The 288,358-nt window shown below is 42.9% G+C and overlaps 3 protein-coding genes across 6 annotated transcripts in view; 2 read left to right on the top strand and 1 right to left on the bottom strand.

The window, feature by feature from the left end:
• Nucleotides 1-29,731: 29,731 nt before the first annotated feature.
• On the bottom strand, nt 29,732-224,251 carry GABRB3 (gamma-aminobutyric acid type A receptor subunit beta3). 3 transcript variants are annotated; one of them, XM_083734475.1, is made up of 10 exons: nt 223,914-224,251; nt 133,979-134,026; nt 125,882-125,973; nt 125,645-125,712; nt 54,630-54,850; nt 45,021-45,103; nt 40,262-40,399; nt 38,601-38,753; nt 36,797-37,041; nt 29,732-30,128 (listed from the first exon to the last, which is right to left on the bottom strand). In XM_083734475.1, the coding sequence occupies exons 1-10, from the start codon at nt 224,012-224,014 to the stop codon at nt 29,778-29,780; spliced, it is 1,500 nt and encodes a 499-aa protein (XP_083590601.1). In that variant the 5' UTR covers nt 224,015-224,251; the 3' UTR covers nt 29,732-29,777. The 3 variants fall into 3 exon arrangements, with proteins under 3 accessions (XP_083590601.1, XP_083590602.1, XP_083590603.1); XM_083734476.1 differs by lacking the exons at nt 133,979-134,026; nt 223,914-224,251 and adding an exon at nt 126,327-126,591; XM_083734477.1 differs by lacking the exons at nt 125,645-125,712; nt 125,882-125,973; nt 133,979-134,026; nt 223,914-224,251 and adding an exon at nt 56,987-57,150.
• GABRA5 (gamma-aminobutyric acid type A receptor subunit alpha5) lies at nt 163,556-236,506 on the top strand. Of its 2 annotated transcripts, none has more exons than XM_083734480.1 (10): nt 163,556-164,005; nt 166,006-166,161; nt 182,076-182,197; nt 184,884-184,951; nt 185,070-185,290; nt 201,324-201,406; nt 220,083-220,226; nt 227,439-227,591; nt 230,125-230,336; nt 231,532-236,506. In XM_083734480.1, exons 2-10 carry the CDS (start codon nt 166,076-166,078, stop codon nt 231,826-231,828), a joined length of 1,386 nt encoding a protein of 461 aa, XP_083590606.1. In that variant the 5' UTR covers nt 163,556-164,005; nt 166,006-166,075; the 3' UTR covers nt 231,829-236,506. The 2 variants fall into 2 exon arrangements, with proteins under 2 accessions (XP_083590606.1, XP_083590607.1); XM_083734481.1 differs by lacking the exon at nt 163,556-164,005 and adding an exon at nt 164,140-164,530.
• A 22,422-nt stretch (nt 236,507-258,928) lies between these two features.
• GABRG3 (gamma-aminobutyric acid type A receptor subunit gamma3) overlaps nt 258,929-288,358 on the top strand; it is a 302,573-nt gene continuing 273,143 nt past the window's right edge. Inside the window, exons 1-2 of the mRNA XM_083734488.1 lie at nt 258,929-260,706; nt 270,023-270,171. Of these exons, the coding sequence (XP_083590614.1) occupies nt 260,654-260,706; nt 270,023-270,171 (202 nt within the window). The 5' untranslated portion in view covers nt 258,929-260,653. The remainder of the gene's footprint in view (nt 260,707-270,022; nt 270,172-288,358) is intronic.

Raw genomic sequence — 288,358 nt, forward strand, 5'->3', positions numbered from 1 at the left:
TCAGCCTGAAAACAGGCTTGCAAAAGTGAGGGAGGAGTTGTTGCAGCATCAGTATCCTATTACATCTCCATTTTGTTTCTCCTGTCTACACTCCTTCCAATCAATAGGAAAAGCATCTTTCTTTTCTCAAACACGACAATTGAATTTGCTGGGCCAGCTCATTTTGAATCTCTTTAAGCCTGTTTGTAAACTTCCCCAGTTGTGTAAGGAAAGATGCCCTTTAATAGACTCTTAGGTGTCGGCTCCAAGTGCACATGGTGTGTGTGTGTGTCAGGGGGAAAACACAAGCATTTAAAAAGCTGTCACTCAGTAAATTGAGCTTTGAGAAGATGTATGATTTTCCGGTTCCTCATCATTGCTTTTTAGCATCTGTGGAAGATTTAACTCGACATCTATCATCTTGTTATAGACAGACAATGCTGCACTTGACAACTAGTGGTTTCATTGAAATGTGCATGGCATTGCCTTTATCCAAGATGCCTTCATACGTTAATCCTCAAAGCCTCCTTTTGGAGGGATGGGCCCTCAAACAACATTAGAAGGCGGTAAACTCCGGTCTGTTGAGTGTGTGGGGAGCAGTGCTGAGGAACTCCAGCACTTAATTTAAGCCTAATGGGTTCTTCTATAGGTACATAATTGTAACCTGGCCTTTGACCTTAAGGTGAAAAGTGAATGAGTAAGGAATCTAAATGTCACCACCACCACCACCACTATTTGAATGTCTTCCCTGCTCTTCTTGCTGGATTTGGACTGGGAAGGTGTGGGCAGGGACAACCAGATTGCATTGACCTTTTCTGCAAACTGAAGCATACAGAGGTATACAGAGCAGGGGTCAGCAAACTTTTTCAGAAGGGGGCTGGTCCACTGTCCCTCAGACCTTGTGGCGGGCCGGACTATATATATATATATTTGGGGGGGAGAGAATGAATCCCTATGCCCCACAAATAACCCAGAGATGCATTTTAAATAAAAGCACACATTCTACTCATGTAAAAACACACTGATTCCCGGACCATCTGCAGGCCAGATTTAGAAGGCAATTGGGCCGGATCCAGCCCTCGGGCCTTAGTTTGCCTGCCCATGGTACAGAGGCTCCCTTGCACCCTTGGCAAGACGCTGTATTGCCCACCCCATCCCCAATTCCTTGTGCCCTTGGGAAGGACCTGTGTCAGCGCCTCTGAAGCCAGGAGAGAACATGGACCAGAAACTCAAAATGTTTGCTTTTCATCACCTTTCATGCTCCTGCAATGACTTCCTCCACAGCAATTGGGGGCAGGTCAGCTCAGTGGCGTAGCGTGGGTTGTCAGCACCCGGGGCAAGGCAAGTAATTTGCACCCCCTAACCCGTGGATTTGCACCCCCTAACCCGTGGATTTGCGCCCCCTAACCCTAACCCCCAGATGTTGCACCCAGTGCGGCCGGTCCCCCCTGCACCCCCCACGCTACGCCACTGGGTCAGCTCTGCTCAGCCTCTCTTCCTTCCTCCTCCTCCTTTGTTGGTTCATTTGCCTCCCTCCGTCCCTCCATCCCTGCCACGCTCACCCACTCTCTCCATCTTTCTTTCCCCCAGCCCCACTGGTCACTAAGCTCACACTTCTAATAGCACTTATGGTTGACTGGGGAGGGGCTCCCACAGGGCTGCTGTGATGGCAGACATCAGTCTTACACTCAGGATTGATGGAAAAACCCAGTCAGGGAGAGTGAGAAGATTTGGTTAGCAGGGAAAGTTGAGTCAAACATGCCAGAGTAGTAGTTATGGCTGAACATATCTCCATCAGTTCTCCATCATTTCTAGATCTGGTATATACAATTTTTGTGCACGAACAGCAAGTGTAGCTGGGGAATGTGTTGTACATTATGTGGCATTATGACATTATGATGTGTATTATGATGTCATGAGCCATTGCCTTCTCTTCGCTGACAGGCTTTTTCACATGCCCTTGTCTGCTGCCGTCAACACATGTTCAGGCATTTATGAGCCTTTTAGACTGAACATGAACATAACCAAGAAAATATTTCCAACAATTTCCAAGAAAAGAATAACAGAGTCTGAAGAGAAGACACATTTTAAACACACACCAAACATTAAAGGAAGAGTGATGCAGGTATGTGCTGTGAGCTCAAAGCGAATGGTTTTTACCACTATCCATTGCAGAGGATTCAATTGCAATTGAACAGTCAGTTCCGTGAACAAGCCTTCTCAACTAGAAATGCCTGAGGAATCTGATCTTTCTGAACTCTATAAAAATATATTTATCTGCACCTTCCAAATGTGCAGATTGGAACTTCACTATCTACCGTCTTTCATACTTGAAGATGTACTTGATTCAAAAGAAAATATATCAATATAAGTTCTTTAAGCACACGTTGAATGGAAATACATTAATAGATATGTATTCAAGACCAACAGGAGTGGAATAATACAGAAACTGGCAACCCCAAACTGTGGGTGGACGCATCCAAGAGGTGACATGGAGCAGAAAATACTGATTTGCTCATTTCTGCTCTCAGTGTGTGATGGCACCATAGGATGATGAATGTACTGATTGTTTGGTTACCTGCTTGGTCCTCCATGCCCCTTGGCTTCATGCAGAAGGTCTCAGGTTCAATCCCTGATATGTCCAGGTAGAACTGAGAGTCACCCATGAACTGGCTAAGGCAGAAGCTTACCTTCCTACAAGACTGAACTTGTTTCAAGTCAGCCACTCTTTTTGTGTCATGAAGCTGTGACCAATGGACTCTTTGGATCATATTGCTGTGATTCAAGAGGAACAGATAATCCAATAATTAGGGCTGCATCTACACTGACATGTTTAACGTTATTAGAATGATATTAGATCTATCATTCTAAGACAGCTTTCTCAACCTATGGGTCCCCAGATGCTGTTGAACTACAACTCCCATCACCCCTAGCTAACAAGGCCAGAGCTCAGGGATGATGGGAGTTGTAGTCCAACAACATCTGGGGACCCACAGGTTGAGAACCGCTGTTCTAAAACATCACAGGTCATATTTATAAATTAAACTGTATCTTACCTTTGTCCCCCCCCATCAAAACACTGTTGCTTGTTGCTCTGCAGCACCCCCTGGTGTCATATTTTAATAACACATTGTGAATGTTAATAGCACATTGTGAATGTGTCCAAATACGCTATGAAAACCATTTCTTAACCATTCCTTAATGTTAAAAACCACAAGTGTAGATTTGCCCTAGGAGAAGTAGATTATGGAATTAGAGACAGAATTACAAGGCAGTCTGGTGATGGTGGTAAGGGGGAGGAGGCCAAATTCAAAATCTGGAAATGCATGTCTAACCTTGTGAAAACCTCACAAACAGAATAGTGGCCTCTTGCGTTTAAAACCCTGTGCAAATCTGTTACATCAATGGGAGGCAGAGCTGGGTAAGGAAGACTTCCACCAGAAATCTGATCGTACATGCTGTCTGTCATGCGCAACTTCATGTGGAGGAGTTATGAACAAGCATGGACACTACCCATGCATGCATGCAGTTATGTGGTACTCCCATGGGTTTATAGATCCTGCCCCAATATATTTCCTGTAATCGTGATGGGATTCCTTCCATGCAAATCTGCGAAATCTTATTCAGCTGCTATTCATTTTGGTCCCCATTTTTCTTCCCAAATAGCAATATTATAGAAGTGTTAGTGCTGGTGGTAGATGTTGTGAAAGCACTCAAAATCCTTGCCAGATAGAGCGTCGCAGCGATACCTCATTTGTTTTGTTTTCATTACAGCAGAGTGTGATAAATGCCACTTGCCTTGTGCTCTTTAGTTCAGCAAATGCCATTGGAAACGAGCACAATTATTGAGGCCATATTGAGAATTTCTTCCTTGCCCCCCAAAACAAAACAGCATACATTGCTGTAGATTGAACTGTGCCTCGTGCAGCTAATGCAATGAAATTTGTATCTATAGCGAAGGGGAAACTGCAAAAGTGCTAATTAAATAGATTCTGCCGGGTCTTGACTTTGTAGATTAGTGCAGATCACACAGGAAAAAGTAGACAGAGGCATCTGTCAACTGGTGTAGTTATCTGCAAAGATCACTATTACATTTTGCAGCTCGTTTCATAGCACAACCTACTACCCACCCAAGGGAGGAGTCTTAAAATCATAGAATTGTAGAGTTGGAATTGTAGAGTTCTGTGCTTCTATTGCTCTAGTTGGAGCCTTTGAACTAGCTTCCTTTAGAATGCCGGGTTAGTTTACTTCGCCTCCAGATTTTGAACCTTTTTGAACCAAACAAATTCACATGCTGGATCTGTTGCTTGCCACCAGAATCCAAAGGTATACTGTCTTGCAGTATGGAGGTTTCACTTTACTAATGCTATTTTGGCTGATGGCTTAAAAAAGGCTGATCACCAAAGAATTGATGCTTTTGGATTATGGTGCTGGAGGAAACTCTTGAGAGTCCCATGGACTGCAAGAAGATCAAACCTATCCATTCTTAAGGAGATCAGCCCTGAGTGCTCACTGGAAGGACAGATCCTGAAGCTGAGGCTCCAATACTTTGGCTACCTCATGAGAAGAGAAGACTCCCTGGAAAAGACCCTGATGTTGGGAAAGATTGAGGGCACAAGGAGAAGGGGACAGCAGAGGATGAGATGGTTGGACAGTGTTCTCGAAGCTACCAGCATGAGTTTGCACATAGCACAAACTGCAGGAGGCAGTGGAAGACAGGAGTGCCTGGTGTGCTCTGGTCCATGGGGTCACGAAGAGTCAGACACGACTAAATGACTAAACAACAACAACTTAAAAAAAGGAAAAGACTGGACAAAGCCATGGATTGCTACCACCGCTTTATGTGGCAGCAAATACCCTAGCAGCACAGCCCTATACACAGAATGTCTACCCAGAAGACCCCATGAGTTCAGCAGGACTTACAGCCCAGGATTGCTGTCATTGTGAATTCAATGCTGTAGAAAGGAAAGTTCTCTTTACTCAGTCCAGAGCAGGCATAGGCAAACTCGGCCCTCCAGATATTTTGGGACTACAACTCCCATAATCCCTGACCACTGGTCCTGTTAGCTAGGGATGGTGGGAGTTGTAGTCCCAAAACATCTGGAGGGCCGAGTTTGCTTATGCATGGTCCAGAGCCTATTGCCAGTGCCCTCTAGTTGCCTGGCATGACTCTGATTTTTAATGAGCATTTCGAGACAGAGAGAGAAATTCCATTCGCTTCACATTATTCATAATTTCACAAGCTTCCAAACTGTGTTGCTGTGTCATTTTCTTTCCATCTGTCATTTTTTTTCTAAACTAAAAAGGTCCAAATGTCTTTTCCCCACTTTTGTCAAAACACTCTCCTCGCTGTGGAGATGAGAATTCTTTCCTCAATGGGGAACATATTTATAGAGCAGCCTCAACCTCACCAAGGGAGCGAACAGCAGAACCCTTTTCTCTTTCTGTGTTCTTTTAAAAACTAAATTATTTTTCGGATGACTGTGGATCATGTGGCAAGTCTGTCTAATCTGATCTGATCCTTCTCTCCCTGATCCCATAAAGAAAATACTCTGTTTGCAGCAGATCCATTCCCTCTCCCATATGGAGAATAGACGGGATGCAGACTGTAGCTTATTGCATGACTATTGCTCCAGAGCATCAATGGGGCATAAATTGCTTGATGAAAAGCCGTAAGCAGCTGAGTTACCCTTTCCTGCTCTTTTGCTTTTGGATTTTAAGTACAAAAATGGGGGACTTGCGGCTGTTGGACATTGTTGAACTACAACTTCTGTCATCCCTAATTATTGACCTTGCTTGCTGGGACTGATGGGAGTTGAGTCCAGCAACATCTGGCAGGCCATTGGTTCACCTTCTCTGTTTTAGCAGAACCTGCTGTGGTTTCCCTCCTCAAACATGTGCACTAGAAACATGGATGCTTTAGCTGAGATTCCTGCATTGCAGGGGGTTGGACTAGATCAGTGTTTCCCAACCCTGGGCCTCCAGCTGTTTTTGAACTACAATTCCCATCATCCCTGACCACTGGTCTTGCCAGCTAGGGATGATGGGAGTTGTAGTCCAAAAAACAGCTGGAGGCCCAAGGTTGGGAAACCCTGGACTAGATGACCCTCGAGATCCCTTCCAACTCTATGATTCTATCTTTTTTTTAAAAAAAGTAATATTTATTAAGAGTTTAAAGACTTCTCTCTCTGGCCCTTGAGACACTCCCAGGCTAAACAGGCTTCCACAAGCCATACCCACTTTGAGTGCATCTGCTTAGCTAGAATGTCTCATTGGAAGGATGGAAAGATGTGTTGGTAGAAACCTCTGACTTTTGCCTGGCTGGGATGGAACCAACTATACAAAATTAAGAGTTGCATCCATTGCCATACTCACTTTGGCCCGCTGCTCCTGATCACCACCAGCATGTGGACCTCAAAAGGCTTCCCTCAAAAAGGGAATATGGCTCTTTTCCCACTCCTGGCCTACCAGACAAATATGAGACACACCTGTTGCTCTGCTTTGTTACCTGAGCATCAAAGTCTCACCAATTAGCCATTGATTAGATATGGAGAGATAATGCGAACATCCACTGAGCCAATAACATAGTGACTGTTTTTCCACTTTATGAAGCCATAAATGTGATGCTTTATTTGCTATTAGGTCTCCTGCTGTCTCTGTGACTTGTTAGGAAACCCGGGATCCATTTATTTTCATTAGAGGTCCAACCTTAATTTATTGCTGAGGAAGTCAAGCAAAGAGGAAATTTGCCCTGCCAAGCCATAGTGAGGTTGGTGGTGGTTTTGAATATCTCAGGGATGATGCTATTCCAACTGACACAGATGTGCAATGTTTTCCTGGCCTATGACGGATCACTAAGGTAAAAACAACAACTACACTTTAACAAGTCTTAAAATGGTTTTTTTTAGTGTGTTTTTAATGCATTTTGAAAAGTATACTCTTGCCCCAGTGCTTTGATCAGCTGCATCACTGTTTGTTTCACAGCCTTTGGTGTCTAGCTGCTAAATGATGACTGCACCAGCCATTTCCATGCCATTTCATCCATACATGACAGTTTGCCACTGATGCTTCAATGGTTCCTGATTAGGGTCACCAGCCTTTAGTCTGGGCAAATGATGCATAGCCAGGGATCTGCAAGAATTTTGGACCTGGGAGTCATTCAGAAATCCAAGAAACTGTTGTGGGGCATGGCAGGAGAACACAACGGCAAGAACTCCATCCCCTCCAATGGCTGGCTACCATAGTGCTGAGCAAACTATTTGATGCCCAAAGCTGTCGGTGCAGGCACAACTCACTGCTGTGTGCAAGTACGCTTGGCTTGTGGCCAGGCAATCTGATGAGTCTACATTGTATACTCTGCATCGCCCTACAGCAAGCAATTCACTTACTGGTAAGCCTTTATGAACTGTCTGCATTTCAAAGAAGTCTCTGGTTTGTGTGATTCCAGGAGATTGCTCTATTTCCTGAAAGAGAACTCTCTCTGTACCAGCGCCTCTGTGTTCTAGAAAATCTTCTACTCTTGATCTTGAGCTGTTGTGACATCCTGCAAGGAACCAGGAGCTTGTATGGATCTATAAACATGCTCAGAGGGAGCAATTACTTCTAGAGTGTGAATGATGGAATCGATACATACACATTCTGAAAAGCCCTGGTTTGGCAGGCTGGCTAGGGAGAGGGGGAGAGATTCTCTTGAGAGAGACTGGTTGTCTGTCAAGGTGGATTTTTCCGACTCAACCACAGCTGGGAGAGCTGGCGTGGAGGCAGGGGAAGTGGCAGGGAAGGGGGGGCGCAGGATGGTGAGGTCTTGCCTGGGGATAAAGTTCCTTGCTTCAAAGGGGGGAGGAAGACCGCGCATCGAGCCAGCAAGCCGAGGGATAGGTTAATTAAAATATTTCTTCCTGCCATTCTGATGCTCATGAAAGCAAAACAATGTACTTAAAAGGTCCCCCATAGGGTCAGCGCTTCTGCTTCTCCCAGCTGTCCTGATGCTCAGAACCCTGCTCACGGAAACACCCAAATTATCCCTAATGGCCTGGACCTTGACGTCACTATTATTTCCCTGAAGCGCCTTCTCCTTTAGTGGCTGGGTCATTCTTGGCCAGGCAACCATCGGTAACAGCAGCTGGCAAGAAAGAAATGAAAGGAAGACATTTCACTGTAAGGGACTAGGAAGCACCTCAGGGTTCCTGGGACCTCTGCTCAATCTCAGCAACAAAGCCCAGTTTGTCGTACCTGAAGTTTTCCCCTGCATACGCTTCTGCTGCTTACTAGCTGCTTAAAGGCATGATCAGAATGGATCCTGCAGATTTCCTGTAGGCAACTTATTTCATTGCCCAACTACCCTTAGCATTAGGAGGATTTATTCTAATATTGAACTTTCCCCTCCTGCAATTTAAAAGCTCCTTCTTGCCTCTGGCGGCGCAAGACATTCTTAGCAGCTGATTATATGCAGCTGAGGAGGCCACAGCTGGAGAAATCTGACTTTTTGGTGGCCGCACAGCTGTTTTGTCTATCACTGTTTGGCAAGCAAAACAACGTTTTAAAGAGGTGACGTGTCTTACGGAATCCCCTCGAGCTTTAACACCCCCTGTTTCTTTCCGCTTTTCTTGTGGATTGGATAGGTGTCCCCTTGACTCTATGGTGTGTACTCAATGGACACAAAGTCAAGACATAGGAAGGGAGGAAGTTGCCTTACCCCAAGTCAGACTGTGGTTCCATCTAGCTCAGAGACTGGCTCAGGGTTGGTGGCAGGGATCATTCCCAGCCTTACCTGGAGATGCGAGGGAAGGATCCTGGACTGCTTCCAGGTTGTCACTATTTTTGGCTGGCAAGGATTCCATCTCATGCTGGCAAATCCAATTATAGTGGATTGGGAGGTCTTGTGCAACAACCCCCATGCCCTTTTGCAATAAGGAAAATGATGAGAAGATGCACTGGAAAGTGAGGGATACTGCTTGTTTTGATGCTGCCCAGCGGCTGGGGCAACCCCGTCAGATGGGTGGCATATAACTAGATGATGATGATGCAACATCATCTAATCTCCCTGCAAATAAATCAGAATGAATGATCAATAAACTGGTTGCCTGGACGTTTTGGGTACACAGCATGAACACTACCACTGAAGTATGGCCTCCAGCCAAAGATAATATCATCAGACTCATATTTGGCTTCACTTGACTGCGTGCTCTTTGCATGGGACATTTCTAATCCAACTAAGTTATTGGCACATATTTAGATGCATTTATAGCACAATCCTGAAAGTTTGGGTGGGTAGAGAACTCCATTGCAAAATTCAGAGAAGTGTGCATTTCAAATGATGGTTGTGTTCCAGTTCATGTGTTCTTTCATAAAGTACAAATGAGGTAGGTCTGTCTTAAAATGTGAGCTAAATCAATTATCTGCCTGATTCCTGTCCTCTGGTTTGTCCCTTAGCCAACAGGAACTGTAGGGGCAATGCATAGAAAACAAGTTGACTAAGGAAAAGACAAAAGTATGTGCATTATGACTCAAACCATGATTTGCTTCTTTGGGGTTCAGAACTGCTTCCTCGAGCCAGAACGTAGCCAGCTTTTTGTTAAGCATATGGGTTTGGGTTTTTTTTTTCTGGAGGTGAAACATGGTGGCAGGCTGCACTCTGCAGGGGCTCAGCACTGAAAAAAAAATCAATTAACTCCTGACTTTGTGCTGTTGTTTCTTATAAACCTGCTGCTTGCAAGCTGTGCTGCCTCCATGAAATCTTAGATAACTTTTGGCCTGTCTCCACTTTAGAATAGCAGATCGGATACACTGACCCACCAGAAACGTATCCTTCCCCATGAATGGTAGTAATTGAATGGTGGTCATGTCAACAGGACTTTTGTCGGAGTTTTGCTACTGAGTAGAACTATAGGACAGATCATGAAGCTGAGGCTCCAATGCTTTGGCCACCTCATGAGAAGAGAATACTCCCTGGAAAAGACCCTGATGTTGGGAAAGATTGAGGGCACAAGGAGAAGGGGACGACAGAGGACAAGATGGTTGGACAGTGTTCTCAAAGCTATCAGCATGAGTTTGACCAAACTGCGGGAGGCAGTGGAAGACAGGAGTGCCTGGAGTGCTCTGGTCCATGGGGTAACGAAGAGTCGGACACGACTAAACGACTAAACAACAACAACAACAGAACTATTTTGCAACATGTTTATCCAAATAGGAAACTGTAACATCAAGGCTACAGTCCTATACTATAGTGAACACACCAACCTATCATAGAATAATCATGTTGGAAGGTACACCAAGGGTCATCTAGTCCAACTTCCTCCAGTGCAGGAATCCTAACTAAAGAATCCCTGACAGATTACTATCCAACCTTTTTTTTTAAAAAAACCCCTCCAAGGAAGGAGAGTCCACCATTTTCTAAGGTGGTCCATTCCACTGTCAAACAACTCTTACTGTTCATCCTAGCCTTGAGTTAGAATCTCCTTTCTTGTAACCCGAACCCATTGGATCAGGTCCTATCCTCTGGAGCTTGCTCCATCTTCCACATGACCTTTAGATTTTTGAAGATGGCTATCATACCACGTCTCAGTCTTCTGCTCTCCAGGCTAAATATACCTAATGCTGTCAACCTAATGCTGTCAACCATTCCTCAATAAAGCTTGGTTTCCAGGTCCATTGTTATCTTAATCACTCTCCTCCATACACATTCCTGGGACAAAACAAAAAAAATTCCTTCCAGTAGCACCTTAAAGACCAACTAAGTTAGTTCTTGGTATGAGCTTTCGTGTGCATGCACACTTCTTCAGATACACACTCCTGGGAGTAAGATACACATTCCTGGGAGTAAGTTCCACTCTAAGCAGTGAGGCTTATTTCTGATTATTATTTATTCCATTTATATCCAGCCCTCCCTCCAAAAACAGCCCGGGGCAGCGTCAACATAGGAATATAGACATAAGAACGTCAGAAGCTACTTGATATAGAGTCAGTCCCTTGGTTAATAAAGCTCAGTGGCTGTTCAGGATTTCAGAGTGGAGTGCCACTGTGGAGAGCCAATGTGGTGTAGTGGTTAAGAGCGATAGACTCATAATCTGGTGAACCGGGTTCACGTCTCTGCTCCTCCACATGCAGCTGCTGGGTGACTTCGGGCCAGTCACACTTCTTTGAAGTCTCTCAGCCCCACTCACCTCACAGAGTGTTTGTTGTGGGGGAGGAAGGGAAAGGAGAATGTTAGCCGCTTTGAGACACCTTTGAGTAGTGATAAGGCGGGATATCAAATCCAAACTCTTCTTCTGCCAGCCCTACCTGGAGATGCAGAGGAACGAACGTGGGACCTTCTGCATGCCAATCAAGGGCTGTACCACTGAGCTATGGCCTTTCTGCTCGTATAAGATAGCGGTGTTAGCAGTTCTCCTGTGCCACCAATGGTTCAAATGTTTCATTCTCAAACAAGTTTGTCTTTTAGAAGGGGGGAAAAATCCCACTTTTATCTATGAATGAGAACTCAGCAATATATCATTAATGAAAAGAAACCTCAAAGGGTTGGGTGAAGATGCATTTGACTTTAAAAATAAATACATCACAGCAATCTTTTGCTCCATCCCTGCTCTCAGACAGCTCACTGCACGCTAAAATTTGCTGAGAAACGACTTCAGCATCCTATTGCCCTGACCATAAACTTCTCTGAATGTTTTGCTTAGCCCTGACTGGCCTCTGTCGGAGTACATAAAAGATAGTGTCTCTAAGGAAAACGAAGCACTTAAACTCAGTTACCTATAATTTAGCCCAACCCTCAAGGAATAGTGCTGTGTATGTGATTCTAAAATGTTTCGCTTTTCCCTCCATTAAATAAACAGCAAGACACACACACTCACATTTGCACACAAATAGATACAGTATTATAAAGAGGTTTTTAATGCAATGAGGAATTATTTCAGTTCCAGGATATTTCTGGAGTCTATCTACATGGAAACAATATTGATAACAGTGTCACACAAAGTTAATAAGAATCATCATCGTTTACATAGTTTTTTCCAGGCCTTCCAAAGCACACCACACACATGATTTAAGTAATCTCTACACGAACCCTGTCCTATTATCCTCATCCTTCAGATGGGGGAAAGGGGTTGTGGAGCACTGTGATGTACCTATGACAACCTACCATGGAGCATGTCAGAGACGACATTTCAGTTTGGGAACTTTTTGTTTCATGGCACCGCAGTGGTTAGTCATCCTTGAGACAGATGAACTAAGCAGTGAGATCAAGAATGCCTTGTGCTTTGCTGAGTTGTGACCATTATATGTTGCACACTACAATTAGGTCACCAGTGTTATTGTTTTACATAAAGGGAAGTGAAGATGAGAATTTGTGACTTGTCCTAGATCACAGTAAATAGGGGTACAGCTAGTTTGTTTCCGACTCTGGACTTCATAATCTTACACAAACACACTGCACCTACCTTCTTTTGATGTTAATGTATTGTTGTAGGTTACAGGGGGTGTGAGGATGTGTCTGTCTGGATAATGACCCAAGTCCCTCCCAATTATTGGAGCCCTATACCCAGTGAGGTTGGAATCTGGCAAGAGGAGGTTGCTGAACTAGTCAGACAGGTTTCTATGTAAAACAATAGCTGGCCACTTACTTGTCCTCATCAGCATCCCAAAAGAACGAGTCGGATTGCAAGAGCTACCACCAAGTGATGGCATCATCTGAGGAAATGGGTGGGCCTTCTCCCACCTTCACCTAACTGGTAAGTAGAACATTGGGCAGTGTGAGAGCTGAGCAGAAAGCTGGACACAGAGACATACTTACTCTGTGCTGGATCCATACTGGTGATGAAGAAGCAAAACCTTTTGGAGTGTTGGTGCTGTGAGACCTCCATCCTATACTCAGGTTGTATATATATGTATATATATATATATAAAACTATATATTCTAAAGGAGTCCACAATCCCCAACGACCTTCATTCCAAGGAAACGGAAGCACTTGGAACCTGTGGAGTCTCTCTCCATTTGGAGATTGGGGTGGTGTTTAACAGTACGCTACATTACTTATTTCGAATGGAGGGACCCCTCTTTAAATTGTAATGCACATTATTTTGCTTACTTCAAAATGTGTAAGACAGCTCTGTTGCACTTGGGACCTTATTGCTCCTTCTGCTGAGGCATCAATGGGCCAGTGTGTCTGGCTGTTAACCAGAAGGTTTGTGGTTTGAGCCTACCCAGGTATGGCTGTGGGCAGGCTTCCTGCATTCCAGGGGGTTGGACTAGATGTCCCTCAGGGTCCCTTCCAGCTATGATTCTATATGATTTGATATGATCTGTGCCACTAACAACAAATGTTCAACAGCCTTGAACTTGCAGCAGGATCTCCTGGCTCTTTGCTGGGAGACTTCAAGGAAGCTGGCGAACTCTTCCAGCTTCCATTTTCTAGTTCTCCTCTTTCCTTCTACTTCCTTTTGGGACTCCCTGCTAGAAATGTTGCGTGGAGGCTCATGTATAATGAATCACAGTGCTATCATCGCAACTTAATGAGCAAGTCTTGTCCTCATCATTACAACACTTCAAGCATTTAACATCCCCCTGGAGATTTCTCCAGTTACCACATGTCGCTCATTAAAAATAACACGAGTTGTTCCAAGCAAACATTCTCAGGATAGATTAAGAAGTTCTCCTAACTGATTGTTATTTACACCTCTGGCTTATGCAGAAACGGACTGAGTCATTCCTTCATTAATAAAACAGCACAGCAGGTCCAGAAAAAGCAAACTGGGCAATGGCCACTTTTCTGAGAGCTGCCCTTAGGTTTTCCTGTAAAGGTATAAGCTGGAAGAAAGGGGCAGGTGGGAGAATGCTTGCACCATCAGTGATCTTACAGATTGGACCAATAGGCTGATCACTCACTCTGACATACTGTTAATATTTCTTCTCTTTTGTAATCTGGTGTGTTCCTGATATGATGCCATGAAGAGTGCCGCTCTGCAAAAGTTCCTGCCCGTGGAAAAATCAAATTTCTAAAAATGCCGCATTGAAGAAAATGTGTGCCTATGGTCAGTGGATCTACCTTTAGCATGGGCACAGAAACTAATAACTGGCTTTGATATGCCTCATTTTTATTGTGACACTGCATACACTCTTCCAGCAGAATTGGGCCTCTGCACTACTAGTCATGATGACTGCATACTATTTCCACTGTTGGTCACCATACATTTCTGAATGCCAATTTCTGGGTATCACAATTGAGCTGAAGGCTGTTGCACTCAAATCCTGCTTGTAGGCTAGCCATAAGCATAAGTGGCTGGCCACTGTGAGAACAGAATACTGGACTAGATCTTTCTAGCAAGACTCTTCTCATGTCCTTCTAATTCCTCCTACATGCTGCTACTGCTGTTCCCACCAAAACTACTAGACTTCAGAAGGTGTGAGCCACCTCTTCAGGCACACATGAAAATTAGTTCTTGCTTGGGATGCGAGTGGGATCTGGGGAGATCATGCTGACATTCGCTTGTCTTCAAACCAACAGACCAGAGAACCCTCTGAGCAAGGAAAAGACGGCTTTGTTCTTACCCAAAGCATGCTTGGACAAGCCACGTTCCCTTGCGCCAACTATGTTAAGATGTTTGTTTTGCCAATTTTTCTCAGAGGGCATGTAGTATAACAACAAGGCTTTGTCATAAACGTGGTAGAGCGCATTGCTCCCTTTCTCTTCTCACCTCCCTCTGGTAACAATAAACATAACGTTTTATGAGCAATTTTCTTCTGTTTAGCTGAGCTGGTAAAACACAAAGTGCTAAAGGCAGCCACAAGGCAGATTACCACAAACTCTTGTGCTTGTTGAGCACTCAGGGTAGACAAAAAGGAAAATAAGAGTTTATAATCTGACAGCTTTCAGAAGTCATACAACTTTTATCCACCAACTGTTGCGTTTACTGTATCCTAGCCATTATTTTCTTGGAGGGCCTAAAAGCAACCTGGAAGGAGGTCTCACACCCGTACCTCCTCACCCAGGGCTTCTCCTTCTTCTCCTTCTCCTTTATTAAATTTCTAGAGCGCCCTAGATCACAGGGCCATTTACAACATAAAAACACAAAAAACACACAACATAATAACAAACAAAATCAATACCCCTGCAAAGTTTAAAAGGCCATAAAGGTAAAGGTAAAGGTAAAGGGACCCCTGACCATTAGGTCCAGTCGCGGACGACTCTGGGGTTGTGGCGCTCATCTCGCTTTATTGGCCGAGGGAGCTGGCGTACAGCTTCCGGGTCATGTGGCCAGCATGACTAAGCCGCTTCTGGCGAACCAGAGCAGTGCATGGAAACCCCGTTTACCTTCCCGTTGGAGCGGTACCTATTTATCTACTTGCACTTTGACGTGCTTTTGAACTGCTAGGTTGGCAGGAGCAGGGACCGAGCAATGGGAGCTCACCCTGTCGCGGGGATTCGAACCGCTGACCTTCTGATCGGCAAGTCCTGGGCTCTGTGGTTTAACCCACAGCTCCACCTGCATCCCAAAAGGCCATAGATTGTCTTTATTGTTAAGAGGACTTTAAAAAGATAGAGTAGGTGCTGAAATATCTCCCACCTTCATTGAAGATGATCAGATCCTACAAAGGTATGTTGTCAGAAACAGTGGCAATGCTGTCTCCGGCTGACCCACAGATGCGGAGAAACAAGAGTTTTCAAATGGGGCCGATCTGAATTTGGTGCTATGGCTGCTTCTGCATCCTGCCTTGTGCATGCATAAACATGTGATGGGTGGGGGGGAAACATGGTGGCAGGAGGGTAGCCGTTTATCTTACAGAGACTGCAACATTTTGGGCAGGGTGATCCCATCATTGATTCCTGTCCTATTTGCGAACCCAAAGCCCATTGTCCTCTCACAGCCTTAGTTTGCACTGCTTGCAAATATACTTTAAAGTGCTTCTGGCAATAGATGTTGCCCTAATTGCAGTTACTTCATTACCTGTATGAATGAGTGGCAGCTTCCTCCCGTGTGTGTGCAGTTTGCTCCTGCTTAATCCTCCTGTTGAATACTGTTGAATACTCTGTGACTTCTGTGTGTGTCATCGGGCATGAGGATTCGGTGCAATACATTTCTACTGTACTGGGCAATTCTCTCAGAAAACAATTTGAAAGATGACGGTAATGAAGAATTAAATTCAGTATAATGGGCTGGAAGAATTGGCACGTTAAGCCATCTAATAATTTATCAATTCTGGCCGAAAGAGAAACAGCATAAAGTATCAAGACTTTCCGATTGTTCAATAAAGTTACTCCTTCTTTAAGTTGATTTTTCATTAAGCAATTTCCAAATCTGCATATAAAAGTCAAATATTTGGATGTTTAAGTCACCAAGCTGCCATGGTTCAGACATTGTAACAGCTGGGCCTGCATTCAGATTCTACTTCATCCAAGCCGTTTTCCCCCTCCCCCCACAATGTCATGTACATTAGCCTCTATCAGACTTTGACGGCCAGCTTTGCACGTGTAAAAGCAGATGGTTGGGTGATGATCATCCTGACAGAATAATCTGCTGCTGTATTATACTAACCAACATTAAATATGCGGACATGCATGCAGATGGGACTTACTTATGAGTAGACATGTTTAGGATGGTGCTGCAAATGAACAAAGTTTCCTCTTTGGCCCACAACTATTTATCTATAACTATATCTATTGATATTATTATTAATTCAATTTATATACAACCCTTTAACAGAAGATCCCAGGGTGGTGTACAACACTAAAAACGCAACACAGAACATCACTGGTAAAAACAGAATTAAAGAAACATAATGACAGACAGCCTAATAGCAAAATAATCATAATGGTAACAGTCCACTCCCCCCCCCACTTTCCTTTCACAGGCTGTTGATTATTTAATAGTCATAGGCCTGGGTAAAGAGGAATGTTTTTGCCTGGTGCCTAAAGACTTGTTGTGATGGCACCAAGCGGGCCTCTCTGGGGAGAACATTCCACAATTGGGGAGCCACCACAGAAAAGGCCTGTTGTCTTGTTACCAGTGTCTGAACCTCTCTGGGATGTAGAGAAGGGCGTCAGATGACAAGCGCACATACCCACACATGCATAAGGTGTGGCGATGGCCACTAACCTGGATGCCTTTGAAACAGGATTAGAGAAATTCATGGAAGATAAGACTTTTAATGGCTAGTAGTAATTTGCCTCCACTATCAGAAACAGTGTGTCTCTGAGGGCTCATCCACACTTTTTCTCACCCTACTGCTTTCGCCAGCGGAAAACCGCTCTTTAGTGTTCAATCAGATCAAACAGCAATTCTGGTTTTCTCCGGATCGGCATTTGCTCCTAAAGAGCCTGGTTTTCCTTGGGAATGGGGTGGGGCGAGGAGGAAACCACTTGGACCCAGTGGAAAACCTACATTTTTGAGGTCCTGAAGCTCGAACTGTTATGGGGCCCCCTTCTCGGCCAGCAACGACATCTGGGTAACCACTGTTGTCTACTCAGTGAGGTTGTTCCATGACAGATCACCAAACCTTTACAATGGAAGAGATAGGACTAGCTTCCGTTTCCCACACTTTCCAAGCACGGAATGTAAACATAGACATGTGATGTAATAATCACACATCCAGCAATGGGAAAGAATGAAAATACTGACAGATCTGTGCTACTGACTCTCAAACGTTGGGGTCTGTTGAACTGTAAGGCAAAGGTAAAGGGACCCCTGACCGACTCTGGCCGACTCTGGGGTTGTGGTGCTCATCTCGCTTTATTGGCCGAGGGAGCCGGCGTACAGCTTCCGGGTCATGTGGCCAGCATGACTAAGCCGCTTCTGGCGAACCAGAGCAGTGCATGGAAACCCCGTTTACCTTCCCGTTGGAGCGGTACCTATTTATCTACTTGCACTTTGACGTGCTTTCGAACTGCTAGGTTGGCAGGAGCAGGGACCGAGCAATGGGAGCTCACCCCGTCGCGTGGATTCGAACCACCGACCTTCTGATCGGCAAGTCCTAGACTCTGTGGTTTAACCCACAGCTCCACCCGCTGTGGGTTAAACTGCACCCCTTGACCTGTAGACAACAACAAAAACTATTCAATTGGAGTCGTGCAACTCAAATTCGGTCTTCTAAACCCAAAATTCACTTCCGGGGCCCCTGCAGGATGAGGGCTTAAGGCTTAAGCTGCATTAGTTTCATAGTAGATCCACCCGTGCTTGGACCAATATCTAAAAAGCATGGGAAAACCACTCAGAGTTGTGCTTTCTGGGCTCTGGACAAGTGGGATTGTTGACAAGTCCTGACTGACAGTTTCTGTGAACTGCATGTGGGGAGAATGGTGCTGGGCTCAGCCTCTGCCAGCAGACTTCCAATGGGCACCCGACTGGCCTCTTGGAAAACAGGATGTTGAGCTACATGGGCCTTTGGTCTGATCAAGCTGGGATATTCATAGTGGTCCCCTTGGATTTTAGTCAAGCTACTCTCTTCCTTAAGTGCTGTGCAGGGTTAGAGGGCAGAAAGAAGCAGCATCAAATTGAGAAGAAAAACAAGTAACACACAACCCTCTTTATTTTGCTATGTGAAATAAAGTTACATTAATTTATATATATATATATGAAAGGCCTTGGGGGGGGGGAGAAATCATGTTAAAGCAAACAACATTTTATTTACTGAGTTTTACTTGATGCCCAAAGGCAACAGTCTTTTTGAGTCTACTGTTGTTTTCCTTTAATTCTCTTGATGGCATTGGTTATTCTTCTTCAGGGAATATGGAATTTGTTTTGAATACCTAACAAAAAGAATATTGCATCTGTAGGTTGAAATTCATATCCTCTACTTCTGCTTAACGTTAGGAATGACTTGGAGAAAAAAGCTGTTGATTAAGAGACTGGTGAAAGCAGATTAGTCAATAATTTAAAAACAAGGTTTTACTTGCATGATGCTAATGCCTTTTTTCCTTTTGAAAAAAGAAACAATATATCCAATGCTATGCAAATCCATAATACTCTCTTTCCTTCTTAAAATATATTTTATTGTAATTTTTTCAAAACAATAAGCTCATTCCATACCATCATTTGCTCCTCCTCCTCCTCTCTGCCCCTTTACAAATATTTCTAGAAAAAAAGAAAGAATGAAAATTCACAGTGATGTTTTTCCACCACTTTGTTTCATGCATGTTGTTAAATATTTGTCTTTTCGTTATTTGTGAAGGGTCCCAATTTGTTCATGTGTTGGTTGGGTAATATTCCACTGCACTCCTGAAAATGTCAAATGATAGCTTCATATATATATATATATATATGACAATATATATGACATGACAATTCCAATTACATGAATCACAGTTGCCTATCTACAGGTGCTCCTTTAACTGCTATAGGAAGGAAGAAATTCCGTAAATGTGCCTTCTCCTGATACTGATGTAATAATGGAAGAAATGGCATCAGGACCTTACCACATTTCTCTCTATCATACGGTAGTTACAACTATGGGTAATGGTAGCAATCCCTATGAAGCAGGTTCTGTGTGAAGCGGAGAGGATCAGTAGGGTACTTATTCAGAGCATCCAATCTTTGCAAATCACATGTGTCTTAAACTGAGCACACACTCGTTTCCTGACCTGTCTGCGTACACTGTAAATAGGGGGCCACAGAGAGCTGGTGTAGGACAACTGCTAAGAGGGAAAGCGGTGGGCCAGGGAGTCCAGATTCAAAACTCCAATTGGATCAGGGATGGGGAACCTCCAGCTCTTCATATAATGCTGGACCACAACTCCCATCATGCTTAACAAGTGTCCATGCTGATGGGAGTTGGAGTCCAAGAATGTCTGAAGGACCCCAGGCTCCCCATCCCTGCATTAGGCCATAATCGTTCTTCCTGGCTTGAAGCAAGCTGTTATCTTTCAGCCTCAGCCACCACACGGTTATGAACTCCTAAGTATCACAAGAGGCATAGTGCTGTCCACACAATGGCTGCAGAGTGCCGTCAGCTTCTTTTACAAGGAACATTGTGGGAATGTCAAGACAATAGGTGGTCTGACAGCTGGGTCATGGACATGCTAGTGTGGTGGAGTCCACTGGGTGCACTTTGCCTGTGGGTTGCCCATCATGCATTGCACCAACCTTGGGCAAAAAGCAGGCAGTTAATGGTAGGTGGAGCCAGGGGTGCCCAGAGCCTATCAGCAGAGGAAGAAAATAAGTACAAGGCTGCAAGTCCATGCATGGGAATAAGCCCCACTGAACCGGTCTACACAGGATTGCTCTACAGATTACATTGCTTTCTCTCGTGGCCACAGGCAAAAGATTGCAGAGATCTTGTACCTTAGTAATGTAGAAGAGGACATTTCAGTAGACACAGCTGGTAGGACTCCTGTCCTTATTTTCTCCTTCCCACTCTCATTAACATACCAATTCCTGCTTTGATCCATCACAACTCCCTTCCTAAGACTGCAATCCTATAAATCAGTGTTTTCCAAATTAGGGTCTCCAGCTGTTTTTGAACTACAGCTCCCATCATCCCTAGCTAGCAGGACCAGTGATCAGGCATGATGGGAACTGCTGGAGGCCCAAGTATGGGAAACAGTTCTACAACTGCTTACATGCAGGTATTATTAGTTTCCGAAAAGCAGCATCTTTGTAATTATTCAGTTCTTCAATGTCATAATTTTTTTTAAAAAAGTTTATTAATTATTCATAACAAAAACAGTCCCAGTCCGTATTGTTAGCTCAGCCAGCCTTGCTGTGTTGAGGATTTGTCAAAGACAAGTAACATAATACTGCAAGGCATTTACCTTAATATAGATCTTTTCCTAAGAAGACATGCCAAAGTTCACAAGGGCTAAAGTACTTCCTGGCATCTGCTGTGCTATCACCAAAGCCATTGCAAGGAGAAGTGGGGGACTGGAGTATTGTTGTGACTCACAGTCCTGCCATGCAATTTTCAGTGGGAATTGGTAAAAGATTTCTCTACGAGGAAAGGAACTGAATTGTTATATACTGAAGTTCTCACCCTGGGCCAGCAGGGGGATACTGTAGATAGTTTTCACTCAGGTCCACATATGCAAATAAGGGATTGAAATTGACGTTCAGTGATTGGATAGTTACGGAAAGTGGTTACTGTTGCATTGTAGTGGAGCTCTATATAAGCAGGTTGGCTGAACCCTTTAGTTCAGTTCTGTTCTGGCCTGTGAATAAACAAGAGCTGTTTGAAGAATCGCTGTGTCATCTGATATGTTCACCCACACCTTAACATGAATGAAAAATGTGGGGGTGGGTTTTCCCTCTACAGACAGGGATGATACCAAGCAGGGCTGCCAACTTGAATAAAATATTGTGGGGGGTGGGCAAGTAAGCTCTGCCCCACATAATCAACCACAAGGCAGCGCATGCACACAATCTGAATGGCAATGCTCATCAACGGCTGGCCCCCTCAAATATTTTATTGGGGGGAGGCTGGAGGGATCTCGGTCCCTAGGAGCTGGCTCTGACAGTAGTGAGCAACACACAGTGGTTGCCGATTTAAATGCATGTAAGTTTACACTTGATTGGCCAAGCTAGACAAAGATTGAAGATGAACCCCGGAAAAGGTGAGAGAGTGATCTGATTGTTATGACTAGTGGGGTTTTTTTTTGGGGGGGGGGGAGACTCTGGTTCAGCAGTTTGGGAGGGACAGGGTGCTGCAGCCCCACCTGTCCAAGCTGAAAAAGTGCCTCTGTTTCTATTGGCTTCATCTAACCAATTCCCAAATTGCCCATAAGAGCAACTCCTCCATTACAGTATCTTAGAAAATAAAAACCGTCGATTGAAATCTGTTGCCCGTACTCCAGCCTCCATCTAATCTTCTGCTTAATCTGGGGAGAGTGGGGCGGTTTGGAAAATATTAATAATGTTTCCACTCCTTCTGCAAAGCATGACCTATTTGCTGAGTTTTCACTCCCCTTAGAAAAAAGCAGGGGAAAAAGCAGGGAAGGACCAAAAGGGGTGTCAAGGAGAAATGGGAACAAGGCAGCAAAGTTTTACGTACTTTGCCCACCTTCAGTTCAGTCATGCACAACTGACTAGCTGGAGCAGGATATGAATTAAAATACATGTGCATCCTGATACATTAAAAGTAGTGGAGTACATATAGAGGACATATTTATCTGTATGCACAGTTGAGTAAAAAAATTGCCCACCCACACTGCCTTACTTTGCTTGTACATCCTAAGCTGCCTCCCCACCTACATCCTGGCCCAGACAGCCACACACAACTTGAACTGAAGAGGGATTTACCATGCAGTAGTGGTGATGTACTGTAAAGAAGGCTGATCGCCGAAGAATTGATGCTTTTGAATTATGGTGCTGGAGGAGACTCTTGAGAGTCCCATGGACTGCAAGAAAATCAAACCAATCCCTGGAAAAGACCCTGATATTGGGAAAGATGGAGGGCACAAGGAGAAGGGGATGACAGAGGACGAGATAGTTGGATAGTGTTTTCGAAGCTACCAGCATGAGTTTGACCAAACTGCGGGAGGCAGTGGAAGACAGGAGTGCCTGGTGTGCTCTGGTCCATGGGGTCACGAAGAGTCGGACATGACTAAACGACTAAACAACAACAACAAGTGGCAGGAAGTGAAGTGGGAATATGATGTAGCAAGACTGGAAGTGTGTCCCCATTATCCTGGGCAATGGAGACACATTCCATTCCCTGCCTCTCCTGTTCAGAGCACAGGCAACAGAAGGGCTTCGTTTGATGCCCTCAATGGCATCAATTTAATCTGATTAGTTATATGTCACTGTCATGTTAACAGATTCACTGTGTAATCCCCAATTGGTTGAGATCACGGTGTAAAGGGGAAAGACAAAAATGACACTGAAGCTGCAGAGCTCAGTGGCTGCAAATAGGTATAGAATAATTAAGCAGCTGGAGGAATTCCCCTAGGAGGAAAGGTTACAATATTTTAGTCCTTTTTTAAAAAAAAGGCAAGTAAGTGGGAACATGATAGAGTATATAAAATTATGCGTGGTGTGTAAGAAGTGCATAGAAATAAGATTTTCTTCTCATCTCATAATAGTTAGGCTGTCCAATGAAGCTGTATGCTAGAAGAGTCACTAGAGAGAATTCCCTGCCAGATCTGGTGTGTGCCTGATCTGGATGAACCCCAAACGGAGGTGTGATGCTTTGAATGGATTCGGTCTCAACCAATCTGAGGCAAAGTAGGATCTGTCCAAGACTGGACAGAAGAATTTTGTGGTGCTGCAATGATCCAGACATTAAAGAAATGGTGCAGGCCAGCTTCCACAAAATGCGAAGTTATGCCTCTAAGCTTCCTGAAGAAGGAAAATGCAAGGGGGAAGAGGGAGCAGCTTTGCCAAATCAAAACTTATGACTAGCTGAAAGCAAACACCAGGATCAGGAGAGGGCAGGAAAGCTTTTTACTGATACTTTTAGCTTGTAATAAGAGAAATGGTTTTATCAGTGCTCCCCAATCCCAGTTTTCAGGGCCAGCCCAAGACATTTTGGCACCTGAGGCGAACCATAAAATGGCACCTCACTTCCCGCCAGGAAAGAAGGGGAGAGGAAAAAGCTAGACTAGGAACAAGAGGGGGATAAAGATCTACATCAGGATCTGTTGACCCTGTGGATCTGCTGCCTGAGGTGGTTGCCTCATCTTGCCTCATGGGTGGGCTGGCCCAGCCAGGTTTTTTGGGGGGAAAGGATCAGCTTTGCAAGAGCAACTTATGTCTTGAAGCTTAAGGAATAAATCAGGATAGGAAGGAGAGGGGGCAGAGAGCTCCACTGTGACTGGCAGGTCAAGCTTGTAATCAGAGGGAATTATTTTACATAGAAAGTGAATGCCATTTAGCTCTTTGCACTCCAAAACAACTTCAGTTGTGCTTAGCACAAGAATCCCTTGAACTCTTTCTTAACCTGGGGTGCCACTTTCATTTCTCCAATTTTCAGATCAGTTGACTACAAATCAGCAGGGGAGATTAAGTTATTAAGTAGCAGTTGCCTTTACAATAAGACTACTGCAGTTATCATTCTGAAATGTGTCAGAAATAAAGGCCTTCAGAATGGTATATTCTGCCTGCAAATTTCATCCAATTCTGTCCCCTAATAAAAAAAGTTCCTCTTCCTTTTTTAAACAAAACAAAAAACAAAAATCCAATGTGAAAGGTATATTGGACAGAGGTGAGCTGTTACTCAAAAGTACTGAACCAGGGTCTGACCCAAATCTTCTGGTTGGTGAAGGACCTGTTTAGATAGCTTTAAAGGGGACTTATGGAGGATACTGCTATCAGTGACTAATTTCCAATATCAATTGGGATTCACAAGCAGGAGAGTACCATTGAGCTAGGCTTCCCATAGGCATATGGTTGGTCACTGTGGAAACACCATGCTATACAGTGGTACCTCGGGTTACATACGCTTCAGGTTACAGACGCTTCAGGTTACAGACTCCGCTAACCCAGAAATAGGTTAAGAACTTTGCTTCAGGATGAGAACAGAAATCATGCTCCGGCGGCGTGGCGGCAGCAGGAGGCCCCATTAGCTAAAGTGGTGCTTCAGGTTAAGGACAGTTTCAGGTTAAGAACGGACCTCCAGAACGAATTAAGTACGTAACCAGAGGTACCACTGTACTAGATAGGCTTTTGGGTGATCCAACAAGGCTCTTATACCAAATATGTGATAGATCAGTACTGCATGGATTTTTAATTTTAAAGACTGCTTATATCCCTTGAAAGACCACTTATGACATTGAAAATTAAACTAGGTGATCATTCAGCACAGCACTAAAAATGTAATCTGTAATCTTGGCCTTTATTACAAAGTGACATTAGAAAAATTAGTGGGGTGATGCATAGCTTTAAGCATTTAGAGAAAGTGCTAAATGCTGATGATACTCATCAATTTTCTGATGAAACCGTTCTGTTGTTTTTAAGAGCTTGCACTGTTTTGTTGTTTTAAGGTTTGTTGATTTGATGCTATTGTTCCTAGAGCTAGTGTTCCTGTGTTTGATTCTGGGGTTTTTTTGTTTTTACTATGCACACTGTTTCAATGGCAATGATAAGGACCAACTTGAACGGCTCTGAAAGAGGATTAGAGAAATTCATGGAGAATAAGGCTATCAATGGATACCAGTCATCACGGCTACATTCCCTCTCCACTATTGGAGGAAGTAATGCTTTTGAATACCAGCTGCTGGGAATCACGAATGGGAAGAGCCCTGTTGCATTCAGGTCCTACTTTAGGGCTTTTCAGGGGCATGTGACTGGCCAACATGAGAGCAAAATGATGGACTAGATGGGTGTTTGGCCGGATCCAGCATGATGTTTATTATGTTCTTTCCAGTGCCTTTCATAACAAACATGTTTTGTTAGCCTGCAAATAATTTATAACAATTTTATGTAAAAAACTATAAAAGACATGGCTAAATTTGCTCAAGTAGCAGCCTGAGTTCAGGAACGGGAAAACCTTTCAAGAAATTTCACTAGTCCCATCCAAATTCTCCGCTGGGCTTCCCTAGAAAACCCTCAAATGTTTTGCTACATGAGAAGCTCTGTAGCATTGTATGAGCCTTGGGACTGGACTCTTGCTTCCTCGGCAGGCTCATTCTGGTAGCAGTTCCTCACCCACCAAAGCTGTTGCAGCTGTATTCCAATTTCCTTGATCTCACCAGAGTCGCTAAGGCTGCTAATTCCAGCCATAGCTAGGTAGAGACACCACAACATGTACAGCCCATAATGGCTAGGGTAGAAGAGCAAGAGAGGCATGCAGCTGCACCAGCCTGGAGCTGGCATAACAACCAGGTCCAGTTTGGGCTCATGGGATAGCAGTAGGATTGGCTTAGGATCAAGCAGATCCCAGGCTGGTTCGGCCTCCCCTGTCTCTGGAACGCCCCATTTTGAGGGTTCCTACTTACTGTCTAGCAGGTGGAAGTAGAGCTACAGTGGAGGAAGGTGGTTGTTACTCTGTAGGCAGAGGCCATCAGGGTTGAGCAGTGGGGTAACTCCATCTAATATAAGTGCCCCTGCCCCTGCTTGGTGCAAAAGCAGGGTTGGATTGCTTAGTAAGGCTGTACAGTGGTACCTCGGGTTACAAATGCTTTGGATTACAAGCGCTTCAGGTTACAGACTCCGCTAACCCGGAAGTAGTACCTTGGGTTAAGAACTTTACCTCAGGATGAGAACAGAAATTGCATGCTGGTGGCGTGGTGGCAGCAGGAGGCCCCAGTAGCTAAAGTGGTACCTCAGGTTAAGAACAGTTTCAGGTTAGGAATGGACCTCCGGAACGAATTAAGTTCTTAACCCGAGGTACCACTGTAATCCTAAGCACACACAAAGTACTGTATTTTTCCATGTATAACATGCCCCCGTGTATAAGACGACTCCTACTTTTTGGGACCCCAAATTAAGGAAATAGGGGGAGGTTGCCCAGCCTTGCTGCAGCCACCAATCACCCGCCCAATTGCCACAGCAGCAGCCAATCGCCAGCAGGCCTTGCCACAGCCACCAATCACCCGCCTAATTGACGCACCAGCAGACCTTGCCATAGCCACCAATCACCCACCCAATCACTGCTGACAATCTCCTGCTTGTGGATGCCACCAATCGCCCGTCCCCGCTCAATACTATCCTTGTATAAGAGGATTCCAAATTTTTAACAGTTTTAAATACTACAAAAACATCATCTTATACATGGAAAAATACGGTAGGTTCTATAGATCTGTTTCAGCTTAATATGTTTAGGATTCAGATTAAATGTTACAGATATCTAAGGTAAAGGTAAAGGTACCCCTGCCCATACGGGCCAGTCTTGACAGACTCTAGGGTTGTGCGCCCATCTCACTCAAGAGGCCAGGGGCCAGCGCTGTCCGGAGACACTTCCGGGTCACGTGGCCAGCGTGACATCGCTGCTCTGGCGAGCCAGAGCCGCACACGGAAACACCGTTTACCTTCCCGCTGGTAAGCGGTCCCTATTTTATCTACTTGCACCCAGAGGTGCTTTCGAACTGCTAGGTTGGCAGGCGCTGGGACCGAGCAGCGGGAGCGCACCCCGCCGCAGGGATTCGAACCGCCGACTTTTCGATCGGCAAGTCCTAGGCGCTGAGGCTTTAACCCACAGCGCCACCTGCGTCCCTGCGTACAGATATCTAGTTCATCTTAATTAGTTTATGAATCACATTGTCTAAATTGTTGTTGAAGCTTGAAGTCATTATGGGTTGCTGTCATTCCTCGCTCGTTACTTTTGATCTCAGCGTTATAGACCAATCGAGATACCCTCACACAAAATTATCTTTATTTACATTCATAGCAAAAAACGAAAAAACGAAAAAGACAACCCTTCCCATCTTTCATAAGTTTATGAACTTCAGTATAAGCCTCCACATTCTATTATTATTATTATAATTATTTTAACACTACGGCTGTACTGAAATTTTGATTCCTATTTTGATTTAAAGGCTCATATTATAATTTCAATGGCAGCTTCTGTTAGGCAATAAAATGAACCAGTCCACTAAGAATAATTTTGGCATGATTTTAGTTAATACGTATTCTTCCAAGAAAGCCATGGTCTCTAGCAAGCTGCCCTGGATTCCTGGCATATACCCAGGGCTTTTTTCCAGCCAGAACTCACCGGAAGTCAATTTCGGTACCTCTCAGGTGGGCGCCATTGCCATTCTCAGAGAACAAGGGAGACATTCACGGTGAGTTCCAGCACCTCTTTTTCTAGAAAAATAGCACTGCATATATCTATGTTGTCTCAATAGCAGGTGTGGTATCAGCTGAGACTAAATATAATTCTGCAGGTTTCTGTTTTCATATCAAGGTAAAACTTTTTCCCCCCAAATCACTAGGCCAGTTATGTGAAATACCATTTCTCTCCCCCATATATGGTGTTCTCCAACATGTGAAAATGAAACCAGGTATAACTGGCTTTAGCTCAGTCTCAACATAAAACCCTTTTCTATAGTATATTATTTTTTGTGGGAGTGACATGCAAAAAGCATTCCTGTAACATGGAAAGTGGCCCTTTAATGGTATGGTGAATCAGAGGTTGCTTCCATATAATGAAAGCTACAAAATGTTTCCAGTGCAACCCAACTAGTGGAAGTTGCCATAATGAAATGAATGGGGAATACAACTGGCGAATTGCACCTACAACTTTACCTTCCAAATTCCTGCTCATCCAAGTTTCTCTAAACTCCTTTTGATATTCATTCATCTCATGTATGCTAAGTTAACAGCACTGATATGAATGCATTCTAACTACAGGAAAACAAAAGTGGAACATTTTGCATAAGGAAAATGACTGAATGCATTTAATGCTGAAGCAAGACATTTGTTCTCCATTATTTATGGTTTGTGAATGTAGCATATCAGCTATACTAGCAGTTTTAGTGTGTATATACATATATATGTACAAAATAGATGTGAAAATGTTCTGTTATTGAATTTATACATTAGAAGTGCTATATTGGTTTAATTCTAGAGAAGAGAAAGCTGTAACATCACAGAAACAAAAGTATGATATAGCATGCAGTCACAGTAGCAAGCACTAGAAAGAAAATTGGGTAAATTATTCATATATATGCATATTATGCAAATATATCTTACATTAATCATGTTCTAAGAATGTTTGGTAACGTAAATGCATGGTTTTCCCTTTTCATTTTTAACCTGAGGTGTCTTCTAGTTTATCATTGGAATACTAATTATTAAAGAAACAATGGGCTAAGATTATCATATCCTCCATTGCCTGGCATTCTGGTAATTTGAAAAGCTCTGTGGCACAGAGAAGCTTATATATATATTATATATATTATATAATATATATATATTATTTATTCTTTTGTGGAACTGATTTGTTCTGCCTGGCTGCTCCACTGTAACATGGAAAAGATTTACAAAGGGGAAGCAGGTACAGCAGAACATGGAGCAATATATAACTAAAATTTTCCTCAGAAAGAATCTCCTCAGATTATAGTACCCCTGCAAAGGAGAAGATTTGATAACCCTGTATAGATCAGAATAGATCCTAATTATGTTAGCAGCAGTTGCATTTCAAACAACATTCCAGTAACAATATGCTGTAGGGATTCTCTCCTCAAAATAATCCTATACTGTAATTGGAATATTAAATTAAAACATTATATAATGCACTGTATCACATAAGAAGAGGCTGCTTTGCTTTGAACGCGAAGCAAACTGATCTCTTGATCAAGATTTAACTTGCTACATGAGAATAAACAAGTGATCGCTAAAAGGATGATGCCCATTTTTGATAGGGAAACTGATCTTTGCTAGAATATAAAACACAAACCATTAGCAAAAACAAAAATTAAAAAATATTGATTAGGTTCATTGGTTCAATGATTAGGAAATATAACTTAGAGAAAGCGTACCAGTGTTAATTCTACCAGTTAATGAGCAGTCAAGTTTCCACAAACAATATCACATAATTCTGATAAATATGGAATTGCAGAGGTCTGAAAAATATTTGGGTGGTCTTAAATGACTTTTAGATTTACCAAAACCTACAGTTTTCAGAGCACTTGCTTCTCCATACTTTTTATTTCATTTTTTAAAAATCACTTAATGCGCATTCTGCTAAACTGTCCGTTATCTTCCGAAAGTACAGAGTGTGTGTGTATATATATAGTACATATGTGTATGCACAATGGGTATAATACACATTCTTTCACAATATATGTACACACATAAACAGGATTTTAAATATATTTATATATATTTTATATTTATATATATATATAGTGTAAAAGTTCTTATGTACACATACAAAATAACAGGCAAATTAATATTTAACTTGTTGAAGTCTTTTTTTAAAAAAAAGAAGTAAAGTCAATTTAGTTGACATAGTATAGCCAGTAGATTAAGTTGAAAAGAGAAAATGTGAAAGGAAACACCATTCTTGACCATCTGTCTATGGCGTTCACATCCGTTAGGTCAGGAATTTTTATCTTTAGCTGTGAGGACCTTCTCCGTAAATGACTCTTCTTTGTGTGTGCGCCAGTTCTGTCCAATGTACGCCTTCCAAGGTTTTCTCGATGCGAACTCTGTTTTCTGTACTGGATACCTGAGCTGTCAAAGGATATTGTTGAATTCTGAGGATCGGTGACGCTTGTGGTAACTTCATTGCTTGCAACTTCGTTGTGAATTTCGAGGGATGTTAGCAGAATATTCCCATGCATGTCCACCTAGTTGGAAACAAATTCATAATGATGGAGGTTCATAATTGTTTCCAGTAAATACAAATATTTAATTCTATTTCAGAATAGAATTCTGTTCCAGAACCTTCTGTTCCAAGTTTTAAATGCCTGCTGAAAACTCTTCTATTCCATCAGGCCTATTCAGGAAATTAACAAAACATATTTCCATAATAGTTAACTGACGTCTGATTTTAACTTTTTAATATTTTTTATTGTATGAGTTGTTTTTTTTTTTTGTTCTATTGTTATAAACCGCTTTGGTGGTTTTTTTTAATGAATAGCAGTATACAAATGCTTTTAAAACAAACACACAAATAAATAAAATAATTATGTAAGGTTTAACTAGAAGGGACATGGGTGGCGCTGTGGGTTAAACCACAGAGCCTAGGACTTGCCGATCAGAAGGTCGGCGGTTCGAATCCCCGCGACCGGGTGAGCTCCCGTTGCTCGGTCCCTGCTCCTGCCAACCTAGCAGTTCCAAAGCACGTCAAAGTGCAAGTAGATAAATAGGTACCGCTCTGGCGGGAAGGTAAACGGCGTTTCCATGCGCTGCTCTGGTTCGCCAGAAGTGGCTTAGTCATGCTGGCCACATGACCCAGAAGCTGTACGCCGGCTCCCTCGGCCAATAAAGTGAGATGAGCGCCGCAACCCCAGAGTCGGTCACGACTGGACCTAATGGTCAGGGGTCCCTTTACCTTTACCTTTAAGGTTTAACTATTCTCCATGGAAATTGACAGAGTTACCATATTAAGTGATAAGGATTAGGATTCGTGCCAATAACATAAATATAAAACAAATAGGGCCTGAAACAAAATGTTGCAATGTAGACTCATTCTGTAACTGGAGTGCTGTTTTCCAGGGCTTTAGCCAGGTAGTCACACCTCAGGACCTCAGATGATGCAGATCAGAGGGGGTTCTCTCAAGAGGGTTCTCTCCTGAGGGCGTTTAACACAGATGGGTTTCTGCTGGTGGGATGAGGAATCCCCCTAGACCTTTGCATGCTCCTGTGAGCACAACAGTATATAAAAAGGCTAAAGAGCAAATCCACTTTCACTACTGAATTGGATTGTAAGTTCTGATCAATATTCAAAATTGCATTTGATACAGATGCAGGCTACTCATCTGCTGTAGAACTCACAAAGTCGCTTTACCTACATAATAATCCTTCAGAAAAGCCATTAGCACTATGGGCAAATTCCAGTCCCAAGTGAGTATTGCTGCTCATGCAAGGAATGACTGGTACAACACTCAAAGTATCACTTTCTCCTCTCCCTGGCACACATATGGGTGCAATTGCAGTGAACCACAATACACTGACCCATTGCTAGAAACAGGAGGTTTATTCCACCTTTTATCTCCCAATGCAGCTCTGCCTTGGGTAAAAGTTACTCAAGCACCGGACATGTAAATATGAAACATTTGGCCTACTTAAACAGGATCAAATGTATAGTTCACAATCCTGCGATGGTGGTGAGATTACATAGCAGACGTACCACTACTTCCCAAGGGCTTCCTAAGTCCCCAGGGTAGGGAGGTCTTCTTCTTTGGTGGTTTTTATTCTATTATTATCCCCCCCTCCAATTGTGGTAAATGAAAAGAAATCGGCTATTTCATTTGCAGCATAGCTGAAGGCATGTGAGGGGAACAAGGAGACTTAGGATCCTGCTAGTGCTTGGTTGCCCCCAACATTCCCCTGGAAAACCCCATTTCCCATACCCATTGCCAGAAGAACATGGTTGTACGTGTTTGTGTGAGTGTGTGTAAAAGTCCTAGTAGCAGGCCTCTTTGGTGACAGAGCATACCATGCCTAAGAGCCCCTCAGATCACATTTGCCTTGCTTTAGGATTACTGAGTGTGCAAGTTCAACTAGGGAGAACAATCTACTTGCTCTTTTTTATTCCTAAAACGTAATGATAACCAGAGGTTCCTGAAGATACTATTCACTCTGGTGCAACATATTTACTAGAAATTTATCTTGTTCCACTTTGGAAAGCAAGTATGTCACTGTACTGTCTGGGAAGTGTCATTTCATGGCAAAACTCCCATTTGTTTTATGGGTCTAGATCAATTAAAAAAATGATTTAGCAAACTTGTATCAAAATGAGCAGGCTTCTCATTTCATTCCTAATGCCAATTTCAACATATTTTTTATTGTGCGGAATTTTTGAAAGTGAATTTAATGGCAGGCAATTCATGGTCCCTGAATCATTTCAATCCAATTTAATTGTTTAATATTATATTAATTTTAAGGGTCCCGGAATTGAAGTGTATTTGATACCGTTCACAATTGCACAGTGTTATTTACTTTACATTTTACCATTCTCCCCTTTTTTCCCTCTTGAAGTGGCACAGGAACTTAAAACAAGGGCTCTGTGGTAGTAAAATGAGAATGTGTAGCACCCTTTATCTGATCTGGCTTTATCATCAGAAGATGTTATAATATAGTGATCCACAAAAAGGTCAGATCCCAGAAATTAGCTGTGGGATCCTTCTGCGTGGATTGAGAGCAATATAGAAGAAACTGACTGATTTCCTGGCCAGGGAATAAGACAAACAGGCAAGTCACTAGCAGACATAATATTCCATTTGCAGGTTCTCTTGTCTTTGCATGTTAGCTTTTTCATGCAGATATAACATCCCCACAAGGCTTGGAATAATATGAGTTTTGACACTGTACTTATGCAACAGTCAATATACCTTCTCTAAATGCTTGCTTATGGAAGCAGGCGGTTTTAGAATCAGATCAAAACATTGTATATTAAGACAATGTTAGCCCATGGCAGCTGGGATTTTTCAACCAGACTATTTTAACCTTGTGCTATGTTGTTATGGTCTGGGCTCTGTGTGTTTTGAACTCCATATAGATTGGCCTTAGACATTCAGTTGTATCACCCCTTGAAACAGGATTGTGCTCCAAAAGTCAACCTATGCCAGTTCCAGTGTGTGCTAATATTGTGGACTCACTGTCACTTGGCCACTTTTAATATTGTCTCGAATGGATTCCCCTCCTTTTTTGGTTATATTAGTGAGAACATTTGAAAACTACCTTGCAATCCACATACACTGTCTACGTTTTATTTTCAGTGATAACCAGACCTCCTGAATGCTAAAAAGAGGGAAACTAGAATTTACACGGAAGCCGTTTTTAAATGTCTAGTTACTTAATTTTCTTGATTAGCCATTCTTGCCTTTCAAATAATTGTTTCTTTTATTGTAAATTGCTTTGTGACTTTCGTTGTTGGAAGCAATTCATAAATTCAATAAATAAATTCAATAAACCAGGTAAAAGCACCCCAGACCATTAGGTCCAGTCACGGACAACTCTGGGGTTACAGCACTCATCTTGCTCTATAGGCCAAGGGAGCCGGTGTTTGTCCACAGACAGCTTCCGGGTCATGTGGCCAGCATGACTTAGCCGCTTCTGGCGAAACCAGAGCAGCGCACCAAAACGCCGTTTACCTTCCTGCCAGAGCGGTACCTATTTATCTACTTGCACTTTGACGTGCTTTCAAACTGCTAGGTGGGCAGGAGCAGAGACTGAGTAACGGGAGCTCACCCCATCACGGGGATTCAAACCGCCGACCTTCTGATCAGCAAGCCTTAGGCTCTGTGGTTTAGACCACAGCTCCACCCGTGTCCCAAATCTAACTTAACCTAACTTTAATGGACATCTTTAGCTCTAGCACATATTTTTAAAAACACTAAAGTCCAAATAAACATCCTGGAAACAGTGTAACAAATACTGCTAAAGATCTTAGTGAAGTGTATCAGAAAATTAAAAGGGGAAAGTTTTGTATTTCATTTCCACATACTACAGAAATTGCACTATTAAGTTCGTCCTTGCCACTGTGAATATTAAGAATTCTACTTGTAAAATTTTAGGTGGGCTCATTGCCAATTTAAAAAGGTGCATGCTGAATTATTAAAACTGGTGACATGTTTTCAGTAAATGGCTCTTATTAAGGGGCCAGTACGAAACATGTGCAGGTTTTCCTTTACCACTCAATTTTAGAGCTCACTAACATTGTTTTGTAGTATATATGCTCAGTCCAGAAGAAAGCCTGTAATTATTTAAATATATTTAATATTTTCCCAAGTACAAGAATGGCAGATGGTCATTCAATAGGCCAAATTCAAACTAACTTGAGGACCTAGTATCACACAGCCTGCACCATCATATCTCCCTAACTCCCAAGATCCGAGGCTGGAGAAAGTGAGCAATGCTTTTTAATAATAATTGGTACAATCAATGTTCCTGGTTGGAACACTCTGTTTCCAGGGACAGGATTTTCAGCTAACCATGCAGGATGTACTTAACAGAGAAAGACTGGAAACCACATTTCTCTTTCAATTCTTTAATAACTGGGAGACAGGTATTTTCTAAGCATTGCTCATCCAACACCTCATTCTATAGTGATGCTTGCATGGGAATAACATAAGCAGACCAGCAATGGGGGTATATATTTACACCCTGATAGTTACTGAGTGGAGAGTTATTACATCACCAAAATAGTGGAATGTGCAAACCAGCCTTCATGTTGAGAAAGAACAGGTGTAAAGCTTCAATAAAACACTTCCCTGAATTACTGCTGTAAAGTTTTGCATACGTTTCTAAACACAACTCTAGCAACAATGCATGCACACATTTGGGTGGAAGTGCACAGGAGTGGGGTGGGGTATGGCAGCACACAGTTTCGGAGAAGTTTCTTGGTGAATTATTATAGGTTCCAGCAGAATTTCAGGGGCTTCATATGAAAAAACAATCTATAAATATCCCTGGTTATATCACAATTTAAGTGTTGTGCTTCTCAGCCAAGGAACCTTGTGAGTTGTAAAGGGCGATACAGATATAATGGGGCGGGGGGCGGAGGAGATAATGAACCTCCCAATAGAAGTACAGTCCTATGAGGGCCTTTACACTTGCAAGGTGTGCTGTGTTTCCATTTGTGGTTTTAAATGGGGGGGGGGCTACAGAAAAATCCCCTTTGTCAAAAGGCTCTGCCCTTGTAAGGGTGGAGAGAGAGTCCATAGACCATGTGCTTTTACATTGCCCCTATTATCTAGATGCTCATACAAATATTGTTGCCCCATTGCTTAGAAGAATGCCCAAAAGTCCTAGTTTGGATTGGCCCAGTTCACTTCTAGAAGACGGAAAACCAGAGAATGCAGAATTAGTCACAAAATTATTTGTGTGACAGCCTACAAAATAAGTCAGTTGTTCTTACCTGCTGGGTTTACATAGACCGTTTACCGAAAAATATGGTATCTCTCCTTTTATTTTGCTTGATTTAATCCATACTAGTATTTGTTGTATTAGAGCACATTGGTATTTAACCCCACACACAACTTACAAAAACAAAACAATTCCCAGAAGTCATTGGGACAGTTAAACTAGTTTCAGATTGGGTCAAAAAAAATTACGGAGGGAGAAGAAATTATGTAAGCCTGGATGTGCTCCCCTGATCGCATGATAGATAACACATTTAGCCATTTAAGAAAATTGGGTGACAAGAATACCACTTTCCTCCCTGGACATAGCAACAAAATATGCTGGGACACCATTTATAATATTGGCTTGAGAGGACCTATACAACTGTATAATGTTGCATGTGCCTTGAGGCACATGTCTCCTCTCTCTCTCTCTCACACACACACACTGCCCTTAGATAAACATCAATTAAAAATTCTCAATGTGGTGACTTGTAACAATAGAACTAGTAAAAAAACAAATCAGTACACTGAGGAATACAAACACCACACTTAAAGCCTTTCTTAAATGTCTAAACATTGATCTCATGTTTAGCTTTCTCTCCTGCACAACACAAAAGGAGGCACTGCTCTAGCTATGCGCTTGCAGTTTCACATCGAAATATGTGGTTCTTGATCTCTTACTACGCCAGTTGCCATGATCTGCATCAACCAAATATAACTCCATTAATATCACATTGTAAAGGGCCCTTTGAATTCAGAGGCAAACCTTGTGAAGAAAAGCTGCCTTCTTGCACTCCTTTAACCATTTCCTGTACAAATGCATACAGCAGGAAATGAGCGGAGGTTTCGCTACTGAATAAATGCGCATTTTGTTTTTGATACACTTAAAAACAACTGCCAAACAAACAAAAAAACTCTGCATCTTCCCTAGTCTGAAAAAAAGAATAGCTGACAGCATTTTAAGTCTGGACTCCATGACTTATTTCTCATTCTGTATAAGAAGTAAAAGGAAATAATAAGCAGTGGTGGAAGTAGTAGTTTTTGTATGTAACAAAACACATTCAGTTGGCCATTTCCCTTATCCTGGAGGCACGGCAAGGGTAATTGGGGCAAAATACATTGCATTAAGTGTTAGTGATGGGAAGAGAAGTTCCCAGGCCTGTGAATCCTGAACTAGCAATTTTGCTTATGGTAATAAAGTATGTGAACCTGTAGCCTACCAGAACCATGTTTTGCTCACTCTTTCCCTTTCTGAACTCTCTGTGTACTGGGAGTGTTTTATGTGACTAAGGATCTATTCATACTGAGGGAGGGTGGCTGCGGTTTCTACAGATGCCAATGATACAGCTTAGCATGGAGGGTAAGTACACTTAATCCTACTGCTCCATAGTGGTGTTTTGGAACTGAAAACAACACAGGCTAGTAGATGATGTGAATAATCCTACCCGGTTGCTTTCAAACTTAGAGCGATCGTTGTTTGCTTTGGCAGTCTTTTCTGCAAGTTTCTTCTGCCTTTGAGGGCCTTTTCCAAAGAAGATGTAGTTGACGAAAGCATATTCAAGTAAGGCCAAGAAGACAAATACAAAGCAGCCCATGAGATACATGTCAATGGCTTTGACATAGGGAATCTTAGGCAAAGTCTCTCTGAGATGAGTGTTGATCGTTGTCATAGTAAGCACAGTTGTAATACCTAAAAACAGGAAGAAAGGCAAATATATTAAGATCTTTCATGCATTTCCCCCTAAAAGCCATTTCCAGGAGCTTGTTGATGTTGTGGAAGAGTCAGCAAAATAAAAAGAGGGAACGCTGTTGTTTTATTTGTTTGTTTATTACATTTATATTCTGCCTCTTCAAGGACCTCGTATTTTGTTTCATAGGTCTGTGAATTCCACAAAGAGATCTTATCCAACATTTATTGGATGCTTGACCTATTACAACCAAAGTGGTTTGAAGTAAGACAGTTTCTTTACTGAAGGGTTTGCTTCTGAAATACCTATAAATGATTTGTTATATAACTACTTTCTCCGGACCTAAAAGAAAATTGTGATATGAGAAAGTCCTTAAAAAGGATGAAAGGAGATATAAAGGAGAGCTAGAAATGGGATTTTCACTGAAATCAATTGAGCTTAGAGAACTGATGTAACCCAGTGCTTTTCAAAGGGTGGATCATGGGTTTCTCTGTACCAAGGGGTGGTAATGGCGAAAGTTGGCTGGCCCACCAATTCTATCTGAAATGTGTACCCTAACAAGCGAAACTCCAAAGCTCTAGCAAGTGTCCTGTGTGAATGGCATGTGTGCTTTAGAACCAGATGGACGGTGTATAAATAATAAAATTGTTGTTGTTGTTGTTGTTGTTGTTGTTGTTGTTGTTCTTAAGAACCCACTTAAAAGCACAGATGTTCTGTGGCAGGTGATATGGAAACAGTTCCTTGAACAGATAATAGCTGGAAAACTATTGATGTTCCAACAGCAGGTGTTTTACACTTGAGAGTGGACAATGGGACAGCATGCAATTCAGTGCTGATCTTATTCTGGGTTACCCCATGTCTGTAAACATATGTAACAAGGGAGAATCCATGAGGAACTGGGAGGAAGAAGAGGAAGCAAAGTGGCCTATATATTCCTTTGCCCTCCTCATCCTCCCCCACAAAGCCAGCTCGATAATCAGAGAAGGGCTTGGACTTCAGAAACCTCTCTCGGCTCGGTCCCCCTTGCATCACCCAACTGCTTCAACAGCAAAGGGAACGGAGCCACTGCTTACCAGGACGAGTGAAGCAGTGGCAAGATTGAGGCTGCGTACATACAGTGGTGTGAGCAATGGATTGGCTCTGTTGGTTATGCATCCCCAACTTTGTCACTGTCTTTCACCTCCTGCTACCAGTAATCAGCATTGCTTTGCTCCTGGGGGGCTACTGCTGTGGGTCCAACCCCACTGGGCAAACCACTTCTGATCTGAGGCAAGCTGTAACACAGGATTGCAAAAAAAGCCCAGTCTGTGAAAAGTCTTTATTCTCCTGCTGAGGACTGTAGCTGTAGCAACTTACTGCATTTCTTCGCTGTTTGTGGAAATGGGGACTTCCCTCATCTGACAGCCTGTTTATTTTCTGGGAAATGCTCCATCCCTCCTGTGCCAGTCCACTCACCCATCTGCATGCAATCCTTTGTCACCTGTGCTTAAATATGTGGCTGTTGTAACAACCTCCTACAAGGATATGACAGGGTAATGCCCCATTAATCCTCATTCCATACCGAGAGCAACTCGTGCTGCAGATGCATCATAATTGATCCAGAAGGACACCCACGATAAAATGGTAATCAGTATCGAGGGCATGTAGGTCTGAAGAATAAAGTATCCAATATTCCTCTTCAACTTAAAGCTCAGCGACAGTCTTGGATAGGCACCTATTAGAAAACAAGGGAAATAACAGTTATATATATAACTATTGATGACGTTAGTAAAGGGAGAATATGCTCCTCCTCTACAGAAGCAAAAACACATTTGATGGGCTGTTTTGTTACCTATAAAACCTCGAATAAAAATCACTTTGTGAGTTCACATTGAAGCTAATGCATATTAGAGAAAATATGTTGTGATTCTTGAACACCTATCTGGTTACCTTTTGAAATTTTGTGAAGTACAGAGATATAGTTAATTTACATTTACAAAATAATTTGCACATATTACTGTAAGTGTGTGTCCGTGTGATGTCATCTCCACAAGATGGTGGAATAGCCTTCTTCCCCTTGATCCCAGCTCATGGATGTTTAAATTAGATAACCCTAAATCTTAAAAATAATTATCAAAATAGTGAATTCTGTCAGGACTTGTTACAGTGCTCATAATTAGAACAAAAGCCTGATATAAAAACCTAATAATTAAAAAAAGAAAGAAATATTTTTTATGGGGGGTGGGATCTTATTTCTCCATTACTATGTTTATCTATTAGCTTGGTTAGCACTATACAGGCAATACTCCCAAAATAATTTAATCAGGAAAATTCAGACTGGTGGCTTGGTTCATAAAGCTGTTTCTGAGTGAATTATTTTTGCTGTACTATTTCAGTCAGTTTCTGATCTTTAAGTGTTGCCCCTGTTCTTGTTTACAGCCCCTTATTATTCTCATTTTTAATACTACTATGCCCAACTGTCTGTTCTGTATGGTTCATAATTTGCAGCATTAATGGTAGGTAAAAGGTAAAGGTAAAGGGACCCCTGACCATTAGGTCCAGTCGTGACCGACTCTGGGGTTGCGGCGCTCATCTCGCTTTATTGGCTGAGGGAGCCGGCGTACAGCTTTCGGGTCATGTGGCCAGCATGACTAAGCCACTTCTGGCGAACCAGAGCAGCGCACGGAAACGCCGTTTACCTTCCCACCAGAGCGGTACCTATTTATCTACTTGCACTTTCACGTGTTTTCAAACTGCTAGGTTGGCAGGAGCAGAGACCAAGGACGGGAGCTCACCCCGTCGTGGGGATTCGAACCGCCAACCTTCTGATCGGCAAATCCTAGGCTCTGTGGTTTAACCCACAGCGCCACCCGCGTCCCCAGTGGTAGGTAGGATATTGCAAAATGTTTTCATATCAAATCCCTGAAATCATCAAATAAAAGGACTTTGCCTCTAAAGTGCTTGGTTGGCAGTCTTGCTTTGCCAAAGCATCCCACCCTACCCCCACAAGCCCTACAGTAGTTTGGGAAGTTCATACTTATATCCTTTATTCTAGACCATCACAAAAACATGGAATGTCTCGGTTGTCTTTTATTCCAGTCATTATAACACCAGTGTCCTTTATTTTCGAAGCTATGATCTGGCCACCCATTTTTTGTCACCTCTATGGCCATATAGAGACAAAAATAGGCATGTGCAAGAGAGCTAACGATGCTGAGCATTCAAAGCACGATAAATACTTGCCTGTGGCAAAGACAACATTCCTGGACACAAGTTTGTGTTCCACAATAGAGAACTGAGGAAGTTCAATTCTTTCCACTCCAGAGACTGCATTATTCCCACCTCGCCAGTAAAATTCTATGTCATCTGTTGTGTATCCATCTGTCAACAAAGCACAAATGCTTTAGAATCATGGGTGCTTAAATGTAAAACTGACCATTGTTAGAGGACAAGCAATACAGAACTACAAGATAACAACCATAAACAACAATTTCAGAAAATAAAACAGCATTCCTCCAAGGCACAATTTTGTCTGAGTCTTCATTGCCCCAGAAGAGCAACGAATTCACTCCCTCTCAAGAAGTAGAGCAGGGGCAGCCACGTGTGTATTTCTTACCAAGTTTTGTTGACTAATAAATGTGATGCAACTATCTGGCTACTACAGACGTCAATCCCTCAGAAACCAATAAGCTTGCCATGGGCCTATTAGACACTACTTCTGTCTCTTTTTGTTAGGTCCAATTGAAACATCTGTCAGCTGCCAGGATGAGAACAACTGCCCATCAGATGTGTCATCTATCCTTATTTTCTTGTTTATATTTAAAGGGACAAAAATAAATAAATCCCATTCTTGGCTTCATGCTAAGAATTGATGCTATAGTAATGCATGTTTATTATATGGTAGCTCCTGCACAACCTGAAGAACTTACCTCCAAAAATATTATGTCTTATGTAATAAGTTTAAAGTTACAGATAGTAAAAAAAAAAACGAAGAAGACTTAAAACTGGAGGTTCTTTTTAGGAATACTTCAGAGTAAGAACAGAAACCATTGTCCTAACTCTGAATTAGTCATGTGATGTTGTCATATATATGGTCAATCTTATTGGTTAAATAGGGACATTACGTCATCATGCAATCCTTGACTGGCTGGGATCATGTGGTCTGTGACCACACATACACCATACATTTAAAGCACATTTAAATCACCCCCCACCAATAATCACGGGAACTGTTCCTTACCTGTCACTGAACTACAATTTGCAGAAAATTACCATTCCCAGTATTCTTTTTTGGGGGGCAAGCAAATGTGATTTAAATAAATGGCATGTATGCTGCCTATGTGAAGAAGACACTATAAAAATGGGACCCACAGGACTAAAGACTGAACAATGAAGAAGCCATGAACAAGAGTGGATGACAACAATGTTTATGATTTGAGGGACTACTTTTGCAGCCCCCCCCCCCGTAAGTATTGAGCACAACCCTAGATATAGAGGTGTTTTTTCTATCGACACCAATCTCCTTCGAACGGTGAGCCCAGAGGGTCTGCGCTTCAGATTTTTATACTTGTGGTTCTGGGTTGAAGCACAATCAGGAGCACTGGAAATGGGCCATTAAAAAGCAGGGTTTCCCCCCTTCATTAGCACAATCTGCACTGAAAGGAAGATGAAAATAACCCAGTCTTCATGCCAGCCTTACAGTGTCAGCAATGTAACCACTGCCAGGGCCAGGGAAGGTAGAAGCACCCTGGCATGCATGTACTGAAGTGATTGGACGCACTAAAAAAGAACATTCAATCCTTTAAATAACAATGACATAGATGTATCCTGAAACACTATTTGAAGAACTAATTTTTTGTGGGGTTTTTTTAAATGCTAGAGTTCTACTGTACTAATTTTTTTTTTGAGAAAGAGACTTTAGAAGTGCTGTGAGACAAATTTGAGGCAGATGGCCTAATTCTTCCTTTGAAATCCATGGCAAAACTCCTGTAACTTCAACAGGAAAGTGGTAGCAAGCCAAGCGTAATTTACACAAAAGTGTTCATTAGTGTGTATTGATATTTTAGGCGTGTAGAAATTCTCTATACCCTTTGCATTGTAGAAGAAAGCGCTGGCTCTTGAAATACAAATTTAAATGATATGAGCACTCCAATTACGGAAAACAACTGGATGGGGGAGAGAGAGGTTTTACTTCTTACATGAAGCTGAACTTCTAATCATAAGTAGGTCTATCTGACAGCCCAAGAGGGGGGAGGGGGGCATAGCAAGATCACTCATCCATAATAAAGCACACTGAAAGCAAATTGAATCTCAGTGCTTGCTTTCCTCAAACTGAATCTGATTAAAACATGAACACTAGTTCTCTTGTGTTGTAGATAAGCATCCAGTCATTGCTCGTGCCTAATCAGAACGGCATTATATTTTCCATGCCTTTGGGGTTGGGGTTTTTTTTATGCCCACAAATAATAGCAACTTAGCTACTATATTTATGTACTTATATATTTTTCTACATACGAAAATGAAAAAGATCCCTGCAAAAATAAAAAAGCAAAAATCAAGGGAATACAGTGGCCATGATCCAAACAAAAACCAAACACTTTTAAGTTGCAGCGATTTCAATGGGGCGAACTTAAACACTTGCTTAACCTTCTGATTTGCATAAATAGAAGCTGAAAGTACATAGTTTTGCCTGCATCATATGCAACAGATTTAACATTAAGAAACTCATATTTTGTCCTAGGTTGTCCTATCCAGTGTCAGCTTCCGTGTGTGTGTGTGTGTGTGTGTGTGTGTGTGTGTGTTCAGGGGGCCTCCCTTTCACAGGAACTGTTCCTCTTCATCTCTGATGCTGTTGCCCTTTCATTTGCCTTGCCCTTCTGGGCCCAATCCATACCACCAACCAGAGAGAGAGAGGTCAGGTGACTGCCCCGTCACTGTTCACTTGCTTGGAGAGGGCAGCTGATGAGGCAGTGACATAGAAAAGGGCATAGGGATCTGAATTTTGCCAGCGGACCCCTGCTAAGGTGCAGCCTTCAATAAATGCCTAACAATGTCAGCCCTTTATGCCAGCCCTACTACCATCCTGAGACTTCAGAATGTGGCATGAATGTGAATGGGAAACCAAACAAATAACTGAGCAGCAAAATTAAAATTGTAAAGAGAAACCGGTTTAGAAATAACAAAAAAGGTGAAATACCTGGGGGTGAACTTAACATCAAAAAATGTGAACCTATTTAAAGATAACTATGAGAAATGTTGGTTGGAGGTGAAGAAAGATCTCGACATATGGTCTAGGTTAAGACTCTCCTTGTTAGGCCGAATTGCTGTTATTAAGATGAATGTATTGCCGAGAGTGTTGTTTTTATTTCAGACATTACAAATTTTGGACAAAATGGACTGTTTCAAGAAGTGGCAGAAAGATATATCTAATTTTGTCTGGCAGGGCAAAAAGCCCAGAATAAAATTTAAGATTCTAACTGATGCAAAGGATAGAGGGGGCTTTGCCCTGCCGGACTTAAGACTTTATTATGAAGCAGCAGCTTTTTGCTGGCTGAAGCAATGGCTACTTCTTGAGAATACAGACATTTTAGATCTAGAAGGATATGATAACAACTTCGGTTGGCATGCATATTTATGGTATGACAAGGTAAAAGTGCATAGAGGTTTTAAAAACCATATTGTCAGGAAAGCATTGTTTAATGTATGGAATCGTTATAAAGATTTGTTGGAAAATAAAACCCCCAGGTGGTTGTCACCCCTGGAAGCTAAAGCGGTAAAAAAACTTAATATGGATTCAGACTGGCCAAAATACAGTGAAATCTTGGAATATGATGGTGAAAAGCTCAAATTACAGAGCTTGGAGAAATTAAAACCTAAAGTCAGAGACTGGTTACATCACCAGCAGATTAATGAAACATTTAAGCAAGACAGGAAAGTAGGATTTCAGAAGGAGAGGTCAAAGTTAGAAACGGAACTATTGGAGCCCAATACTAAGAATTTGTCTAGAATGTATAATTTGCTGCTGAAATGGAACACCCAAGATGAAACAGTTAAATCAGCAATGATTAAATGGGCACAAGATATTGGTCATGACATTATGTTTGCGGACTGGGAAAGGTTATGGACCACAGGCATTAAATTTACGGCATGCACTGCCTTAAAAGAGAATATAATGAAAATGATCTATAGGTGGTACATGACCCCAGCCAGGCTAGCAAAGATATATCATTTGCCCAATAATAATTGCTGGAAGTGTAATGAATGTGAAGGAACTTTTTACCACCTTTGGTGGACCTGCCCAAAGATTAAGGCCTACTGGGAAATGATCTATAATGAAATGAAGAAAATTCTCAAGCGGACATTTGCTAAAAAACCAGAGGCTTTTCTCTTGGGCATGGTCGACCAAATGGTACCAAAGGAAGACAGAACATTCTTCATGTATGCAACCACAGCAGCAAGAATTCTACTAGCAAAATATTGGAAGAAGCAAGAACTACCCACTCTGGAAGAATGGCAGACCAAGGTGACAGAATTTATGGGATTGGCAGAGATGACCGGCAGAATCCGTGACCAGAGGAGAGAGACGGTGGAAGAGGACTGGAGAAAATTTAAAGTTTATCTTAGGAACTGTTGTAAAATTTCGGAATGCTAAAATGTCAAGGGATATAAGATAGAGAATTATAGCTGTTAAATCTTAAATTTAAATAAAATATAAAGAGAATCAGTTATGAATTGGAATGAAGGATTGCTAGAAATGCTGTTTTAAAAAAAAAATAAGGGTGCAGTGAAGGGAAGGCTTGGGGAAGTCGTGTTATGTATGTTATTGTATGTTATGTCTTAGTATGTTATGTTATGTCATTGTATGTTATGTTATGTTTTTATTTTGTTATATTTGTGAAAATGAATAAAAAATATTTTTTTTTAAAAAAAAATTGTTATAATTTGTGCTAAAATATTCAACACAACTGAATCTAGTAAAGCAAGTACTTTTATGTGTACGTACAGCTTTCTATTTCCAGTGTACAATTCTGCTCATCTAATGGGTATCTTCGCAAGTCCATCATGCAAGCTGCAGTGGTTGTAATTCTGAAACAAAATGCAACAATAGGAACTTTATAAGAGCAATAAATCAACAGTCCCTTAAATAAATATAACATTAAAAAGTAAAGACAAACAGGAACTGATAAGTAATGTGAGAGAGGTACTGAATCGTTTGCTATTCCTTCACTAGGACTAAGCTCATGGGTGGGCAGCCTGTTGCCCACTAGGCTCCCCATTTGTCTCATCAGGCCATTTGGGCAAGGCCATGCTCACCTGTCCTGCACCTTTCATCCTATGTGGGGCGGGTAGATGTGGCTGGGACAAAAAGGAGTTTGTGGGCACCTATCAGCCAGTTCTTGGGACTTCCAAGCACAGAGCAGGGCTCCTTGAAAGCACCAACAGCGAATTGCTTATCTTTGCTTGAAGAGGACCCTGCACAGCTGAAGCCCCGATAATCAGCAAGTTATCAGTTACACAAAAGAGCTCCCCTTCAGAAACTCCTTGGTGCAGTTGAGGGGACCGGAAGCAGCAGCTAGGATTCAAAGCGCTTCCTCCAGGACTTTGAACCCAATTTCCTTCTATTGAAAAGTGTTTTTCGTTTCTTTTCACAGAAAGCCACCCATATTCAAAGAACTGGAGGATGCACTTTGAACACAAGCTACTTTCTCTGCAGAGGAGCACCCCACCCCCTTTAATTTTTAACAAGTGTCAATCTTCTGACATCACTGTGACTTCAGGAGTTAGATAAGGGGTGGTTGCACCCACCCGTCACAGTTGGACCATGAGGGGTGGAGAAGATAAGGATCCGGCTCACTGGTCGGATCCAGTACGGTACCCCAGTTTAATGTCTCTATTTCTGCACAGCCAAATGCAGCACAGACAGATACATGGCAACTCTGTTTTTACTTATTCATTAAATATTTCTTTATTCTGCCATATCCAAAATGTTAACGGTAATTTTCAAATGAAAAGGTACAATGCTAATAAAAGACTATCCTTGTTAGTTTAGGAACCTCGCCCCTCAAAACGACGAGGTAAACTCAAAATGATGCACCCACTGAAATTCTAAAATGTGGGGCAGAAAAAATGGAAACCTTTTTTTCAGGGGAAGAACAGTTTTGAAAAATTGGAACACAAATTTGAACAAAGTACTAGGCCTGGAATTTTCTGCAAACCTTGATGTCAAGCTTATCTTACAACTGTTTTCCTTTTCTAATTCCTTACTCCTTAATCTCAATGAGAAGCAAATTATTTTTTTACCAGTTCCACTAAAAACATATATCACACACATATACGCTCCAGGTTTCCTAAAGTAAATAAACAGATACATAAACAGATACATGCAACAATGTATATAACTCTATACAAATTACTTCTGTGTTGTTATTTATAAAATGATGATGAAGGAATAGAGTACCATATGGGGCACGATGCTTATACCTACTATATATGGTGGGGTTGTGTATAATTTTGCATATAATTGAGCTTTTAAAATAATACGCAGATGGCTGAGATATAGAAGAAGAAGAATTTGGATTTGATATCCCACTCTATCACTACCTGAAGGAGTCTCAAAGCAGCTAACATTCTCCTTTCCCTTCCTCCCCCACAACAAACACTCTGTGAGGTGAGTGGGGTTGAGAGACTTCAAAGAAGTGTGACTAGCCCAAGTGTCACCCAGCAGCTGCATGTGGAGGAGCAGAGACACGAACCCAGTTCCCCAGATTACAAGTCTATTGCTCTTAACCACTACACTAAACTGGCTGACACTTGCTGCAAGAGGTGGTCCAATGTGGGCAAAGCTTGGTTGGAATAGAAAACAAAACTGCTACATTCCATACTATCTCCATCACAACACAGTGCTACTTAGAACCAAAGGCATTATTTGTTAATATAACACATGCAGGTTGAGGATCAAACTGATTTGACACAGAAGACTATAACCAACAATCATGTGGATGTTCAGCTAGCATGCCTACTCAGAGGCAAATCCCACTGAATTCAATGGGGCATCCTCCCAGGTAAGTGGGTGCACAGGTGCAACCTTAATGTGTGTTTTTTAAACAAGTGCTTAAACATAATGCTTTATGCATTGACTTAGAAATTTTGCTACTCTGTGGCTTGATCATGGGAGCTTGCTATGGAGTTTGTCAGCAAACCTGTCCAATGAAGTTCAAAGTAAACCATTTCATTGAATGAGGGAAAACAGTCTGATCAGCCAAATGGAAGATGAATTGGGGTGATAGAGAAAAAGCTGCAAAAGATTTCTCAAGGGTTCACATTACAGTATGCAGGATAAAAAAAATATATTAACAAAACTCTTAAGGACTGGAACAGCTTCTGAAGAGTGCCTTTGCAGCTGGTCTGTGGCTTCAGGGATGAATTCCTTTTTACCAAACATCTGCTAGCACCCAGCTAATTCCCGAGGCAAGGTGCTCAAGACTATTTAGCACAGGGAGACTGTATTTCTCCAGTATGACAGCAGCAGCTGTGACTTAACATGTACAAGTAACACCAAATGACCCCCCTTTTGAAAAGCATGCTACCTTAAGCTAAGGGCCAATCAAGCTTGTTTTAAAATGCACCATTCTGGTAATTATATAATCCTATTTATTTGTTAAAGAAGTGGAATCGTTTTGCAAGCAGTTCCAGTTTAGTGCACCGGACAAATAAAAGACCTGAGCTTTTCTGCTTGCATCAAGTTATTTAAGCAAACAAATATAAAATGTTTTGCTTCAATAAATCAAGGGAGCTCCTAGCCTTTATCGTGCATTTTCATGCATTTTAAAATGAATATATGTGGGCAAACACACTTTAACTACTTATGGTACAATGCTTTTCTCTGTGGTTTTGAGTTATATGCCTGTATTCCTTATACTCCTATATTGTTTGTATAAAATGTTGCAGAGCTTGCACACTTGGAAGGAAAGGAGCAGCATAGTCAAGGATTTAAAAAAATTAAAATAGATAAGTATAACAAAATTTAGCCCCAAGTTACACTTATATGACCACTGTAAACTCTGTAATGCATTCCTGTTTCTGTGTACAGTGATACCTTGGTTTATGAACTTAGTCTGTTTCGGAAGTCGGTTCTTAAACCAAAGCATTCTTAAACCAAGGTGTGCTATCTCATAGCAGCGCAGGACTCAATTTACAAATGAAACACACTCAACAGGAAGCAGAACATGTTCTGCTTCCAAGGCAAAGTTCACAAACCAAAACACCTACTTCTGGGTTTGCAGCGTTCTTAATCCAAGTTGTTAATAAACTAAGCTGTTCTTAAACCAAGGTACTCAGAACTAATTCTAAGAAAATTCAATGGGATTTACTCCCTGCTAAGTGAGTTTAGGGATTTCATCTTTACAAATAAATCTTCACAAAGGAATGTTCTACCACTTGTTGATGGCACATTCAAGGACCTTTAAACGTTCCTTTCCCCTTGTTTACAGAAAGCTCGTGTTGATAAGGGCTATCTCAAGCATCTTTGCAATAAGCCAAACCAAGCAGCTCAAAACCTAGGCCAGTGTTTATGGAAGTTATGTATCAAAGAAAGGAAGGAACAGTTATTCTTCTTTCTTTCAATGCATAACTATGTAGCAATACCTGACTACAATACTGTACAAGACCGATTCTTTATTGCAATATAACTAAAGTAGAAACCTTATCAAACAGGGGCTAATTGTTTTCAAATGTTGTAGACATTGCCTGCCTGAATGCATTTGGAAATATTGGGTTGGTTTTGATACTTATCTCTTCATAAATGTTATAAATAAACAAGTAAATACATTGAGCAGTCAGTTTGTGTTTATCTCACATTTTGTCCATTTCTTAAGCCACTGTGACCTTTCTCTTTGAAAATGTGCAAGCTGACTATACTTCGGGAAATCTAAGTGTTCTGTGGCTTGACATATTATTCACAATGCTCATGACCATGGTAACTACCTTAAAATGGGGTGAAGGGAAAGGTGGGAAAGAATAGGATTGTACAGACAATTATATTTTTCAGAAAGTCATTTTTGTTATCCACAGAAAGTTATTTTTGTTATCTACACCCCACATTTTTAAATATGTGTGTGGCGCCTACAATTATGTCTGAATTTGTCTTTCTGAGTTCTTTCTGTATGAACATAAAATCTGCAGTACAGTGGTACCTCTGTTTACAAACTTAATCTGTTCCGGAAGTCAGTTTTTAAACTAAAATCATACTTAAACCAAGGCACACTTTCCCTAATGAGGACTCCCGCTGCTGGTGGCCTTCCACCATTTGGATTCTGTTCTTAGACCAAGGTAAAGTTTCCGGTTTTGCGAAGTTTGTAAACCAAATCCTTCTTAAGCCGGACTGTTCTTAAACCGAGGTACTACTGTATATCTAAAGAGTCGGCTTCAGAACCTCATCATCTGGAAAGAAAAGCAGACCCACAACTAAAGTACAGGGCTTCAACCAGAATCTGACCCTTCTCTCCTTCACAGGGTGAATAATCTAATGCAAGTAATCATAGCTCAGCGCCTAGTCTCTACCTGTAAATATTGAAAATAATGGGTTCTGGAGAGTGAACAGGATATGGATTATACATTACCATACAATTTTTTAAAAACCTTACCTAAAAGTTTAAAAATCTAAGGCCACAATTCAACCCCCCTCTGCATCTGTGACGCCATGGAGACACTGCTATATCTGCAGTCCTGCTATTCATAGCAATGGCAGAAGCTGCAGGGGAAGATAATCCTTGGGTCAGCTTGAGGCTGGTGCAGTGATCGGGCCTGGCCTGGGCTCAATACCAGCCAAACATGACTGTGGAACCCACTCAGGATCCAGCAGATCCCAAGTCAATTCAGCCTCTCTGCTTTGGGGCTTTCCACTCGACTCCATTGGTGGGGGCCTTGCCAATGGGCTTCACCTGCACATCAGGTCAGTGGAAGGGGGAGACATTTGTGTCTTGGCAGTGGGTGGGCAGCTCATGTAGCAGAACTGAGCGGTGGAACACTTGAGCCAAACCCTCTATAGCCCAGGATAAGGCTAACCATGCTGTCAATATGCAAATCATTTAACCTGGGTGAATTCTGACCAAACCATCCCATCAGTGGGAGTGTTACAGTTGAAATCAGCAGAGCTTGACTTATTTCATCTCTCCCCCCCCCCAATGTAGTTTTTATTCATTTTCATCTTGAAACTGCTTAACACGACTGTATTGATATATATCTTTGTTTACATCAGAGTTTATGGCATGCAACAATTACATAAAAATAAAACAATGACAAAAACTTCTGTAAACATTTATGAGTATATTAACAAAGTTGTGTTGAAGTGTATATACCAAAATAATTACAGTTATTACAGCAACAAAACGATGCATGGTAACATGTATTGTTTAGATTGGAAACCATAAGTAAAAGGTAATTTGTATCAGTAACAATTGGAATTTATAGGAAGAGGGGAAGGGAAAAATTAAAATACATACTTCATGCACACCAGACTGTGCCATAAACTATGGACACTGTTCTGTTATTCTGTAATCAATTAAGGCACACCAGACTGCACAGAAATAGTTGTGTTTCTTTTGACCTCTTGCTGCTTAGAATTTTTGTGTCAGTTTTTTTCCAATAATGCTGTTTGCCAAAAAAGCAGAGACATCAGCTTGCGAACAAAGGGCTGTATAGTTAAAGCTATGGTTTTCCCAGTAGTGATGTATGGAAGTGAGAGCTGGACCATAAAGGAGGTTGATCACCAAAGAATTAATGCTTTTGAATTATGGTGCTGGAGAAGACTCTTGGGAGTCCCATGGACTGCAAGAAGATCAAACCTTTCCATTCTTAAGGAAATCAGCCCTGAGTGCTCTCTGGAAAGACAAATCCTGAAGCTGAGGCTCCAATACTTTGGCCACCTCATGAGAAGAGAAGACTCCCTGGAAAAGACCCTGATGTTGGGAAAGATGGAGGGCACAAGGAGAAGGGGACGACAGAGGACGAGATGGTTGGACAGTGTTCTCGAAGCTACCAGCATGAGTCTGACCAAACTGCGGGAGGCAGTGGAAGACAGGAGTGCCTGGCGTGCTCTGGTCCATGGTGTCACGAAGAGTCGGACACGACTAAACGACTAAACAACAACAAATCTCTTGCCCTGCATGCACCTAGAAGTAGGTAATCTCCATTAATTGCAACTGTTGTGACTGTCTTCAGAAATTGCTAAAGAAGTGCAGGTATCTGAATGCATTCCTATTTCACAATGCAGACTGCGCTGCCGGGCGAGGAGGCAGGCCCCTTTAAATCCCAAAGAAGTGGACCCAAGCAGAAACAACACCAAATTTCCACCTGGCTCTGCCCGCTCCGCCTGCTGATACCTCCTAAAGCCTGCCCACAATTGGGCTGACATCGTGAGCGGGTAAAATTTGATTTCCCCATGGCTGAGGGGAAATCTCCCTTCAGCCATTGGGAGGCTCTGAATCAGTCTGCCACCCGCAGCAAGCTGTGAAGTGCCACAACTGTCTTACACCAGCACAATGAGTGGAATTTCCACACTCAAGTAGCAAGACTTGCCATGTTTGAAGAAAATATGCATACAGGTAGTGTACTGGCTGAATTTGCAGATAGCAGCAACGCTCAAAGCTGCTGTTGGTAAGGTTTTTATTATTATTTTAAACTCTGTACAACATTTCGCAGTTTCATATCATTTAGATTAATATTATTAGTTATATAATTAGACATATACAACAAACTAGTGCTTGAAAATAGTTTGAAGTAAATACCCTTGAGCTGATTTAATTTCCACAGAAGTCTTTGTAATTTACATCTACTCGACATGTTTAATAAAATTCCAAGACTAAATTGCGGATAGAATGGAATTAGCTCTTACAATCTGAAGAGATTATGTAAGCATTTGTTTTCTTTAAGAGATTTGCTGCTTTCAGCAATTTATCTTCAGAGCTTGTGTTTATTTGTTGAACTGAATTAAAGGTTGGCATGACATGAGCAACTTAACATTAAGTCATTATTTACTGCTGCTGTTGGGCTTTGGTCTATATACAAAATGTTGCTATTGTATGGCATTGTTAAACTGGGTGCCAGACCCCTCTTCTCCTTGGATCTAACAAATGTTAGAATTTAATCCAGGCTTCAGATTCTTGGAATAGCCAGGCTACCCTCCTGGTGAGGTGATAAACCTGGGTGATGAGAATTTAGAGTGTTAAGGGAGATTAAGGGGCTTGGTACAAGATGGCAGATTGGTGGGGTCCCTTCTCTCAATGGCATAGCTGTCAACATTTCCCTTTTCTTGCAAGGAATCCTATTCGGAATAAGGGAATTTCCCTTAAAAAAGGGGAAACGTTGACAGCTATGCTCAATGGATAAAGCCACAATTGAAAGTAGAGAGTTTGGGGAGCAGTGATGTGACCTAGAAGTAAAGCAGCAAGCTGGAGAGAGAACCAGAGCAACATTTGAGAGCAACACACAAAAAAAATTCCTTCCAGTAGCACCTTAAAGACCAACTAAGTCAGTTCTTGGTATGAGCTTTCGTGTGCATGCACACTTCTTCAGATACACTGTGATACGTATCTGTATTCTTCAGATACGGTATTCTTCAGATACGGTGTATCTGAAGAAGTGTGCATGCACACGAAAGCTCATACCAAGAACTGACTTAGTTGGTCTTTAAGGTGCTACTGGAAGGAATTTTTTTTGTTTTGACTATGGCAGACCAACACGGCTACCTATCTGTAATTTGAGAGCAACATTTGCTTTCTGTTTGAATTTAAGGCTGTAGCTATGGGAGAAACAAGACCCATTCTGGTGTGTTCATGCTGGGAACCCCTCCAGCATAAGCTCTTAAAGACACCACAGTTTCTGCTGTGCCTCATTGCCAAAAGGAAACACAAATCCTGGGTAAGAACTTGGAACCCCTGGAATCTTGCAATGCTTGGATATTGGGGTGGCATGCAACACCGTGGTATTATAGCACTGGCTACTGAGGCAGTAGTAGAGAGGCTCTGGATCACTCATACTTTTCTGGGGAATGAGCAGGAATGAAAACATAACGAATCCTGCTTTCACTAAAATGGAATGTGTTTTTCATATATCTTGCTCCTTTCACAAACAAGACCATAGCAAGCAACACAGCTTCTTATTTCTGAGACTGGGTAGTTTCTCAGGCTTGATGCTCTTGGACTAATTCAGGGTTTGCATAGTTCTATCTTTTGGGGGAGAAGCTCAGGAATTGTACAGCTTCCTCTTTCAATATTAGGGAAGTGGTAGATTTTATTGCTTCAATGCTGGGGAGCTGTTAGGCTTCATAATCTCAAATAAAGGTGTGCATGCCCCCCCCCCGTATCAGTATCTGTAACTTTAAAAACAAATTCCAATCTGTTTCTGAGTCACTCTGTCCACTTGGATCTGTGTTTTGAATTCTGAGCCACTCTGTACACAATGAAGCTCTGTGTTTCCGTGTGTAATTTCCATCCTCTCTGGCCAAAGTGAGTGAAGTTTACAGAGGAGACCCTCCAGCATGGATTCAATCTGTCAAGCCCAGGGGTTTCTGGGAGAGTGTGGAGTGTAAAAATGTTTTGAAAATGAAGCATTTGATATGAACTGAATCAATGAACATTTAGTACAAACAACTCTGATCTGACTTGGGAGGTGAATAAGGGCAGATTCTGACATGCTGTTTAGTCAATAAATTTGTGCCCTGATTTCACCCAACGCTGGTGCCCAGTTTGAGTTATTTCCACCATACTCATAAGCTACAGGCATGTGCTTTCCTGGGCACTGCTGCTTATCATATGAATCAGTGTGATCAACTGAAAGCTTCCCTGCTGGCACTGACTCTCTATATGACTGAACTGATTCATGAGATAGCAGCCCTAACTAGCAGCCTCCCACATGGTGACTTCAATAGGAGTTTCGCTTTACCTTGTGATTCATTATCAGTGCTTTGGATATTCCACATTACATATATTACACACTTTTCATTGTTGCACTAACACAATGGCATTAAGGTACCAGAAAGGCATGTTTGTCTGAGGGAACTGCCATGTAGAACCCCAGAGATAGGAGGGAATGTATGCTCTGTTGGGGTGGGAAGTAAAAGAGCAGGAAGGATGGGGAGTTAAGTTTCACACATGATTAGACCTTGGAGTGCAACTCTCAACAGACCACATGCTTTTAAATGAATGCTTGATAGATACTTGGATATGAGTTGGTAGATTAAATTTTGAAGCAAAGAAAACCTGGCAAAATTAGGAAATACAGTGGTACCTTGGTTCTCGAACTTAATCTGTTCCGGGAGTCCGTTCAACTCCTGAAACTGTTTCAAAACCAAGGTGAGGCTTCTGATTGGCTGCAGGAGCTTCCTGCACTCAACTGGAAGCCACGTCGGGAGTCAATTTGTTCAGGAGCCAAGCCGTTTGAGTGACAAGGTACCACTGTATTAGCAACGTCATTTATTCTCTGGGGGAATCTTTTAGAGAAACGCTAGAGGACGCACGATAGGTGGTAGAGGGTCTATGATAACTTAACACCAAGGGAACAAAGGTCAACAGCACAAAACCAATACTGGAAAAATCTCGATCACGCTGCTACATACCTGAGGCCATACAACACTGTACCATCTGGATGAAGGCGAATCATTCGATTCTTAACAGTAACACCGTGCACGAATGATTTCTTGTCGTTTAGGAAGTAAGTATCAGGCACCCATAGTTGATCCGCTACTCGGTTATCAAGCGTAAGGTTGAGAGGAATCCCAGCATAGGCTAGTCTTTTATCTCTCCAGTATTGTTGGAAATACATAGTTAGTGTGTAGTCCTGGTGGAGAGAAGAGAAGAAACTTAAGTCATTTATATCACACTTCTGAAATCAATTTTGTACATTTTCTTTGTCTGATACACTTCATTCTAAGCCTAGCTTGTGTTCAACATTTGAGTTCTGTTGCATATCACCGTGCGATTCTGTGTAATTAAAATGTCACTGGGTTGTCGCTTTTTAAAAAAGAAAACGGGTAGGGAAAGATTCAACTTTTTATTTTCTTCCTCAAATGTGCACCGATAAATTACTAATATTTTTTTGTGAGGGCTACTGCCTTGTGTGGTGCAACATTTGCCTCTGTGGGAACACTTTTGGAATTACTTGCATGGAAGGAAGCATGGGAAAGAAGCTACACTAGAATTGGGCATCCATCTGAATTTTTCAGAATCCCAAATCAGACATGAATTTCTCAGGGGATACGATACAATACTGCAAGATGAAAAACTATCTTTGGTGGAGAATGATTGTCACTACTGTTCAGAGAAATAGCAGTTATATTCCGCTCTCAGTGCTCATGAACAATTTCTATTAGTGCATCGTCAGAAGGACAATATACCCCCTGGTGTTTTCTGCAATTTCAGATGTAGAGGATAGGAACAAATGCATTCTCTACCAGTTATAGCTTAATTAAAGCTTGGTTTTAGTAGTAATAAAATTGCAAAGTATTTTTATTGGCCTCTAATAAGTAATTTGGAACCAAAAACTAGATTACTAAAACCCACAGGTATACGTGTAGCACCAAAACCACATTATAGTGCAATATTAGTAATTTGATTAAACTAGAAGCAGTCTAAAAGAACTCTGTGTCGCTGGGAAAAAGAATAAATAGCAGGAAAGGCACACCACAGCTATCTTGTACTCTCCCAAAAGTTCCATCATATTCCCATTTTTGAGAAAGAGGAGAGAAGAGCTTCCTGCTCAGTAACTGAAGATGAAGCTGCTTTCATGCTGACTTCATAAACTAGTAGTAGCCTTCAAAACCATACAACTCTATGAACAAATAGTTAAATACATAAAATGCTGAAACACTTGTGCTTACCTCTCCAAACTTTGCCACACTGTATTTTTCACACACAATGCCACCCATAAAATATTTGTTTTATCATTTATCGCAGTGTAATAAAATTATATAACAAAGCTGGTGGAGAAAACATGGCTCTCCCATTATAGAAAAATAAAAAATTCTACAATCTCAATAATTTTACAATCAGCATTGTAAAAACTGGAAAGGAACTCCTATCAACTTATTAAAGCAATTTCCAATTTGGAATAAAATTACATTTATTTAGATGAGGAAGATGGTCCCAATATTCTGTTTTTTTTATTTTGCAGCTCACTTCACAAAGAAAAGTTCTTACAAGAAGTTGAGGGTGGGGGGAGAGAACAGGGAGTTACAGTGTTAAGTATATTAAATAAAGTTTGGTTCGTGTTTCTATTCTGAAGGTGCCTGTGCATTTATTCATATGTAACAGGATATCTTATACATAAACACGAGTGGAAACAAGGTTTGTTGTCTTTGGAACAAGGATATTTCCTTTCAACTTTCTTGAACTGAATACACCTTTTTAAAGAGGAAATGTTCCCATCAGCTTTTTTATCCCAAGAATTTGAAAGTCTCTGTGTTGCAAGACATGACCATCAAAGTTTCCCAGATTATTGCCTTGCTACCTATGTAGTATGGGACGCGGGTGGCACTGTGGGTTAAACCACAGAGCCTAGGACTTGCCAATCAGAAGGTCGGTGGTTCGAATCCTTGCGACGGGGTGAGCTCCCGTTGCTCAGTCCCTGCTCCTGCCAACCTAGCAGTTCAAAAGCACGTCAAAGTGCAAGTAGATAAATAGGTACCGCTCCAGCGGGAAGGTAAACGACATTTCCGTGCGCTGCTCTGGTTCAGCAGAAGTGGCTTAGTCATGCTGGCTACATGACCCGGAAGTTGTACGCCGGCTCCCTTGGCCAATAAAGTGAGATGGGCGCCACATCCCCAGAGTCGGTCAGGGGTCCCTTTCCCTTTACCCTTATGGTCAGGTAAAGTGCTTTATGGTCAGGTAACAGGTCAGTGCCAAATCAATTACTTATCTCTGTTGTGCTTCTTTAAGTAAAGGAGCAGGACAGTTAATTTTGACTTGTTTTACCTACCTCAGAGCATATTTTTAGCTAGTGTTGGAAAATGTGTTGGTTCCAAATGAAGGCCAAGTGGCACACCAACATTTTTGCAGGTCTCTAGCACAATGAAAGCTGCCTCCCAAAGTGCATGCCTTTTGGTGTGAATAAGTATGCCAACAACCTCTTTGGTGGCTATAAGTGTAATGAGAAAGGTTGCCATATCAACCAGTGTTAAGAGATACTGCACGCAATAGAAGGTTGGTTGGCATAGCAACAAAAGGCACAATATCTTCATTTTGGCATGGGAAGAAAAACTAACCACAAAGTACTAGGCTTTCAGGCATGGAAATAGAAGGGACAGAGCAATAACATGAGATTGTTTTTGTTGTGCCACAGTCTCCTGTTGCCCAAATGATATAAAAGCTTGTCCATTGAAGGAGTTATTCCTGCAGTTATAAGTTGCATTCTGGAATATTGCTTTAGTGAGAATTTTTTTTAAAAAATGCCTACTATTTCTAATCAATAATTTGGCTTATTGGGGCTTCCAGCGCAGTTCTAATGACTGAATAATCTAAAAATAATCCTTTCAATTTCAGCAGCCATTCTAAATAAGTTGTTCTTTATGTTTATTGATTGCTGTGTAAAATGTTTTGTGAAAAGGTACTGGAAACAAATACATAAAAACAATCCATGTTCAAAGGAATGTTCTTAAGGTAGGCTTATAAGTAAGGAATTTTAGAAATTTATTTACTTATAATACGGTTTTATTATTTTAAAAGTAGTTTCTTTATATAATTTACAAAATTGTAATTTGATGTGAAAATTCCTGAGCAATGGATTTATTTATGGAATAAATACGCAGATTGCCCTTCCTTAGTTGATGCCAGGCAACGTCAGTGGCCTTCAACTTAGGAAATTAAGGTCATACACCTGGAGCTCAGAAGATATCACACAGAAGACAATACACACAGATCTCATGATCTGAACACATTGTTTACTCAGGAAATCATTTGTTAGGCAGTCACATAACAAGTAAATGATTTCCATTGATTCCTATGGGGAAATTTCTTAGGTCTTATGCAGTTTAGATTCTCTCCCCCCACCAAATCATTGCAGCTTTTATTGTTGTAAGTTGTTTTGGATGCCCTTTGCCTGGGGAAGCAGTATAAATGTTTTAAAATAAACAAGAAATGAAAAAAGAAGTCTCTTCATTCTCACAGCACAATGCTTTACATGTCTATTCAGACTCAGTCCCAATGAGTTCAATGGGGCTTACTCCTTGGTAAATGATGCAAGATTGCAGTCCTAGTCTGAGTCCAGCACCCTAGCCATTCGTATACATGTTTACTCAGATGAAAGATCTACTATGGTTGATGGAGCTTATCTCCAGATAATTGTGCACATGACCGCAAACTCAGTGACTGAAGGAATATGTCCATTTCCTTTTGTCTTTCTTTCTCCTACACACCAAAGTGTGTAGCAAAAGGGGGCATGATACTGTACTGGAAGTGGCAAGCAAAGGATAGCCAAAGAAGAGTAGAATGGTCTACTCTCAACTAATCACAGAGCATTTAAAGATGCATCTCTGTCATTTACCCTTTACATGTTTGCTGCAGAAAGCTTTGTGCAAGCAAGATTCCCACAGAAAACAGATACACAAAGATATAGCAAAGGTACTCGAATATTGCATTTAAAGACTCTGTATCGCAATGCAAGGGACGCAGGTGGCGCTGTGGGTTAAAGCCTCAGCGCCTAGGACTTGCCGATTGAAAGGTCAGCGGTTCGAATCCCTGCGGTGGGGTGCCCTCCCGCTGCTTGGTCCCAGCGCCTGCCAACCTAGCAGTTCGAAAGCACCTCCAGGTGCAAGTAGATAAATAGGGACCGCTTACCAGCGGGAAGGTAAACGGCGTTTCCGTGTGCGGCTCTGGCTCGCCAGAGCAGCGATGTCACGCTGGCCACGTGACCCGGAAGTGTCTCCGGACAGCGCTGGCCCCGGGCCTCTTAAGTGAGATGGGCACACAACCCCAGAGTCTGTCAAGACTGGCCCGTACGGGCAGGGGTACCTTTACCTTTACCTTTATCGCAATGCAACCTAAAGGAGTTGAGATGTGTAGGTGGCATTTTTCAGGATCCAGCCATTCCAGGTTGGAAACATCAGGAGAAAGACACAACTAGTAGATTGAGACTGTTGACGACAGCTCTTTTTCAAAAAGGACCAGAAAGCTAAATACCCAAGAAAACTACCATTCAAAAGACAAATAACCTTAGGCTCAGCAAAGCACTGAAATTGCTTTATGCAGCACAAAGTTTATTTCCTTTTTAAGCTAACACTCTCGAGGGGATAGATTATTTAGAATCATCGTAACCACTTTAAAGAAAGGAACAAAATGTTCAAAGACAGTTGTGACTGAACCTGAAGTAGCAGTGGCCAGATGAGGGCCTTGCTTTGCTTTAGCAAGAGGAGGCAGGGGGAAAGGATTCCTTGAAGCTGTCATCTCATCTTTGAAGTAAACTCAAATCATATTTTTTCAAGCTTTCCACTGCCATCCAAATAAACTTCAAAAGAAGACAGACATTTCTCAGCCAATCTTTGAATGCTGCAGTTTCAGGGAAAGAATCCTGTATCAAAATGGTCAAATGGGGCCGCCCTTGCAGTCGACTTAGAAACTTCAAACTGCAGTGGCCAGAACGCTAGCCAGCAGTCCATTTAGATTCATATAACCTCTGTTTTAAAACAGTTGCATTGGTTGCCAGTTCATCTCCAGGGCCTTTCAAGGTGCTCACATTAGTGTTTGAAGTCCTAAATGACTTAGGCCCCAAAGAGACTGTCTCCTTCCCTATAAGACCCTGATGGGTGTTAAGATTAGCAAAGAAGGTCCTCTCGGCTGTTTCACTGCCCTCAGAGATTTGGGCATTGGCAGTTGAAGAGGGTGCCTTGGGACCTCATGGCAAAGAGTGGTTAATAAGTATTATTAATAATAATGCTGCTGCAATCCTATGTGAAGAGTTTCAGGTTGCAGAGTGCCCCCCACAGGAGCCAAGTGATACCATCTCCACCTCTACATACCACCACTGCACTGAATGAACCATTGCAACAAATTTCCCACAAGCAGGGGTGCTTTTCACACCACACATAGGACAACTGACCAGCCTGGTCAACCTCAATTCCCTGCTGTGAAGTCTGGGAGCTGGGCTGTACCTGGGGTCTTGGGAGAGGTAGACTGCTAAATCATCTCTCTGTCTCTCTATGAACTCATGATTGCAGTCTAGGAGCATAAACCACTATAATTTTTAATTATAGAAGGCTCAAGAATGTGGAAATTTCAGCTGAAACTCTTGCTGTTTTCATTTTTATCATAACAGCATATTAAATGTTTTGTAAGTAATTATATACATCTTTAAAAAAAAGAAAGAGTACAACTGTACTAGTGAATAACATGTAATTCATTGAACACTGAAGAATACTTATATGCCTTATTCCGAATTGATGCTGAGTATATAAACAGTGTAATTTGTTTAACATCTGCTTGTGGTAAATGTTAACAGATGTTCCTAATTATTATCTTTCGGTGCCTATGTATGCAGAATATGAACACACATATGATAAATTAGACTTGCATGAAACGAATGCGAAATGAGTTAACACACAAACAGTATACAGCTAATTAAAATGCCCATGCTTACATTTGAAAGCTAGATTAACAAACCATAACAAATGCCGCTATTTTAATCATACAAACAAGGCAGATGCTTTCATTTGCTGGCGAATTAGACCACCCAAAACACAATCTGATATATTTGTTGTATTTTAAAACTTGCCCTCTTCTCCATCCATCGCAATGTAGTGTTGCCAATCCTCTTCGATGGTGGCTTTTGTGACATGGTGGCTTTTCATTCAAAAGAATGTTAGATGGCAAATTACATGTAGTTACTATAGATGTAGTGTGTGCTACACCCACAATACAAGTGTTGATAGGTGGATACACATGAAAAGGGAGTGAGACTGAGCTCAATTTCAGTTCCTTCCATTTGTACCACCACAATTCTCCCCTTCTTCCTCTGTAGCCATGCCTAAATCCCAGCACAACAGACAGTATGCAGAATGGAAGGCTGGGGAATTCCTCTTGTACTGGTATCTTCCCATTTATCTACTCCCTATAGTTTGTCCTTTTAGTTATTATTGCTGTGCCTGGAGTCAAATTGGCTACGCCAGAATTAGGTTTTAATTTACATTTCATGAAGCATTCCCCGCCCCCCTACTCCTGGGCTGCAAGGAATGGGGAAAGAGAAGCTGTTTTGATCCACATAAATACATTTAGGATCAAGGCTTAAATGCTGAAGTTTTGTGTGAGTCAGTCAAGCCTTTACATTATTTGAAGGCTTTACTCTCATAAGCACTTTATTCCTATGCTGTGAGATTTTTAGACTCTAATAGTTCACACTGTGTGCCAAGCAACTTTTAAGGTTTTTCCCCTCCCCCTTTGAAAGAAAAAATGGTGAGACATCTCGTTTAAGATTCTGGTGTGGGGAGGAAGATTTCTATCGCATTTGGAGTTCTGTTTGCTATGCTGTTCACATTTGAAAATCTAGCCCGAGCACCGTATCTTTTTATGACTAAGACTCCAGTTGTCAAGCCACTTCCTTTGGTCTCCTGTCAGTGAAGCACTGAAACTGACAGCAGTGCTCCAGAACCGCTCTGGCCTTAGTTGCTACAGCTTCAACATAAACAATGTCGTGCAATCTGGCTCCACAGCACAAGCTGCTTACTTTGGACTCATCTAAGCAACTGGCATGAATCTGATTTAAGCATCTGCTATGTTCTAAACATCCAGCCCATCCTCTTGGATTTCTTCCTTTTGATTTTTCTATCCATGGATAAAGACACAGAGTAGAAAAATACTGACCAAATAGCTGCATATTTGTCTAAATGACAGCAAGTTTATTTATTATTTTTTGTTGTTTAGTCGTTTAGTCGTGTCCGACTCTTTGTGACCCCATAGACCAGAGCACACCAGGCACTCCTGTCTTCCACTGCCTCCCACAGCTTGATCAAATTCATGTTGGTGGCTTCGAGAACACTGTCCAACCATCTCATCCTCTGTCGTCCCCTTCTCCTTGTGCCCTCAATCTTTCCCAACATCAGGTTCTTTTCCAAGGAGTCTTCTCTTCTCATGAGGTGGCCAAAGTATTGGAGCCTCAGCTTCACAATCTGGCCTTCCAGTGAGCACTGAGGCTGATTTCCTTCAGAATGGATAGGTTTGATCTTCTTGCAGTCCATGGGACTCTCAAGAGTCTCCTTCAGCACCATAATTCAAAAGCATCAATTCTTTGGTGATCAGCCTTCTTTATGGTCCAGCTCTCACTTCCATACATCACTACTGGGAAAACCATAGCTTTAACTATACGGACCTTTGTCGGCAAGGTGATGTCTCTGCTTTTTAAGATGCTGTCTAGGTTTGTCATTGCTTTTCTCCCAAGAAGCAGGCATCTTTTAATTTCGTGACTGCTGTCACCATCTGCAGTGATCATGGAGCCCAAGAAAGTAAAATCTCTCGCTGCCTCCATTTCTTCCCCTTCTATTTGCCAGGAGGTGATGGGACCAGTGGCCATGATTTTAGGTGTGGTTTTTTTTTATGTTGAGCTTCAGACCATATTTTGCGCTCTCCTCTTTCACCCTCATTAAGAGGTTCAGCAAGTTTATAGGCATGCTTATATGCAGGTGTATGGTATACCAGTATGACTAAGTGGCTGCCAAATTTAAATTTCAGAAAATATTGAAACATGAACTATAATATAGCATATTAATCTTATAAACAAATGCTATCTCCCTCATCACTTATTCTTATTCTAAATAAGGGATGGGTACTTGTGGACCTTAGGCTGCATAGCTAACAGTCAGGGATGACGGGTTTTTCCTTGCATGGGCAAGTGAATGAAGTAGTATTAAGACTTTCAAGTTTTATCATTCTTTGTGGCAGATACAATATTGGCAATATAAAGAATGGGAAAATGGGGAGTGTACAGAATTCAAGACTTCATATACAAAGCAATAACAAAAGAAAGGCTAAAGGGAAGGCAAAAAGATCTGCACCCTAATTGGCTTCAACTTTTCCAGTGCTGCTCCTTTGCAAAACATGTAGGAGAAAGAGGGGAAGGATTTTGTTTCCTCGCAATATTTGAATCAAGGTGTGTTGAACTCCATTGTGATATGAAAGACATGGTTTCATTGATTTATAGTATGCTTGTAGAACACTATATGGGGAATGTAAAGGGCCTATGTTCAGTATGGGAGACAGATATAGGCAAAGAAACTGAATGGAATGGCACATGGGGGACACCACCCTTAAGAACTATCTCATCTCACCTTCAAGAAGCTTATCGGAAGGTGTATTGGACTCTGGTGCATCTAGCCCAAATCAATAAAATCCCTACACATAAATCCCTACACATACACACCCTTTGCTGGAAGGGCTATGGGAACCTTGGAACGTATTTTCATGCTTAGTGGGAATGCAAAATTATTTACGGTATATATTTTGGACCAGGGTCTTTTATATTATCTCAAAGATGGTTAAACAACCTCTCTTGCCAAACCCAGCCTTAGCCCTGCTTTAACTAAACCCAGATTCCAACCCTACTACCCAGCATAAAGATTTAATTATTTTCCTACTGGTAGCCGCACATCTAGTGATGATAGTGTATCACCGGAAATCCCAGGTGGAGTTAACTCTTGAGACATGGTTCAATAATATTTGGGATATAGCTGGTTCAGAATGACTAACTGGCCTTAGGAGAGTTTCAAGTGGAAAATACATTTGCTGAAACCTGGTGTCCCTTCTTTTCATATGTAAAGGAAAAAGAAAGTAAAGCTCTTCCAACAACCTCACAAACCTGTCTGACTGCCAATGTTTTAAGACTATGCAAAATGACACCATTATCTTAATGCTATGTTCTTTTCTTTGTTGCAACTGTATTGTATAATATTAAAATCTATTTTTAATATATTTAGAAAGAAAGAAAAATAAGAACCTGGATTTGCATGAGGCTCCCACATGTCATGTTATTTTTTCTAGAAGAGCAATATTCCAAACATTATACAACCAAGAAGAAACATGGAGGTCAGAAAAAGTTTTCTATTTTTGTACAACTGAGAGGCATGCGGCCAATAATTTTAAAAAATCAGTAAAGGAGAACTAGTTGTGGTGTGAATTGAATTGGTTCCTTATTAATCTTAAGAGACTTCTTCAAAAAAAATTTGACTATCCCGACAACATCTCTTCTTTTGAATGTTTCCTTGATTTCATTCATCATCTCACGATCTCCCTGGACATTTTGATCAGGGGGACAATAGGACATCCCTAGGACAAAATAACACTTAGGGGCCAATATCATCACCCACAATGATTCTGTGGGGAAGTCTGCCCTTTTGGGATTTCTAGCTTGTTGGACTCAGTGCTCTTTTTGACCTGCAGAGTGACACTGTTAAAGCTAAAAGTTTAATGTGCATAAAATGTTTCTACATGCTGAGGTTGAAACATCTGTAGAGGTTAGCATTTGGAAAACAGAGGTTTACATTAAGTGAGAGGTTCTACTTTAGGCGAAAGCAAAAAGCTGGCGTTATTCCATTTCACAGGCTTAGGCTACCTGATGACTCATCTCCAGAAACCCAGCTGCACATCTTTCAAAGCAGAAGAGGAAACTTGAAAAGTCAGTGATGGCCAGCAGCAGCAGTGGCAGATGAAGCTAAGCTCTGCAATGATGAACAAGCTTAGGATCTCTCTCTGGGACCAGAGAGAGGAAAGTTTACTGAACTGCATAAGGGACTGAACCATACTGCCTGGGACTTGACAGCAATATGTTAACTTTGTTTCTTTGTAACACTTATCCTTTCTAGTTAGTATATAAGACTATTCAGCAGTAAAGCTTCGAAACTCCTTCTTGGGGATGGAAAGCTTATTTATTTCTACACAAGGTCCAGATCAGGGATTCGCTGAACAACTCTTAACAGACACTTCTGCCCATCCTATAGAGTTTTTATCCAGGGAAAATTGTGTCCCTTTGGGTATCTCCATTCCACCAGGTTTTCTTTGTGCCCACTATAGGACAATGCCATCCTCTAAGACCCAAGTGCTCCAATTCACCCATCAGGCTCAGAGGTTTCTAGCATTAGCATATAAACACTTGCCTACAGTCTCTCTCCTCAAATGGTCCTTGCATTTTTTGGTACTTGTATAACTGTATAGCATTGCAGCAGTAGGATAATTGCTTAGGGTGCTTTTCTAAGTTGAGATATGTGTTTGGGATATGGGGAAGCAGGCAGCCGCCAACTAACTGAACATGAAAAATTAAATTAAAAATTAAAAAGGTTCATGAATTGGCTATATGACCCAGCATGTTGTGATGGTGGAAGCTGGAGTGATGTCACTTATTACTTGCTATGGGAGTAGGCAAGAGTACCTGGGTGGGTGTGGAATAGGCTGCTGCCTGAGTGCTGGAAAAATGTCATTGCCCTGAAGCTGATGTACTAGCAGGCGGAGAGATGGTTAGAACGCCCACAGTAATTGAGTAGGAATGACACAATTACTGCACAATAAAAACAATAACATAGACAGACTCTTATAGCCAAAGCCTTTTCCATGTCAGCTCCAGTTAACTGCGGGGTTTACTATGCATTACGCATGTCTGCACAGTTTTTATTCCATTCATTTTAAAAGGACATTTAATAACACAGAAAATGAACCAGCCAAGTTTCTGAAACTTTTGTTTATTCCATAGGCTTGGGCTTAAGCCTTTTAAATAGAATTTAAGAACTGACCAATTTTAGTCAGATTGTTCCCACATTATTATTTTTATAGTAAGACAAAATCTGCTAAGAAGCAAGTGTGTTCATGCTGGAGAATACAATTAAAATCAAGAGAGCTTGCAAACAGTATGCTTATGCTGCTGTTTTGTTGCACTTGTTACGTTCTCCAGCAGCTGGCATTCACTTATATTAATATCACGTTTTAGACTTTCTGATTCACATATTGTATATCATACACAAAACATTCATTTCTTCTTTGCTGAAGTCTTGTTTGAATTACTGTTACTTAAGCATCAACAGTAATAATCTCTTTTGAATAGGAGGTATTCAGCAAAGTTTTACATGGAGTATGCCAATTAAAATTAATGAATATGACTAAGTTAAGTCCATTAATTTCAATGGATCTATTCTGAGTTAAAGTTAGCTGAACACAATCCGAAATATTCTGATTCTGAACCCACTCCAACTTTAAAAGTCAGAGCAGCTAACACTGAAAAAAATATTAAACTAGCAGGATAAAGTTACATAACTGACAGTATTATGGCAAGGTATTATCTTAACTTTCCTAGTAAGCACCAAATCAATCCCATTTATGGAAAAATTCTAATTAAACTGGAATAAGATATTAAATGAGACTTAGCCAGTAGAAGCTAATTAGAAGTACAAAAAATTATTAGGAGTATGTCTGCTAATTAAGTGAGATCTAATTAACTGGTTGCCTAATGTGATTATTTCTTTTTTAAGACTAAGGACTCTGGGCTTGATTTTTCAAGGTCACTAAAATATTCAGTATGTCCCAGAATGAGAGCCATAAATGGGATGGTACCTAGTGACTGTTAAACACCTCAATTACTGAACTTGGCATTCTTTCCAATCTTGTAGTCCCTACATAAGATTAGAAAATAGGCTCTAAGGAGTCAAGGAAAGTGGTTGGGAGAGATATGGTCATTATGAAGAAGATAGGAGCATGTTCCAAACTTCTGAAGATAGATGTGGGCTGGATTTTTAAAAAGTTGTTCCCAATCTTATCTGCAGAGATGACTAACTTTTTGCAGGAGGTCCACCGTTCAAGGAAAAACATCAGGGTTCCTCTGTTGACTTAATGGGCTAAATCCAGAGGATGAATACATCTACTGCCATCTTGGTTTCCAGTCTCACTGCCTACTGCTGATGGAGTCCCATCCCAGTGTTTTTATTGGAGTGGAGTCTGTCAGCTTACCTCTTGGTTTTGACTCACACGACAAAAGGAGTTAGCAGGTTGCTTTACACTGGCTTAAATCATCACCATCTTAAAGTTATGGGGATAGTTTATGAAGTTAGCAGTGCCACCCAATTAAAATCCAACACATATTTGTGGTATTGTACTCATCCATTCATTTTGCAGCCAATCTAGACCTCCAATACCCAGCAGCTTTGTACCAGCTTACTAGCAGTCCATTGATGACCCAAGCAACACAAGCTTGATACAAGGCGTTTTAAATCAGGCATAGGCAAACTCGGCCCTCCAGATGTTTTGGGACTACAACTCCCATCATCCCTAGCTAACAGGACCAGTGGTCAGGGATGATGGGAGTTGTAGTCCCAAAACATCTGGAGGGCTGAGTTTGCCTAAGCCTGTTTTAAATCTTGGGTCATTTTCAGGTCTTTGTTTCTCTCACTGAAATAGTAAACCATCACCTAATAGAAATAAACATTCCGCTTTCTTCTCCCTTCATATGAGCATGTGAACAAATCTTAGAATGTCCTGAGCTCAGGAGTTACTATCTCAGGATAATGATAGTGCAAATAGGACTTCATGCTGTGAAATATACATGAAACTGATTAGTCTCACAAGGATAATGATGACTTCTTTCTAAACGCTAACATGAAATGCTTCAGCAGTTGTTTGAACAGAAACGAGAACATTCCCCAGCCCTGATAGTATTTGCTGTAGGTTGTAGGTAACAACACCTGTTTCTTAAGGCATCAGGAACAACCATCTCAAGCTGAAGAAAGCAATCAATGTCACATGACACAATTCACTCCTGTCTAGCTGCAATGATACAACTTGGTTAGAGCTGGAAAGGCGTATGTGAAACAACCAAAGGCATTCGTTTTGTAATACTGTTGTTCATGTATTTATTTTGTTTATATTTTAAAATTAGTTTTTAATATATATTGTACATCTTCAAGAACTTGCAGTCCTCTCTTCTGCATTTCTGCATTGCCACTGCTAATTAATACTGATGAATATCCATGCTAGTATAACAGGTTGGGTGTTAGCTACCTCCTTTATGTGCTAAGATGTTATACCTGTTTCTTAAAGCGGGGGATAACTAGATCTTGTGCTTCCATGTTCTGCTATGGCATGGGTAGACAAACTAAGGCCCGGGGGCCGGATCCAGCCCAATCACGTTCTAAATCCAGCCTGCAGATGGTCCAGGAATCAGCATGTTTTTACATGAGTAGAATGTGTCCTTTTATTTAAAATGCACCTCTGGGTTATTTGTGGGGCATAGGAATTCATTCATCCCCCCCCAAAAAAAATATTTTCCCCCAGAAACCTATTTGACACAAGAAAGAGGTCCTAAGACTTCATGCTCCTGTACATTTGTACTCAAAACAGTCTTGCCAGCAACTGCAAGGTCATGACACTATTGTCACAGTAAAATAGCTCATCATGTGGCAAATATTTTATTTTCAGTTGAGTATTTGCCATTTCTGATATCAGCAGGTGTTTGGTGCAGAATTCCTACTGGCTGCTGTTGTTTTGGTAGTGGGATCATTTCCCAAGTCATGGCAGTGTTCTCCTGCCACTGATGCATATCAGATTGCCAGAGAAAGGAAGTCTCTTCCCCTCACACCAAAAAGGCACTTTTTGAGAGCTTACAGAGCCAAAATCTGTACCTCACAGCCTATCTCACTCGCAGGTTCAAGTTGCTGTTTCAGTCTTTTATTTCTTTCCACACCCAAACCTAGATTAAATTATCCTTAGCTAGGAGTGGTGGAGAACAGCATATCCTCTTTGCAGTTATTCATTTCATATCTAAAGAGAAACACAGTTTAGAGTTCTTCTTCTTCTTTTATGGCTATTCTGGTGGTGAAAGCAAATGGAATGGAAACTCTTTATGCAATTGGGGCAATCTACTGTTCCATAATTTTACTGGCCAGAACACAGAGCAGCTGTAAAGTGTACATTAGCCCCTAAGTCCTACACATGTAGGATGATGTGTATGGTATCAAGGAAAATCAGGTTTTATGTTTATAAGATTGAAACACCCATACAATGGGCATAAAACTACAAGCTCTAAAAGAAAACATTACTTAGGTCACTTTAAATAAATGTTATACATTTAAATACAGGCTTTGCCTGGTGCTAATAAAATGATAGCAGCATTAATACAGCACAGACCAACCTTTCACAGCAAAATACGGATCTCCTAAACAGAAACACCTGCCGTATTCTGTTTCTGTGGTATGTGGACAGAGCATACCATTCAATCACTATGAATGGCAAATTCTATCACCCTCCCACGGCACACAAGAGGGAAGTCTCTGTAGACTCCAATTAATCTCAATATATGAAAATGCACAAAAGATAGTGGTGAGGACAAAAAAAAACCAAGGTAAATTTCCCAAAGAAGGGTAAAACATGGTTTTTACTTCACTTGTTAAGGGCACAAAATGTTGGGCGTTTTCAGAAAGAACAGGTTAGGAAAGATTTTGCATGCCTTCCCTTATCTGGATATTAAATGCCATGTTTGGGGGAAAAAGCATTCTCACTACACCGTCCTTAGATGCATCCCTTGGACAATCTATGTACGCAACTTAGTTACTAGGTTTACAGTATCCTTCAGTGGTTGGCATTTCCCATTCCCCATTTCTCCTGGCCTGTATCACCAAAATGGGTGGCGCAAAACTGTTGTGTTGCAAGTTGCATGGGAAGTGGCCCTCCAGATGTTTTATACTAAAGCCAGACTAGCTGGGATTAATGGGAGCTGTAGTCCAAAACACCTGGAGGGCACCAGGTTGGAGGCAGCTGGCTTTGGCAACTGGATGGCTTTCTTTAATTAACCTGTATTGTTCTCAAGTTTTTCCATCATTCTACAAGATCAGAGACACCAAAAGGCCAGTAACACAAGCAAGCAAGCAAGCAAGCAAGGGAAGTAAAATTAGTAATTTATTACGTGAAGATGCCAAATATGTTTCGTCCAAAGAGGCAAACCTTGTGTGTATTTTATTCAGGGAAAAACATTATGTGTATTTTATTCAAGTACAAATGTAAACAATTCACTCCTTAATGTATAGCCTTGTGAGTAAACAAGGTGGGTAAATATCACCCATCTTCATGCCCCTCCCTCCCCCAAGATCAACAAAAGCAGAGATTCAACCGTGCAACCTGTGAAAATTAAACCTTATGTTTTGTCTCAGGGCTTGCCCACACTTCTGCTTTTGTGCTTTCTGGGTATGGGTTCAAGTGGTTTTGCCTTCGCCCTGCCACTTTCCCTTGGAAAACCTGCTCTTTAGTGCTGAATTGGAACAAACGGCAATCCACAGGAAATCCTTTGGAAAGCCTTTGTTCGGATTCAGCACTAAAGATCGGGGAAAGCGGCAGGGCAAACAGAGGTGGGGATAAGTCCTCTGTCCTATTCATGATGAAGCAAATAAACCAACATGTCACCCTCCATTACTATGGTGGCAGATGAACATCCATCACCATGACCGATATCGAACAACTTTTATTAGAATCATTTTCTTAAAGCTTACAAATTTGAAAGCTCACATTTCAAAGCTGTAAGCAAGAAAGCAGTTCACATGTCACTGGTTCTAGTCCACTGATAAATAATGGCAGTACCCTGCACCAAGAGGAAGACGCCCTCGCTTTATATGTATGAAGCAAACACTCTATTATTACTGATGGCTTTGTGATCAATTACTTTTGCAAGAAATGCCAAGAAAAATTTGAATGTGAACAATGCTCAGTTTGGATGAGAGGCTAATAAACAAGGTTGGGAACGCTTTTTTTTTTTTTTGAACATATAAGTATGTAACAGTTCATATCGAGAAAGCAGATATTAGCTAATATATTGATGGAAGCATTAATAGATAATTTACTGTCATCTCTCTCTTCCTTGGCAGCAAATCATTGTATGTGTGTGAGCATGCATGCCACAAATTCAAAATAAAGCACTGGACTGAGGATTACTGTAGACAGAAACCATGATACTTCAAAGAGCCCTCATTCACATGTTGATAGTACAGCAATACAGTGGTACATCGGGTTACATACGCTTCAGGTTACATACGCTTCAGGTTACAGACTCCAATAACCCAGAGATAGTGCTTCAGGTTAAGAACTTTGCTTCAGGATAAGAACAGAAATTGGGCTCCGGCAGCACAGTGGCAGCAGGAGGCCCCATTAGCTAAAGTGGTGCGTCAGGTTAAGAACAGTTTCAGGTTAAGAACGGACCTCTGGAACGAATTAAGTACTTAACCCGAGGTACCTCTGTAATCCTAAAAAGCTGCTTTAGCTGCCCTGGTGCAAACACAAGCTTGATTAAAAACTAATGAGTTGGAGGCCACTTTTTAGCTCACATTGTAGGATAGACTTCCTTCCATTCTACAACAGAGAACCTAAGAACCAGATTGAGCTATTAATAAGGAAGTATTAAAGTGAGCCAAAAAGAAACCGAGTTATTTAACCCTTTGTGTCAATATTTTTGTGCGTATGGAAATGCAGGGCTTCTGCAGTCCATGCTATGTATATTTACAGAAAAAGAGTGGCATCAGTTTTTGACAACTACATTATACAGATACTGCCTGTCTAAATTACCAAAGCCTTAAGGCTGTACAGTATGTCAAACATAGTTGAATTCTAAGGCTTAATGACCCTAAAATGTGTATTCTATTTTTGTTAACATCATGTAAGTACTGTATCCATTTAACGTAAAGTGGATCTAGCACTATAGAGTGCAATATTTTGATTAAATGAGAAGCCCGTTTTTGCACGTGGCCAAATAATACAAGGGGTCCTTGAAGGCTTCAGCCACATGTTTGCTCAAGAAGCAAAGGAACAGAAAAGTGAAACTATATATATGCCAGGAGCACAGGCCTAGAATTCCACTTGCATTTCTCACTTATTCTTCAGCACATACCCATTTGAAACAGGTCATAACCTTTATTTGTATCATCACAGACACTAGCCACGGGGGTTTTTGGGGGTGGGGGTGGAATCTAGATCAGTCCATAAATAAATTAGATTTAGTGTTTTCGAGCAACTATTCTGTGCAAAGGCACAGGCTGTACCAATTTTTTTATACGATTCATGACCATGAATCCTATTCTCAAAATATATCTGTAGTAAACATTTCACATGATCTTTTGACCTGATGAAGCATACACTTGTCCCTGACACTGAAACCAACAATGCTGCATTTTTAAAAATGTCAATTGTCCTATCAGTCTTACCAGCACATCATCATCAACAATATACTTTACAAAACAGGTAGTTTAAAACCACCATGCCCTTCATATAAATCTAAGAGTCCCTTGTCAACACACAGCTTAAAATTTCAATAATGTTCTGGTTATATTCTTTAACTTAGTGTATATGTGGGGGTTTTATGTCGGCGTCACTTGGGTAGGTTCTCTTTCTATTTGTCTATTATATTTCCTTGGTAGTGAGAGAGGTCTCTCCCCTTTTTTCTTCTTCCCCAACCTTATTCTGTATACAACACTAACGTCTCACATCAAATGTAACCGATCTATAGAAAACACTCTACAACCTGAAAAAAGAGACAATGCATGTACTTTTGTAAACCAAGAAAATCTTTAATAAAAATTATTTTAAATAATAATAATGTTGTGAACTGCTCTGTGATCTTCAGATGAAGAGTGGTATACAAATTTAATTTAATAAAAGAATGGTAATAACACCACAAAACAAAATTGGCTGAAGACTCCCTTCAAAGCCTGAAATGCCTAATATCATCAGTGTTTCAGGAGTAATGTCTCTTTCATCATGTTCTGACAGCCTGTGTGGTCAAAAGAAGTGCAAGAAGGCTGCTTGAGCAACTAACAGATTCTCTGAAAGTTGGGGAGGAGAGTATTGGAGCCTCGGCAAAAGTTATATTTGAGCAAAATGAAGAGAAAGAACTCTGCATTCAGCTGCAGCAGCATAATGCGTCTGGTGCAACCCAACCTCATTCTCTTCCTTAGTCAATTCTGATGACTAACAGTTACCCAACGTCCTTCTATGGAAATCAAATTATTTTTCCCTCCCTACCATACAGAATAGAGGAAAGATGAGTTGTTTTCAGGGCTCCTATCGAGTTTGATGTCTTGCACTTCATTAGATATTTCATAATGCTACTAGGATTACAGTGGCACCTGAAGACAGTGCAAATACTTCATGTGTATCAATAAAGGTTGCTCTGTATACCACAAATTGCTGTATACTGTGAAAAACAAACGGGCAGTGAGAAGAACTAGGAAGTGCTCACCTGTTGTTTGGAGAGGATTGCTCATTTATAATGAAGGCTATATCCTAACCCAGGAAACTGGAGGGAAGAAATATTCCCATCTTTCCACTTATATACAGCACATCTGTACAGCTAGTACGCTTGGTAAATGAACAAGAGCAGTTGATAAAACCCCAGTCTTAGTTCACGCAGATACATACATACATGCATACACACATACATACATACAATATAGATAGATGATAGCTAGATAGATGATAGATAGATAGATAAAGAACTGAAGACAAGCCTGATCCACAAGGTCCTTATTATTACAGTAAAATAATAAAATTGCAACTCTTGGCTAAATGCAGACTCAAATGTAGCTCAGATTCATGTTTTCAAGATTCAGTTTGCCCAAAGGATGCCAAAAACCCAGGTTGTTTTCTCTCTCATATATATATATATATATATATATATATATATATATATATATATATATTTGCTTTCGTAGATTTTCACGGGTACAGGAATGCAGGTTTTGGTGTCCTCGGGTGTCTTCCCGTGTAAAAGTTGGGGTGTCTAGGCGACGTTTCGACGAGGTCTCACTCGTCATCTTCAGGCTGGTGCTTTCGGCTTCTTGTTACTGGAACAGAGCGGGATCTCAATGTTTGAGTTCCTATAAATACTGTAGAGGGGGTGTGGTGTCTAGCCTCCAATGTTCTGGGCAGAGAGGAAGTTCCCAGGCTAGTGTGCCTTTTCTTCTTTTGTTCCTTAATTACTTGAGAGATACCTTGAGTGATTTCTTGAGTGATATCCTGAGTACCACTTAGGTGGGTCATTAGGTGTGGATTAGTTGCTAAAGTCTTTGTGTCTTGACCTCTTGAACTTTGTGAAGAGTTTTCCTGAGAAGATGGCTGTATTGCACTTAGTTGTGCTTTGGCTTGGCTTCGTGTATAGGGGCGAGCTGTGGTTTTGTGGCTTGTGTCAGCCAGATCTGTGTAGGGATTGCAGGGGGGTGCAGCATCCGGAGGTGCCACCATGGATTGGCTACTGGATGGTGTCAGTAATTCATCTGTGGAGAGGGTCTGGGTTTGGGTCTGTCGTCACGCTTGTTCATGGGATCTATGAAATACCCTGCAAAGTCTGCCCAGCCACGTACATTGGACAAACAAACAGACGAATAAATGCACGTATCGCAGAACACAAGAATGCCGTCAAAAAAGAAGAAAAAACTTCCTCTCTTTTCCAACACATGAAAGAAACAGGACACGAAATTAATTTTGCAGATTCCAAATTGCTCTTTAACACGGAACATCACCACAAGAGAATAATCATGGAAGCCATCGAGATAGAGAAACACCCTCACAACATGAACAAGCGTGACGACACATCCCGCTTGCCAGACATCTGGAAATTAGCCCTCCCCACAAAAACTGACACCAGATCCAGAGGCACACAGAACGCCAACACCAATCAACCACACCAGACCCAAACCCAGACCCTCTCCACAGATGAATTACTGACACCATCCAGTAGCCAATCCATGGTGGCACCTCCGGATGCTGCACCCCCTCTACAGTATTTATAGGAACTCAAACATTGAGATCCCGCTCTGTTCCAGTAACAAGAAGCCGAAAGCACCAGCCTGAAGATGACGAGTGAGACCTCGTCGAAACGTCGCCTAGACACCCCAACTTTTACACGGGAAGACACCCGAGGACACCAAAACCTGCATATATATATATATATATATATAAACGTTGAACCTAGTTCAGTCTGGGAACCATGCAAAATAAGATTTGGAGGCCAGAATGCTTATCAATATTTATTGGCTACAATTAATGGTAGTGGACTGGGAAAGAGCCAGTAAACTAAAGATGAATCCTGATAAGATGGAGGCAATGTGGGTAGACAGCTTGCTGGTTTGGCGAAATGATATTGACTCAAATTGCTTGTTTCAGCACAAAATGCCTAGAAAAATAAGACCTTTCTTCAGGAGTTCAGCAGTTGTAGGCAGGGAAACACACCTCATTAGCAAATGAGGATGGGATGAGAGGCAACTTCTGCTGTCCTTTGTTCCTATGCTGCCTGGGTTTGATTTACTAAAGAAGCACACATGATGCTTCCAAGGGAATCTGGCTCATCAAAACCTGCTTGCCTTTATCAACAGTACTGATGCTCAGAATTATTCTGTGCCTGTTTATGATATTGCAGGAGGGGCAGTTTGGGAGTTTCATCAGCACTGTAAGTTTGATGTGTTAAAAGGCTGATAAACAATGCACAGACTCTTAAGTACCTCCATCAACGTATAAGAGTAAACTGATACCATATATAAAGCAGAATTTTTGAAGTACAGAGGTATGCCATAGTATATTAACCATAATGGACAACAGCCTATTTGCTAGTAATAAATTCAGCTTTGCCCTTAGCAATCTTCAGTACAGGGACAGGTGGGGAACGTCCTCTACATCAACCCACACTTTACTAAAAGTAACATGGGAGGTTATTGGACTCAGTGTAGAAGTCAAAGGGCGTACCTGATGCCCCAAAGAATGGACAGAATAATGCTGTGAAAACAGCACACAGTTTTGGAATCCATTGCAAAGGTAGACAGTTTGAAAGTCATAGGAAATGAACAAAAGAAGGCTTTTATACAATTATACTTATTTATACATTGAATCCTAAAACACATACATTTCCGTACATTGTTTTAGCTAAGAGGAGACAACCATTGCAACTTTTAGGGCACAGCCCTATACTAAAGAAAAGGAAAAAAAGACAGTTAAAGGAGATGTGGGGGGAACACTGTCATGTTAGTGGACTACCATTAAAAATACATTGGTGGAACACTCCAGATCCCTCCACAGATATTTTTATGCTAGTTCAATGCCTAAAACTGGGTAGAGATCTCAGTGGGACATGAGTGACACAGAGCAACAGCACACTTATGCCGTATCCATGCCAGGGGCAATCCAAGTCATGCCCGCATGCTATGCCAATGCTATAACAGCTCCAGACAGAAGAGGACTTTCCCTCCTACTTGGGGAACTTTGAAGGGTCAAAGCTTCTGCCCCCTGAACCGTCAGGTGGATGTCCATGAGTTCTGTCCTGACTACCCCACAAAGGCAGGTAAGAAGAGAAGCCCTGGGCCCCAGAGAGCTGTCTTTGGGGAGGGGGGCTGAGATTGGTTTTGCACCTCTTCTAGTCCTCCTTCTTGGCTGAAAGCAGAGTCTTTCTTTTGTCTATGGATTCAGTGAGATGGTCCTCTAACTACTCACCAAAGATCTTGGTGCCAGAAAAAGGGGAGGCAGGTGAAGCACATCTGAGAAGTTGTATCCAGCTCCCACTGGGCTTATGAAGGTTGGCCCATATGGCTTTCCAGATGGAGTGAAAATTGTCTGGGGGAAAGGCACAGTGAAAGCAGAAGGGAAAAACTTTTTTGGCCCCCACAGCAAGCGGCTAAGAGGTGTAGAGCTGCACAGAAGGGGTTTTTTTATGTGCTCATGATGTTTTTGTTTATGTGCTCATGATGTTTTTGTTTTTACTTTTGTTCTGAAAGCTGCTTTGGATTTTTGAGAAAGAAAAACGGGATATAAATAACTCAGACAAAATGAATGATAAAACAAACGCTAGAAACTTGATTTGTCCTTTTTTTTTTGTACAAAGATGCAGCAAGGTAAGATGTAGGTATCAGACCAATCAGAATGCCTTCAGTATAATTTGAGCCTATTGCTCCACAGCAACTGTCGGTGGATAGGCAAGCACAGCGTACGGCAGGATAGCATGACTAAACAATGGGAACTGCCTTTAGTACTAAGGATTGCTGGGCTGTGTTTGGGACCAAAATATCATTCCAAGAAAAATAGCAGATAGAATATAATATAAAAACAGGAGAGGAACACGAGGAAGAAACGTGTTGCTCTGATACTTCAGGCATCTTACTGTACAGGGAACTGAACTTAACTGCAGAAATAAGCTAGATCTACTTCTAAATAACTAGCTGCACACAACCTAAGGTTTCACAGATGTTGCATCCACATTAGAAAGCGGATAGTTCTATATTTAGCCACGAACATTTTGCCATTATAAAAGGCAAAGTAAAGCCATTGTAATTAAGTCTAATAGTTATATACAGCAATATTGTCATGCAGCCTCTCAATAGGTGAACAGAAAATGCTGTGGCACAGAAAATCTTGTTGCTTAAAGCTATAGCACCACAGAGCTGTATGCCAGTTTGATATCATTAATCAGATATATTTAGAGGCCAAACCTGCCTTCCATTTGAGATTCTTTTTTCTGTCAGTTAGATAAAAATCATTTCAACATAAACATTCTGGACTTCATACAGTAGCTGGTGACTTTTATAAGGACAGATATTTTTGCAAAGTAGAAAAAACACACTAATGTGTGAAAATTATGATTTGAATTTTTTTTAAAAGGTTATATACAGTTGTAGAATCAGTTCTCATTATACCGGATGCCACCAATTTTAAGAAATTAAAATATTTTCTTAATACCCTGGAATGCATACATATACTCATATACCGTATTTTTCGCCCCATTAGACGCACTGCCCCATAGGACTCACCTAGTTTTTATGGGGGGGGAAATAAAGAAAAAAAAATTATTCCCCCCCCCCAGGTGCGGGGCTGGCATGGGGGAAGCCCGAGCTTCCCCTGACCCCAGCCCCCAGAACAGCCTGCTAGCCGCAAGCCTAGGGAGACGCGCCCCAGGCTTCCGAATGCAGGCAGCTCTGCGCCCGGGAGCGCAGGCAGCTCTGCGCGACCCTTTGGAGACCAGCGCGGCTTCACTCTGGGCTCTGTAGGGTCGCGCAGAGCTGAGCAACCCCCAGGGGCGCAGGCAGCTCTGCGCAACCCTTTGGAGCCCACGCGTCTTTGAGCCGGTCTTCCAAGGGTTGCGCAGAGCTTCCTGAAGCCTGGAGAGCGAGAGGGGTCAGTGCGCACCGACCCCTCTCGCTCTCCAGGCTTCAGCGAAAGTCTGCATTCGCCCCATAGGACGCACACACATTTCCCCTTCATTTTTGGAGGGGAAAAAGAGCGTCCCATAGGGCGAAAAAATACGGTATGTATGCATATATAAAAGAAAACTGTCAGTGTGCCCACAAAAAGAAATCCTTGCCTTCTTACCAAGCCTTTTTCATATTATGCAGGCATTTGAGAGTCCTCTGTTGTAAATGAAAATGTTTTATGTGAACTTGCTCTAAGATTGTACATGCATGAACATGATTCTATAGTAAAATGAATTATAGTGAAATAGGTATATTGTTGTAAATTGTCCTGTCACCATTTTTGGCAAAGAGCAGTACAAAAATATCTTAATAAGTAAATCACATACTATTGTGCAGGCTTCCTAATCTTTCCACAAAGACACAGGCATTTTCCATTAAATGCTTCCTCATTACAGAAGTCAATATAGGCCTCTGCCTATATGCGACTCCTTTCATACATTTAGAACTTCTAGGTCACCGTCACAGACATCGGCTGCATTTGCACAATCAAACCTTGGCTTGATTAGCAAATATATGCATGGGTTTTTCGGGCAACCACATACAGCCTCTGTGCTCCTCCTTGCACGCAAGCAATGGAATAGCCAGGAAACAGAAGTTACATCTGAACCAGGAAACTATGGCTAATGCCTTCTGCTCAAGCCAGGATACTAAGCCATGCTTTAAAATTGGCTTCCAGATCCTGGCTTGTTTGGAAGCCATTAACTATAGTTTCCTGGTTTGGACATGAGAGGATGTATGGTTAACTGCAGTTTTTGCAAAGGGAGAAGCAAAGTGGGGGGTAAAGGAATTGTGTCCAGGTGCCTGAACCTTGTAGATATGCCAGTTTACTAGGCTATCTAATTGTGCAAACATGGACGTTAAATTGACCTGTCTAAACAAGTGAACCAGAGCTGGGGCATCCTTGCCTTCTTTAGCCTGAAAGTAGGGTTCAGAAAGTTACAGAAGTACAATAGGTGAGCCAAAATGTTTCCTTGACATGGTCCTCAATAATCGAGCTGAAAAGGAAAGTTATTTTTAGGGGGAGGTTCTAAAAGGAAAAGTGAATTGTTTCAAAGAAAGCGTCACTTTTCACTATACTCAGGCATTACTGATGGTTGAACAACTTAATACAACATGAACTCCTTACTTACAGGAGGTGCATATGTCTCAATATTTACCTGACTTTTTTTTTAAAAAAAAAGAAATTAAAATTTCTATTCCTTGTAAAATATATGTCCCAGCTCCAGAGCTTGTTATATTTTATTTCTGTATCACTTTACTGTAATTTAAAAGAAATTGTCTTATTACTGAAAACCTTTAGGTTGATATGGAGCGTGAATGCAAATAAGCGATTAAAAGAAGCATCATATTAAACTGATGTTCAAAGTGAAATTACAGCAATTTCTTCTGAGAGCGGAAGAAACTGTGTAGTGTTCTAATAGAATTCAGGAAATGCTGTTCGCATAGCCTGAAGAGGTAGTTTTAATGTTTGAGTTTCCTCCCCGTGCAATTATCACAGCAGAATTCATGTAATTAAAGTCATTTTGGGCTATTTTATTAAGCACGTTAGGCTATTTTATTAAGCACTTAATATCATCCAGACTATACATTTCAGTATTTGACTGAGAGAATGTGAAGTTTTGATTGGATCCAAGCAACGTCTCACGTTAAAAACAAACTGCAGTAGTCAAAGAGTAAATTAAGGTGATGGCAGGGTCACATAATTGGCTTAGCTTGAAAGCCTAGCTGGCTTGGTACTTAGTATACACACCTAGGCAGTTTTCTAGAACAATACTTGAAAGAGATCTAATGGAAATGGGATGGAAAGAATCTGAATCTGGGTCAGAAGAGCCAGGAAATTCCATTTTATGAAGCTGAGGTGCATGATGTTATTTATTTATTTAACAAGCTTTACAGACTGCTCTTTTTTCTTTTAAAAACGCTTTCTAACTGGTTGACATAAAATAATAATATAAAAGATGTGGGAGAAGGCCTTCTCGGTAGCTGCTCCCGGATTCTCGAACTCCCTCCCTAAAGAAGCTAAACTGGCTCCCTCCTTTCCACATTTCCGCCAACAAGTGAAGGCCTTTTTGTTCCAATAGGGAAAAAAATCAATAAAACGTTAAACATTGTTAGAAGTAAAACTATATACATATATAAAAATCTATTAAAACCCATACAAATAATTAGAATAAAAACAGCATGGCACCAGCAACTTTCATTAAAAGCACATGCAATGCTCCTCTGAGCTGGTTACTCTTCCTCTCCAGAAAACATTTCACAACGAAAGTCAAAGGCTGACAGGCTTCTTTTGCATGTGTGAGATTGCTTTATTACTGCAGGGTTTATTTACTCTTACTTTTTACCCTATTGGAACAAAGAGGGAGAACAAGGTTATCCCTGCTTGCTTGTGACTCACACAACGGTAGCTGTCTTTGGCAAGCAAATTCACCCACTCAAAGTTTCTGTTGTGTACTAAGAAGTAGTGTACCTTTTGGCAGTTGTTTGTGTGGACTTCAGCAGGTTTTCCTAGCCTCGTGCTTGCTTGATTTATTATCCGTACATTGTTTTTACCTCGGCTTCCTTGCATCATGAAACGTGTTAGTGAACAAGATGTTAGGTAAGTGCCTGACCGTGGTAACAGTCAGGTTAGGAGCCAATAAACTGAGTCTAAATCCAGACAAGGCAGAGGTGCCGTTTGTGGATGCTGTTTGCTCAGTCTGGATGATTGGTGTTCGTCCCATTCTGAAACGGTTGAACTTCACTGGAAGGGAAAGCTTGGAATTACTCCTAGAGCCATTGTTGTAACTGGAAGCAAAGGTGGCCTCCGTGGTATAAAGCGTGCTTCAGCATCTCACACTGCTGTCTCAGCTGCTGCCCTCGCATTAGTGATCTACGCTCTGTTAACATCCCATCTAGGTTACTGCACACTGGGCTGCCCTTGAAGATGGTGCAAAATCAGCAAGGTTACTAATACGGGGTCAGGCATTCTTAACATATTATGCTGGCCCTTGCTTGCTTTACCAGGTTCTGGTAAAAAGGTAAAGGTAAAGGGACCCCTGACCATTAGGTCCAGTCGTGGCCGACTCTGCGGTTGCGACGCTCATCTCTTTTATTGACCGAGGGAGCCGGCGTACAGCTTCCGGGTCATGTGGCCAGCATGACTAAGCCGTTTCTGGTGAACCAGAGCAGCGCGCAGAAACGCCGTTTACCTTCCTGCCGGAGCAGTACCTATTTATCTACTTGCACTTTGACGTGCATTCAAACTGCTAGGTTGGCAGGAGCAGGGACTAAGCAACGGGAGCTCACCCTGTTGCAGGGATTCGAACCACCAACCTTCTGATCGGCAAGTCCTAGGCTCTGTGGTTTAACCCACAGCGCCACCCGTGTCCCACAGGTTCTGGTATTAACCTATAAAATGGCTTTGGGGCCCCAACACCTGAAGGAATGCCTCTACCATGTGAGCTGACCTGTACCTTAAGATAAATTGTGGATAACGTCTTCAGGGTACCCCTCCATCACAAGTGCAGAAGAGGGCAACAAGAAAGCACACCTAATAATATATCCTCACCCTTGCCCCAAGAAAGCTTGCCTAGCACCTTCTGTGAAACCTTTTTAATGCCAAACACGGTGATTCCGCCCCCCCCACCCCGGCTTGTTAGAAAGTTAATACATTAAATCTTACCAACAAGCATGCATGCACAATAGCCCTAGAGAAAGGGACTTATATCATCTAGAATTCAGACTCTGTGGATTTCTTCAAAGCCACAAATCCCTGCCCACTGACCTCTCCATTGCAATAACACTGATCATGCAAGCAAAACAATGCAAGAGAGTTAAACATCTGAACCAGCTCACAGTTGGAAACATTCACAGCCAGTATTAAGAGTTCCCGGGGTAGTGCTTTCCAAGCTGGAAGCTAAGGCCATGCTATCTTCTCTTACAGCCAAATGATACACTATGTTAATCGCTTCAATTCTGTGGTTTGCTCTTGTCAGGGAGTGGTCTGAATCTGATTGGGGAATGCATTCTCAGGCAGATCAGCTCCTCTTTGAAGAGGAAGAGGAGGGGGAAGATTCCCCCCCCCCCCGTTTCCAGCAGTTTCAGGAGCAGAGAGAGACACAGACACTGAACAGCTTAGACAGGAGTTATCTAGTTACGAGATAATGGAAAGAGAAACAGAAGGGAAGGAACAGCCAGCAGAGACGTCATTAGTTTAGGGGACCCTCCCTCCCCAAGAACTAGGAGGTCCATCTGTATTAGAAAACAAAGAATGCAGAGAGAAGGAGTAACTTCCTGTTGGCACTCAGGACGTTGCTGGAGACAGAAGGGGGAGGATTTAGAGTAGCCAACTGCTCTCCTTGTGGAGAGATGTGAATTTTTGCATGCAACCTGATGACTGAATGACTGACTGCTGGTTAATTCTTGTCTGTGAAGTTACCCAAGGAAGGGAAGGACTCTCCACGCCTGACAGTGACTGATACCCTGGCTTGGAGAGCAAGGGCTTTAACTCGTTGGCCCCTGCTGTCATAAGAACAGCAGCTTTGTATTAAAAGGAACATAATTTTCCTTCAGAGCTACAGAATTTTAGATTAGTAAAAGCAGAGTGTTGGTTTTTTTTTAAAAAAAGAAGTCTCATAAACCCTCATAAAATAATTGCATGAAAATTACAAATGGGTACGTAGGTTTGACTGAGAAAAATACAAAATGTATTTCAGCTGTCGTGCAGATGCACCTAATTCCAACTCCCCCACCCCAAAACGTTTTTTTCTTTTAAAAAAACACCATCATCAGCCTTTCACTTTAGCTGAAAATATCACTATTTCTTCTTAAGCTTTCCTTTGATCTAAAACTTCCTTCCCCAGCCTCCAGGCCATGTTCTTGAATCTGTTACTACACCATGTTGCCAGAGTACCTTCAATGAAGTCAGTAGAGCATAGTCTAGTTCTCCTGAGGCTAGTCTACCACTCTGCTTTTAGACCAGTGGGTAACTCATCTGATAGTCACGTCAGTCTGTTGCAGAATATAACACAGAAACAAAATCAATCGGTGTAGGGAGCTAGATTTGGGCAAAAAAATTCTTGAGCTGGAACTCTCCAGAACTCAGTTTTGGCACCTCTCAGGTGGGTGTCACTGGCATTCTAAGAAAACATGGGAAAGCCTGCAATTAATATTTGGAAGAAGGTACCAGGTTCAATCCCTGCCAGTGTGGTGTAGTGGTTAAGAGCGGTAGATCCGTAATCTGGGGAAACAGGTTCGCTTCCCCGCTCCTCCACATGCAGCTGCTGGGTGACCTTGGGCTAGTCACACTTCTCTGAAGTCTCTCAGCCCCACTCACCCCACAGAGTGTTTGTTGTGGGGGAGGAAGGGAAAGGAGAATGTTAGCCGCTTTGAGACTCCTTCGGGTAGTGATAAAGCGGGATATCAAATCCAAACTCCTCCTCCTCCTCCTCCTCCTCCCCCTCCCCCTCCTCCTCCTCCTTCTTCTTCTATTTCCACAGAGCCTGGAAAAGACTCCTGGGAAAGACTGCTGAGCACAAAGCACTGGGGGTCACCAATCTGGTGTGTGCTGGCCTTCACTGGTACCTACAGACAGCAGCTCCAGACTGAGCTTTTATTTTGTTGGTCTCTAGCCCTCCTAGAAAGAAAGCTGTGAAACGAAATGTATAAACGCCCTTCTAAACAGTTTCTATGAAATGAGCCAGCCTGGCTGCTTCCACCTGTCCGTGCTTTTAGCCAATGAGTGCAGTCAAAGCTGGGATTGATAAATGAGTTGTCTGGACACCAGGCAATAGGAATGCCTGGAGTCTTAAAGAGCTGCTCTCTATTTTGTGTACTTTACCTGCTTCTGTCTTATTTTCTAATAGACCATGGAATCTCCCTTCCCTTCTCCCTAGCAACCAGGATGCAGCTTTCCTGTGCTGGGTTTGCCTGAGATCAGGTAATCATCAGAAATTATTTTCTGTAAAGACTATTACATAGTTAAGTGTGGGTGGATGTTAAAGAATCACCCCTCTCTCCCAAAGACAAATGAGAAAACTTTGCAAAGAGGCTTCCGTATGTCTCATGCTGTCCAGGAGCTGAAGACCAAGTACTCATTAAGAATTCATTGCATAGATAACTTATACAATGGCATATATTTCAACTCAGAAGTAAGTATCTTCCTGTTTTATGGGGCAGTCTAGGCTTTGGTTTTGAGTTGGCACTGTGGAAAAACAAAGTTCTTGTGCCTTCAACAGCTATATGACAGGCAGGAATTCAACAGCACAAGCCTTCTCTAGCATAGAAATACAAGGTGGCATTCAAGTAATTTTTGCTCAGAGTAAACCAGTTTAAATTAATGACTAAGGACTCAGCTATACAGCTGCAAATAAAACATTTTAAATGTGTTGTAAAGTGCAATATACAAATGTGACACTAGATGGCAAAACTGATCTATGTGATATTCAATGTATTTTTCCAAACTTTTTTTAAAAGCATTTTCACAGCATTTTTTAATATGTGTAGATTCCACCTAAGTTAGGTCTATTAATTTCAATAGGTCTACTCTGTGTAAAGCTTCACTGAATACCACCCAATATTATGGGGACAGCTTAACCATAGCTGTATTGTCTAATTTGGTGTCATGTAATGCTTGCACAGCAGCCATTATAGCTTATGCCACATGTACCCGGCTGCCATTTGGTGACTGGCACCCACAAGTACTCTCTTGAAATTCAAATCGGAAAGTCATAGATGTCAGCAAAATGTGCCCATGAGTCCAAAAACATTGGCAAACCCTGGTACAGACAGTACTGAGGTAGATGGACTTGGCACAGGACAGAAACAAAAGCAGTACAGAGCAACCTTAGACTGAAAACCTGCTAATTTAGGAAGAGTGTTAGTTCCATTATGAACAGGGAATCCCACTCACCATCAAGTCACAACAAGGATTGCCAACAATTTGTTACCTCTTTCTTCCCTGTACCCCACACAATCTGCAACTTGTAAATGTTTGCCTTCAAATTCCATTCCTGATTATGATTATTTTAAGATTGAAGTGGAAATGAATTCTGGCTTAAAACATTTGGTGAACAACTGTAAGAATCCTGCAATTCTTTGGTACATTTCTGCACCAGTCAAGTGTAAAAGTTTACAAACAAGAAAAGAAAAAGATTGAAGGGAAGGAAGCCAAATTTCCCAGAAATATAGAATTTTTCAAACTTAGCAATTGACTCTGGGACAACAGGGAGAATTAGCATGGTCAATAGGTTATGGAAATGAGCTAAAATAAATGGCAATAGTGTTACTGTATATTATATCCTCTTCAGGCTGCATATTCTAGGAAAGTTGCTGTGCCAACAGAATGGCTAAAAATATTATTCCACTAACACATTTATAGTATGGGGCTGGGCAAGCTGTTTTACTTTCCATTAATAGCTTTTGCCAGTCAGAGTAAAATGGCAACATGCATAACAATATCATGATATAGAAACAAGGCTCCCAATTAATTCATGCTAAAATTGCTATGAAGCCAGTCAGCAAAGCTATATGAAGGATGACTTTGGGCCAATGCATTTAATTAAACAGTATCTAGTATGTTGTTTATCCTCTAAAACGTCAATTCATATTTTAAATAGAAGCTTTACTCTGAGAAGTGTTGAGGCAGCACAAAATAAGCAAAAATTTCTTGCATAGTAAAACAGCAATTACATGCAATGCTTGTTGAAGCTACATAACCATTTTCTTTAGTTGCGCTGCAGAGATTACCACAGAGAACCCTCAAGGTTTCTGGTATTTTAATCTCTGATTAAGCTGAAGGCACTGTGCTGTGTTTTTGTTTTTAGGAAGAATTATCACATGACCTATCCTATTAGCATTCTGCTGCCCTGTTTACCATGATGCTTCTTCCCTCGCTGTGTTTAATTTCCCACTTCTGACTGAAAGCAAGTTATTCTTAGCAGAGCTGTTCTAGGACTGGCATGAGCATTTAGGCAATGCCTGGGGCCAGAAACAATGATTAAACTGAATCACCTATAGCAATAGTCCTAGCAGGCAAGGCTTGTTAACAGACAATTTTCTCCATACTTCCCTGAGGAGAGGTAGGACTTTGTTATAAATTAACACACTCCCTCTTCCACCTCGTGCATGCCAATCTCGCTATAAAAAATGCACCAGGAAATACTACACCAAACCATATTAGGCCAACGAAAACGTCAGAAAATAGTAATATGCTTTTTGAGTTCTCCAGAGCGCTCCATCAGGCTAGATGGTAAACAGAAAGGGAGGGGAACAAGGAAAAGGGATCTCAGTCTCAGTATGGAATTAGCGGGGTGGGGTATGTAGCAGATATTCAAATGAGGCTTTGTTAGGTGCTGTGCAGGTTTCACAGCTACCACCAGAGGCTGCTGGGCAGAATCAGCAAAGAATAAAAGGGTAAAGGGACCCCTGACCATTAGGTCCAGTCATGACCGATTCTGGGGTTGCGGTGCTCATCTCGCTTTATTGGCTGAGGGAGCTGGCGTACAGCTTCCGGGTCATGTGGCCAGCATGACTAAGCCGCTTCTGGCAACCCAGAGCAGTGCATGGAAACGCCATTTACCTTCCCGCCGGAGCGGTACCTATTTATCTACTTGCACTTTGACGTGCTTTCGAACTGCTAGGTTGGCAGGAGTAGGGACCGAGCAATGGGAGCTCACCCCGTCGCAGGGATTCGAACCACGACCTTCTGATTGGCAAGTCCTAGGCTCCGTGGTTTAACCCACAGCGCCACCCTCAAATTCTTGGGAACATATAAGCCAGCTGTTCCTTCCCCCCTGTTTTGTTTGCTATCTAGCATAATGAAAACTCAAAAATTTGTACTGTATTTTGACTTGCCAAAGAAAGGTATCATCAGGTCTGGAGTCAGATGCACTTCAGCACTAAAAGAACCAGACGTCCATTTTCAGTAAAGTATTCAAGGAAACTGACATAAAATCAGCCCAGTGGTCTCAGCAACACTTCCCGGGAGCTTCTTGCCCCTCTGGAACTGTGCTGGTCCCGGGGGAAAGGTACCGTTACCGTAGTCCGAGTTCACAAGATGAGAGGCGAGGTCCGAAACAGGGAGCCGGGCGGGGAACAGGATGCTGAAAGGTCAGAAGCAGGAGGCCGGGCAGGGAGCAGGAACGCTGGAAGGTCAGGAGCAGGAGGCCGGGCAGGGAACAGGAACGCTGGAAGGTCAGGAGCAGGAGCCCGGGCAAGGAACAGGAACACTGGAAGGTCTGAAGCCAACAACGACGTTGCTCCCACAACCTGGGACCGGGCTGACTGACCTTTATCTTCTTCTAAGGCCAGGGGCGGTCCCGGCCCCCCGGAGCCCTGCCTCCTCTGACCTTAAGGCGAGCACTCCTCCTGGGAGCAACCAGTTCCCTTCGCCTCTCTGCCCTAGGCCTCTGAAGTTCAGGAGAGGCCGAAGGGTTACTGGGCCCCGGAGGAGGCTCACCTGTAGACACTGAGTCCTCAAGCACCTCTGGGGCCAGAATGGTTTCACCTGGTGCCTGCTCCTGAGGATCTGACACAGGTGCAGGCTCCTCAGAATCTAGGCCTTGCCCCAGTTCAGCCGGCCCTGGAGGCGGGGACTCCTGTGCAGGCTGGGATTCCTCTGGTTCAGCCTCTGAATCGGAATCCCAGGCCATCACAGGAACAGTTGTCAGGGCTGGAGGCCTTAAGGCTCCCCCTCTCGCAGATGTTTCCCAAGCAGTCTCAAACTGTGTCAGTGCACCTCTGATCTCTGTTTTGCTGTTTGCATTACCCTGCTCATTCTTGGAGACTGGGGGGAAGGGGAGCTTGTCACAGCAGGAGGGGGAGACTCCCTGGCTTCTTCAGCAGCCTCTTGACCAACCTCCTCTGCTTTAGCCTTGGAGTCTGAACTGCTCCCTGTCACAGGTTCTTCCTGCTCACTAAACCCTTCAGTTTCTGACACCTCTTCCCACCAATCTTTTCCCTATGGCAGCTACTCTGTGCCCCACCACCAATCCCCTGGCTCTGAGCCTTCCTACTCTGGGTTTTCCCTTGAGGGTTCCTCGGCAGCTGCCTCCCACCACTCCTCTTCATCCAGCCAGTCCTTGACAGGGTTTGTCCTAATATGGGTTTTGGAGGTGGATTTACTTTTTGTGGGTTTACTAAATTAAGGTCTCTTCTCTTCCATAATGTTCCTTAAAAAAACAAAACAAAACCCACTAGGAAAAAGCTAAGTCTAGCAATTCACTGTAGGGTGGAATCTACACACACATTTAAAAAAGCTCTGAAAATGTTTTTCTAAAAGCATTTTTAAAAATACATTGTATTTCCCATAAGGCTCACCATTACCATGTAGTGCCACATTGTATATTACGCTTAGAATATTTTATTTGCAGCTGTATAGCTGAGTCCTAGGTAGAATGTGGTGACAGCTCTTCACACGATTCATACAAATAGCGGCCAGAATGATAGGACAGAGCCACAGAACCATTCTCCTGACATTAGCATTGGAGTAGTTTATCTGGATGGGGTTGGGGTTGGGAAGAGCAGCAGTGAGGGTGGTACTATGAGAGCAAACCAGCCGAAGCACCAGATTGGCTTTGGCACCACAGCCATGCAGCCCCAACCTTGCCACTTTCTCATTCTTGACCAAGTATGCTGTGGCGATGTCAGTGTACAGAGGATGGTCCCACCAAATATGAACCTACTGATTTACACTGAGATTGTGCTCTGATAGCCAGCAATAGGTAGGATTTTACTACTACAGATAACCACACAACACTGTTTTGCCCTGTTCCCCATATAGCAGGAAGTTCAGGAAATTTAGATGAAGTGTGTGTTTTCTTATGAGCATAACCTCTGGAGATTTACTTACATTCCATTGGTCCCTAATTGCCTTGGAAAGTCACAGACAACAACTGCTTCCTCCCCATGCACATTCATTATCCCTGAACTTCTGAATAGCTAAAAAAGAGCTAAAGACTTTAAGATTCACCCTGTAACCTAAACAGTCATTTAGGACTGTTTCACACAAGATGAATTTCACACTTCCATGTAGGAAATTGGGTGAATCCTATGTCTAGTTTGTTGTTTCTGATAAGTGATCATGCCTATTTTACCGAGTGCATTTTAATCATGTGATCCACTACATGCACTTTAAAAAAACAACAACTTAGTTTTGTATGAAGAAGCATGAGTTAAATTGTGATTGTTCTCAAGGATGACACACTTCAAAGAGCTGCAAAAGGACCTCTCAATCAGAGTAAAGGTAAAGGGTCCACTGACTGTTAGGTCCAGTCGTGACCAACTCTGGGGTTGCGGTGCTCATCTTGCTTTATTGGCTGAGGGAGCTGGTGTACAGCTTCTGGGTCATGTGGCCAGCATGACTAAGCCACTTCTGGCGAACCAGAGCAGCAGACGGAAACGCTGTTTACCTTCCCGCCAGAGCAGTACATATTTATCTACTTGCACTTTGATGTGCTTTTGAACTGCTAGGTTGGCAGGAGCAGTGACCGAGCAACTGGAGCTCAGCCCGTTGCGGGGATTCGAACAGCCGACCTTCTGATCGGCAAGTCCTAGGCTCTGTGGTTTAACCCACAACGCCACCCACGTCCCCCAAACACAGTAAATGGGCGTTAAAATGACAAAAGCAATTCAGTGTAAACAAGTGATTCATGTAAGGGCACAATACCTTAATTTCCTGATTGCTCATGGGGTCTGAATTGGCAGTGAATGACCAAGAGTAAGACCTTAGTAGGGTCATAGTGAAAGCATCAGCCCAGTTTGCAGCAGATGTGAAAAAGGCGAATTCCTAGCTAAGAGAGGAACTGAAAATAAAGCTGCCAATATAAATAATGCCATTATACATATCTACGTTGTGACCATGTTTGGAGTACCACATACAGTTCTAGTCACCTCACCTCATAGAAGGGATTGTAGAGTTGAAATAGGTTCAGGCAAGGGCAACCAAAATGATCAATGGTCTGGAGAAGACCTACGAAGAAAGGTTACAGCATTTGGAGCATTTTAGTCTAGTGCAAAGAGACAGCCTAACCTCTCTAGGTGGGATTGCTGCAATGCTTTATATGTAAGGCTGCCTCTGAAGACGATTTGGAAGAATTCAGCTGGTGCAGAATTCAGCGGCCAGGTTGCTCATTGGGACAATACAGTTTCAGCAACATATTACTCCGATCCTGGCCCGACTGCACTGGCTGCCAATTAGCTTTCAAGCCTAATTCAAAGTGCTGTTTTTGACCTATAAAGTCTTAAATGGCTCAGGACTGCAATATCTGAAGGACCGCCTCTCCCCATATAAATCATCCCGGACTCTGCATTCATCATCTGAGACCCTTCTTCATGTGCCTCCTCTGCAAGAGGTTCAGAGAGTGGCAACATGAAAATGGGCCTTCTCTGTAGTGGCTCCCCATTTGTGTAATGCTCTCCCCAGAGGGATTTGCCTGACACCTTCATTATATATTTTTAGGCAAAAATCCTCCTCTTCAACCAGGCCTTTGGGTGATTAATATTCCAAAGCCTTTTAAATGTGACTGTGGAGGGAGGGGGTTATTGTATTGCTGCCCCTCCTTAATTTTATACCTGTTTTTATCCTGCATTTTATTCTGCGAACTACCCTGAAATCTTATGATGAAGGGCGGTATATAAATCTAATAAACAAACAAACAAACAAACAAACATTATAATTATAGTGTATTATAAAGTATATTATAATTAAGAATGGCATGGAGAAACAGAACATATAGTGACTGTTAGAAAGGAACAGACAAAACCAAGTTCATACAATGCATGAACTATGGAACTTGGTTTAAAAGACAGTTAGACAAGTAAATGGAGAATAAGACTATCCATTGGCTACTAGCTATCATGGTTATACTATGCCTACAGTATGCTTGGGAATACGTTTCTGGAAATGGCTGGAGGTGAGAGTGCTGTTGTACCCAGGGTAGCGCTGTGGTCTAAACCACTTAGCCTCTTGGGCTTGCTGATCAGAAGGTCAGCGGTTCAAATCTCTGTGACAGGGTGAGCTCAAGTTGCGCTGTTCCAGCTCCTACCAACCTAGCAATTCGAAAGCACACCAGTGCAAGTAGATAAATAGGTACCACTGTGGCGGGAAGGTAAACAGCATTTTCCATGTGCTCTGGTTTCCGTCATGGTGTTCTGTTGTGCCAGAAGCAGTTCAGTCATACTGGCCACATGACCCGGAAAGCTGTCTGTGGATGAATGCCGGCTCGCTTGGCCTGAAAGTGAGATGAGCGCCGCAACCCCATAGTCACCTTCGACTGGACTTAACTGTCCAGGGGTCCTTTACCTTTTTTTTTTACCTTTTTACTCAGGCCTGCCCTGCAGGTTTCCCATAAGCATGTGGTTGGCCTCTGTGAGAACAGGATGGACTAGACTGGCTACTGGCTTGATTCAGCAGGCACTATGTTTTTAAATTAAATGGCTTTTGCCACTAAGTTTTGATGCGTTCGCCTGTAGAGCCCTGATTCCACTGAAGTCTGTCGATAGCCTGATTCAGTGGTCAGATAGTTACCCAGCCATGATATTTAGGTTCTGCTGCTTTCTTCCACCCATTCTCACTAATCACTTCTTCTTTGAAAACTGTAGTTCCTAGAATACTTACCTCAGTGACACTTTTAAACAATATTATTGAATTCATAGTAATATGCAGGCAGAATTACCAGAACTGAAGGCAGCACACATTGTTTAAATAAAAAATACTAGAGACATGGTTTCTGACCCTTTTGCAGTGAACTGTTCAGTTGAGCAGAAGGTACATCAGATAAGGAACTAAGGTATGAGCAATACTTTTAAACAGGAAAATGCAAAACACAGAGTTCAGGAAGATTTCAGCATATCCAAGACAAGGACATGCAGGAAAGGGGTTTGACAGCTTAATTTGGGTACTTAAAACTGTAATATTCTAGGAAACTTTATTTTCCCAACAATGAAACCTACAGAAAAAAACTAAATGTGTATGAGAGGAAGTGGGGTGAGTACAAAAATATACTTGTGCATCACTAAAACATCTCTAGGGATGGTAATGTCAAGGAAAAGTGTTTATGACAATTATTCTTTTTAGCAGTTGTAGCAGCAGCTCCACAAAGGAGCAGATTCACAGGAGCAGATTCCTAGCAACTGAAGTACCTTCGGCTCCCCCAATAAAATATTTGAGGGGGCTGAGACCCCCAAAGTTCATGGGCATTGCCATTGAAATGGTGCACATGCACTGTGTCTTGTGTTCAAGTATGTGGGGGTGGGACTTACCTGCCCCCCAATATTTTATTCAAGTTGGCACCCCTGGGTTCACCAATATTTCATCGTCACAACAACCTATGTGGGGCAGATTAGACTGAAAGACTGTGACTGTTCCACAATGCTATCAGTGAGTTTCACGATCACCCAAGGATTTGAACCAAGGTCTTGCTGGGCCAAGGCCAGCACTAGTCTATCCACTACACCACAATGACAATTCAATACTTGTCCTGAGCGAATTGCAATATTACGTCAAATACCAGTATTTCAAAAATTGAAATTAGGTGGAAACAATGGGGATTAATATTTCACAGTCCCACTACTATATCTGTCATTTTTATGCACAAATAATAATAATTTTTCACTTTCCCAATTTATATGGAAATTTGTATTTATATCTGTTATATCTATTATCTACTTTTCTGGTTGTTAACTACTTATTTAACCTCACCAGTTTGATAGGTCATGGATGATCATATATGCAACATGCTATTTTTTGTGCTCTGATTGCTCTCTTGCAGTGAATAACGTGTGAGTAAATATTCCACTAAAGTGATTAATGTTAAGGGAAAGCAACAGTTTAAGCAGAAAATTAATAGAGTATTCTGAGGACAGTGAATATTTATATTAGGTGAATATGATTTAGAGAGCTACAAACTGCAAGCCACAAATTCCAGAATTGTACTAAGAGAGTCACTTTGGAATCTATGAGGTATCCAAAGTATTATTGCCTTACAAATTACGGTCAGGAATAACTCTATTTGAGTGAACTATCTCGTGTTTTTTTTCATGTAGTGCTCCACATAAAATACCTGGCACTGAGCTGTTGTAATCCAATAATGTTTTTTCTTTCTTATTTTAGTGGGCTTTGCTACTCTAATCCTACGTAGATCTATCATCTGGAAGGCTACTGCAGCATTTGTTAATAAATCTTTGGATACTTTGCTTTAAACATATCTTGACCATCCCAGGGTTGGGCAGGCTTTATGCTTCTGGAATATGGCTTGCTTTCCCACTAGGACCACTGAGGTCCGCCAGCTGCCAGCAGATGCAAAACTGTTAGGGTGCTGGGAATTGTTGCTATGTAAAGGGCAAGCTGCAGTTCCCAGGATTTGGTAGGGGGTGGGAACCATGTGTTTTAAATATATGGTGTAGGCTCTGAGCTCATGAGTATTTTCACACAAAAATCCACTCCTGGCTTCCTCACACATTTCAGCGACCTACTTTGAGATGCGGGGGAAAGCCTTGCTTTTGTTCTTTTTTTAAGACTACTAAGAGTCAGAAACTCTGCAACTAATCTATCTTCCAACCACCCCTGGACTGTACTATATTCCTACTGTGTGCCATCCTTTTGAAATAAATAAAATTATCTAACCAACAACAATATGATTTTATCAACTTCTTGTGTAAGAAATCTTTCCTAATATTTGAATTTGAAATGCAAATACTGACTCCATTAAAACACACACACCCTGATTTCTCCCTTTTCACTTTACAAACATCAGCAAAAAGAGAGGTGGTATTATTTTAAATATTTGCTTCTTTCCATTTTGGCTATATTTCATATGGATTGAGTTACAATGAGCGGGCTTCACCTAATGCAACCTATTAGCAGAAGCCCTGCGGAAGGACTTCCACTTGCACAATGAGAATGTCCCCTTTTTCCACTGCATACCCCATGCATCGGCTTGCAGGGAATCCTGAGAACCCCCCAGAACTGTGTGCAGAAGGAGGAGGAGAGGGAGATTGTTCCATTGGGCAAGCTTCCATGCAGAAATGGAGCCAATTACTACATCAGTCATATAAACATACCAAACATGTACCGAGAGAAGCAGTGGGTCCAGGCTTACATGTTATCCCACCTTATCTGTGATGTCATGTGCAACCAACTATATCTCAAAAAGGGTTTGTTATGGGAACCCTGATCATGTGGCAAAGAAACATTGACTTCTCATGGGTGAGTACATAGGCTCGATGTTACAGCATATACAGACCTCCTGTATTCAAATTTGTGAGCCAAATTTAAGAACCAGTTGGAGGCGTACCTAGGGTCCCTTGCACCCTTGGCAGGGAGCTGTATCAGCAACCCCCTTCCCCTCCCAAAAAAAATCACTTTTCCACAATAGTCACCAGACGAGTGAGTCCTGCACAAGAGTGGCAAGCAGGGAAAGAGGCAGGCAGGCAGGGCTTAGTTGGATCCCCAGGGAAGCAGGGGTTTAACACACACACACACACACACACACACACACACACACACACACACAGGAGTTGGGAGAAATTAACATCCCCTGCTGGCAGTGAGTGCAAAGAAGAGTGTGGTTGTTACTCCAGCTGTCCTTTCAACCCACCCACTCCACAATCTCAGTTGCCATCCAGGCAATCTGTGTCTCACCCTACACAACTAACTCTTTCTCCTTGGTTGGAGCAATCTGGGGTGATTTTTGCACCCATCCTGTGTCTGCGCCCCCAGCGGTGGCCTGTTTCGCTAACCCCCTACATACACCCCTGGAACCAATTCAGATTGTGGCCAATTTAAAACTACTGTACATGTAGGTAAGACAAGGAGACTTGGGCATACCTTCCAGAATGTGTACGATTTAACATCTGATTGCAACCATATGTACAATAAACGTGCTTACTATGTTGTAAGCCTGCAACTTACGTGGAGGTTAAATTCCAAATACAGAGGGGCATAATTTGATTAAAATTTTGAGGCGGTAGCCGTGTTGTGGATTTAATTTAGGGACTTTCTGTTTGCATAGGAGTGAATCAGTGGACAGGGTAAACACTGCTAGTCGTTCAGCACTTGTTCAATTCAGCAATCAGTCGCTGACCAAGGTCTAAACACATTTTATCTGGAGTGGTAGAATTTTAAACATAGGCATCGGCTCTCTTGGCACAAACGCCATCAAGTCTGCAGCCAGACCCACAAATCCAGCCTGAGAGAAGCAGATCGAAATCTTATTTCCGACTTTAGGTATGCACTTAGATATCACTGACTTTGACTTTAATGAGACTAGAGCACAAATATATATTGCATTACCAATGCAGGCCAACAGTATAATTGCTTCTTTGGCATAATTTGGAGTCTTATCCTGTGTGCTTTACTCTGCTCTGAAGGCATCGTGACTACATATTAGGCAGATGTAGTCTCTTAGCATTCTTCTTTAACAGAGAGCCTGCCAGCAGTAAAGAAGTCAAGGCAGGATTCGCTAGAACACTGCTGTATTTTCACTATTCTCAGGCCGATGAGTTTCAATTTGAGGCAGCCAAAACATAATTGCCCTGAAAAGTATGTCATGGGCTGGCAGATTCACAGCACATTGTGGACACAGCATTTGAAAGGATCTTACAGTATGCATTGGCCCAAAAACACAGACCGTGCTTGCATGCAAATATAGCTGCTGCCAGACATATGCTGTGCTATCACACAGACAACACTTATAAGGTCCTGCAGATAACTGTGTAAGGCAGCAATTCTCAGGCAGTGCTCTAGAGTGAGGTGAGTCCTTTCATGAGCAGAAGGCAGTTTTAAAATTTGTGGGGAGGTCTTTAGAGCAAAACCCATTACATTGATGCATTTCAACAACAAAAAAGCCACACACTTGTTTTTCAACTTTGTGTTGCTAATAGGTGCAAAGCACTTACAAAAATCCCTGTGCTTCAGCTAATTCTGTTCCTTTCAAGTATGATCTATTATAATGGTGAAATAATATCAAGCTTGAGACCTGAAGTAAGGGTTGAGGTGAAAGAAGTTTAATTCTTTGCAAAAATATTGTTTGACCAGATTAAAATCTCCAAAGTGTAAACTGCTGGTGGTGGGAGGAAGCAGACAAGTAAACGACAGGCTGCTTCACTTACACTAGAGACTTTTCAATATGAACTTTCACTTCAGCCTATTAAAATTTAATTGTGTGTCAGCACAAACATACAAATTATTTAGCCAAGTATATAAATACCTTAGCTATCATTACTGTGTTCATGTAAAGTTAGAAACTTAATGGCAGCCTTGCTCTTTCAAACTGTTAATTGGATCTCCATGAGAGCAGCTATTGTACTCTGGAGGTGGAAAAAAAAGTCACACATCAAGTAGATGCAATCTTTTTTTAAAAAAAGAATGAGTTGTCATATTAAAAGATTCAGACACAGTAATATTTTCAGCAGATGAGAAATGTATTTACATTTTTCCTAATGTATTCCACAAGCATATTAAAACCCACATTTTCAGGTAATTCTTTTCTACTGGTTAATCTTGTGGTTTATTTCCTCTCCCTCCCTCATGATTTGTTTATTTATATTTAGTGTAGTCTAGTTCCATTCAACTTTGGGGATTTGGCCCACTGCTTCATAGATAATGAAAAAGTGTCTGCTGGGACCTTTGCATTGCTTGCTCAATGGCCTTCTTTATTCTACAGGGGCTAATGTTGTTTTCTGTCCTTAAGTGATGCCATAATATTGTTGTTCATCATATATATCCTGAAGCAGAACTGCACTGTAGCTGCACCAGAGCAACACTTAGCAACAGAAAAACATTACAGCAACAACAAGAGGATATCCCAAACATACATCTGAGAAGTCTTGAAAACCAAAAGCCAAAAATGTCTTCTCTGAAACGCAGATCACGAACCACAGAAATATAATCACCTGGTGATCAAGCATGAGCATTTATTTTATTTTATTTTCAAAATGAAGAAAAAGCAGACAGAGAGCCAACAATAAAAGGATTAGGATACGCTTTCAGGTTAAGCTGGCACAGACTTCTTCCAGCTGGATGAAAAGAAGGGAGCAAACTAGGAAATAGCCACATATGCCATTCTAATGAGATATTATTCTATTTGTAGGCTTCAATGTAAAGTATTACTTGTGCCTAGAACCCTTCTGTATTTCACACAGGATATAACCATGAAAGTAGGATTTCTTGACAATAAGGGGAAAGCACTACATATTTTTCATGAGAGTCATTGGGCTCAGGTGACTCCCGTTCTGAGGCCCAAGTGGCTTTCAATCTGTTTCTCCAGAAGTGCATGGCAATCCTTTCCCATTTTGCAGATTATTTCCACTGTGGTGGATTACGACTGCCATTGCCAAAACAGACTCGGCCCTCTACTTTATCAGAGAGATATTGGAAGGTAGTAAAATCTTAGCTTGGGGGAAAGTTAAGACATTTTTTTAATTTTATTTTTACAGTCATTCAGTTAAATCACATATTTTGCAAGCATACGTGCAAAGATTTGCTAGATTTAGGCTGGGAGGGGTGCAGAGGAATGTTTGGAACTTTAATTACATTTGAAAAAAAATGTCTTGAGCTTAAATTTCAGGCACAGAATGGGAAGTCATTTTTCAGAAGGTGATGGGACAGGAGTTCAAACAGAGGCCCGTGGATTTACCCATTTTGCAGGGGTGTGTAGGAAGGGAATATGCCCCTGTGTTGCTAAAGCACATAGAAAATGTTCTGTTTCTTCCCATGATGCACTACAGTAGTTTAATTGCCCAGATTTGAAGTGTAGTGCGAGAAAAGCTCGGAAATGTGTCCTCGTTTCCAAGCCAACTTATTGATGCTCCTGCCTTGCCACATTCTTCTTTGAGGAAGGCAATGAAAGCACCAGAGCACAGCACACAAAAAAACACAAGGAACATTATCACCGCCTTTGCAATGCAGAGATGTGTTTCTGCCTTCCTGAATAAGAGGGGAAACTGTTTCATTTGCTATCAGGGACTGTGCTAGGTAGCCAGATCTTAGTGGCTATATAGCATTATATATAGCATGGTTCCTGACTGGTGGTGATCATGCAGTAAAAGAAAAAGGGTTTAAGGGGAGCAGCAGGGAGAATGAACACATATTAACTACAAACAACCATAGAAAAATGAATGGGGGGGAGCAGGGCTGTCAGGAGACATTGTATGGCACCAAATCTCCTTTCTTGTCCCCAAAATGCTCATATGCACAGCTGGATTCAAAGCTATCAAGGACTACAAACCAATCATTTCAGTTTGTAGTAATTAGGATGTCCTTCATAACTTCAGGAGATTCAAGTGGTATGGCTTTTTTCCTGACATTTGAATGGCACTCCAGCTGAAGGTTGTATGTCTAAATTCTCTTCCACACAAAAAAAGTTTAAGCAGAAGCACTATTTATGTGTGTCCGTGAGGCAATAAAAAGCAACCACTCAAATCCTCTTAAAACCCCTACTATTTTGTAACCTAATTTTGAAAATGTTCAATAATTGGCTTCCAATCCTGGTTTAAGAATCATGCCCTCTTCAATTCCTCTTTCAACCCCAGGTGCACATATTCCAGATTTATAATGCCATGTATGTTTCATCAATTTATAAAAGAGTGCCAGCGGAAGAAAGAACTGGGGGTGGGGGTGGGGAAGAGAGCCTGACCTATCCATAACCCACGGTATCCTAATGTCTACTATTCCTCTTTTGTTAAAATACAGCACTGCACTGCAGATTAAATGTGGTATTAAATCACCTCTTCTGATAAATCCGTGTTGCTGCATATTTTACAAGCCCATATTTTGTCACAGTTAGTGTTTATTGGAGCATTTTCCAGCTATTCTCCCGCAGGCATAGTAAAAGTTACTTAGTGGGACAAGCAACAAAGTCAACTGTAGGAATTGCATGCTGCGGCTGTTTGCACCTGACTGCATTGTAGTCCTACCGCAAGTTTCAGAGAAGAAGTCTAAAGAAATGTAAATCTGTCTCCCTGCTGGAAAATAAAGTTGCAGAACTGGCCATCAAGAAAATGCATCATAATTTTATGTGGCTTGATTTTCAAAGAGCTTGAGTACAGCATGGCATGGGATCCTTGACAGTTGCTTTAAATGGGATATCACTTTCTTATCTTTTCAAAAGAGCTCTGCACATTTCATCCACGAGAATTGAGAACATTGGACAATGAAGCCTTACCTTAACACCTTCTAACCAATGTTAGAATGTACCTTTTTGATGCTAACACAGGGGGTCCACTGGCAGACACAGATGCACAAGTAGGATATTAGAGAATCCTGATGAAAATGGAAACGGGTGGGAAAACTGCCAATGTTTGGCTCTTCATCCCATGTCCAGAATGGAAATCAGTTTAGTGGACAGGATTGGTATTTGCTGTTCTTGTTGTTTTCCATGCACAAACAATTCATAATTGATTGAATTTCCTCCTATTTGCATAGTGCTTCCTGTGCAGTAAAATGAAGAGAGCTGAATTTTCCAGGGATAAGAAGCAAGCAAGCAGGCTCTAAAACAGATCCTTGTTTTGACAACTAAGGACAGGATTGGCTCTTCCTTATTTTCAGCTCCTTTATTATTAAATATATCTATAATTTCATACATTAATAAGAAAAATGGATCAGAAAACTCAAAGTGAGCCCTCATATTTGTTTTTTTCTATTTATATTTGTCAATTGTAAGTGTCTTAGTCAAATTCTGCAAGCGAGTTCATTTCAGTACATTGTTTCTGTATATACATCATGAAAGGTTCCCAATCTTTCTTAAAGTCACTATTGTCCTTATCTTTGAGTCTCCCAGTTAACTTCGCCATTTTAGCATATTCCATCAACTTTTCTTTTGTTTGTATTTCTTCTTTCTTTTGTTGGTATTTCTTCACTTTTCCATCTTTGAGCTAATAAGATTCTGGCCACTGTTGTCACATACATAAATAAATTCTTCTTGTCTTTTGGTAGATCTTGACTTAAAATACCTAATAAAAAAGCCTCCTGGTCTTTTAACAAAATAAAATAAAAAAATGAACAGGGTGGAATAACATAATCACAACTTAATTGCATAAGTTTGCCACAGCAGACAGCAAGATGAATAACATAGTATTTGATGGAAGACAAACTGTAGTGGAACGGAAACATGCAGTTAAAACAGGGTGGAATGGAAAACTATGCCTTCTTGAACCTCTAAACAGAAGCCAGAAACAGAAAGCCTCTATGTAAAGCACAGTGACCACCTCCCGTTTCTCTTGCATGGCTCATGTTGCTTACATCTCAACATTTCTCAGCTTCACATCTAACGCCACACAATCCAATCCACCCACTGAACACCATACCCCTACCATAAGTCTCCAAGTCTAAACAAAGTCCACTGAGGAGACCAGAGGCAGTTAAGAGCTCTGTTACCGACAATAAGGTATGTCCCACCTCAAGAGACAAGCCTTAGCCAGCTGATGAAGCTCTGTGTTGAGGAAAACATAGGACGTACTTTCCAGTAGACACCATTCTTTTTCCTGTGGCTGGACTCAAGTGACAAGAAGTATGAAGTAACTAACCTTCATTGTGTAAAGTCAATGGAGGTGGACCAAGGATAGTGGGTAAAAGAACAGCTTTGGGGGGGCAGACATTTTTCTAAACCAGTGATGGAGAATCTGTGGCCCTGCAAACATTGTTAGACTTCAACTCCAATCATGAATTATGGAAGTAGCAGTCTAGCAACATGGGTGGGGAGAGAGAGAGTCCACAGGCTCCCCACCCCAGGGTTAGTGTGTGCTCGCTAAAATAAAAAGCAACAGTGAAATGATTCTATCTTTTGAAATTGCTCACAGCCTGGGACCTGCCCCTGGTTTTATTTCTAGAGACCCAGTTAGCAGCTGCGGCCAGATGTTTAGTTCTGCCCTATATGCTGACTGTGCTCCTACCAGGAGACGTAAAACAACCTTGACAAAATAATGCATGCCTTGGTACAGCCAGGTTGAATTTCTGTGTAACATACAACATGTGCACCTGTACTGACAGTAGTTAGAAAACTGTCGCTCATGAAACACATAGCAGCTCACCTGTAGATATAATTATGACTCGTAACACCTATTACAGTGGTACCTTGGGATGCGAACGGGATCCGTTCCAGAGCCCTGTTCGCATCCTGAATGCAACGTAAGTTGTGACGGCGCATCTGTGCACCTGCGGGTTGCGTTTTTCCGCTTCCACGCTTGCGCGTGACGTCATTTTGAGTGTCTGCGCATGCATGAGCGGCAAAACCTGGAAGTAACAGGCTCCATTACTTCCAGGTTGCTGCGGAGCGCAATTCGAACGCACTCAACCTGAAGCACATCCAACCCGAGGTATGACTGTATTGCATTAAAACTGAAAATCTGACAATATAAAATCTCTCCCCATATAAACTGACCCAGACTTTGTGATCCTCATCTGAGGTCCTTCTTCATGTGCCTACGACATGAGAGGTCTGCAGGGTAGCAACATGAGAACAGGCCTTTTCTGTAGCAGCTCCCCATTTGTGGAATGCTCCAAGGAGGGTCGTCTGGTATCTTTATTATACATCTTAAGGTGCCAGGCAAAAACGTTCTTCTTCCACCAAGCCTTTGGCTGATTAGGATTCTACAGCCTTATAAATGGGATAAGTGGAATGGGGAGTTATTTCGTTGCGTTTTTGTTTTAACTGTTTATTTGTGCTTTTGTATTTTTATCTTGTGAATCACCTTGAGCTCTTTGGATGAAGGTTGGTATATAAATTTAACAAATAGAAATTTAAATGGTTTTCAGTGTGCTGCTTTTCAGTGGGGAGCATTTTTAACATGCTAAATACCTCAGGGTCAGCATTCAATTGTAAAATTCAATCCAATGAGCCTCACAGGCTGGTTTGTTTTTTTCAGCTATAGCCTGCAATGATTGGTGGTTCACTTTTCCATAATAATGGAGCTGTGGTGATTTTTATTTATATATTGGATTATTATATTTGTATCACCTTGGCTTTGGGGGATATTTTAAAGTAGTTGATTTAAATACAGTTTTAATTTATATTTGATTCACAGTTCTTTGAGATATATTTTGTAAACCACTTTGGAAAGAATTTTTCTTGAAAAGAGGGTTATACATCTGTTAATGAATAAATAATACTTCAAGAAGCATTTTCCTCCTACAAGAGCTTCCCTGCACATCAAATGATTCTATTGTGGTAATAAAACTGGAACAGGCTTCACTTTCGTGGCTGACAACTTTGCTTTGTGCCTCCTAGTGCCAAGTCAAAAATTTTCATTTTTCTCTAGGCATTTTAAGAATTGTTTAAATTTTAATGACAAGAAAGTTTGGGGAAAGGAACAGAAGAACCTTGGGAGATCTGCTTTCCATAAAGTCAAACTGATCTGCTGGTTTTGAAGTTGCAAACATAAAGCTACAAATCCATCTGTATCAGAAAGTATTTAATCCTCAAGCTTCAGCACATGCAACTATTAAGAGAGAGTGACAGGAAATGACTCTGAGCAGTAACATCTACTTGGTGAAGAATATGTAATCTTACCATTCATTTGAAATCTTTATATAAGCACCAGTGGTCAAAACAAGTGACTAGACACTCCTTTTGGCAGAATAATTTTTTAATTGGGGAGGGGGAATTGAAGCTAATATAGTAATCGGGGGGGGGGGGGGAATGAATGGAAGCCAAAGGCTGAGAAGAAGAAGAAGAATTAGTGGAAGGGGATGGTAGTAGACCTGAGCACTGACTTGCTTTTGGTAGGTCTCAATAACACAGTAGTGATAAAATATAAATGAAGGTAAGGTACAAGGGAGACCCATTATATATAAAATGTTGCCTCAGTGAACAAGGGAAAGTATAATCCAAAGTCATTTGTACAGTGTCTTCTCCTCATGACTGAGAAATGCAGATTATTTTTTTTACCACTCAACATTGCAAAGTTCATAGGCTGTGGAGCAAGTGGCTGGTTCTTGCTGTTGTTTCTACAAACATAGCAAGTTCTGAAAATCCTCATTTACTCAAACCAAATGTTTAACACATTTTTCAAGAATAAGTAGTGTATCAGTGGGAGTTATTTTAGTGTCATTTGCCAAAAGCTAATGCTGAAAAACAACAACCCAGAAATCGGCATTACCTTTGACATAATTTTGCCCACGCAACACCCCTTAAGAGTTTGTAACTTAATTCAATAAATCCTGTTCACAAGTTTATTATTACTCAGTGGACAAATGATCATGGGGAGAGGGATGAGGACAGCACTTGCTAGTTCTACTGCACCAACCTGCTTGAGTACAAGCTGTTACTCAAATATACCCAACACATATCCATCCCAGTATGCATAAGTCAGAGGCAGCCAATGTGTTGCCTTCCAGATGTTGTTGACGCCAACTCCCATCCACCCAAGCCATGATGGGATGATCCTAACATCAGCTCTCTGATTGCATAAAGTGTGTTCAGGCCACAGGTACAAAACTTACACAGGTCTGGATATCCACATGTAAGGTCTTCTGCAAACAGGACCTCAGACATATGGAGGTTAGAGGTGGGGCCACAGCAGGCACAATCCCAATCTCACCCCCTCTGTGTGCACATCTGTACATAGATTAAACATCTGCACAGGGATAAATCACAAGCATTCATATACAACAAGGGGAAAGCATACATAATTGAGCAGCCTTCCCCATCCTGGTGCCCTTCAGCTGTTTGGGGCTATGACTCTCATCATCCCTGGCCACTGACCATCCTGTCCGGGGCTGATAGCTAATGGGATTCTATCAGCATCTGGAGAGTATCAAATTAAGGGAAAGATCTAATAGTGATATAAAAGGAGAGGATGGGAAGCAATGAATCAAAGTTCTATTTAAACCTTACGGGTTCGAAATAAGGCTCGGCTTGGGCAGTAAGGTGTTAATGCGGGTAAGCAGCCCTGTTAGGCTCTAAGCCTCCCTATAGATTTATTTATATTTCATATAGAGTTGGATATATTCAGTTGTTCTGGTATAGGAGGTTCTAGGACTGTTGCCAAAGAGAGGAGCTAGGAAATGCAAGGCGATACATAACATGCACATAAACAAAACCATGGTAGCCACAGAACTGTAATATGATGATTGACACGCATCCCTAAAGCCACAAGAAACGTAGTATTTTCTGTAGGAATTGACCCTTGTTTCCATTAGCAGTAGCATCTTACATCTGAATAATGTACTTCACTGCCTCAGTTTTGTTCACAGCAATTCCTGATGCTTGTACAATCTACACATCTGGCTGCTGTGCGCACACATGTTCACATATGAATTCCAAATATACTGAAGGCTACATTGACTGAATTAAGGAGGTGTGAACTGAAATGGCATGTTGAAGATAAAAACAAAACTAAAAAAATAAGTTCACACTGCAAGCAGCAGTATCATTTTTATTTTATTTTATTTTTAACATAAAGGATTACTAAATAAAGAAGAACATAAAAGATGTAATCCTTGTGAAAACATGGTCAAAAATGTAATTATACATGATAAAAAATGTTTTTATACATTTTTATCATTATTTGCTGGGCCAGCTCTTCTGTACTTTGATTGCCTTCATCAACATCACATCCAATTATTTATCATCCCAACGATTTGTCTTTTGTGAAAGATAAACCATTTTTCAGTTGGCTTGTACCAGTAATATTAATTGATAACATCCATCTTGCAAATTCTCAGTACAGGAACCATAATGTCTCTGAGCATTAACTGTAGTCCTCAGAAGTGGTCTGTCACAAGCTACATACTTCATCATAATATTCTATTTTTGGTTCTGCTATTTATCTTACGCTGGAGGAGATAACTCATTGCTATGTGTGTGCTGAGGGTGCCCACAATTCAGTGGCAACAGTGGACAAAGTACCCTGCAACAAATCTTCAAGTGTGGCTTCTTATGCTATACAGTGGTACCTCGGGTTAAGAACTTAATTCGTTCTGGAGGTCCGTTCTTAAACTGAAACTGTTCTTAACCTGAGGTACCACTTTAGCTAATGAGGCCTCCTGCTGCCGCCGTGCCACCACTGCACACTTTCTGTTCTCATCCTGAAGCAAAGTTCTTAACCCAAGGCACTATTTCTGGGTTAACGGAGTCTGTAACCTGAAGCGTCTGTAACCTGAGGTACCACTGTACTTTGTATTTCATTGCAGATACCCAAGAACAAACTGCATGCATACTGTACTACTATGAAGTGCACACATGTGTGATCTGCCACATTCCTTTGAAATGCACTTCTGTGTACTCTAAAGGGAAATGCAGCAACCAAACACACACACACTTACAACCTTCTCAGGTGACACAGTATGATATCTATATATAAGAAGCTCTCATTGGCAGAAAGTTCCACTTCTCTGGGTTCTGTATAGTGTCCAAGATGATGAATGACTAAATACTGGTTATGCAGCAAAAGTGGAAGGATTTTAAACACACTCTTTTCAGTGCTTGACATTAAAATGCAATTTCTATCAAACATCAGAATAGTTCAAAGTGGATGTATCAGACAGAACTGTGCCTGTGGCAAAAATCAACCATTTTCTACTTTTAAATCTGGCAAGGAGAAATAGGTTTCTATAACCACATTGTTCTGCAGCCAATCGCTAAAATGAATATATTGACAAGCCAAAGGCCTATTTACATTTTTTGCTGAACAATGTATACTGAATGTGTAAATGGGCAGTGAAATCATGTGTCCCCACTGCATATATGCATAACATGTTAATTTGGGCTATGCACACACATTCCTTTACACACTGGTCCAATATGCACGATATGGACACACCTTTTCGTAAGTAGAAGGTGTGTAGCTGATGTATATGCATAAGCCCATTTTACAATTCATGGCATATGTGTAATGGGAGGCCGCACAACACTCAGCATATACCCTCTCACACACCAGACACCAGTAATCTCTTATGAGTGCAGGAGCTCCACTGAGTGACCCAAGCTCTCCCAGCTACAGTGACCTCTCTGTTCACTTCACCGATTTCTCCATCTGGAACTGCCCAGTCTGCTAAATAAAATGAGAAATCCTAGTCAGACAAAAGGTCTGCATGCATCGGAATGCACACAGGGCTCTAAATTGTTTCTCCAGCATCATGCTGTAAAGGAATTTTTTTTTAGGAATGGATTGTCAACAGAAAAAATTAATTGCATTTGTCAAATTCAGTTGAAATAAAATATCCAAGTGCTTCCTTAAGCTCTTAAAAAGTCCATTTCAGCATTGTGAAGAAGGCACTAGTAAGCAGTTATGCATCTGAATTATTACTAGATGTGCTCAGCTAACAAGGGTCAAATTAAGATTAATAGTAGCCATCCCAAACTGCACTTTTTCCTTTGCAGTTAACAAAAAAACAAAACCAGGCATTTATATATAAGCCCATTACCAAAGCGACTTCAAACTTTAAGAGTAAGTAAACTGAGGTGAGATAAGACAAAATATTTTAACTGACAAAAAGGACAATATGATCCGAGTCTATTGCTAGCTTCAAAATCAATTGTGTCCCTTTTCAGAAAATGGGAGTGTATTGTAGTAGCTGGATGATAAATGAACAACTGTTAGTTGCAGCGGGGAATCCTGGTATCTTTCCCTGAGAATATGGTTTTAATGCGACAATATCACATTATCTCAGAAATCAAAATGCATTATTTTGTCAGTGGAAAAATGTGATTTCCTCCCTCCAGCAAGCAATTCCATTTTACTACATATTACTATCTAGCACTATATAACTGACAATGAATAAGCATTACTGGGCAATCGTATTAGATATATTACTAAGCAATGTTTTGTGTATTACTAGTCATCGACCAGAGAAATTTCGCACTTGGCATAATTTGGGGAGAGAGGGAAGAGATGGAAAACTCCAACTCTTGCTGTTTCTCCCATGTGGTATACCCAGCCTCTTCCCACTCATAATCCTCATACTCATTTCTCCTCCTGATCCACTCACCACCACTCTTTTCCAATCTACTTTTGCCCAGCTGTCCCACTTCGTTCCCCTCACATCTCCCAAGGTGGTATTGGGCAGTGCTGATGGTACTGAATATCCTTGAGTAACCCCAGAAAGAAAAGCACTGGTGTTGCGAGATGGGTGGGTTCTAGTCTATAGTTTGCTCCATACCTTTCCTCTGCGCACCTCTTGGGCTCCAGGTCTTCCTCCTTAAGACTCCATCTTGCCTCTACTCCACCCCATTTTGTTCCCTTCTCCCCACTGCTGTCCCAGCCATACTGCTAAAGTTGTCAGCATAATATGGATGCATAGGAAGCCTGTTTCATTTCATCTTCTGGAAGCTCACGACATCTGGAAGGATCTCCATTACGGTATTTACCAGTAATTGCAAGATAAGGACCAGTTATTGTGGGAATTTAGTGTGATGTAGTATAGGAGAGGGCAGGGAGTGGGAAGCACAAGACCTCCCTTGAAGACAATACAGGCTTTAAGCACACTTCCTGGAGGGAAGCAGGCTCCCCAGGCCAGCCAATCAGGTGAGCACTGGTGGTCCAGGTGAAGATGGAGGCCAGGCAGCAGACGGGACCATCTTCCCCCATTAAAGGGGAGTGGCGCCTGGTGTCTGACCTCTTGCCCACGTGGAGCCAATTGTCGCTGGATCACCCACCTTTCTGCCCATTTCTGTATGTGTGGTTCAGCCCAGTTGTGACTCAGCTGAGCAGCTCGAGGACAATGCTATGGAAAACTCAGTTACAGATAGGTAGCCGTGTTGGTCTGCCATAGTCAAAACAAAAAAAATTCCTTCCAGTAGTAGTCTCTTTCTCAAGCTCTGGGAGGAAGACCTTTCATTGCCTACAGACAGCCACCCAGTCTTAAACAACTCCTAACCCACAATAATACTACAACCAGACCTAACACGGACACTGGCACCAGAGCCTGCAATAAACCCAGATGCCAACTTTGCTGCCACATACACCCGGACAACACCATTACTGGCCCCAACAACATCACACATACCATCTCGGGACTATTTAATTGCTCATCGTCTAACATTGTGTATGCCATCAAATGCAAACAGTGTCCTTCAGCTCTCTATATTGGACAAACAGGCCAGACCTTACGCCAAAGAATAAACGGACATAAATCGGACATCAGGAATCACAAGACAGAGAAACCAGTAGGAGAACACTTCAATCTCCCAGGACATTCTATACAAGATCTCAAAGTAGCTGTTTTACTACAAAGGAATTTCAGAAATAGACTGGAAAGAGAAGCTGCTGAATTACAACTTATCACCAAACTTAAAACCATGGAGAAACCTGGCCTGAACAAAGACCTTGGATTCTTATCTCATTATACATGACAAAGCCATTTTTCACCTTTTCACCCCTTGCTTCTTCCTGTAAGACCTATTGCAGTCGTTAAGAGTCGTCAACAGGCTCATCACAGCTATCTGCCAATCACCCATTCCCACCAGCCTTCTGAGTAATACCCCTCCCCACCTTCTCACTATATAGAAGGGTCTGGAAACTTCTGTTTCAGTGTATCTGAAGAAGTGTGCATGCACACGAAAGCTCATACCAAGAACTGACTTAGTTGGTCTTTAAGGTGCTACTGGAAGGAATTTTTTATGGAAAACTCAGTCACTGCTTTCCAGGGGAGGATTCCCCTCCCCCCCCGGATGCTAATTGGCCCGTCTGCAGATTTTCGCCTGCCTCATAGCAAATGTCATGACTTTGGCAGATAGCACATTGGGTGGTAGGTATCCTTTATCATTAAGGTACCCCATTAAAAGGGTTCGGGGAGGGGCACTGATGTTGAGCGATCTACGTGGAGCTGATGGGCCATGACACCCCTTCCAAGAGGTGGCACTGACAGGAACGTCACACTTGATCCATGCCAAGGGGTACCAGTGCTGACCCATCACCGGGCTCAACCAGCAAGTGGGTTGGCTGAGGGCATATACGTACCCAATGCCTTTGCCAAACCACTTTACATCAGTAATCAAAAAAGTTCTGGCCTATTTTACCCCATTAAAATCTTTCCTGTGTTTTATTCATCACTGTGTATCTCCATCGCCTTATGCGCCTAGGAACTTTCACATTCAGGCACTGACCAAACCAAGGCTTACTTAGCTTTAGAAATATAATAGCATCATCTGTCCTCGGACAAGTCCCTGCTAATGAAATGTTGCATTGGTGATGAGCAATACCAACTGCTTCCTCCTAACATAGGGAGTGTGAATCCAGCAGTGCCTAGAGCTCCATTGTACTTAGGCAACGAGGAGTCTGTGATTTCCACCAACTTCCCATCTGCCTGCAGTCCCCGCCCCCAAACCATACCCCACATTATATCCCAAGGTACCTAAACCCTTGGTATATTTGAAAGTGGGGGTGGGTGGTGCAGCAGGAAAGAGAGAGGCAGGTAAATCCCATTCCATGGGCAGCATTTTGCTCATCATCATTTCAGTCCAACCCACATCATTTTTTGAGTTGCTAAAGCAGTAATTGTCCATTAATGCTTTATGCCCTAAACAGTTCCATATCCCACAGCAAAGGCATGGAAGCCCTTGCGTAGGCTCAAGGAGAGAAGAGGGGAGACAGCATTGGAAAGGGTCCACCATTCTTCCACAAGGTACATTATTTTTCTCTCTCCTTTCTAAAGAAAACTAGCTTGTTCCTGCGTGCTTCTCACTTTCCCATGAATTAATGCATTTTATCTCCCTTTTTTTATTCTAAAATGTGGGAGGAAAGGACAGCACCTATCCACCCTACAGAAAAACCCTCTCTCCTCCTGTGATGGATAGGAGGGCAAGATCATCGAGTGTCTGCAAATGGGTCTTCTAGTTTCAAGATGAAGCACTATAGCTTTTCTAAATGCAAAGATAAAGAACACATCTCTTGTTAATGGATAAGAACATTATTTATGCAAGCTCTTGATTTCTATTTTGAAGCATAAGTTCCTTTATGTAATTTTAAAAGCAATTTACAATGCTACATGGGCAGACATGCCAGGGGGAAAAAATGGATTTTGAAGGAGCCACTTTACAATAACATCAAAGGACCTGGTGTCTGTTTTGTAGAAATTCCATTCCAAAACTCAGAGCTTGCCCCCCCCCCCCCAGTAAAGATCAGCTAATCAAACTTCAATGTGCTTTCTAATTACTGAGCATTATTTTGCTTTTTATACAAAAGAAGTTATTTTTGACTTTTGGCCTATGACCTCTGCAAACGATGTTGTTGGAAACTGACTGGGACAATCCTATACACAGCTGGAGTATTCATTGCTATTCATTGCTTTCCATAGTTGAGACACAAGAATATTACATCATTGTCCTTCACTATGCAGGACTCACTTCACCCAAACAAACTATCAGCACTGCTGGAGATTTAAGCATAATGGGTCACCTCACCATCTTAACTTTAAGATGAGTTGCATGAGTGCTAGTGCTGCTGTTTGTTGCCCTCTTCATTTTTTGTTTTTAAATGTTTTTAAACACCTTCAACAGCAGTGATGCTCACTGGCCTCATTGCAGGGAATGCTGTTAACCCGACTCTTGGCTTCTCCATGTAACGTCTCCACATGGTTCTGGGGAAAGGATGCTGTGAGCAAGCCCCATCAGTAGGCAAAGTTTCTGTTGCAGACGGGCAGCTAGGCAGGGAGCAAGAAAGCGAGGATGGAGGAATGCTATCGAAGCCAGCAACTACATGATGCTAAATACTTTTAATTCTTCATCCTGTTCCCCTGCTCCTCCTCGTTCCTCAGTTGCTGATGACCCTCCATCTCAAAGTTCGGTCCCCTAATTTCTATTTCTATTGCAGGCAACACAGACACTTCCCCGATGATGGTTCTCTTCTGGACCATCATCTCTTCAAAGGAAAATTTGTTCAGCATGTGATGAGGCACACGAGATGCAGATTACAATGGACAAGTTATTTCTCCAGTGCGTGGTTATGCATGGTGTGCTGATTCTAATCCACTGCTAAATGAGAAGTATGGACAGAGGGAAAGGAATGAGAAGCAGGAGAGATAGTTACACACCGCCAGTTTTCTTCCCCCCATAAATTCTTACTGTTTATTTTTCTTATCTCTGGAATTTTCAGTCTTTTACACAGGTCTGGGGTCTTTAAATCCTGATTTCACTTTATACTGTTTGGTCTCCATTTTCAGAGCTCCCCCTATTACTTGGTTTCATAGCAGGCTCTTTATTTTTTTACCTTGTCTTTCTCAGTCAGATTTTCCACCCCATGCAGCTTGAATATATAGACCAATTCTGGAGTGGACTCCCTTTTTTAACTCCAAAGTTGGGTTTTTTTCTTTCTGCAATATTCTCGAATTGGTTCGTTCAGATTTTGGCTTTTGGGGGGGGGGAGCCTGCCGCTTAGCCAATGAGGGATTCTGGAGCAACTTGTCATTGGGACGATTGTTCCCTGTGCTGAGGCTCTACCCACCAAGACAACACTGTCTCTTTCAAGACTGTATCACTGGGAGGGGGGCTCTTTTCAGGCACTATAGACCTTCTGGATCTCCAGGTTCACCCTGGAATCTTTGGGGAGCACATTACTCACATGCATGCCCCTTAAGCCCCCAAAATCGGCATCCAGCACGCTCCTCAAAGTGTCACCGGTTCCCTCCATTGCTAGTGGCTTAGTATCCACAGCCAGGTTTGGAAAGGAGGAATAATTTAAAAATCCTGTTGCTGGGCCAATGGGGCCTGGTATTTGGCTTACAGGATGCTGATATGAGGCATGCCCATGTTGCATGATGAGCTTAAGTGACTCCTGGGCAAGAAAGGAGAAGAACTGAGACTGTCAGATATTCAAAGGAGGGAGGGTGCTGTTTGATTCTTCCCCTTGCAGTCAGATACAAGTAACCCAAATATAAAACCTCTCATAGCACCAGACAAGTAAAAGTTCCACATTACTGGGTGCATGAAGCCAGCAACAAAAATCTGTCAATGTTGGAAATTCTGTAAAACTGTTTTCACAGGAAACCGAAGCAGGACTTGGGTTCTTAAATTACAACATTTTTCCGTGTATAAGACATCCCCATGTATAAGACACCCCCAATTTTGGGGGACTCCAAATTAAGAAAACACCCCTCAGCACTATCCGTGTATAAGACAAGGCCCAATTTTAAACCTATTTTTTAGCAAAAAAAGCAGCCTAGTCTTATACATGGAAAAATATGGTAATCACAGTACTCTGTTGCTCACAAAACAAAACTGAAGGGAGTATTTAAAAAACAAAAAATATTTCCAGCTCCTATGACTTGTAGCTACAAACAGAACTCATTTAAAATTAATAAACAACTACACACATACAAAATTGTCCTGCCTGAATAACGGCATTTCAAACAGAAGAAAGAACATGCTGGCTATAGCAGTTAGACCCTGTTCCCCCATGTAACCAACATTTACTGCCCTGTTTAATATTCTGTCTTCGGTTTTAAAAAGTCAAGTACAACATTTACAACAGAGAAATAGTATGGGTGTGTTTTGTCACACACGGGAAAGGACCGTTTGAATCTTTGACCCTAACCAAGTCTTTCCAAGTCGCGGCCATATATTATCTCTCAGTTTGTTCCATCCCACCCACCCCTTAATTAAATACAAAACTGCCTCATTACTGGATAGAAGTGAAGTTGTACAGGTTGGGCTGCACAGTGTCATTCATGCCTTAATCTGCTCCTATTTCCTTTTCACAAGGTCTGGATTCTTGCTGCCTTGTACTACAGCGCTGATTGGTTCATGTTCCAATGGACTCCCTTTGGCCAAGTGTTGGGATCCCTATTTCCTGGAAGATTCAGAATCCAGACTGAGATGGAGTTTCCTGCCGTGAAGTAATTTCTTGCTCTCTTTGGCTGCCACAGTCACAGGCCCCATGGAGATCCCTTGCTTCCCAGGCCTCTTTGGAAGAAATGGACTTCTAAGAATTGGTAACTATGCAAGTACAGGGTGAGTCTTTTAAAAGAGGCCCTGTAGAACATGTGTACTCTGTATCCACAGGGCTTCTTTTAAAGGACTCACCCTGTATATGCCTTGTCTTTTCATACCTTCTTAGGATAAAGAAAGACAGCTCAGACAGTTTTAGAAATACATTATTATCTTTTACGTCTGGATGCCTAGTGATTCTAATATCCTAATGGATAAGTCTATTTTTATCTATTGCATAATGTGGCTAGGGATTTAAAACTCTTTATGCCTACCCATGCTTAAACACTGTGTGGTGCTACCTTTTTACAGATGAACAGACAGTTTGGGTTTATTTGAGGTATTCAAATACCAAGAGTGCTAGCAAAACCTTTCTGAGGTGGTAACTTTTTGAATGATAACAACCATTTTAGGGACCCCCACCCCTCTTGGTTCTGTTCTAAATATTACATTGGAACTGGTGTTGCAAATTCTATGAGTTTCAGAAAATCCTGTTTGATTCTAGTGTCTTCCGCAATCACCGCCACATCTGATACCTAAAGGCAAAAAAGCAACCAGCAACTTGCAATAATCTGTACAGTCTCTTCTTATATGGATACCTAACTCATCTCTCTCTCTCTCTCTCTCTCTCTCTCTCTCTCTCTCCTTTCTGCATAATTCTGGCAAATGACAGGCAGGCTGACAGCCAGACTACATGGCAGTGAAACAGAGATGGCATACTTTGTTAGTGTTCCTTCACCCTTACAAGATCTGATCATTTTCTGTAATAGTTCAGATCACAGAGCGGCAAATTAATAATGTGCCATTCTCTATACACAGCCCTCATTTGCAACAAATATTGGCTGCTGTATTCACTGAATAGTGAATGTGAAATACATCTGGAAGAACTTTCTCGCAGTAAGAGCTGTTCAACAGTGGAATAGACTCCCATGAGAGGCAGTGGACTCTCCTTCCTTGGAGATCCTTGGAGATTTTTAAGCATAGCTTGGATGACCACGAATGATCTAGTTGAGGTTCCTGTACTGCAGAGGGTTGGACCAGATGACCCACAGAGTCCCTTCTAACTCTACAATTCTATGATTCTACATAAAATATACCCTATACAGAAGCTGCAGCAAAAGAAATCTTCTTTACTAAATCAGAATTTGCAGCATTAAGTGGTTCCTAATATCATTACGTTTTCAAAGGATAAAAGATTCCTCAAAAAAAAACTCTACAGTGAAACACCAAAATCAGCAATCAGACATAAACATCAATAAAGAGCCCTTCAAAAATGTAGTGCCCTTCAAATTATCACAAGCTATATCTGTATGTGCAATAGCTATATAGCTTAGGTATTTTTGAAAGAGTAAGAAATATATGCCCAAATTCACTTAATGTACAGGAGTACATTCTACACAGAGGATTGTGTCTGAGATCATATCCAGAGTTATCCAAAGTTATCCAGAGTTCTCTGTTGCTCTCTCATTCAATTGTAGAAAGAAAACTGCTAAGATAATGCTCAAATATCTCAAGAGCAAGAATGCACTTTCAAGAGTCCATTCTTTTGTTGCCACCTGACTGAAACTCCTGTTGTTGTTGTTTAGTCATTTAGTTGTGTCTGACTCTTCATGATCCCATGGACCAGAGAACGCCAAGCACTCCTGTCTTCCACTGCCTCCTGCAGTTTGGTCAAACTCATGCTGGTAGCTTCGAGAACACTGTCCAACCATCTTGTCCTCTGTCATCCCCTTGTCTTTGTGCCCTCAATCTTTCCCAACATCAGGGTCTTTTCCAGCAAGTCTTCTCTTTTCATGAGGTGGTTGGAAACTCCTGTTACAACTCTCAAATCAGCATGGCTAAGTCATGCAGGTGAGAATTAGTACTAAGGAATTTGGTGCTGACGGTCAACAAACAGGGAACCTTATCCATGGAGAATGTTTTAAATTGCTGCTTCTAGTGGCTGTTATCATGTTCCCTGGGCCAACATTTTAAAATGTAGTAACCCTGGGGCACCAGCATTTAAAAGATTTGAAGTGCAATATAAAATCCCCTTGCACTGGACTGGAAAAGAGAGATGGATTTGGCAGAGATGGAAAGGGGCAATGGTTGGCACAGACCACTCCAATCCATTCGCCAAATATTCAAGCAGGCTGAACTACCATTGGTGGGATTTCCAACAACCCCAAGGCCCATAGTGGAGCACTCTTATGAGAGCACTGGAAAAATTGTCCATGTACAGAAATACATAGATGTTCTGTTCGGCTACTGAAGGAGAAATGCCACAAGACTCAAACACTCAGATCAAGCACTCTGTTTTCCTTCTCTCATGTAGGCTACTGTGGTGTTGTGTAATAAGTGATACAAAATACAGTTAAAGCCAAAAAAAACCTCCAAAACAAACCATAACAGAAGGAGAAGTGACATGTAAGCTTGCTCCAGTGTGAAAAACTAACCAGCCTCCTATTAATTCCCATATGTAACTCCCAATTCCCTCCAATATTCAGGGTAATCTATCAGTGTGATGTGATTAACTCTCAACTTTCTTAAAGTTGTATCACCATGCTATATCTAATATACTAATTATTAAGCTATGTTATTAGATCTTCTATATTTGGCTCAACCTTAATGACTTTACTATTTCTGAAAATGCAGGAATGTAGGCGTTTAATTAAATGAATCCATAATTATCAGTAAACATAAACTGTTAGCAGACTATCCTCTGGAATCAGTATCCAGCCCCAACCTTTGCGGGAACAACAAAATTAAAAAGGGAAATGCAAAACATTTTCTCACCATCACACATTTAAGCTGGCACCGAGCTTGAGCAGAGATCTCAGGGAGACAGACTCCTAAAATATTGCTAAGGTTGCTGTCAAGGTTGAGTGTTAACATATCAATTAGATGATGATGTACATACAGTACCAAATCTAGCAGACTGTTGGCACTAAAATATTAAAACAATAATAGCTGGTGATCTATTGATTTATGAATATACTAGCTTAGGGTGACAATAAATGCTGTTGAAGATGCTTTATGGACATGATGTAACTAACATAATCACAAATGGGCTGCACTCATGGCAAACAAGTTTCAGTTCACACACTCCTACATTGGGGCCAGGGTTAGGAACAGCACTGGAAAACGTTGCTAGATTTATACAAACTCCCTTTGCCTTCCCTCAAAGTTCCTCAGATATTTTCCTTGAGAAGGAATCCTCAAATTTGCTTTACATTTACCATACTCTTCCGTCTATAAGACACCCCTGTGGATAAGACGCCCCCTAATTTTGGGGACTCAATATTAAGAAAATGAGGGGAGATTGTCCAGAATGGGAGGAATGTCAAAAAAGCTTCCAGAAATTCCAAATGCTTCCGATTGAACGCAACGCAGAAACCTCCTATCCTATTTCCTATCGACACCAGCAGCCACCAATCACGCACCCAACTGCCGCAGCAGAGCCCAATCACCAGCAGCCATTGCTGCTGCAGCGACCAGTCGCCAGAGGACATTCTCAAAGCAGCGACCAATCTCAAGTGGGCATTGCAGCAGCAATTGCAAGTGGACATTGCCACAGCAGCCTATCACCCGCAATAACACCAGTGACAATCTACTACTCAAGACAGAAATCATTTCCACCATCCCCCGTCTGCAATACCCATGTATAAGATGACCCCAATTTTTAAGCATTGTTTTAAGGTAAAAAAAAACCAACATCGTCTTATACACAGAAAAGTATGGTATGTAATGGGACCATGCTTGCGTTCCCCTTCCCATGCTTCAGAGAAATGATAGATCAGCTGGTTAGAGCGTGGTGCTGATAACGTCAAGACTGCAAGTTCGAACGCCGTATGGGACAGCTGCCTATTCCTGCACTGCAGGGAGTTGGACTAGATGATCCTCAGGGTCCCTTCCAACTCCACAATTCTATTATTCTATTAGTTGTGGATCTGGAAATCTTTTCACCCATCCCTTTTGAAGCCAACCACACACTTCACAAACATGAACTTTTCTCTATTAAGACCCTGTTTAACTTCTTTGGTTAAATCTGTTTCTAACATTCCAAATAAAACTGGGTAGGAAACATACAGATGTATGGAGAAATATACAGTATCAGAACCAAAGTGATCCCATCATGAGTGTTACAGCATTTGGAATTGGAATTACACACCCAGGGCTTGATAAATTTGGAACTTTATTTTTACTGTATACTATCTTGATATTTTTTCTTGAATTTGTGGTTTATAACTACTCTTATATATAAAGTAAATAAATAAACTGCAAGAATCCAATAAATAAAATCCAAGAATTTGGATTTAAAGTATTCAGATTCCAAAAAACCAACCCTATTCCCACCCCCCTATTAATTTAACTACCTTACATGTGCAGCTCTGGAACACAAACACTCTGTTATGAATACACTGGTGCTCTGTCAAATTGTACCATCTTGGACTTAGTGATAATGATGCCTGTGTGTGCCTAGGAACTTTCTGCCAATTTAGTTCACATGTTTTGGAGATGCCTTAAAGCTGAAACATTTGGAAAGGATGTGAGAGCGAGAATTAATCCTACATTTTCTTCTCTTACTTTAATCCTGGGGTATTTTCTTTCTCACCCTCTCTGTTATTAGGAAATGAGCTGCATTTAGGCTGGGGCAATAATTCCTGGGAACCTTGAAGTTTTTTGGGGGAAATGAAGGTCGATAACTTTTTTCATAAGATTCTAGCCAAATGCCAGAGAGGTGAATTCACACCAGGATCCATGTAACCAAATGAAGGCATTCCTTAACTCAGACATGGGCAATCTGTGGCCTGCCAAATGCTTGTTTTCTCCAGAGGCTAGGACCCAAAGCAACGGATTCAAGAAAGGAGATTCCAGCTAAACACTGGGAAGAACTTTCTGACAGTAAGAGATGTTTGACAGTGGAACAGACTCCCATGAGAGGCTATAGACTCTCCTTCCTTGGAGGTTTTTAAGCAGAGGCTGGATGGCCATCTGTATATGTGTAATCTAGTTGAGATTCCTGCATTGCAGGAGGTTGGACTAGACGGCCATCTGGGTCCCTTCCAACTCTAAAATTCTATGATTCTAATAAAGAGGAAGTCAGTCTGGCTGATCCTTTGTAAGGAGAACATTCATATTACATGGCTGAACTTGGAAACAAGTTGAATCAACATGGAGAGAAATAGAAGTTTGCTTGTAATCTAATCTGCCATCCTTCACCAATCTATGCTTTTTAGTTTGTTTGTTTTTAATTTGGAGGCAAAACTGTTCTGGGTCAGAAACTCAATGGAATTTCCCCCTTAAATGATGGAAATGTTCAGGTCATTCTACAAACAGTTGCCTTATGAACTATTTTTCCAGGAACAAATTAGGTTTGTATAGTGGGACCTGCATGTTTCATTTTAAAGACGTGGATTTTATTATGTTGTGGCCTGCTCTGTGACTCCTAGGTGAAGGGCAGTATATAAATTCTTGAAACAAATATATAAATAACATGGGTCACAGCTTATGCTACTTCACTCTTTCTGGTTTTAATACAAGCACAGTATGGGGGAGCTTTAAGCAAGCTGCTCATACAGTATATGTTTCTCACAAACACATAGCTACACCAGTTTTGAAACAGTCTGGTTGATCTAGATTTGCCAGTTTTTGTTTCTGCAGCAAAGCACACTTAACCTCACCATCTTCAATAACTTTACAGCAAAAATGTACTCGGATAGCTGTGAACAGCTCCCCTGAGTCTTCACTGTCAGGCTTTTGTAACAAGATGACCCGACCTGGGAGAAGCTAGCAAATCTTGAAAACCCATAGTGCCTCCCCCACCCACCAAATTAAGACTCTTTTGCTGAAGATAAACTTCCATATAAATTATCTTAAATTTTCACCATTGCCTAGATTAGTAGCACCACCTTATTATTGCATTTTAGTGTGCTGAGAGACGCTTGTATAAAATGTGTGTCCTATATGCTCGCTCTGGTATAGATCAGGAAACACATTCATCTTCTAGACTAAGTGCAGTCTCCAAAGGATTCTAAGCAAGTTGAACAGACATTCTAAGACAAATTAAGCCAGCTACTAAGAATTGATTCTCAACTGCAAATCAACCTTACTTTTGCAAACCCTAATTACTTTCAATTTTACATTGGTTATTGAATGTACGAATCAGACTGCATTTACTCAGATACATTATTAGCATGCTCAACACCATCCTTTAATGCCTCAAATCTGAAAAAAAGGAAGGAGACATCTAAAAAAACACAGTCTAATCTCTGAACATCATTTTGGTTCAGTGGGGAGGTTAAAACAGGGCACAGAACTGCAAATAATAAGGTGCTATTCTGTTCTTTTTTGATGATGGAGCTAGATATGTAACAAAAGCTCTGCCAAGTCTGCTGGACCCCCTAACCATCGGCTGATTGACATATACCATATTTACTCGAATCTAATGCTCACCTTTTTTGGGCCAAATTACATTGTAAAAATTAAGGTGCACATTAGACTTGATGGTGCATTTACATTCACCAGCAAATACTTTTGGGGGTTCCAAGGTTCTGAAAACTGAGGTGCGCATTAGATTCAATGGCACATTAGACTTGAGTAAATACGGTAGTTAGAGCATTACTAAGATGTATAGAAACTTGAGATACGTTGTAGAGGATCTTGGAAGGCTATTTAAAGCTACCTTTTGATCCCTAGCAGATGTTCAACATAACTCTGGACATCTTTTTGGGGAAAAGAAACCTCAAGTGAAGACACTTAGTACAGGCCCACTCAAAACACTCTTCTCTTACTCCATAAATCATATCTAGCAGCAGACAATTCCTTAGAGAAAATGTCCTATTTTTATCCATTTCAACATAAGGAGGCAAAATTCTAAAATGTAAATAAACTCCTGCTGAGCATCTAGAACTCCATAAGCTAGCATTTTACTTAACTGAAGTTTACATTTGCAGCTTTATAATAGGCTGTGATTTTATATATATATATATATATATATATATATATGCGCTAAGAATTGGATTTGATTATATATGCTGAGCTACAATACTTGTAACAAAGCCTATAATATAATTGACAGTCAAATTGTGTGCTGCCTTTAAGGTACTATGGTAAAAACAGTTCTAGTAATTTGATTTATTTGAATACATTAATCCTCTATCTTTAAGGTAGAGTTCAGGTTTTAATAGACCAATTATGCAAAAAGCTGATTCCAATGTCTAGGTTTAAATCAAATAAATTAGTATCATTACCACTACCAGGTTTAAAGAGTGTGCCTGAAATGCTTTAATAATTACTGAGGTTAAAAATTTAAAAACCACAGTATCATCTTGGTATTACATGCATCTGATTAATAATTCTAATGTGGACTACCAATATGATGGTTGATCTACCGCTTATATATTCATTTCAGAATTGTGTTATGTAAAAAAAAAGATGTTGTTTTAAATCAAGCACTAATCTTTACATTCTGGAGTATCCTGAAGCTTAATTATATGAAAATATAGTCTGACAAGCAGAGAGTCCCAACAGGATGATGAAACACAATTTAGTTATGAAAACAGCTTCATCTAGACACATTAAAACCAACGAATTTAAGTTAGTCATGTTTAAGACGAAAGATTTCAAAGGGTCCAACATGAGCACGATTTCATCAAATACAAGCCACAGTAAATATTAGTGGTGCACATTTTAACGAGGTTTCTGGTAAAATCAAATTGCCTGTAATTAATAAATTTTATTTACCAGAGATACCACAGAACGGTGGTTCAAAAAAATTTCCTGCCACAGATCACCTGAAAATTGCTGGTCATCTTGTTGGACCTCTTAATGGTTTTTCTGCCTGTGGTAGAATTTGTAATGTGTTGTGCTAGATGCTGTATGATTTTAATTGCTTATTTTATTTCTTATACAGTGTATTTTATTGCAGGGCAATTTGAATTCCATGGAATTTGAATTGCAATACAATAAAATACAATATAAGTAATGAAAAAAGCAATCTAGTTAGAAAAAAAAATCTCTATGAATATTTAATGCAATGGCTGTGCTGTCTCCCATCTTCAACCACGAATACACAGATATGCTGCAGACCAGAGGAATGAAGCTTGCAGACCATTGGTGGTCCAGAAACCAAAGTTTGGGAACCCCTGCCATAGAAAAGGGCAGCTCCCAGAGTTCCATCACACTTAAGTAAATGCAAGTGGCTTATGCATTATACAAAGAGGCAGAGGGCATGCAGAAAGGAGCAGATCTGTTTCCCAGTAGTTTCCATCAATTTCCATGCCGCAAAGGAAATGGGCTACCATCTGTACTGTTTCTTTTCTCCCATATAAGCAAATGGGGAAGTAGTTCTGCTAGCACACAGAGTTTCAGCTGTGCAGTGGAACTTCCCCTCCCTGTGCTTCCCCTGAATCTATTCTGGAAGTTTCCCCAACCCATTGGAACATATTTATAGGGGGCACAGGGGGAACACAGGGAGAGGAGAGTGTGAGGAAGTTCCATTGCACAGCTGAAACTTATTTCACTGTTGGATTTCACCCTTAGTTACCATTTACTCCAGTGTAGAGAAGTACTACACTTGCGAAGGGAGCACAATTGTGGTTGGAACGAAAACGGTAACAGGAATCACACAAGGATGTGCAGTACTGTACATCTCATTGCTGGGGTCCTTGTGTTATGCCCCCCCCCCTTTTCACATTCATCCCATCTATCACAAAAGTCAGTTTCTGGCTCCCTTCTTTGCACCCTCTAGCTGTAAGTTAAGATTTCCACATGGTTTAATTCTCTCTATGAAGCCATGGCCCCAAACACCTTTAACAGGAGATAGACTGGGGAACTCTCACTGTACCCCCTTTCCATAACCTAATATGGTGGTTTTCACAGCAGAATGGGTTTGAAGACCCCAACACCCTGTATCGCATTGCTCAGATTCACTTCTCACCCAGCAACAGCAGCTTAGACTACACAATAAACCACCTCCCAACCATGACTGGCATTTTCCCATTTTCTAAACAAATTACTAACCTCACTTGTATGTAGAACAGAGTGCACAACTGCAGAAATTAAATGTCACCAATTGCTTCTTTGGGGACATAAGCCCTGCTCTGAAGTGAGTCCCTGAGCTCAAATATGTGTCTCAAGAATCAGGACATCTAACATGAAGTAGATAGCCATTTGCGCGAGACGTTTCAACCTACATCTGTAGCTGTCAAGGGATTCTTAGGATAATCAATTAACTGGGTACCAGACTAGATGGAATATATGTTCTGTCCCTGTCATGCTTGTATTCATTACTTAAGCTGTTTATTTTAAACATCCCATTCATCATGTGACTTGGCCTAATAAATCAGAACCCTGCAATGTTTCAGGACCCACTGATGAATAAATGTGATTAAGTACTGGGCATACGGAGGTACAGATTTAAAACTAAATATATTCTTCCAATTATAAGCACTTTGTGGCAGACTATATAAAACAGCAATAGATTCCAGAGTTGTTTACCAATTACTATGGGGAAGGGCCATAATTGAGCAATGAGGTCTTTTCTTCCATGCACTCTCTGCAAATACCGGAGGCAGGGAATGCAGTATAGACATTTTATTATAACTAGTTGCAGCAGCAAAGTTCAGGCAACTTAAAGCCAATTCAACTTATGGCTATACCAATTTGCCAACCTGAAAAAAATCTCCAGTCCCGACTATTTTTATTGGAGATCTAATCGAGCTGAGGATATACATCCTGCTTACAAATTTAGCAGGAACAGCTAGTGTCTTCTCTGAAAATCCCACCCTGGCCCTAACAGCTTTCCACTATTTCCCCAGTTGTGAGGAAAGGACAATGGACAAGGCACCTGCAGCTATGGATTGGTGTACTTAGGAGGGTGTTGCTCCAAGTGGCTTCTTGTTCCAGAAACAACAAAGAGACTTGCAGCACCAAAAAACCTTAAGAATTAAGGAAATGAACTGCAGAACTTCCCTGAATTTAATTTCCTTCTGACCTCACTGTTTACTGTCCTCTTCCTTGCCACTATGTATACCTGTATCTGCAACTCTGGATAACATACTGTAACTCTGGATAATGTACTGTAGTCCACAAAAGCTTATGCCATCATCAAATTGTTAGTCTTCAAGGTGCTGTAAGACAAACCTGGCTAACCTTCTGGATGGTCTTCCTCCAGAATCCTCATTACCTCAAAACACAGAGTTGGGACCACATCTCTGCCCTGAGTTGACAGTAACTGAGGGTACAGAACACGTGTGTTAAGTTTGCATTGTATCACAACACAATTACTCTTGTGTGTTCTGTTCCTTCTAATTTCAATTGAGGCTTCCTCAGCTATTTTTGGCCAACACCCTTTGAAGAAAATACTCTGAAAATATCCACCAGCATTTCCTGAAGTTGAAAAACAGTAAACGCCTGCTCAAAAAGAAGTGTAGATAATAGGTTAAGCTGTCAAAGGATTAGGATACAGTCCCACACAGAAGTACTTAGAAACAAGGCCCATTAAAATCAATGGGTGATAGCCAAATAAGTCATACTCGCAGTAGATAGAGATTTCACTAGGTCTTATCTAAGCATGATTAATACTGGAAAGCACCCATTGGAATGGGAAGCTGTTTCTAATTTGATGATATACAGAAAGACAGGAAGTACACTTAATCTGTGTTTCCTGTTCACTGCACTTCTCTACCACAGCCAAAAGTAACCTTATTCCCCAGAAAATTTGGTTAGGATTGGAGTATTAAATATAAAACAGCATAAGAGAAAAAAAGGAGAAACCACAATTGATATTTTCCAGGGCAGATACGGTAAGTAATGTGTTCAATATTGTGTTAAGAACCAGTGTCCCATCTGAGAACAGCAAACCTGCCTCTTGTATTATCTGAGACCATCATAAATCACCAAAGAACTATAGAAACACAAATAACTTCTAAACTTAATAAATCTGACAGTCAAAATCATTTAGTGACTGTAAAGGTATTGGGTTCAATAGTAAATAACTGTGATGTTTTTAACTTATAAGTAACAAGTAATATGTCAACATATTTTAATCAACATATTTTAATCAAGTTGTTTCTTCTGCAGAAGCCACACCTTTTAAGATTTTCCAAACAACCAAACACAAAAAAGTAATTTATTCTGCTCATAATTGTATTAAGAATACAGTAATCTATTGGGTCAAATAAATTCAATCTAAACAACACATTCTAAGCATACAAAGAAGCACAACAAAAGGGATTTTTAAAAACTACTTTATCCAGTTTAGTAGAGGATTAGAACGCATCTTAAAATAGTTTCTCTCTAATATTTCCTCTATTCTGTTTATTCTTTAAAACACTGTTGATACATTCTCTTTTATTTATTTTCAAACAACATAGCACCCAACATGTTTATTATTAAAGAACATATAAATAAAAGTAAAAAACCCCAATTAGTATAATATATTTATACTAACTTGAGACTTTTAGATATGTTTGATATTTATGCCATAGTTTTTAAAAGAAGTCTTCTAGATATCTCTTTTTGCAAATGAAGCATTTAAACAAGGTATATTTAGGACTGCAAAATACGATAAAGTGCTCGCACATATATCCCATTTAATATTGGGGGGAAAGTTTCCCTAACCAGCTCATTAGTGAGATCCCAGCTCTATTGTGATATATCTTTTACTTTTAACAGTGCAAACGTACACATAGAAGTAAGCCTCATTAACGTCATTGGGGTTTACTCCCAGGAAAGTGGGAATAGGATGCAGCGTAAGTTCTCATGTGCCAAAAACATTTGCCGCATGGCAAAGCCACACATTTGTTACTTGGTTCGAAGTTATTTGCACTTATTATTTGAAATGTTCCATGCTCTACAGCGGTGACAAGCAGCAAGGGTTTTTTAAGTGGAACCAGGTCATGATTTAGACAGTGCAATGCCTCCTTCACACACAATACAAGCAGTGCAGTTTTAAAACTCTGATTAGGGTGACATCTGCAATCCCAGCAAGCAGCAGGAACAACAGATGCATCTGGGCAACAGAAGTTCCCTTTCAGCACCTGAGACAGCACTCTGAAATCCTGCTTTATCCCCTTCAGCATGCAGTCTACTCTGCTGCCATCAACTGAACACCCCCACATGCAAGTACTAACTGCGTATGACACACCCAAGCCAGCCATTAGATCCGGCTTTTGCTGCATTACAACTTCTCAAATCAACAAGCGGTCCTCGCCAAGCAGCAAAGAGTAGCATCACAAACCTCAATGTATATATAACAGGGGCCAGGGTCACCTCCGACAGAAAATGCCGAAGATTAGCAACTGCTAGTTTCCGGCACTTGTCAAAACTTTCAGCCCAGGTGCTCTCTGGCTGAAAGGGCCTCTTATTCAATACCCTTCCACCTACTGCCCCTCCTAAGCACACTCCAGCTTCCTGGAGGGGGACGCAGACTAGATAAGGTGGTCCTGGGGTCTCATCCAAGTCTACAGTTCCATGATTCCTCTGCCTCTGAGCGTGATCACCAAAACTGAGATTCAGGACCATTGAAAAAGCTTGACATCCAACACAGTAAGTTCCCAGCCATGTCCATGCCGAAGTCACCAGAGACCTACTCACCATGTTGACTTCTGACACCATGTCGATGCTGGCAATGTCTATGTTCATCCCGACGTTCACTGGGGGGCCTAATGGAGAACAGGAGACAGTGTCACTTGGCCCCACACTTGGTAGAAACATGGTTTCCCCCCCTCCTCTCTCTCAAGAATATTCCTCCTCCCCCTCCCCAAGGGGGAAAAAAACCCCGCACAGAATCCGAGACAGAGAAGAACAAGAGACACCAAACCAGAGACTCACCTCCAAAATCCGGTCTGAGGCGAATGTCGTAGCCTTTCAGCAATTTATCCACCGTTTCTTTCACGAAGGACATGTTCCCATGATCGCTCACACTGTGGGGGAAAGGAGGAGTTTGAGGAGAAATTTGAAAGGGGGGGGGAGAGATTGAAAAGGGTGAGAGGGGTAAGAAAAGTCCGAAAAGATGCGAAGGGTTTTTTTTAAAAAAATAAATAAAAATAAATTAAAAGGGGGGGTGAGGAAAAGTGAAGTGATAAAGGGGAGGAGATGGAAATCCGCGACAAGGAGGGGTGAGGGAAAGAAAGGCGAAGGAGCGAGAAGGAGAGAGAGGTCGGCAAGGGGGGCAGAAAAAGAAGCTCTGGTCAGTTCGGGTGGCTGGTCGAGCCGCAGCCCTCCCCCCCCCCCGCGGCGTCCCCTCCCTCCCCTCCCCGCCAGGCGCCGCTCCTACCTCTGGGCGCAGCAGACCACGGCCACCAGGACCGGAGCGGAGAAGACGCCGAAGATCCTGCCTCGTCCCAAGCCCCACATCCCTCCGCTCCGGGCTCCCTTCCCGCCGCAGCAGCAGCAGCTGCCGCCGCGGCCGCGTGCGGTTCCGGCTGCCCGAGAGCCGCCGAGGAAGAGGCGGAGGCGACAGTCCCCTCGCCTGCCTCTCTCTCTCGCTCCTCCGGCGCTCCCCCCGCCCACCCCTCCCGCCCAGCGCAGGAGGCTGAGGCGAAGCTCTTGAGGAGAGCCAGAGAGAGGCAGCTGAGGAGAACTGCCCCCCCAACACCCCCACCCCGCGCCGCCCGGTCCTCCCCCCCCCGCACTCCCCACACGCCTCGCCCAGGGAGGGAGCGCCGCGGCTCGGACTTGGCGCTCAGGGCACCGGCGAGCTGAGGGCGCCGAGCTCGGACGGGCGCCGCCGCCGCCTTCTCCCGCCAGGAGACTCTGCTCGGCTCCTCTGGGCGCCGTCCATGCCACGCGGGCACCCTCAGAGAGCCCTTGTGGCTGGGCGCCTGGGGCCAAGCTGAGGCCACCTCGATAGGAACCAGCAGCAGCCGCCGCCTTCGCGCCCTCCTCCGCTTAGTGCTGCCTCCACTCAGGCGGCGGCGGCGGCGGCTGGCGACAGCGCCAATGCTGGGCGCGCATTCAGGCGCGAGCCGGGTGGAGCCTCGCGCGCCAAAGCAGGCGTGGGACAGGCGGCGGCAGCCACAGGTGCAGCTTCTCCTCAGAGGCGCGAGGCGCAGCGCGGGGCCACCTAGAGGGGCGTGTGCGGACGGAGCGAGGGCATGGCGGGGAGCCGAGGGGCTAGGCCCTCCGAGGAGAGCCGCCCTCAGCGCTGAGGACTCGCCCCCTCTTGGCCTTGCTGGCTGCCAGCGGCTAGTGGGCCTCGAAGCGCCTAGGAAAGCAGCCCAAGTTTGGGCCGCTTTCTCAGGGTCTGGGCTACGAAGTTTCCCCTCAGAAACTGCTCCTCCTATGCATCTGCTGGGAGGTTGGGGGACTTTCCTTGCTTGGAGGTTGGATGGCCATCTGTCTGTCATGGATGCTATATATATATATTTAATATAATTTTTTATTAGTTTTTTTTTAACATATCATTTTCAACAGTAATTAAACATACTTTAACATCTTATTCAAATTTTTGACTTCCATCAATCCTGTATTTCTTTCCCCTGACCGGGAATCAAACTTGGGTCGCAACGGTGAGAGCGCCGAATCCTAACCACTAGACCACCAGGGGATGCTATAGTAAAGGGTCCTGCATTGCAGGGGGTTTGACTAGATGACCAACTTTGCCATTCTGTAATTATGTGCTGAGATTTCTTTCTGCTCTATTCTTTTATACCCTGCTTTCCCCACAGGCTCACAATAAATAAACCCGCAAGGTGGAAGAGCAAGGACTTCATGCGCCATCCATCAGTCCTGGTGCCCTTCATTTCCTTCCTTCCTGAGGCCAGGAAGACTGCAGAGGTGTCCTTTCTTGGTGCAGGTTTCCCCACAGACCGCTAGGTGATGGCAGCCGTGGGAGGGCAGCCCAAAGGTGAGTCCAGCAGCAACCCTTCTTGCAGCAGCCCTCTTCCTGCACGCAGTGCAAGCTTCTTCACTCATAGGTACCAACTCCCTGGATGCCTGAGCTCTTACAAAATTCCCCATGAAGGGCCTGGGCACCCACAGATTTCGGTGCCAGGTCCATGCACCCACGGTCACAGGGCCAAGTTGGCACTTCTGCCTTCACTTTACCTTCAACCCCCTCCCATGACTTTGCCCTGCAGGGCTTTCTGATCTTGTAGCCTGTTACATCCCTTTTTATGGTATTTTTGCTTCTCTAGCTCCACCACCCTGGGCATTCCAAAGGTTGTCTGCTCTGTCCTTTCTGCATTCTTGCCCCATATGCTTGGCACTTCCTTCTATGGATGGTGCCACCTCTCAAAACCCTCTCCGCCGCAAGTAGCCCTTGGCACAACTCCCTAGTTTCCAGCCTTGAGAGCAAAACAATTTGTCACTGTAGCCCTCTTTGGGTGTGTGTGGTTTTTTTTTACTGTAGCCAGTTTAATTTATTTAAAAGCATTTATAAGCTGCTTAATATTTTTTGAAATCTCTATTTGTATACAATACAAAGCAAACAATATCATTAAAACAAAACTGCAACATAAAGCCGATGAAACGATAGCATGAAAACATATAAAAGTATATAAAGGGGATTCAAACATATAAAACAGGGTACAGTCAGGGAAAGGCTGGACCAAAGACCTGTCTTTACAAGACATCTCTAGCAACCAATGGTTCCTGCTTTTATGCTCCTCTCCAGGCCTAGACTTGGCTTTGGTTCTATTTGGAGCTCTCCAAGGTCCTGCTACAAGCCTGAATCTCTGCTCTGCTCTGCTCTGCTCTGACTTACATGGAACCCCTTCACATGTTTAACATGTAAAGACAGCTTTGAAATTGCCTTTCTTTTTTTCTTTCTTTTTGCAGAAGTGTCAATAGCAACTCTTGTGGCCTCAGGCAGGATTAGGATTGTACCACATGGGGAGGTGGGTTTAATTCTTTTCTCCTGCACCATAGTCCCCTTGAAGCCCTTCCTCCAAGTTGCTATTTGGGCAAGGCAGGGAAGCTTCCATTGGCACCACTGAACTTTGGCCACAAAGAGTGGAAGAATACTTAACAGGCTGGATAGTTCTCCTTGTGGTCGCTATAATCTGTGATACTGTCAAGTTTTGTGCCATAGCTCCTCTGGCAACCCATAAGGGACCTGGGGCCTCAGCTCTCTGAGATATAACAATAACATTAAATAATCACACATTTGCCTGACTTCAGGGATCTTATGCCTACTAATGCAGCTGTTCTGCCCTATCTTGCTGACCTAGAATAAGGCTAAACTGAGACGTGACTATCTTGGCTCCACTTACCCAGCCTTCTACATAGTTTCCAACTCATACATATTCAGCTTTCTCTTTGAAATCTATAACGCATTGGAAGATATATTTTTTTCTTGTTTAAAAAAAGAACGAGGTTTCTTATTAAGGGAATATACATCATCATCGGACATTGTGTTTCTGAGTAATGCCCTATATAGGCAAATTGGAAGGAAATGTGAGGTGTGAACAAATCAACACTTGTGTAAGATGTGTAAAATCTGTTATAATTAGAAGGTTATTTCTCCCATTTAGCTTTGCTGTGAAATTTCTGTTTGCTTGCTGATAGTCTGTTAGGGGGGAGAGGTTTATTTTATTATGGATATAGAGCATTTGTTTGCTTCTCTGGGTTCTCTTACTTCCATGTGATCCTTTACAAATTTGAAACCATCATAATGCGCTATTTGATATTATTTAAACATAAGATGGCATGTGTTTTTTTAGATGGCATTTTTAAAAGAGGTGGAATAATACCAGAAGCCACCCAGTGACTTGGGAGTTTTCCTCTGGTAGAAGCTGAATCTTGTTACTCTTATCAATTCAGCTGGCTAATTCTCATTTCCATGTCTTTGCCTATCCTCTTTTGGCAAACTGGCATGCGTGTGTGCTTTTCTCTTCAAAGAAACAATGTAAAACAATTTGAGAAAGAGGAAGTATACATTGTGTGTGCCATTACAGATTTCACTAGTGAAGAGAAAAGAGGTATCAGGTTCTGATTGGTTGGTGGGAGAAGACTGGATTATCAGAAACAACAAAAAGCTTACTAAGCATTAAATTGCAGGGGAGAAGGCAATGTGCTTTATAAACACATACAGCTGTACCTTGGAAGTCAAATGGAATCCATTCCGGAAGTACGTTTGACTTCCAAAATGTTTTGAAACCAAAGCGCGGCTTCTGATTGGCTGCAGGAAGCTTTTGCAGCTGATTGGAAGCCACACCGGATGTTTGGCTTCCAAAAATCATTCAAGAACCAGAACACTCACTTCCAGTTTTCAATTGTTCCAGAGCTGAAATGTACAAGTCCCAAGGCATTTGGCAACCAAGGTACGACTGTAGGTTGCGGTCCTATAAGGATTTGAGAGTACGTCCCGCTGACATCAGTGAAATTTGCTCCTGAATAAATGTGCCTAGGACTGCACGGTTTTCATGCATCATAACAATAGTAACTGAGTGCACGAAAACAGTGAGTTTTCCAGGAAAAAAAGAGATGCTTCTGTGGAATATTCACATTTCATTCAAAATGTACAGGGGTTTGTGCCCTTCCTAAATGGCACTGCTGGTACACATCTGTTGTGGGGAGGGGATGTTCTTGGGCAAAAATGGTGAGCTTGCCATACTGTAAACCAATGTATGCTGGTTCATCAGGATTTGAAAGAGGCATATGTTACTCTCAATAAGAGCATTCATGATAGGTGAATACTCTTGGGCAAGGAATGAACTTTTGGCTTTGCAATCAGACTTACAAAGACATTGGCAAATCGAACACACTGGATCAGTAAGAGTGCAATCGTACCTTGGTTCTATTCAGAAGAAATGGTCAGTATAGTCCTAGCATGGCACTTTGTTGTTGTTTAGTCGTTTAGTCGTGTCCGACTCTTCGTGACCCCATGGACCAGAACAAGCCAGGCACTGCTTTCTTCCACTGCCTCCCGCATGGCACTAGCCATACTAGATAACCATAATTGCATGTCTTCCTCCAGTGTGACCTGAAGCATGCAAAATCTTTCCATCCCCCAGAGCATGATCTCAAGGCCAGGGTTTCGAGGTGAGCAATGTCACGACCAGACTGCTTCTGCTCCACTTAAAATCAGTGGAGACTGGTGACTATTGGTATTGGTGGGATGGAAAGGAGGGAGCTGAACAGTAGGTAGAGCCACAGCCAATAACAGGCACAATCAACTAATTATAGTTTTGTTCCCATTCTGCTCCTAGGTGAGTTTTATAAGGGAAACACTGAATCTAAGGAGGAGCAAGCTGACAGGCTGTGCCCCCCCCCCGAGCTGCTTGTCAGTAAAAAGGCATGCAGGTGGAAACTGAATAACATTGATGGGACCTTGGCCAATTTCCCCAAATGGACTAGCCTCATTGCTTAAAATGTAGTATCTGTGTTCACACTTTCTTTATATAGGGCATAATAAAACAAAAGCAATCATAGTTAAATATGATTTCAATGTGTGGGAGCTAAGCACGTGTTTCAAAGGGTGAGTTAAAGAGCTTAACTTTGGCTGGATTGTTCCTCTGATGTGCTCCAGACTTAATAGCAATACTATCTTGTAAGATACATACAGGTTATTAATAAGGGAATTCTGTTAATCGTTTTAAGACCACCTGTGCTCATCAAAGCTGGACTAATATAGTGAAAAGAGTGGACAACACTTGTTTAATCTGCTCTAGGGCTTCTTCCAGTTATGTGCATAATTGCAAAATCTGGTACTACTTTAGCTGCATTGGGATTAAAAAATAAAATAAAATAAAAATGCTGCATTACAATATTACTGTAGTGAATAAATGCAACTGCTGTGAAGAAAGTATTGAAAAAAGGAATCGTGACTTCTTTGGCATCTGTCCCTTAAGGTATCACAATTCAAGGACATAGTCCAACCAGCTAGAAACATTCATAGATTTGGAAGGGATCCTTAGGATCATCTAGTCCAACCCCTGCAATGCAGGAATATGCAGGTGTCCCATATGGGGATTGAACCTGCAACCTTGGCATTATCAGCACCATGCTCTAATGAACTGAGTTGTGCTAATGCATGGGCCAAGGATAGTGCAGAATGGGGCCAGTGAAGGGTGTGGCCTGGGAAGAGGAAATGGCCTAGTGCAGGAATAGGCAAACTCTGGCCCTCCAAATGTTTGGGACTACAATTATCATCATCCCCAGCTAACAGGGCCAGTGATCAGGTATGATGGGAATTGTAGTCCCAAACATCTGGAGGGCCAGAGTTTGCCTATGTCTGGCCTCGTGAGAGTTCTGAGGGCCAGATGGAAAGACTTGGAGGGCCACATTTTGACAATAGGCCTGCGGCTTTCCACCTCTGCTTTAAAAGATGCTAGCAGAGATATTGCCTCACCAGTTACTCCTACCTCAAACTCGCCCCCCCCCCCAAGAAAACCAGTTGCTGACCAGGGTTTTTTTGTTTGTATTAAGTTTGTTGGGTTTGATTCCCCCCACCCACCAACCCTGCACTCTGTTACATTATGGTAATTTCATGGCTGTTGATGAAGACTGCATTTGCTTTTCAGGCCTGGGAAATTAATCAGTGCAGTTGTACACTGAGATCATAAATGGAATTTTCCACTGCAGTCTTAATATTCTCTAGAGCATATGGTATGACAGGTGTCAGTGTCATAACTTTATTACGTAGAATATTACTGTGCCTGTAGAACTGAACTATGCCTAGGTGTGCACTTTATGGTCAAATAAAGAACGTATTTCATCAGAACACGTGTGGTACTCCTGCAACAATACCCACCCTCTCCTTCTTTTAGACTTAAGACATTGCTATGTCTGATAAGCCAGTATGTTATAAACCCCATTTTGGTAAGTTGCCCAAAACCTATCAGTCACAGATACAAGTTCTCAGGAAAGCAAATGTCAGCTTCTATGAATAGCCATGTGCTCTGATTAAAAAACAAAAACCATACATCATTTTCAAGATTTTTTTCCCTCTCTCTCTGGGGCCAAACTAGACATGATATACAGTAGTGCGTTTCTTTTCCCCAGTTTTGTTTTTAATCAAAAGCTGCCTCGGGAGTCTGAAAGTTTGGGTAGAGGAAAAGCGTCGGGAGAAAGTGGGTGGGTTTTATTGTTATTTGGCACTACAAAACAATAAACCAATTCAAACTTAGAAAGAAGTTTCAGAGTTTGTGAGCTGAAGAAGAGGAAGAGGGAATAACTTGAGTAATTCAAAATACAGTCTGTGTATGAACTGAACAGTGCTTAGATTGTTTTTTTAGCTGCTATTTTGTTAATATTAATATTGTTTGATAGATTATAAATGCTGCATTGATTTTTTAATCAGAGTTGCTATGATTGTGATGTTCAGATTATTTTTAATTGCGGTGTTGTTAATAGTGTTTAATAGATTGTGATTGTTTTATTGATGATTTGTTAGTTATTTCATATGATTTATCTGTATTTGTTCTATTATGTTCATTCTGTTATTGTTATTCAGTGTTTGTAAGCCACTTTGAGATTCATTTGAATGAAAAGTCACTGAGAAATACAGTAAATCAAATAAAATCAAAGCGGACAGGATTTATTTAATCCTATTCTCTGAGTTTTCTGCTCAAAATTTTTTCCTTCATCAACTTTTCCACCCATAATTTCACCTGTGTGTGGGGTGGGGGAAAGTAGCTCAGAATAAAATACTTTAAGTTCCTTGGTAGGGTAAATCAGCTTCCATGCTTTATTTAGTCAGACATGCAGATTTCCAAGGCAATATTTAGTTTTATATCTATATATATTTGATGAAAAGATGCACACAGTTCTTCTAGACCTCAGAATATCTGTTTATTATATTTTGAAAAAAGAGAAGCATTAAATGCCTTCCAAATCGGAGCCCAAAAAGTTGAAAATAATTGGAACCATTGGCATTATTAAATTATTGAATTGATTTTTCTCAAGTGACTAAAGAATCTCAAACTTTAATATCTCAGTTTTGTTTTTTGTACTTTTTTGTTTTTGCACAGTTTTATGACTTACCTTGTGTCATAAATTGCATAGAGTTTTTTGTTTTCTTCCACAGCATTCCTAAAAAATAAGAAAGAAATGATTCATTAGGTCTATGTTTCCATTTTTTTCCTGTTGCCTTTTCTTTGCCCCATTTTCCTACTAACATCCCACACAGATCTCATTTCAAGACCTGGAGTCACTCACTGAGCAAAGGTTTCTGCCTTTCATTCGCCAAAGCCTTTTCTAGAACCACAAAACAGAAACATTCGCGAACAAGTCAGTTTATTCAGTAGTATTTGTCAGGGAAGAGTTAGAAGTTTTTAGTTTATCAGAGGGAGAAAGCATTCCCCAAGGGGGGAGGGAGAGCAGTGAATCTAATAGAAGGGAGCAAGAGGAACAACAAGGAGGGACCGGCTGTTCACAGGAAAGGCAAGGGTTAAGTTCTAGCTCAGATTCGGAGGAGGGGAGATACAGGCCAGCTCTAGCCAGGAGGTTAGAAAAAAAGAGCAGGAAAGCGAAGGGAAAGGCACCTTCGCCATTTTGAGGGTGGCTGGTCACGGAGAAGCAGAGCTCAGAAGGTATCCGAAATAAGTGACTCTGAGGAATAATATTTAAGAACCGTTTATAAGATTGTTTTGTTAATAATCAATAAAAAGTTATAAAAGAACAAGAAGCGTTTGTGTGGTGATCTGAAGAGGACAACGACCAGTCCTGACAGTATTTCACTAGCCATGATTCAAAGTTGGCTTTGTTCAAGAAACCATTTTTTACACTAACCACAGTTTGTCTAGGTTTGGATACAACAACAAACCTTGGTTAGTTGAAACGGAAGCAAATGCCTTTTATCTCACAGCTGTACCAAAAGAGGGAAGAGGGGAGTACACAAGAAAGCGCAGGCATATATAGTTAAAATATGGCCTAGCTTTCCTGTGGGTACATAGGCATGCTGTTGAAGTACACAGTTCCCTGCTTGCCAGGACAGTCAATACATTTAGGTAATGCAGGCTTGTATTGAGACAAGATGAACTAGAAGAAGAAGAGTTTGGATTTGATATCCCGTCTTTCACTCCCCTTCAGGAGTCTCAAAGCGGCTAACATTCTCCTTTCCCTTCCTCCTCCACAACAAACACTCTGTGAGGTGAGTGGGGCTGAGAGACTTCAAACAAGTGTGACTGGCCCAAGGTCACCCAGCAGCTGCATGTGGAGGAGCGGAGACGCGAACCCGGTTCCCCAGATTACGAGACTACCGCTCTTAACCACTACACCACACTGGAGAAGAGTACGCAAAAAGATGGGAAAGTAGTCAGAAGACTGGCCTGTAATAGCAGTAAGACAAGCATAAAGTAACTGATGGTAAAATCTAAGGCATAGATGACATATTCATTTTGACCACAGTGCAACACAGATGAAGTGGATAAATTACAGCTGAAGTTTTTATTGATGTAGCAGCATCAAAAAAATAATAATCCAGAGAAGCAGCTTAGCAAAGTCTATCACTGATCACTGCACAAAAATCAAAGAGTGTGTGCATGCAGTTAGATGCTCTGTTTCATCCCCCCCACCCTCAAGCTTGCTCAGTAATTGACATCACTTGAAGTCAAAACTATTCTGTTTTGACACACTGGGGGAAATTCTTTTAGTTTTCCAACAGTGCAGCACTGGAGGAAGAGATTTATAGAAGCGCAAAACCAGAGGCATCATGATTCCTATTAAAAATTCTTCACATGCTAGTTAATAGCAGATATTCACTTATTATGAGCCAATATTATTAAGCAGAGAATAACTGTGGGCAGCCAGGCAGTTGCTGCTGATGGTAAATCAAATGGAGAACATATGGTTTTGCTGTTGCTGCCATCAGTGTTGCTGAGAAAGCTAATGGGTTATATTTGTGCTTATGACTCAGGATACAGATTCAACTTTAGAGAATAAAATGAAACACTACTAATGTGATACAGGGAACTCTGCTGTGTTTAACCTGTACTAAGCACCCAGGAGGCTGGGACCGGTATCAAAACATGCTTTCAGGTTGCCTTCCAGAAAATACAAGATGTGATTATTATTTTTTTGGCTATATCAGGGCTGATCCTCAGGCAAACCATTAATTACAGTGCAGCTTTTTCAGCTGCAGAAAAGTCAGCTTTAATTCAGAGCTGAATTAAAGGATATCAGTGGCCTCATGTTAGTGTAGTATCTCTCCATTATGAAGACACAAATATCCACAATTCGGTCTTGTTAGAAAGGGCATTGATAATCACTCTGGAGGGGTAGCTTTCCAAGGTACCTCTTTATCTGCCAATCAATTTTCATGGTATCCTTGTAGAGGAGGGGCCCAAACTAAATGGGTTATTTTTTTCCCCTTTTCTACAGTCACTCTTTCCCATTCCCCTTTCAACTCTGCTCTGCAGTCAGCTTTACAAGCACACAGAGCTATGTCATTTTGGGGTGTCGGCCGCCACTGCTCATGTCTGGGACACAGAAGCGCTGTCTCCTACCACACATTCCTGCCCAAACCTCATGGTCATCAGCAGATGTTTTACTGAGTTCTCCTGGCACAAGACGTCAGCTGGCAGGGTGGTAACTTGTATCTGGAATGCCCTACCCAGAGAAGCTCACTTGGCTCCAACCCTGATGTCATATTGGTGCCAACTGAGCAATGCTTTACTTGCCCATACATTCCAGCATGCCAGCCTGCTGTCTTCTGATTTTCTCATTGGGTTATGGCCTGTAAATTAACAGTTTTTAAGTGTCTTCTGCCCTAGCAGCCTTGTGCCGCAGAACAACTTAAACATTTATTTCCCAAATTAATAAATAAAATTGTAGATTAACCCATTTGTCATTTATTTCCTTAGACATTTCTAAGAGGTATTTCATCAGAACACAGGAAAGCTGTCTGCCCTTGTCTTTTCCTTAACCAAGCCCAGATAGCATTCACCCCAATTAATCTGCATTTGTAAGACCTAAAATTGTTAGTTACCTTTACCTTTTACCCAGGTGCTTAGCAAGTTGAGGTCATTATAATCTGTTTCAGTATTTCAACTTCTGTATGTTTTAAAGTACTATTGTACTTTTTTCTTGATTTTTAAATTTCTTTTCTTTTTTATAAACTGCTTTGAGGTTTCTTTTCAATCAAGTGCTGTATACGTTTTATGAAATAAATAGATAAATAAATGTGGCCCTAATATTCCAATCCATGAAATGAACACAGTCAATAAATTAAGCTGAAACCATCTTGGCACTTTCAATGGTTTGATATTGCTGCACAGTATCCTAAAGTCTGTAGAGTATGGCTGAAATCCAGTGGAGGCTTAAATGCATCTCATTTTGGTTTCAAAATGGAAGAGACTGGTAATTCTTTGGCCTGAGAGTCAAGTATGTACTAAATGCTGTTCGTGTCTACAGGTTCAATGCCAGCTATATGATTACAGCATTTCAGGCAAACGTTTCCTTTCTTCTACAAACAGATAGAAGCAGATTAGACTTGAAGCCCAAAGACCCATTACAGAGAATCAGCTCTTGCAATACCCAAAGCAAAATATTCTAGTTACATTTAAGACTTTTGGGATATTAAAAACACTCTGGCACTGATTAAATTATCGCTGGAAGTTGCTGAAATCACATTGAAGAGGTTTTTAATTTAATACAAATTTACAGTTCTCTTTCTCTAAGGCATAAAGGATATATGTGTGTATCAGGTTTCCTGAAATGTTTATGTATGAGGAGCTTATGGTTCTGACTAAACATTTAATAAAAAAAACCAAAAAAAACCCTATTGGGTACACAAAAAGCATTCAGTATGCTTTTAAGTAATTTTGATGCTTAACTTATATGGGATTATAATATAATAATGTTCATGAGTCTTTCTTGCACTTCTAAAGAGGCTCTCCCACCTACATTCTTTAGCCCCATAAATACAGCGGTAAACATAATCTGGCATTCTATCACAAAACCATCAGTATGACATATTTGGAAGAAACATTACAATTTTTATTTTAATTTTTTTAAAAAGGTTACCAGTTCTTATTGAATAAAGGCGCTCAACACCTCTTGCTTCAGGGAAGAAGCTGTGAAGGTTTGTATCAGAACAACTGGACATTTCCAATTGGACAACTGATAATTTATGTCACGAGAAACAGAGATTCCAGTTTGTGTCTATGTGTGTGCTGTTTTGCTGCAAGCTAGTTCTAATGTGATGATAGCTATGGATTGCAGGGGGTTGGACTAGATGTCCCTCAGGGGTCCCTTACAACTCTACAATTATACGATTCAGTTTGACGTTTCTATTCCATCCCGGCTGCCGGATAGGCAAGACCCTCTTCAACCTGCTGATCCCTGTCCTTCGGAAATAAAACACAGAGAAATTCTTTACAAAAAGTCCTTTTAAGATTGGTTGGTTGGTTATTTTAGCCTTCGCAGGGCATGCAACTGCAACCACCACAGAAATATAGACCATAATGTCGCTTTTTTATATATTTGGTCAATGTGCAATGCAGAAACAGCCAAAAATATGCCTATGGAGGCTTCTGATCATTCTATTTTTCAATATAATTCCTTTCTGGGGTGATCTAGCATTGCTCACAGTCACAGCCTTGAAAATAAAGCTAGTTCTTTATTCCCCATCCTGTCTGAAGTCTATTCTCAATTTGTGACACTTCCCACTGCTGCGTTGACATTGAAAATGCCTTGTAAGGATAGTTCTGGCTGACTGGCATAATGTGAATGAGTCGCTCCCTCTGCTGCTTCTACTCTCATCCTCCTCTCTCATGCCAACTGTTCTTTTTTCAGCTGATGCCCTCCTGAGAGACCATTATTTTACTCTCCCTGGAAAACCTCGTCCAGGGACAGCAGGGCATTAGCTGAAGCCCAGCTGCATCTAAAAGCAGCTGGCCCTGTTGGAAGATTCCGACCAGCCATCTGGTTCCTCAGGGTTCAACCAGATACGATAAAAGTTCATCCACCATATTCAACTTAAGCATGTGGATTTATTAGTGCATATTCTCTCAAGCATATACTCCTACATTTGCATGAATTTAGAAAAGCCCTCCAATGTATTTGGAGACGGAATAGGGCTTATTAACTTCCACAGCAGTTACCAACAGCTTGGTATATTATTTAAAGCCTGTTCTGCAGCAAAAAAACACCCCCCCCCCCCACAAACCCAGATAATAGTGTCTTTCTTTACTGCCTCTAAAGGCTGGCCTTTTGCTTTTGGTTTATGCAGCTGTGGAGATATATATATATATATATATATATATATATATATATATATATATATATATTTGCTTTCGTAGATTTTCACGGGTACAGGAATGCAGGTTTTGGTGTCCTCGGGTGTCTTCCCGTGTAAAAGTTGGGGTGTCTAGGCGACGTTTCGACGAGGTCTCACTCGTCATCTTCAGGCTGGTGCTTTCGGCTTCTTGTTACTGGAACAGAGCGGGATCTCAATGTTTGAGTTCCTATAAATACTGTAGAGGGGGTGTGGTGTCTAGCCTCCAATGTTCTGGGCAGAGAGGAAGTTCCCAGGCTAGTGTGCCTTTTCTTCTTTTGTTCCTTAATTACTTGAGAGATACCTTGAGTGATTTCTTGAGTGATATCCTGAGTACCACTTAGGTGGGTCATTAGGTGTGGATTAGTTGCTAAAGTCTTTGTGTCTTGACCTCTTGAACTTTGTGAAGAGTTTTCCTGAGAAGATGGCTGTATTGCACTTAGTTGTGCTTTGGCTTGGCTTCGTGTATAGGGGCGAGCTGTGGTTTTGTGGCTTGTGTCAGCCAGATCTGTGTAGGGATTGCAGGGGGGTGCAGCATCCGGAGGTGCCACCATGGATTGGCTACTGGATGGTGTCAGTAATTCATCTGTGGAGAGGGTCTGGGTTTGGGTCTGGTGTGGTTGATTGGTGTTGGCGTTCTGTGTGCCTCTGGATCTGGTGTCAGTTTTTGTGGGGAGGGCTAATTTCCAGATGTCTGGCAAGCGGGATGTGTCGTCACGCTTGTTCATGTTGTGAGGGTGTTTCTCTATCTCGATTAGCCCTCCCCACAAAAACTGACACCAGATCCAGAGGCACACAGAACGCCAACACCAATCAACCACACCAGACCCAAACCCAGACCCTCTCCACAGATGAATTACTGACACCATCCAGTAGCCAATCCATGGTGGCACCTCCGGATGCTGCACCCCCCTGCAATCCCTACACAGATCTGGCTGACACAAGCCACAAAACCACAGCTCGCCCCTATACACGAAGCCAAGCCAAAGCACAACTAAGTGCAATACAGCCATCTTCTCAGGAAAACTCTTCACAAAGTTCAAGAGGTCAAGACACAAAGACTTTAGCAACTAATCCACACCTAATGACCCACCTAAGTGGTACTCAGGATATCACTCAAGAAATCACTCAAGGTATCTCTCAAGTAATTAAGGAACAAAAGAAGAAAAGGCACACTAGCCTGGGAACTTCCTCTCTGCCCAGAACATTGGAGGCTAGACACCACACCCCCTCTACAGTATTTATAGGAACTCAAACATTGAGATCCCGCTCTGTTCCAGTAACAAGAAGCCGAAAGCACCAGCCTGAAGATGACGAGTGAGACCTCGTCGAAACGTCGCCTAGACACCCCAACTTTTACACGGGAAGACACCCGAGGACACCAAAACCTGCATATATATATATATATATATATATACACACAGACACATACAGATTTATATGCATCCATTCCAACTTGTATGTGATTATAACTAGTAAACACTTCACTTTTAAATTCAGTTCATCTGCTAATTCAACAGCCAGTTGACTCCCAACAAGGGATAAATTAAACAATAGTCAGTTCAGCACATTTCCAGTTTGTAGTTTAGAAAAACCGAAACAGTCCGCATTTCACTGCACATTTCTCCTAATGTACACATTGTTTTGTACCTAGTTTCTCCTAACAAACAGTTCAGCCACAATTCTCCGTAATATTTTTGTATGTTATTTCCACAAATATATATGCATGCTTAATGCACATATTTCTGTCCATGTCTTTGATCAGAAAATTGCATCACAATGTTAGGAGACATTCCATCTTCCTGCGATACTGGGATACTGGGCCAGGGAGAAAGCAAATTAGCCATCTTGCAGGTTTTCACCTACCTCGTAGCAACTGCCATGACTTTGGCAGGCATTGGGCTGGATCCTTAGTCATGGGGGTACCCTGTTGGAGGGGCCAGGAGGGGCAACCTGGGAGTCCCCATGGGGACTGATGGGCCAATACACCTCTCCCAATGGCACCCAATCCATGTCAGGGATGACTCCCCAGTACAGGGTCTACCTCACTTGGTTCCTATTAGCAGGCACAGGCAAACTCCGGCTCTCCAGATGTTTGGGACTACAATTCCTACCATCCCTAGCTAACAGGACCAGTGGTCAGGGGTGATAGGAATTGTAGTCCCAAACATCTGGAGGCCCGGAGTTTGCCTATGCCTGCTATTAGGCAGCTTGATGCAGGATACATGCCCAATGTCTTAGCCAAACCTACTCTATCCTCAAAACAAAAAAAAATCCTTCCAGTAGCACCTTAAAGACCAACTAAGTTAGTTCTTGGTATGAGCTTTCGTGTGCATGCACACTTCTTCAGATAGTGTGCATGCACACGAAAGCTCATACCAAGAACTAACTTAGTTGGTCTTTAAGGTGCTACTGGAAGGAATTTTTTTGGTTTTGACTATGGCAGACCAACACGGCTACCTATCTGTAACTACTCTATCCTGTAATCGATAAAGTTGTGGTCTAATTCAACCCAATACCAGCATCCTGTGTCCATTCTGCCGGTCCTCCCTGCAGCAGCCGTGGACGTCATGCACCTGTGGTGTCAACTGCCTTTAAAGGTCATTACTGGGTTGTACAAGGGATAGCAGACGTGTAGTTAGATGTGCCTTTTCTCAACATGTTTCACCATAGCTCGGGTTTAGTATTCATGTGTCCAATGGAGCAAGGGAACCTGGCATGTGGATTGGTCCCCTCTCACAATTGGTTTGCATCCACATTGGCTCTGCACTGCACTCAAAGAGCATCATTTACATGACCATAGCGACATGCTCTTTTTCATAGTTAAGTGCAGTTCAGCTATTTAGAATTTGTTTCCTCTGGGAACTCTTAAAAGCTTCAGATCTTAGCCGCAGGGGGTGTGCTTCTGTGTCTGTAACACTTATTTAAACATCAGAAAAGTTCAGATCTAAAGATCCTCTAGCTCAGCACTGTGTCAATAACAGCATTATTTATCTCCTCCTCCCATCTACTTAACATCAAGTGTTGGAGTACAGAGAAATTGCAGAGTGAACCTTTGGCAATGTGTGGACAAGTGAGGAAACACTTCGTTGGATAAGTGATGCAGAAGAACTAACACCATTTATATTTTACATATATATAAATACACATGCATATATAATTGAGCGAAGAGCATTTAAATGGGCCTGAATATAATGGAATATATTTAACTCCATGGGCAAAGTGGAGATGTTCCACTTTTATCTTTTTTAAAAAATGCTGAAAAACATGTGTTCAGATAGATGGATGATGCCTTTTTTGGGTCTGAATCATTATAAAGATATACGTAAGGAAACAATGGTCTGCATAAGAGCCAACTCCTAGGGGCCAAGGTGTCTTCACCCCCCCAAAAAAAAATTCGAGGGCTCCCCCAAGTTGACGGGCATTGCCATTCAAATAGTGTGTGTTGTGTCATGTGATTAATTATGTGAGTTGGTGCTTATCTGCCCCTCCATATTTTATTCAAGTTGGCACCCCTGATGGGCTGGATCCAGTGTAAGTTAGTTGTTGGATCACATGTTCTTCTGATTGATTTCAATAGGAACTAATTCCAACTAACAGAGTTGTAATCCAGCCCAATATCACTTCCCTCCTTTCTCAAGTAGAATGGATTTCTATCAGCCTTTGTGGGGTCTGCTTGCTTAGGAGAAGAGAACACCGACTGAGGATTTAGGCTGCATCTACACAGCTATAAAAAATGCTCTGGAAAAAAAACCGTTTTAAAGCTCACAATGGAAAAATTTCATCGAGTTCCAATTTCAGCTCTACAGCACCATCTGGCATCACAGTGTTATAACATATTTATAACATTTTATTTTTACTAATGTATCCGAGTCCTTAGAGTGTCTTTGTGGAAATCTATCACCTGACTATTTACATGTCACGGAAACAGCAACCAACATTGCGCAGTGTTGGTCACAAAATGGACTTTCCTGCTGGTTTCCAGGACCTCCAAGTCTAGCAAGCTGTGAGCAATGCACATCAACTGCTTCCGGGCAATCTCATGCTTGTGGCACCTTAGATCTTATCTACACATTCTCAAGAACTTGCCTTATGTCAAGTGAAAGCATTGTGCTATCTGGCTTAGTATTGCTTACAGCATTTGGATTTTCTACCAGTCCTGCATAGAGGCACCTTCTGCATGCAAAGTATGAGTTCTACCAATGAGCTATGGCCCTTCAGAATAACCACACAGTAGAGCTCTGTTATGACAGAGCCTCTTCTAGTCATGCTAATGTGGGAGATTTTATCATCACCATAATTTATTATTTGTACCACATCCATCTGACTGGGTTTTCCCAACCACTCTGGGCAGCTTCCAGCATATATAAAAACATAATATAACATTAAAAACCTTCCCTATCGTACTTTGAACATGTCATTTCCTCACCTAGAATCATAGAATTGGATAGATGGGAGGGATCCCAAGGGTAATCCAGTCCAACCCTCTGCAATGCGGGAATCTCAGCTAAAGCATCTATGACAGGTGGCCACCCAACCTCTGCTTAAAAACCTCCAAGGAAGGAGAGTCCACAACCTCTCATGGGAGTCTGTTCCACATCTAATTGCTGAACTTAATGTTGCAGTACGTCTTCCAGTGTAAGAATCTCTTTATGTACAAACAGTTTTGTAGAGGAAAAAAATAGAAATCTAACACACCATTTTGGGATAAGAGGCCGTCTTTCATAAATGACTTGCTATCCGTCCAGTATAATTAATCCTGCATGCAAGGAATAAACAAGACTTGACAGTGTGTCTGTTTTGCTGCGAACGATACTCGAGTCTTTCAAGTCCTTCCTTTGAAAGCTTATGTTTTTGACATTTGCTGCACATAACCTTTCATGTTTTAATTTTTAAAGGTTGTTTCTAATCTGATTGTTTTATTGAATTGTCATATATTGCCTTGATCTTTCGGGAAAGCTGTCTAATCAATCTTGTAAATAATAAATACAACTTCCAACTACATGTTCTGCTTCTCTTCCTCAGCTTCCAAGAAGCCCTGTGTGTATAATCCATTTATTAACATGAAACATTTATATAGCACTTCTAACACTTGGGCGGGGGGGGGGGGATCTTGATTTTGAATGACAGATGCACAAAGAGATGCTGGTGGGTCATGAATAGAAATTGATGAGGAAACCCACTTCCATTTAGTCTTAGAGAGATCCTTTGACTGACAGCAGAAATAGTGGTCTGTCATAAAATCACACTGTATATCTGATTTGGCAAACTATAGTTTCTTCCTGTTTTAGCACATAGGTCAGATCCCTGGTTCTGCATAGTTTCCATGCACACTTCTCTTGCCATGAATACAACCAAACCACAATGTTGTTCATTTGGCACTCTATGCAGTGCAGGTGGCGCTGTGGTCCAAACCACTGAGCATCTTGGGTGGTTCGAATCCCCGTGAAGGGGTGAGCTCCCGTTGCTCTGTGCCAGCTCCTGCCAACCTAGCAGTTTGAAAATACACCAGTGCAAGTAGATAAATAGGTACCACTGCAGTGGGAAGGTAAATGGCATTTCCGTGCACTCTGGTTTCCAAAATGGTGTCCCGTTGCACCAGAAGCAGTTTAGTCATGCTGGCCACATGACCCAGAATGCTGTCTGTGGACAAACACTGGCTCCCATGGCCTGAAAGCGAGATGAGCGTCACAACCCCATAGTCACGTTTGACTGGACTTAACCATCCAGGGGTCCTTTACCTTTACCTTACCTACAGTAAGGTTTGTCCTCAGATTTCCTCCTGCTGCACAAGCAGCTATCTCCTAGTCCCGCCTGCAAATGTATAGTAACAGAGCAAGGAAACTGAACAGGCATTTTCTGCTGTCATCCCTGTTCTGTGGAACTCCCCTTTCCTCTCCAAAATGTGAAGTGGCAACCATCAGTTGCTTCAGAAGTTTTATAAAGACTTATCTTTTTGCCGGGACTTTCCCTGACCCATGAAAGGAATTTTTAAAGTATTTATGCTGTCTATAAATAGGATTTTTTTTAAAATGTGGACAGGGCCTTCTCAGTTGCAGCTCCCAGCTTGTGGAACTACCTGCCACAAGAGGCTCAGAGGACTTTCCCTCATCTTGAGGATACCTGGTTGGGGAAGTCTGGCTGAAGAGGTGGTTGTGGAACAGTAACATCATTAACATTTAGATGACTTCGAGCAAGCAAACCATATTGCATTTTTCAACAGAAGGCAGAAATTTTAAAAAGCTGTTACTGTAAGAAGAGCAAGAAAAATCACTGAGATTGCCTTTAAACTTGGAAATTTGCAAAACATGCAATAGTGATTAACAATGACATCCACATTACCTATGGAGCTGGATTTTTTTTTGTTAGTGATAGTGATTTAATATGTTTTAATACGTTAGGATGTTGACAGTCATGAAACAGCTAAAAGTGAAAAGTGTTCTTAAGATAGATTACTTAGTCAGAGCCCTTGAGACTCTGAAAATCTGACAGTGTACTATTTTAATTGGGGGCATGTTAGGCCATTCCCCTTTCCTCCTCCTCCTCCTCCTCCTCCTCCTCCTCCTCCTCTTCTTCTTCTTCTTCTTCTTCTTCTTCTTCTTCTTCTTCTTCACCATACCATTATGTTGCTTTTAGATATAACTTTTTGGCAAAATAAAAAAAGAGGTTCAGTTTGCTTCTCCTAGACCCAAAACAACTTCGTAGTTGCACAGAGATGCATTTAGCACCTTTTCAAATAGTACCCGAGTCCTTTGGAGGAATGAACCAAATGAAAATCTGCTTTACCTTCAAAGATGGAAAACAGGGCAAAAAGATTTTCTACCTGGAGTAGAACTTTTTTGCCCGTATCGAAAAAAGGGAGATGCATTTTTCTACTTCAAAAAATAATATTGCAATGTGTTCCTGTGTAACTCTGGTGGCAGTGATCATGTTCACTATATGGCTTGGGAAACCACAATATACTGGGCATGGATCGGGGATTTGGTGCCCCAGTGTTGTTGGACTCAGCATGGCCAGTGGTCAGGGAAGATGTGAGTTTTAGCCCAGCAACATCTAGAATGCCACAGATTCCCTGTACCAGTTGTGTTATAACAAGTGCAAACTAGGAGTGTACCTTTCAATGTGAAAACTTTTAATTTGGGACTTCTAAATTAATTTGAGACTTCACTAAATTACCGCTGTGTGGAAATCCATTTGGGACCCCAGCCAGTATACTAGAAACTCAGATTCAAGTGAAAAGCAGGTCATATTTCAGTATTAAGTCCAGCACAGTTCTACATCCATCACCACCTCTTGCATTCATAATTCTCCGAGATGAAAACTCAGATTCAGCAACCATAGTACTCCACTAAGTCACAACCAGGCTGCTGCTGTTACTATTCTTCCAACGCTGAGAGAAAACCTGTGGTTTGCTAGACTGGCTAGCAACTTTTTGTCTCTTTCTAGGGAAAAGCGTGACATTCTGATGCTGCAGCCATTCCACCCCACTCCCAGAAACCTGGTGCAATTTCCATATTCTGCTAAGAAGACTGGCATACACAAGGCCTTTTTGTGGTACCGCTGACCTCAGCTATGGCTTAACCTACTTCTTTTATTTCATCCTATCATGTACAAGCCCCCAAAGAGACATTGTCTGTTGGCTAACGTATCATCAGCTCAGCGCTTAGGAAAGTTTGGTTCACTTCCTTCAACCTTCTCATCGAAGCTTCAGACTATGACTCACTTTCTCTAGCTGTGAAATGAGCTTGTGGTGCTTTGTAGCCCATGGCGTGAGGTGAACTCATTCGTAGTTGTGATGTGTTCAGCTCGGCTACTGCCGAGAAGCGGGCTCATAAATAAAATCTTCTTTCCTGGATGCTATTTCCTGTTTCCTGGGCAAACTTCTAGTCACTGCACTGATGCACATATCCTTGCTGCTTCAGAAGGACGGATGAAAGATGCTGAACAATGAACAGAGGGTCTGATGCTTTAGGTAAACAAAAATCAGCCCCAGGAAGTATCCTACCCACACCACAAGGGATTCCCAAGGTGTCTAACGGGCTTGGAGCTGGATGCAAATTGTGCTGACTGTTCTTCCTGATTGAACCAAAGATTTATGTCATCCTCCATTTTGTTTCCTCTAAACAGAGGCTTCTGGGAAATTTTCAAATGGGGTTTAAGGGCAGTCATATTTATTACTAAATATTATTTATTATTATTTTATTCCCTCCCAAAGGAATCAGGAAGAGACATCCTGAATATGTGAGAGTTTTCACAGCTGGTAACATCAGTATATTGATCAGCAAAAGTAGTAGGGGGGAAAACCCAAATTAGGTAGGTTTTGCCTCCCTCTCCTGTGTGCTTTCACCATTCAATGGAGTCGCTCCAACGCTCCGCCATATGAGATGCTTTTTCAGCATTCATTCTGATTTACTTTCACAAACCTTTAGACTATATCCAGTCTTCACTGAGCATTCATTCTGCTTTGTTTACAGGTTATATGACAATGGGCATCCATCAGGCATCCATCCCAATTTGTTTATGGGGTGTTTACAAGTCTTCCCATAAGTCTTTCATGCATTGCACACTTTCCAATACATTTCTCCATCACTTTACAATCTGCAAAAAGTCTGTTTCAAGTGCTTCTCCCCTCCTTTCTTTGTGCGGCGATGGCAGAATGCTTTAATCCACTTTACAGTAAATGGACTGGCACTCCAGATGGACTTTGCAACCACCTCAGAAGAGGGCAGGCTAGATAGAGTGTCACACAGGGACCTATGAGACCAGGGTTCAAATTTCCCCTCAGCCATGAAGTTCACTGGGTGATCTTGGGACACTCTCTTAGCCTAAAGGTAAAAGGTAAAGGTACCCCTGCCTGTACGGGCCAGTCTTGACAGACTCTAGGGTTGTGTACTCATCTCACTCTAAAGGCCGGGAGCCAGCGCTGTCCGCAGACACTTCCGGGTCACGTGGCCAGTGTGACAAAGCTGCTCCGGCGAACCGGCACCAGAGCAGCACACGGAACGCCGTTTACCTTCCCGCTAGGAAGCGGTACCTATTTATCTACTTGCACTTAATTGTGCTTTCGAACTGCTAGGTGGGCAGGAGCTGGGACCGAACGACGGGAGCTCACCCCGCCACGGGGATTTGAACCCGCCGACCATGCGATCGGCAAGTCCTAGGTGCTGAGGTTTTACCCACAGCGCCACCTGTGTCCCTCTCTCTCAGCCTAGCCTACCTCAAAGGCTTACTGTGGAGATAAGATGGGGAAGAGGGGATTAAATGTATGCTGCCTTGAGTTCCTTACAGAAAAGGATTGCATATACAGTGGTACCTCGGGTTACATATGCTTCAGGTTACATACGCTTCAGGTTACAGACTCTGCTAACCCAGAAATAGTACTTCAGGTTAAGAACTTTGCTTCAGGATGAGAACAGAAATCGTGCAGCAGCAGCGCAACGGCAGCAGGAGGCCCCATTAGCTAAAGTGGTGCTTCAGGTTAAGAACAGACCTCCAGAATGAATTAAGTTCTTAACCTGAGGTACCACTGTAAATGCAATCAAACAAACCAACAAACTGCACATGGAATCCCAACTCAAAACCAAAAGAGCCTGATATGAACCTTTAGTGAATCATGCAGCTACTGGCTTTGTCTTGGGGCACATAGAAAACATCTCCTTACGACCTTTAGAGGAAACTCTTTCCCTCCATTGAAATGAATGGGGAAAGCCTTGCATGCCTGAGATGCATGTGCATACCAGAACTCCTGTGTGCACAATGGGCTGCTGGATTCAGTTGACTAAGGTGCATTCAGAAGGGTGACGCTGTCATGCCTTGCTGTACTATTTCAGCACCAAGGACAGTGACTCACACCCATAATGCTATCCCAGCACTCTAAACATGGCTATAAAATGTTTTGTTTTGATTTTTGTTGCCGTTTCATTTGTATGGAATTTATGTTGGCCTGGTTTGATATTATCGTTCGACTTTAGTTTTAATTTTATGTATTTCTCCCCTTGGAATTTTGGGGTTGACGATCAGGTTATGAATATGATAAAAAAAAAACTAAATACAGGTAAAAGGTTTGACTGATGATGTTCTATGAATGCTCCATACCTGTGATGCCCCCCTGCCCATTTTTTACCACCACATTGGGGAGAGATATGCAGCCTCTCCTGCTTGGGCCACTACGAAGCAGGCATCTTCAAGGTGGAATGAGACAAATTCATGGGGGACAAGTCTGTCAATGGCTGGTGATCATAATGGCTCTCTTTCACTTCCATTATTAGAAACAGTCTTCTAATGAATGGCACTATCCAGACCAGTCTGGATAGTTAGCCTTGGTGAAGACTTGACGTTTTCATACCCAAAAACATTTTTGATTTGAGTTTCCATTGAAATGAGTTTGCATTTTAACGTTTTAATGTTGTGTTTTAATCTTGTTTTTAAGTTGTATTTCAATCAATTTGTTCTTATATTGGTTGTTAGCCGCCCTGAACCCGGTCTTGGCTGGGAAGGGCGGGGTATAAATAAAATTTGTTGTTGTTGTTTGCTGGAGGCAACAAGCACAACAACACTATTGCCGAATGCTGGACCAGATATGCCTTTGGTTGGATTCAGCAGGCCTCCTCTTATGTTTTTATATAAATGCCCTTTCTTTCTCTTCAGTGAGCCTGTGACCTTTTTGTACGTTAAGAAACAGGACAGAAGCAGGAAAAGGGTGGACTGGTGTGTGTTAAAGCAAAGGACAAAGTGCTTCACTCATGAAGCTGCCCTCAGCAATATGAGAGTTGATATTTTCGCTTGTATAGAATTTTATAAGGTCACTCATCACAGCAGTACCTGACTCCCTAACACAAACACAGCAACAGCCCTCTTTTACAGCTCTAACTCTCCTGTCCATAAAACCACCGCTGCCATGATCACAACATGATTTCCTGGAATGGAGGAGCACGTGAAAGGAAGGAAGCCAACACAATGGGGATAGTTCAGAAGCTACAGGCCAGTGGAAAGCATTTAAATCCTGTTAAAGTCATGTAAAATTAAACAGAAACAGCAGCAATGATGCAGCCACTGTTTGTTATCACTCTTTTGGTTCTTGGCGTGCTGGTGGCCTTGGAAATATCACTTTCTTATAAAGCATTCTTAGCCATGCTATTTTGAATGAGAAAAAAGGCCGCTGGTTCTGTTTTCCTCCAAAGCACTCATCCACATCAAACTTACAATGTGGTGTAAGAGTAAGAAGAGGTTAACTTTAACTCAGTAACCCAAATGCAGTGAAGCTGATGAGCAAAATTTTGTCTGTTGCTTTTCACCAACAGCCTGTGTGACTTCAGACTAGGGGCTCACCCACATTTTTGCTTGACCCATATCTTGATTGTATTGTGCACCAATTAATTCTCTCAGGTCTGAGAGGTTTTCTCCTTGTTCTGTGTCTAGGCCTTGTGAAAATCTGATCTTACGTTCTGAATTAGACGTTCAGTTAAGCAAAATCTCACTTCTGCTTTTCCACACATCTGACTGATTTCTCTCGGGGAATTGCAGCTCTGTGACAGGAATAGGAGTCTCCTTATGGATCTCAACACCCTTAACAAACTACAACTCCCAGAATTTTTTGAGGGGGAAGCCATTGCTGTTAAAATAATCTATGATGATGACAACAACAACAACAGTCAAATAATAATAATGATAGGTTCTATTCTGTCATTTTGAATTTGCAAGAAAACTTAGGATGAAAATATTGCAAGGGTTTCAGTCTTGGTGGTGTGAGCTTCCTGAAATAAAATTATTCCTAAGGAGGCAAAATAACTCTAGAATGCAACAATATGCCCATCTATTACTGATAATGTCTGATTGGAGCGTCAGGGCAGTGCTGTGGTCTTCTCCACTTTTGTTGTTCTGAGTGCCTCAGGTTGCTTATGTCTCTTTGACAGCTAAACTGATCTATTAATATAGCTTCCAAATGAAGTGCAGCTTTGAAGCAAGCATTAATGTTAAAGCCACTGTGTTCCAAAAAGATGTTATGGAGAACGGGGAGAGGAAGATAAGGATATTTGTGCACCCTGATAAGGCTGCTATGTGGTGATGAGAGCATAGAAGTCAGCTGCCCTGGGTACAAACAGGAGTGTGAAATGAGGACAGGGAATGATGGCGTTGCCAACGCAAACAAAAATAGCAGGGTTTTTTTATTTCTTTTCTCAGTTTGAGACAGATAAAATATGACACATACACATGCTCAGAAGTGCCATTCTGGACAATCTGAGGATTTGTGGCAAGGATGAAATTACAGAGACTTTGTTCTGTAGAAAAGAGCAAGGGCCTGAAGGCCTCCTTATATCACACAAGAATAAGTAGCAGTGCAGAGTCCTTTGACCTTGGCAAGAGTCCATCCCTGTTTATTACCGGTCAGTTTCAAGACAATACATTTTATTAAAAGTTAAGTAAGTTAAAGCAGCCTGCCTGCCTTTCACCTACAAGCTCATCCCATACAAAGCTATTGGCTGGGCCGCTGTGATGTCATGGAATGTTCCATGTCCCATTTGATGGTGGGGAAATGGAACATGGAATTGACACAGGTGCTCTGAGGGAGGCGGGAAGTTAGACTGGAGGCAAGATTTCACATGGGGCTTACAGACAGAAGGACTTGATTGTGAGAAACAAACAGAAGAAGTGAAGGGGCTAAGGGGCCAGGATATCTGGGGAAATTGCATGCAAGATTTATAGATGTTGTTGTGGTCGTAGGGAGAACCAAGATCCACAGAGATGAGAGGCAGTGGGTTGAAAATTAGGAAGGGATGCCTTAAAAATAAGTAGGGAAGTCTTTGACTGCAGACCCCAGGTATATAAATACTTTAGAGGAGTCTTAACAGTGTATAGTCCATCAGTACTACCCCCAGTAATATTTTTGCATCCACATATCAAATGCATTTTGTATTGTTAACAGTAGCATTGTCATGCAGAACAAGCATGCCTGTACTCATATTTCAGCTTATATTTTGAGGAGTGTGCATTTTACACATCTGGCAAGATTGGACAGTCAAAATCTGGCTCACTGTGACATCCTGTTGACCTCCCAGTTGCCAAGCATGAAAAAGTAGAGCCCCTGCTAGAGATGGGATACTCTACTTTAGCTTCCCAATCCTGACTTCAAGAATGAGCTGGTCCTCTGGCGAGTAGAACAACTGACCAGGGTTTGAGGCTTTCACAGGATTTAAAATCCAAAACCACTTTATTAAAAATAAAAGTAGACCACATCTGATGCTGGCTGGGCTAGCAGAGTCTGATTTCCTTCATCTACAGAGGTATCAGAGCAATGTTCTATTATTAATCATTTTGTGTGTGTATGTTTGTGTATGGATTAGCACACACATATTTCCATTCTGTTGATATTTAGTCCACAGCAGTTTCTTCTGCTGAAGAAATAACTAGTCCAAAATGTCTCACTGCCTTAAGCTACAACCTAGCTAGTCAAGTTTTTTCTTTTCTTTTCTGGAGGGCTGGTGAGTGGGAAGATAGCCAGTTTCAATACAAGTAATTATAGATTGATCTGTCGGAAAACTCTTTCCCCCTTAAAACCACATTAATTGTAGCAGTCCGATTTGTGAAGCCTTGGTGGAATTTGGAATTGCAGAGTGCCTTTATTTCATCTTAACACATAACACATGCCAGTAAATGCAGAAGGGAAGCTCTGTCTCAGAGACATTAAAATAAACATCTCTGCAGTTTTCTGAAGGCTTATTTTTCCCAGTTGAAGCCGAAGGCAGCATGGCAGGTCAGCACTAAAGCTTATGCTGGACATCTCATCTGTACAAATAATTTTGGTCACCAATCATTATTAGCTCGCAGGGCTGATCAGAAGCCGAAAATAAGAAACCCTTACATTGTAGCCTGCGTGAAGTTTTAACGAGCGGCACAGAGCAATGCAATAAACAAAAGTATAGCATCAAAAACAACACAACCAAGATTAATGGAGGCCCCTTGGCTGTCGAAACATTGAGGCAACAGAACTTATCAAACTGAAGGCTCCAGGAATCAAAAAGTATGTTTAGTGGACTTTGCTATTACAGATGTGCAGAAATAGAAATGCGATGAAAAGTGGGCTAATATTATCAAGAAGTCTGTTTGCTTCTCTCAGAATCCATGGTTTGGGTGAAGCAGAACTCTCCAAATCCAACACAAATTTTGTGATAGGTAAACTTCAATAGCAACAATTATTTCTTGTGATGAAGCAACCTTTTGCAAAAGGAAATGCCTGAACTCCCACCTGCTGAATACATTTTTGATATAGCAGAACCCCCCCCCCCTTTTTAAGGAAACATCTCTGGTATCCCAATTGCCAATTTTCATTTTTCTTACTTTCAGATTTCTCCAATCTTAAATTCAGTCCACATCAGTTTGCATTAAAACAAGTCATTCTTAAAATTCACCAGCACTTTAGGATGAATTTACCCTAATATGCACATTTTTGCACAGCAATTTCCCCTAATCCAATGCAGTTTTGTGTGCTATTTACACGAATATATGCATTTTTATGCAACTGTTACTTAAGTATATGTATTTTTCAATTGGCTGGAGAACCGCATTGCGAAATTTGCAGAAGTGCAAACTTTGAAGGACAGCTGTGTTTTCTTGTTGGAAAATGCAAATTAAGTGAGCTCGACATTTAAATGTGAACTCAGCTGCATTTCTCCCCCCATCGTGATCATTATTCTCATCTGGTTTTCTGTATAGTGTATAGCTCGCTCTCTTCCTCTGCCCCCCCCCGCCCCATTACCAGCATTGCTCTTGAAGCTATAAAACCAGCTCCCTCAGTTAAGGTAAAGGTAAAGGTACCCCTGCCCGTACGGGCCAGTATTGACAGACTCTGGGGTTGTGCGCCCATCTCACTCAAGAGGCCAGGGGCCAGCGCTGTCCGGAGACACTTCCGGGTCACGTGGCCAGCGTGACATCGCTGCTCTGGCGAGCCAGAGCCGCACACGGAAACGCCGTTTACCTTCCCGCTGGTAAGCGGTCCCTATTTATCTACTTGCTCCCGGAGGTGCTTTCGAACTGCTAGGTTGGCAGGCGCTGGGACCGAGCAGTGGGAGCGCACCCCGCCGCAGGGATTCAAACCGCCGACCTTTCGATCAGCAAGTCCTAGGCGCTGAGGCTTTAACCCACAGCGCCATCTGCGTCCCACGCTCCCTCAGTTAGCTTCTGTCTATTGTATGAAAGGTTCCCCTACTGATTTCTACAGATCAAGCTAGCATTTAAAGATACATGAGTAGGCCAGGTGTGTTTTTTTCTAGTTAAGCTGGCAGCATCGCACCTCCCAAAGCACAAGGAACACATTTTCCCCACGAGCAAGCGGTTGCTGAGGTGGACTAGGATTTGGAGGTGTGAACCTTGCTCCCCGCCATCCTAGCCCCCCCCCCCAATACCTTTGTGAAAACTGACAGCCTGTATTTAGCAGGGAGAAAGGCGAGGCAGAAACGTCCCCTCTAGCTGACAAGTTTAGGCAACAGAATTTCTGGGTGCAACCACTGAGTTCTTCTGCTATTTCCTTTGAAAGCAAAATCTAATCTCCCTTAACGATTTGGCTTGGGGAAGCTGCTTGATCTTCTCCACCGCTGAAATTACGGGGGCTGAGAAGACAGATAAAAGTAGTCATTCGTACCAACCTAGTACGGCGTGCCTGCCTTGCAAGGCAGAAAATGTGTCGCTATTTGTGTCTCAATTAGAAAAGAGCACAAGTTAAGCAATCAGAAGATGTCAGCATCTCCAGGTTGGAGCTTTTGACATGTTAGGTACTGAACCTGGTTGCTTAAAAATTAATTGGCTCCAGCCAGCCAGCGGTTTGTCTCCATTCCCAAGCAGTGGGGTCTATTCAGCTCATTTACTAGCTCTTCTTAGGTAAAGGTGAAGGTAAAGGGACCCCTGACCATTAGGTCCAGTCGTGACCGACTCTGGGGTTGCGGCGCTCATCTCGCTTTACTGGCCGAGGGAGCTGGCGTATAGGTCATGTGGCCAACATGACTAAGCCGCTTCTGGCAAACCAGAGCAGCACATAGAAACGCCGTTTACCTTCCCACTGGAGTGGTACCTATTTATCTACTTGCACTTTGACGTGCTTTCGAACTGCTAGGTTGGCAGGATAAGGGACCGAGCAACGGGAGCTCATCCCATCGCGGGGATTCAAACTGCCGACCTTCTGATCGGCAAGTCCTAGGCTCTGTGGTTTAACCCACAGCGCCACCTGCATCAGCTCTTCTTAGGTAGAGAATATAATAACATGGGAAGGGCCTTCTGGATCAGACCAATGACCCATCTCATCTAGCATTCTGTTCTCACAGTGGCTGATCAGGTGTCTGTGGGAAACCAGCAAGCAGGATTTGAGCATCAGAGCTTTTCTGTGGTTTCCAGCAACGGGCAGAGTTGCACCAGGTTAGGGAAAGATGGTGGTGGACCAGTCTTTGAGTTAACGTGTTATTAGGCTGCATACGCACTATGTGCTTAAAGCACATTCCCACTTTCCAAAAATACTGGGAATTGTAGTTGGTTAAGGGTTTAACTCCTCCACCTGAGCTGCACTCCATTGTCTCTCGAGACAGACAGATGCTAACTACCAATTCCAGGTTATAAAATTCTTGATGAGGATTTAAGGTGCTATTAATCAGCGCTATTTTTCTAGAAAAAGAGGTGCCGGAACTCACAATTGAACACCTCCATTGTTCTCTTAGAATGGCAATGGTGCCTCCTTGAGAGGTGCTGCACCTGAGTTCCAGTGAGTTTCTGTTGAAAAAAAGCCATGGCCAAAGCCATTAAGGTATGGTAAACTCTCATTTCAATGCAGGAGTGTTTCTGATTTAAACCATATATGTATGTGTGTGTTTTGTTGTTTGTTTGGGTGTGTGTGTGTGCATATATACTCCTGAGCAATAGCTAACAAGCCATAAATGCCCAAATAAAAACACACACACACCAGAATATTTATTTTATCTCCAGTGTTGGGAACAATAATTGGATGAAATCCAATGAAATGTATGTCATGTTTTTGTCATTGATAAATTGCTTTTTGTCTTTTGCTGGTTTATTGTCACAATTAGAGAGGGGGGGGGGGAGAGAGATGCATGCAAAGGCTCAAATTGCCAGCCTCTGTGTAGAAAGTTTGCCATCGCTACAGGCAGAGCAAGTGCTCCACCATCAGTTCAAATAGGCTTACTGGTAGCAAGCCTCCGGCCTGCTGATCAGAACTGCTTAGCACAGGATTCTGTGGAACGATGGTACCCTCTAATGGCCCAGTGGCCAACTGCACCTATTTATGCATCATGCTTCCTCTTAAAGAACAGGAGGAAAATGCTGACTGAACAGATGGGGTTTAGCAACGTGTGCCTGTAAGCTGGTATTTCTCGTGGCAAGCACAATCTCCTAAAATTAAATTGATATTTATCAAATGTTCCCTTTTGCAGTGGGATGCACTTTTCCATTTTCTTCTGAGAAGTTTACAAAAAAAGAAAGAAAGAATAAAAATCGACAGCCGCCTTGCCGTTAGACTGCTATCCAATTTCCAGAACCTTTCTCATTAGGACTTCTCTCTTGATTTTGTTGAATGAATATTCATCTCTAAGCCACACCGCTCTGAGGGAAAGATCTGACACATTCAAAGAAGTGAATGTGAGATTAGATCAAAGTTGGAAGTGGAGCAGGGAACTATACAATGGCCCTCCGTTACAGTTGAAAAACAAAAATTCTAGGCCAGCGTCCTTATTTGCAATTTTTATTTAATGATGAGGGTTTTTCTTTCCTCCCCCCCTTTTTTTTGCTATCTCATCTCTATGCTTAGTTAACCTACATTAAAAATCTAGGGTAAAATAAATGCTCTGATTTAAATCTCTAAAAGGAAAGAAATTTCAAAGGCCAGAACTTTATTCTTATCTCAGTTTGTTTGGGGCAGGTGCTGTAGAACATAAAACAAGTGTTTTCCAAAGAGGATTGAATCCATGGTGATCATAGCTGTCAACTTTTCCCTTTTCTTGCGAGGAATCCTATTCAGAATAAGGGAATTACCCTTTAAAAATGGGAAACGTTGACAGCTATGATGGTGATGCCTTCCTTTTCTTCCTGTGCCATGCCTAAAGAGTTGTTCCCAGTAACTCCAGATACCTGCCACCTTATCGACATAGCTTGCCCAATAAAAGTATGGATGCCAAAGCCATAATCCTGTCAAGATTATAGTTCAGTTGGTAGAGCATGAAATTCTCAATTTCAGGGTTGTTGGTTTGAGTCCCATGTTGGGCAAAAGATTCCTTCATTGCAGGGCGTTGGACTAGATGACCCTCCCGGTCACTTCCAACTCTACAATTCTATTATTCTAAAACATGCACACATAGCCTATGCTTGCATAGCCTGAAATCTGATACAGGCATGGTACATTCACATATCAGCTAGAATCCAGCTCAGTTAGATGAGCTTAATCAATGGATGACAAACCTAGACAGCATCCTAAAAAGCAGAGACATCACCTTGCCAACAAAGGTCCGTATAGTAAAAGCTATGGTTTTCCCAGTAGTGATGTATGGAAGTGAGAGCTGGACCGTAAAGAAGGCTGATCACCAAAGAATTGATGCTGTTGAATTATGGTGCTGGAGGAGACTCTTGAGAGTCCCATGGACTGCAAGAAAATCAAACCTATCCATTCTAAAGGATGCTCACTGGAAGGACAGATCATGAAGCTGAGGCTCCAATACACTGGCCACTCATGAGAAGGGAAGACTGCCTGGAAAAGACCCTGATGTTGGGAAAGATGGAGGGCAGAAGGAGAAGGGGATGACAGAGGACGAGTTGGTTGGATAGTGTTGTCGAAGCTACCAGCATGAGTTTGACCAAACTGCAGGAGGCAGTGGAAGACAGGAGTGCCTGGTGTGCTCTGGTCCATGGGGTCACGAAGAGTCGGACACGACTAAACGACTAAACAGCAACAACAATCAATGGATATTAAGGGGTTCAAGCCTGCCCAACTCTAGGCTAGACTATAATGATTAGCTGGATAGCTCAGTCATTACAGCATGGGACTCTTAATCTCAGGGTTTCAGATTTGAGCCCCACGTTGGGTGAAAAATTCCTGCATTGCAGGGTTTAGACTAGATGACCCCCTATGTCCCCTTCCAACTTTACAATTCTATGATTCTGTGAAATTGGAGCTATCACTTGCTTGCATCCACATGCAAGTGAAACTGCCCTATCACCTTGGGCCACATCAAGAGATTGTGTCACAATGGAATGGGGAAGGAAAGATACCTGGAATACTTAAACTGACTGTTACTCATCATTTTAACTGTAGCTGTCATCCTACCTAGGTGAGCTTTACCTGAATGCTATGGAATTGGGCCACAAACTGTGCTTGCTTCGTGGTTTTTCATTCACAGTTATACCTGACCTAGTTCCTGGATCCTATAAAGTTTCTGACGTTACCTTTAACGCATCACTTTCTTTATAAATGCATTATTTCTTCATTGTCCTATTCTCCGGGTAAGGTGTCTTACAGTTGTCTTTACAGTTTGGCATCTGAAATCAACTCAGCACCTTAAAAGAAATGTCAGTATATAAATCTGCCTTTTCCCCTCGTTTTAGTTCCAGTTTGCATAGTTCCAGTTTATATTAAGAATGTGAACTGTGTATATTAGTGAGGTGCTTCTTAATATCCTCCTTGCCAACGTCTTCTGTATGTGTAACACAAACTTGCTGTTTAGAAAGTGGTTCGCTTTCTTATATGGGCTGCTGCATAATATCCTCATCCATACAGAAGACTATGCAGTTTTATTGCATTGTATTTTTTTAGGAGCTCAATAGAGAATTTAGCAGGCTATAGGTAGGCATGCTCTCTCATGGCATTAACCTGGCAAAATTCATTGGTTTTCCTTCTGAATCTGTGAGCAGCAGAAGGCACCAAAGCAAAGCCCATTTACTCCCAAGAGAAAATTGGTATGGCCTGAATCCTGTGGCTAGTGCAGAAAGGATAATATTCATCAGTCAACTCTCCTTGGAGCGAATGGACAGGCTGTCAGGGAGAGATGACCTTGGCTGTCTTATCATTATGAAGAAGTGGCCGTAGTGTGTCTACTGTGGAAAAAGCAACAATTTCCAGAGGACTAGCCATGTTAGTCCTGTGACACTTTAAAGAGCAACAAATTACAGGGTGTTTTTAATACTCCTGCTAGTAGTAATAATTCATATTAATGTTGTTTCTGTTTTCATATACATTGATTATAGAGCCATTATTAGCAAATGGACAGTGGTGGCCTCCTGTACTTTTAAACAATTGTATAGAATTGGGGTTTTCTTTTAGGAGGTGGAATTTGTCGTGTAGGAGCCGACAAATAAATCAGCTGCAGAAATTCCCCTTCCCCACTCCTGCAGTGAAACGCTACATGTTTCTGCAGATGCCCCATTGAGTTCGACAGAACTTGCTTTCAAGTAACTGTGCATAAGGCTGCCAAGTAGGAGATCTGGCTTTTGTGTGTGTGTGTGCTTCCAGGCATCCTTCCACAATACAGTGGTACCTCGGGTTAAGAACTTAATTTGTTCTGGAGGTCTGTTCTTAACCTGAAACTGTTCTTAACCTGAAGCACCACTTTAGCTAATGGGACCTCCAGCTGCTGCTGCCACGCCACGATTTCTGTTCTCATCCTGAAGCAAAGTTCTTAACCCGAAGTACTATTTATGGGTTAGCGGAGTCTGTAACCTGAAGCGTCTTTAAACTGAAGTGTCTGTAACCCGAGGTACCACTGTACAGCGTAATCCTATGCATGTTTACTTAAAGGTAATTCCTCCCCCCCCCCCCCCGTGCTCAGTGGTGCTTGCTCCTTAGTAAGAGTTCTTGGGAGTGAAACATTAACACCTCTATGAGGCTTGCATCATCAGCATCAATTAATTAATTAATTAATTAAATTTGTATACTGCCCTATACCTGCAGGTCTCAGGGTGGTTCACAACATAAAATCACAATCTAAAAACACAAAATGCATAATAAATATCAAAATGAGACTATCAGAAAGCTTTGCATGCCATCCACACTGTCAACCTAAGTTGGGGTTTCCAGGATTTCAGGAAGACACATTTTCTCCTGCTGCTGTGAGGTTGCTAAGAGTTTGAAATGTACACCATCGGACAAGAGGCTACTTTTGACATAGGGCATGATTCCCAGTGCATGGAGACTTTTGTCGAACGAGCAGCTCCCTCCACAAAAACAAGAACAGATTTCTGAAAGGCCTTTACTATCTCAGCCTCAGACTATTTGGCCCACTTCCTATGTTCCATTAACAGCTCTCCACGTGGAAGGTCTTCTCAAGAAGCAACCTTATATCGAGCCAGACCATTGGTTCATCAAGCTGACTATTGTCCACATGGATTGGCAGTGGCTCTTCAGAGTTTCCGACAGGGCAATTTCCTATCGCTAGGAGTCGAGGCCAGTAATTGAAGTGGAGAACTTCTACCAGTAGAGTCAGTGTGGTGTAGTGGTTAGAGCGTTGGATCTGGAAGACTAGGGTTCAAGTCCCCATTCAGCCATGAAGCTCACCAGGTGACTGGGCCAGTCACCATCTCTCTGTCCAACCTACCTCACAGGTTTGTTCTGAGTTAAAATGGGAAGGGAGAACCATATATGCCACCTTGAGCTCTTTAGAAGAAAGGTAGGATAGCTAATCATCATCATCAGTGCTATTTTCCTAGAAAAAGAGGTGTCAAAACTCACCATGGATGCCTCCCTTGTTCTCTTAGAATGGCAATGGCGCCCACCTGAGAGATGCTGGAACTGAGTTCCGGTGAGTTCCAGCTAAACAAAAGCCCTGATTATTATTATTCTTTAAGCATCTACTCAACCACTGAGCTACAGCACTTCCCCAGCATGGATGAGCTTTTCCTGCCTTCTTCTAGCACTAGGAACAATGGCCTCATACTGAATTATACCATTAGGGCAAACAGTCTAAGTCCAACCTGGACATGTCAGGGCTTGAACCTGGGACCTTCTCCATGCAAAGCAGATGCTGTGACATGGCGCTATGGTCCTGGCCACTAGCACAGAGGCCTTCTACACAATGAGATCAGTTCATAGCTTACATATCTGGAGAGAGAGTGCAACATGGAAAGAGCTGAAGAACATATGAAGAAGCCCTAGAGATGCCAACAAGGTAGCCAAATTTGGGGAGCATTCAGCATTCACTGTAGCAGGAGCTCCATTTGAAGGACCTCTGGATACTGTAGGTCAGGTCTGGGGATGCAGTGAAGGAACCAGGTACCAGCAGAGGACCAGAAGGGAGGAAGCAACAAGGGATGGAAGAGTTGATAAGAGCCAAAAGCGGCAGTGATGGGGAGGAGAAGCAGCTAGAAGGTGTTGTGTTAGGACTGCTGAGAGAGGAAACAGAGGCCAGGACTGTGGGGACACTGGGAAATGCAAAACTGGGCTAGCTTGTACTCTAATTCCACATGTGTGATGGTTGAAGGCAGATTGTGGTTGAAGCAAGGGAATATGCTCTGTACATGTACAGAGGAACTCCTTTTGCTGCTCCTGCTGTTGTTGTTGTTTTACAAAGTCCAAAGGCCTCAGCAACAGGGCCAGGCATTTCTCTCCACTGTGCTGAAACCAAGCCATACAGCTGCAAGAATGAAGCCCAGAGGAGGGCAAGGGCAACCACGACAAAGCTACTGCTTTGTGTATCATGCAGCTGAACTGCAAAACGTGATGCTCAATACCGGACACAGACTTTTGCATTCTGAGAATCTCAACTGTATTCTTGTCAAAAGCAACCATCTGGCTCAATTAACTGCAAAACAACAACAACAACAACAACAACAACAACATAATTCTAAACTGGGAAACATAAACCTAATGTAAGGTGGAATCTCAGAAACACAATTTGTGTGTGCGTTTACTCGTGAACAGAGCTCAGTCTTTGTCATATCTCTCTGCTCCTTCTCACAGTTGGCAGGAACAGTGAAAACATTGCAACCTAAGGAAAAAACAAGTGCAAATTTGCTTGGATCTAGATGTGCACTGGCGTGCTCTGGTCCATGGGGTCATGAAGAATCAGACACAACTAAATGACTAAACAACAACAGATGTGCACAAATCCAGACGTTTGTGAGAGATAATTCTGATTTCTTTTTCAGAAAGTGCAGGTGTAATTTATAGCCTAAGCCTACCAATGTTTACCCATGAACATGCTCACTAGGTTGAATGAGACTTGGTTAAGAGTGGTTGGGCTTACATCTTTAGGATTAAGACCCCTTGTAATGAAGCATCTGCCACTGATGTGGTTTCTACTTGTGTTATTGGACATACAAAGTTTGAGTTCCCTTGCTGAAATCCCTTCCTGCATTGTGTGCCATTTTCTTCTTCTCTCAGCCTTCATCATGTCCTTTTCTCATGATGGTGTCCAGATATCTGCTTCTGTAAAATGCTTGCAGGGGAGGAATTGTGTAAAGAAGTTGTAAGAAGAATGGAACTCACCCAAGGCAACTTGATGGTAGCAACAACTTTAATGTATTTTCAATCTTTGTTGGAAGCCGCCCAGAGTGGCTGGGGAAACCCAGTCAGATGGGCGGGGTACAAAATTATTATTATTATTATTATTATTATTATTATTATTATTATTGGGTGGGGTGAGATGGTGAGAATCAGCTGTCTGACCTACAACTCAATCCACTGAAGTGAAGGACATTCTCACCTCTTACAGGGTTTCAGAAAACACCATCCTTTTGCTATTAGTAAATATTAGGTTGGCTCCCAACTTAATCTTGCTTAGAGTAGGCTCATTGAAATAAATGGTTCTTACATTAACCATGACTAACACAAAACCCATTGATTTAAATGGGCCCACTCTAAGCATGACTAAGTATGGATCTAAACCAGTATCTGTTTAAATCACCTTTATCGTCTTGTGTTTGCATCTCAAGGTTGTTCCACCCAATGCATTGCTCGCATGCATACAATATTTATGTTCACATGTAAACATATGTATTATATAGACCCCGTTGCCAAGAAACCTTGATTAACTATGGTGAAGTTGCATGTGCATTTGAAGCCTCATCCTAATCATGTTTACTCAGAAGTAAATTGAGCAGGGTTGCCATCCTAGCAGCGGCAACACATATCTACCGCTACAAAATGCAACAAATATATCATCAGTTTTAAGCAAACACTTTTTAGAACAAAAAAGGGCTGGAAATCATTTTGCATACTGAAAATGCCCTCTCTCCTGTGTGTGCGCGCATGGACAAAATGAAAGATCTCTCCCTCTCTACGCTGCCTTCAAGTTTCCCCAAAGCGAAAAGCCCCAGTTCAGCACGCAAGAAGCCATCCTTTGCCTTCGGAATCCCCTTCCTTCGAAACAGCACAATTTAGGAAGCGCTTGCCTTAGCAGTCTCGAGTTCTCCTGTGTAAGGAAAGGGACTCACTCGGTGATTAATCTGGGCTATTTCTGCCATGCGTGCAGCGGCCTCTGCTGGCGCGCGTCTGCATGGCAGCCGTTCGACTACAAGCCGAGCGAGAAGCCATGTGGATTTTACGAGGGGAAGACTAGGGGTGACGGAGGGGACCAGGGGAGATCGAGGGGGAGCAAAGAGACACCCCCAAGCCGGCCAGGCAATCTTGGAAAGGGGGGTTGTTACTTGGATCTTTACCTTTGACTCCCCTCTAGACTCCCCCCGCCGCTACCACCACCACCACCACGCTTTTTTGGTGGAAGATGCTCTGTTAAGAGAGAAGCCTGGATCACCGCGGCAACCCCAGCTCAAAAGCAGAGCAGCAAGGGAGGCGAAATCCACGCGGTGGACCAGCGCTGGTAAGCTTTTCTTGGCTGCACGGCGAACTCGCGGTTGGGTGAGCGCTTCTCCACGGAGCAGGCGAGATCCGCAGGAGAGCAGGGGTGGTGGGCGAGGAGAACCGAGGGAAGGGAGTAAGGGAGGGTGGATCTCCTCGGGGGAGGCGACCCCCCAGTTCCTCAAGCCCGCCAGCAGGTCGGGAAGGGAGGCAAACTTTGCTGGCTGGCCTGGCTGCTCTGGCGCAGCTGCGCTCCATCCGTCCGCTTGGATCGCTCAGCGGACGCCGGTTGAAGGTGGGGGGCCGGGACGGGGAGGGTTTCCCCCGCCTCTGTCCCGGCTGGCCAGAGCGATGGAGCCGGAGGGAGAGCCGCACTTGTGCTCTTTCGCCGGAGTTTGCGGGAGTTGGAGAGCGCGGCGAGGCGCGAGAGGAGAACCGGGCGCTCCATCGGCTCCATTGCAGCAGCGGCGGCAGTAGCAGCAGCAGCGGGAGCGGGAGCAGCAACAAGGGCTGCAAGGCACCCCGTCCTGCGTGGATCCGGCCACGGGTACACAGCCATTTCCTTGGGTCAGAAGATGGAGGGGGGTGCATGCACACTTGGCAGGGAGATCTAGGCAGAGAGGGATCCAGAGAGTAATAGGATCTGGGGTGGGGATGGTGGTGGCTGTGATGGTGGTGGTGGTGGGAAAGTGGGGTGAGGCTGTTTGCGCGGGTCTGCGTGTGAATCCCCGGGCAAGAGATCAGTGGCAGAGAGGCTTTGCTGAGAGGTAAGGGGGACTGCTGCGGCTCTGCAGTGCCCTCTTTCTCTGGCCAAGCGAGGGAGGTGAAGCGGGAGAGACATTCGCTGGTCCAGATCTGGACCAGTTCGAAGGAGGAGGCAAGGAACCCTCTTTTCCACAGGAGGAGTAAAAAAAAAAAAAAATTTTTTTTTTAAATCATCTGCACTTAGGGCCAGGTCGTATCTCCACTCCTGGTGTCTTTCGCTGGTCACCTGAATTCTGCTTAGGGCTCGGTGGTCGCCACAGCACTTCGAAAAACGGAGGAGAACCTCCCTTCGCTGCTTCCATTGCATGGCTCGGTGGAGTGCAGGGTTATTTTAGTCTCAGGTGCGGGGGGTGGGGTGGGGGGGGGGGAGAAAAGCAGCCCAGAGTTGAAAGGCTGCTTTGTTTTGTCCCCTCTGCATCCCGATCAGACAGATCAGGAAGAGGATGGAGAGATGCTTCCCTCGCATACAGTCATAAGGAGATTTTTTAATATTTGGGGGGACGGGGAGACAGGCAGGTATGCAGGCAGGCAAATAAAGGAATACCAGTCAATCCTGCAAGCAGGTATTTTGTTGCCATGCCAGCCCCCCTCCCCATTTCCCCAACTCCTTAGTGTGTCGTTAAGGGGCTTTCAAAGCAAATGTGGCCTTTGCTTTCTATGTACCATTCTTTGTGTGTACTCTGACTTCCAGGGTGTATCAACTAGCTTCTTGCGGTTAAGAAAATAGCCAGGTGAGACAAAGGGCATCTGAGGGAAGTGTGTCTGTGTGTAGACATGCACACACACACACACACTAGCATATCATAATAATTAAAAAGAGGAAAGGTTAAGTGCCTATTTTGTAGTTTTCACACATTTGTTTTGCCATGGATGTTCCATTGTGAGCAGGGCAAGTACTTCCTTGCCTGATTTGCGACTCACGGATCAGATCTATCGCTATATCAATACATCTATGGAAAGGCACTTAATTATAGGAACTGGTTGCAACCTCAAAAGATCCCGAATACGCTGGGGTCCTCATTATCCAACCAGCTCCGGGTAACCGAATACACTTGGACATCCTTCATGTAGAGAGAGATGCTCGCACAACCTTATGTAAATTCCACTTCTCAACGAATTTGGGGTCTTTGAGGAATGTTTCGAATATCTCCCCAATGGGTTAGACAAACGATGTGTGGTGTATTGCTTGATATCTGACCTAGTTACTGTCTTTAAGTTAACACTTATGTGCATTTCTGCCTCTCTTGTCCTCTGCAGTTTCAGAACAAAGGTGGCGAAAGGTATACCCCTGCAAAATCAGCTGCTTCTATTAATAATTTCACTGGGAATGGACAATGGGATGTTCTCTGGTTTTATCATGATCAAAAACTGCTTTCTGCTCAGCATTTCTATGAGCTTAGCCAGTCATTTTGGGTAAGTTACCATATGTAACATGCTTATTATTATTATTATTATTATTATTATTATTATTATTTAAATGAATGGAAACCATTGGTTCTAAGGGGTTAAGAGAAGCATCCTAATGCATACTTGATACCAAGAAATGGATGTGGTACAATGAGAGAATGCTGGATTTGGAGTGACCAGGATTGTGGTTTTGCCAGCCTCAATTCCCCCATATGTAAAATAGCAACAATATAAGAATATTTCTGATCTCATGTAAAATACCAGACACACAACATGCAGAGTGTTTTACTGTCACCATCATCGTTATTTCTTCTTCAATATATGTAGTTGTAAGGGACAGGGATGTGAGCCGGTCAGTTCACTGTGTGCCTGAAAACACGATAAAGCAAGCAAAATAATTGCATGAGTAACTTGCTCATTAGCTTTCCCTGTTACTGCTTGTACCCTCCAGAAAGGGGAATTAAAGCATTAGTGAAGTGCACATGCTCCATGTGTATTCAAAACTTGTGCATCACACCGAAAGGCAGCAAGGCAGATGCACAAGTCCCTTCTTTGTGCATCGGCTTGAAGGGGGCGTCACTTACACACCTGCTTTCTGTCCCTTCTGGAAATGGGCAAAGCAACCTTCAGTTCCCCAGGCTATTGACCCATTATATCATGCGTAAGCACATTGTTTTAACTCTTCTGAGCATGTTTTGTGGCCTGAGTTTACTGCTACAGTGATTGCATTAGGAACAGGGATGTGGCAAGTAGACAATATGGGAGGCGGAAGCTCAGAAATGTCAGCCTTCCTTCTACTCGAATGGATCACCCCTTCTGGACTTTGGTCTAGTCCTCCTACACACAGGGCGAGAGTCAAATGCCCTGGGCCCTCCTCCTTCCTCTGTTCCCTTCCCTTCCTACAAAAGATGGTGAATCAAAGAGCAAGTCCCCTCGTCACTGGCAAATGACACTTTCAGTGCATCATTTCCCATTGGGTTATGGGGCTTGTCTGCAAGTCCCATAGATCCCTGGTTTCCTGACCTCTGCCTGAAGGCACCTTCTCCACTTCCCCTTGTGGTTGGTGGCTGATGGAAAGAGTAAGATGCTTGGGAAAAGAAGGTTAAACAACCATCAAGGGCAGTCCCAGACACCCCCCCCCCCCGAGCAGCAGCAAATGGCACTTTTCCAAGTCAAGGTCCACAGTACTCCTGGACAGGGCTTTTTTCCAGCCAAACTCAATTCCAGCACCTCTCAGATGGGTGCCATTGCCATTATAAGAGAACAAGGTTCGTGGTGAGCTCCAGCACCTCTTTTCCTAGAAAAATAGCACTGCTCCTGGACATATGCAGAATTAGCTTTAAAGGAATGTTTTATTTCAGATCAGTAAATGCAGCAAATAGCTAGTGCAACTCTGCTGCCTTCCCTTCCCGCAGGTACAGAAGTCTGCCTCCTCTGGGGGCAGGGATAAGTATTTTTTCATAAGTTGCAATATATCCTATGTTTATGAACAATTCCACCCCTCTCCCATAATTTTGTAGTCTTTATCCATAGAGGATTACTAGTGTAACCTTATCCTCTTCATGCTTTTATTATTTTTGGTGGGGGAGAGAGAGAATGAAGATTGTGTAGGTGGGGGGGGGGACTGCTGCTACAGCCCCCCTCCTCCCCCCCCCCCAGCAATTGCTGCCTGCAGTGGACACTTTCCTCTGCCTAATGCTGAGGGCTGGCCCTGTTCAGGGCAAAAAAGAGAGAAACCCAAGCTTCAGGATTGTTTGATTCATATAGCCAAGCAGCCGATCTGATTTATGAGCTGAGCAGCCGGGGTCTTGCCCTCTCCTCCATAAGAAGAGCCAGGCTTGTGTTCCAGCACTTCAGCGCTCTGGGATCACAAAAGTCAGCATCGCTGTAAATCAACAGAAGGGAAGCGTGCCCATAGGTTGCAAGCTCCTGGTTAGCTGAAGGAAGTGGGAATACTGTTAGGACAATGGCTTGCTTTCTACCTATATTTGTTTAACTCTTTCCTGTGTACTTCTGGAAATATGAATTCGCTAGGGTGGCCTTAGGCAAGCCACCCTTCCAGACTCAGGGCCAAACTAGCAGTGGGGGGTTGTTTTCTTAGGCAGTGAAGAGACCTGATCTCCATTCAGTTCTTGGTGGGAGAGTGAAAGCTGTCTTCATCACTGGAATCAGACTCCTCTCCCTCGATGATTAGTTAAGGAAAAGCAAGGCACACAGCTGCCTGCTACATACTGGATGCACGTCTATTTTGACCCCCCACTTCTTTTTTTGAAATATTGAAATATACTGGCCCACCCTATAAAATGGTTGCAAAGATCAGAAATAAAGAAAAACCACTCAAAGGTGCAATAGAAACACTGAACAATTACTACTGAATGAATCTGAAAGTTGCATTTGAGAAATTGAGGGGGGGCGGGAATCAAATCAACACTTTTGGTGAACCCCTTGGGGCAATGTTTTAGTAATGTGCTATACAGGCAAGCATTGAGGTTAAATCCAGAGTTACTACATTCTTACTTGATTGTTGTAGGGAAAGGAGAAAACTCGTGTTCTTGCAATTAACAATGCAACTCTGGTGGATTTCAGTGGAACATCAATTTTAACCAGAAATGTACTGAGATTTTTTTTTGCGGGGTGGGGGAGTTTTTTTTTTTTTTTAAATGCACCCTTGTCCTTTCCTCAGAGCTTTGTAGAAATCTTATTTCACAAAAACAATGTAATATAGGTTAGTCAAGTTTCATGTTTTAGATAACAAACCAAGCCAGATGTTGCAAATACTTGGACCTCAGGACCTTAACTAGAACGAGAACAACAGAAAGTTTTCCTTGAATTTGATTCATCCTCCCCAGATTTTTGTTTGATGAAGTCACAACAAAAGAAATGGAAAAACAAAAGCAGACAAAACAGGCCAATTGCCCAGAACACGGTAGAAACTCATAGTGGGGTAAATCACAGTTAGGAGGGGCTGGGATGAGCTATGCTGGATCACTGGTTCCAGTGGAAAGTGACATATTGTTCTGGTTGCCTGGGCAGTTGGGACACTGATCTCTGCTTACTTGGTAGTTTAAGAAGCAGGGTGGTGAAGAATAAGGGTTGTCGGAGCAGAAATGTGAAAGGAAGATGGGAGCTGACCAAGGAAGCCCTCTGCAATAGCTCCCAAGATCACAGCAGACAAGAGTGAAAGGGAAAAGGAGTGAGGGTGAAGCCAACCTCTAGCACTCTTGCTTGGGGTTGTTTGTACTGATACACCATCAATAAAAAGGACAGAAATTTGTGCATAAAGTTTAAATGCATGTGGTTCCTATAGTTTAAAGCGAAATGCAGATTGCCATTGGGAGGATGACTGACAAGGTGACCTGGGTGCTGTCCAGGTGCTGATTGTGGATGAGCAATTTCAAGGTCCTTCTTCTCCCAGCTTATGGTTCTTGGACCCAGACAGGGCATTAAAAAACTTGATGCCATCAAATAGAGGTTTGTCCTCTGACAGCTCTTTAAAAGGAGACTGTCCTCTGTAAAGTATGGTGCATGAACACCCTAAAGCTAGGCCAAGTAAGCTTATCTGCCCAGGACACTCATGGAGTTGTAGTTCTGTGTGGAAGGTTAGGGATATCTAGCAGGGGCTTCCATCTGAGCACCTCCATTACAGTCTTGCAAGCAGGACCTAAGAGCAACAACCCCTTCTCCACTGGTGATGCCCAGCAATTGGCGGTCAGTCATACTGTCTCCAGCTGGGGAGGTAGAACATAGCAGTGCAATTCTCAGGACTCTTGGTAGGAAGTCAGGCCAGACAAAACAAGCCTAAAACTGATTTGTGTGTGTCACATGAGTTGTAAATCGGCTCTCTGTCTTTGCTTTTATATAAGGTTCCAGAAACGTGAGGACACAGGTTCTGCTGCTTTGCAGTTCATGCGTCTGTCAGTATTTGCGTTGTTTAGCTTCATTATTATATTGAACAGAGTATTGAGCAAATGATTGCTAGGGGCTTATTTAGCCAAGAGTGCTGGGGGGAAAAGGAATGGAGGTTTGCCTGAAGTTTCCAATTCTTAAAAAAGAACAGCAGAAAGTAGAGGGAATAATAGTTGTTTACCTTGGCCATTGACTTTGGACCAGACACATTTAGTGTTAAAGTGCTGGACTGCAAATATAATTAGATATTAAGAAATAAAGTTGGTAGTGCCCCGTCTGTGGACGTGCCCTTACAAGTATGACAGGCACTGACGCTGTTAGCATTTCTGGGCCAAGTTAAGATTTATTTGCCCAGGTATTTGAAGTTTTGTAAATTGATGAGTATTTCATCTGTTGTCTCTCTCTCTCTGTGTGTGTTTTTATAAGATTCTTCCATTGTTGGATGTTGCATTTTAGTATCCGTTAACTGCTATTTTATGATTTAGTAGATGGTTTTAATGGGTGCCCATCAACATAGTATGTTGATGAAGGGAAGGTTCATGATAAAAAATATATTTTAAAAGAGAAGTAAATGAGATCTCACTAAGCCAAATAGCAGCTTTGGGGAGGGTGATGAAGAGGAGGAGGAGGAGGAGGAGGAGGAGGAGGAGGAAGAAGAAGAAGAAGAAGAAGAAGAAGAAGAAGAAGAAGAAGAAGAAGAAGAAGAGGTAGTGGTGGAAAGGATGAATAAGAGGGATGAGAAAAAGTTAACATCTCTGCGTATTTGTTTCTCCATCCCACTTAGAATAGAAGTGGGCATGTCTTGCCCATATAAGAATACACGAGAAAAGGTTGCTGCTGCAAGGCAGGGAAAGTACAGAAAAGGGAAATGTGAAATACTCTCACACACCCTGCTCTGCTTATATCACGGCCATGTGCAAATCAGTGGTCACTGGTGCCCATTCGGGCAGAAGGCAGAGAGACCAACAGTGGTAGAGCCAAGCCAATGACAGGCAAAGCCATGAAGGTGGAGACTAGCTGAGGGAAAACAGAGGCTGGAAGTGCAGTGCCCCATTTGCCCCAATGGACCAAGCTCCGCTGATTCAAATCCCCTTTAAAGACACTTCAGGAATTGAATCGGCTTTCTCGAAACAGGAGCTTGCTCGAGACAGGTGCTTTTGAAGAATGAGCATCATTAGGCACTCAAGTTCTTTAGATCTGGCAAGGAACTGGGATGGAGTGGTGTGCTGCCCTCAGCAGCAAGTTTCCCAAAGAGAAGGAATGCAGCAGATCTGGAGCTTTAGAACACACAGTGGCAAATGCTTGGCTTTCTGGGGTCACCTGAGACCAGGAGCATGCTCAGTAAGGGTGCTAGACTGTCCGCCTTGAATTGCCTGTGGTTCCTGATTCTGGCTAGCAGCAGGAACACCACTACCCAGAATCCTCAGGTGATCCCAGAGAGGTTGTCCCATTTGCAAAGCTCTTGGTGGCTCATCTGCAAAGCTCCCACTTGGAGCCTCCTCCTTCAGAATAGCTCATCCTATTTTAAAGCAGGAGAGTGGACTAAATTATCTATCTGCATTCTTTCAGCTATTATGAGTCTTAAATGCAAGCCAACATTTTCTAGCTGAAATTTGGCCTTGTATCTTCTTTCATTCTCTGATTCTATTAAAAAAAACAAAACCACACACAATCAGATGCAGACGCCAGAACCAGGAAAATTAGCCCTCTTGTATGATTCAGGATAAAGCTTTCCCAATGAATGGTAACAAAATCAGGCGTTTTAGTACAAGACCAACCCGGCAGGGTTAGGCAGCTTTTCTGCATTCTGCCTTTTATCCTTGCAGTAAAGCAGTTCTTAAAATTGGTAAAACTCACCGAACAAATCCCTGTAACCAACTGCAGGGGTAAAGTTCCTAATTCACTGCAATGTTGGCTGTAGACTGTCCTGATGCTCAATTCTCTCAGCAATGCAGGGATGTGTGGAAAACGTGCATAATAAAGCACAGAAATTCTGTCCTCGTTTAGCTGCGGTTTTGTAACTAGCTTGTGAAATGTTTGGGGATTCCTCAGAAAGGCCCTATAGATCTTCATAAGGCTGGGTCCCATAATTTAAAGCAGCATTTTCAGCAAAGCCGTTTGACACCTAGAGTTGTTGTTTGTCACAACCAGGCACTTCTGTAATTACTTTTTGTTTTACGGTGCATTTTGTAAAAGCAGTAAACTAAAATCCAATGTACTATAAGAGATTCAATATATGGCCTTCCTAGTCACTGTAGAATTCAGAGAGGCCTCTTTTATTCATAGGCTACTATGCAGCTAAAGTATTTGCCAGCCACTTGGATAGCATTTTTTGGCCAAGAAGTACAATATGAATCCTGGGGGGAAATAAATGTTTAGGAAGTAGAGCCAAAACAAAGTTCGTTGTAAATTTGCAGCATAGCGATGCTTCAAAAGGCTTTTTTTAAAAATGCAACATCCATCCAAAGCTGTAACAATGGAGAAAGTTCCTCCCAAATTAGTTTCAGCTTTGGTTTTAATACTGTAGCAAAACATACGCAATGTATCTTGTTGTCAGGACAGAAGCCTCAAAATGCTACTAAATATATATCTTGAAAATGCTTAATTTTGAAGAAGAGAAATTTACTAGGTGACGCACTGGCTATGCTTGAAATCCACACCTAACTATCCAAATTTAAGCAGGTGTGGTGGTCACTCCCCCTCCCCTTTTCTGTACACCCAAAGCTGCTCTCCCCTCAAACCCATGAACCTATACTGATAAAGGTAAAGGGACCCCTGACCATTAGGTCCAGTTGTGACCGACTCTGGGGTTGTGGCGCTCATCTCGCTTTACTGGCTGAGGGAGCCGGCGTACAGCTTCCGGGTCATGTGACCAGCATGACTAAGCCGCTTCTGGTGAACCAGAGCAGCAGACGGAAACGCTGTTTACCTTCCTGCCAGACCTGTACCTATTTATCTACTTGCACTTTGACGTGCTTTCGAACTGCTAGGCTGGCAGGAGCAGGGACCAAGCAATGGGAGCTCACCCCGTTGTGGGGATTTGAACTGCCGACCTTCTGATTGGCAAATCCTACACTCTGTGGTTTAACCCACAGTGCCACCCGCATTTCTAACCTATACTGATACATTTCAATAAATGTTTAAGTGGTGAATATCCATACACACATGAAATTGGGGTGGCAACTGCACCTACATTGTTTGAGAATTGGGAAGAGGGGGGAACTCCCCCTCCCATCATTCATCTCTGGTCGAAAAGTTCAAGGAAACCCAATATCTGTTTTCCAAAGTCAGAGAGCTCCAGATATGCTCCAGTAAGATACTTTGCATATTCCCTCACTCACTTCAAATATAGGAGACAGTTTTGCGAATGTATTATAATGTGTCAACTCAGATCACGGCCTTTCCACCCTGACATGAGCTGGACATTGTATAGATGGGGACGCTCTTAAGGGCGTGTTCTGCATTGATACGCAACAAATATTATTCTGGCATTCTGAAGAGATTGATTGTGATGGATAGCTCAAAGTCTTCAACATGGGAGAGGCATCTGCCAGTCTTTAGCAAAGACAATATGCTGCAACAGGACAATACTCTGCCATTTCCCTCCATCAGTGGATGAGGTGAGTAGCCTTCCCTAATCTGGTGCCTTCCAGCTGTTTTGAACTACAACTCCCATAAGCCCCAGGCAGCATGACCAGTGGTCAAGCGTTATGGGAGCTGTAATCCAAACCAACTGGAAGGCACTAGCTGAGTGAGTCATTCAAAGTACTTCACATATATAAGTGTCCCTCCCTCCCTCCCTCCTTACTGTACTCGTACTTTTTTTGTCACTTTTGCAAGCTGAAGACAGAGAACAGTTGCTGATGTTAATAGGGATATATATTGTATGTTATTGTGTTCTTCCTTCAAGGGGTTGGAGGAAATATACACAGTTCTCCCCTGCCATTTTATATTTACAACAACCCTGTGAGGTAGCTTAAGCTGAGAGGCAGTGCCAGGCTTCATGGGTCAGGGAAGAATTGTATTGTGAGTCTCCTTGCACCACTACTCGTCACTGACTTCCCACAGTCATTTTCTTCAGAGTTTTTAGAAAAGTGATGCTGTGCTTGGTGTGTACTGCACATTCCTCTTTGGCCCCTGATTAAGAGTTTGGTATTGTTTAAAAACCTGCAAACACTATTTGACCTGAGGCAACGGGGGCAAATGGAAGAGATGTCTGTACACCATGACAGCTAATGGTTCTCTCTGAAAGCACTTTCAGCTTTCTTTAAAATGGTTCTCTGCCTCATGCCGTACCCTTTCTTTATGAAGATATTGTAAAGTATTCTCTGTGCCTCCTTGTTCATTAGATTTGCTTCTTTTCCTGGGAAATAAATTTACAAAGGGACTGAATCATAAAAACTCAGTCTCCCTGTTGTGAAGAGACACTCTCAGAGATCTCCATTTCCACGGATGAGATCCATGCATCCCAGAGCCATCAATGATAAGCAGAATTTGTATCAGGAGCTACATTTCACTTGATGTCAAAACTAATCCATCGGTTTTAATTACAGAAATGGAAGGAGCTCATTAAGGGCAAACCTCGTTGACGTAAGATTCTTTCCCATAGAACATTCACCAGTGTGTGTTTTTTTTTTAATATTTCAGAAAAGCTCTACACTCTCCCAGTAGCTAATAACTCCCAATATTTTGTTTCTGATCAAGCCACATAAATCATGCCCACCAATAACTTTGGTGATCGCTTTCTATTTCAGTACTTCTGAAGTTGTGGAACAGAGAAGTATTAAAGGAAAGAAGGAACTAGGGCACATACTGGTATGGTGCAGTACCTGGAGTGTTTGATTTGGATGTGGGGAAGCTAGGTTTTAATACCCAATCAGCCCTGGAGGGCTCAACCCAACCTACCTTTTAGGGTCATAGTGCAGCAGAATGCCCCTCTGAGCTTCTTGGAGGATACAGATATAATACATATCCCTTTCTGTAGTTTCACAAATCCTACATACCAATATGCTGCCAGCCTGAGTCAGACAAACACAAATTCTTGCTTGACTGAATACTCTCCCATATTGGTCGGTCAGATGGGGTGCTCAAAAGCAGGTTGCAAGCCCAATAGCCCTCTGCTGCAGTTGTTGCTCACCATGTTCAGACTCATAGTGCCTTTGATCACAGAGGCACTATATAGCCATCAAGACTGGGAGACATGGTAGGTTCACTCTTCTTGTTTGGAACTATTGGCAGTGGGACCAAGGATGGTGAAGTATTGAGGAAGTGCTAAAGCACTGAATCCTGAAGGTTCTTAGAAAGTCCTTAAACAGATCCTTGAGTTCTCAACTCTGGATGAGCCTTCCCTGCTCAGGGAGAGAGCTCTGGCATACAGTGTTGTCATTGTGCTCCCAAATTATGGAGACATCTGATTGCTTTGACAGTTTTGGAATCTGCTTTACCATATGTGCCTAATACTTTTTTTGGGAACAGTTGTAAGCCCATTTTGCTAAAGATCAAACATCCATCACTATTCTATGAGTAATCTACTCTGGATAAAATGATTTGCCTCTTCCTTGCTTGATGTTTTAGTGTGGATATAGACACCCAATTGGGATGGTGACCAATGTGGTGAAGCTACCATAGTGTGACCTTTGAAGATAGTTGCCAGCTTTTGACACACCACAGATCATAACATGCCACTTGCTTGTGACACCAGAGTAACCTCCTGATTAATAACATGCCAAAGCACATCCTGTGATGGCTTCACTACAACAGTCACCATCGCAAGTAGTTTCCCAAATTCATGTTGTTGCTTTTCAATAACATGCATGCATGCAGTTCACTCACTGTGCAAAAGGGGGTGTCATCCTTGGGGAAGCATAGCCAGTTGGGGGAAGGCATCTGTGAAAAAGACACCATTTTATGTAATGCTCTACATGTGAGTTACATCTTGTGTCTTACGCAATATGGCTTTCTGTAAAAGAATTAGATAACAGTTAAAGTGGCCCAGAGTGGATTTTTCAAGTGGCACAATAAGAAAAAATGTACTCTTTCATTTTATTGCCAACCAACATAACAAAGAGATGAGATTTCAGGCTACCAATCAACACATTCCAGGGACTCACTCACAAATGGAGCTATGCTTTCCCCCCAGAGAAAACCCATAATAGTTATGGAACATTGGAATCAGATTCTAGACAGAGCCAAGCTCTTTTCTTCTTCTGAGCTTGGAATTTTAAATAAATAAAAAGAATGCAAACAGCACATATTTCATGCAGGTAAACATATGCTGAATCAAGCAAATTGCATCTCTTGCCAAAACAATTTAATAGTCCAATCAGTTCAGCTTCACTGAGACCATCAAAAATGGCAGGTGAAATGCCCTGCAAAATAAAATCTGATGTCAGGGTGGGAGGGAGGCTCACATCACTCACATGGAAGGCAAAATCATTCACAATTTTTCAGCATCACCATCCCTATTACTATGAGATTACACAAACAGGTGTGAGAGAGACAGGGAGACAGGGAGGGGGAGAGAAGACAATGACAGACTGCGGTTACTTGTTGTCAAGGCTTGCATATGATGTCCAGCTGGGCACTGGAAATCACTAGAAACCATTTTAGGCTTCCAGTTCTTCTCCGTATTCTGTTTCTCTCTCAAAGTTGTTTCCTTATAAGCAGCTTTAGGCAGAATTAAAATTGCACCAAAGCTTTTCAAACCACAAATAGTTTGTGTAATGAAAGAGAATTCACCGGCCCACTTCCCAAGAAGTGTCAGCCATCCAGGTACCAAACAATGCAGACTTCCCTTTCTAAAAAGCTCATTGGATTCCTTCTTTTTAGATAGTTTTTCAATGTAGTGCTATATTATATTACATAACATAGGATGTAATTGCTTCCAGGAAATACCGGGAGCAGGAGAGTGTTGGATTAGACAAGAATCATAGGCTTTTGCTAGTCTTAATGTCTCCTTGAAGACAAACACAATTTCAGTTTTTTAAAAATCCATTGGGGAAATGCTTTATGGCATCCTTTTACTGCCCTTAGAGAAGAGAAATTGCACAAAGGGTTTCAGCTTTCCCCGTGTTTCAGCCTGGCCAGTGGAACAGTAAGTACATTAGCTGCTTTTGTCACTGGTCTGCATTCACTGTTTCTAAATTTCTAAGCAAAGCCCTAGCTTTTACCATGATGGCCAAAAGAAATCTTGCAGACACTTTTGACAACAGTTAGAGTTTAAGATGACCATATGATCCATCGTTCTTGGTATTCAATGAGACTGTGAATGTTAACTTCCAGGCATGTATAAAGTTCCTTAACGGAGCAGAGGAAACCCAATCAAATGAAGAAAAATGCTTATACACAGGTGTAAGATTGCCAGAGCCAGAGAGAACATAAGAAAAGCTCTGCTGGATCAAACCAAATACCCATCTGGTCCAGCATCCAATTCTCACAGTGGCCATGCATATGGCTTTGTGAAACCCGCAAGCAGAATCTGAGTGCAAGCAGGATTTGTGTTGTCTACTTGCAGTGCCAGCGGGTAGCTTTCTCTCTTGCACCTCTACCTAGCTTTGGGAACGAGGGAGGAGGGCTGCAGGATCTCTTAATCCAGAATGCTGCAGCGAGACTGGTGACTGGGGGCGGCGGCAGAGACCATATAACACCAGTCTTGAAAGACCTACATTGGCTCCCAGTACATTTCCGAGCACCATTCAAAGTGCTGGTGTTAACCTTTAAAGCCCTAAACGGCTTTGGCCGAGTATACCTGAAGAAGCGTCTCCACCCCTATTGTCCAGCCCGGACGCTGAGGTCCAGCTCCGAGGGCCTTCTGGTGGTTCCCTCATTGCGAGAAGCAAAGCTACAGGGAACCAGGCAGAGGCCCTTCTTGGTAGTGGCACCCGCCCTGTGGAACGCCCTCCCACCAGATGCCAAAGAGATAAACAACTACCTGACATTTAGAAGACATCTGAAGGCAGCCCTGTTCAGGGAAGTTTTTAATGTGTGACATTTTAAAGTATTTTAAATCTTTGTTGGAAGCTGCCCAGAGTGGCTGGGGAAACCCAGCCAGATGGGTGTACAAATTATTATTATTATTATTATTATTATTATTATTATTATTATTATTATTCCCCTCACAACTCCATCCCAAAGCCTGGGAAGCTTCTGTTCAGCTTAGGGAGGAAGGTGCAATGCTCTGGCAGGGTCCGAGAGACCAGATTCTCAAAACACACATAACCTCTTTCTCCTCCAGGTAGACAAGCAAGAGTAATTATCAGAGTTCAAGGACACATTCCAGCCTGGCAAAAATACTCCAGGAGGGTGTGAAGTGTGAGGAGTGTGGCCTGGGGGAGAGTAGGAAGTGTGGCTGGAGGGGGCATGTGGCCTTGGGAGAGTCCCAAGGGTCAGACAGGCCTGGAGGGTGGTATTTGGCCCTGGGCCTTAGGTTGCTCACCTCTAAGGTTCCTCTAAGAATTGCTGCAGTATTATATTATATGTAGGGACGCGGGTGGCACTGTGGGTTAAACCACAGAGCCTAGGACTTGCCGATCACAAGGTTGGCGGTTTGAATCCCTGCGACAGGGTGAGCTCCCGTTGCTTGGTCCCTGCTCCTGCCAACCTAGCAGTTCGAAAGCACACCAGTGCAAAGTAGATAAATAGGTACCGCTCCGGCGGGAAGGTAAACGGCGTTTCTGTGTGCTGCTCTGGTTCGCCAGAAGTGGCTTAGTCATGCTGGCCACATGACCCAGAAGCTGTACGTCAGCTCCCTCGGCCAATAAAGCGAGATGCGCGCCGCAACCCCAGAGTCAGCAACGACTGGACCTAATGGTCAGGGGTCCCTTTACCTTTACTATATTATGTGTAACAGTAGAGTATGACTGTTATTCCAAATCATTTGTAATTTTGTTGTTGTTGTTTAGTCGTTTAGTCGTGTCCAACTCTTCATGACCCCATGGACCAGAGCACGCCAGGCACTCCTGTCTTCCACTGCCTCCCGCAGTTTGGTCAGACTCATGTTTGTAGCTTTGAGAACACTGTCCAACCATCTCGTCCTCTGTTAAGAACACTAATTATGACAGGGTGGCGGTTCCATGCCTACAGGAGCTATGGGCAGTCCCTGTTCCGTTCTCGATCCGAGTGGCATTTATTCTCCATGTTAAGTGAGAATGGCCATGGGACTGGATCCCCGAACATCTAGCTTCCATTATGGTTTTGCTCGGCATTACACAACATTGTGGCCATCACTGCTCGCAATAACAATTTCATAGGATTAAAATGTTGCTAAAGACTCTGTGTAGCAGATGGCAGAATTTGATCCTCTGGCTGCAACTTAATTAAAGCGGCGCGTTGACGGTGACCATGATCAACTTAGGGAAGAAGGCCTTTGACCCATTGGCTACTTATCTGCAAATATCTGCAAATGTTTTCCATTTACTCATCTCAGATTCTGGAGTCTGTCCAGCAGTAGCAGAAAAGGAAGGCAATGGGTGCAGCAGAATGTCTAGGAATTTGGTGGGAAATGTAATGCTAAAGCAGAAAAAAATGACGGTTTTTAAAGTTGTTCTGAGTAGGGGTGAGAAAGAGACTTGTCATCACCTTACAGAGATTATAGAAAGACTGTTCCTGCCCTCTGGCTTAGAATTTGAGGCCTGGTGCTTACAAATATCATTTGTGGGAGATAAACCTGTCTGTGGACTGTACTATTTCAAACTATGTGCATGGACTCATGCGACTGAATGTATCTCTAATATTCCCTGCACATAGAAAACCCTCTTATCAGGGAGAAGGGTTGGTTTATTCCAGTAGTCCTCAACATTTTCAGGCCCAGGACATACTTCTAATCCTAACCAGCATTTGTGGACCCATTTTTTAATCTTTTACCATACATTTGCATGGTGGTAGTGCTCTTGTTGAGATCCACCTCAGATCAAGCAGTGTCTCACTTGTGGGTTCCAACCCACCAGCTGAAGACCAGTGGTTTATTTTATTTATTTATAAAAAAATATTTACATACCACTATTCATTTAAAAAATCTCAGAGCAGTTTCCAACAGTCACACATAAAACCATACAATAAAAATCATGTAAATATATATACAGTCATACCTCGGGTTACGAACTCTGCGGGTTTCGCGTTTTTGGGTTGCGGACTGTGCTGAACCTGGAAGTACTGGAACGGGTTACTTCCGGGTTTTGGCACTCACGCATGTGCAGAAGCACAAAATGATGTCATGTGCATGCGCAGAAGTGCCGAATTGTGTCATGCGCGTGCGCAGACGCGGTGCTTCATGCTGAGAATGCTGGGGGTTGTGAATGTGCCTCCCACATGATCACATTTACAGCCAAAGGTATGACTGTATATATAATAAAATTAGAAAGCAGCCTTAATGGAAAGATGTATGCTTAGTTGCATGCAGAAGCCTGGAGGAATAGAAACACTTTCAGCTGGCATTTAATGGTCCAAACTTGGCCCTCCAGCTGTTTTGGAACTACAACTCCCATCATCCCTAGCTAACAGGACCAGTGGTCAGTGATGATGGGAATTGTAGTCCCAAAACACCTGGAGGGCCAAGTTTGGCCATGCCTGGTCTAAACAGATGGAACCTGCTGAATTGCTTTGGCATAGCAATCCCACAGGACTGGGCTGATGACCCCAAAGGCTCAATTTTGTCAAATGAGCCTCATCAGGTTGAGGAACAAGTTGTTGACCCAGCCTCTGAAAGCTGAAGGTCCCAGGTTCAATCCCTAGTATCCCCAGAAAGGGCTGGAAAAGACTCCTTCCCTTATATCCTGGAAGTCACTACCAGTCAGTGCAGAGTATTGAGCTAGATAGGTTAATGGTCTGACACAGCTTCCTATGTTCTCTCTCTCTCTATGTGTGAATGGAACATTCAATCCTGTGAGCCCACCAACAGTCAGAAGTGGTACAGTCGACAAGCCAGTTTCCCACATCCATATGCATTTATGCAGTGCTTTTTTCTGGAGGGACACAGGGGTTACACATACCCCTAAACATTTTGTGAATCTTTGTACTTTTGTCCATTTGCTGTATTTATTTCCCCCGATCTGAACTATAAAATGGTGATTTTCCTGAGTCAAAACGAGAGTACCCCTAAACATATTTTAAGAAAAAAAGCACTGCCTTTATGGAACTATTAGAGAAACAAAGAAAGGTGACAAAAAGGGAATGGATAAAGAAGGGTGAACAAATCTCAGGTTCGTGGTGTTTAGTTGTTGTTTTTTTGCTAGAACCCCAAGATCTACTAACCAGGTGGAAAAGAATGGCTGAGTGGTGCAACACACTTTTAGAATTAAGGAGCAGGTTGCTTCTGAGCAAACTGAATTTGTTTACAATACCAAAACTGAATGCACAGCCCTTTCACACAAAACCCCTCTCCAGTTTCCCCCTATACTTCCACCCCTGATATCACCAGCTTAATTTAGAAAAGGAGGGAGGGGAAGGTGCTTTGTTGTCACTGTTGTTAAACAATTGGGAGTCTGCTGCAAATTACGGTACTTCTTGATCTATCCAGCAGAGGCTGGTCCATTTGAACAAAGGTGACACTGCCCCAGCAATCTCAGTGCGTCCTCAGCTGGCCCCCACCTGCCTGCCTTTGAACTTACAACCAATCAGGGCATGGCTCTGTCTGTAATTGGCTCTGGCTCCACCTACTGTTGGCCTCCCTGCCTTCCACCCTATCAGTTCCAATGGACACCAGGCACCACCAGACCTGCCAGTAGATTCTGATTTACTCCTGGAAAAGAGGAAACAAATTGTACCTAGAAGCCCTGACAATAGGGTGAATCACGCTTTTTGCAATGCAGCATGCACATGTGTTATGCATGTTATGGGGCACCTGTGTGCATGACAAGCAAAGTCCAAGAGCAACCAAGCCATTGGATTTTCCTGCAGCCCTTGTTTAAGCTATCCATTCTCAGATGCTTATGAGATCGATGACACAACCTTTAACTCTTTAGCTGTCTCTCCCAGTTTTTATTGATGTGTCTTCTCCACTCCCCCACCCCCTTTCGCAGCTTCTCACAGATGCCAACAGCCTCAGGAAAATATGATACCAATGATAACATCACCATCTTCACTAGGATTCTGGACGGCCTGCTGGATGGATATGATAACAGGCTTCGTCCAGGCCTGGGAGGTACAACAGATGTTCCTACAAGCATGCCATTGTAGGGGAAAATGCTTAAAACAGCATGCAGTCGTGTCCCAGTAAGAGATGACCAAAGGTGTGTTTAGGGAGCAGAGGGAGATAGTTACGAGATCTCCGGAGGGTGTGCTGAAAGCAGCAGAAGAGTGCCTCAAAAATCCCCTGGTACTTTTGTTTTCTCACTGAGCTGACCCAGAGAAGTCAGATCACCTCCTCAGTGTGTACGTCGGCCTTGCAACCAGATAAGGAAGTTGGGGAGGGTAGGAGGAGAACACTGATTTTAAGTTATAGTGGCTATGCTGCAAGACTGTATGAATGCCACTTGCTATACTGTTTATTATTTAAATCCCACATTTTGAGAGATGCTTCAATATAGATTTAAAGCAATGCAACAACAAAAAATGAAAACTGAACAATTAAACAACACCAGCCACAATGTAGTGGAGATCAAGTAATAGAATGACTTGTCAAGGGTTGCAAAATGACCCAGTAAATGAATGCTTTCCGTCACTTTCTAAAGGCCATTAGGCATTATTGGAACAGGAACAGGAAGTGAGTTCAGCTGTCAAGGTGCCACCACTGTCAAGGCCGTGCCCCTCACAACCACCCACAACCCCATCAATAGTTTGAGTACTCAGATACTCTGGACAGCTCCATATATAGGCTCAGGCTGGAGACTCCATAAAAGCTCAGATGCTTCTTTAGCAGCAACCATAATCAGAATAAACCTTAAATAGGAAGCACTGATCTATCCCAATATCTAGCTCTGCCGTCAGTGAGAGATGCCTTTTCATTTGAAGAGGATCCTCATCCACTGAAAAAGTGGAGTTTGACCCCAGGGTCATCACAGGTTCTTCCTTTCAATATCTGGATAGAAGTCATATAGAATATTCCCTATACAGTGGTACCTCGGGTTAAGAACTTAATTCGTTCTGGAGGTCCGTTCTTAACCCGAAACTGTTCTTAACCTGAAGCATCACTTTAGCTAATGGGGCCTCCCGCTGCCATCACGCGATTTCTGTTCTCATCCTGAAGCAAAGTTCTTATTCTGAGGTACTATTTCTGGGTTAGCGGAGTCTGTAACCTGAAGCATCTGTAACCTGAAGCGTCTGTAACCCGAGGTACCACTGTATCTGTTTTTGGTTAATTGCTAATCAGTTGCCTCTCAAATCTCAGAATGCTCTATCTTGTAAATCAATAACCTAAATATCTGATAGTGTTACTATAGCCCCAGGTTGTGATGTATATCACATTACCAAGAAAACATCACCAAGATTTCTAGGATTTTCTGATATCTGAAAAGATTTGTCATGTAAAATCAATATACCATAGCTAAATTACTAAGCTGAATAGTTGGCAAAACTCACGTTTGCCTTAATGACCTAGGCTTTCATTCCATGAAGCAAGCAAGAATAGAATAGAATCCTTAAGGGGAGAGAGGAAAAAAACCCAAATGAGCTTTAAGCAGTGTTGAAAAAGATCAGAGCATCAGTTTTTAGTACAACCATGTGAATACTAACAAATGCAGCCAGTTGTGAAATTTGACATTGTTAAATGTTATCACTTAATTTTACCAGTCCAGCTGTTTTTGAAGCTGGGCAGACATAATTAATGTCCTCTTTGTACCAGAGCTAAACACCATTCATTTCATTCACTCGTCTGATGGTTGTGAGGACTGGGCTGCTAATGCAGGCATGCAGCAACTTGGCGTGTACAGTGACCCATTTTCTTTCAATGGAAGGGCACCTCTGTGTCTGCACTCCTCTTTGCACATCTGTTGAAGCAGCCCACACATTCAGGAGCACCACATCGTGTGCCTAGTTACATGTACTTAAAGGTACAGAGCCCTGACCATTAGGTCCAGTCGTGACCGACTCTGGGGTTGCGGCGCTCATCTCGCTTTACTGGCCTAGGTGTACAGCTTCCGGGTCATGTGGCCAGCATGGCTAAGCCACTCCTGGTGAACCAGAGCAGCGCATGGAAATGCTGTTTACCTTACCACTGGAGTGGTACCTATTTATCTACTTGCACTTTGACGTGCTTTTGAACTGCTAGGTGGGCAGGAGCAGGCACCGAGCAACGGGAGCTCACCCCATCGCAGGGATTCAAACCGCCGACCTTCTGATTGGCAAGTCCTAGGCTGTGTGGTTTAACCCACAGCGCCACCTGCTGAATTGCCAAACTTCCTCTCTTGCAATAATCTAGTAGGCGGAGGTGATCTACTGCTGCTATAGTGGTACCTTGGGTTACATACGCTTTAGGTTACAGACTCCGCTAACCCAGAAATATTACCCAGAAATCAGGTTAAGAACTTTGCTTCAGTATGAGAACAGAAATTGCACGCTGGCGGTACAGCGGCAGCAGGAGGCCCCATTAGCTAAAGTGGTGCTTCAGGTTAAGAACAGACCTCCAGAACAAATTAAGTTCTTAACCCGAGGTACCACTGTACTTACTTCTGCAATGTATCTTTAGCATCAACAAAGTGCTAAGTGCTGTTCTCAACACAGAAACAATATGGTAATTGCCCAGAAGCCGCATAGCATTAAGTGGAAGAGTCAGGATGCCACTGAAGGGCAAAACCCTTCTTTGCATTGCTATCGCTATAAGATTAGGTGCTCCTTGATGCAAATTGCCAGCTGATGGAGCAGTCTTAATTGTTTACATTTCTTTGTTGTAGAGAGAATAACAGAGGTGAAAACAGACATCTTTGTCACCAGTTTTGGCCCTGTGTCAGACACTGAAATGGTAGGTTGCAACGCTGTGATTCTAAATGTCCCCTGCTGCTATTTGCTAGAATAATCTGGAGGATTGGTTCATTCTTATGAGCTACGGCACTTATACAATGGTCTCTGTTTTACGCCAGGAATATACTATTGATGTTTTCTTCCGGCAAAGTTGGAAAGACGAAAGGCTTCAATTTAAAGGTCCCATGCAACGCCTGCCTCTGAACAACCTCCTTGCCAGTAAGATCTGGACTCCGGACACCTTTTTCCACAATGGTAAAAAATCTATCGCCCACAACATGACCACTCCTAACAAGCTTTTGCGCCTTGAGGATGACGGGACCCTCCTCTACACAATGAGGTGAGGATGAATCTTGTGGGTTTCTTTTGACGCTTGTTCTGTGATAGGTCCCCAATTGTGCTGCCCTGTGTTCTTCACAGGAGAGTCAAGGGGGAAAAAGTCTCTTGCGTACATTGATGAGAACATCAAAAGAAAGCAGAAGGCATAATCATGCCTTATAACTAGCAATTAACATACAGCTTCTGAACAATGCCCATCTTTTTAAAAAAATTATCTGAAAAGTAGATGATGCAGACTTTTCTTTCTTTCTTTCTTTCTTTCTCTTTCTTTCTTTCTTTCTTTCTTTCTTTCTTTCTTTCTTTCTTTCCAAAAGACTGGTACTTTCCCATTGTATTTGTAGCTGTGATTTTGATCTAAGCCAGAAAGTTGAATCTGTCACTGGTTTGGTACTTATTGAACAATCAAAGACTAGGTTTTTCTTTTCTTCCTTGACTTTTACTAATCCTAATTAACAGACCATGATGTTAAAGCTTTGGTGAGCGCTTGAGAGAGGCTTCATTTTAGCAGGTGCCGTTTTTCAGATCAAGCGAGTGCTTTTTAAAAGTCTTTGTGAGTTAGATCAATATCCATATCTTTCATAGCTCTGGTCCTTTCTGATCTAGTGATATTGGAAATATATACTTTTGCACTGCAATTTGTAAAGGTGGTGGAATGGATTATAAGCCCCTCTATGGCCTGATTTTTTTGTTTTTATTCTCATTGCTAATAAATAGGATGGAATGTAAGCCCCTCTGTTGCCTGACTGTTGTTGTTATTGTTGTTCTAATTGCAAATAAGTGTCCTGTAATAGTTACTTAGGAGCAACAATTGCATCAGAAGTGTGGTCACACAGACAAAAATCTATAGGAAAATTAATGCATTGCATATCATGTACAGCTGCCTGTAAAATATGATTAATGACAAATGATAGTGGCAAACTCTGGAATTGGCTGGACTTGTAATAGTGAACTTGTTATGAGTTCTTCTCCCATCCCCTGAACTCATTAGGAACTCAAGTAAAGTTTCATCCAAGCTCATCGTGACTTTGCTAGCACCATCACATTTCTATTGATGCAGACATCCTTTTGCAAAACTTATCTGGAAGTGGCTGCAGCAACAACAAAAAACCTTCCTGTGAGGTTTCTGTACCTATCAGAGTTTTGGCTCATAGTAACAGCATGGCTAAGAGACTGAGCTATGATTCAGGAAGTCTCCAGTTCACATCTAGCTCCTACAGTGAACCTCCTAGGTGGCCTTAACCAAGCTGTTCTCTCAGTTCCCTCAACTGACAACTCACAACTCTGGCCCAAGTTACCTGAAAGTCTATCTCTGTCTGTATAGATCTGTAAGAGCACATAGATCACCTGGTGCAATTCTAGCTGTGGCACTACATCCTAGAGAGTATCGTCGTGCAGTGACCTGAGAATGCTTGCCTCAGAGAGCAGAGCCCTAGAACCCTTTGAGTCCATTATAGTTTTAGAGCACCTCCTCAATTCCTATCATGGTTTGCAGCAGGGAAGGAATTTCCCCACCCTTTATGAGCCTGATCGCTGCTTCGCCAGAACCCTGGTTCCTAGTGACGAAGCCAAAAGGTGTTGCTTCCTAGTAGAGCAGCGGTTCTCAACCTGTGGATCCCCTGATGTTGTTGGACTACAACTCCCATCATCCCTGAGCTCTGGCCTTGCTAGCTACGGGTGATGGGAGTTGTCCAACAACATCTGGGTACCCACAGGTTGAGAAAGGCTGTAGTAGAGGGTTGACTCCACTTGGCTCCAGAAGCGGAGGGAATATATTCACAGATAATCAGAAGCATTCCTGCCAGGTTCTTTTCCCTGTGTTTGAATCTGTTCTTAGCCTCTAGGCTAGGGGTGGGACACCTTTTCTTTCAAATTCTTTTTATTAGTTTTCCAGATTCTTACAAATCCAAGCAAATTACTTTAATTTAATATAATTTCTTTTAAAAAATCAGGTTTCCTGCTTCTGTTGTAAACATATGTCCATCTTTTCCTCCTGTAGCCACATCATCTCTTCATTAATATCCATTTTATCCTTCACTTGTTGTTGTCCATTCTTATAGCCGACCATCATTGCCTCCTTACAGACAGCACCTCGGTTATTTCTTAAAAATATAAAATGTGTTTCATGTGTGTAGTCAGGGCTGGATTTAGGTTGGATGAGGCCCTAAGCTACTGAAGGTAATAGGGGCCTTTATATGTCCAGCTGTCCTTTGTCAACAACAAATTGTCGCTGCTTTTTGTGTTGAATATATGCTATATGGTAATTTATGGACCTAATAGGTATCTAAAGCCATTTGCACATAACAAAATATGTATTTTATCAAAGTAATTGTTGAACTGAAATACAATTAAGAAGAAGTATGTTAATAGTGAAATACAATCAAGAAGAAGTATATTAATAGTGAAATAATTATTAAGCTTTAACTTAAAATGATTTTGCTGTTGCTGTATGTAGGTTTTATTTTATTTGTTTTTTATCTTATATTTTGGAAATGTACATCCAGTGTTGTTTTTTTCTTTAATTCTTTTTGGGGGGCCCCCAAGAGTGCAGCCCTAAGCTATAGCTTGTTTAGCTTATACGTAAATCCGGCATAATCGGATAGATACATAATGTGTAGTCCTTCATAATCGTTATTGTCTCAGACCCGGTGTGCTGGGAGAGTTAGTTCTTATCTTCTTTTGTTCAGTCTTCACAGTGTTTACACAGGTGACTTGCCTCTCCTGGCCTGGAGGCGAGCACTCCTCCTGCGGGAACTTAGTTCCCTCCGCCTCTCTGTGCCCTGAGCCTCTGCAGCTCAGGAGAGGCTGGAGGGTTACTGGACCCAGAGGCAACCTCAGCCTCCCCTGACGGGGCTGAGAGTGGAGCACCTGCAGGCAATGGGTCCTGCAGCACCTCAAGAGCCAGAGCAGACTCAGCTGGTGTCTGCACCTGAAGATCCAGCACAAGTGAGGACCCTTCAGGCTCAGGCCCCAGCCCCGGCTCAGCTGGTTCTGGAGGCGGGGAATCCTGTGCAGGCTGGGATTCCTCAGGTTCAGCATCTGAGTCCAAATCCCAGGCCATCACAGAGAGTCTAGCCTATTCATTTCAGTCTTACTTTATCTTATCTGTATCCCCAGACGATGGGGATCCAAAAAGCTCCCCCCAGCTTCTAACTTATTTTCACAACATCCCTGTGAGGTAGGATAGCCTGAGAAAGCAGAAATGTTGGGAGTAGGTATCTTGGGTGCTGAAATGAATGTGGCAGATTTGGGTTTTGAGGACAACCCAATGTGTGTACACACTATGTGCTAGATGAGAATTAAAGAGTTGTATCAGGCTGCCGTTTGTCTTATTGCTTCCATTTTTGGTTGGGAAATCCCTGAGTAATACATAATCATATCAAAATGCCTCTGCAGAGCTGTGCTGCATTTAGAACATCACTCCTTTCATCATGAGTGTTCCTGTGATATTTTTCACTGGCAGAAAAAGTAATGATAACATGCACCGGTTTGTCCTCAGAGAAATAGCTGCTAGCTGTAAAATGTCAGGTTTCAAAGTGTGATGTCTCTCTCTGTGTGTATATTAGCAAGTCGCTTTCCCTCACATTTAGTAACCATGGTGCAAATTGAGAAAGCCCTTGTTATGCTTGAGAATTGTACCATTGTTTTTAAATTCAGGCTGACTTTGTTCAATAATAAAGCTCAGTGTGACCCCCCAAAACCTGTTTTGGGCTTGACCAACCACATGGTTTAGCAGCCCTGGAGGTTATTTCTATGAGATCATTACAATTCAGAATTGAAATTCCAGCTTCTCTGGATGCAAGTACGTGCACATTTCATTTTAAAATGTACATAAAAATTAAAATGCGTATAGAAATATATGAGTGGGGGTATTAAAATCATTCAGTAAATTGTAAAGCCTAGATAATGTTGGACACCAGTCAGTAAGGATACTGAAAATTTAGATTTAATGTAAGTGAAATGAACTGAGTTCATTCAATTAAATTCAGCACTCCTCTTCTAACATCTATTTCAGTAGCATATACAAGTATTGCAGACTTGTAACAAGGTCAGCACTTAAATTTTCCATTCGATAATGTAATTTTCTGCATAACCATTATGGTCACTAAGAGAGAGAGAGAGAGAGCGAAAGAAAGAAAGAAAGAAAGAAAGAAAGAAAGAAAGAAAGAAAGAAAAGAAAAGAAAAGAAAAGAAAAGAAAAGAAAAGAAAAGAAAGGAAAGAAAGAAAGCCACAGCCACAAAGTTGGAGTTTTCATAGACTGTCAGTTTTGTGTAGTACCTTTCTTGATTGAATTTGAGCTGGAAATACCCCTCCACTGGGGATGTGAGCACTAAATTAGATACAACATTATTCACATATTTAACCCTTCTATGTCTGATCTCTTTAAAAAATAATGCAGGGGGGACTAGATCAATACAGTGGTACCTTGGTTGTCGAATGGCTTGGTCCCTGAACAAATTGGCTTCTGAATGCTGCAAACCCAGAAGTGAGTGTTCCGGTTTGCGAACGTTTTTCGGAAGCCGAACGTCCAATGCGGTTCCCACAGCTTCCGCTTGAGTGCAGGAAGCTCCTGCAGCCAATCAGAAGCCACACCTTGGTTTTCAAATGGTTCCAAAAGTCAAATGGATTCCCAGAATGGATTAAGTTCGACAACCAAGGTGCCACTGTATGGGTTTCTGGATTAGGACCATGGTGAAGGTAAAGGCTTAAAGGGTATCGCTACAGAATACATTTTAAGCACATCCAGTGCACATCTAGAGCAATGGTTTTCCCAAAAGAATCCTGGGAACTGTGGTTTGCTAAGTGTACTGGGAATCATAGGAGGGAACTAAACTTCCTAGGATCCTTTGAAGTCATGTGCTTTAAATGTGTGTGGTGGATCTGCCCACAGTCTCCCTCCTGGGCTTTAACCATCACCCCCTACCCAAGCTCAGAGGACGATTCAGGTGAGGTGGAAATGCTGCTCAAGGAGTCACTGTCCACTGCTCTGGGATCTTCCAGGTCAGAATACATTGCCTGCTGTAGTCCTTGGACTCAGAAGACCTACAGTGGTACCTTCATTCTCGAATGGTTTAGTTGACAAACAAATCGGCTCCCAAATGCTGTATACCCGGAAGTAAGTGTTCTGGATTCTGAATGTTTTTCAGGAGCCGAACATTCGACGCGGCTTCTGCTTGAGTGCAGGAAGCTCCTGCAGCCAATCGGAAGCCGTGCCTTGGTTTTCGAACACTTTTAGGAGTCAAATGGACTCTTGGAACAGATTAAGTTTGAGAACCAAGGTACTACATTACTCCCAATATGTTCCTCTTCAACCAGGCCTTGAGCTGATTAATATTATGCTACCTTTTAGATGTATCTTGTGAGAGGGGAGGTTATTGTTTTGTTGCTCCTGGTTTAGCTATTTATTTGGGCTTTCTGTATTTTTATCCTGTGAACTGCCCTGAGATCTTTCAATGAAGGACTGTATATAAATCGAATGAATAATAATAATAACTAATAAAAGAGTGGCTGTAGCTCAGTGATAGAACATCTGCTTTCCATGCAGAAGGTTCCAGGTTCAGTCCTGTCATCTTCAGGTAGCACTGGGAATGTTCCCAGTCTGAAAATGATCCACTACCTGACAGTGAAGACAGCACTAAGGAACATGGACCAATGGTCTGCCTGATTGAATACAAGGCACCTTCATATGTTTTTATACAAACACCACAGCATAGTTGCTTTTTGTTGTTGTTTAGTCGTGTCCGACTCTTCGTGACCCCATAGACCAGAGCACGCCAGGCACTCCTGTCTTCCACTGCCTCCCGCAGTTTGGTCAAACGCATGCTGGTAGCTTCGAGAACACCATCCAACCATCTTGTCCACTGTTGTCCCCTTCTCCTTGTACCCTCCATCTTTCCCAACATCAGGTTCTTTTCCAGGGAGTCTTCTCTTCTCATGAGGTGGCCAAAGTATTGGAGCCTCAGCTTCAGGATCTGTCCTTCCAGTGAGCACTCAGGGCTGATTTCCTTAAGAATGACTAGGTTTGATCTTCTTGCAGTCCATGGGACTCTCAAGAGTCTCCTCCAGCACCATAATTCAAAAGCATCAATTCTTCAGCGATCAGCCTTCTTTATGGTCCAGCTCTCACTTCCATACATCACTACTGGGAAAACCATAGCTTTTACTATACGGACCTTTGTTGGCAAGGTGATGTCTCTACTTTTTAAGATGCTGTCTAGGTTTGTCATTGCTTTCCTCATGGAAGTGAGAGCTAGTGGCTGCATAATAAGGCTCAGACTAGCAGGGCGCTGTCCAAGGTGCTGACAACAGCAGCCTCCCCTGTTGTTACCCCACTTTGCTTTATGTAACATGACTGTACCCAAAGAGTGAGTGCCCCTATACAGCAGGCTTCCATTGAGCTGAGACAGGACAGGACATCTGCCAATCTGGTGCTCCCACTTTTTAAAACAAAAACAAAACAAAACAAAAAAAACAAAAAAAACCCACATGCACACAAGAGCTAAAGGCACACATTTTGGTTGGCCGCTTTGGCTGCTTTGGAATGATCTGCTGTGTTGAGCAGACAAAAGGGCAGGAAAAGACATGTGCCAACTCCGAATCGATATCAAGTTCCCTAATCCTTCCCGTCCCAAGTTCAGCATCAGACTGGGCTGCACTGAACAAAGTTGCCCATGAGAGCTGGCTCCGTGGGAAAGTGTTGGGTGAGAGGTTATGACAGTTCTGCCTATGTGTTATTATTATTAAAAATACTTATTAAAAAGTTACACTTCAGCTTTGCCCACTGCCGTAATACCACAGAATGATCACTTCTATTCTCAATCCCTCATCCTTGTCATGTTGGTTCGCCAAATACTCTTAATAGGAACACAACAACCGATCTGGTTTACTAGACATTTTCAATCAATATATCCCCTCCACAGATACCTCTGTGATTATTATAGTGTTAAAATATCCTGTTCTTCCATAAGAGAGAAAAAAAAGGAGACCAAATTGTGTTAAATGTATTTTTTTACATGCCTTTGATTATTTGCTGATGGTATGTGGGGCGTTCTGATAGAGCAGTGCTCCAGATATTATTAACCCAAGCATCTTTTAGTACATTGGAGGTTTTCTTCCTGCCTGTGTTTGAGCGATGATGCCTGGTTCATCCACCCAAGCAACTGCTTAAGATATGTTCTTAATGGGCTTAAGATGCCCATTATTTGATTACTTCAGCATTTATGAACCAAGAGATAGATTGCATTTTTAAAATTTATTTTACTAAGTATTAGTTTAATTACTGGGAAATAAGTAAATATATTTAGAATTAAGCCACACATCTGATTTAGCTGGACAAATGGACAGTAAAAATACTAAGCTGATTGTAAAACAATGTGACCAGCATGGTCACTTGCGTAGTAATTTGATTTCTAATAAGTGTTTGGAAACTGGCAACATGAATTTAAGATTGCATGTTTCTTTTCAGCCCCTAGAGGGGAGCATTGTCCTTTCTAAATTTGGAACAAGCGGCTTTCACAAAGATTAAAATCTATACAAAATGCTAACAGGAACAGCTCTGGTTTTTGTGGCATCCAAAAGGTTTGCACATAGAGAAAGGAAGAGTACCAGCAATGAGATTTTATTAATATTTCTGCCTGATATTGCTAATTTGCATAGCATATCAGAAATGAAACCGGAAAGTGAGGGGGGCATGGGAATATCGATACAAACACGGCTTTCTATTGATATGTAAGTGGGGAGCAAATAAACAGGATTCTTTTCTTTCAGAGAAAAGCACTATGCTTGTTGAATTGCAGAACAAAGATGCAAACCTATACTCTGATGAGCTTTAAATGTTGTTTTTGCAAAACTACCTGGTAATTTATTTGCCATTGAATTTGGTTGTAGGGAAGCTGAATTTATTAACCATAACCAAGCAGTCGGTACCATTTGCACGTGGGAATATTCGACCTGCCTTAATTGTACATTTCAAAATAAAATAAAATAAAATGGTGTGCCAGCTGAAACTGAGTGCAATATGTATAATGGCCACTTGATGGCACCACAGGCATATCTTTGCTCACAAAGTCCTGGCCCAGTAGCTGTGCTTCTTAATGGAGAAGAACATTTTCAAGGCTTGCGTCATGTGCATCATTCATGTATGTGCGCATGATGTTCAGAATCAGGTGCACTTCGGTTCTAGGCTCCCATAAATACATTTAACAGAAACTTTATAGACACCGTAATGTTTACTGGGTATTAGAATGAATTAGTGTGGAATTAAGGAGCTATTTTTAGTGCTGCTGCAGCACGGCTGATTTTTTTTCTTCCTTTAAAAAAACAAAACTTACCTTAATTTTTAAATCGGTTGGTTCTCTGCAGAGACAAACTAGCATGCCAGATGTTTTCCCAGCTTGGCTGTGTAATCCCTTGTAGGGTATAACAGCGGCTACCCCAGCTGCCCTTCAATAAGTACAGACATTATTCCCATCAATAGCTGCTTCTAGAGAAGCTTTTTCATTTTAATGCATGGGGGTGAGTTAGCCTTTTCTTTTTCTCATCTTTGTTATTAGTGTTTTGGTAGCACCTGATGTAATCGCATAAACACGAACATGAGAAGGCCCGCGAGGCAGTAAAAACCTAGCGTGAGATAAAGAAGTGTCCCGTTAATGTGTTAGGGGACGTAGGTGGCACTGTGGGTTAAACCACAGAGCCTAGGGCTTGCTGATCAGAAGGTCGGCGGTTTGAATCCCCATGACGGGGTGAGCTCCCGTTGCTCAGTCCCAGCTCCTGCCAACCTAGCAGTTTGAAAGCACGTCAAAGTGCAAGTAGATAAATAGGTACCACTCCAGCGAGAAGGTAAATGGCGTTTCCGTGCACTGCTCTGGTTCACCAGAAGCGGCTTATTCATGCTGGTCACATGACCCAGAAGCTGTATGCCAGCTCCCTCGGCCAATAAAGTGAGATGAGCGCCACAACCCCAGAGTCAGTCATGACTGGACCTAATGGTCAGGAGTCCCTTTACCTTTACCTTTATTAACGTGTTAGGTACTGAACTCTCACTCTCTGAGACAATATTTGGGGCTTGCGAGGAAAGGGAGATGGACCTGAGCCCATCAGGAACTAAAAGATGGGCTAGATAGAATCTGCCAATCTCTCCCACCCCAAAATATGACTTTGTTGCTTAATATTTTGTGTGGCAGCAAAGGATTAAGAGATTATGTGAAAATCAGCCAGTATTTTTTATTCTGCTGTCACACACACAAACATAAACAACAACAACAACAAGCCAATGTGACTTGTTTTGTGTATCAGCTTGATTTCTTATAAGGATTTAAAAAGTGGTAGCATGAATTTAAGATCATGAGTGTGTGTGGAGGGGGAGGAGAAAGGAGGGAAGGAAGGAAGGAAGGAAGGAAGGAAGGAAGGAAGGAAGGGTATTTTGCATGCAGGCTAATGATCCAGTGCCAATTGTTTCTGTATGGAATGAGGTCCATTATGTTTCCCACTCAGCCTTTTCCATTAAATTTCCAAGGTCCTAAATTGTTTGATTGAATATATGTCAAATGTATGATTGACTTCTAGGTAGTAAACACAAACAAACCTCAAAATGCACAACATAATAGATACCGTACTTCTAAGGTTTTTACAGTAGCTAAAAGATGTGGTGGGGAAAACAGATTTTAAATTATATTTGATTAGGTGGTAAAGGGAAAAATCATTCCCTTTATCTTGCCCAAGCAACCCAAAGCAACTTGCAACCAAACACAAAAAAGCGAACAACAACAACACCCCACAAAGATACATTAAAACCAAGGGGTGAGGAGGAGGAAATACGCACATTAAAAACATCCCAACCACTTCTAAAAGGCCATAGACAGTTGATGGCCAAAGGGCTGGGTATAGAGGAAAGTTATTGTCCGGCGCATAAAGATATATGAACCATTTAAGGTTTTATAGGTCAAAACCAGCACTTTTAATTGGGCCCGGAAACTAATTGGTAGCCAGTGCAGTCGGACCAGGATCAGTGTCATATTCTCAAGCTGTCTTGCCCCGGTGAGCAACCTGGCCGCTGAATTCTGTAGCTGAAGTTTCCGAACCATCTTCAGAGGTAGCCCCACATATAATGTGTTGCAGTAATCTACCCTAGAGGTTACCAGAGCATAGACGCCAGAAGTTAGGCTATGCCTGTCCAGACCAGGGTTCAGCTGGGCACCAGCCGAAGCTGATGGAAGGCACTCCATGCTACCTGGGCCACCTAAGCCTCAAGCGACAGCAATGGATCCAGGAGTTACCTCCAAGCTGCGTGGGTGCTCCTTCAGAGGGCATGTAACCCCATCAAGAGCAGGCAACCTCCCTCCCATCCATCCAGTCTAGGAAACCACCCACTAACAGTTCCTCAGACTTATCTGGATTGATCTTCAGTTTATCGGCACCAATTCCTAGCCTTGTTATGAGAAATGGAGAAAAGCTTCTCCCTATCCATTTTCTCCAAACTCTGCATAATTTTAAACACCTTGATCATGTTCCTTCTTATTTGCCTTTCCCCCAAACTAAAGAGCTCCATATTTCCTCATGAGGAAGTCACTCAAAGCCCAATAATTTTGGTTATCCTTTTCTGAACCTTTTCCAGATCAACAAAATTGTTTTCAACAGACCAGAAGTATACCATGAATTTGTATATACAGTGGTACCTCGGGTTAAGAACTTAATTCGTTCTGGAGGTCTGTTCTTAACCTGAAACTGTTCTTAACCTGAGGTACCACTTTAGCTAATGGGGCCTCCTGCTGCCGCCATGCAATTTCTGTTCTCATCCTGAAGCAAAGTTCTTAACCCGAGGTACTATTTCTGAGTTAGTGGAGTCTGTAACCTGAAGCATCTGTAACCCGAGGTACCACTGTAACCGCATTTAGATATTGGCCATTTTATTTGTAACCCCTTTCCTAATGATCCCTAAAATGGAATTCACATTTTTCACAGCTGCCGCACATCTACAGGGTCAACATCTACAGTGAGCGATCCATTATGATCTCTACATTTCTTTTCTTTCATTCAGTTGTTGTTGTTGTTGATGATGATGATGATGATGTTTAGATATGGTCTGGAGGGGCCTCTGCTCCCCTTCTACATAGATTAGGTAAAGGCAGAAATAAAGTTTCTCAGTAACGCCAAGGCTTAAATTACCCACTGTGCTGAAGAAGGCACGTGCCAACAATAACGAGGACAAGACCTTGTGTCCTTCCGCAGCCCTTGCCATTTGAAGTTTTGAAAGCACTTCACACACAAAACATACAAATAGTAATTAAGCTTCATCACCGCTCTGCAACAGCAAAATAGTAACGATCGGGTGTTTTTTTCCCCCTAAGCATGGAAATTGGCACAGACAGTGACCGTGAGTAGGAAATGAAGAGGGGCTCCAGATTTTCTGAATCACAAATTCACTGGTGGGCGGCGATTGTGCCTGCCCACCAACAGCAGGGCATAGAAAGGAGCTGCAGAGTATGAGAAACAGAAAGCTAGAAGACAGACAGGGTGGGTGGGTAAATATAGTCCAGTGGGTGGCAGGCATTTCCTTATAGATGGCCTCTGCAGGGTTTGCACAGCTGAAGTCCCCTAAGGTTTAAGAAGGACTTAACACTGAGAGAGATCAAGCCAGGGAGATTTTTAAAAAAACAAGATTAGAGGAAAGTGAATCACTTCAGGTACACCCAAAATAACTGAACAGTGAACAAAAAGAAAAATAAATGACAATCAGTTTAGCTATATACTAATGGTTCAATCTTTCGTTTGCCTTTAAAAAAAAGTGCATGGTTTTCTCTTTATTTTTATTTATTTTTTTAAAGTTAACTGTTGCTGTTGTTGTTTTTAAAATATCCCGGCCTCACTTGTTTCTGAACTTCATTGTCTACAACTTTGTTGGCCAATTGCCAACTTTTGGGTTTTCTTCTCTTTGACATGGTTGTACGGCAGCCAAATCTTTAGTCACATCTTAAGACTTCTTTGTTGTACTAAATCATTTGCTGTCCTTTGCGTGGATAGATAAGGTGTGATGAAAATCCCTGACCTACAGAAAGGCAGTAAAAATTATGCAACAATCCCTTGGGGGCACTATGGGGCACTATGGTTTGCATAACTTTCACAAGCTGTATTAAGCCTTGGGCTCGCTTGCTTCCTCTCTCTAAACTTCTTGCCTGGTTGGGAAGAGGAGTTCAGAAACGTCTGCTTTCTCTTTAGCAACAGACATGTTGCCTGGCACAACAAACTTTAGATAACATCAAACCATGGTTTCTGAATCTGGGTCGAAATCAACTGTTGGTTGTATTAACCATGGTTCACAATTCTAATGACATGGGAAGCCATGGTAGATTAAAAGCAGAAACGAACGCTTCCGAATTTTTTTATGCTGTGCAGGAGGAGGAGATGAGGGGCTTTTTGTAACTTATGCATGTTTCACTAAACCGTGGTTTCTCATAATACAGTCACAGAGCATAGGTTATTCTGTTGCATTTCTTTTCTACGTACAGTTATACCTCGTGTTGCGTTAGGTTCATGTTGCGTCTTTTCAGCTTGCAAACACAGCAAACCCAGAAGTGTATACTTCCATGTTTCGCTGTGCTCGCACGCACAGAAGCGTTCTGCACACTTCGTGCATGCACAGAAGCATTCTACATGCTTCACACATGTGCAGAAGCACTCTATCATGCTCCGTGCTTGCGCAGAAGCGCCACTCTAGTTGCAGACTTTTCGGGGTGCGAACGGCACCCCGGAACAGATCGTGTCTGCAGCTAGAGGTACCACTTTACAGTTTCTCTAGATTGTGCATAAATGAATAGGAAACAAATTAACAAGGCTTCAATGTATAACCTACTACGAACTCTTTAAAAAAGTACCACTAAACTTTGTCATGAAATTTTCCCAAAGGCTAGAAACACCTCATTCACTCACATGCTGTGGGTGTGTAACATCAGCTGAGACTCTGTGAAAAGGATGTGACTGGCACTTCTCCATGGCTGGTTCATATGCATCTCAAGCAATTTAGAAAACATCAAGCAGAAACAAGTATCATCCATCACCATATACACAAATGAAAGCTCCCTTGTATAGTGGTTGCACCTTGATGCTAAGTCATGATAATGACCGAGTGACATGAAGTTAAGGTGGCAAAAGTCCTATTTAGGTGTTCACAGAACAGGTGAGGGAATAAAGTGTGCAGGGAGTACGTTCACTAGTCCATGTCCCCAAAGTCCCTGTTTCTGCTGCCTCTATCCTCTACTTGAGCTTTGTGCAATGAGGTCAAAGATCCAACAATGGATTCTTTGCATGGTCATCTGAACACGCTGAGAATACTCTACAAGATCACCACACAATCGAGGTTTCTTCAGATCTGACAGCTCACCACAGGAAGGTCAGAGGTGAAGACACCAGATACATCTCCTCTAACAGGGGTGCCAACTTGAATAAAATATTGGGGGGCAGGTAAGCCCCACCCCACATAATTGATCACAAGACATGGCACATACAAACCATTTGAATGGCAAGGTCCATCAACCTGGGGCTGGTGGCCCCCTCAAATATTTTATTGGGGGGGGGGCAAAGGACCCTGACCTGTAGGAGTTGGCTCCTATGACCTCTAAACTTCACTCTTCTGTGTATTCTTTAAACTCTTGTTTAGGGTTGATGAGGAAAGAAGAATGCAGGTTTATTAGTTCAGTGGTTTGGGAATCTGATCATAAACTCCTTTTAAACACATTTTTGGTTACTCTCTGGGTTTGGTTTCTTTTTAACAGAGATATTTTACAGCCGTACATCTTTTTAAGAGCATTATACACATTTGGAGAAAAGTGATTGGATTAGGGAATACTGTATAGAATTCTTCATGGATTTATTTTTTGAAAAAACGCACAGTTTTCATGCCTGCCGCATACAATGTTTTGTGTGAAAGCTCAGGGGACGACTGTTCTTTTCTGCAGATTAATGCTGTTTTACAAGGCTATGCTTTTATAACTTTTCAGAAATAGGCGTTTCTGCCAATGGTATATTGGTTAGTTGTGAGATAAAGCTACCAGTTCACCTAGAATAGATATATTGTGTACCAGTATGCAGAGTGAGGGGGACGCATTAGGAAGCTGATTTTGGGCTCCATGAAAGAGCAGCAAATGGCTAGTTATCTAATCTATTACCAGTATATTTTTTACTGCCAGGGAGGAGGAGAGGGGCTTGGGTGTGGCCTTGGGTGCTATGTATGTTGACTTGAGGGTTGGGCTATTTGCTGCTATGCCTCAGGAAGCAACATGTCTTGGGCTGTCTCTGAATGGATGGATGGAGAGAACAGAGATGAGGACAACTGTATAGATGGATGGGCTACTGAATAAGAGGGAGGGGAGAGGGTCCAAGGAAATGGTTGTAGAATGGCACGTGGGCTTCAAAAATGTTATTTCCACCCTTTGCAGCAGGCATAGGCAAGCTCCGGTCCTCCAGATATTTGGGACTACAATTCCCATCATCCCTGGCCACTGGTCCTGTTAGCAAGGGACAATGGGAATTGTAGTCCCAAACATCTGGAGGGCCGAAGTTTGCCTATGCCTGCTTTACTGACTCACAGTCAACTTGAAAACCGATTGATTGTTTTGGAACTACCATGAGATGATGGGACCTAACTAATATAGGCACCGCAAGAATGTTTTCTTTTGATTGTAGTGGATAGCTGTTAACCGGGCCAAATAATAGATTTGGGGGGAAATAACCTGAGACTATAGTTTAGATGCTGTCATTATGGTGCGGTTTAGACCAGCACAGGGAACAACAGAGAGAATAGTTTTAGTGTGACAGTGAAACATTAAATTTGTTGGCTTTTTTGGTTTGCTCACACTTGTACCTGGATGTACAGGCAACCCCAGATTTGCATGGGAGTTACATTCTGGGTCATCATGCACATAAACTTGTTCCACCACTGCCTGCTCCTGTTCTCCCCCATTCCACCCCCTTTTCTGCCCTCTTCTGGGTTGCCACGATGCATGTGAACACGGCCACGTATCAACCAAACACACATAAATCAGTCTAAAAGTAACAACCCATCCTGTTGTTAAGATATGAAAAATATCTTCTCTCCCTCCCCATTAGTTAAAGTACCACCAGAGTTTCTGATCAACCAACACTGATTCAGCTTGCCATTTTATTACAACACCCCATGCGGCACTAGGAAATCCTCCTTAGGGTATATTTCTCTAGTTATCACTGACTTCCACTTGCATGGCTGTTTCTCAGAGTCCCATTGCTTGATAACGTCCCAGCTAAGTCTTTAAAATCAATGTGATTTTGATAGTCTCTTAGCAGCATTTGAATGGCATTCACGATTCCATACCTTCAAGTGTTCGTTTGACGTTGTCATTATCAACATTACCTCTACTGTACTTGGAAATGGTGCAGCCACTATAAATATGGAGGGAGTCTTACAGATTAGCAGAACAGCTGCTTTGCCAAAAGAAAAGCCTTTAGCAAAAGTGTTGGAGGGTGGGGGACGGAATGAGCTATCCACACTTTATTGCCCCAAGTGGTTAAAATTTAAGGTGGTAAGGAAACAATTATTGCATCTTCAATATATTATTAAAGCTTCTGTATGTGACTTAGAAATCATTTGATTCCCATGAGAAGGTGTAGAAAATATGGTTTTGCTTGCACTACCTTTCACACACATCATTTGTAAGGGGTTCAGAAAACCCATGTGTCAAAAGAGTGATTGGAGGTAGGGCCATGTGGTCTAGCACTGCTACATGCCAGCACATCATGCTCCCCTGACTTCTGCACATGGAACGGTCACCAGATGGAGGTCTCCCCACATACAAATGAATGAATGGACATTGGAGGAGCATGGCAGTGATGGGTTGGACAGCCCACATGGCAGTGAGTGAGCATTGGGTGACATGGCCCTGGCAATCCTCCTGCATGATCTATCAAACGTGTAATGGTCCATGTGGACCCCTGTTTATCTGGTATAGCTAGATTTCTCTGTGGATCAAACCAGCAAACCCTGAATTGTCTCTTTCTCTCTCTCCGTCAGATTGACCATCTCTGCTGAATGCCCCATGCAGCTGGAAGACTTCCCCATGGATGCACATGCTTGCCCGTTAAAATTTGGAAGTTGTAAGTGTTTAATAATAATATAATTTATACCCCACCCATCTTGGGGCTGCTTCCAGAAAAATATATAAACAGGATAAAATGTCAAACGTTGAAAACTTTCTGATACAGGGCTGTCTTTAGATGTCTTCTAAAAGTTGGGTAGTTCTTTATCTCCTTGACATCTGATGGGAGGGTGTTCCACAAGGAGGGTGCCACTGCCAAGGAGGCCCTCTTCCTGGTTCCCTGTAACTCCATGCAGTGAGGGCACCACCAGAAGACCCCTGGAGGTGGACCTCACTGTCCCTTGAGCGAGATCAAGAGAGCCTATTTTAATGGGGTTTCTGTGTGCCATGAGGGTAACTTAGCTAAATGTGAAGGATCTGACACTGCCTTTGGTTTCCTACATCTGTTCTTTATAATTGTACATTTGATCTAGTCAGTGCTGGGGGGGGGGGGCAGTTAAGAAAAAAAGGTGCTAGTACTCACCATGAAGTTATTCCACATTTTAAATATTTTTTTACAAAGGTGACAGTACTCTTGAGTACCCCCAGGGGGAAAAAAGCACTGGATCTAGCAAGGACTTTTTCTGGCTCAGACCACCTTCCATAGTTAACTCCCAATAATCCCCAGAGGCAATCATCCCAATGGCAAACCGCACTCGCTTTATATACTGTGATAACTTTGTCGTTTGCAGTCAGGCAGTCAAATTTATCTCACAGAAAATGATCACAGCCAACAGTAGTTGTGCTGTGAGCCACAAGCAAAGTCGGCTGAGAGTCATAGCCACTAAAAGTGAATAATTTGTATTTTTTTTAAAAAAAAAATAGCCACTATCATTTGGAAATTTTTGTAGGGGCTATAAAAATGGATTAATAGACTGCCTTTAGCAAGTGTGCCAGACATTGCCAAAATATCTGTGCTTTGACTTGCGACTCCCTGCATGTTACGAGTGTGAGAAAGGGGACCTGGGATGCATTTTATTTCATAAATGAGAGAACAGCCATGTGGCACAGTTATTCATTAGGAGCTGCAAGCAGAGCAGCTAGTCACTGTGCGGCAGGTGCCTGGGGATTTTATATTTATGTGGAAATGATCATTCCATTAAGTCTCAAATTGTGTTAGTATTTACATGTGCACTATTATGGAATGCTCTGTATAGTTTTTCCAGCAGAGACACAAAACATTCAAAGAATTATCTCTGCGGAGAACCATAATGTGCCTTTTCCATCCAATATTGTATGCACAGGTCCAAAAAGAGAGGACTGGGATTAAAGAGAAGCTATGCTGCATTATGTTCCAGAGCACAATGTTTTGGGCATATGGTTCTCATTTGACAGCATCCAAAATGATACCACAGACAAATAAAACGAGAGAGAGACAGACAGAGAGAGAGAGAGAGAGAGAGAGAGAGAGAGAGAGAGAGAGAGAGGAGAGACAATGTGAAGAAAATGCATAGCCCTTGAACAATTCCATAGCAGCAATAGAAAGTGACATATTTGAAGATTATCCTGACCTGCTCCTCCTCTAGACTTTACACCCACCCTCACTTCCTGCCAGTTGTACAGTAAAACGAGAGATTTGCTTGCTAAAGCAGGCAGAAAGAACAGAGAGTGAGCAAACTGACCAGATAAGGATAAGAGCAGGAAAAACTAATGTCATAGCACCCCATATTCCCTGGGTCCTGTGCTATGATGCTTCCCAGGTCTTTCCCTTTAGAACTTCACTACCACCAGGTAAAATACAAGGCTGCTTTTAACCGATCGTTATTTGGCAAACTACCCAAGCACAAACTGATTTTTGGCCATCACAAAGGGCTGCTTTTGATTATGCTTTCCACATCGCAGTACCAAGGCATGTCCTTCTCATCAGTAGCAAATGGCAGCCCCCCCATTCAGATTGACAGCCATCTTGGCAAAGTACTTTGAGGCAACAGCAGCCATTGCCTGCTTGGCATACTTTACCCAGAAAGATGGCAGTGTGAACATAATCACAGCCCTTTTGTCAGTGCAACGAAGCAGAAGATCCGCACCCATTTGTTCTGCTCTTGATTGTGGGGCAGGCCTGAATTTCGCCTCTTATTCCAGTAAGAAACCAAGACAAATTTGGTTTGGGGTGGATCCAGGTAGAAATTTGGGCCTCATCTCGCAACTGCAGCAAGGGCTCCTTCCTTTAAAAGCTAACTATGGAAATGTCTACTGCACAAATATCACCTGTTTACATTCCAGCAGGCCACTAAATACTTCTGCAGGGGACTGGGGCTCAAAAAGCAAGACTTGGGATCTATTGCCTCCCTTCTTCAGCAACCCTCTGTCTTGGTTGCAGGGGTGAAAACTTGAATAAAATATTGTGGGGGCAGGTAAGCCCTTCCCCACATAATCAATCACAAGATGTGTTGTACGCACATCATTTGAATGACAATCCCCATCAACTTGGAGGGATGCCCCCTCAAATACACACGCACACATATATATATTGGGTGGACGGAAGGGACCTCGGCTCCTAGGAGTTGGCTCCTATGCTTGGCTGCCACAGAGAGAAATCAGAGGAACAGTTCAAAGTGTACTTTTACAACAGTGGAGGAGCTGTGCATACGCTCCAACATGCCTCAGAGGAAAATAGGAACATTTATCACTTCCCACCAACTGAAACCCCCAGCCCCTCCCCCCACTTCACCAATGGGACACAGCACAGCAAGCAGGCCAGCTCATCCTCCCCCCCGAACTTGGCGGCAGTGGCACTAGTGGGGAAATAGGGACATTCAAATACAACACAAAAGCCGGGATGGCTTTCATAATTCTGGGGATGTCTCTGGAATAGGGGGACACTTGCGGGGTATGGCTTTGCTTTTGAAAGCCAGAGGCTTGGCTCCACTGCAGCAGCCTTATTCTTTTGGTAGACTATCTCATACCTGGGTGTCCTCCAGATGTACTATTTATTGAACTTTCATCCTAATGTATTTGGACAAAGCATACAGGAAGGTTTGATTATATCCAGCATTTATTGAGCATCTGTTTTGATTTATGTTCAGAGAGCTTATACAGCAGTGGACCTACATCAGACATCTATCCTGATTGGCTTGTGTAGTGTTTATACATCTTTCATTAGTCATTCATTCATGCCACACTTTCCAGTGTGTTTCACTATCTCTTTCTTTAACCCCCACAAGTCCTTTTTTTATACACATAGTGGGTTTGTTGCACTAGGGAGACACAGCACTTGGATCCACCTTAATTGCACAAACCTAAATTTCCCAGCATGCCCTTGAATCCCTTCCACAAAACACTAACAGTCTGGAGGTGCCCTTGGATAGCCCTGCAGTAAAGAGTTTTAGAAAGCCAATATAAACTCTAAGTGCTGTTTCTCAGAACCTATTCGGATGCAGGATAGTGTTTTGAAAGCGTCAAATGGTGTGGGTTAGAGCTCATAAGGAGCTTTCAGTTTGTCAAACAAAATCAAAGGTGACAATAAAATTACTCATGTGCTCAGTGATCCTCCAACTCTGAGCTGCTGATGAATTCAGCTTAGCCATATAATTTGTTTCCTTTTCAACCAGTGCTGGCCATCTTTAAAAAGAAAAGAATTCAAAAAATTCAACACGTCTAGGCTCTGACTGAGCAACTTTGTATGTAGGACTGTTTTCCTTTGGGCGACCTTGGCTCTTAAAAATGCAGATGACAGAAACTCCCACTGCCTTGCAGATTTCTGGGTTGATCAAATATAAAGTGCAATAGCAGAAGTGGGATCTCTGCATGCTAACGTGAAGGTACCGGCAAATGTTTAACCTTTGCTTTGTTAATCAGGCAGCTTGAAAACAAAAACAACCACAGCATGATACACTTGGATTTAATTAGCCAATTCAAGAGTATCATGCTCTCATATAAAATATTTTATCTGAGCTTGCTAAAACAGAGGATTTCCTCTTTGGCCCTTTTTCTCCCCCACCTTCATTTTCTTTACAATGACTTTCCTAGTGAAAGTCTCTTTACCGTGTGTGTGTGCGCGCGCGCGCACGCACGCGCGCGCACCAGAGGGACATGTTGTAGAAGTCAGGTTTACAGTTAAACAGCAGAGTAGTTTGTGGGGAGATGGAGTCTAGGAAGTCCATTGGCAGGCAAATAGCAGGAGGACAATGCAAGGTAATGGGTTGTATCTATCTCAATTTTACTCAGAGTAGACCTATTTAAATTAAGAACCCTAAATTATATATATTCATCAGTTTCAATGGGTCTGCTCTGAAGAGGAACAACACTGCATATAACCCAAAGTATGTAAGGAAGACTAGATGGAAACATGGTGTACAGCATCAGACCAGTGGGTCATCATGAACATAGTATTCTTTAGAAAGTGTACTCTTCATAGCCACAAATGTTGCCTTTCATGTTATAATATCTGGGGCAGGGATAGGGAAACAAACACTACCACCCGCCTCTTTTGAGGATACCTTTCCCTGAAGTTACACATATGTCCTAGATAGCAGACAAGCAGATACTACTAAGTAGATAGAACAGGATGTGGGTGGCACTGTGGTCTAAACCACTGAGCATCTTGGGCTTGCCGATCAGAAGTTTGGCAGTTTGAATCCCCACAGTGGAGTGAGCTCCTGTTGCTCTGTCCCAGCTTCTGCTAACCTAGCAGTTCGAAAGCACACCAGTGCAAGTAGATAAATAGGTACTGCTGTGGTGGGAAGGTAAACAGCATTTCCATATCCTCTGGTTTCCGTCACAATGTTCCATTGTGCCAGAAGCAGTTTAGTCATGCTGGCCACATGACCCGGAAAGCTGTCTGTGGACAAACGCCAGCTCCCTCGGCCTGAAAGTGAGATGAGCGCTGCAACCCCATAGTCGCCTTTGACTGGACTTAACCATCCAGGGGTCCTTTACCTTTACTTTTCTTTTCTTTTTCTTTTCTTTTTTACTAAGTTGATGTTAACAAGCAAGCAATGCAAAAAGAAAGAAGATGGTATCTTTTCTTGGTTCATCTTCATAATCTTTGCACATTGCCTACCAAAGATTTAGAACACTCATTCCAGATTTAGCTGTCTTCCTATCCATCCCCATGAGGAATTATACGCAACTTGCAAGTTTGTATACTCACTACAGCATAAGTGGGGAACCTCCACACCATGGGCCAAATTATGCTCATAAGTCATCCCCATTTGGCCTGCAAGACCCTTTTGGCCCAGCCATGCCCACCTGCCCTACACATCCTGTCACATATGACATCAAATGTGGAACGGTAAAGACATTGCGGCGTGGCCATAAACTGGTGGTATGATGTCACTGTGATGTCAAGTGACTGACAAGTGGTCAGCCATGCACACCTGTCTGACTTTGTCCACAGGACGTGGGGTAGATTTAGGGCTGGGCAATATCTGGTTTTCAACATTGTGATAAATCATCTGCTAAACGTTGCAATATACCGATGTATCACGATGTCTGAAATAAGGATGGAGCTACATAGAGGCTGGCTTCACATTTTCCTCCAAATTGTGATTTTTGCATGGATTGCCAAGTCAAAAATTATGGAACTGATTCACAATATGGACTTCAAACCGGTTTTGAGTGATCTAGCAATATATTCCCCAGCCCTAATAAGGATCTAGTTTTCCATCCCTGCCTTACACCAACAGAAGTTGGGCTGGTCTCCTCTATGTATAATATTTGGCCATACTTTTTTGCCAGTCTGGTGAAATTCCAACAAGATTATCTTTCAGTCTGCTGTAGCAATCTTCAGCTCCTTCGCTGGCCCAATAGGTATTCTGCAGTTATTGAGTGAGGCTTCCCAGCAGCTCAATAGAAGCAGGTAAATATGATTATGATTTTGTACAAACAAGATATTTGGAGCAGAAAGAGGTTAATTGACTTTCCTTCAAGGTCATGCCAGCAAAGCAATGTCAGAATGAGAATTTCACCGCAGTTCTTTGGTCTACTGAGCAAATGTCTAATCCAGACAAAGGAGCCCCCCTGCCCAGACAATTGACTTAGCTCCTAAATCACATTTTGCACATAGTGTTAATGATATTGCATTCACCTCACTCAAAGATGAATTTGCTAATGTGTGCCGCTCTTTTGACAGTGTGATAATTCTACACTTGCTGTGGTAAAGTTGTTACTGTAAAGTTTTTCAGTTTTCTATACTCTTGATTGAGTACCGAAAATCTCTAGTAGGGCATTTTTTAAATAATAATAATAATTGTGCTATAAAATTCTCATTCAAAAGTGTATATAATCTGGACAAACTTTCTGGATAAAGAAACAATTCTGAAGCAGAAACGCATGTTGCTACGTCAGCCAGAAGGAATAAGTAGTGTTGAAATCTGGGTTTGAATTGTTTTCTTTAAAAAAGTTTGTAAGCCATCCAGAGGACATTTTCCTATATGGAAATCTTTCAAATAAATAAATGTTAGATCTGCCATTGCTTATAAAGGCCTTCTAAATCTGACAACGGTATTTTGTGAATCAATTAAAAAATCTGTTGCTTTCTTAGTGACACTAATTAGCCTTAAGTGTAGTGATCCTAGGTGATTAACCTACCTTTGCAGTTGATATTGACCTACATACAGCTTAGGACAAGGGTGTGTGTGCTAAGTCCTCTATTAGATCAGAGTTTGAAAGTTTAAGTAGGTCTTAATTAAGTTAGTGCACCAACTTTGGGTTGGTGTTCAGCTCAAGAATGAAATTCACCCTTATATCTTTCTCTCTTTATTTCTAACATAGTTTTTATTCCTTTTCATCTTTGAACTGTTCAACATGGTTGCTCTGAGAAATATTCAAAAAAAAAAACATTTGAATTATTACCTTAAAGACCTTTAAAACATAGAGCATGGTGTGGGTCCTCTTTCAATGTTAGAGGGTTCTCTGTTGGAAAAATGCTCTTGGGGAGATGGCGACCCCTCAGGACCTCTGAGCGTCTCCCAGTGGGAAATCTCGGGAATGGCATGTCCCTTCATCTCCAGAGTGCCTTTCTGCAACACTTTTCATACGAAAAGTGCACTCAAGTCTTCTAGCATCATACAGCAAGAAGAAAGAAACATCCGTAGATCTAAACTACATTTTATTTACATTCTATACAGACAATCCATAATCACGTCTGTATTCTCCAGGCTCTGGCAGAACAACTGTTGCATCCTGCAAAAGTTAAAGTACAGTACAATAACACAGTACAATAAGACAGTCTTCCGTTCCTACACTCTTCTCAGACATCTCATGTGATTTATACGAATCACACTAGCAGCATCGGCTGCATAAAATTCCCAACGTTCTCAAGTACCACTAAGGGTATAGAATAAATCACAAGCATAAAATTCAAACATTTTAATCAAGTAAATGATAGGATGTTTTAAAGTGGGCATTTTCTTTTAAATCTCATGTCCCAACACCCTAGCACTTTTAAGATGTTTATGTTTTCAGATCATTCCAATCTGATTGCTTTAGCTTCTATAAAAACATTTCCCCCCTTTGAAACCTTATTCTTGCCTTGCAATAGTTCTGCCTTAGTTCCAGCTTATGTTCTAGACATTTGTAACCTTTCTGAAGTATGTGCAATGCCACCTCTTCCTTGTCCCGGTCTTCTGTTCGATGTTTTTTTGGCTTTGCTGCAGCTCTCCCACCTGGGCTCTTGAACAGGGTCATTTTTACCAATGGGTTCACTATCCTGCTGCTCAAGTGGGAGAGTCCAGTTCTAGCGTTGTTAATAGCTCTGTGGCTTCCTTGTGGCTGGTGGTTGAGAGTTTGGTGTTTCCTTTCGGGGCTAAGTAAACAAAAGTGAAATGCCCAATAGTATCTTATTCCTGCATCTTGCAGTTATCGAGTGTTGTGGAGCGCAACTCTGTGCTTCATTTTTTTCAAAGTATCTGAGAATAAATCCTGCAAGATCATGACTGGATTGTTGCCGTGGATTATTCCTTCAACATTTCTTAAAACTGTACAGATCTTGTCTTCCTTTTTAAAACTGTGGAAGCACATAACAATATTGTTTGTGGGGGGCCTGCATCACATAGGTATGCTGACAGTGCTCTATGTACTCTTGTCATATCTTCTGGGGATAATTCCAGGGAAATTCTGTAATATTATCTCATTCTGCCCCTTCTTTAAACCTGCACACATGTAAATTAACATTTTGTTAAATGTTTTCCACTTCCTCAGGCTTAGACATAATGCCTTTATTTTCCTGAAGCAGCCTTTTATTTTTCTTGTTGGCTGCAAACTTAAATCCATGGTTACAGAAGCTGTTTCAGTGGCTCCTTCCAGCTTTTCTGCTATTGCACTTGCCTTTGCCTCCAAAGCATTCCTTCCTTCCAGGTTTCCATGATCATGGCTTATAAGGAGATGTGTTGTGCTTCAAATTCATCCTGAATATGGCACCCATTCTTTCCTCCCTTTTAAAGCTGCATTTTCTGCTATTTTAGAAGGGACAGCTGCCATTTTGTATCCTTCTCCAACTATCGTTTGAGCCTCACATAGAGGGAAACCAGCTGTAAAGAAGAGTGGGAACAAAAGTGTTGGCAGGGAAGTGTTTGGAAGGAGGCAGATGTTTATTCTTAGAAGAGGGGCGCAGGTGGTGCTGTGGTCTAAAGCACTGAGCCTCTTAGGCTTGCCAATCGGAAGGTTGGTGGTTCGAATCCCCATGACAGGGTGAGCTCCTGTTGCTCTGTCCCCGCTTCTGCCCACCTAGTAGTTCAAAAGCACGCCAGTGCAAGTAGATAAATAGGTACCACTGCGGCGGGAAGCTAAATGGTGTTTCCATGCGCTCTGGTTTCCGTCACGGTGTCCCGTTGCACCAGAGGTGGTTTAGTCATGCTGGCCATATGACCTGGAAAGCTGTGGACAAATGCTGACTCCCTTGACCTGAAAGCGAGATGAGCGCCGCAACCCCATAGTCGCCTTTGACTGAACTTAACCATCCAGGGGTCCTTTACCTTTTTACCTTTACCTTTATTCTTAGAGAACTTTTGGAATAAGCTTGAACTTTTCCTGATAACTTTTTGAAAATGCTTCAAGAATTGGTGTGTGTGTGTGTGTGTGTGTGTGTGTGTGTGTAGAGTTCAACTATCTAGCCAGGATTGTTGGCCTGAATTCCGCATTCTCTGACCGCCATTGCAAGGGACTGCTGTGCTGGCATAAGGGTGAGATAAAGGTTGTGCAATACAAAATCCAGTGCAAAAGTTGTGCTAGGAGAAGCTGGTTGTGCAACTGGAAGTGTTGGTGCTACAGCAATTTGTTGTGCAACCAGCTATGAGAACCATGCTGGCTTCTTGCACAAGTCACTCCACCAGCACAACTGGTAAACTGCTGAAGAACTTAGTGCAACATTGAATTTCTCCCATTCTTTCCTATAGTTACTATATAAAGCTAAAAAACAAACAGAAAAGAAAGTAATTTTTTAAATGGAAATATGAACCTTGACAGGAAGAACTAATAATGGTCATTATAATTTACTTGAAACCCTTTTCCAGACTGAACTGCAAATTCAATATATTTTTCAAAAAGTTTTTTCTTAAGCATTTTCACAACATTTTTTATATACGGTATGTGTAGATTCGACCTAAGACTAGTCAGAGGGAATGTTATATTTCTGGGCTGAAAGCCACAAAGAAAATGCAGCAAGGAAGAAGCGGGAAGGACTTTTAAAGGGCATAAGGAACAATTACTGTTTTTCTTGTTGTTATATTTATTTCCTGTCTTTTATCCAAAAAGCTCAAGGTTGCTTCTATGGTTCTCCCCTTCCCTATTGGATCCTCGCAACAACTCTGTGAGGTAAATTAGGCTGAGAAATGGTGACTGGCCCAAGGTTCCCCTATGATATCCTAAGTTAGATTCAGAACTAAATGACAAGAGCCCTCTTTTGGCATGAATATGTGGAGGACAAAAACTGGGGCAGGGACACTTGTGCAGCCCCCACCCCCACCTCCCAACATGGACTGAGCATACACCCTCCTGCTTTAGTCTTCCAGCACTGAGAGGGAAGGTCTGAAGAGGGCTTGTGAACATATTTAGCTGAACATATGTAACAGCTTTCTTGGAATCAGGGAGCCTGAGAGTGGCTGGGTTCCCAGTCATGAGGAAACTTCTGAGTGTATCCAGCCAAATGTGCTTAGAAGTTGCCTTCAAACCATCATGTGAGGCTGGCATAGCTGTTGGGGGCAAGGCTTGCCTCTGTCCAAGGACCTTCTTCTACAATTTTTGCCTCTGCATCTTCAGACTGAACTCCTGAAGAGGACTTTTCTGTTTGTGTTGTTAGCGGATATCAGGTACCTGCTTGTTCTTGTTCCTGTATTCTCTGAAATTCTAAACAATGAATCTGTTTTATCATATTATCTCCCATCCTGTCTCTGTGGCTCCTCTCGTCTGCTTGTTTGCTTGACTGAATAGCCTCAGATTCAAAAAATATACTTCCTTAATCTCATGCCAATGAAAAGCCAACAGAAATGTTTGTATTGGGTTCCAGTTTGAATGCGCTCACATTGATGGTAGACTTCCCCTTTAATCAAAAGCCCATCATCTTAGTTGAGAGATGACTATTAGAGTTACAGGGATGACAGAAATTTCCGAGAAACAGACCTGTATGCCTTTGCTTTAGTAGGAGACACAATAGAAGACACGGCTTTATGTGCTGTTAGTATAAACTTGCAATTACACTTACTGAAGAAAAGAAGCAATACAGGGCACAGAAAGCTGTAAGCTGTTGTCAGGCTTCTGAAAACAAGTGCTGAGACAGGTCTAAAGCTTCCATCTGGAAGCCAAGCCTACACAAAGCACGCTATAATGATCCACTCCCAAAATGTGGAACACATAAAAGTCTTGCCCACCCAAGCAAGAAACTGTCACAAAGCTCTCTTGTAAAGCTTTGTTTCCACGAGAATACATGATGGGCCTTGAGGGAAACGTCCTTGGACAGGAGTTTTGTCTCCTGCTTATGAATCTTTCTTGCAAAACCCTCATGGATATTTCATTCCACGTGAATATCTCCATGGGTGAAATAAAAAATGCACTGAAATTAGAATTTGAAATGAAAGTCTTTATTGTTGATGCTGCCGTAAGGATAGTAATGTTGAACTAGGGCTGTCATATTTCACAAGAGAAAATCTGGACAAAAAGTCATCAAGGTTTTTTTTTGCCAAAGTTGTTGAACTTTTTATAGGAAATTTGCCAAAAAATTCAACACTTCCAAAATGGGCTGCCATACGCCCGACTTTTCCCAGACATTTAAACCGAATTATGAAAATTCCGCCCAGATGCCATTTTTGAAGGATGAATCCTGGCAATGTCTGGAAAATTCCAGATGTATGGCAGCCCTAATTGATCTGTTGCAGCAAAGACAAAAAAGTGTATTGTGTCAGCTTAAAAACTATCTGTGTTATTAAGGCATAAAAGTCTGTGATCATCAGATGTATGAAGTGTTAATTCTGAGTTAAAGAGATAGGTGTGGCTTTGGAGTGACAGCTAACAGTGAGGTCAGAGGGATGCAGGAAGTAAAATGACAGTGATTATTACGTAACTAACAGTGGGAAAAACTGCAAATCAAAACTTGAATATTTGACTTTGCATATGTGCATTGTCCTTAGTTTAAAGTACAGTACTGTTTGTTTTATACCAATTCCCATCTTTCACGCCTCTTTAAAAAGTATCATTTTGTTACACGGAAAATATTTCCATTATTATCGACAAAGTGTTTGGAATTTGCAAACTCCAAACATTACATTAGCCCTCTGTCTGAAAAGCATTTTATAGTATCATGCATTCCAAGTACTCCATGCTGAGATAACAGTGACCCCAGCATTTTGCCTGCAGACTCGAAACGATTTCCTTCTACTACTGCAGTATACGTTAAGAAGCTGTTGCTGCTGCATTACTGGTTACTTAGCAGTCATCCGCATTCTATAATGAGTAGCTTTTACTTCCACCCAGACAAGAATTTAGGCCATTAAAAACCTTGTCTTCTTGAATGCCTTAGTGCCTCTTTGGTATTGTGCAGGACCATAGCCAGAGAGGAGAAAGCTACTGACCCTCAGCCTTGGGGCAGAGATAAAGCTTTTAAATCAAATTAAGTAAGCTCTCAAGATGTGTTAGCATGACATGGCACAGCATCTGCCACTTCCAAAGCCCACAACGTTGAGCATCCTGCTGTGGAATTTCAGGAGTGGGGGCAGAAGTCAAACACTCTTGCAAGAACAACAGAACTGCTGTCAACTCTACCCAGAACATCTTTAGCATGGTTGATAAGAGTTGTGTCATTTTTTGCCATAAACATACATTGTGGAATGTGAGGCAATTGGGTTTGTAGAATGCTCCCCTCAAACAGTACCTTTTCCCTCTGCTTTTCAGAGGTGTGTGTTCATTGGTTTCCTTTTCTGGTTCTACTTAGTGCTTTCCCCCTTCCTCTGGGATCTCTTCGTCCCTGAGTGATCCTAGACAATCAGGGATCACACAGGGAATGTGATGACATCATAACAGCATTCAGATCTGGCTACGTGTTAACAACACTATGGACAATTGAAGCTGGCGCTTTGCCCCTGGTATGAATTAGTGTGGGGAGGAAACGCACATATGCCAAGGGAACTATGCTGCATTGGCAAGACAGAGAGCATGGGCCTTGACAACAGAAATGCACTTTGCAGATGTTTTCAGTCACTGTTGAGGGACCTGAATGATTGGGTAAAGGGGGAGGCACTTTTTCCATTGGATGAAAAAAATAATGATGTGTCTCTCCCCTCCCAGTTTCAGCTCAGCTTTTAGGTACAACCGCTGCAGGTAAACCAGTGTTTCCCACAACAACAACAATATAAAGTATGCATTGCATACACACCTGTGTAGTGGGAACTTGACCTGAACTGGGTACACATACATGGGTGTTCAAAGATGCAGGTACATTGTTCACACTTGATGTATTTGATATGAGGAACACTGTTGCGCTAGCAGTGTGAAAGCCGCAGTAGCATAAACTGTGCTGCCCTTGAAAGAAACAGGGGGTGATGTGCCCATTGGGGTGATGTGCCCAATGATAGGCAGAAGCATCTCCCGAGTACAGTGGTACCTCCAGTTAAGTACTTAATTCATTCCAGAGGTCCGTTCTTAACCTGAAACTGTTCTTAACCTGAAGCACCACTTTAGCTAATGGGGCCTCCTGCTGCTGCCGCGCCACCAGAGCACGATTTCTGTTCTCATCCTGAAGCAAAGTTCTTAACCTGAAGCACTATTTCTGGCTTAGTGGAATCTGTAACCTGAAGAGTATGTAACCTGAAGTGTATGTAACCCGAGGTACCACTGTAGCTGTAAGAAAGAAGGCAGCCAAGAGAGAGTTAGCTGAGGGCAGAAAGGGCAAGTAGATTGCTGCCCCATTAAACTCAAATGAATCAGCCTCCACTAATCAATCATTTATTTTCCAAACACCACTTTGTCCCTAGCAGAAGATATTGTCTTCTAGAAAGGGGAACTGAACCCCTTCGTAGGTGACTAGCAAACCAATAATTTGTAAACAAAGAAAACAGTCAAGGACTATAGACATTCTTTTACCGTACGATTCTTGCACATACAAGGCCTTATGCCACCATCATAAGCACATGTGAGAGCAATCTTCGTTTCTTATTTATTTATTTATTTATTTGAGAATTATATTGTGCCTTTGAATGTAAAACCTCCTAAGGCACACAATGGGGGGGGGGAGTGAAAAACATTGATCTACATCAGAATGGCTGGTGGGGTGCCTATCCCCCACATAACACAAATGAAATGCTCTACTGGCAATGTTTGGAGATGGCTTTGATTTCACGGCTCCGACTGCATACAATAATTGGGTAACGACACCATTTTCCTGCAGCCCACATTTCGCTGGAGATCATAAGATTGATTTGCTTATTTTGCCTTCTTCTAGAAGCTGGAGCTTGGTCATGCAGCTGAACTATCAGAAGCTGTCTGCTATGCTATGCTTTCTCTTGTTCATCCCCAGTCACTGACTGTGCCAAACTGGTTTATGGGGGTTTACTATCACCGCTGGAAACTCCAGCTTTGAATAGGATTCATAGTCCGTGCCTGTCATATTTCAACATGGATGCTGTTCCACAAAAACAGTGGCAGCCATTATGCATAGTACTATACAAAATAACCTGATAACATTTATTTTTATAAATCTCTTATATTTTAATTTGATACTTGGATTTACATATTTGGTAGAAAGTGTATGCAACCTTTAGTTCCCTCCCTCCCCAGCCCTGATTTACAGCTTTTTTAAGAATGAGGGTTGACACCAGCAGCTAAAAAACAGAGTTGCCCTGTTTTGAGACAAAAATGTCTCCTGTCCCCTTTGGACTTTAGACAGGACGCCTCCCCCCCCCCCCCCGTATTTGAATTCGGCCAGCCAAAAATGGTGGTTGCATCACTGTTGGTGCAGCTGACAAGGAGCCCAGCCTGGCATGAGCGACAATAGAAAAAAGGGAAAAGGAGAGACCTCCTCAGCTGCCAGCTACTGATTTAACACTGTGCAAGTCCGCTCTCACTTGACTCCCTCTGCCACTCTGATCTGACCTCTCCTCTTCCCTCCTCCATACTCGAGCCTCTGACACCAGCATGGGCAAGAGGCTAGAGGTGTAGCTCAAGTCTCCCATGGGACTTGGCCCCTGCCTGTCTATGTGAGTTAAGGGGAAGAGTGGGGCCAGGGTGGTGAGGGAGTTGGGAGGCCAAATTTGGGAAACTCGTCTCTACAAAGGGGGCAGGATTTGGTGGGCCCCCCAATTCCTACCCCTGACCTGTCCCATATTTTGCCTGACCAAAGGTGGCAACTGTTGTGTACTGAAGTTCTCACCCTGTAGATAGATACTGTAGATAGTTTTCACTCAGGTCCACATATGCAAATAAGGAATTGAAAGTGACGTTCAGTGATTGGATAGTAACAGAAAGTTGTTACTGTTGTTTTGTAGTTGAGCTCTATATAAGCAGGTTGGCTGAACCCTTCAGTTCAGTTCTGTTCTGGCCTGTGAATAAACAAGAGCTGTCTGAAGAATCGCTGTGTCGTTTGATATGTTCACCCACAACTTAACAGCAACCTTATTTAGAACCAACACTTGTGGTTAAACCTGCAACAAAGTAACATGATTTTGGATGCTGGACTCCACCCAATTGAGCTCCCATACTTTATTGTTCTTTGGAAGTCACTGCTCTGTTGTCATGCTTACAAGAGCTCCAGTCTATTTAAAACTGCCCTGTATAGTTTCAGTTTCTAAAGATGTGGCTTCAAAATCACCCTCTTTCAATGCTCAGCCATTAGGGCCCTTTTAAAAAGCGAGATTTATAGTGACAATAAGTCGGCAAGCGTAGCAGGAGAGCGCACAAAGGAAAAAACAATAGCAGCCGAAATAACCGATTCTGGCTGCTTCCCCTAGAGAGATAATTATGCAGCCACTGTCAACGTGCAGTTCAGAATCAATTTTCAGATTCATTCCAGATCAAATGTTGCATCCAAAAATAAATATTCCACTATAAATATTAACATCAATGAGCAAGAGGAAGGAAGGAAGGGGGACAGAAAGTACTGGAGATCCAGGAAAACTGAGGAGGGGGCTACTCTTGCAAGCCAAGTCTGCATTGTAAAACTCACATTGGATGTGCGAATGGCACCAGTAGTGGTACTCAGGCCAAAATATGTCAAATTGGAATACTGTTCCAATTTGGCAATGTTATTACCATTTGAAATGCTTATTCCCCCTCTCCCTGCAGGCAACTTCATATCCATCCAATAAGTGTTCCATGTTACAAGAGTAGGAATAATGTATTCTTCTTCCCCAGTGTTTGTTTCCCTATACTGTAATGGTTTAAAACAGGAATTGTTAATTTGTTAATAAATTAGACATTTGGGAACATTGTTATAGCCTCGTTTTGCCTCATAGCCATAATCCTTTCACCTTAAGGTGCTCACTTCACTTATTTATTATTGTGGGGTGGGGGGAGGGGAAGAATACCATGAATGCAAAAACCAAGGGATCTGGCTGTTATATATTGTGGCTATTACACATTGCACCCCCTCTTTATGTCCCTTGAATATCCTTTAAAATAAAATAAAAATTGCAGCTGATACGAATAACTCTTTCGAGAAATATCAAATTAGTACCAAAAACTTGTTTTCCTGAATTACAGTTGTACTATTATTAGTTATATGGACGTAAAATCATAAGGAAGCTAAGAGAGTATGATGAAGTTTGAACATCCTCTCTCTTTTCCTTACATTGTGCAAGATAACACAGGCTGCATTGTTAAAGTACTTCAAAATCACATAATGAAACACTAACTCCTAGCTGAAAGCAGTCCCACTTTTTTCCCTTAGAGATTCTGCGCTGCTTATTTAGGAGTGATGCAATTACCTTCCTACAGCTTGAAGTTTTATACAGCTCTTGTAGCAATTAATTCTCCTAATTTGCTCCATAAGGCTCTTCTTGATATATGTCCTCCTTCCAGCATTTAAATCAGGCCTGTGCAATGTTTGCTCCCACCCTGTCCTAAGCCAAATATAGCCCCCAACCATATATTCTGACAATGCCTATGCCTTCGCAACCCCAGGCAGACAGAAAACCCAAGAGGCTTACTGGCTGTGGATGGACTACTGAATATGATTGGTGGGTAGCAGCAGCTAGCCTGGCATCTTATCAGCAGTGAGGTTGGCACAATAAGGCCACCATTGCTTGTAGGGAACTACTTGCCATCTTTGGTCTTTCTTGTGCACAGGCTCAAATAAAGCTATGAAAGTCACGCAGTCACTCTCAGGTGGGCACAGCAGTGGTGCCATGACCAGAGTAATGGAAGGAGGAGGAGGAGAAGAAGAAGGAGGAGGAGAAAATGAAGAAGAAGACGAAGACGAAGAAGAAGGAGGAAGAAGAAGAATCCCCAGGCCAACCAACTTGGCTGGTTCTGAAGCAGCAGTAGTCACCCATCAGCACCAGGCTCCAAATCCTGCCCTCCACAGCTGCTCTCCCCCCACAGAAAGCTAGTTGCAGCCCATCTGCTGCTCATCTCAAGTTGGCATGTCAATGGCATACAGGGGGCAGGGGGGACATGATATCCCAGGCACCTGGTCCCTTTCTTCAGAGGCCACCCTGCTCATTTGCTTGTGTCATTATATGGCAGAGTAGGAGCCTACAGAAGATAGAACTCATTGAGCTACCTGATACTGAGTCAAACCATTGGTCCATCAAGGTCAGTATTGTGTACAGTAGAATCCAAACTTGTGGCCCTGCAGATATTGTTGGACTCCAACCCTCATGAGAACCATCCTGGTCAATGGTCAGGGATAACAGTGCCTACTCCTTCTCAGCAGCTTCCCAAGATTGTAGACAGGAGTCTCTCCTAGTCCTACCTGGAGATGCCTAAGACCTTCTTCATTCAAAGCAAATACTCTATGGTTGAGCTACTGCCTGGGACCTACAAAAAACGGAGCTTGACATACATATTTCTCTATGCTATATTGAAAGCTACACGGATTTTAAAAACCCCCACTCCTATTTAGTGAATCCTTATACTGATTGACTGTTTCAGAGCAAAAGAAAAATTACAATCAGTTTTGTAACAGGCGTGCAAGTCTCATATAGGCAACCTCACATGACAACTGCACGCACTGCTGTTTTGTCATATAAATAGGGTGCACACAAGCTCAGAAGTCGCAGCCTGTTGTGCAATTTGGAGAAGACATGTGCTGATATGCTCACCATTTGAATGTTAATGGAACTGCCTTCTGCGCAGGAATTTTGAAATGCTTGGAGGCTCATCACAGCCATTCGCTGATGAATGGCTCTGTGAAATTGACTGTTTCCCAGTCTCCCGCTTCCCATCTGTAAGATATAGTAGTCACTACCTTGCAGGCTAAATGAGTAATGAAATATGGAAACATTATGATAGTTCCCGAGGCCTAGGAATAAGAAAGGGTATACATTTACAAGAGCATTTTCCATTACAGTTTAAAACTGGTGCTGAATTTCCATAAAGGGAGAGATTTGTGTCTAAACACTCTGCCCAAAAACCTTCTCTATCTCCCACTATACAAGATCCTCTTTTGGTCACCATGCATATCCTCTGTCTTTGTATGTATGCACACCAACCCATTTGTAGCACAAATATGTCGTTTTCTTCATCCTGGAATCTTCCATGTTTGTCTTTAATAAGCTGCTTTCATTTGATTGATTCTAAATTCTGCTGTCCGCAAAGGTGGGGGCAGTTACTTGGTATGCATTTAGAAACCCTCCCCGATTAGGATATCCACACATTTTCCTCCCTGCATATGTTCCAGGTGAATGGTGGTGCTTGCAATCTCGGTATACATCCACCCACAATGTCATTGAGCTGGTGCGGATACTGCCCCCATTGCTGGGACTGCCTACATCTGTTTTCACCCGTTTTTGAATGGCCACACTATGGGGCTGTCTAGAATAAACCAACAATGACCTTTTATTTTCAGAAAGAAACCAGTTGCTCAAAAAGTGTTTTTCAGAGCAAAAATATGCAACAGATCTAGAATGTGTGCGGACTAGGTGGGGAAGGGGGAGAATACCAAGCTCTCAGTCTCCATTGATGTTAGAATAAAATGTGTGCAGGACTGAATCCTGACACTAGCAAGAGATTCTGGAGCTGAGCTTTGGGATTAAGCCCTGCTTATCGAGTAAGATTTCAAGTCTATGAATATTAATCTCCAGACTCAATTTCTCACATGCTCTTTTTGCCAGATGCTTATCCCAATTCCGAAGTGATCTATGTGTGGACTCACAGCCCAGCTGCATCCGTGGTAGTAGCAGAAGACGGTTCAAGGCTCAACCAGTATCACTTGATGGGGCAAACTGTCGATTCTGAGAACATCAGTACCAGTACAGGTGAGGAGGGAGAAGGGATGCTGTTTTTGGCAACTCATGTGTTTATTTTTGCAAACGGTTTAGATTCCTGAACATCAAAACATCTAAGTAACACATCACAGAAGCATTAGAGTATCAGAATGAAACAAGAGTCGGGCAGATTCAAAATGCTGGTTGTGGACAAATTCAAAAACAATACCAAGCTAGAAAAAAATCAGTTTTTTTCCCTATTTTGGTATTGCACCATTAAAAAAACACACGGTGCAACGACACTGAAAGCCAACTGACCCACTTAGCCATGGGATACTGTCAGCAGTTGTGGACTGTTGTGGTCTAACTGTGGTGTGGAGTGAGAGCTGGTCTCTCAGGTTACCTGGTCTTGAGATGCAGAGGATGTTACTGCATATACCAAAAATAAAACATTGAGCTTGGCCTGGTAGCATATTGGCAGCCACTGCAATTCCCTGAACAAAGGTGTTACATGATAATAGTAGTCTTTTCCACATAGCAATCTAGCAGCTGCATTCAGCACCAGCTGCAGCTTCAGGATCAACTTCAAGGGCAGACTGAAGTGCATTGAAATAATCAAGTATAGAGGATACCAAGGCATGAACCACTGTACCTAAATTATATGAATGGCTGTGGGTGGCACCTCAGCCAAAGCTGGTAGAAAGCACTCCTAGCACTGAAGCCACCTGGACCTCTGATGTTTTAGTCAATGTGGAAAATGAGAAGCTTACTTCTGGAAATTTCAGGCACATTTTTAAGGTCCCTCTTTTGTTCTCACAGTGAGTGCGGATTAAATAATTGGTGCTCCCTTGCCCGTGATATTTATGTATCATTGCATCTGTATTCCAGCGTTGCTCCAAGGAGCTCAAGCATTCTCCCCCTCGCCATTAATTCTTCACAACAACCCTGTGAGGTGGGTTAGGCTGAGAGGATGTGACGGGCCCCCAAGGTCACTCATCAAGCTTCATGGCTAACTGGGCAGTAGAACCCAGCATTCTAACCACTGCACACTGCTGCCTTGTTCGGGTGTGGGTTGGAAAAGGAGGCAATACTTGCTCAAGCATGCATATACAGTGGTACCTCGGTTTAAGTACTTAATTCGTTCCGGAGGTCCGTTCTTAACCTGAAACTGTTCTTAACCTGAAGCACCACTTTAGCTAATGGGGCCTCCTGCTGCTGCCGCGCCGCCAGAGCATGATTTCTGTTCTCATCCTGAAGCAAAGTTCTTAACCCAAGGTACTATTTCTGGGTTAGCAGAGTCTGTAACCTGAAGCATATGTAACCTGAAGTGTATGTAACCTGAGGTACCACTGTATACCACTTGCTTGAGCAGAACCCACTGAAAAGCCTAGTGACAGGAATAGGGAACTGCAGCTCTTCCCATTTTGGTGGACAACAACTTCCATCATCCCAGACTCCCAGCCCCATGTTGTCTGGGGCTGATGAGAGTCAAGAGTTCAACAGCCTCGAGAGAGAACTACATGTTCCCCATCCCTGCAGGAGGAGAAGCTGATACAGAAACGCTTGACCTGAGATGCCTCATTCCCCCACTGGATACTGCAGTGCTCAAGTGAGAACACTGCATGTGCGCGCCACCAATTCAGTGGCTTTAATGACTGTGAGCATGCAGTCAGGTTGTGGTATGCCCAATTCATGCTCGGACAGCGTCCAGGATCCAAAATGCCACATGCATTTTCGGCCTTTCTCTACCATATAGGTGTAACACAAGTGTGTCATGCAAAGACTCCCTGATTTTGCATGCTTTTTCTTGTGTTCGATTTGGGCCATCACACATCTAGGCTGATGAATGTGCCACTTAGCCTACACCACACACTCTTTTAGGTGTGTGGAGGAGGATTCCACCTACAGTCCGTGCCTGGCTACACATGTGCATGAGACCGTAGTGATTCTCATTTAATTAATACAGAGTGAAAAGGTATGAAAGGCAGCTATAGGTATTGTGGTGATAAAGGAGCTTAGTCTATGGGACTATGTTTAGTGGGGGGAAACACAGAGATGGGGAACCTGTGGCCTGCCAGATACTGTTGAACTACAGTTTCCATGGGCCCTATCAGCTGAAGCTGATGAGAGTTGAGGATCAGCAACATCCAAAAGGCCCCACAGTTCCCCACTCCTCTCTAAAAGTGACAGCAACCTAGCAATCCAAAGGAAATGCTATTCTTTGTCCATGTCCTGAATACAGGACACACCTAGCAAGCAGCATAAATCAATCCTCGAATACCTCTTGAACTTGCCATATTGCTCTAACAGCTGCATGAGCACAAATCCAAGAGGCACATCTCTACAACCCGGGGGAAGCTGCGCCTGTTGGATGGCTGCCTTCGTGCAGCTGCTCCACCAAGGCCAAATCTTCTGTGGCAACAGCAGCAGCAGCTAGTCCGACACTTGGGCGCTAAGGAAAGGAAGGCCCTTGAGGGGAACCGGGGACGAGGCGCCCGCAGCTTCCCCCGCGTTTTGCGGAGGCTGCTTTCGCTCGTGCCGGCTTATTCCCCTCCTGCAGGAGGCGAACAACCGCCTACGCGTTTTGATCTCTCCCTCTCTCGAGCTTTAAAATGATTTGTTTGATGAAACGCATTTGGAGGCGGGCGGGGTAGAGAGAGGGGGGGAGGAAGTGGCAGCTGTTGCCTGGCTTTGCAGCGTGTCCGAAGGACCACGTGGCTGCAAAGGAGGCGCTAACCCGAAGGATTCTCCCATTTCCTCCCTAACTGGAAGTGGAGGCGCCAGATGTGGCAGCATTAGGGAACTAAAGAAGCTTTAATCCCGCGCCCAGCCACCCACGTGAGACCCCCCCCCCTCCCCCGCTCCCGGCCTGGCTCGGGGTTCTATGTCAGGGCAATCCTGGCCGGCGATTGGCTGCAGCGCGTTCGGAGGGGGCGGAGGAGGGAGGGCCGCGGCCCCGGACCGAGGCCCGGGAGTCACATGGGGGCGGCAGACAGAGGGGCTGCAACAGGTTACATAACGGCCTCGCCTTCGCTGCTGGGAACGAGGCGGGGACGGCGTTGTGCGGTAATTAGAAACTAAGCACCTCGCCCGGGGCGGAGGGAGCGAGGGGGCCGCTAGCTGCGCCCATCGGGGGAGACGCCGCCGAAGGAAACGCGGGGCTCCTTTGTCCCCGGGGTGGTGGCGCAGACCTCCGAAGGAAAACCAGCAGGGTCCCCCGGGGCTGATCCGGGGTGGGGCGGAGGAGCTGCCTGTTTGATCAGGGGAAGGGCTATTTTTAAGGGATCCCTTCATGGAGACAAAGGCAGACACGGGGCTAATGGGAAGGAGAAGCGATGGCACAGCTCCAAGCTGCCTCGTTGGCATCAGCAAAGGCGCCCGCAGCTCTTTCCAAGCGGCGACCCGTCGAGAGCCCAGCGGGCTGCTTTTGAAATCCAAAGGGCGACAGTAAGGGGTGGGTGGGCGAGGAGGAAGGGGCGGCGGCGGAACGGAACTTCGCGCGGAGCGCCACAAACCTGGCAATTGTCTGATCAAAGCTAAGATCGCACCGATTCCCCCCCAAACCTCACACCCAGGACTCCGCAAAACAAGCGCGCACCGATCCACAAGTCAAAAAGCTTTCGTTTTGTTTGGGGCAGGGGAGGAGGGATGGTGGAAGTTAGAGGAGCACCTGCACGATGAAACCAGGGCGGGCAGGTAGCAGCAGCAGCAGCAGCAGCAGGCGGCCGAGTTTCTTACCAGTTCACCATCATCGCGGCATTGTTCTCTGCGATGAAAGGCAGCTCCCCTCTCGCCTTCAGAATCGCCAGGAGGAAGATCCAGAGCGCGTGCCGAGGCATCTCCTAGGGTCGTGCGCGGCTCCTCGGGGCAAAACCACAATCCCAAGCGAGCGGTGGGCGCTCCAGGGTGCCAGGGGACTCAACTCGGCCACTACTCTGCAGGGCACTTGCGAAGGGGGGCAAACAGCTTCAGCCTCAAGGAAGCAGCAAGATTCGTAGCAGAAATCAAAATGTTAGTGCCCCGGGGGCACCGCCTCCCTTAAGGTTTGCAAAGGTTTAAGCAAATAAAATGTTGGTTTTCAACATCAATAGGTTTGCTTTTTCCCCTTTCTTTCTCCCCCTCCCCGTCTTCTGCTTTCTTTCCCCCCTTGCTAACGTCCCAGGTTACATCTGTGCGGGCTGGGTTGTGATTGCAGGATGGATCACAAAGAGCAGGACACAGATTGTAACCAGGGATTAGCAAAATACAAAAATCCGATTTTACACAGGGGAAGCATCAGTCAGCTATGGATTTTCTGGGCTTCATCAAGCTTGCAGGAGGCCTGTAATCGGGGTTACTTGTGAACGGATTTCCAAGATGTTCTGTCCTTCCACAGAGCTGTGGGATCTGAAAATAACAAGCATAGACCCCTGAAAGAATTTCACAGTTTGCGTATTTTGCTCCTGCCTCATTTTCCGCCTTTGCAATTGCTTCTTAAAAAGAAAAAACAACAACACCCCCCCCCCCACACACACACAGCACCACACAACCTATAAATAATATGCCATTTTAATTTTAGACCATGCAACAATTGGTGAGAAGGTGGAAGGTTCAGGGTGATATGAAGCAGATGCGCTCACAGTGAGGGCTGCTTCTGCTCTTCACTGGGGACTGAAATCAAATTGGTCCAATATCCAAAACCACATCATGCATGGATACTGCCTGCAATATGCTTCTTGGAAATCAAAGGAGCCAGTATGGTGTGGTGGTCAGAGTGTTGGATTAAGACCTGGGAGACGGAGACTCGAATCCCCATGCAGCCATGAAGTTCGTTGGGTGGTCTTAAGCCGATTGCTCACTTTCAGTTTAACCTACATTGCAGGGTGGTTGTGAGGATAAAATGGGGGTGGGGAGAACTATGCATGCTACCTTGGCCTCCTTGGAGGAAAGACAAAGAAATAATGTGTTGCTTTCAGTGGGGTGAGCATGATGCAGAGGGCTGCTTCTGCATGTGGGTCACCTTACTTGGGATAGGGGGCCAGGCTCCATGGAACCAGCCTTTGGGACAGCCACTGCAGGTCATAGAATCATAGAGTTGGAAGAGACCACAAGGGCCATTGAGTCCAACCCCCTGCCAAGATTCTGCAGTGGATCTCAGATGGAAAGACCTGGACTCAAAGGATGCAGAACTTTAAGGCCTTGCCAGTTTGGGGAAGCCAGATGTATTTTTTGAGAAAAGGGACGACACTTTCATATATATTTCTTGCTCTCATTTGGTGCCTGCTTACCCCTAAAGGAGACCCTAACTAAGTTTTAGTGAGTGACTTGATTTATTTATTTTAAACCAGACTACCTCCAGCATATTCAGCTTTTAACCTAGGTTTTTCCTCACAGCAAATATACATCTCGCCTTGAGTTAATCCTGTTGCAAGATCCATACCACATACAATCTCTCTACAGTCTGGAGCTCCTTAAGTGTTCTTTCAGAGCTGAACAACTCTTCATGTATTCAGCAGGTGCAAAAATTGGTAGCATATTAGTCCTTTATGCAAACTATGGCATCTCCTTTCTACTGGTGCACATAGATCCACATATTTATGGATTATTAGAATCAAAGTGAAATTCTGTGTTAAGGTGTGTAGTGGATTGCATAGAGTAAATTTGCATAGAATTTAGCCCTGGTGAAGTTGTCACTAAAGCTACAAGGAGACAGTAACTTGGGACACAGCAATTGTCTGCAGTCTGTAGATCACCGTGCTATACAATTGTAAGAGGTAGGAACTTTCCATGGAAATGATACAGACCTTACCCCTTCAGACCAGGTCCTCCAGTGGAAGCCATAGTAGTGTTTCCATGTGACAATAGCTATACTGCTGCCTTTGCCAACCTGGTGCCCTCCAGATGTTTCAGATCACAATCATAGGAGCCTACTCCTAGGTCCCTTCAGCAGTCCCAATAAAATTGCCATTCAGTTGATCACATCTTGTGATCAATTATGTTGGGTGGGGCTTACCTGCCTACCTATCTATTTTGTTCAAGTTGGCACCTCTAATGGGCATTGTAATCTAAAACTTCTTGAGGGCACTGGATGGACAAAGACTAATTGATCCTCCACAACAATGGGAGAGAATCCTTGTCAGTGCTAATTGTCACTGAAAATGTGTGGCAGAGGCATGAGGATTCCTCCATAAGTTGTGCAGTGCTCCAAAATAAATGCTCTACACAATAGCTGCTCCACAAATAAACTCTTATGGGGAAGCATTTTCCAGCAGCATCCATGTGGGGCCACAACATGGATTGAGTGGGACCATGGAAGGTCACTTTTTGAAATGACTGGCAGAATCCAAGACCTGGGAGAAGAGGCTGTGGAGGAGGACTGGAAGAAATTTAAGGACTATTTACAAAAATACTGTAAATTGTATGAGTGTTAAGAAAGATGTAAGATTATTAATAATATGGCACCATTAAGATAGTTAAAAGGAGTATGAAGATAAATGAAAATATAAGAAAAGACAAATTTTGGATAAATATTATGCTAAAATTAAGCTTTTAAGGTTTGGGTAAAACTATCTAAAATTAGGGACACAATATTGGAAATTATAATATAAGAATTGAAACAAGGTGATAAATTGCTGGGTAAAGTTCGAAAAACTTAGAACGCAGGAACGAGAGATGTGAGGAAGTCCAAAGAAGTGAAGAAAATGTGGATATTGAAAAAATTATATGTTATTTTGTTTGCTTTTTTTGTTGTATTGAGAAAACCTTTAATAATATATATATATATATATATATATATAAAAAGGAAGGTCACTTTTCTTCACCAACAACTGGGTAGGTAGGCAGGGTACTAGCACAAGTTGAAACATCATGAACGAAGTCTACGAAGCTTGGGTACCAGAGATTATCTCTGCTTAGAAATAAGCTTCAAGCGGATGGGTCTTGCTTGGCTCTAACTCTGTCCTCACCTTACTTTATAGCGCAGCCTGCCCCCCTCCCAGACCTGGGAACTGTAGTTAAGGGTGCTGGGCATTGTAACTCTCCTGGGGGTAAACATTTCTGATTATTCTTTGGAGTGGAGCATTTTAAATGCATGGTGTGTATGCTTTTGTTCCCAGCCAGTGGCTTATGCATACACAAAGAAGTCCTCAGTTCATTTATTTGTTTGAACCATCCAACATTGTCATATGGAAGAACTGCTAGACAGAAGACAGCTGTTTGCCAACCAGTGCTCTGGCTTTTGTCGATAACTTATGTGTGTCGTTTTCTCCTCTTCTGCCACCTTAGGTGAATATACAATAATGAGAGCACACTTTCACCTGAAAAGGAAGATTGGCTATTTCGTCATCCAGACGTACCTTCCTTGTATTATGACGGTGATCTTATCCCAAGTATCATTTTGGTTAAACAGAGAATCTGTCCCTGCTAGAACAGTCTTTGGCAAGTATTTCACTTCTCTCTGGTCTTTCTTTTTAAGTGACCTTTACTCTAAGGCAGGGCAAGGAGAACCCTAACCAGGTGTCCTGGTGACCTAACCATCATTGGGTAGGAGGCAATGCTTAACTCTTCCCCTGCCAACCAGTTTCCCCCTGTGCATGCCTCTGTCTCAGGCAGTTCCTTGCCTTTTCTCTCCACCCCCTCAGCCCCACCATCAGGGTATGAAGGAAGTGGGGGCCACAGCCCCACATGCAGCTTCAATCGCAGAAGCAAGGCAATGTAACATTAGAGTCCGCCATCGGACAGGAAGCTGCATTCCTACATCTCAGCCAGCGTGCAGCCTGATTTGGGCAGAGGGCACAGTTATTCCTGAAGCCAAACACCATGTGTCCCATTTATCATAGCAGTCTGCCTGACTGAAGTAGCGGCCACTCACTTTGTATGGATTTTGACCATGCCAGGGGAACCTCACTGCCAGAACCACCCAGATCATGTAGGCCAATGATCACCAACCACTTTGGACTTGTTGGCATATATGTTTAATGGAGGAACTCTTGTTAACACCACACACACACACACACACACACACCCTGCTGCCAAGCACACATCACAGCCTGTTCTACAGGCTGCAATTGAATGCTTCCTTCAATCCTGCTTTCAGCATGGGGAGGGCACCCTGGGGATACCCTGGAAGGTCCCTGCAGGCATATGTCTGCTGCTGATCCACATGCTGTTAGTATCCAGTTCTGGGTCTTCATTCCACATTATGACTTCTATTTTCCTCCCTCAGTATTGCACATTTCTAGATTAGATATATTGGGGCGCTCGCACTGCATCAGGCTTTGCAATTTCCAAGGAGCCGATCAATGCTTAATAGCAAGCGCCATCTTTAGAAGTATTAATTATTCATTTTATTTCTTCGTCCCCTAATTGCAAATGTGGCTCTAGGTGACATACAAAGTCAGGGTGTACATTTATCCATGTTTTTAGGCCTGTGCTAATAGGCATTTTACTGCATTTGCCATTGCCTGCGGCTACAAGCAATAAATATTTATTGGATTGGGCATACAAAGGAAGATAAAACAAAATCAAACTGCAATTCCTGCAATTCAACAATTTGCTTTTCAGCAGAACACCCCTCCAAGGCAAAAACTCATCAGTTGCTATCAACCCACAGCAACTAAAACCAGTGGTGTGTTTATATGAAATGCTGGTGAGGTCGGTAGATGCTAAAAGATGTTCAGTATTTAAGATGTTGAAAGGTTTGGGAGAAGATGGAAAATCTAAAGTGTAGGTACAGTGGTACCTCGGGTTAAGTACTTAATTTGTTCCGGAGGTCCGTTCTTAACCTGAAACTGTTCTTAACCTGAAGACCACTTTAGCTAATGGGGCATCCTGCTGCTGCTGCGCTGCCGGAGCATGATTCTGTTCTTATCCTGAAGCAAAGTTCTTAACCCGAAGCACTATTTCTAGGTTAGCGGAGTGTGTAACCTGAAGCGTGTGTAACCTGAAGCGTATGTAACCCAAGGTACCACTGTACCAGGAAAACCTCTTTACAGAGAGCATTCTGCAGATGGGAAGCTACTGATGAGAAGGTCCTTTCCCTTGGAGCCACTCTCCCTACTTCATGATGAGAGGACACTTGGAGTAGGACCTGCCAAGATGATCTGAGGACATGTTTGGGAAAAGCTGTTCCTCCTTCGTATCAGGGTCCCAGGCTCAAAACCAGCACTGTTCATCTAATCAAACCTTCCTCAACCTGACTCCCTTGAGTAGGAGCACCGGGGCCGGGGCGAGGGGCCAAGTCCCAGAGTCCTCCTGCCACCTTCCCAAAGTGGGGCAAGAACTTCCCAGGCTTTGAGGAGGAGGAAGGAGGGCTCTAGGACCCTGCCAGAGCCCTTCTGCCTCCTTCCCAAAACTCAGTTCCTTTTACCCAGCTTTGGGAAAGTGGGGTGAGGGCTGGTAAAGGTAAAGGGACCCCTGACCATTAGGTCCAGTCGTGAACGACTGGGGTTGCGGCACTCATCTCGCTTTATTGGCCGAGGGAGCCGGCGTACAGCTTCCGGGTCATGTGGCCAGCATGACTAAGCTGCTTCTGGCGAACCAGAGCAGCACACGGAAACTCCGTTTACCTTCCCGCTGGAGCGGTATCTATTTATCTACTTGCACTTTGACATACTTTTGAACTGCTAGGTTGGCAGGAGCAGGGACTGAGCGACAGGAGCTCACCCCGTTGCGGGGATTCGAACCGCTGACCTTCTGATCAGCAAGTCCAAGGCTCTGTGGTTTAACTCACAGCACCACCCGTGTCCCTTGTGAGGGCTGGAGAGGGCATCAAATTTTGGCCTTGCACAGGGCGCCATATTACCAAGGTCCACCCCTGATTGTAGCTCCCATCGTTCCTGATTGTTGACCATGCTGGCTGGGGTTGATGGGAGTCTGAAACATATGGAAGGCACCCAGCTGGAGAAGGCTGACCTAAGGCATGCACAGCTTACAGGTAATTCTAAAAGTTGTTCCTTCTTTTCTTTTCAAGGGGTCACTACGGTCCTTACCATGACAACTTTAAGCATCAGCGCCCGCAACTCTCTACCAAAAGTGGCCTACGCTACCGCGATGGACTGGTTCATAGCCGTGTGCTACGCCTTTGTGTTTTCTGCACTGATTGAATTCGCCACAGTCAACTATTTCACAAAAAGAAGCTGGGCCTGGGATGGCAAGAAGGCATTAGAGGCTGCAAAAAAGAAGGTAGCCTGGATTGCTCAGTTGGTTAGAGCATGGTGCTGATAACGCCAAGGTTGCAGGTTTGATCCCCGTATGGGACAGTTGCATATTCCTGTATTGGAGGGCATTGAACTATATGATCTTCAAGGGACTTCCAACAATATCAATTCTATGACATGCATTTCTTTGAAGAGATAGAATAGTTACCCTGAATAGGAAGGTGGGAGCTCTCTGACTTGGTTAAAAATTGTGTGAACATAATCTACAGGAAGTGTCCTTGTTGCTGTGATCTTCCACAGTGCCATTCCACTGGACCGCCCTCCTAACATTTCACAATGATACTTAAGCAAAGGAACTATCTCTTTGTCTTCAGTGAGACAATGGATGTCATGGGGCCAGTTTTACCATTTGATAGAGTAAGCTAACTGCCTCAATCAGGTGATTCTGAGCATCAGTAAAGGGCAGGAAATGGTTACTGGTGTAATTTACTGTTATTGTATGTTATAGCTAGAGAGGGAAAGGAACTCATGGGAATTTCTACCAAAATAACATGACCTTCCTTGCATGCTTATACAGGCATGAGATGGCCAAGTGGATTGGGGCTGGGGGACAGATTGGCTGCTCTACCTCAGGCCCTAAATATCTGAGATCAAGACTGCTTTTTGCTATACTTTTTTGGCCTGGACCAAAAATATCTGGGTGGGGTTTCTTTCTCCTTTTTTTGAAAAAAGAAAGAAAGAAAGAGACCAGTTCCAAGCCTAAGGCATGGTAAAGGAGAAAATCCTTTTTTATTCTCTCTGTATCTTCTTGCTAAGATAAATTCTGTACACACCCAACCAGAGGATGCATTCTCAAACTGAATTAAGCTTAATTAGTTGTGCTTTAAAATATTTGCTTGCCATACAATCAGATTGATGTGGTGAAACACTACCTCCCCACTTACATGTTTTCAAATGTGTATTTGTGAAAGCATTCTTAGAATCTGGGTTTATTTTGCTTGGTTTATGAATCTGAAGTGCCCTTACAGTTTTAGCGAGGATAAGAATCCACTAGAAGAATGTAAAACAGACACCTGCTTAGTCCTCTTTAAATCACTTCAATTGCTTTTATCAGTGTTAAGGCATACATAATCTCTGCATACAGCCCTCATCTTTCTTCATGTCCTAAGTGTGCATTTCTGTTTTTTTCACCAGTGTTCTGTTTTTCTGTTGTTTTGCAGAAAAAAGAGCGTGAATTGTTGGCAAGCAGAGCCATGAACACTTACCCTGCCGGACGGATGACCCCCACCTTAAACTTACCAAAGGACTCTGCCCCTGCAGTAATCTCCAACGCCGCTCCCATTCCAGTCAAACCCGCCGAAAAACCAGCCGAAAACAAAAAGACCTACAACAGCATCAGTAAGATTGACAAGATGTCCCGGATAGTATTTCCGGTCCTGTTTGGAACTTTTAACTTAGTCTATTGGGCTACGTATTTGAACAGGGAGCCTGTGATCAAAGATGCTTCTTCAAAATAAATGGAAGGACCTTTTCGAATCAAGTGTTAGCCATACTTGCAAAAACAAACTCTACCAAGGAGAATTCGAGTTCCAAAAGACTTTCTACCTTTGGGCAATATTCTTCAGGAAGTTTTTGCATGTTTAACAATATGTACAAAAAGAAAAAAGAAAAAAATATTATTGCCTCGATTGTTTCTACATGTAACCTCAGATATTTCTGGCAATTACATTAACGGCAGCAGACACAAATCTTTCTAGGATAACAGAAGACATGAGACATGGCTTCTATGCTGCTGAGTAACTTGCATTGATAGTTTACAAATGAAATAGGGTATATTTTTTAAACTGTTTGGGCATATTGCATATCTGCAGTTTTTTATACTTTGAATGTAAATATCGGTGGCAACTGTGGATTCTGCCGTTGCAGAAAAGTTCATACAAGTTATTTCAGAGTTTGTCAGTTCTGGAGTATTCTGACTAGGATCCAGAACCCTGCAGGCCCATAGCTTGGCTGTGCACATGTAAGTGGATGTTCACCATCTCTTGTGTAGTGCTCCTCCTGGCAGGTTTTTGGATTAGTGGCGATCCACATATGTACACTTGGGTTGCGTGTGCATGGTTGAGTGGGACACCTATCACAGATCAGAGACCACAGGCTTCATCTTGCCTCACATCGCTTTATGGTAAGGCAGACCTTTTCAGCAAAAGCAGTTCACACGTTCAGCTGCAAATCTGAGAAACGGGCCGGGCATTTGATTATGAGTGCTGCGGCGACTGGCATCCTAGTGGCAAGCTTCTCCTTACCCCAGCCATAATAGGTAACACTCCTGACATACAGCACAGTACTTTTTGAGTGAAGTACGACATGATTGCTCTACCTACCTCGGGGATGGGGAACAACAGCAGAGCAGATGTTGTCGTCCTCCAACTCCCATCAGCCCCAACCAGCATGACCAGTGGTCAAGATGATGGGAGTTGGTGTCCACCAATAACATCTGAGGAACCACAGGTTCCCCATGCCTGGACCTCATGGTTAGCAGTGCCAAATATTATTGGTGCCTCTGGAAAACTAACCATGGGAATATTGATGATCCCTGCAGTGAGCACAATCCATAGCCCATTTCTAGATTATGTCATTAAATCAGTGTTTCTCATACTTGGGTCTCCAGTTGTCATTGGACTACAACTCCCCTCATGACTAGCTAGAGAAAAAGCAGTCAGGGATGATGGGAGTTGTAGTCCAGCAATAGCTGGAGGCTCAAGTTTGAGAAACACTGTATGAAATGATTAGTTATTGAGAAGAGTGAATGCATCTTGGATCGGCCTTCATTTTTCTCACATAGTGGAGCTGTGCAGGTTTTAGAGACCCAGGTCTAGATTCTTTTCATACATAGGTAATAGCGTCTTGATTATAGCCTATGACCATGACTTCAAACTATTTATCTGGAAGAATGAAGCCACACTAAAGATCTAGTACAGGGGTCAGCAAACTTTTTCAGCAGGGGGCCAGTCCACTGTCCCTCAGACCTTGTGGGGGGCTGGACTATATTTTGAGGGGGTGGGGAATGAACGAATTCCTATGTCCCACAAATAACCCAGAGATGCATTTTAAATAAAAGCACACATTCTACTCATGTAAAAACACCAGGCAGGCCCCACAAATAACCCAGAGATGCATTTTAAATAAAAGGACACATTCTACTCATGTAAAAACACGCTGATTCCTGGACCATCCGTGGGCCGGATTTAGAAGGCGATTGGGCCAGATCCAGCCCCTGGTCCTTAGCTTGCCTACCCATGATCTAGTGGCTGCCTCCTAGCTTCAGAAGACTTAGGCAGCTTCAAAGGCTGGTACTTAGAAGACTTGGTAGCCTTAATACACTTTTTCAGTGAAAATAAGGCCACCAGCTAATTCTTCATTGAAAGCAGGAAAGTTGAGCGCATCAGGAATGTGTCACCTAAAGCAGATGGCTTCCCACCGCTTTCATGGTAAACAGGCACCTGCAGGAGGGATGGGGAAGAATTTGATTCAGTTCATGTTTAAAGGCAAATTTACCTAATTCACGCTTTCAGAAACACAATAAGAACACAGCCAGCTTTCAAATCCACACTTCTCTAAATTTTGCAATGCAGTTCTCCAGTCAAGTAAAGTGTACCAAAATGCATATGCTATAGTAAAACATGCATATAAATGCACATATTAGTGAAAATGAGGGTTGTTCTGCTCAGAGTAGGCGCAGTGAAATTAAAGGACCTAAATTAATTGTGTTTGCACCCAGCCACATGGGTGGGGTATAAAAAATAAAAGTATTACTATTATTATTATTGTATTAGGGAAATTGCTTTGCAAAGGATGTATATGTTAGGCAAAATTGCATTCAAAAACGTGTATATTAAGAAAAATAAGCACTAAAACGCTGGTGATTTTAATTCAAACTGATTTGAAAATGGGGGAGAATGGAACTTAAGGCTGGGGGGAAGCAAGAAACAGAAAACCTGGAACTGACAGATTCACCTATCACTACCTGGCAGAAAGAACTTTGAGTTATGGTTATTACCTTTTCCAAATGTCTAGGCCATGACTACAGGCCATGCTGGCTGGGAATTATAAGAATTGAAATCCAACAAGCCCTGGAGAAACATAGGTTTTCCATCTCTTGTCTTGTTTCTAATGTGGTTCCCCCACTTGCAAGATTCACCTTTTTTCACTCCTACAGTGTGTCCAGAACTGTCCTGCCACCATTCCAATAAATTCCAGATTCTACAACAAGATCAAGCAGTGCCCTTATCAGAGAAGTAAACCCTAATCTAATTCTATTAGCTAGCTACCTTAATGTATATCTCGTTCATCTTTTGATCCCAGCACTATTGGGGACCACAATCTATTTATTGTGCTATTTATTTCTACTGTTTATAAATTTGTTTTCTCTTCCCCTTCCTTGCAAATGCTCAAACTGAAATGCCTCCCCCAAACCCCACAACAACCCACAATCCATAACCAGTTCGACAACTTTGAAATTGGTATTATATTTAAAGACCATTATAGTAGCACAGAACATAAGAACAGATGTAACTATAGTCAGCAGCTGAATGAAACTCAAGACCCTGGGCAGATTTACACTCATGGGTTTTAACGTTAAGAAAGGGGTAAGGAATGGTTTCGATAACCATATGGACACATGGTGTCCAACTTTTAACATTCATAAAGTGTCATTACAATGTGACAAGAGAACAACCAGCAGTGGAGGGACAACATTTTGGCAAAACAAAAAACAAAGGTAAGAAGTTCTTCATTTTACAAATATGCCCTGTGACATTTTAGAACGATATATCTAATATTGTTCTAATAACGTTATACTGGTCAGTGTAGATCCATCCCATGTTTGTACTTAGTCTTAAGGCTTTGGGGCAGAAAAAAAGTATGGTTTACCAATATTCCAGCTTCCTAAAGGCTATTTAAAATTATAGATGAACTCTGACTTTTATCATGTGCACACACAAAAACATACTCCCTATAGGTAGACAGAAATGCTGAGGCCCCCAAAATTCCACCCGTTTTCTAGTCTAGTAGCATGTTGACAACAAATTGGGCATTGAGCAATGATTTTGCCATATATACTCACACTGGTCACTCCAGGGACTTTTTCACATGGACCTGCAACTTGACAAACAGGAGTTGTGCAAGAGCCATTCCCATGATCCCATTCCAGTGGTACCTACGCAGGAGCAAGATCCTGGTGGAAGATCTCTCACTGCACAGATGATGCCACTGACCCAGATTCTCATAGGAATTTTGAAACCCACGGACCAGTTTTAATATGCGCTTGCTGAGAGTCTGGTTCACTGATTACTTGAACAATAAAGCCACTACCTACGTGCTCATTAGAAGTGACAGGAATTTTGCCTTTCAGGGAAATAAATACTTTTGTTCAAATTCAAGCTACATCCCCCCCCCACACCACTTAATTATCATTGTTGAAGAATCGAAACATGTATTGCATGAGATTACTTTTTTATTTTTTAAAGTAGACTAGAACCAACTACGCCAGATATAACGTTCTGTTCATTCGCTTTGTATTCATTTCCATTAGGGTGATATGAACATATTTAGAATGTCTTCTCGAGAGAAAAAAGAATGCATTGTATAATGATGTCATGTTCTGATAAATAAAAGACAGAGAGGGAGAGAGAGAGAAATTATGTTTGTTTTTTTAAAAAAGCCAGCTGTTTCCAATAGCTATATCAGTATTTTGTTGGGGATCATGCCTTTCGGAAACTTCTATTGCTTCCAGTATGTTTTGCTTCATCGGTGAATGATAAAGGCTGCAATCCTGTAAACAATGATCTGGGAGAAAGTCCCACTGAAGTCCATGGGGCTTCCTTCCGAGTAGACATGTCTAGGATTTACACCATCAGGCTGCAGTCCTTTGCACACTTCCTTGGGAGTAGGTGCCATTGAATTTAAACAGGACCTACTCCTGCATTACCATGCCTAGGCTCAGGATTGCATGCGTAATTTGAGTTATTTTTACTTTCTTTTCCCTGCATAGACCCATTGCTTCAGTAGCTTTTGTAATTTTATCTTAATGTTTAAATAAAAGAATACATTTGATAGTCAGTTGCAAAATGTCATCTTTTCCAAACTTACGGTTAATAGAGAGAATTAATGTTCCAGTTTTTGTTTTTTTTTAAACCAGCCAAAAGCTTGAATTGTGATTGCCACCAGTAGGAACAGATGCTAGAAACATACAGGTTTGTGGAATTTGCCAAGGAAATAAGGCTCCATTTCCCGATGTGTATTTGAGGCTTGATCCATTTGGCCACCTACCTGTGCCATTCAACATTCATGACTCCTCAGAGCTCAGCTTTGTGTTCCATGACTGCTACTACCAGTGAAACTCACAAAATACACAATGCACACAGCAGTGGTTGGGAAGAATAAAAAGGGTGACTTATCATGCCCTTGGTACAAACTTCCATGACTGTAGGGTCACAGCATCCTCAGAAAGGCATTCTAATTGTAAAAACACTACATTTCTTGGGGTTTCTGTTTACCTTATTCAAAGCTGGAGAAAGTATGACCCTCCTGATGTTCATGGAGTCCAATTCCCATTAGACCCTGGCAGCATGGCCAATAGTCCGGGATGATGGGATTCGTAGTCCAACAACAGATTCACCAATGCTTCTGAATACCAGTTGCTGGAAACCACAGGAGAGGTGAGTGCACTTGTGATCAAATCCACAGGCATCTGGTTGGCCACTGTGAGAACAGCAGGCTGGACTAAATGGGCCATTGGCTTGATCCAGCAGGCTACTCCTGTGTTCTTGTAGAGAGCTCGTTTCCCCATCCCTTACATATTAATTCCATCTGACCATTAGAGTGGTCAGAAGTCTACCAAGTGTGACTCACCATGGCTCAGGGGAATTCCATTCACATCTGTGGGTTGCAGACCAAGCTTGCATGTCAGCAACTTAATGGAAGGTCTTTTCAAGTGTGTGCCCTCCCCTTGTGACATGTTCTTTGTTCTCATGACTTGATGCCAATATATTCACAGGTTCCCCTCTACAGAGAGCAATATCTAAAACTTGACTGGTGGAAGTTGGAGTCCACCAATGTCTAGTGGACCACAGGTTCCCTGTTCCTGACATCTAAATGTTGCTGTGCAATGCCAGGTCAATGATTAATAAAACCACTGCCATCCACGACCTGATTGTGGATGGAGGATTTGATCTGGCATGTGTGACAGAGACCTGGTTGGATGAAGCAGATGGGCCTGTCCTTGCCACTGCTTGCCCACCAGGTTTCTCTTACGCACAGCAACCCAGGTCATGTGGGCGGGGAGGGGGGGGTTGCAGTGATTTTTAGGAAGTCATTAGTCTGCACCAGGCGTCCTATTGGGAAGACCCAGTTTTCTGAGTGCATGTTCTGGAAGTTGGGCAATAGGGGCAGTACAGGATTCCTACTGGTGTACCGACCTCCCCGCTGCACCAAGGATTCCCTGCCCGAGCTGCTTCAGGTCGTGGCGGATATGCTCCTGGAGACACCTAGCTTGGTTGTCCTGGGGGATTTTAACATCCATGCCGACACGACCTTACAAGGGGCCGCTCGGGACTTCGTGGAAAGCATGGCCTCCATGGGGCTGTCCCTGAATAAGTCTGGCCCAACTCATAGCCACGGACATGCCTTAGACTTGGTGTTTACCTCTACAGATGTTGGTGATCTGACATTAACTAAAAGCGAAACAAAAGAAGTGCCATGGTCAGATCACTTCCTGGTGCAACTGGACTTCTCCGCAACCCTTCCCCTTCGCAGGGAGGTGGGACCGATTCGGATGGTCCGCCCCCGCCACTTAATGGATCCAATTGGCTTCCAGAGAGTGGTAGGGGATGCTTTATCCCAAGTTGATGGCCTTTCAGCTGATTCCCTGGTGGCCCGCTGGAATGCGGAGTTAACCAGGGCTATTGACTGTCTGGCTCCGAAGCGCCCTCTCCGATTGCATGGAGCCCGGACAGCCCCGTGGTTTTCCCCGGAGCTGAGGGTGATTCATTCTGAATCAGACCAGACACGGGTTAGAGCTCAACGTCGAGCCTACCAAGTGGCAATGGCGACAGCGAAGAGGGCCTTCTTCGCCGCCTCCATTGCATCTGCAGAAAACAGCAGCAGGAGACTTTTTCAGGTGGTTCGCAATCTATCAGAACCACCTGTACCACCGGGGCCTGGTAGGGACCCCAAGATCTCCTGCAATGCTTTTGCAAAGTTTTTTGCAGATAAAATCGCTCAGATTCAGAAGGAGGTAGACTCCACTGCGGGAGCAGGGCCAGGGCGGGAGAGTGCTAGAGTTCTGTCTGGTCCTGTTACATGGGATCAATTCCAATCTGTTACCTCCGAGGATGTGGACAGGCTGCTTGGACGAGTGAAACCGACCACCTGTCTCCTTGATCCTTGCCCATCCTGGCTGATAAAAGCGAGCCGGGAAGGGCTGGGCGATGGGCTCTGCGGGGTGGTGAATGCTTCCCTCTGTGAGGGAGCCTTCCCAGACCCGCTGAAAGAGGCGGTCATTAAACTGCTTCTTAAAAAAACATCTTTAGACCCGGCCAATTTGGCCAACTATCGCCCAGTCTCAAATCTGCCATTCTTGGGCAAGGTGATTGAGCGGGTGGTTGCTGAACAACTCCAAGCACGCCTGGAGGAAACGGACCATTTGGATCCCTTCCAATCGGGATTCAGGCCTCACCAAGGGACTGAAACTGCCTTGGTCGCGCTGGTTGATGATCTCCGGCGGGCTAGGGACAAAGGTGAGAGCTGTTTCCTAGTTCTGCTGGATCTCTCAGCGGCCTTTGACACCATCGACCATAACATCCTTCTGGGCCGTCTAGAGGGGCTGGGAGCTGGGGGCACTGTCATACAGTGGTTCCGCTCCTTCCTCCTGGGCCGTGTCCAGAAAGTGGTGGTGGGGGGTGAGTGTTCAGACCCCTGGGCTCTCACTTGTGGGGTGCCTCAGGGTTCTGTCCTCTCCCCCATGCTTTTTAATATCTATATGAAGCCGCTGGGAGAGATCATCAGGGGGTTTGGACTGGGTGTTCATCAGTATGCAGATGACACCCAGCTCTACCTCTCCTTTAAATCAGAACCAGTGAAGGCGGTGAAGGTCCTGTGTGAGTGCCTGGAGGCGGTTGGAGGTTGGATGGCGGCTAACAGATTGAGGTTGAATCCTGACAAGACAGAAGTACTGTTTTTGGGGGACAGGAGGCGGGCAGTTGTGGAGGATTCCCTGGTCCTGAATGGGGTAACTGTGCCCCTGAAGGACCAGGTGCGCAGCCTGGGAGTCATTTTGGACTCACAGCTGTCCATGGAGGCGCAGATTAACTCTGTGTCCAGGGCAGCTGTCTACCAGCTCCACCTGGTACGCAGGCTAAGACCCTACCTCCCCGCGGACTGTCTCGCCAGAGTGGTGCATGCTCTAGTTATCTCACGCTTGGACTACTGCAACGCGCTCTACGTGGGGCTACCTTTGAAGGTGACCCGGAAACTGCAATTAATCCAGAATGCGGCAGCGAGACTGGTGACTGGGAGTGGCCGCCGGGACCACATAACACCGGTTCTGAGAGATCTGCATTGGCTCCCAGTACGTTTCCGAGCACGATTCAAAGTGTTGGTGCTGACCTTTAAAGCCCTAAACGGCCTCGGTCCTGTATACCTGAAGGAGCGTCTCCACCCCCATCGTTCAGCCCGGACTCTGAGATCCAGCGCCGAGGGCCTTCTGGCAGTTCCCTCATTGCGAGAAGTGAGGCTACAGGGAACCAGACAGAGGGCCTTCTCGGTAGTGGCGCCCGCCCTGTGGAACGCCCTCCCATCAGATGTCAAAGAGATAAAGAATTACCTGACGTTCAGAAGGCAGCCCTGTTCAGGGAAGTTTTTAATATGTAATGCTGTACGGTTTTTAACACTGATTGGGAGCCGCCCAGAGTGGCTGGGGAAAACTCAGCCAGATGGACGGGGTATAAATAATAAATTATTATTATTATTATTATTATTATTATTATTATTATTATTATAGAGCAAAAATGTCAGTTGGATTCCTCTCCCCCCCAAAAAAATCTTATGCAAAGTAAGGTAGAAGTCCCATTTGCACTGGATATATTTTTTTTTAATGTCCCAGAGAGTGATCTAATTTATCATCTTTAATTTACTTGTATTTAGTAAACAAAGCTTGAAAACTGCCAAGGTTGCCTAATAATTGATTTTGCACTTGGCATGCACTCATTGTTACCAAGGGACATATGAAATGGAAAATGTTCTACACAAAAACAGAGCACTGAGAACTTTCCCACTCTGTCACTGCCACTTGCTGAGGAGCTACAGGATTTGGCAGGAGCCCAGGAGATGAGATGCACCACTGGCAAGAAAGAGACGTCATTGAAATTCCACTCCCACTGCCCCCACACAGCTGGAACAGCCAAACGTGTTGATTAATTGGTTGAGTTTCTTTGTATGTTGCATTTCCACTGTGAGCTGGACACCAAAGCAGCTTACAACACCCATCCACAAAACACTGAGAGGCGTGTGTGGAGGAAGAGGAGAGGGAAAGTGTTTGCAAAGCATGTCAACGAAGTGAGACAAGGGAAAAGGCCAAGAACTTAGCAAATGAAAGAAGTTCAATACTGCAAAAGAAATAATCTAGATTTAGACATAAGTACAGAGCAAAAAGGAGAAAAAGTTAACAGACAATTAAGTCCCAGCTGCTGCTGTTGGCCTTACTGCACACCAAGGACCCTCTGTGAGGGATGTAATCCACCAAGAGCAGTCAAACCCAACATTCCTTGTTTTCCCAGAGTGGACATGCAAGGGGATGTTTGGTTCAGCTAGTCAAAACTTCCTGTTTCCTCTTCAGCTGGAACATCCTTCTTTTTGCATGTGACTAGAGGTGGGCGTGACCTTACCTGTCCAAGTAACAAAAGAACAAGGCATGCTGCCACACTCTCTTTTTCACTTCCTTCTTTGTCAGACCAGCTTCTTAGCTAGAAATGTTCTGCTAGCTTCCCAGCTAGCAGAAGCACTGGGATTATTCCGCCATATGGGGTAGATCTAAATGTACACATTTGTACATTTGTAACTAAGTCTGCCTTCAGGGATCCAACTGTGAACTGAATGTAAGTAAACTTTTTTTTACTTTAAATATGTTTGTCGTGTCTTTATTCTTTTAAGAGGGATAAAAGAGAACTTACCAGGAACATACAATTCAGTACTGAATTGTATGACAGTGAGAGGCTTACACAAGCCTGCAACCAGCTATCTGCTGTGCGTCAAAAGAGGAATGTAAACTCTGCTAAGTAAAAGAACTTGCTAGCGCAAGTTAGGAAGGATATTAATAAACAACATATCCTCTCCTGCCTCCCTGAACTTTCCCACACTCTGCAGCATAACCTAAATACAGTTCAGAGAGGGTGAGGTCTTCTCTGCAGGCTAAATGATCCGCAGCAGACTACCATCATCTTTCATCCAGGGGAGACTTAAGAACAGCAAGAGAGTCCCCCAGCCTCTTGGAAGTCCCAGCTGCTAGCCCTTGTTTTATGACTCTTCTCATTTATATCTGCAGGTGAGGTGGTGATGTCTTGGGCTGATGTCTTGCCTTGGTAATGGACTAGATGTTACTAAATAAAGTGACACTCAGTCCCAATAAGACTAAGGGGCAGTTAGGGAGGGTTGGTTACCTAGACTGGGTGGATGAGAGGTGGCTTACTCTTGGTGGAGTTACACTCCCTCTGAAGGAGCAGGTATATTGCTTAGGGGTACTTTGGGATCCTTCATTCTCACTTGAGGCTCAGGTGGCCTCGATGGTGTAGAGTGTCTTCTACCAGTTTGGCTGGTGGCCCAGCTGTGCCCCTATCTGGTCAGGGATAGCCTAACTGTTGTCTATGCTGTGGTAACCAACCTCCCAGATTGGGCAACTATTAGACATGATAGCCATTCCACCATATCTAATGAGAGTTTGGGGTTTTGTGTGGCTGCAATTTTAAACCCTCTTATGGGGAATAAGTCCCACATTAAAACAGCAGCAGTAAAACAATGCAAGAGTGCTACATATTAAGAACAAGTTGCGAGTGAAAAACGTTTTCAGGGTCTACTTGAAAGCCAGTTCTCTATAATTTCCCTAGGGAGAGAATTCAACAAACATGGGGCCAGTACCAAAAAGGCCCTGCCCTCCTGTGCCTGTGAATTCTGATTTCCACTCAACATTTGGGGGTTGTTCCATAAATCACAACTACTAATCATCAATATCTTCCATAAAAAAAAATCTGGTGAAATGAGAAATTGCTATCAAGGTTTGTGCCATTGAAGAGTAACTGTGCAGAGAGCATCCTAAGACATTTAAGACCCAAACTTCCTTGCTGCAAACACCTCTCTGCAGTTCTGATTCAGTTTAGCCTGTCCCTTCTGCCATCAAAAGGGCAACATTGTAAAACTGAGTTTCCAGTGCTGCTCTTCTCCTTCCCTTCCTTCCTCCCTCCCTCGATGGTGTTGCTAAAATATTGCCATAATGGTCTGTTTTCTATTACCTTCTATCTCATTTTGTGCCCTACAGGAGGAATTTAAGTTTTCTATGAAAGCGTTTGCTTCCTTACAAAAGTTGTTGCACACAGCAAAATACTGTGGACACAATTAATGGTTTCTATTTCAGGTTAAAGCCAAGAGAATGTATTGTACTGGAGCATAATGCTGCCGTACACAAACATGGCACAAAGCACCATCAATAACAGTACTTGCATTCTTATGGATATTGGAGAGCAGATGATGGGAACAGCACTCGAAAAGGAAGGAGCGGGGGAGGGAAGGGATCTGTGCATCAAACTTATTAACCATTGTGGGGAGGCAGGGTATCTTGGTACAGTATGTTTGTTTGTGTGTGTGTGTGTGATTGCAATTGCTATGCTTCTTGGATGTGTGAGGATGTAACTAACTAAAACTAATCAAGAATGCAGCACCTAGACTGGTGGCTGGGAGCGGCTGCCGGAACCATATAACACCAGTCCTAAAGGATCTACATTGGTTCCCAGTACATTTCTGAGCACAATTCAAAATGTTGATGCTGACCTTTAAAGCTCTAAGCAGCCTCGGTCCTTGTACCTGAAGGAGCGTCTCCACCCCCATCGTTCAGCCTGGACACTGAGATCCAGCGCTGAGGGCCTTCTGGTGGTTCCCTCACTGCGAGAAGTGAGGTTACAGGGAACCAGGCAGAGGGCCTTCTCGGTAGTGGTGCCCAACCTGTGGAACACCCTCCCGTCAGATGTTGAGGTGATAAGAACTACACAACTTTTAAAAGACATCTGAAGCCAGCCCTTTATCAGGAAATTTTAAATGTTTGATATTATATTGGTTTTTTACATTCTATTGGAAGGTGTATTATTGATTGGGTGGAATCACTGATCACACTTTTGCTATGGAACTTCCTAATTTTCCTGTACAACATTCTTGGGGAAAGGTGATGGTTGCTGCAGGGCCACTGCAAGCTGACATGAAGTCTGCTTTCTGGCTCACATTTACTCTGTAGTAGACCTCACTATGTACAATTGGGGCTCATTCTTAAGTAAATGTGGAGAGATTTTAGAGCACCTTATTCTTATACATATTTATTCAAGAGCAAATCACTCTTTCTTCAATAGGACACACTCTCCTATAAATGTGTTTTGGGTCACAGCCTAGGTCCTATATACACAGCTACTTGGGAATATTTTCTACTGGGGTCAGTTGTGCATCTGAGTTGGCATGCACTAGGTGCAAGGTGCCAGAATCATTGCAGTTTATTGCTCCATCTTTGAACAGAAAATCTGCTTCTAAAGGCTCCCTCAAACGTATGGCGTACCTCAGGGCATCATTCATCATAACCTACTTGGGAAAATGGGAGTTGGCAAAGGAAGCAGAAGGACTCAGCTGGCAAACCCCAGGGACATAGTACTTATTCTGTGAAGAGAAACTACCTAGGGGCTGAAGCAGTTAGGCTCCTTCTCAGGGACACTCATATTTACAGTGTCCCGAGGCAGAGAGCAACAGTCACTGAGAGCATATTAATTCACACAAGAAGAGAACAATTGTCCCTAAGCTTCCTGCAGTGTAACTGTATCTTAGAAGGATCATTTACCTTCAAACATCTTTTAAGGCATCTGTTGCAAGGAACTGCTGTAGTTGTAGGCTTCATTCTGCTTTGGCCCTTCCGTTCAAAACTTAAGAGTGATCTTAAGATGGTCAGGCAACCTTCCTTTGGTAGGTGTATCTCTTCTGAATAACCCAGTGACTGACTGATGGCTGGGGGTTGTGTAGAGATCTCTCTTGAGTGTCAGCCATCAGAACTAGGAGTCTCCTCAAGTGCATTTGCTCAGATGGAATGTATCCTTGAACAGTGATAATGCCTCTCACTTGCCTGGGTGGAGGATGGTGAGATATGTAACAGTGCTGGGGAATAGTTTTAGGTGGCTGTGATGTCACCTACTAAACAGAGATAGGAGTCACATCTGTTCCATTGTCAACTTTTGCTCCTGGCACCACCTGCTTTTAACCCTAGAATCGTAGAATCTTAAAATTGTGGAGCTGGATGAGACCACAAGGGCCATCTGGTTCAACCCCCTGCAATGCAGGAATCTTTTGCCCAACATGGGGCTCAAACCCACAATCTTGAGATTAAAGTCTCATGCTCTACTGATGGAGACATGTGTATCTCCTGGAAAAACCGCTGATGAGGGAATGTGGCACTTGGGCTGAAGAATCCTCCTTCTGCCCCCACTCTAAAGGATGCCCAAACTCAAGTAGCACTATTCCTAGGACTATTCACCTTACTGAGTATACAACAGTGAGTTAAAATGGCTTAGAGCATCACCTAGAGTAACATGGTCCTTTGGACCAGCATGATCTATGCAAATGCTATCCTTTCTGTATGATTAAGCTGGTGTGTGAACTGTGCAAATGCTTTCACTTCTGAACTTTTGTGGGAATTAGATGGTGATAATGTCTTGGTACATACCCAAAGAAGCTAGAAGACAAGGACTGCTCCTGGTGGAAAGCACTGAATGGGAGGGCTATGCTTGAAACTTGAAAAAAAAGTTTACTTTCTTCAGCTCAGCGGAACATGTGCTGCAGGGCTCAATCTCATTCACTTATTTCCATTGCACATCATTTGAATAAAGCTAATCAGCATCAAGGCCATTGCAATTAAGCTTTGTTATTTCTTTGCACTTCTGCACACTTGTGCAGTCTCCGGAGCCTTAAAGAAATCGTTTGTAAACTGAGCCTATGCACACTGACCAGGAAGCAGTTCCATGATCACAGTGGGTCTGAACACCTGACTAAACACACTGTGAATATTTTGTAGATAGTCATGAGCTAAGAGAGAAGTTTATTCACTCCAGCTTATCCCAACACAGCATTCTTTTCATCGCTACACATGGGTTCTGCACCAGAATTTGGGGTGGTGTTGAGGAAACATAGCTAGTAGTTGTACACATGCTTTGGATACAGGAGGCCCCATTTTCAGTTCCCAGTATCTCCTGATTCAAAGATCTCAGGTAAGCAGGGCTAGCAAATACCTTGCCGGAGAGTTGCTGTAGTAGAAGAGTTTGGATTTGATATCCCGCCTTTCACTCCCTTTAAGGAGTCTCAAAGCGGCTAACATTCTCCTTTCCCTTCCTCCCCCACAACAAACACTCTGTGAGGTGAGTGAGGCTGAGAGACTTCAGAGAAGTGTGACTGGCCCAAGGTCACCCAGCAGCTGCATGTGGAGGAGCAGAGACGCGAACCTGGTTCCCCAGATTACAAGTCTACCGCTCTTAACCACTACACCACGCTGGCTCTGGTAGGTGATGCTTGGCTCAAGAGACCAATATGTGCTCATTTCCAGGGAACTTCCTAGTACATATGTATAGAGTTCCAGCCTGCTTTAATTTCCCCTGGGCTCTTGGCCAATCTTTTGCAAGTCCAGGTGCCATGCTGCTCTCCACCTCACGAGCTACTGCTGACCAAAGACCACATGTGACAACATGATATGGTTCAAATTAGGCCACACCTTAATTGATTACAAATGCAAGTTGTTTGGCAAAGCCATTGGGTTACAACAGATATCAAGCAGCCTGACTGTGGGATGATCCAACTCCCAAAAGACTGCAGTGATCTACCCATTGTCATTGGAGGGGGGAGGAGCTTTTTTTTAAAGGGAGAGAGGCAAAAGTTGTTGAGCTTTTTTTTGGGGGGGGGAACTATCCATTAACTACGATGCCAACAAGCGCACAAAACAGTAAAGCCCACTAACGTTGGCAGCAGAATATAAAAGACCGACCTTTTGATGCTACGTAGGTTGACCTACGGTATACATCAAATAGGCACCACCTCTCAGTGGAGTGCCATCTCAAGGAGTCGTATGGACCTAGCGTGGGCATTCAGACAGAAGCACCTCCTCATGGATCCCTTTAACGGAATACCTCTATTCCCATGGCTTGATCAAAATGACTTCATGGCTCACGTGGGGAGGCCTGATGGTCCGAATTTGGTACATGGATCTGTGGTTTCCCACTGCTGTGATATGATCTGTATACTATCTATAAAACAAATGCACTTTCAGAAAGTCATATTCCTGGGAAGTGAAATGGGTATCTGATCTATGCAGTAATGACTGTTGCTTTTCAAGGGGTATCAGCATGTGCTCTTCTGGAGTTCTGTCCAATGCATTGCATGAGAAACCAACCTTTCGCGTATGTTCCAAAAACTGACTGCTTTAAGACCTTTGGCTTTCTGCCTGTCCAACCAAGTTGAATGGTTTGGCCCTTGAGTTGTAACAAATGCCTTTTCTCTGTTCCCTGTTGAGATCTCTCCAACATCCTGCTGAGCAACACTTGTAGTCCCATCTCCATCCATGCCGCATGGATTCCCACACTTTTTCTGCAGCCTCTTATGTTTCTGCCTAAGTCCACTCTTTGCCCTTAGTCTGTGTCTGTCAACTGGAACCTGGATTTCAAATAGCTTGTCCTATCCTTTCAGCCAAGCCTAGTCACTGGTACAAACCCTGACGTACCTTGCATTTGTTTTGATTGTGACTCATGATTTACTCTTGGCACAATAATGATAATAATAAAAACCAGTGAAGTATATATTGCAGGATGTTATCCTTCCCAGGTCATCTGGACCTTGTTTTCTATCAATGGATTGTGCACAGTCTGTGATCTCCACGTTGCTTTGCCAGATTTCTTACTTTGTTCAAGAAAGGTGCACTGTTTGCATTTGCCATGGCATTGACTAATCCCTGCTTTAGCTACAGTCATCCACTAGATGGTTTGCTTTTGTTTGTAATGGCATTTTCATAGTTCTTTCTGTGTCTGTATTGCAGGCTTGATCTAAGATCAATGAAAAGCAACAGGGAGAATGTGCATAAATTTCAGTGACGTTTTCTACAAGTCTTCCTTATTTTATTTTATTTTGGTTTTTATTTTTTAAATCAGCAAATCATAATAGAATCTGATGAAATTGTAGTTAACTTTATAGCACTTTGTGTCATTTTACTGCTAAATGCAGTAATTTGCTTGAAATACCACAGGAGGAGTCCATAAAAGCAAGATGGTTTAACAACCACCTTTTATAGCTCTACGGTAGTTGTTTAATACAGATAATCAAAATTCCCACTTAGTTTCTAGCTAATTATTGACTGCTGACAGAAGAATTTTCTTGTGCACTTACTTAGCAAGGGAAGGTCACATTCTCCAAAGTTTTTGCTATTTACAGCTTACAGAGAGATTTAAGTTAGATAAAAAAGACTTTCAGTATCAGAACAAAACAAAAAAAGACTTCGAAATATAGTTGTGTACATGTCATTGTGAAAATGTACAAATTACTCTTTAAATTTGAAATACAAAAAAGAAGAAGTTAAATAATGTTTAATTAAATTGGCAAAATAACTTTGGGTATAATATACAGATGGAACAATGGGAGCATATGGGATTATAGGGTTAAAATACACATTGACTGAAAGGAAATTTTTAATAAAATGGTGTACTGTTGGTATTTAACCCCTCAGATGTTATTTAGAATGTATAAAAATATTACAAATACTTGCTGGAAGTTTAAAGATGGAAGTTTAAAGGGTGGCACTGTGGTCTAAACCACTGAGCCTTGGGCTTGCAGATTAAAAGGTCGGTGGTTTGAGTTCCCATGATGGGGTGAGCTCCTGTTGCTCGGTCCCAGCTCCTGCCAACCTAGCAGTTTGAAAGCATGCCAAAAAGTGCAAGTAGATTTATAGGTACTGCTCCATCTGGAAGGTAAACGGCGTTTCCGTGTGCTGCTCTGTTGTTGGTGTTCCATTGTGCCAGAAGCGGCTTAGTCATACTGGCCACATGACCCAGAAAAACTGTCTGCAGAGCAGACAAACACCAGCTCCCTCGACCTGAAAGCGAGATGAGCACTGCAACCCCAGAGTCATTCGCGACTGGACTTAACTGTCAGGGGTCCCTTACCTTTTACCTTTACCTTCAAAGAACATGAAGGGACATTCTATCATGCTTGGAGGGGGGGTGTAAAAAAGCTATTAAAAATGGATACAAATTCAAACAATGATACGGAGAATCTTGAAGGTTGACTTCCAACTGAAACCAAAACTCTTCCTGCAGGAACTTATGGACAAACAATTAGAAAAAGGACTATGGAACTTTATTCCAAGACATGATTCTGGTGGTGAGACTTTTATACACAAAAACTCATGTTACCCAACAATGGAAGAACGGTTGTTAAAATTATTGGGGTAGCTGAGATGGTGAAATTTACATGTTTAATCAGGGAAACATTGACTAAAGATTGGGAATCTCTTATAGACTGTGTGTGAAAAAGAAAATGAACTAATGACATTTGGGTTTGAAGACTGAAGATAATGTTGGTTTATAGAAAGTGGTTTTATTAGGTGTAATACTGGAATGGATGAGTTGAATAACATTTACAAATAGCTGATAGACGAGGAACAAGAAGTTCTTTCTTTCTTTTGCTTTTGTTGTGGTTTGTGCTTTTATCTAGATTAACTTTTTACTTTGACAAAAAAGATATTTTATAATAATTTCTGTATACCTTTTCCTATATTCCAATAAAATCTATTGGGGGGGGGGGTAAAGAGTTTTCTTGTTCCTGCTCAGGAATGATCTGATAACTGAGTCAGGTGATCTGTTGACAAAAATAATTAAAATCCATATGTTCCCATACATATCCTAAGGAAGATTACTGAATAAACAGAAATGCTCAAAGGACGATTATTCTTTTCAAAGGTTTGCTCATAAGGATCTCCATCTGTTACTGCTACTTATGTGTTGTCTTGTGTTCTGCTCTCAAGTTAGTGCTGTCTTCTTACTCCAGTTATATTGAAAGGTCAGAGATGAAGGGGAAAGTTCCTCAGCACATCACTTTACCATCATTGATGTCACCATCTTCAACAAAGCAAGCAGGAAAAGAAAGGACTCATGAGTTCTCTGTGACTTTCCACATCAATGGCCTGTAAGTTTTGGCTTTTCATTTCCGCACCTGCAATTAGCTTTGGTATTGAAATGAAATGTGACTTGAACTGAAGATCTTCTCTGTTGTGGTTGTTCTTAAAATTAGGAATTGGTTTCAGAAGTTCGCCCTAGTGAACCATTTTTCAAATCCTAGGTTTTTTGAACTATTCAAATCACACTTTTTTGCAACTTTGTTTTCCACTAAATTGACATTACAGTTACAAACGCTTCAGGTTACAAACTCCACTAACCTGGAAGAGTTACCTCGAGTTGAGAACTTTGCCCCAGGATGAGAACGGAAATTGTGTGCCGGTGGTGCAACAGCAGCAAGAGGCCCCATTAGTGAAGGAACGCCTCTAGTTATGAACAGTTTCAGGTTAAGAACGGACCTCCAGAACGAATTAAGTTCATAACTAGAGGTACCACTGTAATTTGTATAAAGTCTTTTTGGTTGTTTGTTCTAATAGATTAAAAAATGATAATCCTCTAAAGTACTTGTTGGCAAATCTGTATCTAACTAGAGTGGGCGGCTGCCTCTTGGGCTACACAATGGAGACTCAAGGATCTGTCGATATTTGGTTAAATAAAAACAGAATTTGCTGAAGGCCTACATTCAAACAAGGGGCTAAGTAGCAGAGAAGCCCCTGCAGAGCTTTAAAGTCACAAAAGTAGTGTAGCGAGAGAATAATAGGTTGTTAGACTTTTTCAATATCTCATTCTAGTTGCTACCAGAGCTTCCCCGTTTCTACCCCTCTCACAGTGAAAAGTCCATACAGTTTTATAAGTTTAAAATGGCTTTACTTACAAAACTTCCAAAGGTCAGATTCATGCATTTATCCATGCAACAGCAAGTAAACACAGGCAGAATTCCTGGGATATAAAACATAGCAAAATAGGGGAATATAATTACGCAGTCTGAGCTTGTAGCAAGCAAGCTCAGGCACATCCTATCTCAGTGAGTTCATGTGGTGAAAGAAGAACAAACAAAGGAGGAATCATAACTTTCCTCCTTCCAGGTGAGGAGTGTGACCTAGCTGAGTCTAGGAATACAGATCTGTGGTCTTAACCCCATCAAGCCTTAAGCTTGCTAGTTATATTTGACTGCAATTTCCCATAGGATCACTATGCCATCAATGTATGCCTACATGGTTGGGGTGCCTATTGGCATCACAGAGGTTAAAATGTTGTATCCAGTAAAATCAAACATCTCCTTTCACTTTCCAATGCCCTTAACAACTCCCTGTTGAGCAAGCTGGAAAAAAATATCTGCATTCTTTGAGAGGAGCCACAAGACAGTGGTATCACGGGTTACATACGCTTCAGGTTACATACGTTTCAGGTTACCCACTCCGCTAACCCAGAAATAGTCCTTCAGGTTAAGAACTTTGCTTCAGGATAAGAACAGAAATCGGGCTCCGGTGGTGCGGTGGCAGCAGGAGGCCCCGATAGCTAAAGTGGTGCTTCAGGTTAAGAACAGTTTCAGGTTAAGAACGGACCTCCGGAACGAATGAAGTACTTAACCTGAGGTACCACTGTACTAGCTCAATTGCTTTCTGAGGTAAACTATAAATTACTGCTGCTTCCTTCAGTAAGTATTCTTTTGGTTTGTTGTGCATACTGACATAAAGACATCTCTCTCTCTTTTTCCTATGACCTCTTCCAGGTAGGTGCAAGATGGAAAACTGATGGCTGTGGTACCACCAAGTTGCTGATCAATATAAAAGATGCTCAGACACTCTCTCTTTAACCTCCCTCCCCGATTCTTCCTATGCAACTCTCTTTCACATGCTCTCACCTATCTGAAAAGAACACAATCTTAACCTACGGCACTGGCTGGGTAACTACGAACTTTATTCCAAAATGTCAGGAAAGGTAGATGAAAGGTCATGCTTGGAAACTCAGATATTCTTTTTGAAAACTAGGGGGACAGAACGAGGGAACTGAGGAAGCTGCAAGGAGGCCAAACCTTCAGTAAGGCTAGAAGAAAGTAAGCCTAAGATTGTTATTCAAATTACTCTGATCACTTTATCAAGGCAGCTATAACGATATTCTCATGCCATTCTTAATCCACATTATTTTCTATTATACTGCTGATTTTCCTTGACGTTCCTACGTCTTTCTTCAAATGAAATAATGGGCTGAATCCAACAAAGTACTTCCATTTGCACTCAAGGGGTGGAATTTCCCTTCCCTCTCCTCCCTTTATGTCCCCTCCTCCAGATCTGTTTTTGGGTTGCCTCAGTCCTGCTAAGTAGATTGGAGAGGACATGGGAGCATTTGAGAAGAGGAGAGGAAGGGGAAGTTCTGTTGAGAAATCCAATGTTATTTTCTATATGAAAATTGAATTACTAAATTGTGTTTCAATTTGTTTCAGTAACAATCTGGAGTCTGTGGCCCTTATCTTTGGTTATGTTTTACTCCCTGGCAGTGCGTTGGGGGGGGCATAGGGGCAGTTGCCACAGGCACAAAATTGTTAGGGGTGCAAAATTTCAACACCTTGTGCTGCCTCAAGACAGTTGTGTGCTTCTGTTGCTAGGCTCCATTGAAAATGGCTTCCCCATGCAAACCAGGAAGTGACCTCTCCAGACTTCAGAAGTCCACAGTAACTCAAAGCAGGGCTTTCAGTGGGGCTGCCCCTGTTCTGTGGAACAGCCTTTCTTCTGAGATACATCAGGCACTCACTATCTTTTCCTTTCATAAACAACTGAAGACATTTTTGTTTTGACAACCTTTTCCAGATGGCTGAAAAGGTCTCTGCCTTGGGTGTTCATTGTCTTTAAACCTATCTTTTTTGTTCTATTTTTAAAAAGCTGTTTAAAACACTTTTCACGGTATGTTTGTTAATCCCTTTCAGACACATGTAAAAGGCAATTCGATAATAATTAGAGTCATCATCATCATAATAATTTAATACTCCAGTGAAGGAAGTTGCATGCTCAGCCACAGTGATGGAACACTGAACAATCAAGTAGTGAGTGGTCTTCTTCTTTGGTCATCACTTGTGGCTGAGTAAGATTGTCTTCCATGAACACAGTCTTAATGGTGTGTCTGCAAGTGACTATGGAGGCCAATTCTGGATCCACACGTCCTTACACAGTGGGGTTTTTGGGCGGGAGCAGTGAGTGGTGTGCCTGCTTGCAGATAGCAGTACTCTGACTGCCTCACTTAATGGGATAGGTTACAAACTTCTCTCTGCAACAACATATTTAAAAGAAGCCGATCATTTCTAAACCTACCTGACAGGCATTTCGGAATTTCTATTAAAGCACAATGGTCCAAACAGCAGCCCAAAGCAATAGCTGCTGTCTTAAGATCGATGGCAATTCTCCCATAAATAGAACTTCCTGTGGCTTGCTCCTAGCTTAATCTATGGGTGGGGAGGAATGGGCTCAGCTGGAAACAGCACAGCAGCAACAAAAGGCTTTCTGAGCAGCATTTCTTGGATCAGCTGCAAGAAGATCCTGCAGCCAAAAAAAAAGGACTGTTAAGGCAGCAGCTCCCTGTTGTCATTGGGCTGGAACACAGTAACTTGTGGCATAGTTGGCAATTGAAGGGAGGACAGCTTCCCCGCCTCACAGGGTAGTCTATAGAGGAAGGGGAGAAGTGCCTCAGCTAGAAAGTTTCCCTGGCTGTTCATTCTGTGCTGGTTGTGGGCAAGCTCTAACTAATTAAAAAATGGGACAATTTTATACTGAAAAGTAAAGGTAAAGGGACCCCTGACCATTAGGTCCAGTCGTGGCCGACTCTGGGGTTGCAGCGCTCATCTCACTTTATTGGCTGAGGGAGCCGGTGTACAGCTTCTGGGTCATGCGGCCAGCATGACTAAGCCGCTTCTGGCGAACCAGAGCAGCACACAGAAACACCATTTACCTTCCCGCCGGAGCAGTACCTATTTATCTACTTGCACTTTGATGTGCTATCAAACTGCTAGGTTGGCAATGGGAGCTCACCCCGTTGCGAGGATTCGAACCACCAACCTTCTGATCAGCAAGTCTTAGGCTCTGTGGTTTAACCCACAATGCCACCCGCGCCCCTATTTTATACTGTACTGTACTGTACTGCTATACTGTTCTTGGCTCTTTGGAGCTGTCCGGAGTTCAAGTGCTGAAAGAGGATGGTTACTGGTTATGTAAGGGAAGAAAGCCCTTTGTCCCCTACCCCTTATCTAGCCAGTTCCTCTTCCTTATGCTTCCCACCTGATTTAGCAGCCCATCACCCACCACAGAGGAAGCTCCCCTTTGAACACATCCTCCTGAGAAGCAACACATCATACAAAGCAACAGAATGCCTTCCTTCTGCAACAGATCTGTGAATCACGCCATCTCCTCTGCTACCTCAGTCCTGCACCTCACAAATAGTTATTGATACAGAACAAGGCACTTACTGTCCAGGCAGCTTATCTAGCCAATGCAGAAGCCCATGCTGCATTTAAACAAACATTCCAAGTAGCAAATTAGCATGAAGCATATTGGTTGCAGCACTGAAAACAAGCAGGAATAAGAACCCTCCAATTGTAGGAACTTCTGTGTTTGAACTAGATTTGCCCTTCTGGCAACCGTCAAATGTAGCTTTTACAGCAGGTAATTATTAATTTGCATGAACTGTAATGAGGTAATGTAACCATGGGAATAGCCTCCTACGTGGAAGTAGAGGTTTAAAGACTCCATTTCCAAAGAGGCAGCAAGCTTTAGAAAATCCATGCCACCCAGGAGAACAGTTCATGGGCAGACAGAAAGATACTGCCAATGCGTTGGGATCAATGATGACATCAGACAATCTGAATTGTCCAAGGCTCAATGCAGGACAGCAGCTGGGAAAGGTGAATGTGGTGGGGTTTGCATTTGTTCCATGCTTTTTAATTTCTAGAGGCAGTGAAAATAGATCTGCCAGCTCCTTCCAGTAATATGTCTTCCCCTATTTTGGGGACATGTCATTGGAGGGCAGGCTACAGAGCCACGTTTTCTTCCAATGCCCCAGTCAACCCCAGAAAACCCTCCCTTTTTTTGTCTTTACCTATGGCATAGATTTTCCCTTTACTGAAGTTGGCATGGGCTACTCAGATTTCTGCTGCAGTAGGCTAGACTGCAGGGATGCGGGTGGCTCTGTGGTCTAAACCACTGAGCCTCTTGGGCTTGCTGATCAGAAGGTCAGTGGTTTGAATCCCCACGATGGGGTGAGCTCCTGTTGCTTGGTCCAAGTTCCTGCCAACCTAGCAGTTCAAAAGCACGTCAAAAAGTGCAAGTAGATTAATAGGTACTGCTCCAGCGGGAAGGTAAACGGCATTTCCGTGTGCTACTCTGGTTTCAGTGTTCCATTGTGCCAGAAGCAGCTTAGTCATGCTGGCCACATGATCTGGAAAAACTGTCTGTGGAGCGGACAAACGACGGCTCCCTCGGCCTGTAAAGTGAGATGAGCACCACAACCCCAGAGTTGTCTGCGACTGGACTTAACCGTCAGGGGTCCTTTACCTTTACGCTAGACTCTCTCTCTCTCTCTCTCTCTCTCTCTCTCTCTCTCTCTCCCTCCCTCCCTCCCTCCCTCCCTCCCTCTCCCTCTCCCTCTCCCTCTCCCTCTCCCTCTCCCTCTCTCTCCCAGAAAGTGAGATCCAAAACATCCTATGAACCCGCCCAAACCCAGAAGCCCTCCCACCAACTGCAGGATTGCAGCCTAAGATAAATGAATAAGCAGAAATTATTTTGCATTTCATGCTACTTTTAAAATGACTGTCTACTTCTGATGATTAAAAAAATGCAGGTTGTGCTTACTGAATGAGGCCTTTTCTCTCTGTCCTACCAATATCTGCAGCACAGTTGGTGGGAACTCAAGTGAAGCACATCTTAGTGGCTGCTTCCTGTGAACTCTATGGCAGTCTAGACCAAGCAGAGCTGCTTCTGTTGCTATATGGTAGTACTTTGATGCACTGGTGTATTTTGAAGGCTGAACACACGTGTGGCTTAACTGTATTTGTGAACTTGCTTGCTTGCTTGCTTGTGGTTTTATTATATAAACTGCTCCAGGATTCTTATGAAGAGCCGTGCAACAAATGAAATCAATCAATATAAAAACAGACAACTTTAATTAAGAAAAGCTGTTGTTAAAAAAGCAACTCATTTTCAAAGACATGCATTTGAGTTCCCTTACCTTTCACTTCTCGACTGATCTGGGGCTAATTCTGTGGTTCTGTATGGGAGAACAACCTACTGGCATCCGGTTAAAAGGGAGGAAGGCATGAGCCTTCAAATTTGAGCTCATATATTACTACTTAATTTTCCCCTATTAAAACCAACAGAGTTTAGGGTGCAATCCCATTGATCTCCATGGGACTTAGAGCTCACCCACATTTCTGCTTCTCCTGTGCCTGGAAGGCACATGTCTGAGTGGTTATCCACTGGTCCCATACTTTCTAGGCATGAGTCAGAGTGGTTTTCTGTTTGCTCCATTGCTTTCTCCTGGAAAACACACTCTTTACCACTGAATCGGAGCAAGCATCAATCTGTTCAGTGGGAAAGAGTGGGTTTCTCCAAGGGAAATAAGTAGAGATTAATTAACAACAGCAACAAAAGTTTGATCTGTGGACATGACAATGACAGATCTCCCATTCAGTAGTATGGGGGTTTCCCCAGTTAATAATTTCTGGTGCAAATAATAGTTATAATCAGGTAGCTGTGTTGTTACATGAGAGGGCGGCGGGAAACCAGGGATCTTTATTGTATCTTTATTTTGTCGGAATGTTCAGGGTGGCAGGAGGGGATATATTGTTTATTAATATCCTTCCTAACTTGTGCTAGCAAGTTCCTTTACTTAGCAGAGTTCCATTCCCCTTTTTACATGCACAACAGATAGCTGGTTGCAGGCTCGTGTGAGCCTCTCACTATTATACAATTCAGTCTGTCTCAGATTGAATTGTACGTTCCTGGAAAGTTCCCTTGAATCCCTCTTAAAAGAATAAAGACGCCACAATCTTATTCAAAGACAATAAAAGAAGTTTACTCACATCAGTTCACAGTTGGATTCCTGAAGGCAGACTTAGTTACAAATATATGCATGTGGATCTACCCCATATGGGGTGATAATCCCAGTGCTTCTGCTAGCTGAGAGCTAGCAGAACAGTCCTAGCTAAAAGCTGGTCAAACGAAGAAGGAAATCAAAAAGGAGGGGAGTGTGCTGTGTGACTTGTCCTTTTGTTACCTGGACAGGTTAGGCCACACCCGCCTTCTATCACATGCAAAAGGAAGGATGCTCCAGCCAGGAGGAACAGGAAGTTTCCACTGGCTGAACTAAACATTCCCTCGCATGTCTGCTCTAGCATTGCAAGGAATGTCGTTCTTGACTGCCTCTCATGGATCATATCCCACACATTATAGGGATGGGGAAATATTTCCAACATACAGTGCAAGCGGTGTGTGTAGTTGGAGCAACTAAGGTAAATTTTACATTTGTTCAGTAGGCTGGTTTGTGCACACATCCTTCCAACCAGACAAGCAAGATGTAGAGTTCAAGTACACATTTCAGCCAGGCCAAAATAACAACAGCAATAAAAAATGTGGGGGAGGGGATGAAGAAACGTCAGAGGGGTGTGGCCCAGAAGAGAGTTCAGCAGGTCAGATAGAGAGGCCTAGAGGTCTATAATTTGCCCCTACCCTACCCGGTGTGTGTGTGTGTGTGTGTGTGTGTGTGTGTGAGTGCGTGATGTTCCACACCTGAAAAGATGCTGTTAGAGGGCATGGAAGAATACCTTCATTATTACAGAATAATGAGCCTGGTTTTATAGCCAGTGAAAAAGATGGCACCAAAAGCAGAATGGAACAAAGAAGCAAAGACTGTATCTTTGAGAAAGCTTTTATATCCCCTAAGAGAGGGGGGTGTGCATGTGTGGCTTTATTGGTCTCTGTACAGCCTGGAGAAATCTGTGATCTTATGAGCATCCTGAACATTCCACTCCCAGTGCTCTGACATGACATATTCCTTTTGGGGGAAATTGTTTTCTTTTTAAAAATGGAGCCTAGTGAAGTGTTTTGCAGAACTCTAAAACTCTGATTTACGATTGTGAGTTGCTTCTAATAAACTTATGGTGTGTTGTGTTTTTATTCCATTATATCTCATTTAAGTTTACATGTGCACATAACTTTTTATCTGTTTGTTAGTATTTAAATGATAGGGCTTTTTATCTCCTTAGTTTTAACACTGTGCTGTACTTTCCCCCCTTGCAACTCACATTTCTCTCTGATCTAGTAACTGCAATATGAATGAAATAGAATGATAAACACCTTATTTTCCCCAGGAATCCAACCATTTTTTGGGGGGGGCGGCAAATACCCTTTTATAAAAATAGCATTTCCACCCTTTTCATATATTTGTGATGGTTTATGACAACAGCAGACAAAACCATTTTAAAATGAGGATGCAGAGTACGTCTCAGTGACGTGAACCTTTAAAGTGCTTAGATTGTCCTGACTCAACCAAAGCTATGAAGATCTACAAGTGAATCAGGAAGTGGTGGAAGGCTGAGCCTCTGAAAATGTCCTCATATTTTGGAAAGCTTTCCCTACATAAAAAAACACCTCCTTGCAAATAGAAACCCAGCACAGTAGGCAAAGAACTGAATCTTTGTCTCTAGTGTGGTAGTTTTCTATTTGCATGGGATTACAACACAAGTGAGTGTCCCAAACAATATTCAGTCTGCAGACTCTGAAGTGACATTGTTTGCTCTACCACTTCCGCATGGTAGAACCTCATTACCCTGTATGGTCACTAGGCCTTGAAAGTCTGGGTTAAATCCCATGGAATTCACTGAGACAAGTTATCGACAAATAATTAAAGCCATTGTGACCTAGTTGTTTTGAGTGTCAGACCAAGGTTCAGATCCCCACTTGGCCAAGAAGCTCACTGGGTGACCTTGGGCCTGTCACTACCTCTCAGCCTAACATTCCTCACAGGGTTGTGGTGGGGATGATATGAGAAGGGAGAAAGCCATGTATGCAGCCTCGAACTTCTTGGAGAAAAGGATGGGATATGGATGCAATAAAAAGGTAGGAATATACGTTGATTTCCATGTGAGTTAACTGTAGGTTCCGTTGATGAACAGTCCTTATAATATAGCTGAATAGCTTTAAGGAGATCAGGGTCCTTTTCTTACTCACCCTGTTAGCAGGGTTCAGACGTTACAAGAGCAACACAGGTGAACAGGTTGGTGGTGCTTTTAGAATCTCTTTGGAGTCTGTGGCTACCAATCTCTTTTAGCCAAAGGAACCTAAATGATTTCTCCAAGGCTGTCAAGGACGGGGTTAGTCCTCTCAAAGTCCACCGCAACAGCAAGCTCAGCACAGTTGCTCCAGAGAATCGTTTCAGCTATTGGCATTCTCTTCGTATTGTGACTTGGGGGCGCGGTGCCATTGTTTGTAGCCAAGGGGAACTGGATCAACTTTTCCTCTTCCCTTCCTCGGGGTGCAAAGAATCGTTATTGCTGCGGGTTTGTTGTTTTTTAAATGGGCGTGGGAGAGGGGAATTCCCGTTCCCTTTCGAAATACCTGTTTTCATGCGGACTAGAAACCTGCGCAAACCTTCCTGTGCGCGAGCTACTAGCCCACCTCATTCCCTGCCTGGATATTCCTGCGCTCGCGAGTTCTATTTCGGATCAAGCAGTGGGCGGATGGCAGCAGCGGCGCTCGTGTTTACTCGTCTCCAGACCCAGAGAGGATCCTGCTTGGCCCACCAGATTCTGATTCAGGGTCCGCCTCCTCAGCCTCCTCCTCCTCGTCGCCCATCCCTGGCTGCCAAGTCTTGCCAAAAGCTGCGGTGGGTTGGGGGTGGTGGGGATGTGACCGCCCTCTTTCGCGCTCGCCTGGCCATCCCTGCAGCTGGCAGGGACCTCCCCGCTCTCGCAAGGACATCCGAGGCAATGTTGACGAGGCTCAGCTCGGCTCGCTCCTCAATAACTGTCAGCGTGGGTCGCCTGGCGAAGAGTCAGCCAAACACAGCAGCCTCCTCGCGAGGCGCGGGCGGCACCGGGAGGTGCTGCTGTTGCTGCCGCTGCTGTTGCCGTCGCCCAGTCAAGCTGGGGAGAAACTAGACCCCCCATCCCGCTCCTCCAACTGCCCCCTTTCCATTTCTTCTGGAGCACCTTGACCCTCAAGGATGGAGAGGCACCGTCTAAGCTCCTAGTGGCTCCAGCTGCCCGGGAACAAGCCAGGGACCTCTTGGCCGTCCGGGGAGGGAGGGAGTGGGGAGACCCACCGGGCGCTTCTCAGATGGTGAGGGACCCCACGCAGCCTCGGTGATCCAGGTCGGAGGAAGCGTCCCACGTCTGGGATCGGAGCTTCCCTCCTGTCCAACGCCTGATGTGCTTTCTGCAGGCGCTTCTTCTCCTCCTTCTCGGACGTGTCTCCACCAGCCGAGGGGCATGGCTGGCTGACGCGACCCTCCCGTGGACCAGCAGCTTGCTTGACCAGCTTAGACAACTGGGGGGGAAGTGGGGGAGGGGAAGGGGGTAAGGAGAAGGGCTGTGGAGCACCTCGGACCACCTGTCAGACCCTCCTCGGATCCGGAGTCCCTCTGGGATCGAGGGAAAGCTCGCTTTGCACTTGGGGGGTCGTGGGGGTTGCCTTATGGGAGACGTGGAGGAAAAGCAGAATATGCCTTGCAGCGCGCGGAACTGGGAATAAGGAACAGCCAACAGCGGGGAAAAGAAGATAATATCCGTGGTTTGCTCTCCCTCACCTCAGATACCACCTCCTCCTCCCCTTTGCCTGAACATCTCCTGCAACCTCTTCTTCCTCCTCCTCCTCCTCCTCTGGGTCTGCTGCACTTTCTCCCCTCGCTTGGCTGCGCTGCTCGGATCATGTCCGCTAAGCTTCTGGTGGGCTTCTTCCTCCTGTCCGTTTTCCAAGCCTGGTAAGTTTCATCTGGCGCGCTTCTCCTAGCCTGCTTCTCTCTCTCTCTCTCTGTCTCTCCCCCTCCCTCTTTCTTGGAATGTCCGTGTCCGAAAAAACCACCATCTCCAGCTGCCCAAAATAACGTTATGATCACAACAATTTTGGGGGGTGGGGGTGGGTCGCTCTCCTCCACAGCCGTGATTTTCTCCCCAGCTGGGAAGAGGCGCCGTGAAATGGACCAGCTGCGAGCAACTCATAGACACACACACTGTCACTTTGTAAGCTCAGATGCTGCTCCTTCCATCCACGCATCCTCTTCCCCCTTTCCAAGGCTCCAGAAATCGCTGGTGGTCGTCCTCTGGAGTCTCTCTCAGTCCCAAGACCCTTCGTTCGCCCCCACCCATTGCAAAAAAAAAAGGTAGAAGTTTCCTCTGCACTTTGTAGGGGAATCTAAAGCGAGCCTTCATCACAAAGCCAGCCCAAAGAAGGCTCTGTCTGCAGGGGACGAGATTCCCCAAGTGGTTTTTGTCTTATGTGTCACCCTCTTATTTTAAAAGAGGATTCACTTGCGAGCGATTTGGGTGGCGCCGCGGTGAGATCCAAGGTTTGACGTTCACTCACCCGGGTCAAGATTTGGGGGCGAACGACGGCTGATCTTTAAACATGCGAGTCGAGGACCAAGGCAGGAGGAAATTGATCAAGGCAATTAGCCTGATTAGCTCGCTTTTGTTTCTCCGCAGCTGATCTGGGGAATGTCTTGCGAGGCTCATTTCGTTAGACGGATCAAAGCGATTGCCTAAATATCTTGTCCGGGATTATCCAGAGAGATGGTTTCCTTTGATAATCATATTATACCGGGTTACGATAATGCCTCGGTAATAATCGTGTCACAATCCGTTCTGGAAAATGCCGGCACGGTCATTCCGAGAGCGATCTGCTCGCCCTGTTCGGGGTGGTTTTATTGGGATCCCTTCTGCCGCTTCTTTGCCATCTCTCTCCTCGCAGAAATAATTCTGCTAAACTTCAGCTAACGGGCGGGATGTCAATCAAAGTTAACTCCTTTGCAGTTGCACCACGTTATTGGGGAAACCCACCATACACCTTCTGCTTTCCCTTACCAGTAACTTTACAGCATGAATCTATGGTTTCATCATTCCTGTGGTATCCACACACCTATCATGGTGGAGAAGTTCTGTTCCCCCTCTAAACTGTCCCCAAATAAGACACCCCAGGGATGCCTGCAACCTCTCAATACAAAATGAGGCGGAAAGCCTTTTCATTCATCTAGAAAGGCATCCCAGAATAACTGGACAACACTTTTTTAAAAAGTTTAATCTAGTGTTTACAGATACTGCAAATGGCAAGCTCCAGCTTCCCCTTTCACACCATCCAGGAGGGGATGCCTTCTCCAAGAGAGAAATGTCCAAAGATGGAGGCCTCTTGATCCATTACAGGAAGAAGGACCAAGTCTCTTGAGGCACCTTAAAGGGGAGGGGGGATCTGAGGACCTTCAGCTGGCATTGCATTGCAGTTCCCACCATCCCTGACCATTGGCCATTGTGCCTGGGGCAGAGGAAACTTAAGAGTCCCAAAAGATATTGGGGGGCCAGAGAGTCCCTACCCACTCGAAGACTAATGAGGAAGTGATTATGCTTGGCTCTAGTCAAGGAAAGGTTATGGTGCAATTTGTTGTATTGAAGGTTCCACAAGACCCAGTTGCTCATCCAGTCTCTCTCTCTCTCTCTCTCTCTCTCTCTCTCTCTCTCTCTCACACACACACACACACACACAATGCAGATTTATTTATTTCACATCGTTGACTAAAGTTGCTTTAATCAGGTGACAACTGTACACATTTTATTCTGTCATTTTGCCCTTTCTAACCCTTCCCATCCTCTAATATGCAGTGATAAAATCACCCTGGCTTTATTGAATTGCTTTGGGGTTGGGGGAAATGCTGATGATGTTCCCTTTTAGGGGAGAAATTAGAGGGTGGTGCATCTGAAAAAGCTTCAGCCAAAGATCAGTGTCTGGAGCAGTTACTTAGTCCCAGATCCTTCCACAGTGTACAATGTCTCCTGGGATGTTTACAATGTTGACTGGCTCTCAGAGCTTCCTAGCTTTGATTTAGGAACCTCCGAAGCTCTGAAAATCATTGGCCCCATCTTGACTCACTATTGCCCTCACTGATAGGCAGTGACTCTGGGGGGTTTCAGGTAGGGACTTTCCCTATCCTACTTGACAATAGGACCTTCTACATGCACCATTGCCTACTGAGTTAGAGCTCTCCCCTTCTTAGCAAGACCCAAGAGCCACTGGTGAGATGGAAACCCTATTGTGTCCTGCAGCAGATGTGCTAGTTCGATGAGTGAATATTGCTCCACTTTAATTCAATATTATTGCACGGAAAGGAAACAACCCATCTGCAATGGTCGTACCATTCAAGTGACCATGGTGGCATGGTGGATGTTGCCTGATCAGCCCTGTACAAATGGTTCTGTGCATTCCATACAGTTGCCAAAAGGAAATGCTTTTATATATCATCCTCAAGGAACACATGAAGCTCTCTTGATACAGACTGTTGGTCCATCTTATCACAGGACTATCTATTTCAACTGGTTGCAGGTCTTCTAGAGCTTTGGGCAGAGATGGGCATTTCACTCATCCGTTTAATTTGGGGACGGGGAACCCATGACCTTCATATGTTGCTAGACTCCAATTTCCATCACCCCTGACCTTTGGCCATGCTGGCTGCAGCTAATGGGACTTGAAGTCCAGCAGCCTCTGAAGGGCTACAGGGTCCCCCATCCCTACTAAACTGAAGCTCCCAGGGATTGAACCATTTGCATGCAAAGTGTGTCTTCTCTGCCATTCTGTATTCTTTTTTTTAAGCAATAAACTCCCTGACATAAGGAACTTGCCACCTAAATTATCTTGATCATAGTTGTGTATTGCTTCAGGCTCAACTAAATTAGACACATGCTTTTTGTTTTTCTTTTATTTTCCTTCAAAGCAGCAGTCATGTGGGACTGTGACTGGGGAAATTCGTCCTGAGGGAAGAGGTGTTCAGTCATACTCCCATCCCATTTGCCCATCAAGAGGAAATCATACAGACACCATATTGCTATATTTGACTGGACTGGGCAAATAGCAGCTTCAGAAGGGTGATTCAGATCAGCAGGTGGGAAAGGGTTAAACACCCCACCTCACAGCACCACTTTCTTAATCAGATTGGAAACCCCGTGCAACTGGTTTAATTAAAGAAAACACACACATAAAATTCTGATTAAGGATATCCCAAGTCAGCTGTGGTATAGCACTTAACTTCTGCTACTTTGTAAACAAGAGGCTGAGACTGTTGCTAAGAATAAGGATAGAGATCTATAACACACCCCACCCCACTTGATTTGGTACTCTAGCTCAGAAGTGGAAGCACACAAACAATTCAGGATTCTTCCCCTCCAGTCTCTTTTCCATCTCCTCACTCCACCCTTAATTGGATCCTGCAAAATCTCTCTGGGTCTAAATTCTATCAGATCACACACCCTGCACAACTGATGTCAGCTTGGATTTTTAAAAATAAATAAAAACCCCAGGCCCCAACTCATTCATAACCTAAGTGCCCTGCTGAGTCCAGTCAAACATCCTGCTTCCTGGAAGCCCATATGAAGACAACTCTCCTCAGCAACTAAAATGCAGAGATCTACAGTGGTACCTCGGGTTACATACGCTTCAGGTTACAAACTCCGCTAACCCAGAAATAATACCTCGGGTTAAGAACTTTGCTTCAGGATGAGAACAGAAATCATGCTCCGGCGGCGCAGCAGCAGCAGGAGGCCCCATTAGCTAAAGTGGTGCTTCAGGTTAAGAACAGTTTCAGGTTAAGAACGGACCTCCGGAACGAATTAAGTATTTAACCTGAGGTACCACTGTATTGCCTTTGAACACAGAGGTTCCATTGCTAATTTGACATCCTCATGAATTTGTCTACCTCCTAAGTCAGCAGACATCATCATTTATTTATTTTTTTACAAGTGAATTCTACAAATTCATTGTGTGGAAAAGACTCTCTTTGGTCTGTTCTCAACAGTGACTTTGGCCAGTCAAAGGTATAGGTCAGTGGTTCTTAAACTTTTTCTCCCATAGACCACTTGCTGAGGGACTCGGTGGATTTTTCTTGTACTAGATATCAGAATAATTATAATTGCAGTTTTTTGCTTCTTTTATTCCTTAGAATTCCACTGTATTTCTGTTTGAGTGCTATAGACATACAAGAAATAAAAGAAGCAACAAAAAAGTATGCAATGTGCCGTCTTCTGTCTTCAACGGCAAATCCATAGGCACCTGAATGAAGCTCATGGGATCCTGGTGACACTCCATCTCCTTGATCCCATTTTGTCTGTCCATTTCTAGTTGTGATACTCTTTGTGGGATGGGATGGCCAGAACTGTACACAATATTCCAAGCCTGACCATGCCATTCATGTATACCAAGACACTATGGTACCAGCCTGTTTCTTTTATACTCCTTTCTCAATAATTGCCTTTTCACCACTGTGGCATACTGAGTCAATGATTTCATTTAACTCAGTACTCATCACATTCCTGATATCTCTTAATTGGATTTTTATTTTTTTGCTGCCATTTTAATGTATAGTCATGACCGATTTTCTTGCCTAAACATGGCTCACTTCCCACTTAACATTGGAAAGTTTTACCCAGACAAGACCCATTGAAATGAATAGACTTAGCTTAGTCATGTTCATTCATTTTAGTGGATATACTCTGAGTGAAATTTAGTTGCATACCACACATTGAATCTCATTTGCCATTTTGTTTTTCACTCACCCAGCCTGGGGTGGTATTTTAGAGTTATTCCCAGTCTGCCTGGGGGTTCAATATATTGAGTAATTTGGTATAATCCACAAATTCGTCACCTCTCACTGCTTTTATCTGACTCCAGATCATTTATGAATACAGTGATACCTCAGTTTAAGAACAGCTCTGTTTACGATCTATTCAGTTTACGAACTCCGCAAAACCAGAAGTAGTGTCCCGGTTTACGAACTGTACCTCAGTATAAGAACGGAAACCAAATGGTGGAAGGGCACTGGCGGCAGGAGGCCTCATTAGGGAAAGCGTACCTCAGTTTAAGAATGGTTTTGGTTTAAGAACAGACTTCCGGAACGGATTAAGTTTGTAAACCGAGGTACCACTGTACATTAAGCAAAACTGGCTCCTCCTCCATACAGATTGGGGGGGGGGGATTCTATTGCTTACAATCAAAGTTATCCATTTACTCATACAATTCACCTCTTCTTCCTTATTTAGCTATTTACAATCCATAACATGATCCATTCTCTCACCCTGTTACTCAAGGATGTATGGTGAAGAACTTTGTTGGGGTAGTTACAAAGATAGCACCCTACCCAGCATTTTGGCTCAGCCCTAGTTGGTACAAAGAGCATATTGCTAGTAAGATAAATTGAGGGTGGCCCACATTCTCTGTAGTCTGCAATGTGGGCAGATGACCTGGGGATCAGATGAGCTGTGCAAGGTTTTTGTTCCTTGAAATAAGGACTCTGGGGAAGCTATAGAAGGAACACCATTCTCAGTACAGGGCCATCGTTCAGTCTGCACAACAAATGCTTTGAGATTTCAAATCAAACACCTGTCCTTACATTTCCCATTGGGCAATTTCTTTCAAGCCATTCAATTTGCTATGAAAATAATGCCAATACAATCAGACGCTTCTCCTTTTTACAGGAAAAAAAGTTACAAAATGAAATCTCCCCTCTCACCAATAACATATATGCATGCCGAGTTAATTCATATTCTAGTCTCACCCACCCACATGTAATCTGGTTACTGTACATAGCCATTTTAAAAAAGTTGAAATGTTTGACATGAATGTAGATATAGCCAAGCTTCACTTTCTCCCCCCCCCCTTCAATGTATTATTTGGCAGCAAACATATTCATTGTTACTTTGCGATCAGTTCCTCAGGGGCACCAGTAGGAACATAAAAGATTTGAGGCTTGGTCCCATAGAAACCAATTTTCATATGAAGACGTATGTGTATAGATGCAGATTTTTATAATTTAAATGCCACAGAAGGCAGGGCAACCATTTCCTTATCCAAATCACTGCAAATAAATTCTTTGATTAATTTGCACCCCACAACAAGTCACCCCAGATCAGTTCTTCATTCATTCATTTACCCTCTATTATTTTTTTCCATCAGCTCCTGCTCCAAATCAAGTTAATTCCTCTTCAACAACCCCTTTCATTGCTCTTTAAATTCGCCATGTCATAGCTGTGACACCCCACAGTACCCCCTAGGCTTGGCGCCCAGAGTGGTGGAACTAGTCACACTGCCCTAAATCCACTTCTAGAAGCAGAATGGGATTTCACTGTGGAGAAACCTGTCCAAAAGAAAACAGGAATCCAGCAGTTGATATGTACTCAAGGTGTAACTCAACCCAGAAGTACTCTGCATGCAATGGAGTTGCACTGGCTGCAGCTGAATACAGATGGAATTTGCCTTGTAGCCTTTAATAACTCACCTCCAAAAGAAAATAATTCATTTAATGTACCTTGACAAATCATGAGTGTCATCACCGGAGAGAGAGAGAGGGAGGGAGGGAGGGAGGGAGAAACTACAATAAGGCTTAGAAATAAGTGCCATGAGCAATGAAACACAGCTTCCTTCCACATTTTTGGTTTTTTGTATATAAAAAAATAGTTCATATATCCCAGACGTATTAAACTGTAATTTAACTTGGGCTGTACTCATGTCCAATTGCTTGCTGGTGCATCGTATAAATGAAAGGATGCTGCAGCAAACTCCCTGACATAATGAGCAGGTTAACAAATATGGAAATCTACCATAACCCAACACCCCAGGAGAGTTACAAAGAGAGGGAGAGGTGAACAAGCTGGAAGGAAAAGAAATGAGCAAGATCAAAATTTTGTAACATTGTGCATGTAAAGAAAGAGGAGGGCTAGGAAAGCCTGCTTCTCCCACAACTGCCTTGAGAAATAGGCCAATCACAACCCAAACTATCTGGTAATTGCTGCAACCAACCTCCTCCTCTTAACTCCTCCTGCCCCCAGACAGGAGGGAGTTCTGGGACTTTCAAGCAAACACCTAAACAGGGACTCAGAAATGGCATCCACTTTACTGGCCCCACCACAGGTTTATCCACCAAGATCCATCTCAGTTTACACTGTGAGCAGAGCAAGCTTCTAGCACCCAGATCTGGTTTTGCTTCCTGTGGGCCTCCACATCTTCTACCCTACCAGACCTAACGGCCACCAGCCATCACTGGCTGCCCTATCATGCAAAGTGACATGGAACACAGAGGAGAGAAACCACACACACAAAGCATGGCTTTCCATCCCCTCACTGTGAGGTTACAGGGAACCAGGCAGAGGGCCTTCTCAGTGGTGGCACCCACCCTGTGGAATGGCCCTCCCATCAGATGGCAATGAGATAAGTAACAATACAACCTTTAGAAGACATCTAAAGGCAACCCCGTATAGGGAAGTTTTTAATGTTTAATGATGCTTCTGTATATTCTTGAAGCCGTCAAGAGTGGCTGGGGGAACCCAGTCAGATGGGTGGGGTACAATTATTATTATTATTATTATTATTATTATTATTATTATTATTATTATCATCATCATCATCATCATCATCATTATTATTATTACTAGTACTACGGGACGCGGGTGGCGCTGTGGGTAAAAGCCTTAGCGCCTAGGGCTTGCCAATCGAAAGGTCGGCGGTTTGAATCCCCGTGGCGGGGTGCACTCCCGCTGCTCGGTCCCAGCGCCTGCCAACCTAGCAGTTCGAAAGCACCCTCGGGTGCAAGTAGATAAATAGGGACCGCTTACTAGCAGGAAGGTAAACGGTGTTTCCGTGTGCGGCTCTGGCTCGCCAGAGCAGCGATGTCACGCTGGCCACGTGACCCGGAAGTGTCTCCGGACAGCGCTGGCCCCTGGCCTCTTGAGTGAGATGGGCGCACAACCCCAGAGTCTGTCAAGACTGGCCCGTTCGGGCAGGGGTACCTTTACCTTTACCTTTACTAGTACTACTATTGTGAGGGGTATACACTATACATTTAAGTTGGTCCCTGGGAATATGTTCATCTATTTCTACTTTGAAATGTATACTTTTAATATACCTCAAATGGAAACAAGATTCACCATGCTTTTAGCAAAGAACACAAGATGTTGTGTTATATGTAGTCAGACTACAGAACTCTGGAGGTCCGTTCTTAACCTGAAACTGTTTTTAACCTGAGGTACCACTTTAGCTAATGGGGCTTCCCACTGCCGCTGCACCACCGCCACGTGATTTCTGTTCTCATCTTGAAGCAAAGTTCTTAACCTGAGGTACTATTTCTGGGTTAGCATAGTCTGTAACCTGAAGCATCTGTAACCTGAAGTGTCTGTAACCCGAGGTATCACTGTATTTGTTCACCTAGTGCTGATTCTGACCCCAAAAAACACTCTTTGGAGTACTGGGGGGCAGCGGCAGAGGGAAAACTCCAGAATAATGTGGGATGTGGGATGAGGGGCTGCTGGAGCAGCAGGGGAAAGCATTCCAGTTCAGATGTGGATCCTAATATGAGTTAACTGAATGAGGTTCATGGTGGGGAAGTTCATGCCCTCTGCCCCATTCCATGTTGACCAGGAGGACCCCCACCCAAGAATCCAGAGAGGGCCTGTGTGGCTGCAAGAAGACTTGGGTGACTGGAAACATTCCTTCCATGAGGCTCCTTCAGTTAATTTATCTTTGGATTGAAGCCAATGTGTCCAGGATACTTTTATCTTATTTTCAAACATGCTACATTGAATACCTGAACTCCGAAATGCTGAAGATATATAATGACTTTTTAACAGGGTGACATGATCAGGAAATATTAAAATAACTAATCCTCCCTCCTTCACTTTCTTCCTGGGCAAGAGATGAGGAAGCATGTGTTAAAGAAGCTAGATTTGAAGTTCTGCAGGGTGTTCTTCCACCACCTCAGGCTGCTACTGCAAGTTAAAAACTACACAAAATAGCTCATCACACTGATATAGAAGAAAAGTGGCATTTGTCCCTAGATTCACCATCTAGTGAAAAGTAATGATAGAAGACTATTCAATTATTTTCCATTAGAGTGTCCTACTTAGACTTTCTTTGATTTCCCCCCTTCTTTTAATGGGAAAAACAAATAACTCTGAATGCTCCCCCATGAAATGACTGAATTATGGAGGAAATAGAGGCATTGCACTGCCCTTCCTCATGTGACACTGTCCTGTGGTTTATGTTTTGAATTGCAGCTCAAGAAAGGTTGAAGAGGATGACTTTGAAGATTTCACGACAAACCAAAAATGGGTAATGTCTCCAAAAACGCATGACACTGACGTGACACTGTTGTTAAACAAGTTGCTGAGAGAATATGATAAAAAGCTGCGGCCAGACATTGGAAGTGAGTGCTCTCTTTCCCTTTAATTTTCTGTAATGGATATATCCTATTGAAGATGGCTGTGTCCGTATTTTATTTTTGTTTTAGTAACCAATGTACATGATCAGAGGCATACATAGAGACCAATGTGTATTGGTTCAGGCTGACTACAACCTGTAGTAGAAATTGGATTGTATACGAGACACTGGGCAATCAGTAAATAGTACGAAAATAAAATGGTAAGGCTATAATGATATATATTAGTGCATCATTGAAATCAGCGAGACTAACCTTTGAGTAGACATGCATAATAAGATTGTGCTGTTTGCAACATAATAAAAATATACACATTTTATAAAATGGGTGCATTTAGACTTTTTAATAGTACACTTTGGCTTCCCTATCTCAAAAACCGTTGGAAAGCTGGGGAAGATACAGAAAAGGTAAACTGAAATGATCACAAGGCTAGACCATCTTCCCTTGCGTGAAAAGTTAAGATGTCTGAGCAGTGGCATAGCGTGGGTTGTCAGCACCCGGGGCAAGGTGAGTAATTTGCGCCCCCTAACCCTAACCCCCAGATGTTGTGCCCGGTGCGGCCAGCCCCCCCTGCACCCCCCACGCTACGCCACTGTGTCCGAGTGCTTTTTAGTTTGGAAAACAAGATGACCGATACTATGGAGATCTATAAAACTATGGAGTGAGAAGAGAGGGAATAGCTGAGACATTTTAATCCCTTTGTCATAATACGAGAACTTGGGTACATAAGGAAGTTGATAGGTAGTAGTTTAAGGACAAGACAGATTGTATAGTTAATTAACTTCTGCAATTCACTATCACCGATGTGATAACATGCATTAATTTAGATGCATCTTAAAAGGGATTAGGATTAATTCACAGAAAATACATCTATAGCTATATATGTAGGTATAACCACGACATCTAAGAACAGAAGGTGGCATCCATTGGATGTCCCTGACGCGCAGCGTAAATTCATAATGCAGAGTCTTCTTCAGTAAAAGAATAAAAGCTTTACTGAGTTAAGTTACAGATAGGTAGCCGTGTTGGTCTGCCATAGTCAAAACAATAAAATTCCTTCCAGTAGCACCTTAAAGACCAACTAAGTTAGTTCTAGGTATGAGCTTTCGTGTGCATGCACACTTCTTCAGAACTAACTTAGTTGGTCTTTAAGGTGCTACTGGAAGGAATTTTTTTGTTTTTACTGAGTTAAAATAAACTTGTTTGCAAATAACAGCATAGTGAACAGAAGATTAAACTAGCTTCAGAGCATACACAGAGTTTCCATTGAGCACAGGCTCCACCACACACTGAGACTGAGCCACAGAGCCACACACGGACACTGACTGAGGCACTTGGTCTACCTGCAAGCAGATACAATACGTATACAGAGAATGAGTCATCCCCAAGATGAGTCACAATGATTCAGCATGCTAAATGATTCTGCAGCTTTTCAGCATTTCACAACATTTCTAGACTCCTTTACTGCTTCTGCTCTCATATACCTTTGTCACATGACAGTCCACCCCACTGACAGAAGGCATATGTTAGTGGAACTGAGCGGGTGGGATAGTTGAGAAATTCCTGCTCCAACCGCAGCCCTCTGCAACCCCTGAAACTCTGCCAGGAGGAATCCCCAGTCCTCCGGAGTAGATTTTCAGGGGACTGGGGTGCAGGGTAGAACACAAAAAATAGTCTTCATCCTTCTTCGGCTGAGGGATGTCTTTCATCAGCAGAGGGTAACATCTGAAAACTTAGATGTTCAGGGACAGTGTATCTGCGACAGCAGGCTGCAGGGGGGAGATTCGTCATCATCACATTAATTTATGAATCTCCTTTTATATTGGTCTCAAGATGATTTACTAACATATAATAAAACCGGCTAAAAATAGTTTTATAAACAGTACAACCTCCTCCCCCAAGACGGTGTTGTTTTTTTAAAAAACCAAACCAAACCAAACAAACACCAAAGACTGAGACCTTTTCATTCGGATAGAAAAGATGGATGAACAAAAAATTCAAAGCCAGATAGTGGACACCTGTCTTATCTCGACAGGGATGCTGTTCCACACAAAAGGGGTAGTCATACTGAAATACTCTGAATTATTGTGGAGTGGGCTTCTCATATTTTGAGGACTTTCAGGAGAAGCTCCTCTGCAGAACACAGTGACCTACAGGGTGAGTTTTCAAGGATACACAAGAAGCAATGGAGTAGGCCCTCTTCACTGCAACTTCTTGGAAGTTAAAAGCACATTTGTCAACAAATAAGAGCTGGGCCCCCAACCCATATCAGAAATGCATTCCAAATTGGAGTCTTCCAGCTGCATCTTTCCAACAGAAAAGTGGCCAGGTTAAGAATCCTCCCCCCCTTCTTAAAGTATTATTCATATAATGTATTGAAAGGTGAATTCCTGCTACCCTATTTTGATTAGTTTCTCCCTCCCAATGCAACCTCATAAGACATAGTATTTGGTAGCCTCCTTTCAATCCTCTGGATAAAGTTTTCCTGTGTGTGTGTGTGTGTGTGTGTGTGTGAACGTACAGGGGGTCAGTGTCAGGGTGCTGTCAGCAGGTCCTGGCTGGTTGCCCAGGGATGTATAAAGAGAAGGAAAAGTTTCCTACAGTCCTTTTTATTTCAAACTTTACAGAGAGAGGTTATAGAACCCAGCCCCTTGGATAATGGCATTGTCCCGAGTGAATCTCCACACCCCCTTCTCTCCCACTTCCTCATTCGTCATCCTCATCATCTTCTCTATGGGTGCCACTAAGTGCCCTCTGTCTTTGAGCTCTTTGCTCTCCTACTTTTAAGGCCTGCCGGGTTCTTGGAGATGGTGGGTCTGGAATGCTTTCTAGTGACAACTTGTCAGCCAGCTTCTGCTCTGTCTCTGCTCCTCCTCTCCCATTATTTCTCAGCTTTCCCCTTCATCTGCCTCTGAGCTGTGACCTCCCACAAACCACTGTTGTAAATCTATACTGTTTTCCTCTCTTCCTCCTCCCTGGAAGGGTCAGGCTGGGGAGGCGGTCAGCACCACTCTTCCACCTCTGCCAGCCCCTGACAGTCAGAGGGAACAGAAGAAGGGAAAGATCCATTGTGCAAGAATTTTAGCAAAAAGCAGCACATCTAGCCAGACAGAAAACTCCTGTAGCAGCTTTGCAAATTGATCCACAAGTCCTTCTCAGATAACTGAATTAACAGAGGGCCCTTTTGAAGTGGCTTGGGCAGAGCAGCTCAGAACCCATTATTAAGCATGGATGAACAAATCGGGAACAGCCTTGTAGAATCATATGAGATGGAAAAGGCGAAAAGACTATCAGGTCCAACTTCTGGGCTGCAAGCCAGAATAAACAAAGCCTTCTAAACAGGTAGCAGGCAGAAAATGATTTGCCTTAACAAGCACTTTGCATCCCTAGATTCACAGATCCCTGATTCAAGGAATAGATCTGGTGTGCTGAAAGTCACCCAGGTGTGAGGAATGGGCTGTAATGCATTTTACTTTTTAGCCGTTTGTTTTTGTTTGAAAACGCTCGAGTTTATTTTGTTAATGAGGTGCTGTGCAACTGGAATTAATTTTTATTGAATCAGGCCAACGTATGCAGATAAAGACTCAGGAAGTGATTTGTGTATGACAACAGGCTCTCAGACACACCTAGGTTAGGCACCTGCATGCAGTAATTCTGCCGTTCTAAGCAATAACTCAGAGTTAGCACCGCTAGCTGCCTGGAGCGTAGAGTAGAAGAAGAGTATAGGACATTTCTGATGGTTCAAGGGAAAAATAGGTATGAAATGAGAATTCCTGTATGACAAAATCCTGGTTGGGGGAGAGTACTCTTTGGTGCGGGAATCCCAGCAAAGATTTTAAATCCACAACATATGCAGTAAAATCAGGGCTCTTTTCCAGCCAGAACTCGGTTCCGGTGTATGGTGTAGTGGTTAAGAGCGGTAGTCTCGTAATCTGGGGAACCGGGTTCGCGTCTCCGCTCCTCCACATGCAGCTGCTGGGTGACCTTGGGCTAGTCACACTTCTCTGAAGTCTCTCAGCCCCACTCACCTCACAGAGTGTTTGTTGTGGGGGAGGAAGGGAAAGGAGATTGTTAGCCGCTTTGAGACTCCTTCAGGTAGTAATAAAGCGGGATATCAAATCCAAACTACTACTCCTCCTACTCCTCCTCTTCTTCTTCTTCTTCTTCTTCTTCTTCTTCTTCTTCTTCTTCTTCTTCTTCTTCTTCTTCTTCTTCTTCTTCTTCTCCTCTCAGGTGGGCACCATTGCCATTATAAGAGAATACGGGAGGTGTTCATGTTGAGTTCCAGCACTCCTTTTTCTGGAAACTGAGTAATGTTGTTGGCATCCTTCTGTCTCAAGAAACAATGGAGTGTGCCTCTGGGGGTGAAATCAAATCACTGCGTTTGCAAGCATTGAAGTGACCTCCCCAAGGCACATGTCTGGGCAGTCCTGGGTTGCCCAGATGTCAAGACCTCTCTCAGCCTCACTGATGTGGTCCAAAGCAAAGCAGAACAATACATATGACACCAGCTTAGCTGCAGGAATCGCTGGAAACAGGCGTACAAGGCACCACCCATTCTGGATTTGGGTAGGGTTCACTCCCTGGCCTTTTCTTTTCCTGAAGATATTCAGCAAGGCAGCAGAGGTTTAAGATCTGATTTTTTTTTATTTTCTTAGAAGCCACCTTCCCATGTTGGCAAGCCCCATTTACCTGTATGTGCAGAAACCACCTTCTTGATTGCTGGATCCACCATTGGTCTCATCTGCTCAATCTGCCAGAGCCTGTCTTTGTATGCAGAGGAAGTCCTTAACTCACTGAGGGTTTGAGATCCATTAGCTACCCTCACCTGGTTTAGCCGGCTAGTCGAAGCCATTCTCTAACACCCCATGTACCACATGCAGCAAACTAAAGCGTGGAAATCTAGGCTTTAATATATGCCCTTGTGAGTTCCAAAACTTTCCTCTTCCCTTAACATAGAAAAAGACTACATGTTTGGTTTACTGAAAATCTGTCCAGTTTAGCCGCTTCAGAGGCTGAGCTTCTCGGGTAGATTGAGGGATCGAAAGCTTGATTACTTGGTCCCTCCCAAGGTAAGCTAAGCCTGGCAGGACAGCTTACGCTATGGTATTAACCTTTTCATGCATTAAGATTATCAGAACGATCGCGTGCAACTAAGCCACTTGCCCCAAAGATCAGATGTTTTTCAAAAAGCAAGTGACAGGAGAATGCACTTAAAAGTGTGGGATAACACTTTGATGCAGCATCATCTAACCTCCCCGCAAACAAATCACAACGAATTTGCAATTAGCCAATGTCCTCTTATCCCCTGGCAAACAAATCAGGATGAATGCTCAATAAACAAGTAGTCTAGCTGTATCCATAGCCTATATGGTGTGGGTTTTTTGTTTTGTTTTAAGGGTTGTTTTTTATTTCCCTGCTTGTATAACCCAGCTGCTTCAACTAAAGGCAATTGGTTACTAATTGAACTCAGCCCGTCTTAGTTCACTGCTAACACAACCTTGCATAGTAAAATCCAGTGTTAGAAGAAAAGCTGTTAATATTTCAATTTCATGGGTGCATCATGCTAGGCATAAAGAGCTTTCAACACCTGATCGAATGGAGCTCTTAAAGTTTGAACAATAACATGGTTCACAGCCAATAGCAACACCTGCAGCTAAATTTTGGAAGTGCTATTTCGTTTTATGCTGGGCAGCTTGTCCCCAGGTCACAAACTCTGGAAATAAATCATCTCTCCCACACAGGCCTGGAATGAGCAGAATAAATCACGTTATGATTCTACAGGGAACTACCTAATAATAAAGTGAGTTTCCATAATGTTAGCTGTGGTTACACATTTTCCCCAATGCTGAAAGATCCGTTGGCAAAATAATTCCCATTATCTCTCAGCATGCAATCATAAATCTTGGCCTAGATCAAGGAGTCAAATTATTTGACATCTCATATATTCCAACAGATAGGGTAGGAAAGTCCATATAACTCTGGACTGTATATTGAGATACTTAAATAACTCCAGTAAACAGCAGCCTAGTTTTTGTGAAGCACTTATCCTTGCAAATGCCAGCATAAGGGTAGGAAAGTGAATCGTCATTGTTGCTGTGGTTTAAAGGGATTCCATCTTCTTCTCCATGTCTTCTATTGGAAAAAGCCCAACTTTTGAGCTCATGCAACTGATACTTGGGTACCCAAGACAGGATGTGCTGTCATCCATTGGTATGCTGCCTATTAGGGCTGGGTGATATCTGGCTTTCAACATCACAATATATCACAAGCCAGAAATCACTATATACCGTATTTTTCGCCCTATAGGACGCACTTTTCCCCCTCCAAAAATGAAGGGGAAATGTGTGTGCGTCCTATGGGGCAAATGCAGGCTTTCACTGAAGCCTGGAGAGCCAGGCTTCAGGAAGCTGTCCGCAAGCCGTGGGAGAGCTGTGCGAAGTCGCCTTTGCGAAGTCGACTTCGCGCAGCCCTCCCACGGCTTGCAGAGAGCTGCCTGCACCCCAAAGCCTGGGGGCGCGCTGAGCTCAGCGCCCCTCAGGCTTCGGGCTTCGCACAGCTCTCCCACGGCTTGCAGATAGCAGCCTGTTCTGGGGTTGGGGGAAGCTCGGGCTTCCCCCGCCCCAGCCCCGCGTCTGGGGGGGGGAATATTTTTTTCTTTATTTCCCCCCCAAAAAACTAGGTGCGCCCTATGGGCCGAAAAATACGGTTCTGATATATCACAATGTCTGAAATAGGGATGGAGCTATGTAGAGGCATTGGCTGGCTCCATGGTTTTTCCCTGCATTGTGTTTTTTGCATAGCAAGCTCACACATGCACAACATGATCCACAATATATTGCCAGGTCAAAAATTAAGAAACTGGCCTCACAATATGGACTTCAAACTGGTTTTGGATGATATAGCGATATATTGCCCAGGCCTACTGCCCATCATGCTGGCCAACAGATACATTTTCTGAGCTGGCAGAGATACATTTTGGACCTGGTTGGGGGGGGGAGATCCCTTGGAATGTGGTACTGGAGTACTCCAACATCCATATTGAGCTCCTTTGTTAGGAATAGCTCAGGACTCCATGGCTACCTTGAAAGCAATGAGACTATACTAATGTTAGTTGGGCTCTAGTGACATGATGGCCTGTAACACTTGATTTAGTGTTCTCAGCCAGCTGAAATTCCAGTGGGGGGCATATTCACAATTTCTTTTTCATTGATAAATTACTATTTGGTAAGATTTAGAGACATAGGACCTTCAAACCTCTACAGAAGAGGACCAGTTAGGCTGCTCTTCTCCCAGAGGCAAATTGACAGTCTCTTGGTGACCTTTGGGAGAATTTCCAGCTGGCACAGTTTTCACTCCTGATGAAGTCCTGATTGATCAATGGGTTAAGGAAATGATGATCAAAGACCAACTCCCACTGACTAGATCCCAACCTGCTTCCTACGGAGCTTGGCATGATAAAGCAGCTGGGATCATAGCTGTCAACTTTTCCCTTTTCTTGCGAGGAATCCTATTCGGAATGAGGGAATTTCCCTTTAAAAAGGGAAAAGTTGACAGCTATGGCTGGGATGGTACATAGATGGAGGAAAACTCAAGAGAAATCCAACTGAGCATTGGTTAGAACTCATTTTAAGGGATACTAATCTTCCATTCTTTGGTAACCATTACAGTTATCTAACTCTTAGACATAGGACTGTCTTTGAAGCATTTGATGCAGAATCAAATGGCCAGATTATTAACTGAGACTTGCTGATCTGACCACAACATTCCAAGCGCTTAAAAATCTGGCGTCTAGGTCTTTTTCTGGGCTCGATTCAGAGTGCAGGCATTGACTTACAAAAGCCTTCAATGGTCAGGCTATTCAAAGATCCACCTTTTTCCATATCAACCTGACCATATGCTATAAATTTCAGCAGAAGCTTTCCTGTGTGCCATCAGGCATTAGGCAGATGGCAACTGGAGACTGGACCTTGCGGCAGTGACATTTAGGTTTTGGAACTCCCTCCTCAGAAAGATTTGTGCGCGACCCTCTCTTTTATATTTCTGGTGCCAAATAACATCAATATCATTCAGGTGAGAATTTGGGAAGGAAGGAGTTTGACATTTCATCATTTTATTGCTTCAGTTTAAACTTTAAGCTGTCTTTTATTTTTGATGTTTTAGTTTGATTTCTTGGGTAAGGGATAAAACATTAAATATGTTGCATATTGGCAGAAAAGGCAAAGGTCATACAGAGGAGCTGAACCAGGTGCTAAACCGAGGGCCATTTGATTTTCTGCCAGGCACCAAAGTCACATGGCTAGCTCCTATGCCTCTGCTATTGGAGGGGAATTCTCTAGTTTCATAAGCTATGATGTAATTAATCATATAAATACAATACATACAATATAGTGGTACCTCTAGTTATCAACTTAATTCGTTCCGAAGGTCCGTTCTTAACCTGAAACTGTTCTTAACTAGAGGCGTGCTTTCACTAATGGGGCCTCTTGCTGGTGCTGCGCTGCCAGCACACGATTTCCGTTCTCATCCTTGGGCAAAGTTCTCAACTTGAGGTAATTGTTCCAGGTTAGCAGAGTTTGTCACCTGAAGCGTTTGTAACCTGAGGTGTTTGTAACTCAAGGTACCACTCTAAAGCATTTCTAAAACATATAATGCATTAAAAGGTAGACAAGTGTGCAGTTTTCTTTGTCCTGTTACTTAATTTCAATTTTTTTTTAGTTGTATCCTCTTTGAATTGGAATGCATGCTTCATTCCCCTTCTCTGCCTGCTCACTCGTTCTCTTTAGTTAGGATCTAAAGAACCACACAACCATCACCCAAAAAGGTTTCTTTGGCTTGTAATTGTCAAACAGCAACTATGACATAGCAAACCAGTTAACCTGCTTTCAGTCTATTCAGTTGTGCACATTTGCAAGCTACTTGGAACGCCTTCGTTCTCTTAGGTCATTTGAGTCTCTATGTAACAAATCAAAATATGGCATAAAAGGAGCTGTGTCTTTAATCTATAGCATTCTTTTAGAACAATATGCAGGTGATACAGGAGGTTTGGGGAAGAGACTTAGGGATCATAACTGCAGATAATAAATGGCAATCAATTTGGCATAACCCATCCCTATGAACAATCTCTGCTCGTTTGCAGGAGGCTTCTCTCAAAATTATATTTCGCTGGCACTGGAATCCATTACGTCTAGCCAAAATAAACACTACCATCTCTCCCCTATGCTGGAACAGCTGCAGAAAGATAGGCTCATATTTTCACGCACGTTGGTATACTCCTTTTGGGAAAAGGTGTTCCAGATTATTTTCAAAATTGCTCATCAATCCCTTCCACCCAATTCAGCTCTTGCCTCGTTATTCTTAGACTCAAACTTAAACAATAACCTTAAATGCAGAGAATTAGTATTTTTTCTATTATCATCAGCCCAATTAACAACCTATAGAAATCCTCATTAAAACCTGCTTAAATAATATTTGGAATGTGGTTCTATCAGAAGGCCTTATTTACCATAGAAGGGTAATTAAAGGCACTTCAGAGATAGACACTTTTGGCAAGACTTGGCTTCCATTCTTTTCCTTGATAAATGAGGCAGAATATACTTTTATTCTGCCCATAACACAAGAATCTCTGTGGAGAGGATACTTGAATTGACAATGCATAAATAAACATATTGCTTGTGTACTGTGTACAGCATATGAAACTTAATAAGAATGTACCACTGGACATTCTCCAAGTTACTGTAGTTATATGTTGTTCTTGCATTTACATGAAAATCAATAAAAATTATTTGGATTACAAAAAAACCACTTATGCATTTAAGGTGCATTTCAAAAACCAATTTGAGGGGAAACATTCCATTGGGTGTATGCAACACAAAACAGCCAGCTTTCAGAAGGATCCCATTCTCTTTTTTTGCTCTGCTAATGATTAGTTGTACTGGTTGGTTTATGTCACTAGGTGTCAGTGTAGTACTGTATGCACAGCTAAGAGCACAATATCACTAAAGGTCAAAATAACAAGTGAGGCCCTTTGAAAACAACTGGATTTTCATTAATTTCCTGTTCCCTATGGCTGTAATCCTGTGTTTCCTTAAGTGTCTGTGTTCCCTTAAGTGTCCCATTAGCCCTGTTGGACACAGTGAGATTTGCTTTTGAGTAAACAAACATAAGCTGGACTGTGCTGCAAAGGATCCCCCCCCCCCGGCTCTGTGGGACAAGACTATATTTCTTCAATAAAAACAAGCAATTAGACTTATAGCCTTTTCCCTAAAAAAGAGAGAACATTTCCAAGTGTGGTAGGATTTTCAACAAGCCACGTTGTGTGAGTTTAATGCAAAATATATCATGGTATAGAAAAGAGAAGCGAAATAAATGGAAGAGAAGATAAAGAAATGTCAACTAATATACTGTAGTTGTGCTTTTTTTAAAGAAGTCAGCAACCAGTCCAGCTGCATTTTAAATAGGGATTCAAATATGAATGCCAGTGAGGTGTATAAAAGCAGATAATCTATATTTTCAAATGCTCTTTGTGCTTAGAAATGCCTGTGGAATACAGCACTTTTGATGAACTGAATTGCACCTGATTATTTTCTATTTATATCCCATTTTGATGCCTCAAGGCGGTAGCTATCAAAGGCACTCTAGAACAATGCAAAAGAACAACAAGGTGGTGTGTGGGTTGTAGGTGGACTTGAAATAATTGGAAACCCAGTCACTCTGGATGCCCTGGTTTATTTGGGGGTGGGGTAGGATGGTTGAAGGCAAAAGCGAAAAGCCACAATGCACAAGAAAAACATCACCCACATTGCTAGGGACCCTGGCCTTTGACTTAGGAACTTAATGTATCAGGCATGCCAGACACTCCAAAAGCCACAAAATGGAATGCAATGTGGTGTACACCGTAGGAAAAATGTGAAAGGCACTGTGTGACATCTGACAGTGTCAGAGTGTTGTGCAATGAACCTTCTAATGCAAGCAAGACTTCATTCTCTCCTGCTCCCTTCCATCTCTGCTGCATCTCCTCACACCCCCAAAATCTCCCCAAGAGCAGAAGCGGGGGCTGCAGAAAAGAGGAGAGGAAAGGGAAATCCCATCACGTCCATGTTAGATATTGCCCATTAAGAGTAATTTATCAGCTTAAGTTCATAAAATAAGATTCAAGTAATTGCAGAACGTGGAGAGCTCTAACAGCAAATTGTAGAGAAGAAGAAGAAACCATGTATATTTCAAAAGGGTGTTTTATTAGATTATACGGAAATTTCATGAGGCAAAATTCATGAGGTAAGACTTGATTAATTGTAAAATGTGGAGACAAATGAAACAAAAATAAATTTATAAGATGTTAGGGAAATTATCACATAGCACACAAGAGAAGATTCAGTTAATGATTAATCCACAAGTAGGAAAAACGTAATTCAGCAGAGTATGATGAGGCAAGGTGCGATTGATTATTAAATTTAGGTACCAATGATACTTACAAAATAAAATCAAACCTCTTCTTACAGCCACGTAATAGAATCAAATTGTACAATTCACATGGAAAAGCTTGGCCAATTTAGATAATTATTAATGTAGGTATTAAGCACATTTGGGAATATAAATAGAAATAGCTATTAAAATGAATTTATGCTTTAAGAAAATGAATGAATTTCTGGTCATATAAACGGTAACTTTATTATTAACTTAATGTAGGTCCAGAGATCTGGGTGAGCAACAAGTGTGTTTGCATTCTGCCAGTTGAAAACGACCTATAGGGCAATCTAATTCCCCTTTTGTGTCTCTCTTGAAGGTGTGGGGGTTAGATGGGCTAAAGCTTTCCTGGTTAGCATCCCCCTGGTCACCTGCAGAAATGTGTCAGCTGGTGCTCAGTTTCCCCTTCTGTCCACCCTAAACGGGCAGATGGAAATATGGCTGCTGGTATTTTGATTGATTGATCCATTGATTAACCCATTGATATCGGGGACATCTTCCCAACAGTGGGTCCTGAACCCCTGGCCTACCTGGCAGCAAGCCAGTATGCTAAGTCCAAAGTTCAAATCCACACAAGCAAAGTCCAAAGGGTCAGGAAACTCAGTCCAGGGTCAATCCAAGTAGTCCAGTAGTCAGAACACAGTCGAGAATCAAACCCAAAGCACAGTTCCACAGAGGCCCAGGAACATCCAAGCAAAGGTCAATCAACATGGGCAGCTGAGCAGACACAGCAAGCCAGCTCTGCTTCCCTCTGCAAATCCCTTTGCAGGCTGATTGCAGCACCTGGACTTAACGAGGCAGGTGGCCCTCCCCTGTTCTGAGCTGAGGAATCACACACCTCCTCCCAGAGCTAGCGAGCCCCACCTGGCCAGCTAGGAAGCTGGGCTGTGGGCCTTGGCCTGCCTCAGCCTCCTAGAGCTCCCATCTTGCTGCTCCCTACACCTCAAAGCCCACCATGTTCATGGAGACAGACCCCCCCCCCCGCTCTGCTGATGGGTCCTGTGCATTGACTCCCAGCCCCTCGCGATCCTCCGTCACCCTGTGAGTATTTCCTTCCCCCTCCCCTGCTTGTCCTGGTGTGTCCAGTTCCAGCTATACCCCTCGCCGGGATCCTCTTCCACCCCGCCATCATCCTGCTGTGGTTGCTAACAGAAGCCTTTCAATGGGCATTTGATCCTTAGCTGACCCAGTTGTTCTCATTGGGCCCAATGTGGGTCTGATTACTGTGCCAGAAGAAGGCTGGTGCAAAGAAAAGCCGGCCTTGCCATTTCAGCAGGGCTGAGGATGCAACAGCAGCTCCACAACTCAGTGAAGCCCCTGCAGATTGTGTGTGTGTGTTTGTGTGTGTATTGCTCCCTTATTTATTTGTCCATGTATTCATGGGCTTGTAGTATTTTTAATACCGGTTCTACTGTTCTGTGGATATTACAGTTATATGTTTTTATTGAATTTTATTATGTATGTGGGTTGTTGGGGTTTTTGTGTGACTGGTAGTACATCACTTTGGGCAAGATAAAGTGACTATCAAATTCAATAAATAAATAAAAATATTACTCTTATGGAGAACCACCTTATAAGTTGGTTCAGTGCCCATTCTGCTGGCCGGCTGCATTAACCTGGCATGCCCAACTTTTGATCCTCACTGGTCATTTGATTTCAGAACAATGTGGCTAAACTCACAAACTGAATGTTAGGTCACACATTGACCTGGTATGTGTGTTCTATATTTGAGGTAGAAGCCTAGGTACTGGATCCATCCTGTAGGAAAAAATGAGGTCAGTGAGACCCTTTTCCTTCCCATGGAAGGGCTCAGTGCATAGCCAGACCCATAGGATCCAAGTAGTCTTGCATAATGTAGCAAACTCCAACACTTCAATTTGTTGTTGTTGTTTAGTCGTGTCCGACTCTTCGTGACCCCATGGACCAGAGCATGCCAGGCACTCCTGTCTCCCACTGCCTCCCGCAGTTTGGTCAAACTCATGTTTGTAGCTGTGAGAACACTGTCCAACCATCTCATCCTCTGTCGCCCCCTTCTCCTTGTGCCCTCCATCTTTCCCAACATCAGGGTCTTTTCCAGGGAGTCTTCTCCTCTCATGAGGTGGCCAAAGTATTGGAGCCTCAGCTTCAGGATCTGTCCTTCCAGTGAGCACTCAGGGCAAATTCCAACACTTCAATATACCATTATTTTAATCGCATAGGTGCTGGTGGTATTTTTTCTTCTTCTAATACTTTTTATAAGATATCCATGCTACTGCTATCCATCCAATAGCTTTCTTTGTCCTTTGGTACCTATGTATCCCAAATATCCCAACATCATATCTTGCTAGTACTTCCTCACCACCAGACACCCCTGTCCTTTTCACATTTCCAATAATTAGTGTTATATACTCTAGATCAGTGTTTCCCAACCTTGTGCCTCCAGATGTTTTTGGCCTACAACTCCCATCATCCCTAGCTAGCAAGACCAGTGGTCAGGGATGATGGGAGTTGTAGGCCAAAAACATCTGGAGGCACAAGGTTGGGAAACACTGCTCTAGATAGTATTAGAGGACTTGCATAGCATCTTACCCACAGTTTTAATGAATTACCAATTAGGACTAATGATGCTGTAGTGCTTGTTTGCATATGTCCAGGTGTATTTTCATACACAACCCAAAATTGGTTCTCCAATTAAAACAGAATAACAGCTTTTAGAGAAAGCCAGTACTGCTTTATTTGATGTGTAAAGGAGATTCATATGTGTGTGTTATACAGGAGGCATTTCAGGGAAGCCCTATTGACTTACATCTGAGTAAACAGGATCAGACTAATTGTTTACATCTGATTCTGGTTTAAAATCTGAAATAAAACTGATATAATTTAAATAGCAGGCATTATAATGTGGTTTAGCTTTATTGCCATGTTTGTCATTCTATTGCAAATAATAATAATAATAATAATAATAATATAATAATAATTTATTATTTATACCCCGCCCATCTGGCTGGGCCTCCCCAGCCACTCTGGGTGGCTTCCATAGAAACCAAAAATACAGTAAAATATTACACGTTAAAAACTTCCCTGAACAGGGCTGCCTTAAGATGTCTTCTGAATGTCAGGTAGTTGTTTATTGCTTTGACATCTGCTGGAAGGCCTTCCACAGGGCGGGTACCACTACCGAGAAGGCCCTCTGCCTGGTTCCCTGTAGCTTTGCTTCTCACAATGAGGGAACCGCCAGAAGGCCCTCGGCACTGGACCTCAGCGTCCGGGCAGAATGATGGGGGTGGAGACGCTCCTTCAGGTATACTGGACCGAGGCCGTTTAGGGCTTTAAAGTTCAGCACCAACACTTTGAATTGTGCTCGGAAACGCACTGGGAGCCAATGTAGGTCTTTCAATACTGGTGTTATATGGTCTCGGCGGCCGCCCCCAGTCACCAGTCCAGCTGCCACATTCTGGATTAGTTGTAGTTTCCGAGTCACCTTCAAAGGTAACCCCACATAGAGTGCATTGCAGTAGTACAAGCGGGAGATAACCAGAGCATGCACCACTCTGGCGAGACAGTCCGCAGGCAGATAGGGTCTCAGCCTACGTACCAGATGGAGCTGGTAAACAGCTGCCCTGGACACAGATTTGACCTGTGCCTCCATGGACAGCTGTGAGTCCAAAATGACTCCCAGGCTGCGCACCTGGTCCTTCAGGGGCACAGTTACCCCATTCAGGACAAGGGAATCCTCCACACCTGGCCGCCTTCTGTCCCCCAGAAACAGTACTTCTGTCTTGTCAGGATTCAACCTCAATCTGTTAGCTGCCATCCATCCTCCAACCGCCTCCAGACACTCACACAGGACCTTCACTGCCCTCACTGGTTCTGATTTAAAAGGGAGGTAGAGCTGGGTATCATCCGCATACTGATCAACACCCAGCCCAAACCTCCTGATGATCTCTCCCAGCGGCTGCATGTAAATGTTGAAAAGCATGGGGGAGAGGACAGAATCCTGAGGCACCCCACAAGTGAGAGCCCAGGGGTCTGAACACTCATCCCCCACCACCACTTTCTGAACACGGCCCATCTACTCTATAAATGTATTTATGCATACTCTTACATAGTATGTCAGTTTCACATCATCAGTATTGCTATATTCCACCTCTTCAACAACAACAGAACTGCGGAGAAATAGAAAGTGCATCCTTTTACAATATGGGGATTACGTTCAATTTAGCTGCTGCTAATAAATCCAATATAAATTCTCCATCTGGTTTTTGAATTGCTTCTTTTAGATATCCTAGTAAGATGACCTTGATACATCTAAATCAGGCATGCCCCTAATGTGATTAAAGATTGTTTTCCATAATTTAATCTTGGGACAATGAGAATCATGTCCCAAGTTAGATATATCTTTTCATCTGCGAGAAGTCGGGCTCCTGTGCCACTGAGATTGGAGCTAGCAGGTTTTCTTTAGCTGTACCAAAATATGTCACCTTTAGCTGTACCAAAATATGTCAGATATTTGAAGTGCCAACATCTCCCCCCCCCCCCGACCCCCTGAAGTATAATAATGCAATGTCCGAAGAAGGAAGAAATAACCTTTCACAAGGCCATAAAACTGGCTCAAAGTGGGTCATGCGCTGGACATTCTCTGACCATTAGTGAGTGTACAGAAGGAGCCCAAGGACAAAACTCTGAAAAGCCCTTGCAGACAGAACCGTCAACAGAAACACTAAAATTTCAGTAGGAAGATAAAAATGAATGCAATCCAGGAGAGGACCCCAGGAACCAGGGCTAAAACGAGAAGAACAGGATGAGTGACTGTCAAAGGAAGCAGAAAGGCTTAAAAAGAATAAGAATGGAATAAAACCCTTGATTCTTTTTGCCAAGGAAAGATAATTAGAAACTGTATTAAGCTTCTGCTTCATGGAGAAGAAGGCTAAAGCAGATTGAAAAGGGTCATGACTAAGTTAAGTAAGAAATTTGAGATAGCAATGATTTATTATTACTATGACTATTATCATTTAATATCATATAATTGTTTCAGGGATTCTCTTCTAGATCAGATTCATTTTTATCTGTTTACTAGCTGGATCCCCACGCACTCCACTCAACCCCCTGCCACTCATGTAACACACAATCCCCCTAGATTTCCCCCTTCCCACCCCATGCATCTACTTAGCTTTCTTTTCACCTCCCCAGTCCCATTTCTGCAGCCCCTTCTCTCTTGTGTTCCACAGCCCCTCTTTGCATCAGTTTTCACCATCATCCCCATAACCTCCTACATCTTCCTCCTCAGACCCATTCCACCCACTTATGAAGCTAACATCCCCTCCTCTTCTGCACACCCTTCTTAATGCACTTTTTCGGAAAGCAATTTCCCAAATTGAACACATTTCAGTATGTTATTTTCATTTCTATGCACATTTTCCATTAGTATATGCACTTTTGTACATATTACTTGGCTGGAGAACTGCATTGTAAAATTCAGAGAAGTGTGAATATTGAAGGATGACTGTGTTTTGTTTGAATCATGGAATCATAGCTTGGATCACTGAATCATGGAGTTGGAAGGGATCGTGAGGAAGATCTAATCCTACCCCATGCAATGCAGGAACCTTTCGTCCAACATGGGGATCAAACCCACAGCCTTGAGATTAAGAGTCTCAAGCTCTACCAACAGCTGTGTGTTTTGCTTCATGCTTTGTTCCAGAAATTGTGAACTTGGCAAGTTCCCATTTAAATCCCTCCTCTGTACATAGCGTATTAGGGTGCATTATACTGTTAGAGGGACCAGTGCCGGATTTGTGGTCCAAACCACTGAGCTTAGGACTTGCCAATCAAAAGGTTGGCAGTTCGATTCCCTGCGATGGGGTGAGCTCCCATTATTTGGTCCCAGCTCCTGCCAACCTAGCAGTTTGAAAGCATGCCAAAAAGTGCAAGTAGATAAATAGGTACCACTCTGGAGGGGAAGGTAAACAGCGTTTCCGTGCACTGCTCTGGTGTCGCTGTTCTGTTGTGCCAGAAGCGGCTTAGTCATGCTGGCCACATGACCTGGAAAAACTGTCTGCAGAGTGGGCAAACACCAGCTCCCTCAGCCTGTAAAGTGAGATGAGCGCTGCAACCCCAGAGTTGTTGGTGACTGGACTTAACTGTCAGGGGTCCCTTTACCTTTATACTGTTAGAACATTGGCTCATCTAGCTCAGCATTGTGTACTCTGACTGGCAGCAGCTCCCTAGGATCTCCAGCAGATGTGTTTCTCATCATCCACTGAACTTCAGAGCAAAGCATCTACTCTGTTGCTGACTTAAGGCTCCCCTGCCCCCACCAAAGCAGTGCATTTGAGAACTAACATGTCACCATTGTGACTCTACTAACACCTGGAAGGATTCCCCACCCCTTTCTTCTTCCCCACAGGCTTTCCCCTGTCACTCATTGACTCACAATGTGGCCTTTGAATTGTCCCCTCTTATGCAGGCCAAGAGCATCCAAGGTGGGGATGCAGGGAGATGTAAGGCACCCAACAGGCCAAGGCACTCAGTGGAGACCAATGGTTATGTTCATCATTTTATGTGCTTTGGTGATCACAAATATGTGCATCATCATATTGCAATTTTAGATGAAATCTCCCCCCTTTTTTTAAAAAAAAAACCATTAGGCATCTTTCTACCCCTGTGGGCTTTCCATTAAACAGAACAGATATGCCAAAGTCTTAATCATTTTCGATATGTAATCTATTAA

This window comes from Podarcis gaigeae (genome assembly GCF_964106915.1).
Source record: "Podarcis gaigeae genome assembly, chromosome: 4".
Classification (NCBI taxonomy): domain Eukaryota; kingdom Metazoa; phylum Chordata; class Lepidosauria; order Squamata; family Lacertidae; genus Podarcis; species Podarcis gaigeae.

Bases quoted from the DNA above. Each gene is read 5' to 3' on its own strand.
- GABRB3 (XM_083734475.1), bottom strand. From the start codon at position 224,014: ATGCCTCGGCACGCGCTCTGGATCTTCCTCCTGGCGATTCTGAAGGCG. The intron at 125,713-125,881 runs GTGAGTCTCTGG...GTTCTCCATTAG, and splicing joins CCTCAGACCGGATTTTGGAG to GCCCCCCAGTGAACGTCGGG. The intron at 37,042-38,600 runs GTATGGAATGAG...TCCTGTTTTTAG, and splicing joins TGCAGCACGAGTTGCTCTCG to GTATTACAACTGTGCTTACT.
- GABRA5 (XM_083734480.1), top strand. From the start codon at position 166,076: ATGGACAATGGGATGTTCTCTGGTTTTATCATGATCAAAAACTGCTTT. The intron at 185,291-201,323 runs GTGAGGATGAAT...TCTCTCCGTCAG, and splicing joins ACCCTCCTCTACACAATGAG to ATTGACCATCTCTGCTGAAT. The intron at 230,337-231,531 runs GTAGCCTGGATT...GTTGTTTTGCAG, and splicing joins TAGAGGCTGCAAAAAAGAAG to AAAAAAGAGCGTGAATTGTT.